We start from the raw sequence: 288,358 nt of genomic DNA, 5'->3' as shown, positions 1-288,358 counted from the left end.
GACTATCTGCTGTAGCACAGCTCCCAGTCCATATGCCGAGGCGTCAGTGGTCACTTGTACAGGCAAAGACTCGTTCAACATAGCCACCATGCATGATGACAGCATCTCCTTGATCCTGCAAAAACTCGCCTCGGTGCTCTGATCCCGCACGAAGTTCTCTCCGTTACGAAGAAGCCGTCGCAGCGGCTCCACCGCCTCTGCATAATTGGGAAGAAAATGGGAGTAATAGCCTACGAGCCCAAGGAAACACCGAAGCGAGACTACATCGGCAGGCGTTTGTGCTTTAATCACAGCATCCACCTTTCACTTGAGTGGGGCAAGACAACTTGCGCTCACACGATGACCCAAAAAGGAGAGTTCGTTCACAGCGAACAAGCATTTCTGATTTATCTGCAGCCCCGCCTTAACGATCCGATGCAATACCTCGCGAAGGTTACCGTTTTGCTCGTTCTTAGTCTTTCCAAAGACTATGATGTCGCCGATATAAAGCAATACGCCCTTGCAGCCTTTCAAGATTTCTTGCATCATTCGCTGAAACGCGGCTGGTGCCGATGCGAGGCCAAAACACACTCTGCGGAACCTAAATAAGCCTTCCTGCGTAATAAACATCGTTAATTCGCGACTCTCTTCGGCTAATTCCACTTGATGGTAGGCTGCACCAAGATCCAGTTTCGAGAACAATGCTGCTCCGCTCAGCGCATGCAACAGTTCCTCCCTGTGCGGCAAAGGGAATGCATCAGTGACTACTACTTTGTCCGGCTCGCGGAAATCGACGCATAGACGAATAGTTCCATCCTTCTTCTGCACAACCACTATAGGAAACACTCATTCCGCAGCACTGAGCTTTTCTATAATGCCTGCATCCAATAATCTTGCCAGTTCAGCCGCTAGTTTCTCTCGCAGCGTCAGGGGAAACGTTGAACCTTCGCTGCAACTGGTTTTACATCGGCACGCCGCTTCACAGAATGTACAAAGTTTTTCGCTAATCGCAACTTATCAGCGAAAAGAAAGGAAAACTCACATAATTCAGGAGGCAGCAACTGGGGGCTGACCGTGACTTGCAGACACTCCAGTGTAGAAACGATGTGCAACTGTAGCTGGTGGACCCCATCCAGTCCTAGTAATGCCATGCCTTGGGGAACAACGTAAAATCGAAGGCAAGCCCAGTTGCTCCCGCGTACAACTCTGGCTGTGAACCATCCCAAGACTGAAATCTTCTGTGAAAAATCCCGCAGCATCGCTGAAGCCGCAGTCAAAGGAAAACTGTTGACGAACTTGGCTCGATAAACGTGGTCTGGCAAAATTGACACCGACGACCCAGTATCTACCAGCAACTGAAGTGGCTCGTTCTCAGTAATGACGTCAACGACCGAAGACCTTGGTTCCACTTGTCTGACCGCCAGCACAGTTAGACAACGTCGCTGTCTGAGCTTCTGCCTTGAGATTCGTGCTGCACTATGTCCGTTTGTGACGTCACTTGGTAATAGACCGCAGCACCCTCCGCTTCCTGCTCGTACGTCCACTGCCTCTGCGAGCGTAAGTTATGACCCCTTCATGAGCACTTTCTGTCGCAACTCAGTGCTCCGTACTCCGTCAACAACCCTGTCTCGTAGAGCCGCTTCCAAGAATTGCCTGAAGTCACACGTCTTTGCTAACTGTCGGAGAGCACTGACGTACTCGCGTACCGGCTCATTCGGCAGTTGCCGACGTAACGTGAATCGATGTCGCTCGACCAGTACATTGACAGTGCTTGAGAACTGCCGCTCCAATAGGCCCAACGCCTCCGTGTAACTATCCCCTTCACTTGCCTCCATCTTGTCCTTTCCTGCTGGTTTGCTTGTCTCCGCCCGGCTTTTGTCGTGTCTGACGTGATGCATTGACGGGCAACCACGGAACAGAACTTTATTCTCATGGCAATCGCTTATATGCAGCTGATATAATTGACAGCACCCCCTATACACAACAAAAATGTATTTAGAAGCAGGTCCCAAAGTAAAAACTGTCAGGACGACCTCCTATAGTACATGTATGAAAGTGTAGCAAATAAGATTACCAACTAAGGTAAAAACAGCGCAAATACAGCTCGTGTGTCACTATTATTAATACTTAGTCTTCCTTCCTGATTGCCTGGGGCCACCTAAGCGAACTACAGCCGGTGCCGCGAATAAACGTCAGCGAAACGTCAGTTCAGTGGACTCGGCGGCACCGTACGGCGCACGATGCTGAATTTCGTGTTCTGCTTTGTACAGGTGTTCCTGTGGCTACCTAGATCCGCCCATGGCTGTTCCTTGCCACCGACTGACTGCACATCCCGTCCATGTACAGAGGCACCAACAGCATTGTGTCTGCACAACCACGTGCGGTCTACTGATGCATCCGATTTCCCACCGAAAGCACCGCCGCAAGAGGACAACTGCGCAGGGCTGCTCAAACTGGACATCTCGTTCTGCGCACGACCCAGACGAATTACGTCATCAGATGGGCATAAAAAGATGGATCGACCGGCTTCACCTTTCAGTGGACTCGGCGGCACCGTACGGCGCACGATGCTGAATTTCGTGTTCTGCTTTGTACAGGTTGGTGAGAAACAATTTTGTAGTAGTCCTTTTAGAAGTAACTCTGTTGGATTACTGGTGCTGCCGAGTCCCCACTGCTTGTTCCAGTGTTGTGTTGACCTATCTCGTGTTATTTTCGTGTTACTAAAGCTTAGTGGTGACATTGAAGAGAACCCAGGGCCCGACCAAGACAAACTGGATGCGATCTTAAGTACTGTTACCGCAATTAAGACATCACAACATCAGTTGGAGTCAAGTCTACTGAGTGTCCAAGTCAGGCTTACGGAAATAGAGACAAATCTTGCTTCTCTCCAGCTTTATAATGAAAAGGTTCTAAAATGCGAGGAAGCTATTAACACTATGAATCGGGAGATGTCTCGGTTAAGCAATAAATTAGAAGACCTGGAAAACAGAAGTCGCCGGAACAATTTAATCATATACGGTCTCAAAGAGGGAGACAACGAAAGCCCGGCAATTTTGGAAAAACGCGTGATGCATGACATTTTCAAAGACATTCTTGCAGTTGAAGTTAAATCTATTGAACGGATTCATCGTATCGGCAAGAAACGTACTGCACGTGAACGCCCAGTAATCCTTCGTTTTTTCGATTTCACTGAGAAAATGTCTGTTCTTCGAAACTGTTCCAAGTTGCAAGGTGAACAGATATCAATCTCGGAAGACTTCTCACCAGCAGTACGGGAAATGCGCCGGAAACTATGGCATTCATCCCAAGACAATCGTACCAGAGGAGACAAGGTCAAGCTTATATTTGATAAACTGAGGATAAACAGCGATCTGTATGCCTGGGATAGCACTGAAAATAAGAGGACACTCGTGAAGCGCGAAAGCCGTATGGCTTATGAAAACAGTCACTCGAGCTCGTGACAAAATTCACCTCAACTATCGCTATTATGTTTGAATGCAAGAAGCGTTGTCAACAAAACCGAAAAATTAGAAGAAATAGTGCTGGTATACAGCCCCGATATAATTGTCATCACTGAAACCTGGTTACATCCCCACATTGACGATCCAGAGGTGCTTCCCAATTCCTATTCCATCGTTCGTTTCGACCGCGATGGCCGGGGAGGGGGCGTTGCCATAGCTATTAAAGAAGGCTTATCATTTAAGAAAGACGAAGGAATACCCAATCACGAGAGTGTGTGGTGCAGTATCACTATCAATGGAATGTCTGTGTTCGTTGGCGGCATATACCGACGACCAAATGCGCCAACTGACTATCTTGCTGAATTGCACGACTTTCTGAGCCGTAAAATTAACGAGCGTACTAAGCTAATCTTAGTCGGAGACTTCAACTTAACTGGGATTGACTGGGGAAATCTGACAATTGGTGGAAACGAGCACAATAGTTGTGAAATGCTTCTGAATATTATGTTTAGTTTTTCTTTAACTCAGCTTGTTAGGGAGCCAACGCGTATACAAGGGCAAGCAAGCTCCATTCTTGATCTCGCTTTCGTTTCCAAGACGCTAAACCCTGATATCAGTATCGAAAATGGAATCTCGGACCACAAAATGCTTTTACTTACTTTTGATAACCTAAGTTTCAGTCCCAACCAAATCACCAGTATATCTCGTATATCTGTCAAGGATTACAGCAGGGCAGACGATGTCAGTGTTATTGATTACATTGAAATAATGCTAGATAATCTTTTACAGTCGGGATTTGAAAACGCGAATGACTTATGGTTAAAGCTGAAACGAATAGTAGCGTACTGTGAAGAAAAATTTATCCCATCAATAAAAAAACAAGTAAACAGGAAGACACCTTGGATTACACGCAGTATTATCCACCTCAAAAGAAAGTTACAAAGAATGCGTAAAAAGAAAACCAACGTCGATGCTATAAATGCTCTTTCGCAAATGCTCAGAGCAGAAATTTCTTCAGCAAGAAGCAATTTCTTCACAAATACGCTGACCAATTTTATGACACACGAGCCAAGAAAGTTCTGGCGTTACCTGGCAAAACCGGGGGCGTCTATCGACCAAATGGAAATAGACGGAGCCATTACGGATAACGCAAACTGTATTGCGAACGCCTTTAATCACTATTTCCAGTCTGTGTTCACCCGTGCTTCTACATCAGAGTTCAATCAAGCGGAATACCACTCCCGCATGCCTGACCTTGTCATAACAGAATGCGGCATTCTTAACTTACTGCTACAGCTTGACGAAAAGAAATCGCCTGGGCCCGACGGATTGCCCAATGCTTTTCTAAAACGATACGCGCAACAGCTGTCTCCCCTTCTTCAAAAAATTTTTTCCGCATCCATGGCAACAGCCACCGTGCCCACCGACTGGCTTTGTGCGAAAGTGGTCCCAGTGTTCAAAAAAAATGGTAATAGGCTCTTGGTAAGCACGTACAGGCCTATATCACTAACTAGCTCTTGCTGCAAATTAATGGAGCATGTAATTAACAAAGCAGTCATAACTTACCTGGAAAGCAACAAGCTTTTATATGTAAACCAGCACGGCTTTAGGAAGGGGCTATCAACAGTCACGCAATTACTTGAAATTACACATGACTTCGCGGCTGCTATTAACTCTGGTTTGCAAGTGGATGCAGTGTTCGTAGACTTTGCAAAGGCTTTTGATTCTGTCCCACATTGTAAATTAATAGAGAAGCTTAAAATGATTGGTATTAATTCAAACATAGTTTCCTGGATTGAAGCTTACCTCTCGGGCCGTACTCAATACGTCGAAATAAAAAATGCCAAATCAATTAGCCTAGACGTTTGCTCTGGTGTTCCACAGGGATCAGTATTAGGACCTACACTTTTTTTAATCTATATAAATGACATTTTTTCCTGTGTCACTCCAGATGTTGTACTGAGATTATTTGCAGACGACTGCGTTGTGTACACTACCGTTCGTTCACAAGAGGACCAAAATAATCTGCACTTAACACTAACTAACATTGATTCTTGGTGTAAAACTTGGGATATGAAAATAAATTTAAGCAAAACGTCATCTGTCACCATAACAAGGAAAAAAACTCCCATCTATTTTACTTACCATTTATCAGGATCTGCTGTGACGCGTAATAATGAAGTAAAGTACTTGGGGGTAACGTTTACTGAAAAATTGAGTTGGGAATCCCATGTAGATAACATATGTACAAAAGCATACCGACAACTTGCATTTATCCGACGAAAATTGTCAGCTGCACCAGCGCATGTAAAACTAAACGCCTATATGACTCTAGTAAGACCCATCCTGGAGTACAGCGCTATAGTTTGGAACCCCCATCAGTCTTACCTGAAAACGAAACTTGAAAGAATTCAAAGCCTAGCACTCCGTTTTATTTATTCCCGTTACTCCCGCTACGATAGCGTGGCACTTCTCCGTAAAAGGGCTAGCATCTCGACGTTAGAATGCCGACGACTAACTGCATGCATGAAATTTCTTTTTCTGTTATATCATGATTGCATCAACATAACTAAAGACGTATACCTAAAGCAACCTCACCACCGCTCCAAAAGAACCAATCACGACTTGTGCATACGGCCATTTGCTGCTAGATGTAATTTATTCAAATTTTCTTTTTTTCCTCGATCCATAGAACTATGGAATAGCCTGCCCCGCCATATTGTGAATGATGTGTCAGTTGATGTTTTTGTTGCGAATGTTGAATCTTTCTTTGAAAATGCTTTCGTAAATGTGTTGTAGCCATAGCCTTCTTGATTAGGAGTCATGAATTGTATGTTTCTACAACTCTGCACACTTTTTGATTCTATTCTTTATATAAGTTATGTATCTTTTCATTCATGTTCCGGAACACCAAACCTGTTGTACCACCTATTGTACATTCCACTCCTGTCAGAGCCTGAGACAGGCTCACAGTATTATGAAATAAATAAAAAAAATCAGTGTTTCTACACTATCGCTCAGATGTATCTTGTCATGCACAAAAGCATCTTCGCACCCTGCTCGGTGCAGTTCTCGGTGATCTCAATGACAGTAAAATTACCGTACGCTTTTGTCATCGCGCTAGTGACGGAAACGTAGAGCACCGCTCTACGTCGACGGCGACTTTTTTTCAGGAGAAACCGACTCGGAAACCCTCCCCCCTGACTGTGTGAATAGTGCCTAACACACCTCAGCGCGACATTAGTTTGTAAGTCGGCAATCTCCTTATGAAACGTGCCCATCCTTTTATGGGTCCATTAAGTTTTGCCTTAGCGCTATAGACGAGGCAACCTAAAGTTTGCCCGCCCGGCACCAGCGCCGAATGCTCCCCTAGCGGACCGATGGAAGTTTCGAGGGTCGTCGCTGCGCTGGCGCGCGCCCGTGTTCTGTACGGCGGGAGCGCTCGTGCGCGTGGTTTTTGCGATGCCGAGTGCGACCTCATCAGCCAGGAAAGGTGGCACGCAATACTGATGTGTTGTTGATTGCCACAGCAGCCTCGAAGACACGAAAGGTCGTACGCCGCCCGTGAAGTTCTACAGATTTCCTGGGAAGTGGTACGAGAAGGACATACGACAAGCATGGATAGCTGCAGTGCGCCGAGTAAAGTAAGCCTCATACTTTCACATTCGCGTGTAATATCTTGAAAGCGGAATAGTCATATGCCTGTTTTTTTGCACGGCCGTTTGTTTAGGCGTGTCGCCTTGTTGAATTGTGGTGGCATCCGCCGTTTGTTAGCGGTAAATGCATGCGTGTTGCGCCGCTAAGCTCTACGACGCGTGCTCGATTCCCAGCCACGGCGGCCGCATCTGGATAGGGGCAAAATGCAAGAACACCCTTGTTACCGTGTGCTTTGATTTTTGTGCACGTTGAAGAACCCCCCGAGGTTAAAATTGTCCCTGAGACTCCCCATTACAGCGGGCCTCATAATGATTTCGTGGTTCTGGCATGGTTTTGGCACTTAGAACCCCCGAATTTATTTGATTGCACTGTGCCTTCACTCGCGATCGGCATGGACGAGCTCAAGAGAATTATTTCCCTTTTCCAAACGCTGCAACTTAAATTACTAGTTGTGCAGGTAACGAAAGGGGCCGCGCGCTACTTTTGTGTGGTAGCAGACCGTATTTAATGCAAGCCGCGGTCGTCGCGTGCGTCGGGAAGCGGCAGATCGGAAAGCAGCAGCTCGAGGCGTGCGCGTTATTCTTGTTGTTTGCCCATGCTTTCTAAGTATCTAAGTGTGCAAGTATCATAACTTGTAGTGGTACCACTCTTGTAGAATAATATATGCACACAATCACAGGAACGTTACCTTTGCAAACATATTATTGGGAGTAATTTAATCCCCACAAAAAATAGGCACACATACTGTTTCATTTATATGCGGGCCGCATTTCGATGGGGGCGAAATGCGAAAACACCCGTGTGCTTAGATTTAGGTGCATGTTAAAGAACCCCAGGTGGTCGAAATTTCCGGAGTCCTCCACTACGGCGTGCCTCATAATCAGAAAGTGGTTTTGGCACGTAAAACCCCATAATTTAATTTTAATTTAAATTATAGGCGATGCAGATGGAAGTGGCGCCAAACAGACCAATGGCAATCACAACAGTCTTCTCAGCAGTCAGCACCACCGGGACATGTGCTTTCGTACTGCAGCGACGCAGCTCTTGAGCAGCAGCAAGACACGTGTGAAACAGACTCCAGAACATGCCTTTGTAAAGTGACGGAACCGTCAAGAAGCAGCCCAATGGATCTGCAGTCATCGAGTAGTATGACAACAGAAGTTCCTGCTGCCAGTGTGACTTATGTTGCAATTGAAATAAAAGTGGCTAAATTTCTGAACATGGTGCGTACCTCTAACTCGACGTCATATACGATCTTGTCGGACACCTGTGACACGCACTTGGCTTTCACTCTCTCATCACCGTCCACAATTTGTTCAACGCCGTACACGTTTGGAAGCAGACGCTCCCCTATCGTGAGGTTGCCGCCACGAAAAAAAGCTGTCGGCGTCGGCAACCTTCTTGAAACCGCACGGCTATCTTTGCATCGCTGTTGCACAAGCAGGCGATCTGTCGCCGTCGAAAACGGAGCGCCGTGGGAACGAGCAGCGAAGAAAAGCGCGAAGGGCACAATGCAAACAAAGCGGAGACTACGCCACGACGCGACCGCGCTGCTTGGCGTTTCCACATTGGGGGAGGCGCAGCAGCGCCGCCTGGCCATGGTTTTCTCGTCTATCTTACAATTTGGAAGGACTCTAAGTAGTGAATAGGCGAGAAGTAGTGAATAGCCCCTGACTGCTGGAGAAAATGACGCCCTAAACGTTTCAGACATCTAACTTTTTTCCATGCCTTAGAAACCCGAGTTATCGCAGGCACCGATTGTAGGCACCGATTCAACCCGATGAGCTCGCTGGTGGCATAGTGCCCTAGCGTCGGTACAACCTGCGACCTAAAAGAAAAGGCGACCGCAAGTTTATTGACAACGTTCTGTTCACCTGTTTTCAAGCACAGCCCATAGGCACCCGTTCCTGCGCTTCGCGTTGGCGTCGTCCCTCGGCGTAACCAACAAGTTCAACAAAGGGTGAAACACAATAATAGCGAACGGAGGGCAAGAGGAAAATCGCAGGATGAGGGCATTGCGAATGCTTGGGAGGAAAAGCATGGTTCCCCGTAATACGGGCTCTGCGGCAACGACCACTACGACATTGCGCCAGAGTAACGTGCCATCGTTTCTTCACCGGCGGAATGCGGCTAGCGCGTCGACCGGTACCACATATGGAAACAAAGCACCGCATGAGTGGAGGTCTGTATACGGCGGCTGCTTTGAATCGCGCCCATGCGACACCCACGCGCTTCTCGCCATCTCGTGACTAGCGAGGCTGCTGCGCCACACTTGCCTACGTTTGAAATGTGCCGCTTGCGACTAATTGTCCACGCCGGCCATATATCGCGAGATGAAAACACGTATAGACCTGCGCTCAAATTTTCCTATAGGGAACATTGTAATCGTCGGTTAAACTTTTCGTGTCGGATTGTTTCGTTCTTGTCGTTTTTATCAGTGGTGGGAAGGCCGTCATGTAGAACCCAGCACCATTGGTGCCTTGCGCACTCGCTATCGTAGTCAGCACATGCGTATGCCTGGCTTGCGGCTGTAAAAGAGGCCTGCGCGCCTGTGGGGCTGCTGCTGTTGCGTTGCCAGCGTAGCGGCATTTCATGAGATTTGAGTGTAACGTGCCATTCTATGCTTGTGTTTTATCTGTCTTCATCTGCCGTACAGACTGGAAAGAGCATGTTTACAGTAAGTAGGAGGAATATTCCCGAAATAAAGCAATACTATTTCTCAAACAACTGATACAATAGGTGAACAGGCGCGCTCAATGACACCCAAGCAGTAGCACATCACATTACTCTAATACAGCGCTATCAAAAAAGACTTTATTTACCTTGGTGAAGCGAATCCAGGTTTGATCATTGAGGTTCCTTACCATATATTCTTACGTTTTATATTAAAAAAATCACACTGTGTGACCAAAGGTTAGAAAGTGCGCAATTTATTAGAAGGGACACCGTTGCAGAGGGCTCCGCCTTCATTTTGTATAGCTCTTTTACAATAAAAACACGCAGAGCAGAGTAAACAGGTAATTTGCGATGTGCTTTTATCACATTCTACTTTAAAGCTAATAAAACAAGTGTCGAATTGCACAAATACCTCTGAAGGATCTTCATAGCGTTGTAACTCATTTGGAGCCGACAGATCTTTTTCTCTTATTTCGAGAGACCATACTGACAATATAGCAGACAGTAGCCAGTGCACCAGTAACAAAGTCATCGCTCGTACAGGCGGCACCTTCCCACTTGTCAGGACACTTGTGCGTACTACCGAGGTCGTAACTTATACACTGCACACATTTATTTGGTTCATACTAGGGGAACGCAAAAATGAATGATTCATGATAAAACTCATCATTAAATGTATGTTAATGCATGGCCAGTAACGTCACAACTTCCTTAATATCGAAGGTGAATGAAACTTCTGGAGTCGTAATGTCATGAACATTTCAACCATCATGCTCCTAAACTTCAATTTCTGTGTGAACGTTTTTTCAATAAATTACCCTGAAGGAAAGTGCCAAAACATGAAGCTTTTACATTAGCTTTTTATTATTCTGTAACCATAATTACTGTTGGTATTGCTGTAAATATTCCTTGGCTTTATGTTATTCTTCCACGTATTCCGCTCATGCAGGACCAGAATAAAATTTTCCGGTCAGTTATACTATTATTGCGTTTTGAAAACTCCAATCACTCAAGACAGCAAGGACAATAGGGTTTCAAACATAAAATGAGCCATGTATGAAATTTACGTCTTGTTGCCGCCAATCAAATAAGAACCTCTAGTGAAATCATTGGGCCAGTCAAATTTATTTCTACATTGCCGTTAACAAAATGAACGCGCTGTAAAACATTAAGTTTGCATAACGTATACATTAGGTTGGCTTTACAGGCTCATAATAAATTCCCCATATAGAATATAAAAACCATAAAAAAGGAACTATGAGCACAAGCTGGCAACAGGAAGGGATATTCTACAAATATTAAATAGGTAATTGGCAAACATGCAGAGTGCAATTATCCTATCTGTATGTCATTAATTGACTATGAAAATGCATTTCATTCAGTAGGGCTACCAGTAGTCATCTACGCATTGTGTAATTATATAATACAGGAGGCATACATCAATATCCTGGGGAATATCTACAAAGATTCCCCAGCGCCCTTGGTTTTTTACAAGAAAAGTAGAAAATTACCTATGAAGAAAGGGTTCAGAAAACGATACACCATATCTGTAATTTTATTCACTACAGGTTTAGAAAAAGCATTTAAGCTATAACATTGGGAAGACTTACGAATTAGGATCAACGGTCAATATCTTGACAAACTTAGCATTTCTGATGGCATTGTCCTGTTCATAAACACTGAGAATGAACTGCAAAAATTTATAATGGATATTAACTGAGAAAGTGAGTAAGCGGGATGGAGAGTGAGTGAGTAGGACCGAAAACTAATATTGAGACGACAGAGATATTGGTCTATAGCCTGACAAGTAAAGAATTCATCATCGCCAGTCAGCCTTTAGAGTGTGTCCAGGAGGACGCTTATCTAGGTCAATTACTCAGAGGGGACTGTGACTGATAAGAAAATTCACGAAAGAATAAAATTGTGCTGGATTGCATACGGCAGGTAATACCAAATCCAGACTGGAAACTTACCACTGTTGTTGAAAAAGTTGTCCGACAATTACGATACAACTCAGTGAGAAGTTTAAGCGCAGCTGAAAACGTGTTTTCATTTCACTCTATATTGAGGCAAGGAATTTAAATCAGAAATCACCAAACTGACTGGCAGGGGGCCAGTGACTTCAGAGCCTTCGCAGAAGAAAGGGCAGTAATCGGAACGCTGGCATGATAAGCATCATTGGAGCCAGCTGTGGAAGGCGACGACGAACGCGCGTGCAGTGACACGAGCGCGTTCGCGCGGTTAGGCCGAGGGGCGCTGTCGTTCAACCTGGATAGGGCGCCTGATGGGTCAATCACACCGGCGACTTGAGTAAGCCACGCGACCATTGGCGATTGCAGACTAAAAAAGTGACTGAACGCGTCCGATGCTCACACCGGCAAGCCCAGGTGAGCGCGACCTGCAAGTCACAATCCCGGAGATCGTTCTCAGCGAGAACTCTAGGGATTCTCGCAGTTCGTGCGCACTTCGCTGGTTTCGCCTTCTGGCAACAGGCCACACGTTGCGGGAACAGCTGTGCCCCAGCATCACGAAAAAAAACACCAATTACATTCCTGTAATCGGCCGTGCTGCCGTGAACTTTGTATTTTGTGCAACGCAGAAGGACGTCGAATGAAGACATACTAACATGACTTCTCCGTGCGCCGCTAATTGGTTGAGCAGTTTTGCGACCCCGGTGGCACAACTGCAAAATCGAGCAGCGAGCGACTGGCCCAGTAGAGTCGCTTTTCGAGAAAAGCGACCATTTGCGGTTATTAGCTACTGGTCGCTTTAGACCAGCTTGGTTGCGCTACCCCTGTCAGTCGTCGGTGTCAATGAGCCTTAAGAGCTCCGCTCTGTAAAAAAGTGTGCAACCATCGCGTACGAATGGTGTTAACATTTATGAGAGAAGCTTGGAGGCTTACAAGGGTGCTTTATATAAAGGCAAGGGCCGCACAGAGACCGATGGAACGAACAATGTAAGGCGCAACATTAGAGATAGGAAGATAGCGGTGTGAATCAAAGTGCAAATGGCGATATCCGATATTCTAGAGAAAGAAATGGAGCTGAGTAGGCCACGTAAGGCGTAGCGCACATACGCCGTACACCATTAAAGTTGCAGAAAGAGGCATAAAGAAAGGAAAGCGCACTTGAGGTGGGAGGCGCTTCCCTTTCACACGTTAGGTGTGGCGATGAAATAGGGAAATTGGTAGAGAAAAGTTGGAATAAGCTAGTGCAAGACTGGAGTAACTGGAAATCACCAGAAAAAGCCTTCGTCCCGTAGTGAGCATAGAAATAGTGTATGATAATGAAGATAATTATAATAATAAGTGCACGTTTTATGAATATTAAAGATATTTGTGTTAATGAGTGCTTCTTCTAATGAAAACCCACTTGCTCCCTTGATGATCACTTACCGCTTGTTCAATGTGGAGGTTACCTTCGTTGCAGGCTATTGAATATGCTGCTGCGCAGGGGATATCGCCACACTACAAATCAGCTTCAGCAATGTTTTTTCATGGCTGTGTCTCAGCTTGTGCGCAATTTGTTGAGCGTGCCGGAAGGCATTCGTTTTCTTCTTATTTTTGCCGAATCGCGCAATATCGATATAAAAGTGTAGTAGTAAAATACCACCGTGTGCTTCAAAACAGCATGGCCTAATAACTCGCTAAGGTTCTTATTTTGTTACATATCCTTACTCGTTCAACATGAAAATCACATAGTGGTTCTCATGCTGAACACAGTGGAAATCAAATTGATTTCCACTGTGTCACAGAGGCAAAACAGCATCGAACATCGTTAGTTTACCTGACAGTATTTAATAACGGCATGATAGTATCAGAGACCATTTTAAAAAATGTGCTCATACATTCCGTACGTAAAAATTGAGGCTCAGTTTGTTACACAAAACTGGTTTTAATACAACTGTGTACATACAAAAAACGGAAATGTTGGAATTATCACGCGAATATTTCAAGTCAGCTAAGTCTAGCTTCAAAATCATGTCAAGAGGTAATGATCTTCACTTGGTACATGATTTTTCATTTCCTGTCCGGCCTAAACACAGCGTGCTTGTTAGTTGCTGAAGCAGCACGGTGAATCACCTAATGTGTACCACAATACAATGGAGTAAGACAAACAAACGCATACTATGCATAATATACAAAACTAGTGCCGAAGAGGTCGTTTTTTTGCAGCATTAAAACGGTGGACATGGTATTCTTATTACTTATATCCCATGTAAGCGTACAATCACAGGAAAGGTATGCGATAGGGCCTTATATGACCGAAGCATTACGTTGCTTGGAAAGAAAATACGACCGTGCGACAGAGCACAATATAGGTCGACAATGATTTTGTATGTATTTGAATATTGCTTGCCCACTAAAGTTTGGTGGAAGAGAAACGTAGCACTTTCATCTCCTTCACAAATTATGTTGATAAATTTTTGCCTAATTTATGACAGACCCGGTGAACATGTCAGAAATGAGTATTACCCTTTTTTGAAAAAAATGATGTCAAAATTTTTTCAGTTAGGCCTTAGGGGGTAGCTTGCTAAAACTGCACGTAGAGAAATCTTGTTACATCCCTTAAATACTTGTCACCATACTACACACACGCCTTTACTTAATCACGCGTTTGTAGCGTTCGGAGATGCCGAAGCTGTCGCATCATGAAACTATTGACTCGCCATCACGACTCTGAGAAAGTGGATGTCCGGTGAAGCTGTTGACAGCCGCCATTACAACTACTGAGGAGTGTATGCTATGCTTATTGCTTCAGAGTAATAGTGTTAATTGTAGTTTAGACAAAAGGTAATTTTGGCAGCACGCCGCCGCTGGTCGTTCTGTCGTTTCGTTTCCCTTTTCCCCTGCTCGTACTCACAGTGCTCCCCCGGAGTCCGAACTGTGCGTCGCACAAGCATAACGTTGCTGCAACCACAAATAAATATGTTGCTAAGCTGGTTCTTTCATACATGAAAGGCTAGTGACGCCACTCCGCACATCTCCAGCTGCCATCGCCGTGGCAGCTTGCGTAACAGTAATCTTGAATGGATACGTATACGGGGAGGGCTGCGTGCTGCGCAGAGTCATCATGAGCCCCTTATTATCACTGATGTGGTTTGGTAGCTTATTTTGTGCTTGTTCATTATTGAAGCAAATGCTGTGATGTATGGTCTTTGCGTGATACCAAAGACGCATGTACCTGTCCCTTCATTCGCTGAAGGTCCTTTTTAATCCCTGAAGAAATTTTGTCTTCGTTGAAAGCGCCGCGAAAAATCCCGACCAACTAGAGGTTAACGGCTTCGCTGAAAATGAAAGTATAGCATCAAATGTAAGAAATACGATGCGCAAATTGAAAAAAAGAGAATGGGGATTTAAAGTCGAGCGCAAATGAAATTGGGTAGGAAAATCCGCATAACAACAGAAATGACAGTGTCTTGACATTCGATGTGCGATCTGATTACCTAGGACAAAAAGAAATACCGGAGCAAATATTGGTAACACGATGAGACTGCTGCTGCGTAAATTTCGAGAGCTCAGCCTCTCGGAGGGCGAAAGAAAGTGTTCATCCGACGTGACCCGTACTTAACAGCCATCTGTCCGGAACGCTGAGATTGCCTGCGGGAGCAAGTATTGATGGCCAGCACTCGAGTCTAGCAAAATCCATTGAAAATATTCGTGAAAACAAAAACACGGAGAAGACATTGATAAGACTGTTTTTAGAGCCATACTTAATCGTGCCGATGTAGATATAGAGATATAGAGACATGTGAAACGAAAATTGCGAAATTCTAGGCCAATATCATGTACCGACTAACTGATTACCTCTAGCATGCTAGGCTAATAAATAGCATTACTTCTTTTCGAGTGGAGCTGCCATTAAGTCAGCAGCAACAGCAAGAATCAAACAATCACTAGTAAATTTGGCCTCGCACGCGGCCTTCACCAAGGCGTTGTACGGCAAATTGTTTGCCGAGCCGAGCAGGAGTGCGCGCGTTGCAGACAGCTCATTATGCCATAGTAAAAGTAAATGAAGGTACTGAAAGCTGCGCTCAAAAGGTTTTTGAAGACTCACAAATATGCAGGTTGCAGCATAAATTTCACGCTTGCCCGGCTATGCCCGTCTCGTGTCCGACACGTATAACCAACAAATGGTGTGAAAAATTCGAGGAGCAAGTCAGAGGGATACATTATATATTCACCGTGGCTGCACATGTCCGTCTCCATAGAGAGCACAAACGCAAGACATCGGGGCATTCATAGGAGCGCGAACTACGCACGAGCGCGCTATCGGGCTCCACCGGAGCAGGAGTTGGGGGGCGTGATATCGCTACACTAGAGCCCAATGTAATTTCACGTTCTTGGGAGCACATGATGCACGCAAGGACAACCTTGGTGTGATTATTAGATAGAGCCGTTGGCAGACGAAATAGAATCTTTTCTCACTAAACTCTCAACAGATTTAATGAGCTATATTTACAGCACATGCAGGAACACTCAGAATAAAACTTCCTAAAACTGACAAGAATCAACAAGCAGGGCGTGGTCAAAGTAATAGAGTTGCCCTGCACGTTCTAGTACTTCGCCCATTAACGACACGATCAGTCGTGAAGTCGCAGTGATGGTATAAACACTGGGTCACCGGAAAAATGGCGTCGGCCCTGATGACGGGGCAGAGTCTGAGGAAGCGGCTGTGTATGCACCGCAGGGTTCCTTGTTGAGACTGGCCTCAACGCGACGCTTGGTAGTCGCGGCCAGCACGGTCTATGAACGGCTCCTAGCTACGTTGTCCGGGAGACGTCAGTAGGGCCGGATGCCGAATCGGCGCTTAGGAACGGTTGGCGCACTGGTAGTAGCGGCGCTCTTCAGGAAGCGTCGTTTGGGCCGGGGAACGAAAGCAGCACTCAGCTACGGTCACCGGGGCCCAGATTGATGTGCGGCAGGCCGGCTTCCTCTCGTCTAATTGGCCAGTCGGCTCCATTATTCAGGCTCAGCTCGACCGTGGAGCGTCGTCCGTGGACATCCCTGGAACCATCCAGTCCGTTGACATTGCAGCGCTTCCTCTTGGCTCGGCCTATGCACGCTTTCCTTCTTTCCGTTTCGCGAACCGGCACCGCCTCCTTGTCTACAGTCTTCTGAGCCCCCGCAGCGCACGCTTTCTCGTCTCGGGCCTCACGATTTTTTAACGCGATAGCGTTAAGGAGCTCATGTCGCAGAAAAGCCGGTGTCGTCGGCGTCGGTGTCGGCGTCGGCGTCCGCGGCGTTGGCCATGAGCGATAAATCCCAGCAAGCACTTCATGAATAAAAAACAACTTGCAAGATGGGCTCGGTGGGAATCGAACCAGGGTCTCCGGAGTGTGAGACGGAGACGTTACCACTGAGCCACGAGTTCGATGCTTCAAAGCGGTACAAAAGCGCCTCTAGTGAACGCGGTGTTGCCTTAGAAACGAGCTGTTTCTAAGGCTCAGGCGTGCGTCGCTTGCTCAGGCGCACATTTCGTTGTCCCGCCGAACGCTGCGTTGCTGGACGCTCACCGCGTCCGATGCGGGGCGCGTAGTCGCTGCGCCGTAGCCCATTGTCTTACACCCTTTGGCGGGTCGACGGGAACGCTGTCGCGTTCCACTCTTGAAGGCGAAGCTTAAGCGTCCTCCAATTTTTTTTCTTTCTTTTCCATGTTCAGCTTTCTGCCACCTGTATGCTATTCTCTTTTTCCAGGTTGTTGCTTGTTTCTCCCAGTTATTGTGTTGCAGTCGTCGACACAACGTCACAACACAAGTCCAACGTTGCGCATCATATCACACCCAAAAAAATTGGAGGACGCTTAAGCTTCGCCTTCAAGAGTGGAACGCGACAGCGTTCCCGTCGACCCGCCAAGGGGTGTAAGACAATGGGCTACGGCGCAGCGACTACGCGCCCCGCATCGGACGCGGTGAGCGTCGAGCAACGCAGCGTTCGGCGCGACAACGAAATGTGCGCCTGAGCAAGCGACGCACGCCTGAGCCTTCTCGTTTCTAAGGCAACACCGCGTTCACTAGAGGCGCTTTTGTACCGCTCTGAAGCATCGAACTCGTGGCTCAGTGGTAACGTCTCCGTCTCACACTCCGGAGACCCTGGTTCGATTCCCACCCAGCCCATCTTGGAAGTTGCTTTTTATTTACGAAGTGCCTGCCGTGATTTATCGCTCACGGCCAACGCCGCGGACGCCGACGCCGACGACACCGGCTTTTCTGGCACACGAGCTCCTTAACGCTATTGCGTTAATAACATCTGAAAACAAACTCCCTCACTACTATCAGGAAGCGAGCAAAGTTAAGGAATTACACCAAAATACCTCTGCTAGATGTAATATAAATTCAGCGTATTAGAGTTGACATGCGTGTATAAATATAATTTATATGCGTAGTTTGCGTGGTAAATGTAATTTATATATTTATTTAGTGTATGCGCATTTACAAGGAGCTCGCCTAAAGGCTACACTGATGCCGATATTAACAAATTTTGTTATAAGAGGAAAGAAATGGTGAATTCCAATAGCAGATTCGGAATATTTTCCGATAGTATTTTTTCTGCTCGTTGCGGAGCAAGTCCACTCGATAGCGAGATCCAGAGTGCCTCTCGTATCTTTCACTGGCGGATTGGGATCACCTCTGCCGCTAGGTTTCCTCCATGGACCACTGCTCTATACTCCTCCAAAATTGACGGAGTCGAGCGGAATTCACTTAATGTCAGCCCCTCCACACACACACACACACACACACACACACACACACACACACACACACACACACACACACACACACACACACACACGCACACGCACGCACACACACGCACACGCACACACACACACAGCCAACGTACCTCTATGGCGCGCGCGCTGGTGCAGGCAAATCGCGGTCTCTTGGAAGAAATGAGTGGTGCTTCGCATCGTCAACTTGAACTCTTGCTGCTTGCGGTGAGCGATTATTCATCTAGATCAAGTTCCGAATCAACCAGCGAGCGCTCAAGCGATGAGGAAGCTTTGAAATCTACTGTATTCAAGCCAGCTTCAACATCATAGTTTCGGCCACCGGCCATGAGACAGAAAAATACGAAGGCACTTTACTCTCGCGGGCATCGACAATCACGTCGAACGACAGAGGCAGCCTTAAATGGGATGTGACTTCCATTAGACCTCAGGAGGCTACAAAGAAACACGAACCTTTTAAAGACGAGCGTGCGACTTCAAGCCGAAAAGGCCGAGAACGACGTTAAATGCGGCGAATGCTAAGCGCTTTCGGAAGCGGATGTGAGCTAGCGACCCTCACCAATCGCTCTGGTAGGAGTGCCTGCGTTCCAATCACAGATCTCCACCGTAGCGAAGTGCTGCGGCGCAGAGTTCGTCGGCCACTCCAAATCTGCTACACGAGTTCACTAATAGTTTTCAACACTAACATAATGCTTGTTGTGCTGCTAAGCCTGATGTTGCGGTATCAAATCTCCGCCACGATGGCCGCATTTCGATTGGCGCAAAGTGAGAAAAGACCGCCATTGCGTTCATGTTCAAGAATCCCAGGTGGTAATACCTAACCAGGAGTCCCCTACTACGACGTGACTCACAACAATATAGTGATTTTGGCCCGTAAAACCTCAGCATTTATTTCTTAATATGCGTAGGCATTTGTATGATTACCCATCGAAAAAACCGTTCGTCCCTCCGCCCGTCCCTGCCGTAAGAAGACCGCTTTCAATATAGCGTCGGCTTTAGTGAACAAATTCACCTTTTCGGTGCCTCTTGCTTCAACGCCAACGAAGCGGCGACGACACAGCGTTCACAGAGCTCTCCGCACACGGCGCGCTCATCCACTTTCGCAGATCGCTTTCCAAATAGGGACCCGCGAATCGTTCTTAAATGCCAAGTAAGTGGCGAGAACACCGCGTGCGAAGCTGTCACCAGTCGGCACGCTTGTCGGCATCGTAGGTCCCTTTCAAGGCACCGTCAGTACGGCGGTCGCGCCAGTCGAGCACGTTAGTCATGGTTCATAACGGTACGACATGGATTCATAAGGCATTAAAAAGCAATAACCATTATAATGATTCTAGCGTCGTCGGCGCACCTAGCGCCGCCACCTACAGTGCTTTGCTTGCGTCATCAAAGCCCGTTAGGGACCCGTCCGCAACAGTTCGTGTCGCCACAGCGCTGCCGTTTGCACACTCTTAGTCATGTCCTGCATAACGTCCACTGTATAAGCGGTATGTTCTCGGTTCAGCCCAGACCAGCGCATATAAGCGTACTTTCAAGCGAAATCATGGGTGATAAAACGCGGCCGACCCGCTGCTCACGGCTGTATGCGACCAAAGAGCAACGCAGCGTTTACATGCAGCCCTGCAAATTTGGTGCCCCAAGGGCACGCCGAAGCGTTGAGAGAGTCTTAGAAAGCAATAGTTGCGCCCGGCACCGAGGGAGAAACTGTCAGGAAGAAAGAAAAGCGAAAGGCAAAATGAGAGAACTACTAGACTAAGAAGGAAGTCGCACCTCAGGGGCGCCTCAGTGGCCGCCATTGATGGCGGAGGAGTAGAAAACACTGCGCCGGCAGGGAAGAAGAAAAAGCATGGCATCAGCCGGCGGAACAGGCGATTGTTTTCGGTGGCAATTATTATCATTTATTTATTTTTTATTTATTTAGTTATTTATTCTTGCCTCAAATACCCCATTCGCGGTTTTACATGAAGGTTGGACATATTTAGATCATATTTTCAATGAATTCCTTGAAGGACGAATGATTGGAGTGGAGCACCGCTTCAGCATGTAGATGATTCCAGTCTTTCGCTGTTTGAATGAAGAAAGAGTTTTAAGGTGAGCGGTGGTGCGAGCTGGAGGGGGATAAACAGCCTTTGAATTCCTATGATGGGATGAAGTTCGATGCGCCGGCGTGGTGTCGGTCTGGTGAAGCAGCGAGTGATAAAATTTGTAAAAGAAGCACAGTCTTGCTGTTTTGCGCTGGTGCTCGAGGGTTGGCAGGTTCAGAGATCACTTAAGTTTAGTAACGCTAGTGTGGTAAGAGTAGTCAAAATGAATGAACCTTGCTGCACGATTCTGTATGAATTCCAGTGCTGTTGCCGGGTTAGATTGGTATGGGTCCCACACTGAGCAAGCGTATTCCAGTTTGGGTCGAAGGATTGTTAAATATGCCAGTAGTTTCACGGAGGGACGAAAAATACGTAGATTACGGCGCAGGTAGCAGAGTACAGGATTGGCATCATTGCTAATGCTGCAAATGGGTGATGATCAACCGAGATTATTGGGCAAGTTAATGCCTAAGTACTTATAAGAATTCACAGCACACATTTCCGAACCGGCAATAACGTAATTAGCTGAAATAAATTTTTGGCGATGACGGAAATTAAGTAGCCACGTTTTTTTTTTGACGTTGAGGAACATTCGCCAATTATCACACCAAGGTTCAATGATGTTAAGGTCCGATTGGAGAGCACGAGAATCAGCATCGTAAGTAAAAGGATGATATATTACACAATCATCAGGAAATAAACGAATTTTGGAAGAACAACCTGTCGGTAAGTCGTTAATGTATATTAAGAAGAGCATTGGCACCAGAACTGTGCCTTGTGGCACGCCGGAGATAACGGGTGCTAAATTAGACGAGCATTGCTTAGCGTAAACGAACTGTTGACGGTTAGTCAGAAAGTTGCGTATCCATTGGAGAACACAAGGGTTAAAATTAAGACGCGATACAGGAACCTTGTCGAAAGCCTTTTGGAAATCTAGGAAGAGGACTTCTATGGGTATGGTTTGATCAAGATGCGAGATGATGTCATTAACGGGGAGAGATTGTTGAGTCTCGCAGTACATGCCTTTCTGAAAACCATGTTGATTGGGATTAAAGAAATTAGCGGATGTTAAATAGTTTACCATATGGGAATTAATTGTACGCTCCATTAGTTTGGAACAAACACTGATGCGGAAAATTGGACGATAATTGTGGCACGATGAAGATTGTCCTTTCTTTTGGTACTGGAATTATTTTGCCTATTTTACAGTCTTGCGGCAGCACTCCAAATGATATTGATTGCTGAAAAATATAGCATAAACATACTCTAGAGAACCGCTCAGTGTACTAGAGATGTGTGCAGTGCGCAGTGCGCAGATGTGCGCTGATTTATTTGTACCAGCTACGTTATGCGACTGTGTTCACGTTGCGAAGTCATCTGGCCGCGTCGATGACCGCTCCGAGGGATCTCAATAATGTTCCGTTCCACCGACGCTACCGGAACTTGTAAGAAGCCAGTGCAACTTCGACAACTCGTGGGTGTGCGGCGGACGTCGATGTGCTGTGGACCGTCGGGCGCAAGAGTGTGTGCTTCACAGCTGCGAACCACTGTCGATTCGGTAGGCCAATTTTTGCTTTTCATACGTTATAGTATATGCGTAATTTTTGCTATTGCATTATTATAGCCAGCAGATCACGAATCTCGTTGATTTAAACATCTGAACGAGCAGTACTAATGCGTACACGCGCATTGAAATTTTGCCCTTGGACCAAGCTACAACCTCTGGCGTATTTCTGTTTCGGCTTAGGTGAAAGGTATCAACTAGTTTTTTATCCCGGAAAGCCTCCTTATAGGTGACAGTGACAAAGTAATATTCGCTCACAAGTTTTGCATTGTACGCCAATGTACACTAACAATAATTTCGTCGTGGCATCGTTTAGCAATTCTGAGAGACTGTGAGTTTGCTTATGGTATGATGTGCTTCTGCAGTGTGTGGTGTGGCTCTATCGCAAAATAGCTTGCATCGGCTCAGTACAGACTGCTATTCCTGTGTCTATGGTAATGGCATGGTGAGGAAACTGCCTGTAAAGATATTGAGAAGTCATAATCGGATATGGTCGCTTGCACCAGCGCCACGTCCACCACTAATGGGCGTCTGATAACCTAGTCAAAACAAATCACACACACAAAAAAGGTAGCATTACACGCCGTGGTTGCTTATTGGCTATGGTGTTGGGCTGCTAAGCACGAGATCACGTGGATGAAATGTCGGCCACGGTGACCACATTCGGTGGGGGCGAAATGCGAAAACACTCGTGTACATCTAGGCGCACGTTAAAGAACCCCTGGTGGTCCGAATTTCCGGAGTCCCCAACCATGGCGTGCCTCATAATCAGAAAATGGTTTTGGCACGTAAAACCACAAAATGAGGAACTGCATCATTCATGACTTTACAGGTAGCGTGCCAGTAGGAGGGGACAAGGATGTGCTTGCAAGCAGTCCTTTCCCACGACACGAGACCATAATTTGTTCGGGCGTTCAATAAAAGCGCAGAAAGCACGCTCGTCTTGAATGCACGAATGCGCTGTGTCTTGGGGATTTCTTTTTTTGTCCTTTATGCTGCGGCTTTCGTATGCCTCAATGATTTCGGCTGCGATAAAGCACTGCAAATGTGCTGATGTGAATATCAAAGATACTCCCTTCTCCCTTTATCTGTATAACATAAGACGTTTATAACTGGGCAAATTAAAGACGATAGATTTCTGCGTCAGTGAAAGTTACATACGATTCAGAGTTTGACGTCAAAACTTTCACTCACAGCTTTTGTACTGTAGGACGCCTGGACGCTAGTTTAAAACGTCGACACAGAGGAGCAACTTTTATTCCAAGCTCAAATTTTCACTTGCGAAGCGTGCATAGGTGCCAGAAGTTCCGAAATAAAGCAATTTTTCCCCATTTTCAAAACTCTGAAAGCAGAAGCTATGGGACAGGTCACTAACGCTATGAGTTGCTCAAGGCATCTGTTTTCTAAGGGCCCATACTACCGTCGATGGTAAAAAAAAATGTGTAAGGGGGCAGCTGCATCTGAATCAGTGTCCCGGTAGCAACCAATGAAACCTCAGCGGAGAATTAGGTGGCTGCAAGATAATGTGGTCGCTACTCCTAAAACTCGATAAGATGAATCAATCTTACATTAGTCTCGGCAACATAGTCTAGTTACTATATATGGACACACAAATTTTTATATAAAGTTGTCAAACTAATGCGACTCAAGCCCATCACAACAAGTATTTCTTAGACAGCACAAACTCCAGTGCCTACCGTGAAGAATAACAGAGCGACAATAACAGATTGCGGATAAACCCAATGTTCCGACCACCCTGCTGTACTCTTGAAAAAACGGGTACCTGCTCATAACATACGTGAAATACTTGTAGAGCCATCATGATTGGGAAACCTTAAAAAAACGGGCACAACCAGAAATGCTGGCCTTCATGTTCGAAAACTACACAGCCGAGCACTTGATGCCTCTCTTGAGCTGTATTCGTTTAGTGCTAACTACACGCGTCTCGCCAAGCCTTGCAAGAGCAGAGTGTGCTATGAATGGATGCTTGTCGTGACGGCGGCGTGTGTGTGTGTGTGCGTTGTGTTTCATCGGAATTGACGTTCCGATAAACACAATTACGAAAGGCGCGTCGAGCAAAGATGCTACATTCAGCGCGACTAGGTGAAGGAGTACTGCATATTCTAGTGGTGTAGCGCAAAAGTTGGGGGGGGTGTATTGCAAACAGCCAGACTTGCAGCCAGTCAAACCCCAAAATCGACTATGCAACTGCTTTGGAAGCTCTGGGAACAATGAAAAATCCAGATTGCCCATTAGTCCATTAGGGTAGGACACTAGTGAGTAATATTGTGGTATCCTGTGTGGGCCCGTGGTTTCATTTTTGGGTCGTTTACGTCAGGGCGCCACTCAGCGCCAAACGCTGTAAGCTGCCTCCTGTTTCCCCTCGCAGAAATAAAAATTCACTCTTTGTCTGGTCCCCGACTGAAGCAGTCCGGCGCCTTCTTGCGGCGCTGCGCACCCTGGCTGTTTAGGCCTCATGCTGTAAATCCTCCATCCGGCCGCTCCGTCGGAGCTACAACAAATATGCTTTATTTTTTGTTGATACACCGGGAGTGGTTCTCGAGAGTAGGTTAAAGCTGTGTGAATGAAAACTATGATGCCGCTGTATTAATGAGGCATCCTCTTTTGCTGTGCAACCCGCTTATCCCAATTTTCCAGATTAGCTATTCATTAGGTTAATAACCTCAGTGCAATACGGGAAAATGGTTTTGCGGCGTACATTTAACGATGAAAATTTTTCCAGGATGTGCGTAGGTATCACATTCACATAGCGTAGCCTCGCGATAACTCGTATCATAAGAGCTACATCACAATTCAATTATAATTCCTAGTCAGATTAAACTGTTCTGTTCGCGGTATTGACATTGATACTAATAACTGTGCAGATACATTGTCAAATCGCATGGCTCGAAAGATTTTTCTAAATGAATGTAGGAAAAGAAACACAATTTTACGCTATCCTGTGAATGCTACAGGCCCCGCGGGTGGGATGTAATGTCTGCTCAGAGCAAGATACCTGAGTCGACCTTGCTCAGCTACGTTTACTTAAATTCGCAGCAACCGTTAAGTACATTCAGAGCATTGTGGTGATTTTACACTTACAGAATAGCATATTTCAAAGAACACAAAAACTCAAGCCGTGATTATGGAATATTACAATGCAAAGGATCGTAAATGCTTCAGAATATGTGAGCATACCTAAATGTTTATCGAATCTTTGCGATTCCACGTCAAAGTTCATTGCGCATTGACGCCGCCATGCTCACTAGCCTGTTACTGCTACTACCATAAATGTACCTTTTTAGTAATCATAGTTTTTAACAAGCACGAGACTAGTGAATTTGAATAAATTCGACAGGAGCTGATACCAAAACCCCGAATTTTTAACATATTCATCAAAATTTTCCGTTCTATATTATGCCAGAACTTCCTCCAAATTTTGTATTTACAAGAGTCTTTTGGACTAGGTTCTTGTTTGCGGATTATTTCTTTAAACATCTTCAGAATGATTACCTGTCACACGCACATATACTTTTCGTTTCTGGTTTCTTTCTTGTATGCGAAATAAAATTTTAAAAGCCTGTGCGAGGTGGACGGGCTATGCAGAGTCTGCACTTAGAATACGTAGAATAAACGAGCGTAAATAGTGACACTGTAGCCTTGGATGTTCATTTCTCTTGGTTCTCGAGACATCTCAATCATCCGAATAACACCGCCGATGCATGCAGGGGTAAGCATTTCCGCAGAGGTCATAGTTAGCATTCAACCCACTTGCAGCTTTTTGAAGTGAAAAGCGAACAATGACCTTATTATTATATTTCGTCGTAGCAGGACGTTTAAGCAGTTTAAATCTAGACATGAACACGCATTAATTCCGGTGTCTCTCGCATATAATGAAGTTAGACTAGCCTTCTACAATGTTTTAAGCTAACTTCCGAAAAATATGTTCTATCAGCACTCTAGGAACACACTTAAAACACATTTGCACAGCATTATTTAGGCTGAAGACAATATAAGAAATTACATGGGAGTTCGAAAGGCAATTGAGTTACCAAGATGTAGGTAAAGAAATAGATCACCATGACAGAAAGTGTTTACTGGTAACAAGCTGCGACAACCTTGGTGAAGTCTAATTCTGAAAGGCAGTTGCAGAATAACGCATTGCCTAGTGGCAGGAGCAGCTCTTGAAAACCAGGTCTGACTGCCGTTTACCATCGAGTAGTGCTCGGAGTGACGAGGCAAAGCTATTCACGAGGCCTATTGTTTTTATTAAAGACGTCACATTGCTCAGCATACAACAGTAGGATACGTGCATTACTTGCGAGCCTTGGTCCATGAAAACATCATGCTTGCACTTCTGCGCTCCAACCAACTTCCCTTACTCCAATCGCTGACACGTCATCACCGCCATGGTCCCCAGCCTCTCTTTCTATCTTTTTTTTATTTCTTCTCTGTGGACACACCGTAGACATCACCGAGTGTTGATTTGTTGTTTCTGTTACGACCTTCTACCACTTTCCACATATGTACAGCCACACCCGGCTGGTTTCGTATGCCTTACTAGCGATCAATGAGCTCACGACCCTCTAGCATACATTACACATATCACAATGTTCCAGGAGCGTGGAGCTATTCAATCACATAGTACAAAACTATTACACATATGGTCACATGTGTAAACTATTACACAAGTGGTCAAAATAAAGTATAATTTATGATATGGAGGATTTTCCTATTGGTATATAACGTAAATATAACAAGATTGCGACAACTATAGCACCCAACAAGATGCTTTCAATTCAGCTACTATACTTTTTGAATTATTTGCAGATTCTTCTGTAAATGGGGATATTTTATTGTAACACACAAATACGAGCCGACTATTATTCTCTCATAGTGTTGTAATTGCACCATCAATTAGCTAACACTGGCGATGATAAAGTTGCTATTCTGGTTCACATCAGAAAGATCGTTCTTATTATTTAAAACATGGCCACGTGCACAGCGCGACAACTTTCTGGCGGAAAAACAGCAGTGACACAAGCGCTGGCATCCAACTATACTTTATTTTCTTGAAACGAACATAGATATGTGTGCATTGACATTATAACAACTGCGACCGCCTATACATGGCTGCCAAACAAAAAGAACGTCCCTAATATTTCAGAGCCGCAAACGCAGAGTGACACAGCGCACCACCTCTGGTGCCATTCCTGGTAAGAAATTCATTTTCAGACAAGCCGACCGAACGTTTGCTGACACAGCTGCCTCTAGCAAGAGCAGCCGCTTCAATTATCACTCTCATGCCATCACTTGCTTGCCTAACAATTATGGCGGTTTTTCACACAGTGTACCGCAGCCACATTGAGTACAATGTTAGAAAGCCCTCTCTCGCTTTCCACACATTTAGAGAATGCTCTTGTGAAATTACGGCATCTGTCCGTCTGCGCCACGTACGTAAGGCCACAGAAGAGGGAGATGTTTTATACAACTGCCTTATTTGCTGTTAACAAACCTCTTTCTGCACTTTGTATTACACATGTGAGCCTGTCTGCGTCTTGCCATTTCGTCGTTTGTCCACCGTCGCATTCTACAAGTTATCATGAACCACAACTAGACGGGTTTTACACGTGGTTTGTCCTGGCGCTTCTGCCTGCCAAATCCACTTGAAAAATTATAGGAGGTTTCAGGACGAGATTTCTGCGTGTGCGATTATTGATAGTTGGAAGGCTACGTATTTCCTCCATATCGAACAATTCTAATGGCCGTACTAGGCCACTGTTCTTGAATTCTGTACAGCTGCCATCGACAGCTGAGTGAGTAAGCCTTGGCTCATCCCTTTGTTCACGTCGTGGCCTCACCAAGACCACAACCCGGTAGTTTCGCGGTTCGGAAACGATAGCAATGGAATTTGCTGCGTCTCATTCCTACATGCACTGCTCATTGTCTTTGTCTTTTATTATTTTCATTCAGTTTGTGACTTCTATACACACTTCGCATAATTGTTGTGAGAAAATTCATCACTTACTAGTTATACGAAAACCCGCAATGAGGAGAGAACTAATTAACTGAAAATGAGACATCCACCCAATCGTAGCGATGGCTACAAAGGAAACCAATAGGGACTGCTCGAAAGAAAGGCCTCACAGTTGAAGAAAAATTGGTCCAGGACTCCAACCCGGAACCACCGCCATTCGAGGGCAGCCGCACTACCATTTGAGCTAACCAGGCGGCTAGCTTTCGGATCACGTATGAATGTTGCTTGCTGCTCGCTGATCCCGTATGAACTTCTGCCAGCAGTTTGCAAGGCAAGTCACTTCTACAGATTCTTTTTCACAAGAACACGTTGAGTTAGTTTATGAAGTTTCATGAGCTCATTTAGACTAAGAATCGAAGGTCGCGTTCTTCATTATCTATCTCTGTTATGCAGATGATGGCAAGAGCTCTGTTAAGTGCGACGACATTCGCTGCTATGTTTCAATTATTTACTTGTAGGCGGGCATATGTTAACATTTCGCGAGAATTTCCATACATGTGTAGGCCGGGAAATGCGCATGCTATCCGCTAGGAAGATAGGTCATGAAGAGGGGGTGGGTGGCGGGGACATCCGGTGGTCGTTGAACACCGGCGCACGATGTTTTGGGCTCACTTGTGGTTAAACACAGGTGCCGACAAACGCTGCACTTGCCGGTTGTCACTGTTGGTCGTCGTCACCATGCTCGGGCAGCTCACCAAAGAACAAAAAGGCACGTGCAGGCAGCGCTCCATGTGACGCTAATCGGCCTACGGCGTTCGCGTTTATCAAGCTGTCTTCGTCCCATCGAATAGGCTGCCGCCTGTTTTTAAGCAGTTACATGGTGCGTTCTCTCGAGTGCAGCTTGCTCGAGTGCATGGGTCGGGTATCGAGAGGATTCCAGAAGTAGAGCGGAAATGATTTCGCTGGCTCTCCTTTGTGTATTTTATTGGTACTGTTTCGGTTTGCTAGTTCGTTTATTTTGGTTTGTTGGTGTTTGCTTTCAGGCGAAGTCACAATGTAAGAAGTGGCCTGAACAAAACGGAAAAGAGCGAAAGGAAGGAATAGGGGTAGCCAAAACAAGTATTTTGGGTTGGCTTGAGCTAACCATTGATTTGTTTCAGTTGTGCGCTTGTAAAACCGCAAGTGTTTGGTAGAGTTGTCCAGCCCTATGCTGCCGAGGGTCAGAGAAGTAACATTATTTTCTGTATCGAATTGCCTGAAGCGAGAAATTCGGTATTTGTTCGTATGAGAACGATTAGAGAGCTGGAGTCGATCACTTCGTAAGCTGGTGAAGAAATCTATCCGTATAGTACTAACGATCGCGGGGAAACCAGGCAGAGAGCTGCTCTTCCTTTCATCTTCATTTGCAGCGACTACCTGCACACGTTTATTCGTCGTTTTATACACACCGCCTCCTCCCAACAAAGTTGACCAATTGGAGCTTATACAATTTCCGCGCTGGCCTCTTATAAAATTGCCATCTTGAGCTTTCACATGGCAGGCTCAGGTTATATCATTTTGACTCGGGAAGATGTGTACGACTTGTGCCAGTGGCTAAATACCTCTAGAAATGTTAGGCTCCTCAATGTAGACCACATCATCTACTTCCACACTGCTAGTTGACTGCAATGGGCAAAAGGGAAGTGCGCGCATTTCGAGAACGTACGCTTACTTCTATCGGATGCACAGATTATCGACGAACTACTGGTGGTATCACAACTTCTTTCTCAGCTCACCTGGCCTAGCGTCAGCACTTCGAGTTTCGTAGTCATTGATGGTTCGCTCTGGAGATGCCACAAAATGACCGTCAGACCAGAAAATGAGCAGGACATATTGGGCAGTGCTTTCTACCGTATGTATTTGCAGGCCAGCCGCCACGTCAAAACTGCTGGCTTTGATTAAGGCAAGGGTAGTTACCGCGCAGTACGGAGTCTTTTCTGACATTGTCTCTAAGTAGGAAGTGTTCAATATCATTCGCGAATACTTCGCGCTCAATACGACAGATCCTCATGATTTCAGTCTTGATTAGCGCCTCTGTCGTCATTGTTAGGGGGCACAGCTCACCCGCTCCGACCTGGCAGGACAAAAGTCCTTAATTAGCCAGGTCAGGCAGGCGGCAGAGACTAGTGGGGCCCTGCACTGAGAGGCTCCGACCACCCCTCCTTCAAATCATTTCCATTGCAATAAAGTTTCTCTCTCTCTCCATCGTGCGACGTTTCATCGTGCGATTTTCCATCTTGTTGCGTTGACACGTAGGCAATTCTGCAAGCTTCTGAACTTTCTTAGGTCAGGTAGGGTGCCCACTTTTCTCGTTGCTTAATTAAGTGCATGTTGCGTGTCACACTGTACTCTTCGTTGATGTGCATGCTCACATCTGATTCTATACGCCAGGTTGATCATGGTTGGGATAACCATTCAGGTGCTCTCCACCAGCTGCGACATGCACGTAGCGTTTTTTACAGATACGCTTCTAGTCATTAAATCTGACGGGTTGTCATCTCGTTGGGCGGTAGCTTCGTAGCAGTGGTCAGCAACTCCTGCTATATCAGACACTCTGTGCTTAACATACTCACCTAATTTGCTGAGGTCACTCCGGACACATCCTGTTGTCATCGAAGAGTCTGTCCACATAACGTAGGGAAATCGCGTCGAATATCACGACGAGCGGTTGTTTCTTAATAGTCTAGCTCCTACTACAACGACCATACGCTCGAGCTTCGGCAGTGGTAAATACACTGTAGGCACTGCTCAAGACTCCGCTACCTTTAGTGATGCAGCTGAATTACCGCTGTCATCAAATGCTCTCAACCTCGCACACGCTCCAGAAGCCGTCAGCTCACGCCAACGAATATATCCACCTGTGCCTTCCATATAGCCCATCTCTCATGAAGCGCGGGGTCTTGGTTACGCAAAGCTGGATTACGCCTGCTCACCATGCTGTCCATGGCGTCTTCATCTCTTCTGGAAATTCGTCATTCGAGGACGTGCCTGAGATCATCAAGTTGAAAAAAAAAACCTTTTTGGTAACTGTGAAAGGTGATAGAGGGTCAAAAAGGGGTACAAAATTTGGTAGGCAGCATTGAGTGGTGTGCGTTTTGTGTCGGGCTGAGCAAAGGCTAAATATTTGGCTAAAGATGGGAAAAAATTTGGAAGTAATCAGTTTTTGTATTTCATTGCGTTTCCAGAACAGCCCAGATGATTCCTTTGACACACTTTCCTCTTGCCCCTTCAGGTTGTCCAAAATGATATCCAGTTTCTCGCTATTTGGCTTTACTTTTATGAGATTCATTCTTGCATCTCTCACAATTGCCTTCGTTCGCTCATAGATGCTGAGACCTGCATTGAAAGTCACCACAACCACCAATAAATCGTCTACAGAAAAAGCCCTTTCCAGAATCTAAGCGAACCCTTTGTCATCACAAGGTTTCCCGAAGTTGTGATGAATAGTCGCTACGAGAAACAACGCGCTTGATGTTCATCCAAATGGTTACTGGATCAAGCACCATTCGACAATGTTACCAATTTGAACAGCGGATATGGCATCAAACCAGAAAAATCGGAATGCATCGTTGTCGGTTTCTTGTATCTGGATGTGTAAGAAATAATTCTCGATATCTGAGCTGATGCCGACCGGGAACGACCAAATGCGATGTAATACTTACAGCTCCTCTAGATTGAGGTTCACCTCTTTATCCGGGCAGACATTGAGAGATGGGAAGCGTTTAGCGTGTGACAATGCGTCGAGCACTACCCGGCAGCTTGGTAGAAAGCGCTTCATCTAACTTGCCGATGTTGCATATGAGAGGTGGCCCGAACAACAGGAATGCTCTTAGGTACCACTTAAACTTGTCCTGACTCTCCTAGGTTCATGACCCAGGAGATCCTGGAGGCCATTGCCCCATGACTGTCTTATCGCTCCAATAATTGTTCACCATAGGAAAACCCCTTTGCAAATTTTTGTAGACGTGTGAGCACGGTATCGCGGTTGCTCCCAAGTAGAAGTTTCTGATCTTCCTTCCAAGGCTAGGCCATGGTCTACCTGCCATTTTCACTGCCAATCGTTCCTTGCAAACGTACAACAGACTCTTGCGAGGAAGGTTTGGCAGAAGCTGAGATGTCTATTGCTTCGAGTAGCCAGAACAATTGGAGAATATACGAGGTTGTTTCAATGTCAACAATCGTTTCCACTAGCATAACGCATATCATGAGGATATTGTTGTAGTCAAGAAACGCTTTGGGCAGCTGGGCCCATGCAGTACCCGTGAAAGGTCGTATCGATGTGACCAAGCCTAGAATTTCTATGCTTCTTACAACCTTCTCTTCAAGATTTTCCACAGATGAACAGCTCCAATCAACAAGTTGAGGCTGTTCTCTATATTCACAAGAAAATTGTTTTCGTCAGCAAGAAATTTTTCTTCAAATCGGAACATCCGAAAGATGTTGTTATCAGCTGTCGGCATAGCAATGTCGGGACAGATAACAGGAACCGTAATTGCTTGAACTATATTAACACGTGGACATGCTTATCTTTTCGGGCGAGCGCTTTTCAGCGTCTAACAAATGCTACGGCTCAGATCAAGACGCGCCTGCATGTACTGGAAGTTTCTGGAAGGTTATCAGTGGCTTTATTCGCGGCCAGTTGTCACTGAACTTTGCGCGACGTGATTACATGTGGGCGCGACGTGTATAGTGTAGAACTTCCTGGAAGACACGCGGGCACCAGCTATTACTCTGGAATGTTGAATGGCTGATGTATAAAAGCCGCCACGCTTCACCGGCAGATGAGATTTTTTCGACGATCGCCGACAGTGTTCGCCCTATCGTTGTATTTTGAGTGTAGCCGGTTTTTGTGGGCACATGTTCACCAAATAAAAGCTAGTTTCGTCATTCACACTATTGCTACCGTGTTCTTTACCGTCACTACAACGAGTCGTCTGGTGGAGGTACTTTGCAGTCATGTACCAGACGCCCCACAAAGCCGTGACACAAGCCAGAACGCGGAAAAGAGCACCGACGTCGTGAAGAACCAGCGAAGCAGCCGCAGACTGCAAGGACTGCTACGGAACATTGACTTTTGCCTGAGACGACCAGGAAGATCATCGTCAAGTCAACCACAATGGCAGCCCCTGCATTCCCTATCGTTCTGCAACTGGTCAGAGAACCAAAGACCTTCCGTGGATCATCATTTGAAGACCCAGATACCTGACTAGAAACATGTGAAAGGGCCGCTGCATTCAACAACTGGAACTCCGTCGACAAACTCCGGCATGTGTACTTTGCCTTAAACGACGCCGCCAGGCCTTGGTTTGAGAACCGAGAGTCGCCCCTGACAACATGCGACCTGTTTCACAGCGGCTTCCTGCGGACCTTTACGAGCGTTGTGCGCAAGGTAAGGGCGGAAGCTGTGCTAGAAGGCCGCGTCCAACTACCCAACGAGAAAGTTTCAATTTTTATGAACGAGATGACTCGCGTGTTCCGACACGGCGACCCAGACATGTCGGAAGGAGAAAAACGTCCGCTTATCGGCGCACGGTCTGAAGCGAGAGCTTTTTGCGGGATTGATAGACAACCCGCCTAAGACCGCTGCCAAACTTATTTCCGAGGCCACAACTATTCAGAAGATGTCCGATATGCAGACCAGGCACTATAACCACCGGTTGCTGACCACAAACTACATCGATGTTCAAGGACTCGGCAGCGATGACCTGCAGAAGACCATCAGAGCGATCGTTTGGGAGGAACTGCAGAAGCTGAAGTGGCCTCAATCGTCGACATTGACAAAGAAGAGGTTGTGCGATTGCTTTGAGTTCCTGAGGCACAAGCGCTATCACTGCAACCCGAGCCGGAAGCGATGGCCTTCGCCGCCGTCGCCCACCGTCAAGGTCCCCCTCATAGACCACGCCAGGGCCATGTAAAGCAGCAATTCCATCGTCCACAACCGCCGCCACCAGCACGCCCACCCGTCGCCCAGTGCAGCTACGCGAGGAAGATGGACATTTGGCGAGCCCCTGACCACCGCCACTGTGCTATCACTGGGGAGAAGCCGGTCTTGTGTACCGCCAGTGCCCATACTGCAACATCAGACTGAGAGGGTTCGTCGTCAATGCGCCACGCTCACAACTTGGGGAGCGCCCACGTGACATCGCCGATGACCCCGCCGCCGCTCAGTGGAGTTCTCGACGACCGTTCCGTTCGTCCTGATCACGCCGCTAACATGCACTCGCCCAACCAGGGGCCAGTCCGCGAGCCAATATTCGGAAAACTAAAAGCAGCAGCCGATGGAGGTGCAGTTGCTGTTCGTCGAACTGACGAAGATCCTGCGGCGCCGATGAAGACGCCGAAAATCCTCTCTCGGCGACATATCAACCAGCCGCGGCCATACCGACGAAGTCTGGAAACGAAGAATACGCTGACGAAAGACGACCTGGCAACGCCACATACAAGCTACAGGCCAACGCGAAGCCGCCGTTATCCGACGCCAAGCCCTAACTGCAACACAAGACAAAGGACCACCGACCTCAACGTGGTTCTTAATGACTACGCAGTCACCGCCTTAGTGGACACAGGAGCCTACTATTCCGTCGTGAGTGGATCCATCGCCGCTCAGCTCAAGAAAGTTAAGACTGCATGGGAGGGACCTCAAATTCGGATCGCTAGAGGACACCTCATAAAACCGACTGGAATCTGCGCGGCAAGAGTTGATGACTGGACTTATGATGCCAGCTTCGTTATCCTCTAACAGCATACACGAGACGTCATTCTCAGCATGGACTTCCTGAACCAACACAGCGAAATCAACCACCTGAACTGAAAGTCGGTAACTCTGTCGGAAGACCAAGTGATTCCGTCGGGCAACTGCCGTAGTCACCACCCCTTGAGTTTGCTCGAAGACCAGGTGATAATTGCGCCTCGCTCCACCATTGTCATTTTTCGGTAGCGAAACACCTACAGACGTAGAAGGCAACATCGAGGGCGCCCACTGTCTACTGCTCGAACATGAAATTTGGGTCGCAAGATGGATTGGTAGACTACACGGAGGGAAATCAGAAGTGATGCTGACCAGCTTCAGCCAGGAGTTCAAGTACATCAACAAGAGCCCGACGATCGCACACATGGAGAAAATTGTAGAAACCAGGAATGCAGTTGACCTCTCGGGTTAGGTCCCGTCTGCACCGACAACCGCAGCTCCCGAACCCGACTTCGACATAAATCGAAGTCTTCCGTCACTAAACAACAAAAGCTCATAATGCTTATCCGACAATAGAAACACTGCTTTTCGACGTCATTGAGGACTCGACGAACACCAGTTGCAAGCACTGAAGAGTGCGCTCCGCCATTCTGCCGGAGCCCTTATCGAGTTTCGATGCGAGAACGTGAAGCTATAAGGCAACAAGTCGACAAAATCACATAGCCGTCGAAAAGTCAGTCGGCGTCTGCTGTAGTCTTGCTGAAAGAAAGGTTGGAACCCTACGTTTCTGTGTCGATTACTGTCTACTCAACGAGATCATGAAGAAAGACGTATACCCCCTCCCACAGATAGACGACGCATTGGATTGGCTCAAGTCTTACCTCAAGTCTGGCTACTGGTAAACCGAAGTCGATGAGAGGCATAAGGGAAAGACCGCCTTCATCACGCCAGACGGCCTCTATGAGTTCAAAGTCATGCCATTCTAGCTGTGCTTGGCGCCTGCAGCGCGTTATGGACACAATGTTAGCTGAATGAAGTGACGGACCTGCCTTGTTTACTTGGATGACGTCTTCTTCGCCTGAAATTTTGATGATTACCTTGTGCGGCTTGCGAAAGTACTAGAGGCCGTCAAGTCATCAGAGCTAACTCCGAAGCCGGAAAAGTGTCGCTTCGCTTACGATGAGTTTGTCTTCCTGGGGGACTTCATCAGCACATCTGCCGTTGGCCCCGACCGGCCGAAGACGGCTGCCATTGTGAAGTTTCAGCAGCCCATCGACAAGAAGGCCGTGCATAAATTCCTTGGCATTTGCGCCCACTACAGGTCCTCTGTCAAGAGCTTTTCACGCATCATTGAGCTACTGACACATCTAACCAGATGTGATGTCGAGTTCAGGTCGGAAACACCGCAGGGCGATGCATTTCAAGAACTCAAACGAGGCATGTAGTCGCTGTCAGTACTTTCGCACTTCGATGCCGACGCCGATACAGAAATCCACACTGAAGCCAGTAACCTACGCCTCGGTGCCATCGTAGTCCAGAGTAAAGAAAGACAAGAACGGGTGATAGCATACGCAAGCCGGTCACTGTCAAAACGGAAGGCAATTATTCTATGACCGAAAGGGAATGCATTGCCATCATTTGGGCTACAGTACCATTCCACCCTTACCTATATGGCAGGCCTTTTGAAGTCGTCCGCGACTATCACGCGCTGTGTTGGCTAGCAAATTGACAGGACCCTTCAGGACGCCTGGCGCGACAGCGCCTCAGACTGCAAAAGTATGACATCACTGTAATCTACAAGCCTGGACGAAGACAGTCTGATTCCGAATGCCTATCACGCGTCCCTATTGAACCGCCGCTGCTAGATGACGAGGATGTCGACACCTTCCTTGGAATTATGAGCGTGGAAGACATCGCTCTACACCAACGACCAGACCCGAGTTAAAAAGCCTCGCTGAGTACTTGAAAGTGAACACAGACGTGTCCCGCATTTAAGCGAGGATTGGCTTCGTTATAGCTTCAAAACAACGTAATCGTAAAGAACTTCTCGCCACTCCGTGCCAACTACCTTACTGTTCCCTCAGCGCTGCGCTCAGAAGTACTCCACGCCCTACAAGACCATCGAGGGTACAGGAAAGGTACTAATGTACCTTTCCTGTACCCAGGGAACAGTAAGGTAGTTGGCACGGCCACGCCTGACCGCCGACGCCGCCGCTTACGTTAAGACATGCCGAGACTGTAAGCGACTCATGAGACCACCGACAAGGTTTGCGGGATTACTACAGCCTATTGAGCTTCCTTGCTGACTATTTCAGCGGGTTGGGTTAGATTTGTCGACACCCTTTCCTATATCAACAGCCGAGTGGATCGTTGTGGTGACGGACTACCTTACCCACTTAGCTGAAACGTAAGCTCTGCCGAAAGGTAGTGCAGCCGAAGTAGCTGCATTCTTCGTCGAGGACATCTTGCTGAGACATGGCGCCCCAGAATTCCTCATCAACCACTGAGCAACGGCCTTTACAGCTGAGGTAACCAAAAGTCATTCATCAATGCAGCCAGGCAAGCCACACGAGGACAACTGCCTACAGCATGCAGACGAATGGTTTTACGGAGCGCCTGAATAAGAACCTCGCCGACATGCTAGCAACGTACGTCGACGTCAAAGACAAGACCGGCGACGCCGTCCTGCCGTACCAACCTTCTTGGTGGTGCAAGAAACAACATAGATCACGCCGTTCAAGCTGATTTACGGCAGGAGCCCCACGACGACGCTCGATGCCTTGCATCCCCACGTCTTCTACGAAGAGAATCTTGACGTCGCCACTTATTTCCTGCGCACTGAAGAAGCTCACTAGCTCGCACGCCTGCGGAATAAAAACCAGTATAGGACCGACAGCCATCACTACAACCTTGGACGACGCAACGTCGTGTACGAGCCCGGTGACCGTGCTTGCGTTTGGACCCCCATACATCGAAGTGGTCTTTGCGAGAAGCTTTTACGCCGCTATTTCGGACCCTACAAGATCATCCGACTCATTGGCGCACTCGACTATAATTTCGTGCCAGACGACATTTTGCTTTCCCAGCGTCGCCGCTCACGACCTCCAATAATCCGTCTGGTGCGACTTAACCAATTCTACTAGTGCTAACGAACTTTCGTACTTTGCGTAGCTGAACGTTCGACTTTCTCTTTTGGACAGTGTTACTTAGGGCTTCTTTCTTTGTTGTTTTGTTACTTTTGTTTAATAAGTATGGTTGTAAGTATTGCTCTCCTGCTATGTTTGCAGCATCAGGACTGCCCTTATAAGAAGGGGGCACTGACACGTCGACTTGCTTATATTTTTCGGGTAAGCGCTTTTCCCCGTCTAAAAGATGTTTTCGCTCACCGCGGGGCGCGCCTGCAGGCATCAAAACTTCCTCATTCGTTATGGATATTTCTATCTGCTTTATGTTGTCGCCGAAGCTTGTGTAAAGTGATTGTATGTGCGATGCGAGTTGCGTAGAATTTTCTGTAAGAGACGCTGGCAGCTTAGATTACTCTGGAACCCTTGGTGACTTCGTATAATGGCTGACCGGCAGAACAAAGTTGCGATGATCGGCGACTGGTCCAGCCAACAAAACGCTAGTTTCGTCAATCGCAGTTTTGCTGCCTTCTTCACCATCATTACTACGTGAATATTTACAAAAGATTTACAAAGGAAGTTAGGGCAAGAGAAGATGTCTGATCCCGTCCACGTGCAAGCGTCCTGATCGTCTTCATCGCTCTGCCAAACTGTATGGATTGCTCCGTAATACTAGCCTCCGGTGGCAGAAGAACCGTCCTGGCACTGGCTACGAAAATGAGTAGTTAATAATAATAATATTTGGGGCTTTACGTGCCAAAACCACTTTCTGATTATGAGGCACGCCGTAGTGGAGGACTCCGGAAATTTGGCCACCTGGGGTTCTTTAACGTGCACCTAAATCTAAGCACACGGGTGTTTTCGCATTTCGCCCCCATCGAAATGCGGCCGCCGTGGCCGGGATTTGATCCCGCGACCTCGTGCTCAGCAGCCCAACACCATAGCCACTGAGCAACCACGGCGGGTAAAATGAGTAGTTAGAAGGGCAATGAGGCTTGAGCCGGAAACTGTGAACAACATGAGTTGGTAGCTGGAAGGTTGAAGAAGCTGGGCCCAGAAGTAGAATCTTGTAATTGACGTCACCAAGTTAGTCAAGAATTATTTTATCCAATTTAGTATACTGGGGTGAAGGGTAAGACGGATAATTTTCAATTACGCCTTTGTGGGGTCCTTTATTAAATGCTTTCGCGAAGTCAAGAAACAAGGAGTCAGTCTGCACGTTAACATCAAGGTTAGCATGAAGGTCATGCACAAAGGTGGCAAGCTGGGTTTCGCAGGAGAGACCCCTAAGAAACCCATGTTGAGATTGGTGAAAGAAGTTATGAGAGTCGAGGAAATTCTTGATGTAATTCATAATGATTCACGTGTTCCATGAGTTTGCAAGGTACGCTGGTCAAGGAAATTGGTCGATAGCTGAGAGATGAGATTTTGTTACCGGATTTTAAGATGGGAACGACCCTTCCCACTATCCAGTCATCTGGAATTATAACTGTTGAAAGAGATAGCGAAAATCATAAAACAAAATATGCCGAAACAATGTGACCTATATTTTTTCAACAGTTTCGCATTAACGTGGTCCAGTCCAGATGACATTGACAACTTGGTCTTTTCAGTGAGGTTTGAGGTACCATCAACAGAAAAGCTCGTTTCAGGCATGGAAGACGTGATACGACATGAAAACATAGGTAAGGAAATATCTACTTCTTTAGTGAAGCAGATGAAAAGGCCTTGTTAAAAGCATTGGTACATTCAACGTCACAAATAACCTCTCCAGAGTCGTCAGTAAGAATGAAATGAGGCTACCGCGTTGGCGTTAATTGTCTGCCAAAACCCAAGGGGGTTATTAGTTAACATATTAGGCAAATTGTTGTTCAAGAATGAATTTGGCTTCACGCATTCCTGTGAGATAAGTTTTTTCGGCTGCATAATATTTGTCCCAGTTTTGGACGCCCCCATTATGTTTGGTATTCCGGAATAAACGTTTTTTCTTGTTATCTAGGCGGCGCAAAATTTTGTTAAACCATGGTTTATGGCTGTTTACACGGATAGTAGTTTTAGGGATGAACATGTGTGTTAGCTTGATTGCTTTCTGCTTAAAAGTGAGCCAGTTTTCCTGAACAGAGCAATGGTAAAAATTAGCCTCATATGTCGGTAAAGGGGTAATTATGGCGTCATAATTGCCTTTATTATCACGATTGTGAATGGTTATTCTTTTCCTGTGAGAGGGGTTAGCAGTAGGGCAAAAACTGAAACCTACATGAATAGCTTTATAATCACTAATTTCATGGAGATAGTGAATCAAAGACAGGCTATCGGGATGGGTTGTCAGTACTAAATCCAAAATGTTAGAGGAATCGCAAGTGACACGTGTTGGCTGAGTTATTAACTGCGTTAGGTTATAGTCATGGCAAACATCAAGATAATCTCTAGCTTCAGTTGTGTAAGCCATTGCAGTTTCTTCGCTCCATTTATTACCAGGAAAACTGAAATCGCCAAAAATAACGAGATAAGATTTTGGATATGTCAAAATCAGCTGGTTTAGAATATTATTAAACGCGCGGCAAAAGTTAGGATTGTTCTATAGGGCCTATTGCAAACACCCAATAATACAGACTGTGGTCAAGCTTGAAATAATACCCCTAAAATTTCTAAGTCGGAGTCAATGTTGATTACAGAACATGGTAATTGTTTACTGGCTGCAATGAGAACAACGCCCCCGCGAGTGCCTTTGCGGTCTTTCCTAGACATTGAAATTTTGTAAATCGGCGAGTACTTCTGCATCGGCAACATCACTTGATAGCAATGTTTCAGTTAGTATCAGAATACTGCTATCTGAAGACTTGACAAGATGAGACAGGTAATCACGATTGTGAATGGAACTTCGAATATGAGTGAAGATTACAGAAAAAAAGGTTAGCTTTTGGTCTCGGGTGAGAACTTTTGGTAGTTCCACGAGAACAGGATTAGGACTGGGGTTTACCTCTACGTGAGAAGTGAACAACATGAGCACACTAAACAACGGTCGCACAGTAGCGACGTGGGCTCGGTGCCCGCAGCAAGAAGTAATTACTAGTCTTCTTTGTAAAGAGGGGTAGTGATACACCACCGTGCAGTGCAAGAAGTAGCGAGTTTGTTGGTGACGAGACAAATCAGATACAAAGCGCACGAAAAGATTTTTGGGACGAGCAACTGTGGTCATGTCGTTGATTCTTGAGGCATGTTGAGACATTTAGACACGCTGTCGCACAAACTGCTGGTAGGCCATCTCCAGGGTAGTGTTACCTTCGTCCTTTGCGGAACTTCATTTTGCGACGGCGGTTCCGGGGCGAAGCTTCGTGGCTCGGTCCTCGTTTGTACTCATTGTTAAGAGAGGAAACGACGAAAACGCGCAAAAGCAAAAACTACCAAAACGCGATAGGTGTTACTCGTCCCTGCATGTGGTTAGGCAGAAACTCATCCATGAAAAAAATCCTACCTCGCCTTGAGCATGAAAATGAATAAATGAACACGGAAAATAGTTTAACAACTGTTGTAGCACTGAAAGCACAGCCTGTACTCATGAACGGGTAGTAAAAACCCACGTTGGGTGCCCCTTGAAGCAATCTACGGCGTTGCAGCTACCCGGTAGTGCGCAGGGTTTGGCACGCACTTCTTAATACATCAGATTTATTCACCATTGTGGCGTGCCGCACACGTCCGTAGCCCAGTCGCCGACTCCCCCCAGTCGCGTGGAACACTGCTGCTATTATTCACCGCCACTCGTGCCCGACGCTTGCGCAGCGTGTGGCGGCCGTGCCAGACATCCACACGCGTTCGCCGTTGCGGGCTTCACCCACAGACTTGCGAAATTCAAGAAATAGACGCATATTTCCATTGGGTCACCTGTATAACGCACTAATAGTACCTTGTTCTTGGCTAACACTGAAACAACTTCGACGTCATCAGACGTGTAGCAGAAGTCTGGTAAGATTTCGCAAGTGATTTTTTTCATTGACAAGCGAACATAGACCTCCACCGCATCCGACAACACGGTTTACATTGAATGTTAAAAACAGTGCTTGCTGAAAGCACTCATTATTCAACCATGACTCTGATATCATGATGACATCCAATGAGAAGCTAAATCTTTGCAGTAACAGTTCAAACTCCTGCTGTTTATTATTTGTGGACCGTGCATTTCTGAGAAAGAACTTCAGGGAATAGTGATTAATCCACTCAGATGGTACAACTTTCTGTATGTCATGAGGTAACGTTTAGATAGAAGGGTCCATAATGATGAACGACAAATTTTATACAAAGAATACATCAACCCGAGACAAGCTTTGACAGTTCGGAAGCATCGAGTACTATGTGCACTTGGTGCCCTTTTTGTTTTCGGATGAACACTGCCAATGGCATGCCAGACAAACCGGCAGTTGTTCCTTGCCCATTCCTTCGTAATTGAAATCAGTGATCGAGCTATGCGGGTTAGGTGTGCACAACTATACTAATTCTTCTGATATTCCTTCAGCGCCTTCCTTTTCCGGAGCCACTCATCTCACTGACTTTGCCTTTCAAATCGAAGAATAATTGCTGGCACTCTACCTCCATTATGCAAAAAGCGGGGGGGGGGGGCGTTCAGACAGGACACACGAGAAGAGAAGTGGACAATACGAACGGCGTTCGTGTTGTCCCCTACTCTTCTCTTGTGTTCTGTCTGCACGCCTCAACTTTCTTGCATAATAAATCCTTACCAACTAGCTCAGCTTTCTGTCGTCCTAATACTCTACCTCCCTTGGCCGTAAGCCTGTCACAAGATTGAACGTCACAGAGGCTAATATTGGGTACTTGAACTAAGCCATCCACTTCGTGAACCTTAGACAACAGATCTTCGTACTCTTTGTAAGGGAGACCATAAACCTCTATTTTTTTTCCTGCTTCGTACTTCAAGTTTGTTTGGGTCGGCGTTCAGTTGTTTCAGGTTGTCTTCATCGTGCCTGCATTGGACTCTCTTAAATCTTTTGCGCAGGTCAGCAAGCTTTTTCTCCCGACTGTCAAGGTGCTTCATTATGCTGTCAAAGTGATTCGACATAGTCTGTACCGACTCTTCTATGTGGTTCACCTGCATCAGTGGCATCAAACAGTCAAGTGTTCTGCTCAGCTCGGCCAATGCAGCAGCAACATTTAGATCTTCGAGGCTAGAGGCTGCACTTGGTGTGCCGCTGAGCTTATCACTAGTTTTACATGTAGGGCAGACGAATGCTTTGGGGAAAGAAGCAGTTTTTGTTTTTGCAGAATGGTCTGTTATACCATAGAATACTTCAACGTGATAGGCATAGCTACACTCTTTGCATGGGGTCTATAGTGGGGTCTATAGGTTTGCTACGACAGAACTAGATAGCTGACTCAAGGACAGCCATCCCAAAAAACACCCCAGGCACCAAAACTACAATCTTGGCAGCAGCAGTGACGTAATAATAAAGTGGGCGCTGGTAAAGAAATGAAAGTGCAAGAACCTAGAAAAATCAGTTCGGATCCTTAAAAGATGCTATCAAATGAGCTTTGCAGCTATCAAATGAGGCAAACGGTTAATGGCCCAGCAAGGTTCCGGCAGATAAATCCTGGACACGTGAAAAAACTTTTAAATCCTGCAGCCACCGTCTACAACTTTCATATCCATTAAGTTATTGATTCTTTATTTAACTTATCAAGTACAAATAATTTCCCCTATGTTGTGCTTGGTGTCAGTGTTCGTTGGCTTCTGATGACATGACTCTAAATATATATGTGTGTGTGTGTGTGTGTGTGTTTGCAGGAAATAGTCGATGAACTTTTTGTAAAACATGCGTACCTAACGTTTCCGCCTGGTGGACCAGCCAAATACGCTAAGCAAATACCTCTTCCAAAAGGCTGGTCGTCGCTTTCCTGCGTATGTTGCGTCGGGTCCTGCGTGCTGAACTTTACAATAACCCAGCCTATATATATATATATATATATATATATATGCAAACCAACACATGTGCACACACTTCTGGACGAACAAGGGTGTACGTATGCCTGTGCGCCATGCTTATTTCGAGGGTTAGATAACGGCGGATAGCACTTTGCCTGCCAAGAACCAAATGTTCAACTCCGCTCACGCTACGTCGGCGGAGGAGTTTTATGAGCCGGGAACTCCACCTATGTGGGAGTAAGCACGCAGATCATTTAGCTCTAGCATCACGGCGAGAGCAAGTCCCGGAGCCAACTCCGCACTTGCTTCGGACGGAGTAGCATAACTTCGTGCAGACCTCCGTGCAGTAGCAGGCCTTATGAAATCGTATGCTAAGTTAACGACCTAAATTATGAGATTTTGCCGCTAAAATCTGATGCCTCCTGAAGTCCGACGCCTGTTGACATCGTGTGCAATTCTCGGCTGAAGCCATACTTCGCTCGCAATTCTTCGCCTACCACGCGCCGAGACGGCACTTCACTACCCGGGGGTACTGTTAGGCAAGGATGAAACAAGAGAGCGGAAGAAGATCGCGAGTCGCTGGCTGCTGCGTGTTGTTGTTGGTCAGCCATCTTAGCTACTCTGACTCATCTTGTATATATATATATATATATATATATTGTAAGTACAGTCTTTCTATACTCCTCACATCCCTGTAGCAATATATTTACGGATAAAGGAATTGAAATCTGATAAATTTGTCTTGATTCATCTTCAAAAAAATAAAATGTAACTGACGACCATGTGATGTTGGATAAGCTCTGATTGCCGCTCCCGTGTTAATTAAATACATGCGGATGACAGCTCACAAAAAATACAAGCATGCTGTTATTGGCGAATTGAAGCCAGCCTTTACTTGCAGCACAAGTAAAAACAGTACGGCCTAGCACTTCTTAACACCATTCAAAAAGTGCACTCAGGTCATGAATTGAAAAGGCTTCACCTTACAAGACCACCGTCGTGGCAAGACATGCTTGAAAAGAGAAAGAAAAGGCCCTGGAGAAGTGGTTGTGAGAAGAGAAACGCAGTGCAGCTAACCGAGTAGTTGCCTTTCCACGGACGAAGGCGATGGTGGTTGATGTGCTTTTGCCTCCCACATTGAGGCTCTTCATTGGGGAATGGAGTTAAAGGGGAGGGTATGAAGAAACCTGCCCATCTGCCCGCCCAATTTGTCAGCCAACCGCCTGCTCAGAAATGCGAGAGGGAAGGGGGAGTATTCAAATTAATACGCCACACGGTGGAGGCTTTGGGAACTAGACCCACGTGAACCGGAATTCCGGCCTTTCAATTCGCGACTGGTCTTATCTAATGGCGATCTAGTTGGGATGAAGACGTTCTTACGTTCAGAGGTGACAAAGCCCTTAAATTTTGCGTTGAATCGGAAGCACATGTAGAACAAGTCCGCTTGGTCTGCCACTGTGCGAAGACTCCGCTTACATTATGTGGAAACATTCTTTACAGTAAGAGAGTCGTTGCTCCAGAGTATAGTGGAAAGTTAAAATTGCAAAGAATAAGCACAGGCTACTTACGAAGCATAAGAGCGCTAAGTGCATCATCAAGCTCGCTAAAAACAAAGTTGAAGCAGCTGAGGGTTGTACAGCGAAATTTGTCAATTATTGTTTTTTATGTGAAGCATTATTGAAAAGTAATCATGGAGGCTGCAATCAACTAATCAGAGAAGATTGACATAGTGAATACAGAAACACATAGTAATGCGAATTTACTGACCAATTAAATACCGCCAATATGTAATGGGAGCACGCGGTGCATGAGCTTACGGGAATAAAGTGAGCAGTTACATATATGGTAGTTGTACACGGAAACTTCATTTTAAATTAATAAGATTTTGTCATTGCCTCTCCTCGCACGTACTGTGGAAAGTCATCACTTTAATGACACTGCCTTGCCACAAGAAGCTCTTTATTCACCGGATATTTGTAACGTTTCTCTAACGGCCTTATTTAAAATGAGGAGAAACCACCGATGACCAATATTTGTGCAAGTGAACAGCCGAACGCTTGTACTAATCTGTTTTATAAAGCAACTACGAAGGACTTGGCGACGAAATTTGTTAAACTGATGGCATCGCTAGAGGAATGCAGCCATTAGGAGGACAAATACAGACGTTAACTAGCACATCTGTCGCTGGCGCACCGGAGGCTTGAAATATAAGCCGGTCCCCCATATTGGTCCGCCTCTAGCAGCCCCAGCTCTGGCGTGGAACCCGACAGTCAGGCAGGTCTCCTGCTGGAGCCCTCCATCGCAGCTGCCTCACTGGAGAGGATGCTCGGAGAACAGGAGGGCTGTCCTTGTCGAGCGCAAACGTCCAGATGCCGCAGAGCTGAAACGCGAAAGCATGCGTGTCTCTAAAGGTCAGACTTCAAGCACACGTGCCTATGTTCGCAAATTCCCCTATGCGTGGGTCGCCCCTGCTGCGCCTCGCGAGCATTTGTAATTTGCATCGACAAGGGCCGCTTGTCCGCGCGAACTCACACATATGTGCCTTTGTAGACGTCTTTTCTTACTGAGTTATTCACACTGCTTTGAAGTGCGTGGGTATAGACGTCAAATTCTTAAGTACATCAGAATGCTACGAAACGCTTAAACATAATTGTTTTAATTCAGAGCCTAGCTCCTAGGCGCCCGTCCTGCGCTTAGAGCCGGTGTCGGCCCTGGCGTAACTGAGTAAATGAGCAATAAAAACACTTATAAAATGCCGGGATAGGTAGGTCGATTCCTCAAAAGTGTCCCAGTCGGCAGAAGCTAGGTTCCACTGAGGCACATGTGGAGGGCATTCATATTGCTAAATTAAGTTTATAATTACCGGAAAATGATCACTTCCATGAATATTTTTATTAACGCTCTACTCTAAGTAAGAAATAAGAGCTGCGAATCAATATTCATGCCTATAGAAGGATGAAAATTGTGAAAAAATATTATAAGTTGGTTCGTTTAGATTCAACAGGCATGTACCGATGTTTACTTAGAAGTTCGCCATGAATGCTTAAAATGTGTTGTGAGCATTAAAATCTTCCATGAGTATGTAAGGCTCGAGAAGGCGGCTAACGCGGTTATCATCATCGTCATCATCATCATCAGCCTGGTTACGCCCACTGCAGGGCAAAGGCCTCTCCGATACTTCTCCAACTACCCTGGTCATGTACTAATTGTCGCCATGTCGTCCCTGCAAAATTGTTAATCTCATCCGCCCACCTAATTTTCTGCCGCCTCATGGTACGCATCCTTTCCTTTGGAATGCAGTCCGTAAGCCTCAGTGACCATCGATTATCTTCCCTCCTCATTACATGTCCTGCCCATGCTAATTTCTTTTTCTTGATTTCAACTAAGATGTCATTTCTTATCCCTTAACGTTACACCCATCATTATTCTTTCCATAGCTCGTTGCGTCGTCCTCAATTTAAGTAGAACCCTTTTCGTAAGCCTCCAGGTTTCTGCCCCGTACGTGAGTACTCGTAAGACACAGCTGTTATACACTTTGTTCTTGAGGGATAATGGCAACCTGCCGTTCATGATCTGAGAATGCCTGCTAAACTCACCCCATCCCACTCCTATTCTAGTCTCATGATCCGGATCCGCAGTCACTACCTGTCCTAAGTAGATGTATCCCCTTACCACTTCCAGCGCATCGTTACCTATTGTAAACTGCTGTTCTCTTCCGAGACTGTTAAATATTACTTTAGTTTTCTGCAGAATAATTTTAGACCCACCCTTCTGCTTTGCCTCTCTAGGTCAGTGAGCATGCATTCCTATTGTTCCCCTGAGTTTATACTGAGCAAGGCAATATCATCCGCGAATCGCAAGTTACTAAGGTATTCTACATTAACTCTTATCCCCAATTCTTCCCAATCCAGGTCTCTAAATACCTCCTGTAAACAGGCTGTGAATAGCATTGGAGAGATTGTATCGCCCTGCCTCACACCTTTATTCATTGGGATTTTGTTGCTTTCTTTATGGAGGACTACGGTGGCTTTGGAGCCGCTATAGATATCTTTCAGTATTTTTACATACGGCTGATAATGCGGTTGCATATTGCGGTTATAAAAGTCTGTTTTTCCGAGATGATGGTATGTGTGTATATCAATGAAACATAAGAAGCTTTAGCTCGGGCCCAACTCCGACACGGCCTATTCAAATGCATGTAAAACGCAAAACGTTTTTAGAAGATAAACGCTGGACCGATTTTTGTGAAATTTGCTGTACTTGAGAGATAGACTAATTCTAGTGACTGTTGGAAGCGGAATTTTGATTGAGGGCCCGAATTTTGTTAAAAACATTTTCAAAAATTCGAACGTTTGAATAAAATAGAACCATGAAGTTTACAAATTCATAGCTCTGCATTAAAAACAGATATTGCGTTTATGCATCCATTAGATCACTGAAAGGGAACAAATTCGATATGTCATTTTGTATCTTAGGTGAATTTGTTACATTGTGCACCAGGATTCTGCAAAAGCTGCATTTCTATATTACAATTTTTTTAAATTTATGTGTGACATACCAATTTTTTTCCGCTTTAGGTTTACTATTAAACGCAACGCACAAAATAGTGATATCAATTTGGTTGCTGAGTTACAGAGTTGCAAACTTGATAGTTTCGTTTTCTGAAAATTTTCGAATTCATCTAATTTTTATTAAAAGATGGACGACCTAAATCAAAAATTCGAAACCAACAGTCACCACAATTTAAGTTTTTTTTACATGCAACAAACCTCGTCAAATTTTGTGCTGTGGTTGTCGAGAAAAACGAATTCTCCTTTTGCATGTATTTAGATTGGGGCACCGGAGCTAAAGCTTCCTCGTTACGTGATTATTTTTTATTAAGAGTAATAGCCCGACATGACACTTCATTAAGGGGCGTCTGAAGGGCGACGTCTCGGCAAGCTACAGGCTTGTCGGCTACTATTGCTAGACCGCAAGAGGCGTTAGCCTCGTCTTGGTGCTTTCGGAAGATGAAGTAATTATGAAGAAAATTAGTGCTCGTAGGTTTCACATACGTCTCTTGAGCAAGCAGTAACCTTGGATAATATTTATGTACGAGTTCTCCTATTTCGTCAAGGTTATCAAAAAGTGCTCTAATATTCCATTGTAGTATTTGTGTTTTCATTATGTTAAATGTGTTTGTACTGTGTGTTTAAAAGACGGTGATGAGCTCACGGACCTTTTACAGGCACCGTGATGCGGGGTATGTCTTTTTTGGAGCGATCGCGAGAGTCTCGCCGCTCATTAGGCGCTGATGGCGCCGTCTGGCTGGTCAGTGTGTCCATCGCCTCTTGCGAAGCGCTGGGCACGCGCTCTTCCGAGCGCTGTTTCACGTGAAGGCCTCGAAGCGTTGACAAGACCATTGAGGCCACCCGCCCGGAGGTCAATCGCCCTTTCTGCCGGGGAGACGGAGAAGCGCTCGCTGCAACCAATTGGGGGGGGGGGGCAGGGGCAGATAGCATCATTGCCGACTTACTGCGTGGGGGCAGGAGAGCCGCTGGAAGCCTTTGTGTCGCTACCCCGTAACGCGTCACATCAGCAAAGGTGTTCTTTGGCATGGAGGATACCCGCCTACGTGCCTCCTTGCAACTTATGTTTTCTTTTACTTTAATTGCTACGATTTCCTTTTTATTTTTTCGGAGTGGCGAAGATGCTCCGCCGCCGACGACGACACCGAACAGAATATCTCGACGACATAACAACCGCACGACGCCATCACGACGAAGCCTGTAAGCACAGAACGCACCGACCATGGACCTGATGCCGCGACGTGCCAGCCACACATCAAAGTGACGCAGCCGCGTTCCGATGCCAAGACATAACTGCAACACAAAACAAAGAGCCACCGACCTCGACATGTTGCTCGACGGTCAAGCAGTCACCGCATTAGTAGACAAAAAAGCCCACTACTTCGTCATGCGTGGACCTTTCGCCACCACGTTGAAGAAAGGTAAGACTGTTTGGTTAGGACCGCAAATTCGCACCGCTAGAGGACACCTAATAACGCCGAATGGAATCTACACCGCAAGAATTAGTGTTCATGAGCAGACCTACCCTACGACGTTCGTTATCCTCCAACTGTGTTCACGAGACGCCATTCTCAGCATGTACTTCATGAAATGGCATGTCGCAATCAACCTGAAGTCAAAGTCGATAACGCTGTCAAAAGATCAAGCGATACCATTAGATAGCTGTCGTGGTCACCGCGCATTGAGTGTGCTCAAAGATCAAGTCAATATCCCGCCCCGCTCCAGCATCGTCATTTCCGTCGGCACCAAAAGACCTGCTGACGTAGAGGGCGTCATCAAAGGCACCCAACGTCTACTGCTCGACAGTGAAATTTGTGTCGCAAGAGGGTTCGTTCGACTGAACGGAAGAAAAATGAAGGTGTTCGTGACAAACTTCAGCCAGGAGTTCAAGCACATCCAGAAGGCCACGACGATCGCTTGCATCGATGGAATTCTGGAAAACAGCAATATGTTTGTCCTCTCGGATTTTGCTGCCTCTACCTCGACGACTCTAAATCCCGAACCAGACTTCGATATAAATCGAAATCTCCCCATGATTAAGGAGCAACAGCTAAGAAGCCTGCTCCGATGACACCAAGACTGCTTTTCGGCGCTATCGAGTATTCCGCAAACACCAGTCGCAAAGCATCCCATAATAACCGAACAATGCGCTCAACCACTCTGCCAGAGCACTTACCTAGTTTCGACTCGAGAACGTGAAGCTATAAGACAAGTCGACAAAATGCTGCCACACAACATAATGCAGCGCCGAAAAGCCCCTGGGCATCTCCTGTGCTCTTCGTGAAGAAAACGGACAGAAGCCTACATTCTGCGTCGATTAACGCCGACTGAACAAGATCACTAAGAAGGACGCATACCCCCTCCCACGGATAGACGACGCATTCGATCGGCAGTGCAGCGCTAACTACTTCCCGTCAGCGGATTTCAAGTCTGGCTACTCGCAAATAGAAGTGGACGAGAGAGATTGCGAAAAGACCGCCTTCAGACGGTCTCTACGAGTTCAAGGTCATGCCATTCGAACTATGCTCGGCGCATGCAACGTTCCAGCGCGTCATGGACATGGTGTTAGCAGCACTCAAGTGGCAGAACTGTGTTGTTCAGTTGGAGGACGTCGTCGTCTTCGCTGGAAATTTCGACGACCACCTGGGTGGCTTGTGGAACTACTGGAGACCATCAAGTCATCAGGGCTTACATTCAAGCCAGAAAAGTGTCGTGTCGCTTACGATGGACAGCTGTTCTTTGGCCACGTCATCAGCAAGTCTGGAGTCCGCCCCAACCCGCAGAAGAAAGCTGCCGTGGCAAGGTTCCTGACGCCTATCAACAAGAAGGCAGTTCGTAGATGCCTGGGCATGTGTGCCTCCGACAGGCGCTTTGTCAGGGACTTTTCATGCATCGCTGAGCCGCTGACACATGTAACGAAATGTGATGTCGAGTTCAAGTGGGAAACGCCGCCGGCCAAAGCATTTCAAGAACTCAAACGACGCATGCAGTCCACGCCGGTACTTGCACACTTCGACTAGGATGCCGATACCGAAATCCACACTGATGCCAGTAGCCTAGGCCTCGGTGTCATCCTAGTTCAGAGGAAAGACGGAATTGGGCGTCTGATAGCTTACACTAGCTGGTCACTCAGAAAATGGGAAGTCAATTATTCTACGACCAAAAAGGAATGCCTCGCCATCGTTTGAGCTACGGCAAATGTTTGCCTTTAGCTCTATGACAGGCTATTCAAAGTCGTCAGCAACCACCACGCGTTGTGCTGGCTAACGAATTTGAAGGATCCTTCAGGACGGCTGCTGTGGTGGAGCCGAAGACTAGAAGAATATCGTCACGTGGTGGTGACGTTCAGGAACATAGTAGGAATACTGTGAAAGACAAAACTAACCTTTATTGGGTGAACCTGTGCCCACAAAAACAGGCTACACTTATAGCACAATGATAGCGGCGAACACGGTCGGCGATCGTCGAAAATCTGACCAGCGGGTCAAGCGAGTAGGCTTTTATACAGCAGTCATCGAATGTTCCAGACTAATCGTCGGGACCCGCGTGCCTTCCACAAAGTTCTACACTATTCGCGTCAGGCGACGAAATCATTTAACACAAGGTTCGGCTACAACAGACTGCGGATAGAAGCATCGATAACTTTCCGGAAACTTCGGATACATGCAGGCGCGTGCCGCACTGTGCGATAACATTTGTTAGGCGGCGAAACCTGGTCGCCCGATAAAGTACACGTGCCAATATGACATCACTGTGAACTAGGAGTTCAGACGAAAACGCTGTGATGCTCATTGCCTATCACGCGTCCCAATTAACCCGCCGCCGCAACATGACGATGATGACGACGCTTTCCTTGGAATAATACGCAAGCAAGACTTCGCTGAACAGTAATGAGCACACCCGAAGGTAAAAAGTCTCGTCCAGTATTTGAAAGGGCACACCGCCATTCTATCTTAAAAACAACCTATTCGTATAAAAGAACTCACCAGGTCACGCCAACTGCCTTCTTGCTCTTCCTTCTGCGTTGCGCCCAGAAGTACTGCGTGCCTTACAGGACTATCCGACCGCTGGGCACCTCCGATTCTCCAGGATGCTATAGAGGATACATGTAAAGTATTACTAGCCACGCCAGACCGTCGACTTCACCCGTTACATCAATACATGCCGAGACTGTCAGCGACGCAAGACACCACCGACAAGGCCAGGGAGATTACTACAGTCGATCGAGCCTCCTTGCCCACCATTTCAGCAGATCGGGATGTACTTGTTGGGGCCATTTCCGACATCAACAGCCGAAAATAAGTGAATCGTCATGCCGACTGACTACCTGACCCGCTTAGCTGAAGCGAAAGCACTGCCAAAAAGCAGCGTGGCCCAAGTGGCGAAATTCTTCGTCGAGGACATCCTGCTGCGACAAGGAGCCCCAGAAGTACTCATCACGGACAGAGGAAAGGCCTTTACAGCGGAGTACACCCAAGCCATTCTGCAATAGAGCACGGCAAGCAACAGGAGGACAAATGCCCACGGTCTTACGAGTCTTACGGTCTTACGGAGCGCATGAATAAGACCTTCGTCGATATGCTAGCAATGTACGTGGACGTCGAAAACAAAACCTGGGATGCCGTGCTGCCATACGTAAGCTTCGCTTACAACACGGCTGTGCAAGGAACAACACAGAACGCGCCGATCAAGCTGGTTTACGGCAGGAATCCGACGGCGACTCTCCACGCCATGCTACCGCGCGTCACCGTGCAATGAGAGTATTGACATCGCCACCTATCTCCAGCGGACCGAAGATGCCCGACAGCTCGTCCGCCTGCGGATCAAGAACCAGCTGAGGACCGAGCGCCGACACTGCAACCTTCGACGACGTTACGTCGTGTACCAGCCCGGTGACCGAGTTTCGGTTTGGATCCCAATACGCCGACGAGAACTTAGCGAGAAGCTTTTACGCCGTTATTTCGGACCCTAGAAGATAATCCCATGATTTGGGCACTCGACTATGAGGTGGTACCAGATGGCATTTAGGTATCACAGCGGCGCTGCTTGAGACTTGAAATAGTCCCCGTTGTGCGCCTTAATCCGTACTACCAGCGCTATTGAACTTTGGGACTTTATGTAGGTGACCTTTGGACTTTTTTTTACTGTGGTACTTTGGAATTTGTTTCTTTTCATTGTTTTGCTGCATTTGTTTGATGAGTGTCCTTTTGTGTTTCGCTGTCTTACGTTCGTGGCATTGGGACGACACTTTTTAAGAGGGCGGTATTGACACGTGTGCTTGTTTATCTTCCTCCCCCAGGGGGACGTACTGCGTTTCACCGCCCAGCAAATCTTATCGCACAGCGCAGGACGCGCTTGATGTATCGAAAGTTTCTTGAAAGTTACCGATGTTTCGATCCACTCTCTGTTGTCACCGAACCTTGTGTAATCTGATTTCATCGTGCGACACGAATGATGTAGAACATCTGCAAGAAACGCAGGTCCCAGCGATTACTGTGGAACAGGATGGATAGGTGGGCTAGTTGGTAACGCATATTACCAACTATCCCATGTGCGGTGTGTATTCCTTTCTCTATGTCATTCGTGTCTTTAGCGCTGTAAGTTAGTATACTCTGGAACCTTGGATGACTCATGCATAAAAGCCGACATGCTTGACTCTCTGATCAGATTTTTGACGATCGCCGACTGTGTTTGCAGCTTTGTTCTTTGAGTGTAGTATGCTTTTGAGGGCCCACGGTTTTCCAATAAAAGGCTAGTTTCGTGAATCACAGTTTTGCTGCCTTCTTCACCGTTACTTCTGCGTGACAATATGAAAACATCACCCCCTTCTTTAGGTAGGCAATTTATACCGTTGTAATGGCGCCTAATCGCAGACTAGCCTGTCTTCCTGCCTGTTGCAGCATGCAACAGTATTCGTCCCCTGATTTTGTATCGCAAAAAGAACAATCATTGGTACCCATACATTTCGGGAATTCGCTGGGCCCTAGTTTATTGCACCAGGGGCACTTGTCCTTCCGAATGTTCTGTTAGTCTGTTTACTCTCCCCTCGCCTAATTTCACCGATTGCTGAGCGGACGTGTTTGCGTCTACAGTACCCTTAATTTACGAAATTTCGGGTAGCATCTCACTTTGGCTTTCTGCGTTCTCAGACAGCGGTATTTCTGACAAGGGAACCCTTGACTATTACACTTTCCATCGTATGTGATTTGAATGACAAAACCTAGAAATCCAGCCTCCCCGTAGTAGAACTGTTGGCAGTTTCTTCACAATCTTGCCTGACGAACAGTTCACCCTTCTGTGGCGATCAGTGCGGACATGTACGCCTTGCGCAACTAGCGGCTGTTTCCCCTTCTCGCTTCTGCCATGCACTTTTTTTCTTCAGTTCTGTTTTTGAACACCTTCATCCTGTCTGGTTTCAGAAAAGACAGTCTTGTTCGAGTTATCCGTCCGAGAGAAAATCACAGGCCGCTGATTCTTTGAAAGTATGAGGCATCATCCTGTATTAGTAGAAAATTATCAACGCGGTGCAGTAACGACCGCCTAGGGTTGACTTTGTCAGCTCCGAGTTTTAATTTCAATATTTCCATTTTAATTGTCGCCACAAGTTTTTCTACAGTACCGTTCGACAAGGGGTGTTATTGTAGCGTGAAAATTGACTATAGACCACCTTGCTCCTAGAAGTTTTCTAATTCACCGGATGTAAATTGCGGACTAATGCCTGTCCCCACCATACTGGCTAGGCCATACGCGGCAAATCTCCTTACTGCAGGCACCGTAGCCAAGGTGATGTGCCATGCATTATTAGTTCGAGCCATTATGAGAATGCGCCTATCAATAGCCGCCGTGATTTGCCTTCTACTCACGCAAAATTTAAATTAACCACACACCAAGGATTTGCAGCTATTCGCTACTGTTGAACCGGTACTGTTTGCTCAGAATTTCACATACTTTGAGAGACCGCACATTTTTGTGCCATGGTTTCTTTATCTGTGTCCCGATGTTGCCACTGTGACATTCGCGGTGCTGGTAACATTCTACGTTGGGCGCTGCAGATAAGATTGCCACCCTTGGCGCGATATCTTTTCTTTTTTGCCACCCCCTGATTGGCTACTTAGCGCATAAAATTACGTCGCTGAAGGAATAAACGTGATTGTCTTCCTGGCGCAGCATGGGTCGTCTGTTCCTTGGGTCAGTGGTCGTTCTGCCCTCGGCGTCTAGCCGGCGGTTACGTGACAGTTGGTGGCAGCGGTGGGACGATGAAGCGCACGTCAGCAGTGGCCTCAGCGTCCTGTTTGCTGAAAGCACGGCTTACTTGACTTCATTGAGAGTATTAGCGACATCTACTTGGTAGTCGAGGCGTTTTGACCTTGCTAAATATAAGTAGTACGTGAAAGAGTGGCACTTATTATCACCAGTTGTGAACCTCGCATCGTTAACGAAACCCAAGCTAGTGTTGCTAGCTAAAGAATTAGGTATCCCAGTAGAGATGTCGATGCGCAAGCCTGCAATTACTGAAGCAATATCCAAATGCGGCGCGAGCGAGGACAAAGTCGAGGAAGGTTGGAAGGCAATTTCCCCAACAGCTAAAAGAAGGAAAGGTAGAACTGAAGTTAAAAGAGATGCAGCTGCATAGCCTAGAGCGAACGCACAGTTTCGACATGTGCGGCTACATGCAACCTTTTAGGTCTGGTAGTAACATCACTTTGCACCTCGTCAACATCGAAATGAAGTGTACTAGAGCAGCACTTGCAGAAGAAACCTGGTCGCAACGCCTATTGACATTGTTTCAAAACGAAGCAGTGGACGTAATCGCGAGAATGTCAGATGAAGATGCGCGAGACTACAATGAAATGAAGCTTCAGCTGAGGCGAAGGTACAGCTTGTCTACAGATGCCTGCAGGATAAAGTTTCGCAACACGAGGTGTGGTAAAGGGGAGTCTTTCTTGGAATTAGCCTATAAAGTCATGAGCTTCTTGGAATAATTTCTTAAAGGTGTCTGATTTAATTGTTTGCGCTAGAGCGATTGAATGCGTCAATTCCGAAGCAAATGCGCCCGTGAATTCAAGACAAGTCAAACGCGGAGACGTTGCAAACGGCAGCGGTTTTGGCTGACGAGTACTGTTCCCGCAGAATAGATAGTTCGGAAGAACTACGAAAGAAACCATCGGGAGCAATAAAAAAGTTTCCGAAAGGAGCGAGAGAAAAGAACCAAGGGAAGCGCGACAGCGTTCTCACCCAAGTGCATGCGGCCAACTCAAGAGAACCAAAAATTTCCAAGTTTGATGAAAACCCACTGTTAGTCTCTTACAAATGACAACAACATGACCAGTAAGGTGCCGACGAGCAAATGTGGCCGTTAATTCGGTAATTGAAGACAGTGATTTACTCTTGCCTTACACATATGGCATGACGGTGAATGGCATCCGTTGCAAGGTCCTACGTGACACAGGAGCAACATTTGACATCATCCACCCGTCGTTTGTTAAGCTCGAGGACTTTATCGGATCGTGTGTAGGGTTGCGCCAGACCCAATAGCTCGACACAAATTGCTTGCCGGGAGCGCAAGTTCAAATGACGGGTGCCTTCAGCAAACTCCAGCTGATGTTTCAGACAAGCTCCCTCAAAAAAAATCCCTTATATTTTTTCTAACAAATTAATGAGGAACTTGAAAAACGCAGGAATGGAACTTCATGCGAACCCTGTAATGGTCGCAATAGCGAGAACTACTAATGTTACTCGTGCCACCGAAATTCGAGAGCAAAGCGATCCGTCCCAAGCTGGCGCAACGAGCGAAACTGTCCCAGCCACAGAAGCCATTGATAACGCCCTGGTCGCTTGCGCGCCCGGAGATAAACGATAAGCCCAGCCAGTGAAAATTTTCAACTTCTTGCAAAGCTAGACAAAAACATTCTCGAAACAGATAACGCAAACGACGAGTCACTGCAAAGGTGCTGGGAAAGATCAAGACGGAACCAAAACGGACCAGTATCGTTCACTGCCAAAGACGGCCTGTTTTACCGAACATTCAAAAACAAGAAAGGCCGCTCTTTCGAACAGCTTGTAGTTGCCCGAAAGTATCGTCCTCCACTTCTCAATTACGTTCACAGCAATAGCTGGGCTGGCCATTTAGGAATAAACAAGACTAAGAGCAGACTATTGAACAACTACTACTGGCCGATGTGCTTCATGGAATCTGAGTAATGGTTATGTTCCTGCAACGTTTGCCAAAGGACCGAACAGACAAAGGAAAAACGTAAGGCACCTTTGTTCTGAGTGCCTTTGATTGGCGAACCTTTTCGCAGATTGGTAGTCGACATTGTTGGTCCATTACCAATAACAGCGGCGGGCAACAGGTACTTGCTAACACTCATTTGCCCGGCCACGAAGTTCCCGGAGGCAGTGCTCTTACCAAAATTAAGCTTTACAGCAGTTGTAAACGCGCTACTCGGCGACTTTGCTAGAATCTGATTTCCCAGTGAAATTCAATGCGACTAAGCTTCTGTTTGCAAGCGCGCTTACCAAGCGCACTTCTTGCAGAAATGTGGCATATCTCTTCGCCACAGCTCTGTTTACCACCAGCAAACAAGTCAGTCGAAAAACGTCACTCAGTAATGAAGCGCATTCTGCGCGCGCTCTGCTTCGAGAAGGGCACCGACTGGGATGCGGCTGTTCCCGCAATGCTCCTTTCTCTGCACTCGGTCACTCGTGAAGCAAGTGCATTCCCCCTGGCAGAACTTGTTTACAGTTGAACGCTTCGGTCCCCGCTCACCTTGACAGTGGGAATACAAATCCGTTGTCGAGTACGTGCTGACGTGTGGAGTACGTGCACGAGGTCGCGGGATTGAATCCCGGCCACGGCGGCTGCATTTCGATGGGGGCGAAATGCGAAAACATCTGTGTACTTGGATTCAGGTGCACGTTAAAGATGCCCAGGTGGTCGAAATTTCTGGAGTTCTCCTCTACGGCGTGCATCATAGCCAGAAAGTGGTTTTGGCACGTAAAACCTTATATTTGCTTCATTACATCTCAGGGGTAATTAGAGGCCACTGGGAGAGGACTTCGGCCTGCAGTCAACATACATGTACGCTGATTATGTTGTACAGCATCCGAAAATCGTGGGGAACTTAACGGATTATTGCTCTTGGGCCGTGGTTCGCTTTGTAGTCGGAGGCCACATTCGCATGTTTACCACTTTTTTATCGTACTATATGTGCAGCAACTGCTCTTAACAAAGTGCGTCCATGACAAAAGATCGAAGACTTGAACCCATTTGATACTAAGCCAGCTAAAATGTTGAACGGCTATGTGCTTCGAGTGCGTTGCTGTACAGTATTCTTGCATGTACTTGAGCGCGTGTTCTTATCAGGCTGCTAAAATAATGGCAACGTTGGGACTGAGCTTCGTGGTGATATTGACTGAGTAGCCTTGACTTCTATGATGTGTCACTTTCACGAACTGCTTTCTCACTCACGCAAATATTTGCATTGTATGTGGAGTAACATTGGCTGTGCAGGACAAGCCTTGACCCAAGGGCTACAGTGCACTCAATTTGTATTTCAGTGAAGTCGAGCAGCATCCTTGTTTCTGTGAAGAAACAAAACGTATGACAGTTCACAGCTGATGCTCTTGTTCGCTATAATAGGACATGCACAAATGTGCTTGCTAAAATTGCAACTCAGTTCTTAAATATAGTAGACGATGAACACCAGAAAACACTGCCAACGCAGAAACTACCAAACCATGATTGATTTGTACGTCCAGAACGCAATGCCATAATCATTAATGCAGAAGCTTTGTGATCTTTCACACAGCCATGCTTCTACATAAAGTTATCTCATGTTGTATAGCTCGAAACAGCTTTTTTATTTATTTTATTTATTCATTTAGTTATTTCAAATACTTTCAGAGCCCAAATGCACTACAGAAAGGAGTGGGGAAGAAATGGCAAGGCGTACAGCAAAAAAAACAAAAATATTACAACCGTCTTGTAAAGCGATCTTGAACTTGTGGTCATCAGCTGTGCCGGCGATTGTGGAGGGAAGGTGGTTCCATGCGACACTTGTTCTAGGAACAAAAAAGTGCCACACAATTTTGTGCGACAAGAAGGCTAAGGCGTGACGACTTTTAACACAACGAAAGGTCAGGCAAGTTTAGGGTTTTCTTCATAGATGTGACACTGAAATAACGTGAATAATTCGACAAGATGAAACGAGCGCCGCGATTCTGAATGGCTTCAAAAGTTGGAATGAGTGTAATCTGAGTAGCATCCTATATGACGCATGCGTACTCGAATTTAGAACATTCCATGGTTTTGTAAAGTGTTAACTTCAAGGACGACGGGGCATCAAAAAAGTTTCGACGCAGATAACCGCGATTGGCGTTGTTAGTTCGATATTCTGCATGCGTATTCCACGATAGATTAGAAGAAATGTGAACGGCAAGGTATTTATAGCTGTCAAGAGATGGTAATGGAATATTATTGAGGCAGTAAGTACGCGGACAATGATTAGTGCTGTGGCGAGAAACCTGCATACTGCTACATTTAGTTGTATTAGGTGTCATGAGCCATTGACTGCACCATTCAAATACCCTATCTAGAGACGTTTCAGATTGAGATAATCGTCATGGTTAGTAATTTTCTGGTAAACCACGCAGTCATCTGCAAACAGTCGTACAATTGAGGAAGAAAGGCAAGTAGGAAGATCATTATTATCAATCAAGAGGAGCAGAGGACCCAAAACAGACCCTTGCGGAACACCAGATGTTACGGCAGAATTAGGTCAAGAGAAGTCGTTAGCCGTCACATACTCACTACGGTTAGAAAGGAATTCCTTAATCCATGCAAGTACATTGGGGTCTACGTTAAGTTGATTAAGCTTGAAGATAAGTAGATCGTGTGAGACGGAGTCAAATGCTTTAGCGAAATCTAAATATATGCGATCAGTATGAAAGTCATGATCCGCGTTAATAAACAAGTCGTTAGTAGAAAAAAGCAATTGCATTTCACACGAAACTGCTTTACGGACTCCATGCTGATAAATGCTGAAGAAGGAATTGGACTCAAGTAATTCAATGAGGTGCGAATATATTATATGCTCTAGGATTTTTAGTGGAATGGATGTTAATGATATGGGCTGGTAATTATTGGGGGACTGTACATCACCAGATTTATGCACAGGGACCACCTTCCCTATCTTCCAATCAAAGGGCAGTGTAGACAACTGTATTGACTGTTGAAAAAGCTCTGACAATATCAGTGAAGAATAAACTTGTGTACACTTCAGCATTTTTGATGAAATACGATCTGGAGCGGCCGTCGAAGAGGCTTTTAAGTTGGCAGTCAGCCTTTCGACACCAACTGCATCAATAGAGATATAATCCATTGGGAAGAAGTTGGTTTTCGGTATATGCGGAAATACTGTGGGAGTGCTCTTATGAAAATGAGTAACAAACACATTGTTCAGAACATTGCAGCATTAGCATTGAATTACTGGGACATCAGATTGGACTAACTGAATGTGTGTCCTTTTAGTACCGTTAAAATGCTCCAAAATTTACGGGGATTAGAACGAAGTAGCAAAGGAAGAGTTTTATCGAAGAATTCCTTCTTGGCTTTTCAGAGCGCAATACAGAATTCTCTGTTAAATTTTTGACAGCAAGGCCAGTGGTCTATTCTGGCTGTGAATTTTGCGCGTCAAAATGTCCGTTTCTTTTTGTTGCGCATGCGCTTTGACGTGTTATTGAACTATGGGTAGCGAGTACACGATGAAACTTACCCGCCGTGGTTGCTCAGTGGCTATGGTGTTAGGCTGCTGAGCACGAGGTCGCGGGATCGAATCCCGGCCACGGCGGCCGCATTTCGATGGGGGCGAAAACACCCATGTACTTAGATTTAGGTGCACGTTAAGGAACCCCAGGTGGCCTAAATTTCCGGAGTCCTCCACTACAGCTTGCCTCATAATCAGAAGGTGGTTTTGACACGTAAAACCCCACATATTATTATTATGATGAAACTTTCCTTTTAGGTACAAAACGATCAGTAAGAGACAAGAGCTTGTCTTTGTAAAGCAACCAGTTGTCCTCAACCGATCGCTGCTCAAAACCGGCGAAACACCGACCAGCAAACGCCTGAAATTCCCCATTCATTCCAGTTACGTCTGCTTTACCGTCGTCTTGGATGACCCTAGTTTTTTTCTTGTTAGAAATCTTTGCCCGTAGCGTGAAGTTAACTATCGAGTGATCGCTAATTCCCGCTGAATGAGTTATGCCGGTAGCTAGGTCTAGTGTAGTGGTAAGTATTAAGTCTAGAATATTAGCGGAAGTGGAATTTATGCGAGTGGGAAAGTGAACGAGCTGAGTTAAGTTGAACTCGTGACAAAAAGTTAAAAATTATTTGCATTCAGCTGAGTTGTATTTTAAGGAAACCAAGTCTCCTTCCTATCTGATGTCAGGAAAATTGAAGTCGCCAAGTAAGAAGAGGGGCGATTTTGGGTATCTGACCAACAGCTGATTGACAACATCGTGCAGTTCCTTACAGAAAGACAACGATGCAGTTGGTGGCCGATAACAGACACAAAAAATTGTTTCGCGAGAATCAATGAGCACGCGCGCACACAAGCGAGGATACAATTGGAATAACATGGGAAGTAAGACTATCGGCAACCGCCAGCAGAGCACCACCACCAGACCGGTAATCACGATCACATCGGTAAAATTTGTAGCACTTTTCACAGTCCAAAATTTCTTCATTTTTAACTTTTGCAGAAAGCCAAGTCTCCTTCAGACCAACAATATCAGCAAAGCAGGAATGAATAGCGGAAGACAATTCCACGCGTTTATTCAGAATACTGTACATTGGGAAGAAAAATAGAGGCGTCTTTAGCGCAGGCTCTGGGCGGGCATAGCTATGATGCTCTGGAAGTGCTATCACGTGCAGTTACAGTGCGAACGCTATCATTCGCATCCACTGATCGTGCTGAAGCGATTTCCCGTACGCTGTCACTTACTGAGCAGTAAACGTACGTTTTTTTGTCCATGATCAGTTTATTCATGCGAAGAGAGTACGTCTTCCCGGCTACCTTTGCAAATTCCGTTAGTTTCCTCCTTGAGTTTCGCGTAGCTCTGCAATAATCTTTGCTAGCTCATACACCAGTGCACTTGAGCTTATATTCCTGCGCCCAGACTGCATCCCTGACTTTAGACGACGAAAACTTGATGATAATTGGCCGAGTCTTTTTATCTGTGTAGGATCCTAACCTGGTGCGCTCGAGAAACTTCTGAGTCGGAAATTTGTATTTCAATGGGACGAGACAAAACGTCTTGAGCAAGGCCTTCTGACTGAGCCCGCGTCTAAGTCGGGCAGTCCGGTATTCCAAAGAACAACAGGTTATCTCGTCTCGACCAGTCTTCAAGATAGTCCAGTCGAGAATTCAGTGCATGACCCTCCATTCTGACAGCCTCGGTGATTAGACGCGGTGCATCATTAAAAGCTGCAGAACCGACGAATGATTCGACGAAGGATTCAACCGCGCATAATCTTACTGATAGGTAAGCGACGGTCTGTACTAAGACCTCCTGCTTTGTCTTTAGGTCGTCGTGAGCTGCCTTGAGTTCAACCTCACGGTGGTCAACGTTTTCAGAAAGTTTAGTGATAGCACCAAGTATTTCTTTGTTAGTAGGACCAGGGTTGAGTTCAACGTCTCCGCAACACATTAAGAGCTTCGTAACAAATACGCATTCGCACAGGCACTGAAAGAGCACACTTAGGCACGGTAGGAGCAGCAGGCAGACGTTGCTAGTCCGCTTACAATAGGGAGAGGGGGGTTTACTAGCCTGCACAAAAAGCAAGATCGGGTATTTGAGCGACTGCACGGCTGCCGCTCTACCGTGCCCACTGAAGGGGCGTAGGATTTCCAGTGCTCTTATATCCTCCTGCGTCGCTGCAGTCGCCAGCAGTGCTTTTAGTAGAAGGTAATAATTTGTATTGGGCACATTTTCAGCTCGGATGCGCTGTTCTCTGACTAGCACAACGTTTGTAGTGCCCACCGAAATACCAATTTCTTTACACGGTTTGCACCCAAACTAAATAGAGCATCAGCGCTCTATGTAGGGTGGAATATGCAGCGTAGGTTTTTTCTCAAATATGGCATGCCATGTTTAGTTAGTGAATAAATCAATCTGTATTTTGCATATGAACAATAAATGTGCTTATTGCCAAGAACCTCAATGATATGGCTAAAAGGGACCTCTACCTTGGGGTATTATGCGAGTCAGGCCGGACAGGAAAACGTACACACGTGATAAAAAGTGATAACGGAGGTAGATATAAGATCGTAGTTTGTCACCACACGTTATATGAACAGCCAAGATACATGTACCTAATGAATGCTTTATCTTATTGGTGAACTACTACACATTTGTCAGTGCGAACGTAGTAATTGTGGCAACAATATGCTTGCTACTCTGTACCAAATTGGGCTGAGCGATCTGTGTGTTATGGCGAAGCACGGGGCACAAGCAGTGGCCTATCCACAATGAAAGAATGACGAACTCTACAGCTATGTGTATGACAATGGTAACTGTGTGGCCGTGAGGGTTAAACATCCAGTCCTTCAATTTGGTCTGTATAACCTGGTCCATAGACAAGCATAAAAATTACTGCCGGCAATTAACACATTGGACTTTTTTCTGCATCTCCCAGCTTCAAAAAAAAAAATTCGTCTTGCACGCTCGCATATCAGATGTTTTATTAAGCATTATATATGGTTAAATTAAACGGAGCTGTAGTAATGCCATCATGCTGAGCTGATACACAAGAAAGTATTTGACTACAAGTTTTGACTTCTTGTTTGCTCTGCATAACAGCCTACATTTTCAGCCCAGTAACCCTCTTTGGTGTTTTGACAAAGTACGTACTTTCCTATAAATGTATGTCTACTACCTTAAAACAGCTTCATACCTATGTTGGTGTCCTTATTGCGTTAACATGGTCATACATTATCGCTTGTTTGCGTAGCGAGCCATGCAGTTGATCAACTAGTAACGAAAGACTGGAAGCCTTGGAGGTTTAGACATAAAACAGGTAAATCCATTCGGAAACATACGTACAATCATTTCCTCATTTACACACTATCACTGAGCTGTTACACGACACAGTGTTGCGAACCCATCATCGCGTACTTTGAATATTCATTTTGCCTCTAAGTATTCATTGACGTCAACGACACCTTCGTGGTTTAGCATACATGACACTCGCAGAACAACGAAATCAGCCTGTACCCAGTGCGCAAATCAGAAAGTTTGCTTACACATCTGGTGCTTCAAATAATTTATTCATTCTAAAAACAAGAGCACTTCTTAATCATTAGCGTGAGAAAAAGAGCATCAAAGTAAAGCTTTGGTATTTTTGATTACCCTGTAGTTAAAACTCAGAAACTTTACAGAAATTGCCGTTCCGTCCATTCCCATAGAACCGAGCACTATAATGTTCAATCAAGAAAGCAGTGCGTAGAGAAGCTTACGTTGCCTTCTGACGGATGTAGCTGGGATGGCAAAATTTCTACTTATGTGAGCTCACAGCAACCAGTGAAAAACTTTTATCCTTTATCTGTAACTTAGCAATTCGTGTCAGATGTTTTTTGATGTCTATATTTCAGCTGTTGCGAGCATTTTCCCGAAAACCCTCTAAAAGTGTTTATTCAATATCTTCCCTTCCATGTACAACTTTTTCCAAACATCTCCAGGACTAAGTGCGCAAACTAATACCTATTCATCGTATAAGATAATAATTCTAGGTCTTCCAGGCCTTCCAAGCCTTGCTGCGTTAAGGTATGCAAATGAAGAAGAACTTTCTGTTAGGCGAGTTGGTGCATATTGACAAACATTTTTTAAGTGCGCGAATAAACGATACAGAAAGAGCACACAAGAGCAGGCACGGACTCACAATTTTACGTGCAGAAACAGGGCATATGAATCGCGTCTATCTCGTGTAACTTTTTCTCATTGGAATTTAAGGGAGGTGAACAAAGAGATTATTAGTTTGAACAACAGGTTATTAGCGTTTTTCCTCATGTTGACGATCTTCTAGTGCTTTGAAAAAAGCCACGTATGACCACGTAATCGCAGATGGATTACACCTCTTTCAGTGCCTTGGCGAATGGTCGATCTTTACTAATGAGCTAATTAACGAAAAGAATATGTAGTTTTTCACAAAACACTAACTTTCTGTGACAACCATGTGCGCTGGAAATACCACCCAAGGTTCCAAAAGGCATTGTTGCCCTACAATTCAGCTCATTCGTAAACGGTGAGGCAGGCAGTAGCCAACCAGCGTGTCAAGTCAGCCTCAAAGCAGTCATGCACACAAGAAGTGGAGGAAAATTTTGACAACCAGATTGTAATTTTAGACGAAGCTGGTTTCCCGCAATGAGTCACTTCACCAGTAGCGGAGACAGTGCTTAAGATTAAGACGGAAAAATATTATTGAAGGTGCTAAGAAACAGAAAGATAAAACTCAGTGCCCTTCCACTCTGTGAAGAATGATGACCAGAGAGCATGGGGGCCCTTTAATGACAAGCTGCACTTCCACCGTGGATAAACCAAGTATTGCATTTTCTTCGGGATCGCCCCACGTCTGCTTAACGCCTGCTTCCCCTCCGCCGCGGGTGGGCCCACGTACGGTGAGCGCTTAAAGTACGCTGTAGCACAGCCCTGGGTTGGCCCAGCATTGCACTACCTTCGGGATCGGCCGACGCATGGGCACTGCTTAAATCCGGCTTCACCTCCAGCGCGGGTCGGCCCCGCATTGCACTAGCTTCGGGATCGACCCACGTATGGGGAGTGTTTAAAGCACGGTTCGCCTCCGCCATGGGTCGGCCCGGTATTGTACTATCTACGGGATCGGCCTACGTATGGGCAATGCTTAACGCCTGCTTGACCTCCACCGCGGGTCGGCCCACGTGTGGGGAATCCTTAACTCCTGCTTCTCCTCCAGCGTGGGTCGGCCCGGTAATTACTATCTATGGGATCGGTCCGTGTACTTAACGCCTGCTTCACCTCAGCCGCGGGTCCGCACGGTATTGTACTATCTGCCGTGTCGGTCCCCGTATGAAAAATTATTGATCTACGCGCGGACGCGATACGACACAATCAAACCATAGACAGCGTCGCTAGAAAAAAACGTAAATTTTGCCTTGCGTTCAAAGAACTGCTCACAATATAAAAGAAGTTTGCGATACGATATGGAGATAGCGTTTCCGGCTCCCGGCAAGCTTCATAGAATATGCTCACGCATAGGGAGAAGTGCAAATAGGTCCCAAGGGCGCGCAATTCGCACCAATTCCTACGCAGATTGCAGTGTTGGGGTTCTATATGAGATTCATCTATCATGTGGCAAAATCTACGTAGGCCAAACAGGAAGGCGCGTGAATGTACGCTTACGTACGCGTGAATTGTAAATAAGGAATAAAAGTAGTGGGCACCTTCCCACCCACTGCTTTGCGTGCCCGTATGATGTAAGAAAGAAGGGATATGATTTTATCAGTGACACCAAAGTTTATCTAAACAACAATGAGACGAGGTTTATTGATGAGCGCTTTTAGGTGGCGTATTGCAAGAATAGAAAGCTTTTTGGTGATTATGTTCTTGCCGTGCAGGAGCATTTTTGCGTTTCTGGGATGTACTGATATGTGGTCTTTTTGGAATAAACATTTGGTGCAAGCTTTTGCCTGTCCTTGTGTCCTCTCTCTGTCATTTTGTCTCTCTGTCATGTCTTTCTTTTTTAATCACGCAGGTAAAGAAATGTTTGCTACCTGTACGCAGCTGTCATTATTCTACAGCCAAAACTGTATGACTAACCTTCCGTAGTTTTTTCGGCGTCCAGTAATAGAAATAATCTGAGCCAATCCTGGTGACAGTGCAGAAAGGGTCCATACTCAATCGCACATACTCCTATAGCCTCGGGGACCTGTAATGCGCCCTAGAACTTGTCCCCCCCTTGTCACACGTGGGACCCACTTGTCGAAACATCAGTGTATATGTATATGATTAACCTGAAAACAAGCAGCGTAAACATGAAACCAAGCAGCGAAAACATTATTAAGGATGCTCTGCAGTGCATTTGTTGCAGCCGTCTGACTCGTTTACATATCTTGATGACCATTCTACTTGAACTGCACTTTCACGCGCGCGAACTAAAATGGTAAACCAGAGGAGGACAGCGGCAGGTCGGGAGTATGTGGTAGCGAAAGAATACATCGTTTGGTTAAATATTCGTGAACTTACAACTTACACAGACATGTGGTACCCTGCACTATCATGCAATGTGAACCACTGTCCAGAAGACGAGCAGACGTCACCAGAGTGTAAGGCGAAAACCTTTTAACAACGCATCTGAAGTTAAAGTTTATTTTTGTGCTTCATAAAGATAGCAGTGGTGTACCACGTTATCAGCATTCGCTTTCTATTCGATGATTTTCCTATGACTTCTTCAGATGAAGCTGAACCCTCGCCACGCCATTCAGGGCTTGCCTCTTCCCTGAAAATCATAGTGGTGGCATCAATTTCATGTAATGCCATAATGTCTCATGTGGACCCACTTCTGGCCCTTTCCAACCATAGAGCAGCAATTGTTCGTCCGAATATTTAGGTTGGTCCCTCTGCATATGAGGTAGAATTATTGCATTCACTTTTTCTTTTTACTAAATTGCTACGACGTATGTGTTCTTCCTTTTCATAAATGCTTTGATTCATGCCTGATATACTCTGAGCATTATATCCAAGGCCGGCCTCATGTTACGCGGAAAATGAACCCCGACGGAACATGGCGTCGATATTGCCGCCGGGCACTAAGTGCCACACAGTGCTCGGAAATGGGCGCGATACCTGACTGGAGAGCTGGCTACGTTAATGGGCTCCTGCACTTGACATTCTTCAGCTTCTGTGGACACTTGTATACTTTGTGATGAATGGTGTGCCTTGAGTATGTAGTAAGTGGATTTCATTGGCACGTTCTTTTTATTATTGTACTAATTCATTATCGGAGATTACGTCTGTCCGAAATGGCAACACTTCAGCGAGTGGCAATACATCAATGATGCTTGTTCTCTTGGGGTATTTATCGCAACGTGCAGACACAGAAATTGTCTCCTGTGTGCCACAACTCTTTGACAGCCAGGTCGCTAGTGCGACATTTTCTGGATTTTTTAGCAACAAAAGGTAAACAAAAATCTAGCTTCCGAACTTTTGAAACTGTTCTGGACGTAGCAGCAGCACCCTACACATACAGCTCTACCGCGATAACGCTTCAGAATATCTCTTCACGAATAAACTTCTGTCTTTGAACGTTCTGCATGAAAATATTTTGGTTTCAAAGTTTAGTATATTTATGGCACCCATCTTCGATATAATGAAGCCACGTTGGCGGTGCCAGTAAATGAAGGCAAGAGTTTCTCTCTCTATGAGCTCACCACGCCCATCCGTGGAAAAGTAACAGCAGTTGGGAAAAGAGAAACTTGGATGAGGCCCAATGAGTGGCCATGTGTGTATGAACACTATCACACATGCCTTCTTTAGGGCGACGAACAACGGCTGAACGGAAGACAAAATATTCCACTGCCAGGTGTGAAGGCATTCAAGAACCTACATTGAGGAACGCCCAAGGGACCGTGAAGATCAGTTCCTATGTGCGGTGAGTTTCTCTGTTCTCACTTTTATTGCCTATGCCTGCGGAATCAATGGTTATTAAGTCCCGTAACTAAATTTGCGGGGGCTTGTCGTTAAGTATGGAAGGCACCCTCAAGCAGCGAGACCAACCGCTATTAGAACTTGAGATTCACGAGAACTTGCTACAATAGGCATAAACTTGGCTGCGCCAACTGACAATTCAGTCATGGAGGACACTCAAGCGATTCGCGCTTGAATTCAAACGGGCCTTAAGCGCCGAGTTGGCTCGAAGGACCCAAGAATGTAATGGTGAGGCACGACTACCTCGAACCAAGCAGCTTGAGGCAAAATGTAGTAATCGTACGAACACCAGCGTCACCCAGAATGGCAGGTGGAATACGCAAGTACAATGTACAAACCACGGCAGAGGGCATTACCACCGACAAGCGTAAGCTTGCCACGAAGGAAGTAAGGGCACTCGAAGCTGTTCAGGGTTAGAGCAGACCGAAGCCACGTGGACAGGCAATAAGCTATATTGAAGCGTGCATGGCGATTCTATCCTCACTCACGAGAAGGCGCCAATACGACTGCCGCAAATACAGATGTCTGCGACGAAAGCATTGCAAGCACGCATATCATGCATGCGGCAGAAGAAAACGGACCTGCGCATCGAAGGGAGACAACAGAGAGGTATTGCCGCTCACAGAGACACTGCCACGAGGCAGGATGGATGCTATCATTCTGGCGAAGCTGGGGTCGGCTAATGGTGTAAGCCAAGTACTAGGGACATTAGTTTTCAGCGTTGTGCTGTGGCAAAATTGTTCGCAAGCATTCAATTCGGAGTGCAACATCGCCAGGCATCTTGTGTGCTCTGCGGAGTGCTCTTAGACACTGGCGGCTAAGTGTGAACGATTTTATTACGTTGCTTACTCAGGCCATGTCCTGCCTTGCGTAGAGATACCTGGCGCCAGTGTCGTAAGTTGCAGGCAGTGCGAAATCTTGGCTGTTGCCGGCTCGGAACGTGCTAGAGCCTGAGTAAGAGGAGAGAAGCCCCCTAGGCTTCTCGAGAAGGGTGAAAAAAGCACGACACATACAGTGAACGGTGGCGGTTGGTGTTTTTAGCAGTAAGGTGCGTCTTCTCTTTATTCATTTCTTTGTCTTTAATTTTGTACGTGGACATTCAGTTTGCTTTGTGTAGTTTTGTGGTTCTGCAATATCTTTTGGTCAGTTCATCTCATGCGGGTCCGCTTTAATCTTAGTTCTGTAAATGTAATTTATTTTTACATGATTTTTTCTTCTCGTTGGGTATACAAGTAGCTCCATTTTATTGGGGTTGAGGATTGGGTGAACTGACATCGCATTCTAAACTTGTGCAACGCAACATTGAAAGGAACAAACAATCCGAGTCGGCCGGATGAAAGAACCGAGCGCTATCTTCCAACTGGTTTATTGGCAGCTTGCACCAGATATATAGCTACAAGAAAGCATCAAGAAATGTCATCACAACCCTTCACAAAACGTCACACCGATAGAACACTACATCATCATGAGTGACAGAACGCACAGTTCTGTCATGTACAGTTAAACTGATTATTGAATCTTACTTCCTGTGGAGATAGGCACACACCAAGATGGCGCGCTAACATACGTGCTGCCAGCCCTTGCTGTGAGATCAGCTTCAATAATCTGCCGTGTAAGTTGTGATCGGTGCTTTCTTAGCATTTCACACCAATAAAAATTCGGCTTACATACTCCGTCGCGATAGTGAATTCATAAGTGTCCCTGCATGGCTCGGTTAACATTGCAATCACATTCATTTAGCCTTTCACTAAGGCAGCCACCAGTTTGGCCTACATATTTCTTCCCGCATGACGGTGGAATTGAATAAACAAACAAAACAACGCAAAATCCAAATGCTTCTTTCGGATGGTGGAACAGACAGTTGGGCGCGGATCGGCAGCATTTACGACCGTAAATAGCCTGCGTAGCGTATCCGGCGCGGAAAATACTACTTTCACACTACCCTTGCGACCTATCTTTTTTTATTCTGTCACAGACGTTATGCACACTTGGTATGACTCCCGGCCTCTTTCGTTCGTTGTTTCCTTGTTCGGCTGGTGTGTTAGTGTGCTTCGTCTGCTTTAATAGCTTTTTAGCTGTAGCTTACAGTAGTGTAACCGGGTATCCGGCACACAAAAGTCGTTCAACTTGGCCTACAAAACTGCGCTCTATGGCATAACGACAGGATTTCCCGAGGGCATTAGTAAGATAAAGATCAGTGACGCTTCGCTTAACCGGCGTATAATGGGCTGAGCCAAATTTAAAAGAGGTTTCCAACTTCTTGGTTCGTACATCTAGCATACAATGTCACGTGAAAGAAGTAAATTGAGGTCTAAAAATCGTAAGAAGTTGTCAGTAGGCATCTCATGGGTGAACACAAGCGGATGAAAGAAATTGTTAAATGTTTTCACGATTTCGTCTGACCTCATCTACAAAAAGTCATCTACAAAATGGCTTATTTTGACGACACTTCATTTATCGAGCATGCTGAGTAGCAGCCATTCATACTGAGCAATGTAGATGTCACTTAGCACAGGGGCCAGGCATGGGCCAATGCACAGACCACTGTTTTGAATGTAGGTCCGGTCATTAAAATATAGAAAAATCAATTTTAGATAAAACAATAAAAGTTCAGTGAGGCTGCTGTTATAAGCATCAGTGCGATTCCGGAAAGCGATCGCACCAAAGGAATCAATGACGTCATCAACACACTGCAACAACTGGTCGTGAGGCAAAGAATAATATAAATTTTTATGTGTACTGAAAAACTTGTAAAACTGAAAAGAATTGTGCTATTCTTTACCGCACGACAACATGTTGCAGTGTGTTGCTGACGCCGTTTATTCCTTTGGTGCAATAGCTTTCCATAATCACACTGGTGTTTATAACTGCAGCCTCACTGAACTTTTATCGTTTTACATAGCGTCAACTTTTGTATCTTTTCATGACCGCACCTACATTCAAAATAATAGTATGGTCATTGGCTCATTCCTGGCCCCTGTCCTAAGTGGCCATCATGACCGGCTGCTGTTCAGCATGCTAGATAAACGAAGCGCCGTCAAAGTATGCCGTTTTGTACATTATGTTTTGGTCCTTGTAGATTGTGGGAACGCTTCTTTCTAACCCACACCAGCTGAATTCGTGAAAACATTTAACAATTTCTTTCATCCGCTTGACTCACCCATGAGACGCCTTCTGACAATAGCTTACGAGTTTAAGATCTCAATTTACTTCTTTCACGTGATCATGTATGCTGGACGTACGAACCAAAACGTGGGAAATCTCTTTTATCATTTGACTCAGCTGGTTACGCGAAGCATCACTAATCTTTCTATTACTAATGCCCTTAAGGAATCCTGTCATCATGCCATGCACAGCAGTTTTGCAGGTCAAGTTGAACGACACTTGTGTGCCGGATACCCGGCTACACTACTGTCCGCTATATCTGAAAACCTAATAAAGCATATAAAAGATAGTAACACAACATGCCAACAAGGAATTAATGAACGAAAGAGACCGCATTTGCATAACGTTTCTCACAGATTAAAAAAAAAGGATTGGTGGCAAGGGTATAGTGGAAGTAGCGTTTTCTGCAGCGGATACGCTACGCAGGCTCTCTACGGTTGTAAATCCGATCCATCTGCTCGCTACTGTCTGTTCCACCTTGCACAAAAAGCGTTGTGCGGCTTGTGTTGTTGAGGTTGTTTAATAAATTCCACTACCATGCGGGAAGAGATATGCAGGATGAACTGGTCGCTGCCCTAACGAAAGGCTAAAAGAACGTGATTACAATGTGCGGCGAAGCCGCCGTGGATGCTTAATGGCTATGGTGTTGTGCTGCTAAGGACGCGGTCGCGGAATCGAATCCCGGCCACGGCGACCGCATTTCAATGGGGGCGAAAAGCGAAAGTACCCGTGTACTTAGATTAAGGTGCACGTTAAACAACCCCAGCCTGTTGTAACTTCCAGAGTCCCCCACTACGGCGTGCCTGATAATCGGAAAGTGGTTTTGGCACGTAAACACCAAAATTAATTTTTTTAATGTGCACCCAACCATGCAGAGACACTTAGAAATTCACTGTGGCGAGTGTGGATGTAAGGCGGATTTTTAATGGTGTGAAGTGCGAAAGAAGCACTCATCATAACTTACATGGAAGATTACTGAAGCTGATCTTATAGCAAGGGCTGGCAGCACGTGTGTCTTTTTTTGCCTATCTTCACAGGAAGTAAAATTTGTTGACCAGTTTACCCGTGCATGACAGAGTTGCGTGTTCTGTTGCTCATGACGGTGTAGTCTGCTGTCGGTGTGACGTTTTGTGAAGTGTTGTGACGACAATTCCTGATGTTTTCTTGTAGCTATATATTTCGTGCAACATGCCACTAAACCTGTTGGAAGTCAGCACTGTCCTTTCATCTGGCCGGCTCGGATTGTTTCTTCCTCTCTATCTTGCGCTGTACCAGTTTTAGCTCCATTAAGGCGTGAATGTGAATCCGAGGGACAGCGAGCAAAACGTCGCGACGCGAGGCAGGTGGCTTGAAAGCAGCTTAACTGCGAAAAAGAGCTGCTTCGAGTCTGTCCTCTTAAATGGGTCACGAACTGGGGCACCGTTTCTGCCATACCCCCATTATCCAGGAGCGTGTCCTCTGGTAGGAGACCAACGATGACGCTCGATAGCCTGCTTTGCCACAAATCAAAGTGTGACCGCTGGTCTCAGTGTCTTCTTCGTGGGATCTGTCTTCCTGAAGATATCTGAAGAAGTCTCCTTGTAGTGTTTTCTTTCCCCAAGTTAGACAAGTTTGCTGCTTTCGGAAAACAATAAACATGCTTCGATAGTTTCTGAGGACCTTCCAACACTCTCGGCAAGGAGAATTTGTTGCGCTGGCGAACAGCTTTTCATTAACTGTTCTGCGATGGCCACATTTCTTACGGTGTAAAATTCTCTCTCTATCTTTGCCGTTTATGCTCAGCAGTCAATGTATATCGAGAGTCTTCCCACGCATTGCTGTTCAGTTTCGGTTTATTTCAAGTCTAACCTTGTGTAACATCTCACCATATGCTCCTGCGGTATAGCGCAAATGAAGCAACAGCGTTGATCGTCATAATTATGGACGCCGTTGGAATCCAATCGTTCGAAGCAAGTAAGGGTGCCTCTTCTCAGATCGAGACAAGTTGAGGCCCAGCGCCTATTTAGAAGGCGCTGATACCATATACGCTACAACGCGCTGAAAACGTTGGAGGTACGCGTCTAAACGGTCCGTTGCCTTGTCGAACGGATGTATTACCTTCCACGGGAGGAACACCTGGATGCGTGCGCGCGGTTCAAGACTCGTGACGTTGATCTCCACAGCACTGGCTTGAGAAATAGGACTCTTTTTCTGCGGTGTCATGTGAATACGTGAAATGAAGTCCTCCCTGTCCTTCATCCTCCGCTGCACTCCACGTTCACTCTTTCACTGTTCGCATTGCTTGTTCACTCGGTTACGCTGACGGGCGCCTACTAAGCCGATGCTCAACGCGGAAATGGGTTCGCAAGGGCTGTGCTCTAAAGCAGTAGCCTGGGGAAAAGCACTGGAGCATTTTTCTTTCAGAAATTCGTAAGAGGTGGAGCAGCGCGGACACATGCGTTAGAAAGAAAATCGTTAATATACTGGGTTAGCGCTCTGCCTCAAATAGATTTCCTGCATAAAGTTGAAACCGATATAAGAAAATATAGGCATGCTGGGACAATACTGACATGCGTAAAATTAAATTAACTGTGGGCTCTGAAGTGGCGCCAGTGGTGGAAGCAGGCCTAAACCACACAGCTACATTAGTACACGAAATATTGCTTTATTACATATCAATAATGGGAACAGTGTTCCCTCTTCAATTTTTCAGGGAAGCTGTTCATGCGAACCATGTGCCATTGATGGCGGACTTCGCTAAAGCCATGATCAGCAGCAATGGCTTCGAGCGTCGTCTTCTTTCACAGCTGGCTCCGTTGCCGCTCGTTTCAGCGTAGAATTTCACTTCTGTCGTCCTAATGGGGAGGTCGCGTTTAGGGGCTATGAGCCATTGCTTAAAATGGTATGAGCCATTCATTGTCTTACGTGACGGAGATATTTAATTTGGAAATTCAATTAAGAAAAATTGCAAGCGACAATGCAAGACAAATGCTGGTAACCCCGTCACAACTATAGAAGACCACTAGTAGTGCGTACTGCTGAGGAAGAAGCTGCCTACCGCGAGCGTCAGCGAGAGTTGCCTCGTGAACTGGCTTATCGTCGTGAGGCTGACCCCAAGTTGCGCACAAGAGATGCTGAGAACGGAGAGAGGTCGGCCCCGATATGCGCGGCTGAGACGCGGAAACACATCGACAGCGTGGGGAGGCCGACCCCGGGCTGCGCGCCAGAGAGGCGGAAGCTGAACGGCGAGATGCTGGCCCCGAGCAGCGCGCCCGAGACACGGAATCGCTCTCATTACTGGCGCGCAAAAAGAGGCGGAGAAACATTTTAACCCCTGATAGAAACCACACGCAAAGAAATAAAGAAGAAACAGTGAGATAACCGCAAAAAAAAACACTCGTAATTCATTCTCACCACGCGAAGCAGGCAAAAGCGTAAATCAGGTGAAAAAATGTTGATAGAAATGATTTACAATATGGACTGTTTGAGAACTTTGACTTGCATGGTTTGGCACTCGGTATAAGTAACACAGGTTCCCTATACGACCATCTTGGAGGACTTGACGGGGCAGTGATATTATTATTTTCTCTTTTTTGTAGGTCGGTGACGCATTGTAGTCTTGGGGGCCCCTTCGGCCACGTTTGAGGTAATACTTGAGGCCACTCTGTTGCATTTCTTTCAATTTTTTTCCGGTGAACTTCCTTCAGCGTCTAACCACTGTTATAACGTTATCATCTGGCGCAAGGTGCGTCTGCATGTATACGAAATTTCATGAATGTTGTCGCCTATTTTCTAGCGTAATTGTGTTATATAGTCAGAATTAACGCATGAAGCGAATACTTGCGTACCTATATGCTTATACTTATATACAAATACTTGCGAGCGCCAGCGAGAGCACTGGAATTTATGACGATTTATGTCTGACGATTTAGTTCGAGGAAAGATCACTATCGAAGTACAAACCGAGGTATGTTACAGAAGTAACACAATCTAAAGGTTTACACAGACATGGAGAACACTTTGAATTGTGTAGCACAAACGGGTCATCGATGTCTACTTTTTTCAGAGGATTGTGAAAACAAATAAATTTTGTCTTTGACGTATTAATATGGATTAAGTTAGCATAAAACCAGTCCATAGCCTTAGTTGCCATTGCTTGTAAGGAAGTAATAACATGCATAAAGTTCGTTGATTGAGCTATAATGACAGTGTCATCCGCGCACTGATACAATCCAACAGGCACCATATCAGCGAGGTCATTCACATAAATAATATACAACAGTGCACCCTTGTCGGACACCAGATTTTATTACAAAGAAATCGCTCTTAGCCTGCCCTAGTGAAACCTTCTGCCGCCTGTGATGTAGAAAGATTCCAGGAGCATCAGGAATGTGCTACGAAATCCTAATATTGGAATCTTGGTTAACAGAATACCATGACTCACGCTTTCGAAAGCTTTGCTTACGTCAAGGAGGACGGCTCATACGATCTGATTACGTTCGAAAGACAAGTTCAACACGTCAGAGAGATTTTCAAAAAGCGATTGGGCACCTTTTCTGGGAATGAAACCATACTGGGAATAGGATAAAATTCCGTGTTTATCCAAGAAACTTGTAATTGCCAGTAATAAATGATTCTGCAATACTTGAGCTAAGCAGGGCAACACAGAAGTTGGGAGATAGTTTTCTGTTCTATTATACGCTCCTCCCTTATAAAGTGGAAATACTGCAGCAGTTTTCATATTTAATGGGATTGTACCACTGGAAATAATATTCTTAAAAAGCGACAGCAATAGATCCTTGATGACACCAAAAATGGCGCGCAGGTCATTTACATAAACGCCATCATCACCTGGTCATTTGTTACACTTTAGGCTAAAGATAAGGACCTAAGTTCGTCTTCGGCTAGCAAAGGCAAATGCGCAGATTCCAATGCACTAATATGCAAAGTACACGACGATGGAAGCAGGAATGCATTACCCGACATTCGAGAGAATAAAGGGTTGCAATCGTTAGCAAGAGTTCGGCCTTCAGTACCGAAAGAAGTGAAATCACATTCACGATTGCGGTGATTATTAGTGCCTCTAAGGTTATTTATTAGAGGACTATGTTTTTCTGGTGTCTGTCCGAACGGATTTAAATTCATTCCGTAAATGTATTCGCTCAGCGTGACGAATTATCGCATTTGCCCTATTTCTGGCTTCTTTGAATTTTGACCGCATCGCTTCAGAGGCTGGATAACGTTTACTTTGCGCCCAAACAAGGCCCTTTCCTTTTAATGCAGTCAGAATCTCTGACGTCATCGATTTATTTTCCTTGTTACGCTGTTTCACGAGTAAGCCGGCGTAATACCTCAACAAACCTGTCGTAGATATCAGCTGGTGCAACATTTTTTTAAGAACGCGTTCTAGTCATAGTTTGATACTAGTGTGTAAAAGGGTTTTTGAATCACAGATCGAAATTTCTTTCTTACTGGGGGCCGCCGGGGGGGGGGGCGGGGGGGGAGGGCAGATAAGCTAGATTGCCGAGTCAACGAGCAATCATTGCAGTAATGACAAAGAAATGATAGGAAAATTTTGTTTCCACAACCACAGATTGCAAGATCAAAGCTTGAGCATGAATATCAATGTGGTCAATGCAGGAAGCGGTAAGCCGGCGAGAGAAGTAATCTTCAGGCGTTGCTTTTTGAACAGTCGTCTGCAGTCCCCATTTCGACAACGTATCAAGGTAATCTTCGACCAAGCCAACTGCAGGGCGCAGTATATCGATGTTGATGTCGCCTATCAGGCAAACGTAATCTTCGTGTGACTGAGTCGAGAGTGCGTGATCGTGTTTGGCTAAGAACAATCGACCGTTGAAACAACGAGGCTGAGAAACAGCGAACAGAACCAGTCACAAAGAAGACGTTTTTTGTCGGAGGGTAACAACTTCAGCGTGGTGAAAGATAAAACTTAGCTTTGTTACGATCAAGGTATCTCTAACAAATACCGCAACTCCACCACCCCGTTTTATTTGGCGCGTCTGGATATTTGCCCATTTCTCATGGAGCTTGATATATGTGTCAGATGTACATAATGGCGCTGCCGGTAGTCATGTAAGTTCACGACCCACCTTCTATACACGTCGCAATCTTGATGTTTACGCATTTTAAATTTCGTCAACTTTAACAGACTCCTTTCTTCTCTAAAAATCAACTGGCCAGCTAAAAGCTTTCAATTTGATGACGAAAACGTTCTTTAATTAGTTTTCAGCGTACAAAAATGTTTTCTGCCACACGTACGTAGCGGGATGCATCGCCCAGAAAACGGAAAGTCTTTTCGAAGTTTGGCTCCAACGCGCGCATGCTGCTGACACGTCATCGCTGTTTTAGGAAACACAAATGCCTCAGCTTGCCGAGAAGCCGCCAAAAGTAACCGAGAACAATCAACATTCCACACGTCACCACCTCCACGAAGCAAATGACTGTGCGGTCATCTCTTGTTGACTTCGCTGGTTAGTAACACGAGGTGGGGAACATCAAGGTGCCGACTTTCGAGCGCTCTCACATATATATAATATATAAAGAGCCACCGGTGTCAAAGGTATGTAATACGTTATAAGTCGTAAAATCATCACGACTAATCGTAGATCCACATGGTTCACTCGTTCCTTAAAACGCCTCGGGAACAGAAAAAGGCGATTATATGTCAGGGCGAGGTCGTCCGGAAGATCGGAGCATTGGTCAGCTCTAAGAGCCGCAGTTGGCACTTATAAAAAATCGTTAAAAGATGCTAAACAACATTTCTTTGATGTCACACTGCCATCATTTTTTTTAACTGATACTAAAAAATTCTGGAACGTTGTTAATGGGTCAGATCAGCCATCAATCTCTCTCCTGGATTCTCAATCAAATCCCATCCCAAACAGTGATAGTGCTAATGTACTTAACGAGACTTTTGCTAATGCATTTTCTGTCCCTTTTAGCGCATCACCACCAGACTATACTCCCGCTATCATATTTCCCATGGATCCCATTCGTTTTGACTTTCAAGGCATTATAAGTATCATAGATCGTTTAAAGTTATCCTCTTCATGTGGTCCCAATAATATCAGCACTAAAATCCTGAAAAACACTAAAGTATATTCTTCCATCATACTATCGAAAATATTTGAGCAATCCCTTCAAACTTGTGACCTTCCAGACGACTGGAAATTGGCTAAGGTGGTTCCACTCCATAAATCAGGCGACAAGCACCTATCACTCAACTATCGGCCAGTATCACTAACCAGCATTCCTTGCAAGGTAATGGAACATGTCATCTTGTCATCCCTAGCAAACTTTCTTGAGTCATCATCCTTTTTTACTCATGCGCAGCATGGTTTTAGAAAACACTTTTCTTGTGAAACACAGCTAATAAATTTTACAAATGATAATAACTTCCTACTTGATCGTGTCAGTGAGGTTGACTGCATCTATTTAGACTTTTCCAAAGCATTCGACAAAGTCTCTCACAGCTTGCTTCTTCACAAACTAAGTAAACTTAACATCGACCAAAATGTACTACGATGGATTGAATGCTTTTTGTCTAACAGGTTCCAGTACGTGCACGCTAACGGCATTAACTCATCACCGGTATCTGTGACCTCAGGCGTCCCACAAGGTTCTGTTATCGGTCCCTTGCTCTTTCTGGTATATATTAATGACTTGCCTAACAACGTAACATCCACAGTGCGACTTTTTGCAGATGACTGTGTGGTTTACCGGGAAATAAAAAATACTAATGACACCGTACTACTCCAGGAAGACTTAGCTACTGTATCTAACTGGTGTTCACAATGAAAGATGACACTTAACGATACTAAATGCAAAGTAATGCGTTTTTCGCGTCGCGTCAATCCGTGCCCCGCTCCCTACACTATTTGTTCTTCCCTGCTAACACCGGTAACATCTTACAAATACCTCGGTGTCATTATAACGTCAAACCTAGCTTGGAAGGCACATATCATTTCTATCATCGCGTCCGCTAACCGCATGCTTGGATATCTGAAACGGAATTTTTCCTCAGCCCCGACACCTGTTAAACTTCTATACAAATCGCTTGTCCGCTCCAAATTAGAATATGCTAACTCAGTATGGGACCCTTTCACTAACTCTCTTATCGACGCCCTCGAAGCTGTACAGAACAGAGCAGCCCGTTTCATCCTTCGTAACTATGATCGTTTGTCCAGCGTCACAGAAATGAAAAACACATTGTCACTAACCCCTCTCGCAACGCGCAGAAAGATATCACGCCTGTGTCTGTTTTTTTAAATTTACCACATGAATTGCACCCTTAAAGATACATTACTCACGCCGCCAACATATGTTTCATCCCGCTTAGATCATCCATGCAAAGTTGGTGTTTCACAGTGCCGTACAGAATCCTGCAGGAATTCTTTCATTCCAAAAACATCGTTGGACTGGAACCAGCTACCATGGGATATTGCACTTTCGAAAGATTTTGATGAATTTAAGAAGAAATTATCAACACATTATTGCTTGCCATAGCTTTGGTTCCATTTCCATTTTTCTCGTTATCAGGCGCATCCTTCTATATTTTCTCCCCAGATTTGCTGTGTTCATGTTTGTGCTAATGGTGGCGTTTTGCAATTTTCAACTTTTTTGTGCGTGATTTAGCGTTTCTTGGAAATTGTACAATTTTGAACTCGCTTCATGTTGCGGGTTGTGAATTATGTATTTGTTCCGGTATATATATGTTTTATATATATGCGTTGTCTCCTTTTGTACAAATTTATTGCAATGTGTGTACCACTCCCCTCAATAATGCCCTGTGGGCCATGAGGGTATCTGAAATAAATAAATAAATAAATAAATAAATAAATAAATAAGTCCTTTTTTCCGGACTACGTACAAGCGCAGTAAACAAAAGTCTCAAACGTCGCAGTGAGTTTCCGGATTATTATTGTAAAATACCATAACTCCAGCCGAAATTCTGACGTCTTCGGAGACGTATGATAACTACATGAGCACACATTATTACAATAAATATTTCAAGAGCAGAAATGAGAAAAATGGTTTGCCATATGTCCCGATCGGCTAGCTTCGCAACGATAGCTGAATAGCATACCTTACGTGGCTCTTCGCGCCACAAGTTATGAATTCAAACATCTCCATACGTCAGTTGAGCAAATCCCCCTTCCCCTTCAGAACCATCGCTACGAAAAGTCCTCACCTGTGGTGTTACTCACGCGATATTGCTTCAGTGAATCAACAAGCTAACATCGCGACTATTTCAGAGCGTCGCGTTGAACTCACGACATTGTCATTCCACTGCCAAGGCATCTGAGTGTGAGCGAAATATAACTGCCAAATACAAGCAAATAATTTCTTTGAAGAAGTTCACCATTGCCCTTGACGTGTCATCGTTTCAACGAATGAGCAGTCACATTTTTTTCTGCACCTTCTTTACGGCGTGAGTATGACGAAAAATAATTTCTTAAGAGCCAATCGAAAAACTAATATTAATAATAGTATTAGCAGTGTGTTCAATGGCGCTTGTTGTTTCATCTTTGGAATAAAAACATGAACAGCGCCACACAGGACGAGCGAGTAAAGAGCACAGGACAGCGCACTGTTCTGTGCTCTTTACTCGCTCGTCCTGTGTGGCGCTGTCCCTGTTTTTATTTCAATGGTATTATATTTCGTGGCGAAATTAAATAGACAAAACGTACTCAAGAATGTACGATAGCTTTATAACCCAGCTTGCGAACATTTGTATGGGAATTTATTAAATTGTGTCGTAAGAATTCTAGTGAATGGAAAGCGTTGGCTTAAATGAACGTGATGTGATCGTACCAAGAAATATCCAGTGTGAAGAAAACGCCTAGGTACTTTTATTGTTTGGATACTAATGCAATATCAGTAATTATGCAATAAAAATACTGCGAAATAGTATATCTTTTATAAACAACATTATTTTCCTGTAATGCCAGAGGGAGCGGATTCGCATCACGTCGGCTCCGTATTCCACGAATGTTTTTGTAGCGCAAATCACCAAAAAGCAACCTGCTATTGCACACCAACTGACTCAGCTCGTTCCCAGGAACAAATGGATACCGAAAACCAGATGGAATTCCCATTTCCCAAGCCTCTACGACAATATTTTGGCTGGACCTCGTGGCGGGAGAGACGTGAGGCCATGCGCCGGAACCAGCTCGCTCAATTATTGCTGATCAATTTCTCAATAATGGAAGTCACAGTAGAGGGGCGCAGCATATCCCTGGAAGAAATTAATATAAGCAAGGGATGGAAGGACGTCAGACATAGAAGATCAGACCGGCAAACATGCCAACACCGCGAGAGCACCTTGTTGCCGACGCGGCTCGACAAGCGCAACAACAACCTGGGGAAAGGCCATCTAGAGCAAAGGTGCAGGGCAAGCAGAATATCTCATTTGCCAAGAGGGGATTATTGCTATCAGACCGCGTGGAGGACTCAAAATAACCGAGCAGATATAGTTCACCTCACACCGGCGGTACAAGATGCTGTAGTTATACCTCGAGACAGAAGAAAGGACATTATCTGCCCCAAGATTTATTAAAATATCCTGATCGTCAGTACATCCGATGAAGAGTGTGCGAACAAATATCAGGAAGCAGCACGTATCATGAGTCAAGATACGTTTTACGAGACCAATGCTTACGAGACAGCGCCTAATTTGACGGCCAAAGGAGTCAGCAGAGGAATCCCAATCAATGAGAGCCCAAGAGTCATCACAGCAGCGATGTTTACGACTGAAAACCCAACGGCGATAGCAGCAAACAGACTCAGTATTACAACAACAGTGATTGTGCCAGGGAACGACGCTCCAGTTCGAGAACAAGGTCTCCATTCACCAACAGATACTTATCACGGTGCGGTTCCAGGGCACCGGGGACACCAAATAAACCAGGTAACTCCCACTCCCCACGCGAGAACGAAACAGCCATCTAAAATCTCGGACAATAGGATGGACGAAGGGAATGACGCCCCTCCATTAAAACGCAAGGCCTAAGCCAGAATTGATAAACAACACAGTGGTAGATGAAGCATTAGCCGATACTCAAAAGACCCTAGTAGAGATACAAAAGTCACATGAAAAACGGGACGATATTGACACGTGTACTTATATTTATCGGGCGACCACATTTCGCCGCCTAACAAATCTTATCGCACAGCGCGGGAGGCGCTTGCATGTATCCGAAGTTTCTGGAAAGTTATCGATGCTTCTATCCGCAGTCTGTTGGCGCCGACCCTTGTGTTATCTGATTTATTCGCCTGACGCGAATGCTGTAGAACTTTGTGGAAGGCACGCTGGTCCCAACAATTAGTCTGGAACATTCGACGATTCTGTATAAAAGCCGACGCGCTTGACCCGCTCATCAGATTTCCGACGATCGCCGACCGTGTTCGCCGCTATCGTTGTGCCATAAGTGTAGCCTGTTTTTGTGGGCACAGGTTCGGCCAATAAAAGCTAGTTTTGCATTCCACCGTATTGCTGCTTTCTTCACCGTCACTACCACGTGACATCTGGTGGAGGTGTTTTACGTTCATGTACCGGACGCCCCCGACAAGCCGTAATTCAAGCCCGGACCGCAAAGAGAACACCAACGTAGTCCCGGACCATCGAGCAAGCCGCCGTCTTCAACAGCTGCCCCCGGAGCACGGACTTCTACCTGAGAAGACCAAGAAGATTGTGGCCAAGGCAACCCCAATGGCAGCCTCAGCGTCGCCCATCGTGCTGCAGCATCCCAGGGAACCACCGACGTTCCGCGGTTCCACATTTGAGGACCCGGAAAGCTGGCTGGAAAAGTATGAGAGGGTCGCTACGTTTAACAGCTGGGCAAGCGATGACAATCTGCGACATGTCTATTTCGCATTGGAGGACGCCGCCAGGATGTGGTTCGAGAATCGAGAAGCCACCTTGATGACGTGGGACCTGTTCCGAAGCGGCTCCCTGCAAACATTTACAAGCGTCGTGCGAAAAGAGCGAGCCCAAGATCTACTGGAGACCAGAGCGCAGCTGCCGAATGAGACGATCGCGATCTTCACTGAGGAAATGACCCGTCTGTTCCGCCACGCCGACCCGGAAATGTCAGAGGAGAAGAAAGTCCGCCTACTGATGCGTGGTGTAAAGGAGGAACTTTTCGCCGGAATGGAAAGAAGCCCACCGATGACCGTCGACGAGTTTCTTCGTGAGGCGACGAACATCGAGAAGACACTGGAATTGCGGAACCATCGCAATTCCACCGACGCACCAAGCCAACAAGCTACGCCGGCGTTCAATCAGTGGCCACCGACGACCTGCGCGAGACCATCCGGGCAGTCGTACGAGAGGAGCTTCAGAAGATCTTCCCTTCATCGCAACCTCAAGTGGCCTCGATCGCTGACATCGTCAAAGATGAGGTTCAGCGGTCCCTTGGAGTTCCTGAGGTGCAACCTCAATTACCGCAACCCCAACCAGAAGCGATGACCTACGCCGCCGTCGCACGCCGTCCAGGTCCTCCTCCGCGACCACGCCAGGGCCCTGTAACGCCGCAATTCCATCGACCACCGCCGCCGCCGCCGCCAGCACGCCCACCCGTCGCCCAGCGCACCTACGCGAGGAAGACGGACATTTGGCGAGCCCCCGACCACCGCCCGCTCTGCTATCACTGCTGAGAAGCCAGCCATGTGTATCGCCGATGCCCATACCGCGACTTGGGACTGAGAGGGTTCGCCGTCAATGCGCCGCGTCAACAGCTTGGAGAGCGCCCACGTGACATCGCCGACTACCTCGCCTCTACTCAATGGAGCTCTCGACGACCGTCGCGTTCGCCATCACCAGGCCGCTACCTGTCGCCGCAGCGCCGACCATACACTGGCCCAGCCCGGGCCCGGTCAGTGAGCCCATATCCGGAAAACTAAAAGCAGCAACCGATGGAGGTGCGGTTGCTGTTCGTCGAACTGACGAAGATCCTCCGCCGCCGACGAAGGCGCCGAAGAAACCATCTCGACGACATAATAACGACACGCCGCCGTCCCGAGGAAGTCAGGAAGCCAAGACTGCACCGACGAAAGACGACTTGACGACGCGGCGTATCAGCTTCAGTTCAACACGACGCAGCCGTGATCCGACGCCAAGACCCAACTGCAACGCAACACAAAGAACCACCGACCTCGACGTGCTTCTAGACGGCCACGCAGTCACCGCCTTAGTCGCCGGTTACTCAGTCAGGCGCCGATTACTCAGTCATGAGTGGACACATCGCCGTCCAGTTGAAGAAGGTTAAGACTGCATGGCAAGGCCCTCAAATTCGGACCGCTGGAGGACACCTGATTACGCCGACAGGAATGTGCACGGCAAGAATTACCATTCACGACCGAACTTACCCTGTCACCTTCGTTATAATCCAACAGTGTTCACGAGACGTCATTCTCGGCATGGACTTCCTCAACCAACACGGCGCAGTCATCGACCTGAAGTGGAAGTCAATAACGCTGTCGGAAGATCATGCGATACCGCCGGAGAGCCCTCGTAGTCACCACGCCTTGAGTGTGCTCGAACATCAAGTGAGCATCCCGCCTCGCTCCAGCATTTTTATTTCGGTCTGCACCGAAACACCCGCTGACGTAGAAGGCGACATCGAAGGCGACCAACGTCTACTGCTAGACCGTGAAATTTGCGTCGCAAGAGGGATCGCTCGACTCCACGGAGGAAACACGAAAGTGTTGCTGACAAACTTCAGCCAGGAGTTGAAGCACATCAACAAGGGCACGACGATCGCATACATCGAGGAAATTCTCGAAACAGCAATGCGTTTGTCCTCTCGGATTCTGCCGCATCTACCCCGATGACCGTAGTTCCCGAGCCAGACTTCGACATAAATCCAAGTCTCCCCACGATTAAGCAACAACAGCTCAGAAGTCTACTTCGACGATACAAAGAGTGCTTTTCGACGTCATCAAGGATTCGACGAACCCCAGTCACAAAGCATCGCATAATAACCGAAGAGGGCGCTCGACCTCTCCGCCAGAGCCCCTACCGAGTTTCGACGCGATAACGTGAACCTATAAGGCACCAAGTCGACGAAATGCTGCGCGACGACATTATCCAGCCTTCCAAAAGCCCGTGGGCATCTCCTGTAGTCTTGGTGAAAAAAAAGGACGGAACCCTGCGTTTCTGCGTCGATTATCGTCGTCTGAACAAGATCACGAAGAAGGACGTATACCCCCTCCCACGGATAGACGGCGCACTGGATCCGCTCTGCAACGCTAAATACTTCTCGTAAATGGACCTCAAGTCTGGCTATTGGCAAATAGAAGTCGACGAAAGAGATCGCGAAAAGACGGCCTTCATCACCCCAGACGGCCTCTGCGAGTTCAAGGTTATGCCATTCGGACTGTTCTCGGCGCCTGCAGCGTTCCAGCGCGTGATGGACACAGTTTTAGCAGGATTGAAGTGGCAGACCTGTCTCGTTTACTTGGATGACGTCGTCGTCGTCGCCGGAAATTTCGACGATCACCTGAGGCGGCTTGCGACAGTACTAGAGGCCATCAAGTCATCAGGGCTCACTCTGAAGCCGGAAAAGTGCCGATTCGCTTACGATGAGCTTTTTTTCCTAGGCCACGTCATCAGCAAATCAGCAGTACGCCCCGACCCACAGAAGACAGCTGCCATCGCAAAGTTCCCGCAGCCAACCGACAAGAAGGCAGTGCGCAGATTCCTTGGCATGTGTGCCTACTATAGGTGCTTTGTCAAGGTCTTTTCACGCATCGCGGAGCCGCTAACACATCTAACCAAATGTGATGTCGAGTTCAAGCGGGAAACGCCGCAGGCCAAGGCATCTCAAGAACTCAAAGGACGCATGCAGTCGCGGCCGGTACTTGCACACTTCGATGAGGACGCCGATACCGAAGTCCACACTGACGCCAGTAGCCTATGCCTCGGTGCCGTCCTAGTCCAGAGGAAAGAAGGACTTGAACGGGTGATATCGTATGCTAGCCGGTCGCTGTCAAAAGCGGAAAGCAATTATTCTACGACTGAAAAGGAATGCCTCGCCATCATTTGGGCTACAGCTAAATTCCGCCCTTACCTCTATGGCAGATCATTCAAAGTCGTCAGCGACCACCACGCGTTGTTTTGGCTAGCTAGCTTAAAGGACCCTTCAGGACGGCTGGTACGGTGGAGCCTCAGACTACAAGAATATGACGTCACGGTAATACACAAGTCCGGAAGAAAACACTCCGACGCCGACTGCTCATCACGCGCCCCCATCGATCCCCCGCCGCAAGACGACGAGGACGAAGACGCCTTCCTTGGGATAATAAGCGCGGGAGACTTCACTAAACAGCAGCGAGCAGACCCGGAGCTAAAAGGCCTCGTCGAGTATTTGGAAGGGAACACCGACGTTGTCTCTAGGGCATTTAAGTGCAGGTTGTCTTCGTTAACGCTACAAAACAACCTGCTCGTGAAGAAGAACTTCTCACCAGTCCGCGCCAGCTACCTTCTTGTTGTACCGTCAGCGCTGCTTCCAGAAATACTGCACGCCCTACACGACGATCCAACGGCTGGGCACCTCGGGTTCCCCGGACGCTGTCGAGAATACAGGAAAGGTATTACTCGCCGCGTCTGACCGCCGACGTCGCCCGTTACGTCAAGACATGCCGAGACTGTCAACGACGCAAGACACCACCGACAAGGCCAGCAGGATTACTACAGCCGATCGAACCTCCTCGCTGACCATTCCAGCAGATTGGGATGGATTTGTTGGGGCCGTTTCCGATGTCAACATCCGGAATAAGTGGATCGTCCTGGCCACGGACTATCTCACCCGCTTTGCTGAAAGTAAAGCTCTACCAAAAGGCAGCGCAGCCGAAGTGGCGAAATTTTTCGTCGAGAACATCCTGCTGCGACATGGTGCTCCAGAAGTCCTCATCACCGACAGAGGAATGGCTTTTACAGCAGAGCTCACCTGCGACATGGTGCTCCAGAAGTCCTCATCACCGACAGAGGCTTTTACAGCAGAGCTCACCCAGGCCATTCTGCAGTACAGCCAGACAAGCCACAGGAGGACAACTGCCTACCATCAGCAGACGAATGGTCTCACGGAGCGCCTGAACAAGACCCTCGCCGACACGCTAGCAATGTACGTCGACGTCGAGCACAAGACGTGGGACGCGGTCCTGCCATATGTAACCTTCGCTTACAACACGGCGGTGCAAGAAACAACAAAGATCACGCTGTTTAAGCTGGTTTGCGGCAGAAACCCGACGACGACGCTCGACGCCATGCTGCCCCACGTCACTGACGAAGAGAATGTTGACGTCGCTAGCTATCTCCAGCGCGCCGAAGAAGCCCGACAGCTCGCCCGCCTGCGGATCAAGAACCAACAGAGGACCGACAGTCGACACTACAACCTCCGACGACGCTTTGTCGAGTACCAGCCCGGTGACCGTGTTTGGGTTTGGACCCCTATACGCCGACGAGGACTGAGCGAGAAGCTCTTGCGTCGCTATTTCGGACCGTACAAGATCATTCGACGTATTGGCGCACTGGACTATGAGGTCGTGCCAGACGGCATTTCGCTGTCACAGCGGCGCCGCTCACGACCTGAAATTATCCACGTTGTGCGACTCAAGCCGAACCACCAGCGTTGACGAACTTTGGGACTTCGCGTAACTGACCTTTGGACTTTATTTCTTTTCGTTGTTTTGTTACTTATGTTTAATAAGTGTCCTTTTGTGTTTTGCTCTCTTATATTTGTAGCATCGGGACGATGCTTTTTAAGAGGGAGGTATTGACACGTGTACTTATATTTATCGGGCGACCACGTTTCGCCGCCTAACAAATCTTATCGCACAGCGCGGGAGGCGCTTGCATGTATCCGAAGTTTCTGGAAAGTTATCGATGCTTCAATCCGCAGTCTGTTGGCGCCGAACCTTGTGTTATCTGATTTATTCGCCTGACGCGAATGCTGTAGAACTTTGTGGAAGGCACGCGGTTCCCAACGATTAGTCTGGAACATTCGACGATTCTGTATAAAAGCCGACGCGCTTGACCCGGTGATCAGATTTCCGACGATCGCCGACCGTGTTCGCCGCTATCGTTTTGCTATAAGTGTAGCTTTTTTTTGTGGGCACAGGTTCGCCCAATAAAAGCTTGTTTTGCATTCCACCGTATTGCTGCTTTCTTCACCGTCACTTCCACGTGACAATATGATGAACCAATTGGCTATGGCAATAGCAGCAATTATGAATAGATTAGACATCCTAGATGCAAACCAGTCACCAGGAAATAGACTCCCCTCTGTTGCATGAGAAGCATGACAATCCTTACCCACTTCTCAACCATTAATTATATAAGATCAGCTTCTCTCAAACCTCCCGTCTACCTCCCATGGTCGCACCCGAAGTGAGGCCAGCTAAAGAAGGGTTCAAAATATGGCAATGGGATTGTTGAAGTTACGGAAAAAATGTCAGTTTTGCAGCAGTATATACGAAAAGTGTAAAGAGAAAAGTGTATAAAAGCTGTGTCTTACAAGTACTCACGTACGGGGCAGAAACCTTGAGCCTTACGAAAAGGGTTCTACTGAAATTGAGGATGACGCAACGAGCTATGCAAAGAAGAATGATAGGTGTAACGTTAAGGGATAAGAAAAGAGCAGATTGGGTGAGGGAACAAACGCGAGTTAATGACATCTTAGTTGAAATCAAGAGAAAGAGATGGGCATGGGCAGGACATGTAATGAGAAGGGAAGATAACTGATGGTCATTAAGGGTTACGGACTGAATTCAAAGGGAAGGGAAGCGTAGCAGGGGGCGGCAGAAAGTTAGGGGGCGGATGAGATTAAGAAGCTTGCAGGGATAACATGGCCACAATTAGTACATGACCGGCGTAGTTGGAGAAGTATAGGAGAGGCCTTTGCCCTGCAATGGGCGTAACCAGGACGATGATGATAATGATAAGAGATAAGCATACACCGGACGTCATAATTCTGCAGAAAACACACGAGATGGCAAAGCTAGCAGGATACAGATATTTTGGCTATGCCGAAGGGGAGACCAGAGCATAAACCACGCTGGTGAAAAGAAACGTAAAGTACGTGCAACGCAACAAAGGCATAGCACACACTGACAACATTCTATTGAAACTCATCCCGCAAAAGAAGAGAGGACGTAGCTTATATATTCTGAACATTTATAGCAACCCCACGCTACATCAACACAAATTCAAGGACATGTTGCAGAAAACAATCAAACTTGCTGGAGAAAATCTGGTAGTTATAGGAAGATACTTTAATTCTCCCGACACCACGTGGGGATATTTATATACCAAAGAAAAAGGAAGGGACTTATAGAACGACTCGCAAGAATTAGGCCTTAAGGTCGTCACAGACCGCGCCACTCTAACCAAAACAGGCACGGCGCTAAACAGGCATACAACGCCAGACCTAACGTTTACCAAGAATATTGAAAAGGCCACGTGGCACAATCAACTGGAAGATTTGCGTAGCGTCCACCGCATATCAGAGTTACACGTCAGAGAAGGACGGACAGACCCAAAGAACGACAGATTAAATTTCTAGACGGGGAACTATTTCGTAGAACGCGAGAGACGATACAGCAACGCTCCATCGCAGACAAAGAACAATGGAATAAGGAGCTCAGCGATGACGTCAAAGCTGCCACAGAAATAGTACCACCTGAATCTAATGTGGAGAAATGCGACAGCAGACTAATCCACATGTGGGAAGCGAAGCAGTCGCTTCAGAATATACTTAGAGGTCGGAAACATAACAGAAAGTTAAGAAAGCTCATAGCGCTCTTCAACAAAACTATAGACGAACATGCTAAGCAACTCACCAAACAACAATCCGACGAGATATGTAATACCATGGATGGGCAATTGAGCACCGCCAAAACGTGGCACATGCTGAGGTTCCTGCTTGACCGAGCGAATTACAAGAAAAACTACATGCTAGCCATTGATAAGTTAATACACGCATATGAGGGCACAGAAGAAGAATTTTTCAATGAATTAGAGCAAAAATACTTAACACAGGCACCCCCTTGCAGCTATCCTAGCTACAACAGGAATACAAACGCAAAATTAGACGAGGAACGCCAAATCAGCCCCAGGCCCGGACGGTATAACCAACAAGACTCTCAGGAACCTCAATGATGAATCGATCGCGAAACTAACAAAATACATAATCGAGTGTTGGGTAAAGGGAGAAGTATCAGCTCAATGGAAGAAAGCTACGATAACGCTCATTCCAAAATCTGTAAAGAAGCTTGAGATCGAGAACCTCAGACCAATCTGCCTAACATCCTGCGTCGGAAAATTTAGTATTATTATTAATTAGTATTATTTAGCAAAAATAGTTAATAATTAATTAGTATTTCATTGCCATCACTCGAGAGAAGAATAGAAAAAAAACAACCGACAGAGGAATGGCTTTTACAGCAGAGCTCACCTGCGACATGGTGCTCCAGAAGTCCTCATCACCGACAGAGGAATGGCTTTTACAGCAGAGCTCACCCAGGCCATTCTGCAGTACAGCCAGACAAGCCACAGGAGGACAACTGCCTACCATCAGCAGACGAATGGTCTCACGGAGCGCCTGAACAAGACCCTCGCCGACACGCTAGCAATGTACGTCGACGTCGAGCACAAGACGTGGGACGCGGTCCTGCCGTATGTAACCTTCGCTTACAACACGGCGGTGCAAGAAACAACAAAGATCACGCTGTTTAAGCTGGTTTACGGCAGAAACCCGACGACGACGCTCGACGCCATGCTGCCCCACGTCACTGAAGAAGAGAATGTTGACGTCGCTAGCTATCTCCAGCGCGCCGAAGAAGCCCGACAGCTCGCCCGCCTGCGGATCAAGAACCAACAGAGGACCGACAGTCGACACTACAACCTCCGACGACGCTTTGTCGAGTACCAGCCCGGTGACCGTGTTTGGGTTTGGACCCCTATACGCCGACGAGGACTGAGCGAGAAGCTCTTGCGTCGCTATTTCGGACCGTACAAGATCATTCGACGTATTGGCGCACTGGACTATGAGGTCGTGCCAGACGGCATTTCGCTGTCACAGCGGCGCCGCTCACGACCTGAAATTATCCACGTTGTGCGACTCAAGCCGAACCACCAGCGTTGACGAACTTTGGGACTTCGCGTAACTGACCTTTGGACTTTATTTCTTTTCGTTGTTTTGTTACTTATGTTTAATAAGTGTCCTTTTGTGTTTTGCTCTCTTATATTTGTAGCATCGGGACGATGCTTTTTAAGAGGGAGGTATTGACACGTGTACTTATATTTATCGGGCGACCACGTTTCGCCGCCTAACAAATCTTATCGCACAGCGCGGGAGGCGCTTGCATGTATCCGAAGTTTCTGGAAAGTTATCGATGCTTCAATCCGCAGTCTGTTGGCGCCGAACCTTGTGTTATCTGATTTATTCGCCTGACGCGAATGCTGTAGAACTTTGTGGAAGGCACGCGGTTCCAAACGATTAGTCTGGAACATTCGACGATTCTGTATAAAAGCCGACGCGCTTTACCCGGTGATAGATTTCCGACGATCGCCGACCGTGTTCGCCGCTATCGTTTTGCTATAAGTGTAGCCTGTTTTTGTGGGCACAGGTTCGCCCAATAAAAGCTTGTTTTGCATTCCACCGTATTGCTGCTTTCTTCACCGTCACTTCCACGTGACAATATGATGAACCAATTGGCTATGGCAATAGCAGCAATTATGACTAGATTAGACATCCTAGATGCAAACCAGTCACCAGGAAATAGACTCCCCTCTGTTGCATGAGAAGCATGACAATCCTTACCCACTTCTCAACCATTAATTATATAAGATCAGCTTCTCTCAAACCTCCCGTCTACCTCCCATGGTCGCACCCGAAGTGAGGCCAGCTAAAGAAGGGTTCAAAATATGGCAATGGGATTGTTGAAGTTACGGAAAAAATGTCAGTTTTGCAGCAGTATATACGAAAAGTGTAAAGAGAAAAGTGTATAACAGCTGTGTCTTACAAGTACTCACGTACGGGGCAGAAACCTTGAGCCTTACGAAAAGGGTTCTACTGAAATTGAGGATGACGCAACGAGCTATGCAAAGAAGAATGATAGGTGTAACGTTAAGGGATAAGAAAAGAGCAGATTGGGTGAGGGAACAAACGCGAGTTAATGACATCTTAGTTGAAATCAAGAGAAAGAGATGGGCATGGGCAGGACATGTAATGAGAAGGGAAGATAACTGATGGTCATTAAGGGTTACGGACTGAATTCAAAGGGAAGGGAAGCGTAGCAGGGGGCGGCAGAAAGTTAGGGGGCGGATGAGATTAAGAAGCTTGCAGGGATAACATGGCCACAATTAGTACATGACCGGCGTAGTTGGAGAAGTATAGGAGAGGCCTTTGCCCTGCAATGGGCGTAACCAGGACGATGATGATAATGATAAGAGATAAGCATACACCGGACGTCATAATTCTGCAGAAAACACACGAGATGGCAAAGCTAGCAGGATACAGATATTTTGGCTATGCCGAAGGGGAGACCAGAGCATAAACCACGCTGGTGAAAAGAAACGTAAAGTACGTGCAACGCAACAAAGGCATAGCACACACTGACAACATTCTATTGAAACTCATCCCGCAAAAGAAGAGAGGACGTAGCTTATATATTCTGAACATTTATAGCAACCCCACGCTACATCAACACAAATTCAAGGACATGTTGCAGAAAACAATCAAACTTGCTGGAGAAAATCTGGTAGTTATAGGAAGATACTTTAATTCTCCCGACACCACGTGGGGATATTTATATACCAAAGAAAAAGGAAGGGACTTATAGAACGACTCGCAAGAATTAGGCCTTAAGGTCGTCACAGACCGCGCCACTCTAACCAAAACAGGCACGGCGCTAAACAGGCATACAACGCCAGACCTAACGTTTACCAAGAATATTGAAAAGGCCACGTGGCACAATCAACTGGAAGATTTGCGTAGCGTCCACCGCATATCGGAGTTACACGTCAGAGAAGGACGGACAGACCCAAAGAACGACAGATTAAATTTCTAGACGGGGAACTATTTCGTAGAACGCGAGAGACGATACAGCAACGCTCCATCGCAGACAAAGAACAATGGAATAAGGAGCTCAGCGATGACGTCAAAGCTGCCACAGAAATAGTACCACCTGAATCTAATGTGGAGAAATGCGACAGCAGACTAATCCACATGTGGGAAGCTAAGCAGTCGCTTCAGAATATACTTAGAGGTCGGAAACATAACAGAAAGTTAAGAAAGCGCATAGCGCTCTTCAACAAAACTATAGACGAACATGCTAAGCAACTCAACAAACAACAATCCGACGAGATATGTAATACCATGGATGGGCAATTGAGCACCGCCAAAACGTGGCACATGCTGAGGTTCCTGCTTGACCGAGCGAATTACAAGAAAAACTACATGCTAGCCATTGATAAGTTAATACACGCATATGAGGGCACAGAAGAAGAATTTTTCAATGAATTAGAGCAAAAATACTTAACACAGGCACCCCCTTGCAGCTATCCTAGCTACAACAGGAATACAAACGCAAAATTAGACGAGGAACGCCAAATCAGCCCCAGGCCCGGACGGTATAACCAACAAGACTCTCAGGAACCTCAATGATGAATCGATCGCGAAACTAACAAAATACATAATCGAGTGTTGGGTAAAGGGAGAAGTATCAGCTCAATGGAAGAAAGCTACGATAACGCTCATTCCAAAATCTGTAAAGAAGCTTGAGATCGAGAACCTCAGACCAATCTGCCTAACATCCTGCGTCGGAAAATTTAGTATTATTATTAATTAGTATTATTTAGCAAAAATAGTTAATAATTAATTAGTATTTCATTGCCATCACTCGAGAGAAGAATAGAAAAAAAACAACCGACAGAGGAATGGCTTTTACAGCAGAGCTCACCTGCGACATGGTGCTCCAGAAGTCCTCATCACCGACAGAGGAATGGCTTTTACAGCAGAGCTCACCCAGGCCATTCTGCAGTACAGCCAGACAAGCCACAGGAGGACAACTGCCTACCATCAGCAGACGAATGGTCTCACGGAGCGCCTGAACAAGACCCTCGCCGACACGCTAGCAATGTACGTCGACGTCGAGCACAAGACGTGGGACGCGGTCCTGCCGTATGTAACCTTCGCTTACAACACGGCGGTGCAAGAAACAACAAAGATCACGCTGTTTAAGCTGGTTTACGGCAGAAACCCGACGACGACGCTCGACGCCATGCTGCCCCACGTCACTGAAGAAGAGAATGTTGACGTCGCTAGCTATCTCCAGCGCGCCGAAGAAGCCCGACAGCTCGCCCGCCTGCGGATCAAGAACCAACAGAGGACCGACAGTCGACACTACAACCTCCGACGACGCTTTGTCGAGTACCAGCCCGGTGACCGTGTTTGGGTTTGGACCCCTATACGCCGACGAGGACTGAGCGAGAAGCTCTTGCGTCGCTATTTCGGACCGTACAAGATCATTCGACGTATTGGCGCACTGGACTATGAGGTCGTGCCAGACGGCATTTCGCTGTCACAGCGGCGCCGCTCACGACCTGAAATTATCCACGTTGTGCGACTCAAGCCGAACCACCAGCGTTGACGAACTTTGGGACTTCGCGTAACTGACCTTTGGACTTTATTTCTTTTCGTTGTTTTGTTACTTATGTTTAATAAGTGTCCTTTTGTGTTTTGCTCTCTTATATTTGTAGCATCGGGACGATGCTTTTTAAGAGGGAGGTATTGACACGTGTACTTATATTTATCGGGCGACCACGTTTCGCCGCCTAACAAATCTTATCGCACAGCGCGGGAGGCGCTTGCATGTATCCGAAGTTTCTGGAAAGTTATCGATGCTTCAATCCGCAGTCTGTTGGCGCCGAACCTTGTGTTATCTGATTTATTCGCCTGACGCGAATGCTGTAGAACTTTGTGGAAGGCACGCGGTTCCAAACGATTAGTCTGGAACATTCGACGATTCTGTATAAAAGCCGACGCGCTTTACCCGGTGATCAGATTTCCGACGATCGCCGACCGTGTTCGCCGCTATCGTTTTGCTATAAGTGTAGCCTGTTTTTGTGGGCACAGGTTCGCCCAATAAAAGCTTGTTTTGCATTCCACCGTATTGCTGCTTTCTTCACCGTCACTTCCACGTGACAATATGATGAACCAATTGGCTATGGCAATAGCAGCAATTATGACTAGATTAGACATCCTAGATGCAAACCAGTCACCAGGAAATAGACTCCCCTCTGTTGCATGAGAAGCATGACAATCCTTACCCACTTCTCAACCATTAATTATATAAGATCAGCTTCTCTCAAACCTCCCGTCTACCTCCCATGGTCGCACCCGAAGTGAGGCCAGCTAAAGAAGGGTTCAAAATATGGCAATGGGATTGTTGAAGTTACGGAAAAAATGTCAGTTTTGCAGCAGTATATACGAAAAGTGTAAAGAGAAAAGTGTATAACAGCTGTGTCTTACAAGTACTCACGTACGGGGCAGAAACCTTGAGCCTTACGAAAAGGGTTCTACTGAAATTGAGGATGACGCAACGAGCTATGCAAAGAAGAATGATAGGTGTAACGTTAAGGGATAAGAAAAGAGCAGATTGGGTGAGGGAACAAACGCGAGTTAATGACATCTTAGTTGAAATCAAGAGAAAGAGATGGGCATGGGCAGGACATGTAATGAGAAGGGAAGATAACTGATGGTCATTAAGGGTTACGGACTGAATTCAAAGGGAAGGGAAGCGTAGCAGGGGGCGGCAGAAAGTTGGGGGGCGGATGAGATTAAGAAGCTTGCAGGGATAACATGGCCACAATTAGTACATGACCGGCGTAGTTGGAGAAGTATAGGAGAGGCCTTTGCCCTGCAATGGGCGTAACCAGGACGATGATGATAATGATAAGAGATAAGCATACACCGGACGTCATAATTCTGCAGAAAACACACGAGATGGCAAAGCTAGCAGGATACAGATATTTTGGCTATGCCGAAGGGGAGACCAGAGCATAAACCACGCTGGTGAAAAGAAACGTAAAGTACGTGCAACGCAACAAAGGCATAGCACACACTGACAACATTCTATTGAAACTCATCCCGCAAAAGAAGAGAGGACGTAGCTTATATATTCTGAACATTTATAGCAACCCCACGCTACATCAACACAAATTCAAGGACATGTTGCAGAAAACAATCAACCTTGCTGGAGAAAATCTGGTAGTTATAGGAAGATACTTTAATTCTCCCGACACCACGTGGGGATATTTATATACCAAAGAAAAAGGAAGGGACTTATAGAACGACTCGCAAGAATTAGGCCTTAAGGTCGTCACAGACCGCGCCACTCTAACCAAAACAGGCACGGCGCTAAACAGGCATACAACGCCAGACCTAACGTTTACCAAGAATATTGAAAAGGCCACGTGGCACAATCAACTGGAAGATTTGCGTAGCGTCCACCGCATATCGGAGTTACACGTCAGAGAAGGACGGACAGACCCAAAGAACGACAGATTAAATTTCTAGACGGGGAACTATTTCGTAGAACGCGAGAGACGATACAGCAACGCTCCATCGCAGACAAAGAACAATGGAATAAGGAGCTCAGCGATGACGTCAAAGCTGCCACAGAAATAGTACCACCTGAATCTAATGTGGAGAAATGCGACAGCAGACTAATCCACATGTGGGAAGCTAAGCAGTCGCTTCAGAATATACTTAGAGGTCGGAAACATAACAGAAAGTTAAGAAAGCGCATAGCGCTCTTCAACAAAACTATAGACGAACATGCTAAGCAACTCACCAAACAACAATCCGACGAGATATGTAATACCATGGATGGGCAATTGAGCACCGCCAAAACGTGGCACATGCTGAGGTTCCTGCTTGACCGAGCGAATTACAAGAAAAACTACATGCTAGCCATTGATAAGTTAATACACGCATATGAGGGCACAGAAGAAGAATTTTTCAATGAATTAGAGCAAAAATACTTAACACAGGCACCCCCTTGCAGCTATCCTAGCTACAACAGGAATACAAACGCAAAATTAGACGAGGAACGCCAAATCAGCCCCAGGCCCGGACGGTATAACCAACAAGACTCTCAGGAACCTCAATGATGAATCGATCGCGAAACTAACAAAATACATAATCGAGTGTTGGGTAAAGGGAGAAGTATCAGCTCAATGGAAGAAAGCTACGATAACGCTCATTCCAAAATCTGTAAAGAAGCTTGAGATCGAGAACCTCAGACCAATCTGCCTAACATCCTGCGTCGGAAAATTTAGTATTATTATTAATTAGTATTATTTAGCAAAAATAGTTAATAATTAATTAGTATTTCATTGCAATCACTCGAGAGAAGAATAGAAAAAAAACAACCGACAGAGGAATGGCTTTTACAGCAGAGCTCACCTGCGACATGGTGCTCCAGAAGTCCTCATCACCGACAGAGGAATGGCTTTTACAGCAGAGCTCACCCAGGCCATTCTGCAGTACAGCCAGACAAGCCACAGGAGGACAACTGCCTACCATCAGCAGAGGAATGGTCTCACGGAGCGCCTGAACAAGACCCTCGCCGACACGCTAGCAATGTACGTCGACGTCGAGCACAAGACGTGGGACGCGGTCCTGCCGTATGTAACCTTCGCTTACAACACGGCGGTGCAAGAAACAACAAAGATCACGCTGTTTAAGCTGGTTTACGGCAGAAACCCGACGACGACGCTCGACGCCATGCTGCCCCACGTCACTGAAGAAGAGAATGTTGACGTCGCTAGCTATCTCCAGCGCGCCGAAGAAGCCCGACAGCTCGCCCGCCTGCGGATCAAGAACCAACAGAGGACCGACAGTCGACACTACAACCTCCGACGACGCTTTGTCGAGTACCAGCCCGGTGACCGTGTTTGGGTTTGGACCCCTATACGCCGACGAGGACTGAGCGAGAAGCTCTTGCGTCGCTATTTCGGACCGTACAAGATCATTCGACGTATTGGCGCACTGGACTATGAGGTCGTGCCAGACGGCATTTCGCTGTCACAGCGGCGCCGCTCACGACCTGAAATTATCCACGTTGTGCGACTCAAGCCGAACCACCAGCGTTGACGAACTTTGGGACTTCGCGTAACTGACCTTTGGACTTTATTTCTTTTCGTTGTTTTGTTACTTATGTTTAATAAGTGTCCTTTTGTGTTTTGCTCTCTTATATTTGTAGCATCGGGACGATGCTTTTTAAGAGGGAGGTATTGACACGTGTACTTATATTTATCGGGCGACCACGTTTCGCCGCCTAACAAATCTTATCGCACAGCGCGGGAGGCGCTTGCATGTATCCGAAGTTTCTGGAAAGTTATCGATGCTTCAATCCGCAGTCTGTTGGCGCCGAACCTTGTGTTATCTGATTTATTCGCCTGACGCGAATGCTGTAGAACTTTGTGGAAGGCACGCGGTTCCCAACGATTAGTCTGGAACATTCGACGATTCTGTATAAAAGCCGACGCGCTTGACCCGGTGATCAGATTTCCGACGATCGCCGACCGTGTTCGCCGCTATCGTTTTGCTATAAGTGTAGCCTGTTTTTGTGGGCACAGGTTCGCCCAATAAAAGCTTGTTTTGCATTCCACCGTATTGCTGCTTTCTTCACCGTCACTTCCACGTGACAATATGATGAACCAATTGGCTATGGCAATAGCAGCAATTATGACTAGATTAGACATCCTAGATGCAAACCAGTCACCAGGAAATAGACTCCCCTCTGTTGCATGAGAAGCATGACAATCCTTACCCACTTCTCAACCATTAATTATATAAGATCAGCTTCTCTCAAACCTCCCGTCTACCTCCCATGGTCGCACCCGAAGTGAGGCCAGCTAAAGAAGGGTTCAAAATATGGCAATGGGATTGTTGAAGTTACGGAAAAAATGTCAGTTTTGCAGCAGTATATACGAAAAGTGTAAAGAGAAAAGTGTATAACAGCTGTGTCTTACAAGTACTCACGTACGGGGCAGAAACCTTGAGCCTTACGAAAAGGGTTCTACTGAAATTGAGGATGACGCAACGAGCTATGCAAAGAAGAATGATAGGTGTAACGTTAAGGGATAAGAAAAGAGCAGATTGGGTGAGGGAACAAACGCGAGTTAATGACATCTTAGTTGAAATCAAGAGAAAGAGATGGGCATGGGCAGGACATGTAATGAGAAGGGAAGATAACTGATGGTCATTAAGGGTTACGGACTGAATTCAAAGGGAAGGGAAGCGTAGCAGGGGGCGGCAGAAAGTTAGGGGCGGATGAGATTAAGAAGCTTGCAGGGATAACATGGCCACAATTAGTACATGACCGGCGTAGTTGGAGAAGTATAGGAGAGGCCTTTGCCCTGCAATGGGCGTAACCAGGACGATGATGATAATGATAAGAGATAAGCATACACCGGACGTCATAATTCTGCAGAAAACACACGAGATGGCAAAGCTAGCAGGATACAGATATTTTGGCTATGCCGAAGGGGAGACCAGAGCATAAACCACGCTGGTGAAAAGAAACGTAAAGTACGTGCAACGCAACAAAGGCATAGCACACACTGACAACATTCTATTGAAACTCATCCCGCAAAAGAAGAGAGGACGTAGCTTATATATTCTGAACATTTATAGCAACCCCACGCTACATCAACACAAATTCAAGGACATGTTGCAGAAAACAATCAAACTTGCTGGAGAAAATCTGGTAGTTATAGGAAGATACTTTAATTCTCCCGACACCACGTGGGGATATTTATATACCAAAGAAAAAGGAAGGGACTTATAGAACGACTCGCAAGAATTAGGCCTTAAGGTCGTCACAGACCGCGCCACTCTAACCAAAACAGGCACGGCGCTAAACAGGCATACAACGCCAGACCTAACGTTTACCAAGAATATTGAAAAGGCCACGTGGCACAATCAACTGGAAGATTTGCGTAGCGTCCACCGCATATCGAAGTTACACGTCAGAGAAGGACGGACAGACCCAAAGAACGACAGATTAAATTTCTAGACGGGGAACTATTTCGTAGAACGCGAGAGACGATACAGCAACGCTCCATCGCAGACAAAGAACAATGGAATAAGGAGCTCAGCGATGACGTCAAAGCTGCCACAGAAATAGTACCACCTGAATCTAATGTGGAGAAATGCGACAGCAGACTAATCCACATGTGGGAAGCTAAGCAGTCGCTTCAGAATATACTTAGAGGTCGGAAACATAACAGAAAGTTAAGAAAGCGCATAGCGCTCTTCAACAAAACTATAGACGAACATGCTAAGCAACTCACCAAACAACAATCCGACGAGATATGTAATACCATGGATGGGCAATTGAGCACCGCCAAAACGTGGCACATGCTGAGGTTCCTGCTTGACCGAGCGAATTACAAGAAAAACTACATGCTAGCCATTGATAAGTTAATACACGCATATGAGGGCACAGAAGAAGAATTTTTCAATGAATTAGAGCAAAAATACTTAACACAGGCACCCCCTTGCAGCTATCCTAGCTACAACAGGAATACAAACGCAAAATTAGACGAGGAACGCCAAATCAGCCCCAGGCCCGGACGGTATAACCAACAAGACTCTCAGGAACCTCAATGATGAATCGATCGCGAAACTAACAAAATACATAATCGAGTGTTGGGTAAAGGGAGAAGTATCAGCTCAATGGAAGAAAGCTACGATAACGCTCATTCCAAAATCTGTAAAGAAGCTTGAGATCGAGAACCTCAGACCAATCTGCCTAACATCCTGCGTCGGAAAATTTAGTATTATTATTAATTAGTATTATTTAGCAAAAATAGTTAATAATTAATTAGTATTTCATTGCCATCACTCGAGAGAAGAATAGAAAAAAAACAACCGACAGAGGAATGGCTTTTACAGCAGAGCTCACCTGCGACATGGTGCTCCAGAAGTCCTCATCACCGACAGAGGAATGGCTTTTACAGCAGAGCTCACCCAGGCCATTCTGCAGTACAGCCAGACAAGCCACAGGAGGACAACTGCCTACCATCAGCAGACGAATGGTCTCACGGAGCGCCTGAACAAGACCCTCGCCGACACGCTAGCAATGTACGTCGACGTCGAGCACAAGACGTGGGACGCGGTCCTGCCGTATGTAACCTTCGCTTACAACACGGCGGTGCAAGAAACAACAAAGATCACGCTGTTTAAGCTGGTTTACGGCAGAAACCCGACGACGACGCTCGACGCCATGCTGCCCCACGTCACTGAAGAAGAGAATGTTGACGTCGCTAGCTATCTCCAGCGCGCCGAAGAAGCCCGACAGCTCGCCCGCCTGCGGATCAAGAACCAACAGAGGACCGACAGTCGACACTACAACCTCCGACGACGCTTTGTCGAGTACCAGCCCGGTGACCGTGTTTGGGTTTGGACCCCTATACGCCGACGAGGACTGAGCGAGAAGCTCTTGCGTCGCTATTTCGGACCGTACAAGATCATTCGACGTATTGGCGCACTGGACTATGAGGTCGTGCCAGACGGCATTTCGCTGTCACAGCGGCGCCGCTCACGACCTGAAATTATCCATGTTGTGCGACTCAAGCCGAACCACCAGCGTTGACGAACTTTGGGACTTCGCGTAACTGACCTTTGGACTTTATTTCTTTTCGTTGTTTTGTTACTTATGTTTAATAAGTGTCCTTTTGTGTTTTGCTCTCTTATATTTGTAGCATCGGGACGATGCTTTTTAAGAGGGAGGTATTGACACGTGTACTTATATTTATCGGGCGACCACGTTTCGCCGCCTAACAAATCTTATCGCACAGCGCGGGAGGCGCTTGCATGTATCCGAAGTTTCTGGAAAGTTATCGATGCTTCAATCCGCAGTCTGTTGGCGCCGAACCTTGTGTTATCTGATTTATTCGCCTGACGCGAATGCTGTAGAACTTTGTGGAAGGCACGCGGTTCCCAACGATTAGTCTGGAACATTCGACGATTCTGTATAAAAGCCGACGCGCTTGACCCGGTGATCAGATTTCCGACGCTCGCCGACCGTGTTCGCCGCTATCGTTTTGCTATAAGTGTAGCCTGTTTTTGTGGGCACAGGTTCGCCCAATAAAAGCTTGTTTTGCATTCCACCGTATTGCTGCTTTCTTCACCGTCACTTCCACGTGACAATATGATGAACCAATTGGCTATGGCAATAGCAGCAATTATGACTAGATTAGACATCCTAGATGCAAACCAGTCACCAGGAAATAGACTCCCCTCTGTTGCATGAGAAGCATGACAATCCTTACCCACTTCTCAACCATTAATTATATAAGATCAGCTTCTCTCAAACCTCCCGTCTACCTCCCATGGTCGCACCCGAAGTGAGGCCAGCTAAAGAAGGGTTCAAAATATGGCAATGGGATTGTTGAAGTTACGGAAAAAATGTCAGTTTTGCAGCAGTATATACGAAAAGTGTAAAGAGAAAAGTGTATAACAGCTGTGTCTTACAAGTACTCACGTACGGGGCAGAAACCTTGAGCCTTACGAAAAGGGTTCTACTGAAATTGAGGATGACGCAACGAGCTATGCAAAGAAGAATGATAGGTGTAACGTTAAGGGATAAGAAAAGAGCAGATTGGGTGAGGGAACAAACGCGAGTTAATGACATCTTAGTTGAAATCAAGAGAAAGAGATGGGCATGGGCAGGACATGTAATGAGAAGGGAAGATAACTGATGGTCATTAAGGGTTACGGACTGAATTCAAAGGGAAGGGAAGCGTAGCAGGGGGCGGCAGAAAGTTAGGGGGCGGATGAGATTAAGAAGCTTGCAGGGATAACATGGCCACAATTAGTACATGACCGGCGTAGTTGGAGAAGTATAGGAGAGGCCTTTGCCCTGCAATGGGCGTAACCAGGACGATGATGATAATGATAAGAGATAAGCATACACCGGACGTCATAATTCTGCAGAAAACACACGAGATGGCAAAGCTAGCAGGATACAGATATTTTGGCTATGCCGAAGGGGAGACCAGAGCATAAACCACGCCGGTGAAAAGAAACGTAAAGTACGTGCAACGCAACAAAGGCATAGCACACAATGACAACATTCTATTGAAACTCATCCCGCAAAAGAAGAGAGGACGTAGCTTATATATTCTGAACATTTATAGCAACCCCACGCTACATCAACACAAATTCAAGGACATGTTGCAGAAAACAATCAAACTTGCTGGAGAAAATCTGGTAGTTATAGGAAGATACTTTAATTCTCCCGACACCACGTGGGGATATTTATATACCAAAGAAAAAGGAAGGGACTTATAGAACGACTCGCAAGAATTAGGCCTTAAGGTCGTCACAGACCGCGCCACTCTAACCAAAACAGGCACGGCGCTAAACAGGCATACAACGCCAGACCTAACGTTTACCAAGAATATTGAAAAGGCCACGTGGCACAATCAACTGGAAGATTTGCGTAGCGTCCACCGCATATCGAAGTTACACGTCAGAGAAGGACGGACAGACCCAAAGAACGACAGATTAAATTTCTAGACGGGGAACTATTTCGTAGAACGCGAGAGACGATACAGCAACGCTCCATCGCAGACAAAGAACAATGGAATAAGGAGCTCAGCGATGACGTCAAAGCTGCCACAGAAATAGTACCACCTGAATCTAATGTGGAGAAATGCGACAGCAGACTAATCCACATGTGGGAAGCTAAGCAGTCGCTTCAGAATATACTTAGAGGTCGGAAACATAACAGAAAGTTAAGAAAGCGCATAGCGCTCTTCAACAAAACTATAGACGAACATGCTAAGCAACTCACCAAACAACAATCCGACGAGATATGTAATACCATGGATGGGCAATTGAGCACCGCCAAAACGTGGCACATGCTGAGGTTCCTGCTTGACCGAGCGAATTACAAGAAAAACTACATGCTAGCCATTGATAAGTTAATACACGCATATGAGGGCACAGAAGAAGAATTTTTCAATGAAGAGCAAAAATACTTAACACAGGCACCCCCTTGCAGCTATCCTAGCTACAACAGGAATACAAACGCAAAATTAGACAAGGAACGCCAAATCAGCCCCAGGCCCGGACGGTATAACCAACAAGACTCTCAGGAACCTCAATGATGAATCGATCGCGAAACTAACAAAATACATAATCGAGTGTTGGGTAAAGGGAGAAGTATCAGCTCAATGGAAGAAAGCTACGATAACGCTCATTCCAAAATCTGTAAAGAAGCTTGAGATCGAGAACCTCAGACCAATCTGCCTAACATCCTGCGTCGGAAAATTTAGTATTATTATTAATTAGTATTATTTAGCAAATATAGTTAATAATTAATTAGTATTTCATTGCCATCACTCGAGAGAAGAATAGAAAAAAAACAACCGACAGAGGAATGGCTTTTACAGCAGAGCTCACCTGCGACATGGTGCTCCAGAAGTCCTCATCACCGACAGAGGAATGGCTTTTACAGCAGAGCTCACCCAGGCCATTCTGCAGTACAGCCAGACAAGCCACAGGAGGACAACTGCCTACCATCAGCAGACGAATGGTCTCACGGAGCGCCTGAACAAGACCCTCGCCGACACGCTAGCAATGTACGTCGACGTCGAGCACAAGACGTGGGACGCGGTCCTGCCGTATGTAACCTTCGCTTACAACACGGCGGTGCAAGAAACAACAAAGATCACGCTGTTTAAGCTGGTTTACGGCAGAAACCCGACGACGACGCTCGACGCCATGCTGCCCCACGTCACTGAAGAAGAGAATGTTGACGTCGCTAGCTATCTCCAGCGCGCCGAAGAAGCCCGACAGCTCGCCCGCCTGCGGATCAAGAACCAACAGAGGACCGACAGTCGACACTACAACCTCCGACGACGCTTTGTCGAGTACCAGCCCGGTGACCGTGTTTGGGTTTGGACCCCTATACGCCGACGAGGACTGAGCGAGAAGCTCTTGCGTCGCTATTTCGGACCGTACAAGATCATTCGACGTATTGGCGCACTGGACTATGAGGTCGTGCCAGACGGCATTTCGCTGTCACAGCGGCGCCGCTCACGACCTGAAATTATCCACGTTGTGCGACTCAAGCCGAACCACCAGCGTTGACGAACTTTGGGACTTCGCGTAACTGACCTTTGGACTTTATTTCTTTTCGTTGTTTTGTTACTTATGTTTAATAAGTGTCCTTTTGTGTTTTGCTCTCTTATATTTGTAGCATCGGGACGATGCTTTTTAAGAGGGAGGTATTGACACGTGTACTTATATTTATCGGGCGACCACGTTTCGCCGCCTAACAAATCTTATCGCACAGCGCGGGAGGCGCTTGCATGTATCCGAAGTTTCTGGAAAGTTATCGATGCTTCAATCCGCAGTCTGTTGGCGCCGAACCTTGTGTTATCTGATTTATTCGCCTGACGCGAATGCTGTAGAACTTTGTGGAAGGCACGCGGTTCCCAACGATTAGTCTGGAACATTCGACGATTCTGTATAAAAGCCGACGCGCTTGACCCGGTGATCAGATTTCCGACGCTCGCCGACCGTGTTCGCCGCTATCGTTTTGCTATAAGTGTAGCCTGTTTTTGTGGGCACAGGTTCGCCCAATAAAAGCTTGTTTTGCATTCCACCGTATTGCTGCTTTCTTCACCGTCACTTCCACGTGACAATATGATGAACCAATTGGCTATGGCAATAGCAGCAATTATGACTAGATTAGACATCCTAGATGCAAACCAGTCACCAGGAAATAGACTCCCCTCTGTTGCATGAGAAGCATGACAATCCTTACCCACTTCTCAACCATTAATTATATAAGATCAGCTTCTCTCAAACCTCCCGTCTACCTCCCATGGTCGCACCCGAAGTGAGGCCAGCTAAAGAAGGGTTCAAAATATGGCAATGGGATTGTTGAAGTTACGGAAAAAATGTCAGTTTTGCAGCAGTATATACGAAAAGTGTAAAGAGAAAAGTGTATAACAGCTGTGTCTTACAAGTACTCACGTACGGGGCAGAAACCTTGAGCCTTACGAAAAGGGTTCTACTGAAATTGAGGATGACGCAACGAGCTATGCAAAGAAGAATGATAGGTGTAACGTTAAGGGATAAGAAAAGAGCAGATTGGGTGAGGGAACAAACGCGAGTTAATGACATCTTAGTTGAAATCAAGAGAAAGAGATGGGCATGGGCAGGACATGTAATGAGAAGGGAAGATAACTGATGGTCATTAAGGGTTACGGACTGAATTCAAAGGGAAGGGAAGCGTAGCAGGGGGCGGCAGAAAGTTAGGGGGCGGATGAGATTAAGAAGCTTGCAGGGATAACATGGCCACAATTAGTACATGACCGGCGTAGTTGGAGAAGTATAGGAGAGGCCTTTGCCCTGCAATGGGCGTAACCAGGACGATGATGATAATGATAAGAGATAAGCATACACCGGACGTCATAATTCTGCAGAAAACACACGAGATGGCAAAGCTAGCAGGATACAGATATTTTGGCTATGCCGAAGGGGAGACCAGAGCATAAACCACGCTGGTGAAAAGAAACGTAAAGTACGTGCAACGCAACAAAGGCATAGCACACACTGACAACATTCTATTGAAACTCATCCCGCAAAAGAAGAGAGGACGTAGCTTATATATTCTGAACATTTATAGCAACCCCACGCTACATCAACACAAATTCAAGGACATGTTGCAGAAAACAATCAACCTTGCTGGAGAAAATCTGGTAGTTATAGGAAGATACTTTAATTCTCCCGACACCACGTGGGGATATTTATATACCAAAGAAAAAGGAAGGGACTTATAGAACGACTAGCAAGAATTAGGCCTTAAGGTCGTCACAGACCGCGCCACTCTAACCAAAACAGGCACGGCGCTAAACAGGCATACAACGCCAGACCTAACGTTTACCAAGAATATTGAAAAGGCCACGTGGCACAATCAACTGGAAGATTTGCGTAGCGTCCACCGCATATCGGAGTTACACGTCAGAGAAGGATGGACAGACCCAAAGAACGACAGATTAAATTTCTAGACGGGGAACTATTTCGTAGAACGCGAGAGACGATACAGCAACGCTCCATCGCAGACAAAGAACAATGGAATAAGGAGCTCAGCGATGACGTCAAAGCTGCCACAGAAATAGTACCACCTGAATCTAATGTGGAGAAATGCGACAGCAGACTAATCCACATGTGGGAAGCTAAGCAGTCGCTTCAGAATATACTTAAGGGTCGGAAACATAACAGAAAGTTAAGAAAGCGCATAGCGCTCTTCAACAAAACTATAGACGAACATGCTAAGCAACTCACCAAACAACAATCCGACGAGATATGTAATACCATGGATGGGCAATTGAGCACCGCCAAAACGTGGCACATGCTGAGGTTCCTGCTTGACCGAGCGAATTACAAGAAAAACTACATGCTAGCCATTGATAAGTTAATACACGCATATGAGGGCACAGAAGAAGAATTTTTCAATGAATTAGAGCAAAAATACTTAACACAGGCACCCCCTTGCAGCTATCCTAGCTACAACAGGAATACAAACGCAAAATTAGACGAGGAACGCCAAATCAGCCCCAGGCCCGGACGGTATAACCAACAAGACTCTCAGGAACCTCAATGATGAATCGATCGCGAAACTAACAAAATACATAATCGAGTGTTGGGTAAAGGGAGAAGTATCAGCTCAATGGAAGAAAGCTACGATAACGCTCATTCCAAAATCTGTAAAGAAGCTTGAGATCGAGAACCTCAGACCAATCTGCCTAACATCCTGCGTCGGAAAATTTAGTATTATTATTAATTAGTATTATTTAGCAAAAATAGTTAATAATTAATTAGTATTTCATTGCCATCACTCGAGAGAAGAATAGAAAAAAAAACAAGCGGGGCTAGCAAGGAGACTCTTACCGGTCAGCGCTGCAACCGCTGTTGTAAATATAACCTGTAAATCGCTAGCCGTCTTATTGACGCGTACGTCGCGTAACACTGTGGAGGAGGTGGAACGTTCCCCGTCCTTGCCCTGGAGCTCCGAAGCAGCCGCGCCGTCGCCTTCTCAGCAATGGCTTCTGATGGAATCACCCCGTCGCCAATTCCACCTTCTGCACCAACTACAACATACGTGACATCCTGGGACATTCTCCGCCCAAACTGTCGTAGACGTCGACAACTGGCTCAGCATATACACGCGTGTTAACCAAAGCCACCACTGTGATCCTACCAACATGCTTGCTAATATGATCTTTTATCTGGACGGGACACCGCGTGTCTGGTTTCGCGCGCATGAGCTCGAGCTCTTCACAGAAAAGGACGCAGACTGCGTATTGGCGAAAAATAACATAGATGCTTTGCAGTTCGCAGACATTGACACGAGTGAGGCTTTATGCTAGATTGTGACCGGAGCTGGCGTTGCCTACTTGAGTAAAGCAAATACTAGGTACTTGAGTTTTTGAAAGTCGGGCGACGGTAAAATTCTTTGACAGCATGGAAATCAATCGCAAGGCCAAAACTGGAATGACGAGGATGCAACGACTACGACGGCATCACGACCATGAGCCCCTACCTAATGGTCCCTGTTAATGGTCAATGCTGTTAGAAAACGTGTGACACTAGTGTGGCTAGAAGGCGTCACGACGACGGTAAGACAGGAAAGACGGCTTCACGACCATGAGCCCCTACCTGATGGTCACTGTTAATGGTCAATGCTGTTAGAAAACGTGTGACACTAGTGTGGCTAGAAGGCGTCACGACGACGGTAAGACAGGAAAGACGGCTTCACGACCATGAGCCCCTACCTGATGGTCACTGTTAATGGTCAATGCTGTTAGAAAACATGTGGCACTAGTGTGCCAAGATGGCATCACGACGACGGTAAGACACGAAAGACGGCATCACGACCATGAGCCCCTACCTAATGGTCACTGTTAATGGTCAATGCTGTTAGAAAACATGTGGCACTAGTGTGGCTAGAAGGCGTTACGACGACGGTAAGACACCAGTTACATCCCGAAGCTGGAAGGACGAACAATGAACGTCACTTATGACATTACGACCAAGAGCACATACCTACTCACCTCAGAATATAGTCAACTTTGGCCATTTCATTGGCATTAGACGCTAGACAGCTAGACAGACTCAAAACGGCTGATGTAGGAAAACGTTTTTCTTTTTCAAATAACGGAAACTAAAAATAAGCCGATGAGAGTTGTCTTGCGAGCTTGCTTGTATTGCGTCTTACCGTTTGCTTTTAGCGGATAGAGGAACACGTACATAAACCCCACATTCAATAACACGACCTTGATAGCACCTTGTGTGTAAATATCACTGAATTGTACATGTTCATTTTTGGCATACGAGTATGCTGCGAAAAAGGCAATAAAAACTAGTTTTACAGAAACTAAAAGCGTGCGTTTAGCAAGTCCTGTGGTTCGGACCACACATTTTTAAGGAGTTTCTCGTGGAGTGCCCGACTAGGTGTGGAGCAGTTGGTGCTGCATTGAGAAACAATCTGTCTTTTTTTTCTAACATGGTTACCAAACGTACAACACTTGAGGCACGAGATATTTCTGGGGAATATTTCATAGAGTGCCCTTATAGACGGATTGGTGCTGTAATCAGCCGCAATCTGTTGCATCCCACCTGCATATATAACGTCCAACACTTGTGACAGTAGATTGCTTTTATCGCTGTCGTTCTATGTCATGTTAACAGAAGAAAGATTACTGCTGCATTCAGCCCCAATTCGTCTTATCTCCGGCGCTTATCACACGTTGAACGCTTCGGGCAGAAGAATACTTCAAGTAGTCTGTGGTAGAGTGTTATGCTAGTGAAATAGAGGTGCTTGTGCTGTATACAGCCCATCCACATTATGTCACGTGCTTATCTCGCGTCTAACCTTTGGAACACGACGCCATTTTAGGAATTCATTCACGGAGTGCCACGAAAGTGATATATGGATTGCAGCATGGAAGAAAAAAATACCAGCATTTGTAACACTACTCAAAAGTAATCTAACAAAGAAGAGTGTCGTTTCTCGAAAAAAGCAGGCGTTTACTATCTTTGGGCACCGCAGAAACATTCCTGTTATTGGCGACATGTGGCCTTCGTCGTAGAAATCAATCACTTCCACTCAAAATACTTTGACCAACCTGTCATTATAATTGTCACGTGTTTGGATTCACCAATTCTCCAACAAATAATTTTTTTCGTGTAGATGCAAAAACGCCAGTGCTCATGGCACCATGCATGGGCTGACCTATCATTCAATTGGTCGCGTAAGTATTGCGAACCAGTAATATGCTTCAAAACGTTTTATTCAGTCTCCGCTCCAATATTTCCAGCAACACTCTGTATTAGCGTCCCTTTGTGTGAAGTATGGTCTGCATATTTTTCTATTTGTCACGCTTCTCTCATCCAAACTTTTAATGTTTTTTTGTAGAGCTCAGTTTTATTACAGAATAGCTAGTTCAGGATGAATGCCGGCCCATGAGGGTAGCAGAGGGCGGTGTTCTCCGGCAAATGGCAGCTGATGTCTCCGTTTTGTGGAAAGTTTCTAATTTTTTTTTAGATTCTAGCCTCAAATCACCATACTGCTAGCCTGTTTATGCTCGAGTAATTGGTACCACCGGCAATGTTCTATTGCGTCCTATGACCTGCCGTTTCAGTATGTGAATTTGCGCCCAAATGCAATAAAGGATCACTCATCTGTGTAGAGTGGGATAGGCAGTGTTGGTAATTTGTCAGACGTCGCAGACCATGTTGAATAGATCAATAAGTCCTTCTTTCTTTCTCATTGAAGAATAAAGGAGCGTATGCATATAAACAACAAAATTGCTAGACAAAACATGGACCCTCTGACAATAGCCAACAGTGAGGCAGGTCACAAAAACGCGCACACGCAACAAAAAGCGATAACTAAGGCAAACGTATGTCAGCGGTTTGTTGCCACACGTAATATGAACACAGGGGACAGATGTATCCTAATAAATGTTTCAACTTATGTGAGAAACTCTGCAGGCTTATCACTTAGAACTGACCTATGGAAAAAAAACTATATTCGTGCTACCTTGTACTAAAGGTGGCTAACCGAAATGGTTATTATGGCAAAGCACGTGATAGAAGCAAAGGCCTGTCCACAATGAAAAAAAAGGCAGAATGTGGGGTTGAGCCTCGCATGCAACATTTTATTTAAAGCATAAGGTTCACTAAGATCGAACGGAATTTTTCTAAAGCATGCAAAGTGTGTAAATGCAGGAGAAAGTTTGTCATCTAAAATAGTGCCGCGTAGTTTGTTTTGCCTAACACCCTATACCTTCAGCACAGTAGCCTCGTACCTATGGCTCTAGGTCTACATTATTGCCTTAAAGCATCTAGATAACAATGTTTCCGTTCCTGTTGAGCTGATATTGTAGTGCTCATTTATCACCCTGTTTACGTAGTGCGCCATGCAGTTCATCAATGGGTTATAATATACAGGAAGCCTGGGAGGTTTAGAGGTAGCAGCTATCACTATAACTACCTGATCTAGCACTGGTCTGTTATACGACACAGTTCTACGAACCCATCGTCGCGCACTTTGAATAATGATTTGGCGCTCTGGTATTCATTGACGTCAGCAACATCTTCTCCATAGAGCATGCATGACACTGGCAGAGCAGCGACCTTCAGCATTTCCACAATGCGCAAAGCATAAAGTGCGCTTTGCGCATCTGCTACTTCAAATGTTTTAGCGATCACCCAATGAAAAATCAACGTCTGGTAACGATTTGCTTAACAAAAAGTATCAAAGTAAAGCTTTGGTTTGCTTTATAACCTGGTAGTTAACCGCAAGAAAGTGTACAGGAATTGCTGTTCCGTCGACTCACATCGAACCGACCATTATAAATTAAAGTCAAGAAAGCACCGCCTAGAGGAATGTCTACCTTGCCTTGCAACAGATGAAGCTCGGATAGCAATACTTTTAGTCTTGGTAAGCTCACAACTAGTTAAAAGCCTTTACCCATTTGGTATGCCGCAGAAACTGCTATCAAATTTTTTTGCGATCCTATTGTTATTTCAGCTGCAGAGAACATCCTCTCGACGACATTTTAAAAGTATGTATTCAATTCCTTTCCTTCAATGCACAACTTTTGCGAGAACAACTGAAGGACTAAGCGCTTAAAATAATACCTACGCGTCGTAAAATGTACTCATTCCAGGACTTCCTGGTATTCAAAGCCTTAGTGCCATTAACTATGTATACACAGCTGCCATTGTGTTTGGAGATCATGAAATCACGCAGCGAAATATTTTGGGAACATGCTCTTCAGCGCAATTGTTGCAGTAATTTTAATCGTTGCCATGTCTTCGTGACCCTTCTACTTTAATGGAATTTTACCACGGGCGAGCAAAAATCGTACAATATGGGGCAGTACAGCGATAGTTAGGAAGCATGTGGTAGCAAAGGAATATATGGTTTGGTTATACGTTCGTGAAACGAAAGAGGCGTTTAGTGCCTCGCATTATCATGCAATGCGAAGCATCGCACGGCGACAAATCAGGCCGGTGTCACCGAATTGCATGGCGCAAACCTTTCAGCAACTGATAAGAGATTTTTGTATATTCTTTGTGCTTGACAGATATAGTAGTGCGGTACCACGGGATCAGCATTCTAGTTCGATTCGATGATTTCCGCTTGACTTTTTCAGAGAGAGCTGAACATTAGCCACACCTTTCGGTACATTGCCTCTTCTGTGAGAGTCATATTCGTAGCTCCAATTTTCATCGACTACTATGGTGTCTCATGAGCAATCACGGCTGGCCCTTTTCAAGCGTAGAAGAGAAATTGTTTGCCTGGTTTTATGACTTAGGTCAGTTCGTATCTCAGGAAGAATTTTTGCATTCAGTTCTTGCGTTCCTAAACTGTCCATGCGATGCGGTATCCATTTCATAAATGATCAGCTTCAGACTTCATGTCGTGTGCCAAGTAACATTGCTGTACGCAACTGCTTCTGAGCATTTCTGCAAAACATTACGCAACATAAGATCACCGAAAGCACTCCATTTGTTCGTAGTACAGGCGTCAAATCTGAAATTTAATAGTGCACTGGCAAAATCTCAAAGGCAAGTTTCGAATGCACTCGTCAATTTTAAAGCAAGTCCGTACTCAAAAAAAGTTTTATTGAATAACCTTCGCGTGTGAATAGTTCAGGGAGGGGAGGTATGTGGCTGCTGTGGTTTGTGAACAGCGCGGTGAATTTGAAGCGGTATGTGAAACTGACAGCCAGGAGACTTTCGGATCGTCTTGTACCGATTACATACCCTGCCAAATATTTCACTTTTCTTCAAATACATCTTCTATATAATGCTCCATCGCTATAAACATGCTGAATCATGCTCAATGTGTCCCTAGCTCATTTTCAGCTTAAAACTTAATTTGGTGCTAACACTCAGCCAGGAATTTGTGTCTGATATCACTGATACGCCATCCTACTAAATGCACCGACAAGCCTAGCAGAAGATTCATAAACGCAGCTCTGCAACCCAGTAATTTTACATGAGGACTAAAATTTTCCTGTGTACGGCATACACAGCTTCAGAACCATGGCGCTTGGATGGTAATTTTTGTGGGTGGTCCAAAGAAAAACAACCGAGCTCCCCGCCTTTGGTGGGAATTCCGTTCGTAAGCGCCGCACCTTACATCTTCGGCTGTGCCATAATGGAGGTTTTGGATATATATTCATTAAAGAATAACTGGTTTAAACATTTTATATACAAAATCTTCTTGTTTTCAATGTATATAGCCTGTATGGCATCTCATCGCTGATCAAATTAAGTAACCATGGAAGAGGATGAAGACAAAAGTTTCTCCCTCATATGAGCTCACTACGTTCATTTGCGAAAGAGATTCAAGAGGTAGAAAAATAGAAAATATAGTGTTAGTCATGACATAATTGCTGTAGTGTTAGCACTTAGGCAGTTGAAGTCACCATGGTGTCATTTATGGCAGAATAAACGTTAGTGGCACAGTTGAGCACCATCATAACAGCATACGATCAGGAACCATGTCTGTTCAGATTTTCGGGTCATCGATAGCGGGGATGTTTGTAGAAGACCGCGAGCAGTAACTCGGCAAAGGCACAGACCGACAGAGGCCGAGTCAACGGCCATGTGTGCATGAACGCTATCACATACGCCTTTTCCTAAGCTGCCGAAGAACGACTGAACAGAAACCCGTATCTTCGACTGCGGGCGTTTAGGCAATTAGGAAAACAACGTACAACTAGTAGCGGCCAAGTCACCATGAAGATCAGTTCCTTAGTGGCGCTACTTGCCCCATTTTAATTTGCCTGTGCGTGTGGAATGCAGTGTTTTTTCTTTGCCTTACCTAAATTTACGGTGATTTGCCGAGTGGAGTGCAGAAGGCAGCCTCAATCAGCCAGATCCACCGCTATCAGAAATTGAGCTGCACGAGACATTGCTGTTACAGGCATCAAATTGCTGACACGAGCTTTCAATTCAAACGCGAACAATGCGCGCGCGATTTGCGCTAGCATTTTCACTGGCATTGCGAGCCGAGTTGGCTCGCAGAGCCCAACCATACAATCGCCAGACATGAGCACCTCTAACAAACAGCTTGAGGTGGAAATGTCAGAGGTGTCGGAGCTCCAGCGTCGCCTTCAAGTGCAGGTGGAATAAGCGCGTCAAGAGTACGAACGGCGACAGAGGTCATTACCACGGAGATCAGCCGCCAAGCGCAAGCTGACGACAAGGTGTTCAGGGCAGGCACAGTTGTTGAGGTTTAGTAGATACCGAATCAACGGCAACGGCCACTAAGTTGCGTTAAAGCATTGGCGACGGTTCTATTCATTCAGGGGGAAGCGCCAAAGCCATTTTTGCAAATACAAATGTCGGCCGCAACGTCACATCAAGCGCGCATATTTTGTGCGAGGCACAAAAGACGCAGACTGCGTATTGACGGATGATAGCATTGAGTTTTTGCTGTTCGCAGAGACTGCCACGAGTGAGTCTTTAAGCTAGAATGCCACCGGAGCTGGCGTAGCCTGATGCGTAAAAGAAATACTAGGTACGTGAGTGTCTGAACGGTGGGCGACGGCCAAATCCTTCGCGAGCATTGAATTGGCAATTTGACATGGCCACGCATCTTTACTGGCTTGCAGAGTGCTCTTACACATAGATTCCAATTTTAAATGATGTTGTGGCATGTCGTGTCTGCTGAACGAGAAATCCCAACATAAGAACGTAACTACTCTTTATTCGATTAGCGATGGCAGCGGACGAGCATACCAACGCTACGCTCGTCTAGGTAGCGGAAGGAAAAAAGCAACTCTTCCCCGCCGGGCAGCCTGTTTTTGTAACCACTGTCCGTGACGCATACCTCGAGTGATGCAGTGGTGGCGCAGTGTTTTATCGGTAACGCAGTCCAGCGTGTAGCCATGTTACGCAGGGCCGGATGATAACAAGGCGGACGCTGCGCGGAATTGAGCGTGGAGAGTGTCACCAAAATAATATTACACTGCTTACTTAGTTCATGTGCCGACATATGTATAAATAACTAGTGCCTGTGAAAAACACCGGGAAGGCTGGAGACACGATTTCAAGACGGTGATCAAAACGAAAACACGGAGAAAGCTGGAGCCAACGTTTCGACATGAGGACTTGTCTTTTTCTACGCAACTTGCAACTTGCAAGCTGTGACTTGTAATTTGTGGGCATTGCGATTTCTTTCTTGCCGCCGGCTCGTGCACGGGTAAGGACATGAGTAAATATAGAGCAACTACCACAGTCTTCCTGCGAAGGTTGATAAAGCAGGTTACCGACAGTGAACCGTGTCGGTTCTTGTTTTCACTGGTGTGGTGCGTGCTCGTTCTGTTTATTCCATTGTTGTTGTTTTATTTCGCACGTAGGCATTCAGTGTATATCGCGCGCATTTTATTGTTTGAAAACATGCTTTTTTGATATCGCCTGATGCCGAGACACTTAAACCGTAGATCTGAAAAGTCAACCTTTCTTCCAACACCATGATGTTCTTGTTACCATTAGTTCTCAAGCAGCCGCCTTTAGGCGGGAACATGAATCCCTGCCAGAGCTTATCGGATACTCGTGATGCTCGTGAATGTGCTGATGGAATACTCATGAGGCACTCTTTGCCAGCGACGCCAAAATTGGTCGACCATCCTTCGACCATCGATCCATCCTTCGACCATCCTTCGATCATCCTTCGGCCATCGAAGTGAGCTGACCAGGGGGCTGAGCCACCTTTGTAGCGGAACTACTGTCAGGAAGACTGGTCAGTCGCGTTCCCATTAGAAAGTGCAATGGGGCCAGAGGTTCGGGTGCGATCGCCTCCATGTAGACGTAGGTCAAGGGTCTAGAGTTGATGACAGCTTCGATTTCAATTAGGATTGTCGTGAGCTCCTCTAAGTTGAAGTAGCTGCTTTGACTTCTTCAGCCCCCCCCCCCCCAGAGGGCCGTCCCACTCAATATCCAATTCCTATAGTGTTTGGAACATCAACTTTGTTGTCACTGTGACCGGAGAAATGCGACCAAGTGGATCATATATACGAGCCGATGCCTGAAGGATGAATCGTTTTGTGTTGCTCTTTCGTTCTAGGAAATCTAAAACGGCCTCCATGAAAAATGCTAGATGATCTCGGTCCTTATCCCATACAAACCCGACGACCCATGAGACACTTGTTATCGGACATTCCACGTAGCCAGGGGCACATCCGGTTTCTTCGTCGTTGAAGAGCTGTTGCAGCTTCCCGGAATTTGAGTTCCCCTTGCGCAGTGCTATGCTTGCTCGGTTCATGACATCTAGTGCCCCTCCGCTGAAATCCGTAGCCTCCTCCACTGTGCTCACTCCTCTTATGAGGCCCTCCGCTTACAGGCTCTCGCTGATGGTTTTTCCCATTTCCGGATAATCTGTTGTGGACAGATGGTGGCGCACGGTGGCTGCGAGGAGGAATAGAATACTATTCACGCCAAAAGGGAAACGAGTTATCCTCCAGACCTAAAAGGAGGCCCTGGGTCTTCATTCGTTGGAAGATGTCCATAGAGAAAACGGAGGGCACCGCGATCCACCGGGGGCACTGGAATTTGCAGAAATGCTTTTTCAATGTCTGCACCTAATCCAATACGATAAATTCTAAAGTTTAACAACACTTTAAGCAAATCTGAATTCAACTTCGGTCCTGGTTCTAGGGCTTCTTTCAGAGATATACAACAGGCATCGTGAGAAGATGGGTCAAATACGACTCTAATCTTGGTCGAAAGACTGTCAGGTCTAAAAACTGCACGATGAGGCATGTAGTATAATTATGCAAAAAGATGAAGCGTGAAGACAGGACACAAGAAAAGAGAAGTGAACAACGCGAAAGCTGTCTATCAACTGAAGGGATCACTGACGCGAAAAGAAGAAAGAAGACACAAAACACATCTGTGCAAGCTCTGGAATGGCATGACCACGTGTTAGTCGGGTACATGTGCCGGTCTACGTGAGAGATAGCTGTTAAGGCACTTAATCTCTTCCTCATGTAAAGTAATTCAAGGCTGACTCACGCACGCACTTCCACCAGTATAGATATGCCATGCCTCTGCCATAGGACGCGTATCTTCATTCTTGTGCCTGTACAATATCGCACATTCATCTAACTCTGGCGTGCAGTTAAAATCTTGGCAATGTAGAGAAATATTAGAAGGCGAACCATCCGTTAATGACCTTTTATGTTCCATTAGCCTCTAATTGACACACCATATCGTTCGCCCTACGTATAACTGGCCACAGCTAGAGGGAACTTTATAAACCACACCCATACGACACTTAGTAAAGCTGTTGTTCTTATTGTGCTTCACAGGACAAATATCTGTTCTTTTTTGCATTTTACCTTATGGTTCTTCCTCTGCACAGCAGCGCATATTTTACCTAGCTCATTGGGATTAGTGAAACCTACATTAACATCAAACCTACTTGCAACTTTTTGATTCTGTGTGATACTGAATGAATGTACGGAATAGCCACTACTTTTTTTGCTATTACTGCTTTCTCTAATCCCGTCCGTCCCCTTCGAAACCGACTTTTTTAGGCGTTCAGCCGCAGAGGCCGCTGCTACGCTAGGATAACCTACTTCTAATAGGCGGCGGACATGTGCACTAAAACTGGAGCTCATTTCGTGCATGTAGGATTTGGTGAGAGAAGACTTAAGGTACGACATGGCATTTCCGTGTCTTCCTGCTTTGGAATGCTTGGATTGAAAATTTGACGACGGCTTCACAGATCTTGGGGAGTACTGCCAACAAACGTGATTTTGTTTGAAGACCAAGAATATGTCTCGGAATTGAATTACGCGGCGCTGAGGAAATTCCTTGGTAAAATTTAATCCTGCTCCACAAAGTTTAAATTGCTCACTTACTGAGTTTTCAGCGGAATCGAATTCTTCCCTATTGCAGAAAATCAGGTAATCTTCAGCGTAACAAAATATCTTGATAACGCAATCAGCTAAGACTTTCTTTAGGCAGCAGCCCACCTTACTTAGGTAAACATTGCTAAGAATAGGCGCAACATTTGAGCCAATACAATTGCCTGATTTCTGCAGAAACACGCCATCTCTCTACCAAATCAGCGTCGACTTTCAGTGCATTGAAAGAATTTCTAGAAAAGCTCCCGTAGAAACACCGCATCTGTCAATAAAAGCTGACTCTTGCTTTTCGTGCTTTTTTGCACTCATTTACGCAATTTCGCAACTCGTCATGTGGCAAGGAGTAATACAGGTTCTCGATATCCATACTAAAAGCTACACAATCACCAGGATTTTCCTCTCTCAAATAGTGAACTAGTGTCTGAGAATTATGCAAGCGTAAGGGATCTGAAGAAACTAGTGAAGCTAAGCAGTTCTTTAAGTGACTAGCGACAGAGACCTGCCACGTCCCTTTCTCTGATACTATATGACGAAAAGGAGCCATTTAAAGTGAGTGGTTTAAACTTTATCGAGGAAGATTATAGTTTACCAAGGAATTTCCTGAGAGCCGCGTAATTCAGTTTCTAGACATTTCCTTGGTCTTCGAACAAAATCACGTTGGTTGGCAGTACTCCCCAAGATCTTCGAAGCCGTTGTTAAATTTTCAATCCAAGAATTCCAAAGTAGTAAAAGACGGAAATTCCATCTCGTGCCTTAAGTCTTCTCTCACCGTATCCTGCATGCACAAAATCAGCTCCATTTTTAGTGAACAAGTCCACTGCCTTTTAGAAGTATGTTATCCTAGCGTTGCAGTGGCCACTGCGGCTGAACGCCTAAATAAGTCGGTTTCGAGGGGGACGGACATGATTAGAGAAAGCAGTAGTAGCAAAAAAAAGAGTAGTGGCTATTCCGTACATTCATTCAGTATCACACAGGCTTTAAAAAATTGCAAGTAGGTTTGATGTTAATGTAGCTTTCACTAATCCCATTAAGCTAGGTAATATATGCGCTGCCGTGCAGAGGAAGAGCCATAAGGTAAAATGCAAAAAAATAACAGATATTTGTCCTGTGAAGCACAAAAAGAACAACAGCTTTACTGACTGTCGTATGGGTGTGGTTTATAAACTTACCTCTAGCTGTGGCCAGTTCTACGTAGGGCAAACGAGGTGGTGTATCAATTAGAGGCTAAGGGAACATAAAAGGTCATTAACGGATGGATCGCGCTCTAATCTCTCCCTACATTTCCAAGATTGTAACTGCACGCCAGAGTTAGATGAAAGCGCGATATTGTACAGGCACAATACTGATGATACGCGTCTTATGGTAGAGCCATGGCATATCTCTAATGGTGGAAGTGCGTGCGTGAGTCAGCCTTCAATTAAATTACATAAGGAAGAAATTAAGTGTCTTAACAGCTATCTCTCACGTAGTCCGGCACATGTACCCGACTGACACGTGGTCATGTCATTCCAGAGCTTACGCAGATGAGTTTTGTGTCTTCTTTCTTCTTTTCACCTCAGTGCTCCCTTCAGTTGATAGTCGCCGTTCGGGCTGTCCAATTCTCTTCTCTTGTGTCCTGTCTGCACGCCTCACCTTTTTGCATAATAAATCCTTACCAACTAGCTCACCTTTCTGTTGTTCTATGTAGTATAATCTGCTTATATCGTTGTTGCTTTCTTGCAATGGAAGTCGTTCTGCAAACCCTTGTTCCAGGTAATGACTAATAACCTCGTCATACTTGATCAGTATCATCTCACCTTACATTAACTTCTTCATCAGGTTAGTCAAGCGCTTCTTTGCAACAGCTTTGTTGTCGGCCAGTTGCATGTTCAGAGGTTTCCAGGGCAGTGCTACCTCATAGCGATTGCCCATTTTCTCAAGCGATGCCGAAAATGTTCTCATGATTTATTTGCTTTCTGGGTTCGTCAGCGCACAAGAGTTAATAATTCCACTGCTTTCAAGTTCCGAAAACGATTTAGGCTCCTTGGACAAGCTGGTTGTGTCGGCGAATACTCCGGCACGAAGCAGTGCCACGGTTGAGCGGCAGGTAGCTCAGCTACTGCTTGGAATCGCTCCCTGCAGAATCCAGCCAAATTCGGTTTTACCGCAACTAGTGCGCCTTGCAGCTTCTTGACTTCACAACACACAAAAGTCCAGCAATAGTCAGCACCAATAAGAATGTCGATCCCGCTTGCCATTAAATGAGCTGGTGCAACAGTCCCATCTGCCACTTCATCCATGTCTGCTTGTACTTTTTTAGGATGTCCTCAGGAACATGAACCCAATCAGATCAGATCTCGAGTATTTCCAGAGCTTCGACAGAGTGCTCTTTACGGTCGTACTGACTTCATAGCCAAATTCTTACTCTTCTGCGCTTCCCTTTCATAGTGTTTTCTGCTCCTCCGAATGGGTAGATTGTGATGTCCTCTTCAGCTACGACCTCTGGTTGCATTTCAGGTGAAAGGCTTTTAGTGACAAATCTTCGTTGGCTACCTCGGTCAAAGAGGAGACGAGTGAGCGCTCTTCCTCGTTCCTCTGCCCATACTTGAGTGATTTGGAGCAGGAGAGTTGGTATCTTTTCAGATTTCTTTTCTGTCCAAGACTGCAACTCTGTGGCTTTGTTCGCGGGTGGCTTCCGTGTCGGGTCACACATTTGAGTCAGATGTCTTCTGCCACATTCCTTGCATTTTATTGTTTTGTTGCGGCATTCACTTGCAGTGTGCCCTTTCATGCATCATTGGAAGCACCGGCCAGCTGCAGTGAGGTTTTCTTCTTTTCATCCAATGACATCTGCGCCTGACAATCGTGAGCCACATGCTTTTTGCAGCACAGATGCACACAGATCGGATTGCTTCGAAGCACCCGCAGAAAGAAGAGAAGCTGCTCACCCTTTTTGAGGTTTGCTCTTTTCTTTGTTTGGATGTTTTGTTTCTCTGGCTTCGAGATTACCGGGTTGCAGTGCCTTTTCCCGGCTCTCTACTTCTATTTTAAGAAAAGGTTGCAAACTCTTGGTGCTGATCCCGTCATATTTGCTTGCCGCGGAAAGTCCTTTATTGTATCCGACAAGAAGATGGGTTGGCAGCATTCGCAGGAGTGCGGAGGAGAGCAGGGCGCCGTAACTGTCCGTTTTGTCCCCGTGAGCCGTGAGACCAGCGACAACAGATTAGGAGTTCCTTCGTCTGCATGACTGTCCAAGAATAAGTCAGCTTCAGAAATAAGTTTAATCACTTGAGTTCTCAGTGCACATCTTTTCAGTTTGAGCTGTTCCATCATGGCAGCAATCTTTACAGTTCGCTTACCGCGATGGGGCTTGTGTCGCGGTGTCGGTTTCCGTTGGGTGTGACGTCCCTAGGCCTTGCTGTTCAATGCGCGCCTCGTCGATCATTTTCTGCCCGAGGATCGTTGCTGGTTTTCCCCGACGTCATTGCGCTGTCGGCGTCTCCTGAACTCGTTGCCTGAATGGTAAGTTCAATCGTTTCTCCCGTGTTTCGGCACCAAATGTAGAGGAACTTATGGCAGGTCAAAAAAGAACAAAGAGGTGAAAAAGAAAGAAGAGGTGAGAAAAACAACTCAATTTCATTTCGATAATGATGCGCGTTGCCGATGGAGTTCTTAGGAGCACAGGGTTGCCCTTTGGCGAACAGAATGAGGCTAAGGTTGGCAGTTTCTTCAATGTTCGTCTGTTATTCCCTCCCTTTAAGTATTTGGCGTATAAACTCTCTATATCTAAAGCGTCTCTCGAGCAGTGTCTCTGATGGCAAAAAGTAGAAGTGGCGCTGGCCTTTGGCGAGGATGACAGTTCTTCGCCAAGGTAGTCTAGTAGTTGTGTTTGTGTAAAAAAAGATAAAGTAAGCGTAGTGCAAACTTTAATTAGTCATTAGAGTCCTAACCATCTTTGAGTCGGTACCTGATTTTGAACCAGTGTGTACCACTTTGTGACTATGAGTTAGAGCAAAAGGATAGAAAGTTGGGCGAGTTGGTAAGGTAACATGATCTCGAATTGTAACGCGAAGTGACATGGACAGAGACTAGGGGCCCTATAACGTAAAGCTATTCCAATATATTTTTATTCCAATCTCCTGACGTCAAATTTCTTAACCGCCGACGCAAGCACCGGGCAGTCACCCGCAGGGTTGTCTGAAGACTCCAATCAAACGCTCTCCCCGTTCATAGGAGGTCGCTTTTGTTTGTTTGAAAAACGAATAACATTGCCTACACTAAGCTGCTTGTCTTATCTAATTTGCTCACAAGAGGCGAGGAGCACGTTCAAGTGGAGAGGGATTTGATAGGGCCGAGCCACTGCACTGAAAGTGGATAACCGCATGAAGAAGGTGATGCCGGCGTCTGCGATTGGTCAACTTTCCCTTACTTAGCCTGCGGTGGCTGGTGGAAAATCGCGGCTGCATGCAACGGAAGCTTAAGAATGACGCTAAAACGGATCCTCAGCAATGAAGAGTTGGCAGAAGGAGGTTGTAAACGTGCCAAAAGTGCTCGAAAACGGGACACGACCACTTAAGAAGTTTCATTATACGCAAATAAACCATGCTCTCCGGCAGGTGCGAGTAGCCAGCGCCGGAGCGATCGGCGGCAACCATTTTGTATTCCTTTCGAAACGGGGCAGCCTGCGGCTATTCAGAGGAAAATTCAGTTTTGTTCGGCATATTAATGCATCATTAACGCGTAAACGTCACTTAACGCGATGAGTTCTTACGGTTTTGTGACGTCGTGTGACAGGCAGGTGAAGTGGGTGCAGCCGGAAAACTTTTTACCAATAGCCGGGGGCTAATAGCGAACAGGCATCGACTCAGAAATAGCTATTTTTCTTTTTTCGGTCAAATCATGCGTAATCATTGTGTACACGTCATACCAATGGGGAGCTATAGCGGTTTTTGTGATGTCGCATGACAGATAGGTGGAGTGGGAGTGGTCCAAAAATTTTTTTGACCAATCGCGGACTGCTGATAGCAGAATTGGAATAGAAAAGTTTGAATCAGGTTTACGTTATAGCGCCCTAGAAGCGCTCGTGCTGTCTGCTTCTAGTGCCTGTCCGTATCACTTCCCGCTACAATCCAAAATCATAAGTGAGAGGTAGTAACTTTCTCCTTGTTGAGAAAGGCACGCCATAGTGGAGGAGTCCGGAAATTTCGACCACCTGCACTTCCTTAACGTGCACTTAAATCTAAGTACACGGGTGTTTTCGCATTTGGCCCCCATCCAAATGGAGCCGCCATGGCCGGGATTCGATCCCGCGACCTCATGCTCAGAAGCCCAACACCATAGCCACTGAGCAACCACGGCGGGTCTTGCTGTTCTAAAGTTGCGTATTGTTTGGGATCGCCAGCCTGAGTTCATGTGCTTTCATCCTACCTGTATTTAAGCATGCCTGTTTCTTCTTGCCTTATTTTGCTGATTCTCTCTTTTAAATTGAAAGCAATTGTAAACCTCACTAACCTGTTATCCCTGCCCTTTACCCTCGTTAACATCTCTACATCCTGTTATATGCTGGCACACGAAGGGTTTGAAATCTATTCGATTTTTTTCTCCATTGTGTCTTTTCCTGGCACACTTTGCATTATTTCAGTTTCTGATGAAGATGTTTTTTTATTCAAAGTCAGTGTATTTTCGCGAATTATGCCAGTATCTCTCCTCTATTACTGCTACAATGAATGCTGACATTCGTGGATACAACGACAGAGAGATTAAAAAATAATTGAGAAGAGAGCTATACGTAAGGCATACCAAGCTGTATGCAGTGGAATATAAGTAGGGTAATGTCATCAGAAATATGGATGATATGGTATCAGCAGCAGAGGAATTATATGCTGACTTTTACACTACCCAGAGCAGCCACACTCACTTAATTTGAAGCGGCGAAGAACATGATACAGAATAAATGGCGATAAAATTTTAAGGGCCTTGCAAGAAGGGAGCCTGGGGAAAAGCGGCAGGAGGAGATAGAATAACAACCGATTTATTCGAGGATGAAGGTCACATTACGCTTGAAATCTAGCGGCTCTCGATATTAATATTTTTTGTATTTACAGATACTGTCGGTCCACATCAGGACCAAGACAGGAGTGGTAACGATATATCAACATACAGCAAGCAGTGAACGGAACAATAGAATACAGTGATACAGCAATATATGGCTATTGTAAAATATTCGTACAAAAGTTCGGAATACTGCTCGCGGGTCCCTGCGTTTATAATGTTTGCAGGCAAACAATTCCAGTCAGGTGTTGTCGAAAGGAGGAATGAGTATTTGTAGCAATGCTTGTGAAATCGATTTTCCTTAACGTGTCTGCTATGTTTATTTCGCACTATGCGGGCCATAGATTCATTTATGTAGCGAGACTTATCAACAAGCAGCAGCTCATTAATGATTAAATAGAAAAGGCTAAGTTGTTTTTCCTTCCTTTTGGCAGTGAGTAGGGGCAGGTTTGCTCTCGCATAAAGTGGTGTTACCGCGTCTTGCCGGCGGTATCGGGAATAAATAAACCGCAATTCACGTCTTTGAACTTGCTCCAATTTTGCCAGTGAATCTTTCAAATACGAATCCCACACTTCACATGCATAGTCTCATATTGGGCGCACGAGCACTTTATAAGCAGTCAGTTTCGTGGCTGGAGATACTAGCTTAAGGACACGTCGAATATAACCTAATCTCTGGTTGGCTTTCCCTACTACTTTCTTACTGTGTGGTGTCCAACTAAGGTCAGAAGTTATTAAAATTCCGAGATATTTGTACTCGGTTACGCGATGAAGTGGTTCACCTTGTAGAGTGTATGTGAATGACAGAGGTTCATGTTTGTGTGTGATGGTCATACATACAGTACTTGCTGGGTTAAGAGACATCTTCCACGCGTCGCACCATTGGCGCACTTTTCCTAACAAGTTATTTAAAAGTATCTGGTCACTAATAGATTTCACTTCTGTATATATGAGACAGTCATCTGCGAATAACCTCGCTGTAACTGTGGCCGATTCCTCGATAAGGTCGTTTATATTACTACGATATTATCGGTAGATACCCGAGATACGAGCCGCCGCGAGAACGACGACGAAGTGGGTCTGTGTCCTTGGCGCGAGAAAATGTCGACCTCGTGCTCTGGCTCCAGTCCAGTGTAAATAGCTTGCAAATAGCCTCTTCCGACTGTGTCTTTCTACAGGTAACATTCTGGTGGAGGTGAGCGATCCCCATGCTCGCCACGGAACTCCGGAGTGGTCGGTACATCGAGCTTGTCACCATGCCGCCCGGGGACGAGACCACCTCTGCAACGGCGTTGGCTAGTCCGACTGCTCCCGTCGTCACGGTTGCCCAACGTCACGACCCTGGTGTGTTCTCTGTCCTGGAGGGACAAGGCGTTGACGAATGGATAAAGCTATATGAACATGCCAGCGCTAATAACAGGGGGGACGCAACCATTATGCTCGCCAATGTCATCTTTTATCTCGGCGGCACCCCACGCGTGTGGCATCAGACGCATGACGACGAGATAACCAGTTGGGACAATTTCAAAGAGAAGCTCAGGAAACTGTTCGGCGACCCCATTGGCCGCAAGGTTGCCGCGAGAAGGGCTCTTGCGTCTCGTGTTCAGACATCTACAGAGCCGTACATTTCATACATCCTCGACGTCTTGGCTCTATGCCGAAAAGCTGACGACGCTATGTCTTAAGCTGTTAAAGTGTCACATGTTCTAAAAGCCATCGCCGACAACGCCTTCAATTTGCTTGTTTTCGGCAACGTCTCGACAATCGACGCCATCATTAAAGAATGCCGTCGCCTTGAACAGGCTAAGAGTCGCCGTATCCCACGCCACATGAAGCGGCGACCCTACACTGCTGCTACGTCGACATGTGAGGGTCGACTATGTCAGGCTACCCCATGTGACGACGTCACCCGTATTGTTCGCCGCGAGCTCGAGGCCGCCTGTTCGCCCGCTTTCGCCGCGACGCCTCCCGATCCGCCAGCAACTACGATTGCGATGATTCAGGCCGTAGTCAGACAGGAATTTGAGAACATGGGTCTGAACTCCGTGTGTACAACGTCTCAACCCAACGTTCCCCAATCCTCTACCGGCCCTCCTCGTCCCCGGCAGTCCTTTTCTGCCATATTTCACCGCAACCCGTCCGAATGGCGTACCCCTGATGAGAGGCCGATCTGCTTCCACTGCTGTCGCATCCGCCACGTCGCTCGTCACTGCCGTAACCGATGGCCACCACCTCCTCGGACATACGCCACCACTTATTCCCGCACTTTTACACCTTCTGTGCCCTATGCCACCCGCCATGAACCCACTGTTGCTGATGGCCCTGCTCGGAACCATCGGTACAGCCGCTCACCCTCACCTCTACGCCATCAGTGTCGTTCGCCCCAACCCCGCCGCTTCTCTTCGCCGCCTATCGCCTCCAGGACCCAGCCGGAAAACTAAGCACTGCAGCTTCTGGAGGTGAAGCCGCGTTGTCGACCCTGCCCTCAAATCCTCTGCTCACTTTACCAACGAACCAAAACCTTCTTGACGTTGACGTTGACGGCTAACCTGTCACTGCACTCATCGATACAGGCGCACATCTTTCTAATATGAGTGCTGCCTTCCGACGACCACTCAAAAAGCTCCTCACCCCAGCGTCGGCACGCGTCGTCCGCGTTGCGGATGGGGGTACTGTGCCTATCATCGGCATGTGTACGGAACGAGTGAGCATTGCCGGCCACCACACCCCTGTCCTCTCCACCGTGATTGCCCCTTGCCCCACGACCTAATTCTCGGCGTCGACTTTCTCTTCGCGCATTCTGCCCTTATTGACTGCTCTGCCAGTAGCCTTCGCCTTGAGTTGCCGATTCTCGCAGAACCTTCTGACGCACCCCAGTGCCGCTTAACCCCACCGGCTTTCTTCGCCTGCCGCGAAAATCAATAGCCTTTATGGAACTGTTGTCTTCCGCACCAGTTCCTGATGGCGAGTACCTCGTCACTCCTCTGCCCGACATTCCACTACATTATGACGTTAGCGTACCTCACACTATACTTACTATAACTGCGAACCGCACTCACATACCTATCTTTACCTTGGATTGGCAAAGCAAATTCTACCGCAAGGTATTTGCCTTGCCAAAGTTGATTGTATCGGCGACCATCATGTGGCAGCGTTATCAACCGATGGTTCTTGCAAGCTTCGCAGGCCCATCGCGAAAGCCTCGGGCGCCCATCCCAACATAAAGAAAATGGTTGCGACGGACCTGTCCTCTGCACAGGTTGAAGACCTTTGCCAAGTATTATCGTCCTACCGAGATATTTTCGACTTCGACGATCGCCCTTTAGGCCGGACGCTCGCGGTCAAGCATCGGATTCTTACTGGTGATGCTACGCCTATTCACCGACGACCGTATCGGGGTTTTGCGTCAGAACGCCGAGTAATTCAAAGGGAAGTGAACAAAAGGCTAGTGAAAAACATCATTGAGCCTACTTCAAGTCCCTGGGCATCAGCTGTGGTGTTGGTTAAGAAGGACGGCACATGGCGCTTGTGTGTAGACTACCGTCGTCTGAACAACATTACTAAGAAGGATGTCTACCCGCTCCCACGTATAGACGATGTGCTTGACTGTCTCCATGGTTCCAGCTATTTCTCTTCTATTGATCTGCGTTCTGGATACTGGCAGATTGCTGTTGACGATATGGACAGAGAAAAAACCGCGTTCATCACACCTGATGACCTATATCAATTTAAAGTAATGCCGTTTGGATTATACAACGCCGCTGCCACCTTTGAGCGTATGATGGACTCCTTTCCCCAAGGTTTCAAATTTTCCACATGCCTCTGCTACCTCAAGGACGTCATCGTCTTATCGCCAACGTTCGGCACTCACCTTGAGCGTCTAACAAACATACTTGATGTATTTCGCGAGGCGAAGCTGCAACTTTACTCATCCAAATGTCATTTTGGCCACAGTCAACGTACTCTTCTGGGCCATCTCGTTGACGCTTCCGGAGTACAGCCTGATCCCGACAAAACTCGCGCTGTCCGAGATTTTCTGGTTCCGAAGACAGCCGCCGACGTCCGAAGTTTTGGAGGACTATGCTCGTACTTTCGTCGTTTTGTTCGAGATTTTGCGACAATTTCTAGACCCCTCACTAATATTTTGAAGGCGTACAACTCTCGTGTGGCACTTTAGAAGCCGCCGCCTTCTCTCGTCTCGTCACTCTTCTAACCTCACCACCCATTCTCGCCCAATTCGACCTTGATGCCCCTACAGAATTGCGTACAGATGCCAGTGGTCATGGCGTAGGTGCCGTCTTGGCACAGTGTCAGCATGGCCAGGATCGCGTTATTAACTATGCGAGCCGCCTCCTAGCACCATCAGAGCGCAACTATTCAATTACGGAACGAGAGTACCTTGCTGTTGTCTGGGCGGTTTTGAAGTTCCGTCCTTACCTTTACGGTCGCCCTTTTTTCGTAGTCACTGACCATCACGCTCTCTGCTGTCTCTCATCGTTAAAAGATCCTACAGGCCGGCTTCGTCGATGGGCTTTGAGGCTACAAGAATTTTCATATTCCGTGGTCTACAAGTCTGGCCGCCTGCACCAAGACGCTGACAGCTTGTCGCGTTACCCTGTTGACGATCCTGACTCCTCCGATATTACCAGTGCTGCTTGCGTATTCTCTGTATCACAGCTCCTTCATTTCGCCGATGAGCAACGTCGTGACGCCTAGATGAGAGCACTCATCGACCGTTTTGAACACGCTCCGGCCGATGCCACTCTACGCTTCTTCGTCCTCCGCGACGGTATACCTTCGTAACCTTCATCCGGACGGCTCTGACTTCCTACTTGTCATACCTAAACACCTCCGCACAACCGTTCTAGAAGAGCTTCACGACGCACCAAAGGCAGGACACCTCTGCGTATCTCGAACCTATGATCGTGTACGTCGCCGTTTTTCCTGGCCGGGCCTTGCCCGTTCCGTACGACGTTACGTCGCCGCTTGCGAACTTTGCCAACGACACAAGAAGCCTTCCCAGCTCCCCTCTGGTTACCTGGAGCCGCTCGACAGGCCTGGCGAGCCCTTCCATCGTATTGGCTTAGATCTCCGCCAATTTCCGGAATCTACATCAGGAAACAAGTGGGTTGCAGTCGCGGCTGACTACGCGACCCGCTACGCCATAACTAGCGCTCTTCCGACCAGTTGCGCAAGTAACGTTGCACACTTCCTTCTTCATGATATCATTTTGATGCATGGTGCTCCGCGTCAATTGCTAACAGACCGTGGCCGTACGTTTTTGGCGAAAGTCATTGACGACATCTTGCGGGCCTGCTCCATTCAGCATAAATTTACTACCTCCCACCACCCTCAAACGAACGGCCTCACTGAGCGTTTGAACCGCACGCTTACAGACATGCTACCCAAATACGTTTCAGATGACCACCGTAACTGGGACCTGGCTCTACCCTACATTACCTTTGCATGCAATTCTTGCCGTATAGAAACTGCCGGCTTTTCCCCGTTTTACTCTTTGTATGGCCGCGAACCGACGCTACTACCAGACACCGTGCTTCCGTGCACCACAGCTTCAACTAGCGCTTATGCCCGTGATACAATCGCCCGTGCTGACCATGCTCGTCTACAAGTCTCTCAAGGCAAACAGAAGCGACGCTACGACCTCCGTCACCGTGATGTCCATTTTGCGTCCGGCACCCTCGTGTTGCTTTGGTCACCATCGCGTAAAGTTGGCCTTTGTGAGAAACTGCTTTCCTGTTATACCGGTCCATATCGCGTGCTCCGCCAAGTGACCGATGTCGCGTATGAAATTGTTTTAGCCACGCCCACTACGTCCTCCGGTGTGACAACCAATGACATTGTCCACGTCACCCGACTCAAGCCCTACAACTCTCCACGTGCCTTGGATATTTAACAGCACCGTGACGGCGCTTTTGCCGCCGGGGGGTAGTATTATGATATTATCGGTAGATACCCGAGAGACGAGCCGCCGCGAGAACAACGACGAAGTGGGTCTCTGCCCTTGACGCGAGAAAATGTCGGCCTGGTGCTCTGGCTCCAGTCCAGTGTAAATAGCTTGTATATAGCCTCTTCAGTCTGTCTTTCTACACGTAACAATATATACCAGAACCAGCACAGGCCCAAGAGCTGTACCTTGAGGCACGCTTGATTTGACCTCACAGACCTCGGACCTATTTTCATCAATGCTGACGAACTGTCGGCGATCAGTAAGAAAGGGCTCCACCCGTTTGACTACACTTGTATCTCCTAAAATGGCCTTTAGTTTAATTAACAGTTTTCGATGATTAATCTTATCAAATGCCTTTTTGAAGTCGAGAAAGATCAGATTTACTTGTCCCTTCCCATCGATAACTTTGCTGAAATCGTGAACACTTTCTAGTAAGTGTGTTACGGTTGACAAGCCCTCGCGAAACCCATGTTGATAGTTACTAAGAATGTTGTTCTGTGACAAAACAGCCGAGTGTACTTAGAAACAATATGTTCTAACACTTTACAACAGCCAGACGTTAGTGCAATGGGCCTGTAATTGGCAGTAGACGTGGTGTCACCGTCTTTAAATACGGGTATAACTTTACTAAGTTTCCATTCTGCCGGAAGTGTGCCTGACCGTAGTGACTTCGCGAAGATAACGAAGAGGCACTTTGCAGTCCACTCAGCATACCTCTTTAAAAACAGATTTGGTATCTCATCAGGACCTGCCGATTTCTTTGCATTTAGGTTAAGCAGCATGTTTAATATTCCTTCATAAGTTACCCGCAGTTCCTCTGCAAGAGGTAGCTGTTGGCATACCTCAAATTTGGCTGCTTTCCATCATCACTGGTGAAGACACTAGCAAGAAAGCCATTGAAGGCGTCCGCTATATGATCTTTGTCCTCAATAAGTCCCTCTTCTGTGCTTATTTTAGTGACTACCTTCTTAGTTGACGCCAGGTGCCTCCAAAACTTTTGGCGTGATTCACGTAGAAAAGTATCCATAGTGACACCAGAGTACTTGTCCCTGGATTTCTTCATCATTAACTTTAGCTGTTTACTTAAGCTTGACATATCATCACGAAGAGCGGAATCATGTGTACGCTTATAAAGTGCCCTACGCCTTGCCACTTTTCTTTTAGGTTGCATAATCTCTCGTAATCCATGGGCTGTGCATTCGTTTTGTTTTACATTTGAGAGGTACATAGCGGCATAGACATTTGTGAACCGTTCGCTTAAAGTTTAACCACTACTCATCGATATGCGCAGATTAATTTTTACTTAATTTTTCAAACTTGTCAAAAGAGAAGGCTAGTTCATCTATTATTGCACTATCATCAGCTTCATTAAACTGTCTGTAATATGAAACAAGCATACAGACCCTTGAAAAGGAACTTATATTTAAGGACAATCTTACAATCGAGTGATCCGAGATCCCGGGCAGAATGTCAACTCCATAGTATCTCGATAGAATGCTATGCCTTAAATAAAGAGGTCAAGAACAGATTTGCTTTTACTGCAGACCTTAGTAAAGTCACGTAATACTTTTGTAAGACCATGTGAAAATTACATATCTATAATTTCTGAGCCTGCGTCGCTGTCTCGCGTACCCGATTCCATTTCATCCCATTCAACGTCTGGAACATTGAAATCCCCCGCTATGATAACGTTTTTGTTCTGAACGCGTAAGTCATGCAGTTTCTTACTCAGTGCTTCAATACTAGCGGCAGTGCTTCCCGGAGCGCGATATACGCATCCCACAATCAAGTCAGGGCGTCCAAGAATTTCGCAACATATTGCTTCAATGTCGGACGGTTTGTAAAGGACCGTGTATTTAAGGCTGCATTCCAGAAAGACGGCAACACCCCCACCCCTGCTAATGCGGTCATTTCTGATAACGTTATGTCCCGGAGGGAATATTTCACAATTTCGGACACCCTCATGTAGCCACGTTTCTGTTACAAATACTATATCTGGGAGACGCTCAAGCAAAACGTGCTCCAGGTCTACAGCCTTACTAACAAGGCTACGGGCATTGGCGTTCAGTAGCCGAAGCTTGCCCGGATGCGCATGTCAGTCATTGAAGGAAGCAGTGGTTCTTGCAACTGTATTAAACGGGCTGTCAGTCACCCGATAGCGTTGGTTTGAAGCTTCCTCCCATGCGTACATCACTCCGTTTATCTTCATTTTAGCATACACAAGTGTGACTTTCTCTTTCCTTTTTCTGTTTACTAATGCGCTGTTCCAAAGGCATTGTCTTTTCCTTCTTACATCATACGAGTAGTCCTCATTGATGAAAATATTTGTGCCCCTGAGCCTATTGCGATTGCGTAGTACGTCATTTTTTTCTGTGAGGCTTCCCAGGCGCAGAATAAGGGTCTTCGTCCGTTTGAAGAAGGTTTTCCAATTCGATGTATACGTTCGACACTTGTAACTGATAGATTCAGTTTCCCCTGCATAATTCCCACTACAACCTCCTGCTTCAAACTTTGTTCCGTCTCATTCTGTGCATCTCGAATGCCTCTGATCACAATGTTATTACTTCTGCTGTGATTCCCTATTTGGTCAACCTTTTTATCAGTTTCGACACAGTGGATCGCAGAGTTAACACTTCTGTTTCAGGCACTTCTACCCTTTTTACCAGTGTAGGTATCTGGGCCAAAGCCATTTCGGCAATAACAATTCTTTGTTTCATTTCCGTTATTTCTGCTTTGATTTCCCTTTGCCCTTCTTTCAGCTGTAAGAGCAGTTCCTGCGTTTAATAGCCAGGGTTTATTTCCACATCGCCACTACACGCTGGTAGCAGTACAATGACCTCCCAACTGTCGGCAACAAGTACACTGACTGCCTGTGGGCTCGGCAGCACTACAAGACAACGGCAATCACCTCGAATAGAGTCACAGTAACGTTTCGGACCAATCTGTGCAAACAGCAAGACAGGGTTTAACATTCTTGTCTCTACGGTGCTGCCAAGCCCACTGACGGCACAGATAGCTTCCTGGCTCGAAGAAACCGCCCCCAGGGTTGATGTCGATGATCCTAATGCCTTCGCTGTCCACCACCAAGGTCTGTGAGTGGTGGCGCTGGCTAACACTCCCAAGGTACTACTAGGACACATAAATACCCAAGAAAGTGGATGCGAAAACGGCGCCGCGGTAGCTCAATTGGTAGAGCATACGCACGCTAAATGTAATGGTTGTGGGTTCGGTTGCCACCTGCGGCAAGTTGTTTTTTCTTCAGCTTTAATTTGCATTATTTATCTTTTCTTTACTTCAGTGATTAGGCACAAGTAATTTCCCCTATGTTGTCCTTGGTGTCAGTGTTTGTTGGCTTCTTATGATACTCCATGCAAAGAGGCATACGTAAATATCTTAGGAAACACCTACAAACATGGCATGGCCAGCTTCTTTCTCCAGAAGAAAATTAGGAAATTGCCTATTAAGAGATGTGTCAGGTGAGCGGAGACAATCTTTCTTATGTACTCACTGCATTCTAAGAAGTATCCAGGATATTACTCCCGAGTGAAAGTCAATGGCCAATATCCCCAAAACATTTCGTTTACAGATGTCGTCCTTTTCAGGGAAGAACAGTCCTAGCGCGCCTAGGCTACCCCACACACGGCAGAGGCCACGAACAAGCAATCCATCTGGCCCCCCAACTTCCGGGAGCACATCAAGGCACTCCCTATCCCCAGAAGCATGCACCCAGAACATCATGCCGATCGTCGCCAAGCTCGCGCAAAAACTCTACAGACAAAATATGGCAGTCTCCCCACCAGACTATACACACATGCCGCACAGTACCCCCAAAAAGCAGCCATGACGGCCAGCGTTGTCAACTATAACCTACAAGAGGTGGTCCCGATGACGGTCCGCACTGCCAGCGCCCTCGTAGCGGAGGAGACAGCCATCGCCTTGGCCATCACCTCTAGTCTGAGAAACGAGTACATCACAATTATTACCGACTCCCAGGCAGCTTGCCGTAGCTACGCGGGAGGTCGAATATCTTCAATCGCCCACCGAATCCTCAAACAAGCCTCCCAATTCCAGGGACGTTGAAATAGTGTGGACTCCAGGACACGAGTCCCTCCGTGAAAATCACCGTGCGCACGCTGTTGCCCGAGCTCATGCCTCCCGGGCGCCACAAGGGAGGGATACAGACGCATCCATGGAGCCCGTACCTTTACAATACAACGCCATACTACAACACCACAGATTGAATAGACGACAATACCCACCTCCACACAAGACCCTCTCACGTGAAGACACCGTAACATGGAGACAGCTACAAACCAATACATACCCACATTTAAGCAGACTACACGCAATCCACCCTACGCTATATTCATACAAATGCCCCCTTTGTAATGATTACGCCTCCCTATATCACACCACATGGGCGTGCCCCAACATGAAGGCAGCCCCGCAAATACCCAACCCCACACCCGAACAGTGGGAAGCCGTGCTGACTAGTTCGGACCCTCGTAACCAGCAGCAACTGGTGCTGCGGGCCCGGGAGACAGCAAGAGCCGCAGGAGCCCTGAACTGAGGGCGCCTCCCGCCCAAGCAGGAAGACATCTGCTTGTCCTTTCTTTTTAATAAATGTTTCTCCTCCTCCTCCTCCTCCTTTTCAGGAATAGTTTAGATGAATTGGAACGAATGCTTAAGGACTTCCTCAAACTAGAAGCTATAAGAGTAGGTTTAAAGAATTATATACAGAAGACAAAGGTATTATAGATTAGCTTGCTAAGGATAGAAGAAATTATAATCGTCAATCACGCTTTAGAGTTTGTTCAACAGTACGTTTATCTTGGTCAATTACTCACTGGCGACCCTGACCTTGAGAAGGAAATACACACAAAAATATCTATGGGTAAGCGTGTACACGACTGACCTTATCAAATGCTTACTGGAAGCTTACCACTTTCGTTAAAAAGAAAAGTGTACAATCATTCCATTCTACCATCATTAGCATATTGTGCAGAAACTTGGTGGTTAACAAAAAGCTCCAGAACATGTTCAGGAGCACTCAAAGAGCGATGGAATGAAATAATTTTTGGCGAAATGGCAAGACACAAGAATAGAGTGATATGGATCAAGGAGCAAAACGGGTGTCATCCATATTCTACTTGAAATTAAAGAAACGCAATTCGGCAGGCTATGTAAGGCGTTGGTGAAACAACCGGTGCATAATTGGATTTAGAGAACAAATTCCCTGAGCAGCAAAGCGCAGCCGACGACGGCAAAAATCTAGTTGCGGCAAAGAAAGTAGGAAATTTGAGGGCGGAAGCTCGAATCAGCTGGAGGAAGACAGGGGTGATCCTTCGCCCTGCAGTGGACATAAAAGTAGGCTGCTGCTGCATATGATGACCCTCGTTACGATGTTAAATATGTATAGATTAGAAATTTCTCAGTAAAAAAACAAAAAGTTAATTTTGACGTTTAAGCTTTCATCAAGATTGGTCTAGCACCCGCAATAAGAGCTGTTTTACACATTGTGGCTAAAGTATTGGTGCAACTTGCACAAGCGTATGAGCTCTTCTAGGGAAAATTCGAAGTACCAAAACTTGTGCAATCTGCTTGCAAGCGCCAATCAAGTTGTGAAGTACTTTCTGCAAGGCGCGCCCACGCCAGCGATTACCCTGGAAGTTCGTGCCCTGGAATGATGACACTGCAAGCTTTGTCGAGTCATGTATAAAAAGTTGACGTTTCTCCCGAAATGCGAAGCATCGATTGCAATAAAAATTAGTGCACATCTATAAGAAGTGAGGACAGTACTTTTATCGGCCGTATAAACTTGTAAACAAAGGCACACTATCTAAATTAACAAGCATGGTGTCACATGCACATAGGCAAACTTGAACGTAAATAACTCTTACTGTGGATACGCGCTATCAAACGATGGCGCGAGGAAACGCGGCCGCACCAGCGAACGCAATGGCATTCGTGCTGTCGGTAACTTTAGTGCAAAGTGGGCGTCGAGAACACACAGCATGCACAAAGCTACGAGCCGCCAACGCACCTATACTCTGCCCTCATCGCAGATCGGTCTAAAGTTACGGTATAGGTTTTCTGTGATACGGCTGGGCGACTGCGTGTAGCCGCCACATGTGCAGTTGCAGCTGGAGTAGAAAGCGCGCCCCTCTCCCTTCCCCGCTGCCTCCCAAAGTTGTGTGCCTCGCGCACGACGGGTTTCCTGCCTCGTTTCGTCTCTATTGAGATTGAGCTACGATCGTCGGCTCCCCTAGCACGCCTTCATTCGCACATATAGCGCAGGGCGCGAGGTGACGGTGTTATCGGCTTTGTACTTAATACTAAACCTCACGGCAATTCCGATGGCCTAAATATGCTCGGAATGTCCGTGTAATTGCTATCGCAAGAAAACCGACGCGGTTGATCCTCAGATCAAATTTTAGACGATCACCGACTATGTTCGCCGCTATCGTTGTGCACTGAATGTCACTGAATGTTACTTGCCTTTAGGGGCACTAGTTCGATAAATAAAGACGCACTTTCGTCGTTTAGAGTTTTGCTACGATTTCCTTAACTGTCACTAATATGACATCATCAGCCGCGCAATTTCGACGCGTCCTAGGACCATCGCACGCGGAGCAACCGAACAAGAATTCCCTATCCCGCCCCAGGGGCGCGATCGGAGACTGTTTGAAAGGCGCTTTCTATCACCTTCTCTTCCGCTTCACGCAATCGACCTAGGCCGGGCCGAGTGATCAACTGCCGGGCGCGCTCCGTTTTGCTAGCACTGTGGAGAAGCCGGCCATGTATACCGCCGATTCCCATGCCACGACTTGGGATTATGAAGGTTCGCCGGGAACACGAGGCACTCACAGCGAAGCGATTGACCTCGTCATATCGCCGACTACCTCGCCGGCACGCCGAAGAGGCCGGTACTCGTAGCCGCAGCGCAACTGGCTGATGCCCTGGACGGTGCTTTGTTCCATAGACCGAAAATGAAGAGATTTACGTGCCGTTGCTCTACGTCGAAATCCCCTAGGCCCTCGGCCGACGACGCTTCAAGATTTACCTCTACGACGTAGCGATTGCATGCCGCGATCCCGCCGAAGCCTGGAACCCAAGAATACGCCTACAAAAAAAGACCTGACGGCGTGACATTCCAGTCACACGACGCAGCTGTGACCCCATGCCAAGCCCTAACCGCCACGTCAGACAAAGAACCACCGGCCTTCGACTTGCTGCTCGACGACCACGCAGTCACTGCTTAAATGGACACGGGAGCCGACAACTCTGCGATGACTTGACCCATCGCCGCCCAGTTCAAGCAAGTTAGGACTGCATGCGAAGGCCCTCAAATCCGCACAGGCGGAGGACAACTGTCCACATCTATTGGAATCTGCACGGCAAGAATCACGGGTCATATCAGGACCTAACCTGCTATCTTTGTTATCCTACAATAGCGTTCACGATGGGTAATTCTCGGCATGGATTCCTGAACCAACACGCCGCATTCATCGACCTGAAGTCGAAGTCGATAACGCTGTCCGAAGATCAAGTGCTACCACCGGAGTTCTCTCGGAGCTCCCATGCCTCGAGTGCGCTCGCAGATGAAGTCAGCATCCCGCCTCGCTCCAGCATCGTCATTTCTGTACACCAAAACACTCGCAGACGTAGAAGGCGCCGTCAAGGGCGTCGGCTATGGTGGCCGCAACGGTTCGCAAAATAATTTTCGTCAATGTAGCCTTAGAGTGGCTATTGCCAAATTGAAGTCGGCGAGGGGCCTGCACGAGCCTGCATTAAGGCGGAAGCGTTTAATGGCTCAGTTTCAAAGTCATCTGCCATTAGCAGAAACTGTCACAGCTTTCCGGCCTCCTGATTGGTCTCCTCTGTGTCGTGAAGTCACTGTCGCTAGGTGGAGGTGTGCGCCTCCTGATTGGCTCGCGTGTGTAACGTCACTGTCGTCAAGTGCGGGTGTCGGGGTGGTTCAGTGCCGCGCGGGATGACTCATCGCATCAGAACGCGTGGCGGCCGTGTGTTCGACGGTGCGCCCTGACGTCACGGTCCTCAGGCGCTTGAGGTGGCCTCCCTGGCCTGACGTCACTGTCGCAGGCGCGCGTGGCGACCGTCTGCTTGGGTGTGGTGTGGCGGCGGCGGTGGTGGCAGCTTACTTTGCGGTATCGTGTGGGAAGGATGCCCCGTCTCGCCAAACCAGTACCTGCCAACACGCGACGTGCAGCAGCCGGGGAACGCAAGCGGCACTCAAGAGAGGCTGAGCATATACGTCGCATGCATCAGGGTGGCGAGGCGCGTCCGACACCACAGAATCCTGGGACGCGACGGGCCAATGCTAGAGAGGCAATGCGTTTGACGCGACTGGCTGCATCTCCGCGTTCCAAGGCAAATGAAGCTCAGAAGCACCGTGACCGCCATCTTACCGCGGCAAGCCGAGCAAGTACAAGTCAATCGACCGAAGTGGATGATGAAAATGGCCAACTACACCCCGACACCGCAATGGAGTACGCGTCTCCTCCTGATCCACAATTGGTGCTCCAACAGTTACAAGCGGCCACAAACTACTTTAACGAACACTTCGTCCAGAACGACTTTGCAGGCATTTAATAAACAAACATTCACATAACAGTGCACGAGTTGCGTGCCTCCGTGGTGTTTGCGACTGTTTGCGAGGCAACAGATCGCCATTGGCAATGATATCAGGCTTCCGCCGTTTGACACTTTAGTCTCGACAAAGCGTGTTCCATTTTTAATTTATTTTATTTCAGCATACTATGGGCCTTCATACAGTTACAGGGGTGGCTTACTCAAAAATTATTATAGAAATCACTCGTATAGCATTATATAATGTAGGCAATCCAACTCCTGTTTACAAAGAATGTTCAGCAATATAATTTACGTCAGTGCAATTAGTACGTCAATTGTACACAATTAAACAGCAATTCAAGTGCTGCGCTAACGCAATTAGTACAGCAAGTTTCAGTTAACGCTACATAAACATAAGAACTAATATCAGCCTTGAAAAGCAATTAGGACATCATTTTTTTAGTTAACACGACATGAACATTATGCCGGACAGCCTCTTCGACTTCAAGCTCACGCCGTTTAGCCTTTGCTCGGCACTTGCAACGTTCCTGCAAGTGGGGATACGATCCTAGCAGGCCCAAAAGTGGCAGACGGGAGTCGTCTTCTTCAATGACGTTGTTGTCTTTGCCAGAAACTTTGACGAATACTTAAGATGGCTTCTAACCGTTCTCTAGGCACTCAAGTCATCTGAGCTCACTCTGAAACCGGAAAAATGCATATTCGCCTACGAAGCGTATACAATTCGCGTACGAAACACATATTCGCGTTCCTGGGTTCCCCCGTTAGAAAGATTAGTGTATCCTCGCCCACAGAAAACAACTGCGATAACAAAATTCCCGCAGCGCGCCGACAAGAAAACAGTCCGCAGATTCGTCGGCCTCTGTGATTATTTTATCAGCGCAACATTCGTCCATCAATCGAAATCAGACGTCGAGTTCAAGTGGGAAGCACCGCAAGCCGGAGCATTCCAATGAACTAAACAACGCCTGCAATCACTACCACTAATGACCCACCTCTTCGAAAAAGCCGATGCTAAAATTCGTACCGACACAAGCAGCTAGACTTCTGTGTCGTGCTAGTCCTAAAACAGGTCTGAATGGGTCATAGCTTACACCAGCCGTTCGCTGTTGAAAGCGAAAGCCAGTTGTTTTATGAGCGAAAAGGGTGCCTTACCATCGTTTGGGCTACCGCAAAGTTTCGACCTTACATATACGGTAATAATAATAATAATAATAATAATAATAATAATAATAATAATAATAATAATAATAATAATTATTATTATATGTAAGGTCGTATTACCGTATATGTAAGGTCGAAACTTTGCGGTAGCCCAAACGATGGTAAGGCACCCTTTTCGCTCATAAAACAACTGGCTTTCGCTTTCAACAGCGAACGGCTGGTGTAAGCTATGACCCATTATAATAATAATAATAATAATAATAATAATAATAATAATAATTATTATTATTATTATTATTATTATTATTATTATTATTATTATTATTATTATTATTATTATTATTATTATTATTATTATTATTATTATTATTATTATTATTATAGTAATAATAATAACATATACAGCATTATAATCAGGCCTGTCTAAGCCTACAAGGGCTTGTGGGACATGGCCCTGCAGAGTTGGCAAGGCAATACATTGAAATAGGAAAACAATCACATATCAAAGAAAATAATGACGCTGTTACATAAAGCGCGCGACAATAGATTTGGCTGCGCAAATTTATTTCAGTAGTACCTAGAGTTCAAGCTTACATAAAACGAACAAAACATACAACACAAAATGCAAGAATTCAAATCTTTGAAACAATGTCCTCTTAAATGTTACCTGAGATGAGAAGGCAAAGCAATGTGAATATGTAACATGTTTAGCCTACAGAGCACGTATCATCTTTTTCAGGGATATTTTCGAAGTTGCGGTGAAAATGCCCTCTGGCAGGTTGTTAAACAGATTAGGAACGTACACACATCGCCGGGCCTCACCGTATCTCGATGCGGAACGAGGCACAGTGAAACGCAAGCCCGAACGGAGCATGCGCACAGGTTTGTGCTCAACTTTGAAATCTGAGTTCTAAAAATGACGTAATACCACTGCTTCAACCAGCAATGAGCGGAACGAAGGAAAACCTACGGCGGTAAATATGTTTCGAGAAGAAAGCAGAGGCGAATTATACGCTACACTCTGGAGCATGTTCTTTAAAGGAGCTTCCACGCGGCTCTCCCAACGCGCAGAACAGAAGGCGAAAATTGTGATGCCATACCTTAATATTCCGTATGCAAGAGCGTTCACAATTGTTTTTTGACTGAAAAAGGAACTATACTTTTACAGTGATAGAGTACCCAGGCAACGCTTCGGAGTTTACTGCATAAGTGCGCTAAATGCGATTCACACGACAGGTTTGAGTCAAAAAATACGCCCATGTATTTTATAGACTGCACATATTCCACTGGAGTACAGCTACAATGCGAACATGACTTATTATGCAAAACGATATGTTCATCTATCAACGTCATCTTTAAGGAATTTCTGAAGCACATCAACTTTGCTATTGAATTGTTGATTACAAGAACATTTTTATAAAACCAATCAATTACGTTATAGACATCTTTTTGTAACATATTGATTGCTGATTAGCAACATAAATGCTTTGCTAGCAGAACGGTATCATCGGCGTATTGAAAAATTGTGCATTTTGAAACAGTGGACGCAAGGTCATTCATGAAAATATTAAAGAGTAGCGGGGCTATGATGGACCCTAGAGGGACTCCAGCTTTATTAGGCAAAATAGAGCTAGAGTGATTGCCTAATACTACTGTTTGCGATCTGTTCGATAGATAATTTTTCAGGATGTCATGAAATGGCCCCCGGAAGCCCAATAAATGTAATTTTTTCAACAAAATGTAGTGGTTAACTGTTTCAAAGGCTTTACTAATATCTAGGAATAATGCAATGCTAAACAAATTTTGGTCGAAAGCGGAAAGAATTTCATCCGAAAAGGATTCTGAAAGGAAAATAGTACCTTTACCAGAGACAAAACCAAACTGATGAGGGGACATTATCGAGAACTTATTAATGAAGGAAAGCATTATTTCCAAAAGAAACTTTTCTACAATTGGGACAGTATTGGCAAAATGGATATGGGTCTATAGTTTTCAATTACATCCTTTTTTCCTCATTTGTGAAGTGGCTTGACTAAAGCAGTTTTGAGCCTTTCAGGGATAGAAGAATCGTCCAGAAACCCGTTAAGCATAAAACGAAGAATGCCCGACAGGGTTTCAAAGTTTCTTTGGAGCATGCACGCTGAAAGGCCATCAAGACCCGGTGGTTTGTTGTGTCTGAAGCTGAAAATATTCCTACGTAAATCAAGCTCCGACAACTTCGGCAGGAAGGCTGAGGCAGAAATATATTTATGAAGCGTGCAGTCCAGAGCATGCCCTTGGCCAGCTCCGTCAGACGAACGAGCAAAATGACGGTTAAATAGATTAGCCGTTGTTGCGGGGTCGTTCGAAATGAAATGAATGGCAGATCACGAGTCTGCTTTTCGTCGAAGGTGATTTATTAAAGACCAAGCCTTTGCTGGGTTTTTCAAGGCTAGGTTAAATTGATGTAAAAAATACAGCCGTTTTGCTGATTTAATGAGGGCAACTACCCTGTTTCTAGCTGCTGTGTACTCAGTGCGAAGTGTTACATCTTGGGGGGAACGTTTCGAACGTTTCCACAAGACATCTCTTTCCGCTATAGCACGAATTACGTTAGCATTTATCCAGTTATGATTTCTTCGGTGTTTTCTTGTTACAGTTATTTTTGCCAAATTTTCAAAAGTTCGTATTTGTTCACAAAAGCAGTCGTAGACATGTGCAGCCTTTCTGTTCATTAATGTAGACCAATCAAATGCCCAGATTAGGTCATCGAGCTTACGCTGGTCTATTATAGAAATCTGAACGCTGCTAGGCGAGTCCTCTGCGCAAGCGCGTGTTGTTAATGGGGTTGACGACACAAAGTGACAAGCCACAAAATAATGATCTGCCAAACGCTGTTTTATGACACATGGATCTAAAGAATAATTTGAAGTACGAACCAAAATATGATCTATGCATGAACTGACTACATGCCCATTTACCAGGTCTTCTCTGGTTGAAATGTTTATCGTATTTTCGATCCCGTGGGAAGCTAAAAGGGATAAGTAGTCGGGTACCGCACCCTTTGTGTGACAAAGAGCGTTTATGTTGAAGTCACCCTCTAGGCATATTTCATCCACCGCGTTGAATCGTTGTAGGAAGGCTTCCAATTCTATTAAAAAGCGACTGACACTATTTGATGGAGGACTATAAAACGCGAATACAGATATCGGGAACTGCCCCTGAGCCACTTTGATAGCAAGACATTCCGCAAAAGTGAATGAAACATCGATGTGTGACACGTCATACACGTTTTTGACGAAAATAGCAATCCCTCCTCCTCGCCGATGTGATCGTGTCACAAAGTGCGGTTGATAACCGTGTATAACAAACGTATCCAGGCCTGTATCTGCGACGTTAATTTCTGGTATAATAAGCAAATCCACAAAACTAAGTGTTGAAGTGACAATCATTTAAATTCGTCCCAGTATTTCCGTAAGCTTCTAATGTTAAGATTAATAATTATGAAGTCACCTTTCGACTTGTGACTGCAGCTGTCACAGAAAGACTGAAAATCGGGAAACTCTTGGCAGGTGCCTGCCAATATGTTAGACAATCTTTTCAACGTCTGCTAGCATGTTGATTCGAATCAGAGTCGAGGATTCATCTTTCATTGCAAAAATTTTTCCGGCTTTGACCCAAGTGAATTTTTATCCCCTTTCTTTGGCTACTCTCCTTACTCGCCAAAACAATTCTCGATTTTGCTTGGTTAGATTTTCATTGAAAAATACTTTTCGCAACTTATGAGAGTGATGGAGCTCCCGCAACTTGCCACGAACCTGGAACCATCTTTCCTTAGCCGTACCAGATGTGAAGCGCACCAGGACTGTGGGAATCGAATCGCGTTTTCCTTGTAAGCGATTAACAGCCTCATAGGGTGATCTGATAGGGTGAAATCCGCCAATTACAGTTTATCAGCGAGCTGCCCCAACGTCTGCTTCAAGTCTTCGTGATCTTCTTGAAGAAGGCCGTGAATTTCCAGATTAGCATTGCGGCTGTATTGCTCACTGTCATATTGAACACCGTGCAGACGCTGAAGCTGCTCTGCCTGCATTTGCACTGTAGAAGATAGAGCGGCAATCTCAGATTCGTACTTTCCATTTTGAGTCCTGAATTCGTTTAGCTGAGTGATAACCGAGTCGTACTTATTCGACATAAATACCACCGCTTCCTCCTGATGGTCAACGGACTGAGTTAATTTCGAAAAATCTTCTTTGAGGCCTAGAGGTGTGTCCACTTTTTGAGTCAGGAATGGTAAGCAGAGAAGGCTCTCTTTTATGTCCTTGAGCTCAGCCGCCAGTGACCCATTCGGGATCGCGTTATCGACTGCACGAGAAATGTCACACTGTGACCTGGAACCAGCCCGGCTCTTTGTAATTCTACAGGTTTTGCAAATCCAAGCTTCTCTTTTAGACAAACCCATTGTGGTTAACGTATTTTGGGCAATACCAGAGCAAGATTGGCCTAAGTGATAGGAATGGTTACAGCTTGAACACTTAATTAACCTTCCGTCAGCGGGCAGCTGTTTGTGACACACAATGCAATTTTCATCATCGCCCGACATGCTGATTTCACGAAGTAGCAACTCAATTGCAATCAACAACCAAAACGTGCAGTCGGCGGCGACACAACCAACAAAAAAAGTAATAGTGTCGCAACACTCTGCCTGTTAAAAACGAGGTATCAGCCTTGGCCGAGGGTATCGCCGCCAACTGCAAGGAATCGTGAGCGTCCGGCCAAAATATATAGGTGCCCCTCTGCCAGAGTTTCCAGATGAGTAGACGATTGTCGCTGAATCCAGAGAATAGCAACCCAGTCCTGGTGTAGCAAAATGATGGACCGGTCCTGCGACGCTTGACGAGAATCCCGGAATTCAGGAGTAGCAGCGGGGGCAGTGGCTTGAAGAATCGGCAAACCAGTTGCAGTGCATCCCCAACACGTTCCCGCGGCGCATCTGTAATCTGTTAAAAACGAGGTATCAGCCTTGGCCGAGGGTATCGCCGCCAACTGCTGAATAATAATAATAATATTAATTATTATTATTATTATTATTATTATTATTATTATTATTATTATTATTATTATTATTATTATTATTATTATTATTATTATTATTATTATTATTATTATTATTATTATTATTATTATTTCACTCATGAAGTGAGGCAGTGCGGTAAAAAAAGCTGACGAGTCAGTTTGACTAGTTCCCAGCTCCCCGGAGTACAAAATAGAAGAAACAGAAGACTTTTCGCATGGCAACATAAAAACCGCAAACAAATAGTAATAGTAATGCAGCAATAACTTGTCGATAACAGTGAGCATTAGTAACTATAGAAATAAAAAGTTTCTTAACAGCGTGATAGACCAATGTTAAAGGAAACGTACAAACATGAAAAAACTGCATGTAAGAAGCGCTACATAATGAAGGAAAAGACGAAAAATAATACGGCACATATTGGTGTAGTATGAAACAGTACATTGGTACATTGCAATGCGTATAGCGTACATGCGCAGAGATGAAAAAACCACACGAAATTTTGTCATGGGAAAGGAGCTTCGTCACAGAAGAACAATTTCAGTTTCTGGTTAGATGCTTTTTCGGGAGTGAAACCGTTGTTATGGCAGAAATTTAGCAAATGCGTTAGCGTTCTCTTTACCATTTGTTGTCCGCACCCGGTTCTGCACGTTTTGATTAGCCATGGCCGCGTGTTTAGATTCTCATAAAGTGTGATCCTTTTAGAAAGCTATGCCAACCGTAGTAGGGAATAGCTCTTATTTTTTACTTCAAGTTTATAACGTGAACACAGGCAATGCGGATATAGCTCGTCTATTTTCTTTATACAGTACTTCAAGAACAGAGGGTAGGAAGGGTGACTCATGGGGACGTTTTCAACAGTATTTCGTAACTTTTTTTTCTGTAATATCACAATTTTTTGCAAATTACCTTTTGTTATATTCCCCCAAACTAATTGGCAATATTTCATGTGTGAGTAGAGTAGCGCATTGTACAATAGAAGATTAACCTTTGACGGTAGAATGTATCTATTGGCGTATGTCAATCTAACGATGTGAGACAGTTTTGGCACAACGTGGTCGATATGAATGTCCCAGGTCATATTTTCACTGAAATACACACCAAGTATTTTAAATGCAGTTACTAGTTCTACCTTTGAGTTTTGCAGCTTCATATCTGAGGTAATGTTAATTTTCTGGTTTTTCGCACGGTATATGACAGCCTTTGTTTTACTAACGTTTATTTTTCATTTATTCAGTTTCGCCCATGTATCTAATTCGACAAGCGTTCTATTCGCTCTCAGAATCAGCTCAGCCGTACTTTCTGCAGGGAAAACAGTGTCACATCTTGAGCATAAATGACAAATTTCATGATAGGATCGACATTAACAATGTCATTCAAATATAAGTTAAACAAAAATGGGCCCAGAATACTCCCTTGAGGTACGCCGGCAGAAATTGGTAATATATTAGAAGAGCAGCCATTTAAGTACACTTTCTGCTTGCGCTCACTAAGGTAGGACGTCAGTAGTGATAGAACCGTTCCGCGGAATCCGTACGTTTCAAATTTCTTTATCAGGATAGAGTGATATAAATAATCGAAAGCTTTCGTAAAATCCACGTATATTCCGAAGGCTACTTCTTTCTTTTCAAGGGACTTCAGGATAAATTCTTTTTGTTCTATCAATGCCATTTCTGTTGATCGATATTTCCGGAAGCCATACTGCGCGCCGTGAATGATGTCGCATTGTTCGCTAAAATATGTTATTCTAGTGAGAACAATTTTTTCAAATCCTTTTGAGAAAACGGGCAGTATGGATACCGGTCTAAAATTTGTAAAATCATTCTTACTACATTTTTTGAGCAATACGCTCCCTTTGGCAAGTTGCATTTGTCCCGGAAATGTTCCTTGAGATAAGCAAAGGCTAAATATGTGAGCGAACGCACTGCTATGTATCCTATCACAAACTTCACCGGTTTTATCAGAATTCCGTCTGCGTCACAACATTTGCTATTATTTAGCCCCATGAAAACCGACATGACCTCTGATTCTGATGTTGGTGTTAAGAACATTTACTTCTCGTTTCTTATATGAAGAGTATTAAAAATTAAATTAAGTTATGGGGTTTTACGTGCCCAAACCACTTTCTGACTATGAGGCACGCCGTAGTGGAGGACTCCGGAAATTTTGACCACCTACCGTTTTTTAACGTGCACCTAAATCTAAGCACACGGGTGTTTTCGCATTTCGCCCCCGTCGAAATGCGGCAAGAGCATTAGAATCAACGAAATTACTGGTTATCTCTGTGAAGTAGCTGTTGAATGCGTTTGCTAAATCAGTGCCTGTGAGTTCCTTATCTTGGGTATGAATTTTTATTACTGGGCTTGGGCCTCTCAAAATCGTCAGCGACCATCAAGCATAGTGTTAGATCGCAAATTTAGACGCTTTAAGGCGCCTACCCCGGTGGAGCCTTAGATTGCAAGAATTTTACGTCGCCATGGTCTATAAGTTCACACGGAAACTCACTGATACCGATTGCCTGTATAGCGCCCCCATAGACCGGCCACCTCAAGACGACCAAAATGAGGATACCTTTTATGGGACAATGACAACCCCTTCCTCATGTTATCCAGTAAGCTGCCGATACAATAGAAGTACTACTGGCCGCGCTTGACCATCGATGTCTCCCATTACATCAAGACAGGCTAGAAAAAGCCAACGGGACCTCCACAACCAATTGAGCCTCCTTGGCTGCCGTTCTAGGAAATCATGATGGACCTATTTAGGCCATTTCCAACGTCTACATGCGGGAATAAGTGGATCGTCGTCGTTGCTCGCCACCTTACCCGCTACGCCAAAACGAAAGCTCTGCCTAAATGTAGTGCAGCCGAAGTTGCTTCATTCTTCGTCGAGAGTATCCTGCTACTGCATGGTGCCCCGGAAGTGCTCCTCACCCACCGAGGAACAGCTTTTACTGGAGAGCTTGCCAAACTAATCTTGCATTGCACGTGGTCCAGCCACGGGAGGGCCTACCGCCCGCCACCGCCACCGGGCGGTAGGCGCACGCCACCTACCACCGTCTTGAACAAGACCCTCGCCGACATGCTTGCTATTTGCGTCGACGTCGAGTACAAGACGTGGGACGCCGTCCTTTCATATGTAACCTCTGCATACAACCGGGCAGTGCAAGAAACAATGCAGATGTCGCCATTCAAGCTGGTTTATGAAAGGAACAGAACGATAACTCGCGATGCCATGCTGCCACACGCTACCGAAGAAGAAAGTGTCGATGTCACCTGCAACTCAGGCACGCTAAGAAAGAACAACCCGCGGGTTTGCTCATGAGAGTCAGCAAAGGAGGGACAGCAGACAATACAATCTTTATCAACGCTTCCTATAATACCAGCTCGGCAACAGTGTTTATGTTTGAACTCGATACACCGAGGAGGACTTAGTGAAAAACATTAGGACCCCACAAGATCGGACTCTGTGTGAACATCCGACGTATCAGCACACTGGACTATGAGGTCATGCCAGACGGCATGAAGGCATTACACAATCACAACGGCGCGGCGCACGACCTCAAGTCATCCATGTGGGATTTCTTCCCTGTCTAAGACTGCTGGAGGAATTTATGACTGTTTCTTTATTGCTTTACTTGCCTTTATTGCTGTGGGTGCTTTTGTTTTTTGATTTCGTGTTTGCACAATCAGAACGATGCTTTTTAAGAAGGGGTGTTCCTGCGTTGTTGCCGTGTGCGCAGGCTATGAGTGGTAACAACTTTATTGAGATTCTGCTCAGTTATGATCTGGCAGGCCCGAATCCTAGGATGACCCCTCACGAGGAGCGACCTTTGCGGCACAGGCAAAGAGGGCATTTTGTAGTTTTTAATACGGCGTTCTGAGCAGCTCCTGCGACGTCTGTTGTGAGGAAGCTGGTAGGAGCGACCTGAGAGAGGCTAAGCCCTCGCCGCCCCCCCCCCCCCCCGAGGAATGTGATTCTGGGTAGCCAATGTTTGATTTATGCAGTTTTGACATATTGAGTTCCATTGCCCGTTGGTAATTATGGCCAGCCAATGTGGTATGGGGAACGACTTAGTTTGGATTAGATGCAGGATCGAGGCTTGCGCTCGCGTGAGGCTTGCATTTGGAGGTGTGTAGATTCCGCTTTTTTGCTTGTAGTTGTTTGCTATCTCGTGGTATGTCGTCGGTGCCTCATCCATAGGATCCGAGTCTGAGGGGCACACCTCCCGGTTGATTAGACCTCGGGCTACCTAGTACGCCTCCTCAGTCCCTTGATTCCCCGAATGGGCAGGGACCGATACGAGTTCAACAGTGTTTCCATTTGTAAAGTCCCGTAGGAGTCGCGCTGCACAGACGCCTATGCTGCCTCTCGAAAAGTTGACGATTGCCCTTTTGGAGTTGCTTATAATAGTTTGCACGGAGGGATTCGTGATGGCCAAAGCAATGGCAGTCTATGAAATGCGTTATGCAGTAACCGGGATCCCCCCTCGTGCTACTTCTTCGAGAAGCTAAGGCATATCGAAGAAGTAGCTTGGCTGCTTGGCTGCTGTACCTTGGCTGCTTAGAAATTCGCGGAGCCCCCGAGAAGCGTGGAGCGCCGGTGCATGCGAACGCCGCAGACTGAGTGGCACATACTAGGTTACCCAAGTTGGCGACAAGTCAATTGTAGAGCGGTACATAGTCGGCAAATTCTTCTCAAAGCTCGTTAAAACGTTGGCGTGAAAGGCCTTCGGTGAAGAGTTACACGAACCCAGTGCATTTGTGGCGAATCCTGCTAAAGCACTGCATTGCTTTCTTGACGAAGGCTTGTGAAGTGAGTTCGATTACGCTCAGCATCGGAGAAACTTAGCGTACCTTTTTTGTGATAATTGACCAGCACGGTGCTGGTGGTACATACCTAATTTCCCAAGTTGGTGCCTAAGACATTCACTGAAGAGCGTCACGCACCTAGTGGTGCCGCTAGGTGCATGACATTTTCAGGTACACAAGTTAACAAGCATGCAAATGATAAGAACTGAGACTATTCTGTAGCATAAAGTGACCTTAGTTGTTGGTAATGATAAAATGATTGAAGAATTGGTTTTGATGAAGAGCAGGCGTTTGTACACGTGCATGATGTACGACTTTACACATTTACTCTCGCGGGGAAAGGGTAACGTTTTGCGGTCTTCGGTAACGTGATAGATGTTCATTATTATGATTGGCTAAGACGTATATTGTTGGTTGTATCGACCTGATCGCCGTTGAGTCTTGTATGGCTTTTCTTTCAGTCTGCCTGCAGCTCGGAGCGTCATTATCGGTGTTTCGTTATCCCCATTATTTGAGGCCTTTGTTTAGTTCCCTCAACCTCTTCACTGAAAATCTTATTACGGCTCAAAGTTTACTCTGTCACTGTTGGCCAGGGCGTGCACAGCATTTATTTCATATTGTTACGTGGTGGTATCGCTACTGTAGCGATACTGTGAACGACAAAACTAACATTTATTGGGCGAACCGGTGCCCACAAAATAGGCTACACTTATAGCACAACGATAGCGGGGAACACGGTTGGTGATCGCCGAAAATCTGATCAACGGGTCAAGCGCGTCGGCTTTTACACATCGATCGTCGAATGTTCCAGACTAATTGCTGGGACTCGCGCGCCTTTCACAAAGTTCTACATTATGCGTGCCGCGCAGACATGCAAACAGGTTAGACAAGGTTCGGTCACAGACAGTGGATGGAATCATCGATAACATTCCACAAACTGCCCATACATGCAAACGAGTCCTGCGCTGTGCTATAACATTTGTCAGGCGGTGAAACGTGTCGGCCGATGAAGACAAGTACACGTGTCAATATTTTCTATTTATTTCTGCAAATACAAACAGGTGAAGAAGAACAATAAAGCACCAGTGACTGTTACTTCATTCGTATTTCTTCTTCACGTCAGTGTTTTTATTTCTATTGTGAAACAAAGTGCACAAACACATGTAAATATGTACACATGACAAACTTCACCATATATTCAAAGCAGTGAAGCAAGCAAATTAGTAATTGTTTCCTAACGCTATGGATATTCCATGCCTACAGAACGGATATGTAGCTGTATCTTCACCTTGCTTCAGATTGCTTTGCTTGCTTTGTTGACCCTGAAAAAAACCTGCAGACTTCAGTGACTACTTCGGCAGAGTCTTTAATTGACATTGTGTGAAATGCACATGAATAATATATGTCTCAATATTGTTTCTGTTTCCAATAGGCAATGCTAATGGCTTATCGAAAGCTCTTCTAACAATGCAAAACATTTATTGGGTGTGGAAACATTGCCACTTGTATATAGAGGTCACAAATATGTAAATTTCACTCAGTAACCGAAATGAGACCAAGCCGAAATCACTCGATATCATTATGAAAAGAGTCATGCGTAGCAGCTCTTATACTCGGACTCACAGGAAAAGAAAAAAGAAGATACTGCTATTTCGCCGGGAAAGCAAATCAGTATTAGTGATAGCCTAGCATACAAACACACGAAGGAAGATTACACTACCATGAGACACAGTCTGTTGGTGATGCGAGCGGACTCAGGCTGTGAAATTGAACTGTCTCCTACTATAAGGTCTCGTAAATACAGTCAAACCTCGATTAGCAAAGTAAGTAATATCGGCAATTTGCGTGGCTATCCCAAAATTTTGTTGTATGGGAATTCTACCCTTCATGCAAGTAAGTGCAGTCGCCGATTGAAGGTTCTCACAAGAGGCCGCAGATTCTTCCGAATCATCCGGCAATCGAAAAAAGCCTACTTCAATGAAAAAAAGTAATACCTTAATGAATTTGGGAGTCGGTGACGAATGATACAATTTCATGCCACGGCGACGGTATCTTCACATCGACAGTGCGAACTAAGAGAATCCAGCCACGTTTTCCCACATAATCCGCCCCAACAGTTGATAGCGTCCCCTGCACTATGGCGGCGCTGTCGTGAAAAGTGTCGGCAGCGGGGAGCGAATCCTTCGTTTGCCTTTCGCTCTAACGGCTCACCGAAACTCGAGATTACGCAATCTGCCACACTAAACGCGCGGGAAGACAGCTTTCATGATGCCACGCCGTTTCTGCACGCCCACTCTTCTCACACGCGGCAGATTACATCTAAAAAAGGATGCGCGGCGGCGTATGCGCTCAGCCGCGCGTCTCAGCCACGGCCGCGACGCGCGCCAGGAAGCGAGGCGTACTCAGACTTCGCCCCCCCCCCGTAGCGTGCGCTTGGTCGCATTATCTCGAGCTAGTTCCCATCCCCCTCTTTTTTTATGCTCGCGCGCGAAGGCGGAACTCGTGAAGCTATCATCTTCTCTCACCTTTGCACCCTTGGGCACTTTCACTCGAACCTAAAGGCCACAGGGCAAGGGACCCGATATGATCTAATTGCACTTGGACTTTATACGGAACATGATGTGGCTCCACTTTGGCAATCGCTTGATCGTGCGGCGCGTCATTTGAGAGGCGTGTTTGCAAGCAACCACATTGAATTCAGTCATTTGACCATAGGCATCCGCGGAAGTTTCAATTTATTGTCTCGACAATCTTTTGCGGTAGTAGTGAAATTTCGTTATTTTGAAATCGCACACAAATCCACGTCGTTATATTGAGGTTTTAAATGCATGGTGTTCTAAGGTAAGGGGTTAGGAAATTTAATATACTTGGCTATATGGAGAATTTTGTTTTGCAGAAGTTCGTTATGTCGAGGTTTAACTGCACTCTTATAAAGCCATCATTGTGAACAATTCTTCCAGGTCACACGAAATTTCTTCAAATTCAACTGTTATCCCATATGAAAATAACTGTTCGTGTACCATTCATATAATGCTCGACAATTGTTCAGTCAACAGGCATTCAACAAACAGCCATTGAGCTAGCTCAACATTTGCGCAATGACATTATTACTGGGACGTTCTCAACAAATAATTCAATGGGTAATTTCTTTTGATTTGTGTGGTTGCCTTTTCCTGTGTAGCTGTTGAGTCCGGGATATGCAGACTACATCAAATTTTTAATCCAAGCATTCTTTGCCTCATTCTTTTCACTTTTCAATAGGTAGGCAGGTTCTTGTCTCGCGTCGCTTTCATATGAAGAAAGTAATGTGTGACCGACGGTGGTGCACCGACCGCTGAGCCCGTTGTTGTGACCATTAGACCGTGAGTTCACACATGCTTTTCTCGTTCGAAAGTCAGTTAGCTCTTTGAAACGCTCGGTGTGTGCGTCCCGTGCCATTTCCTAGGCTTGTTGCGACAGCTCCCGCTTTGAAGCGCCGTGTTAGACTACTATCTCCGGGACCACCCCACTTTCCTAGCCATTTACGCGACTTAGAAACTGCGAAGTTGTAACAGCTTCATATTAGCCCAAGTTCACAACGTTTCAACATTTTTTTTCGCCGGGGTAAAAATGCCATGGTTGTTTTAACACACAGCTGATGACGTAGTCATGGTACATTTCGCGGAGCAGAAGAGTGCTAATTTCACTTACAAACACGGTGACTGCTCGGATCTGGATCTGCCTGACGCCTTTCTTCATTGTTATTTTCTTGCTTTCTTTATGGAGGACTACGGTGGCTGTGGAGCCGGTATAGATATCTTTCAGTATTTTTACATATGGCTCGTCTACACCCTGATTACGTAATGCCTCCATGACTGCTGAGGTTACAACAGAAGCAAACGCTTTCTCGTAATCAACGAAAGCTATATATTAGGGTTGGTTATATTCCGCACATTTCTCTATCACCTGATTGATAGTGTGAATATGGTCTGATGTTGAGTAGCCCTTATGGAATCCTGTCTGGTCCTTTGTTTGACAGAAGTCTAAGGTGTTCCTGATTCTATTTGTGATTACCTCAGTAAATAGTTTGTAGGCAACTGACAGTAAGCTGATCGGTCTATTATTTTTCAAGTCTTTGGTGCCCCCTTTCTTATGGATTAGGATAATGTTAGCGTTCTTCCATGATTCCGGTACGCTCGAGCACCTCGAGTGTGGGAATATGTGGTGTCACTATATTGGTTTAATTGGAAATGCATTTCCGTCGACAGTCACTACGAGATCGGTTAACCACTTTTTCACCCTCTTCTCCCCGCAGGGGCGGGTGCGTCAGCAGGCGTTTGGTGTGTTACGAAACCACATACCCGAACACACGAAGGTTGGACTCTCCCGCGTCTAACCGTGCGCGCCTTAGCCGTGTCTCGGAAAGAGGGGATCTCGGGGGTTGAGCCAATGCCAGTTGTTTGGACCGTTAAGGCCCCTCGGCGGAGGCAACAAGTCCCTTTGACCTCGGCTTCACGTAGACGCCCCCCTCCCGACTGAGCCGTCCGGGTGAAATCAGTAGTGGCCTTTTCCTGTCTCTCCCTCCCTGCATTCTTCGTCTTTCTCTCACTTGCCATCTTTCCTGTCTCCTACTCATTTTTTATTACTTCCTGATTTTCCAGGCAGCAAGGGTTAAGTCTGTGTCTGTAGCCAACCTAGCTTACGTCATATTTGGTTATAGTGGTTACATACGGCTGGCATTTGCAGGCCCTGTTTTTACAGGTCCTGCAGCGTTCCTTTGAAGGGCTACATAGAGGGTGGGTGGCGTTGCTGCCGAAAACTGCACTTCTACCTGTGGCTGCTTCCTTCCCTCCACTACCTGATCGTCCTCAGAAAAGAGGGCGAACCAATGAAGTGCTTAAATTTTTTGGTGGAACACTGAGAACATTCCCGCTATGAAGCAGTCCACTTTGAGAAACCAGGAAAGACAACAAGAATGATTTCCCCTTTCCTCGTCTCTAAATGACAACGAAATTATTGGCCCCGGCTATAAAGCAACCAGATCGGCAAGTGGCGGCCTCGTCTTGGAACTTCATGACAAAAAGCAATACGAGAAACTGCGCAACCTAGTGTTTTTCGGGAATATATCTGTTTCATTTGCGCCACGTCACACCATGAACACCATCCACTGTGTGATTTCTGTTGATGTTTCGATCGAGCTGAGGGAAACTGAACTTCTATATGAATGGAAAGAAAATGTTTTCAACGCTAAACGAATCAAAATGAGGCGGGATGGGAAAGAAATCGACACTAATCCCCTAAATCTCGCATTTGGTTCCAGTGTGCTGCCAGAAACCATCAAGGCAGGTTACACTAAAATTCGACTAAGGCCGTACATCCCCAACCCTCTCCGTTGCTTCAAATGCCAACGATTCGCCCACAGTTCTCAGAACTGCCGTAACCGTCTGCGCAAAATGCATTGCACACAAACACGCAGCTGAATCAAGCGAGAATGATCCACATTGTGTTAACTGTGATGAGGACGCGGTCCTCCACATCATGGAAAAAATAAAACGAAATCGTTACAATCAAAGTAAAAGAAAATCTATCGTTCAATGAAGCACGTAGGCGGGTTTCATACCTGCCCCAGAACACCTTTGCCGATGTGGCGCGTCTGCGGGCGGCAACACAGCGGCTTCCGGCGGCTGTCCGGCCCGCACGCAGTGCGCCGGCACTAAAGCCATCTCCCCCTGGGTGGTTGCAGCTAGCGCTGCACCGCCACCCCAGCAGAAGGGACCATCGACGTCCGAGCAGGTGTCCTGAAAGGTCTCTCGCAACGTGTCGAGGCCTTCACATCAAACACAGCTCACGGGAGAGCGCATGTGCAGAGCCTCACAAGAGGCAATGTCCACAACAACCGGCCAGACGGCACCGTCAGATCCTAAAGAGCGGCGAGATTCTCGCGATCTCTCCAAAAAAGACAAACTGCGCGTCACGGCGCCTGGAAGAGACCCGTGAGCTAATCTTTGTCTCTCAAACGCACAGCACGCAACACACGTATTACAATGGAGACACAAATACTACAGTGGAATGTCACAGCATTTCTCCATAACTTCGACGACATTACAGAACTACCACAGAAACAGTTCCTCCGTGTTCAAGACACACATCGGAAACATACGAACGCTATATTCTTCCTAATTACTTCATCTTCCGAATTGATCGCGACGAGGCTGGTAGCACTAGTAGCAATAGTAGTCGACAAGTCTGCAGCTTTCCGACATGTCGCCCTTCAGACGCCCCTCGAGGCAGTGTCAATTCGGGCAATTTTTAATAAATTGGTCACTGTATGTTTCATTTATATTCCTCGAACCATCATCTCCAATAAACAGATTTTTTTACCCTCCTTCATCAGCTTCCCGGGACTTACATAGGTGGGAGATTTTAACGCTCACAACACGATGTGGGGCGGCTCACAATGCGATGCGACAGTTGGATTCATATAGAACCTCTTAGTAAACGTTGTACATGCCTGTTCAATATTGACACAAGTTGATTTCAAATTACGCACGCCAGCCGCCTCCTGCGTCCTTCAAGTTGTTTACTGCTACCTGCGAAAGACAGCAGCAGTGAAGTGGGCAACACGGGCAAACAAGGCGCGCGCAAGCGGAGCAACGTGTCAACAGCACGCGACACGAGGGAAGAAGAAGAGGTCCGGGACTCTTGCTAAAAGACTGTGGACGCTCTGTTGAGGCTCTCGCTTAGCTGTTCGTCGGGCACAAGCTCAGGCAAAGTAATTAAAGTACCGTCACTCAACAGTGCGTTACAATTCTGGTGGATGTGCGGGGTGTGATTTCTAGCCCTTCTCGAGTCAGAAAAAGGAGCCCGGACTCACGCGACTTGGACCCGTCGCATTGACTCCTGGTCACCAACGCAGCTGTCGTCGCCTACATGGTGGGTCCCCCCCCCCCGAGTTTTTTTCCCCGTGCCGGATTCTTAACGGAAACGCTACCGAGATGACAACTCAAATCACGCCAACTCACATCGTGGTGAACTCGATAATGGCGCCAGAGCCTTTCCACTGCGACACATTTGAAGAGACAGAGGACTAGCTGAAACGCTTTGAACGCGTCAATGAGTTGAATGGATGGAACGGGGAGCGCAAGCTACGAAACGTTTCCTTCGCATTAGAAGACAGTGCACGGACCTGGTTAGAAAAGCACGAAGGGAAATTTGTGTCGTGCGATGCTTTCCGAAGAGAGTTGCTGGAAACTTACCCGAGGACAGACCACGGGGAGAGGGCGGAGCTGCCCTGCAAGCAAGAGACCAGCGGAACAACGAAAGCGCGGCCATGTATGTAGAAGACATGCCCCGCCATTTCCGCCGAGCTGATCCGAACTAGACGAGGACAAGAAGCTACGCCATCTAATGCAGGGAGTACAACAGGAACTGTTCGCAGGGTTGGTTCGGAGCCCTCCGCGCACTGTCGCTTAGTTTCGTTCTGAGGCGAAAACAAAGGAAAGCACTTTGCAACAAAGATCAATGATGCAGAACCAGGAAACGAACATCACCTCTGTACTCGCAGTTCCAGTCGTCTTCGGAAACAGCGTAGTGCGAGAAGAGCTTCAGAGGCTGCGCCTTGACCAGAACGCTTTAACGCCCTCTTCGCTGGCAGACGTGGTTCGCGAAGAGTTCAGACAGGCGGTCTGGGAACCACAGCTCAATACGCAGCCCCAAGCGCCACTACTGCGCCAGCCGAGCGTCTCATATACAGATGTGCTGCGGCAGACTCCCGGACGTGTTGACGTCACTGCCAATTCCTCTATTAATAGCTCGATGCATCGAAATACGCTGCCGCCACCCGAGACAAGATATAGGAAGGCTGATGTATGGCGCACTCCTGACGGAATACCTCTCTGTTATCACTGTGGTGAGGCTGGCCACCTGTACAGAATGTGCCACTATCGCCAGGCAGGGATTGGTGGTTTTCCGGTGAACGCACCTTGCTCTCGAAGGGGTGAGCTTCCATTTGAAATCGAAGAGTACCTGACTACTCGCCAATGCTCCCAATACGCCTACCAGTAACACCAACCTCGATCAACAGAGCCGTTGAGGCAGCGGTCACCGAGCCTGCGCCCATCGTCAAGTCCGCGTTGGCAAAACTTCAGTCAGCGACCTCAGGAGGTAAAGTTATTGCCAACACGAAAAGAGAAGAACTTCCATCGATTACTCCGAACGACGACAAGGGACTCAGAAACCAGTGCCGTAAGAGCGACGTTGTTTCCGATTTACGTGTGTTTGTTGACGGTTACGAAATGAACGCGTTAGTGGATACAGGTGCAGATTACTCGGTGATAAGTAGTGAGCTTGCTGCGAAGCTGAACAAAAGTGCTCACTCCTCGGAAAGGGCCGGAAGTTCGCGCCACAGGACACCTCATCGACCCGACGAGAAAGTGCACGGCTAGATTAGGAATGCGACGCAACACCTATGTCGCTAGGTTTACCGTGCTTTCCGACTGCTTAAGACACTTGATTATTGGTATGGACTTCTTGCAGGATAATGGTGCTGTAATCAACTTGCGGGAATCATGTGTTTCGTTTTCAAAAAAGCACTTTGTCGCAGCAATCAACACTGAAGAAAAATTTGATGCCCTTTACATCGCCGATGACCACGTAATGCTTCCTCCGAGATCCCACGTAGCCGTCGCCGTAAAAAGCGACGCGTTCAGTGACTGCGAAAGAATAGCAGACACCAGTCACCTACTCGAAAAAGGAATTTGCATGGCAAGAGGCTTTGTTCAGCTGCGTGGCGGTTGTGCCAATGTTTTCTTTACTGATTTTAGAAATTAGCTGCAAGATGTCGCGAAGAGACTGTTATTACCAGCCTTAATACCTTCGTCCAATGTAGAGACCTGAGCACTCCAGAGATGTAACATCGAAATTCCAATGTGTGCATTCTGTCCTTGCCGCCATCGACATCAAACTAAGTCTATCGCCCAGACAGAAGGAGCAAACAGATACCCTCGTAAGATGAAGATGCGATATATTTATTTGGAATCCAGCGATTGAGACGCCAGGGGCAGGAGCAGCCTAGATGGCCACTGGGAGCTGCTGCTCCCGTGCAGCCTCCATGGCTCGCTGGACGGCCCAAATTTGGTCTTGGAGTTCTGAGCTGAGCAGCGCGGCCGACCACCACGCCCGTAGATTTTCGTGGGAGGCTGCCATTTTATCTTGATATTTTTCACATCCCCACAACTTGTGTTGAAGGGTGGCTCTAAAAGACTTCCATGGCTAGCACATATCGCTCTCGTATTTATCTCTGTTCGTCGAACTGAAGATCTTCCGCCGCCGACGAAGACACTGAAGAGGCTACCTAGAAGACATAACAACGACACGCTGCCGTCCCGACAAAGTCTGGACACACAATACGTCGACGAAAATCGACCTGACGACGCCACGTACCAGCCACAGGTCAACGCGATGCAGTCGTGATCCGACGCCAAGACCGAACTGTAATGCAAGACAAAGAACCACCGACCTCAACGTGCTTCTCAACGGCCACGCAGTCACCGCCTTAGTAGATGCAGGAACCGATTACTCCATCATGAGTAGACCCATCGCCGTCCAGTTGGAGAAATACTGCATGGGAAGGCCCTCAAATTCGTACCGAAGGAGGACACCTTATAGCGCCGACTGGAATCCGCATGGCAAGAATCACCCTTCATGACCGGACCTGCCACTTTCGTTATCCTCCAGCAGTGTCCACAAGACATCATTCTCGGCATGGACCTCCTGAACCAACACGGGGCAGTCATCGACCTGAAGACGAAGTCTAGACCGCTGTCGGAAGGTCGAGCGATACCGCCAGAGAGCTGTCGTAGTAACCATGCCTTGACCGTGCTCGACAATTAAGTCAGCATCCCGCCCCGCTCCAGCATTGTCATTTCCATCACCACCAAAACACCGGCCGACTTAGAAGGCGTCATCGAAGGCGACCAATGTCTCCTGCTAGACCGCGAAATATGGGTCGCAAGAGGGATCGCTCGACTGCACGGAGGAAAAATGATAGTGTTGCCGACAAACTTCAGCCAGGAGTTCAAGCACATTGATGAACGCACGACGATCGCATACATCGAGGAAATTCTGGAAACCAGCAATGCGTTTGTCCTCTGGGATTCTGCCACATCTACCCCGACGACCATAGTTTACGAACCAGACTTCGACATAAATCCAAATCTCCCCATGATTCAGCAGCAACAGCTCACAAGTCTCCTCCGGTGATACAAAGACTGCTTTTCGACGTCATCGAGGATTCGACAAACACCAGTCGCAAAGCATCGCATAATCACCGAAGAGTGCGCTCGACCACTCCGCTAGAGCCCTTACCGAGTTTCGACGCGAGAACGGGAAGCTGTAAGAGAACAAGTCGACGAAATGCTGCGCGACGACATCATCCAGCCGTCTAATAGCCCGTGAGCATCCCCTGTTGTCTTGGAGAAGAAAAAGGACGGAACCTTACGTTTCTGCGTCGATTCTCGTCGACTGAACAAGAGGGAGAGACAAAATCACAAAGAAGGATGCATACCCCCTACCACGGATAGAAGACGCATTAGATCGGCTCTGCAACAATAAATACTTCTCGTATATGGATTTCAAGTCTGGCTACTAGCGAATAAATGTCGGCGAGACAGATCTGCGAAAAGACCGCCTTCATCACGCCAGACCGCCTCTACGAGTTCAAGGTCATGTCATTCGGACTGCGCTCGGTGCCTGCAACGTCCCAGCGCGTCATGGTGTTAACAGGATTTATGTAGCAGAACTGTCTCTTTTACTTTGATGACGCCGTCGTCTGCGCCCGAAATTTCGACTATCGCCTTAGGCGGCTTGCGAGAGTACTAGAGGCCATCAAATCATCAGCGCTTATACTGAAGCCAGAAAAGTGGCGCTTCGCCTACGATGAGCTCCTCTAGCTAGGCTATGTCATCAGCAAGTTTGGAGTCCGCCACTAGCCGCTGAAGACATCTGCCATCGCAAAGTTTCCACAGCCCATCGACAAGACAGTGCGTCGATCCCTTGGCCCGTGTGCCTACTAGAGGGGCTTTCTCATAGACTTTTCACGGATTGCTGAGCCGCTGACGCATCTAACTAAACGTGATGTAGAGTTCAAGTGGGAAACGCCGCAGGCTGACGCATTTGGAGAACTCAAACGAGGCATACAGTCGCCCTTAGTACTTGCGCGCTTGGACGAGGACGCCGGTACCGATATCCACAATGACGCCAGTAGTCTAGGCCTCGGCGCTGTCCTAGTCTAGCGAAAAGACGGCCTTGAATGTGCGATAAGCTTGTGCTAGCCGGTGATTGCCAAAGCAGAAGGCAATTATTCTACAACCGAAAAGGAAAGGCTCGCCATCGTTTTGGCAGCAGCAAAATATCGCACGCCATTCAAAGTCGTCAGCGACCATCACGCCTTGTGTTGGCTAGCAAACTTAAAGGACCCTTCAGGGCGGCTGGAGTGGAGGAGCCTATAACATACGTTAAAGTGGTGCAAAGATAAAGGAAAACTAAAACTGCTCTGACCTGTATTCGAACGTCCGACCTACAGATCCCAAGCCCGGCACTTTACCGCTACGCCATGCCAGCAGCACGAATGTCATATCACTGTAACCTACAAACCCGGACAAAAACACTCTGAAGCCGATTGCCTATCACGCGCCCCGATTGACTCGCCACCGGAAGATGGCGGTGGCGAGTCACCACCGTCGTCAAAGTACCATCCTCGCCATCTGGCAGTGGTGAGGATGACGACGACTTCCTTGGAATATTAAGCGCGGAAGACTTTGCTGAACAGCAACAAGCCGACCCAGAGCTGAAAAACCTCGCCGAGTAATTTGAACGGCACACCTACGTTGTCCCTGGGGCATTTAGGCGAGGATTACTTCGTTCTCGCTCTAAAACAACCTACTCGTAAAGAACAACCCACCAGTCCACGCCAACTACCTTATTGTTGTTCCATCAGGGCTGCGTTCAGAAGTAAGGCACGCCGTACATGACGATCCGACGACTGGACACCTCAGATTCTCCAGAACGCTATCAAGGGTACAAGAAAGGTATTATTGGCCGCGCCTGACCGCCGACGTCGCCCGTTACGTGAGAACGTGCCAAGACTGTCAGCGATGCAAGACACGACTGAAAAGGCCAGCGGATGACCATTTCAGCAGATCGGAATGGACTTGTTGGGACCCTTTCCAATGTCAACAACCGGAAATAGGTGCATCGTCGTGGCGACGGAATACCTTACCCGTTTCGCTGAAACGAAAGCTCTGCCAAAAGGCAGCGCAGCCGAAGTGGCGAAATTCTTTGTTGAGACAGACCGCTACCGACAACTTGCGCGTCCTCAACAGGCAAACACTCTCCGTGTATCTAGAAAACACCGTGCCAAACGAGGTCAATGATGTTAGCATAAACACTAGGCAAATCATCCTGGCAATCGATGTGATGAACCCGAGCGCGCTGACCAACTACAACATGTAATGTTGCTGGAAAACAGCAAGGTCCGATCCATCGTGGCAACGAATGGTGCCACAATAACAGGAGTCATCTATGACATCGACAATGAAATATGTAATGCAGACCTCCCAATTCCAATAAAACCAGCAAGCGAACACAACGTCATTGTGCATGTTGGTCGCCTCGGCAACACACGTTGTGTGAGGATAACGTTCAAAGGCGACTGCCTTCCACCCTACGTGAAGGTGGGCCACTTTCGCCACCAGGTTCGACCACTTATTCCAAGACCAATTCAATGCTTCAATTGTCAGGAGATTGGACATCTGAAGGGTGTTTGTAGAAATTCGGCAGTATGCCCTCGATGTGCCGAACCCCACTCAGAAGACAACTGCAGCGCAACCACGTTGAAGCGTCCTAACTGTCAGGGTGATCACAGCGCCTCTTCCAAAGACTGTCCCCAGATCGAGAAAGAGATCACCATTCTTAAACAAATGGTGAGAGACAACTCTACCCACAAAGAGGCCCCTGTGAAAGTACGGCGAAGACGCCGTCACCGTTGAAGGTCTTGACGACGGAAAACGTCAAGTTTTCAGGAAAAGACAACTCGTCAAGCATCATCATCAGAGGAAGTTTCCAGCACTCCGAACACTAATGTTGGAAGGGAGAAAACTGCCAGATCTCTCTCTACAAAGGAATGGCCGCCACTTCCGCGTACACGACCACCATAAGAACCACAGAAGAAGCCGCCCACAGTACAGCAAGGTGCTGCATCCGAAGAGTCGGGGAAAACAGATGAGCAAGTGATAGCACTTATTAGGTCTTTAATTAATGCCATTCGCGTGTTGCTAAGCAACATGCACACACCGTCTGCCAGAAGTGTGCTTCAAGTAGGAGACGCTCTAAATCCGGTGCTTGCAACCTTTGATTAGATCATGGCTCCACAGCCACGGTCTTTTAGGGAAGAGGTCCGACAAGCAGCTATTATTCAGTGAAATGCCCGCGGACTCAGAGTGCGCCTTTCAGATTTCCGTCGCTTCGTGTACGTCAATATGTTTCCGATTATCGTCATTTTCGAGCCGAACTTATCGAACACAATCAGGCTTTCTGGATATGAATTATTTATGTCGTCAGCTGTTTATGAAAACAGTAAGGTTCTGGTGTTCATGCACCGTGACCTCACCTACACTGATCAGCCTGTACCACCTAATGACAATAATGAAGATACATGCCTAAACGTAAGGAAAAAAAATTTGGCCTTTACTTTTGTAGGTGCCTACCTATCTCCGTCAAGTCGATTTGATTGAAAAACACTACGAGACATCCTTTCCTCAGCTTCCGATCCCAGGGTCATTATTGGAGATTTCAACGCCCATCATACACTCTGGGGAAGTTCGATGATCAACGCAAGAGGCAGAGCTCTGGTATCTTTCGCCTCTAGTAATGAACTTTGGCTGCTGAATGATGGAAGTCCTAAGTTCATACATGGCTCCATGTAGAGCAGCTGTCTTGACTTGGCTTTCGCCTCACAAAGCCTTGTCAGACGTGCAGGGTGGTTTGCGGACATAGAGACGCACGGAAGCGACCATATCACCAGGTACATCAAGATCAGACGATTATGCCCTTCCAAAATACGGGATGCGATCCAAACAGTGGACTGGCCTAAATTTTAGTCGATTATGGAAGAACACTGCGACGCCAATCCATCTTTCGAGTTGGAAGAGGCTTTCAGAGCGCGGTGGAAGACACTATGCGTACACTCACATGCTCTTCGAAACTGAATCAATTTGATGTGGAACTAGAACGACTTCGAGCATTACGACGACGAGCTGAACGAAGATACCGACGTACGAAGACAATGGACGATTTACGGACCGCCAGGCGCACGCAAAAGAACTTGCAGCGCTGGTTAGACAAGCTCGAATTGCAACGTTGGACTGCCTTCTGTGAGTCGCTAGATCCACGCAAGCCTTTATCTCAGCTATGGAGAACGGTGCGCGGTCTCCAGACACTCCCCGTACAGCGCTTCCCCTTCAAGGCGCTTGCCCTCTCTCAAAAGAGATCGGAGATTGACCTGGCAGACAATTTCTGCGCCAGATTATCAGGCCAACTCACAGCTACCAACATTCCATCGCCTTCGAGCAGCTGTCCGCCACCAAATGATCACCGGTTGGATCTACCATACTCAATCCACGAACTTAGGGCAGCATTAGCTTTGTGTAGCCGCACATCAGCGCCAGGACCTGACGGAATTTCCTACCGAGCTCTATGTCACCTGGAGGATCAAGCGAGAGGAGTTCTCCCTGAGGTGTACAATGAATCTTGGAGAAATGGCACGCTACCAGCAACCTGGAAGACAAGTCTCCTTGTTCCACTGCTGAAGCCTGGAAAGTCGCCGTTGGAACTCTCATCATATGGCCCGATCGCTTTGGCGAGCTGTGTGGGCTAAGTAATGGAGAGGATGGTCCTAGGACGCCTGCAGTGGCACTTGGAGTACCACAACACCTACCCAAATGCCATGGCGGGCTTCCGACGCGGTCGATCATCGATCGAGAAAGTCGTCGACCTGGTCACCTACATTTAACATAAGAAATGCCATGAGCGTGTCTGCGCTTCTTTATTCCTCGACGTTAAAGGGGCGTATGAAAACGTTACGCATGAAGCCATCGTGTCTGCTCTCGCAGAGGCCGGAGTGGGTGGTCGGATGTTTCAATGGATACGGAGCTATCTATCCATACAATCCTTCTTTGTAAGCACCGAGGAAGGCCATATTTGTCTACATTATAACTACCGCGGTGTCTCCCAAGGCGGTGCACTTAGCACTGTGTTATTTAATCTAACACTAATTGCTCTCCTTGAGAACGCGCCAACCACAGTCAGGCTATCAAAGTACGTGGATGACATCTGCATATGGACGTCTACAGTAACACGCCTACAGTTGCGAGCGAGAATTTAGAGAGCCGTCACACAAACTGCTATCTACCTCCGTAATCGAGCCCTGGAAATTTCCTCCGAGAAATATGCACTAGTGCCATTTACGCGCAAACCCATGGCAAACTACAGTGTAATGCCAAATAGTACGACGGGTCCGATCTTACAAGTTTGTAGATCTCATAATCGACAGGGACTTGTCATGGAGTCCACACGTATCATACGTAAAAAAACGGTTGACAGGCATCTGCCACCAGTTCAAGTTTTTTGGTGGCAAGACCTGGGGAATGTCGTTAAGTGCCATGTTACAACTGTACAGGGTGCTTCTTCTAGGATTGCTACGATACAGCTTGCCAGCAATAAACAACACAGGCAAAACGAATCTACGCACAATAAAAAGTCTTCAGGGCCAAGTGCTCCGGATCTGTCTAGGCCTGCCTCCGAGTGCTTCAACGATAGCAATCGCTAGAGACCACCTTGTCAAGGCCCACATTGAAATTGAAGTACTCAGGACGCATATAAGGCATCTAGCCAGGACACCTCGTCACCATTTAGCGTCTCTACCAGCGGACAGACCACACACATCTTTCAGCCAAACGATAACTGCATGTGATGAATCATTGCAAGCTTGTTTCACTCCGGCTGCGAGGCCTTCGATCCCTCCATGGTGTTTCACTCAGCCAAAAATCAACCTCGCAATACCAGGTATCTCGAAAAAAGCTGATCTGTCACCACCATCCCTTAGACAGCTCACGCTACTATATTTTTACGAGAACTACCGTGGCCCAACGCATATTTACACTGATGGATCTGTCCTTCGAAGCAGCTCCGCGGCGACAATCGCCATACCAGCGAAAGCTACAAAAATCAAATTTAAGACGACCCACGCGACAACATTGACGGCAGCAGAGCTCGCAGCGCTCTTTACTGCCCTTCATCGCATTGGTGATGAACCACCACACAAATGGACAATATTCTGCGATTCGAAGGCTGCACAGCACTCTCTACTGTCACCTTGACGACGCGGATCACACGAACAACTAATATTCCTTATTACAGAGACGTTACACCACATAAGTGATGCAGGCCATGAAATAACCTTCCCGTGGCTTGCAAGTCACTGCGGGATTATCGGCAATGAACGGGCGGATCACGCTGCCCGCTCAGCACATACTGGGGAGCGCCACGTCCCAATTCCTCATTCTAGAACTGACGCGGCATGGAAGCTCCGCCTACTGGCTCGGCAGTGCAACGCGTCGCACTGGAATGAGCCTCATTTAAGAAATACGCAGCTGTACTCACTTGATCCCACACTAAGTCTTCAAGCGCCATCACAGCTTCGCCGTAGAGACGCCACGCTTATATATCGACTTTGGTTGGGCGTTGCCTTTACCAAAGCCTATGCATTCCGCATAGGAATGACCGACACCCCAACCTGTCACCACTGCGGCCATGAAGAACCAATTGGCCATAATTTGTGCGCCTGCCCGCAATACAATCCACAGAGGGCATGCCTTCACCACGAACTTGACCAACTGGACGACCAACCACTATCCGAAAAAAGAATTCTACAACATCGAAAGCACCTACCGTCACAGAAGAAGGCCTTACAAGCGCTATTGCGCTTTTTGCGATCTACCGGCCTGTGTGAACGACTTTAACTGGAAGGCCTTTTGTGTGTGTTTCTCCATGTGTGCGCGTTCTGTTTCTTTCCCCTTTTTTGCGTTTTCCCGTCTGCAATCTTTTTAAGCCCTATCCCCATCGCCAGTGTAGGGTAGCAAACCGGAGACTCATATCTGGTTAACCTCCCTGCCTTTCCTCTTCATTTTCTCTTTCTCTTTGTTGAGAACATCCTGCTGCTATATGGCGCCCCAGAAATCCTCATCACCGACAGAGGAATGGCCTTTACAACGGAGCTCACCCAAGCCATTCTGCAGTACAGTCTGACAAGCCGCAGGACGACAATTGCGTACCATTCACAGACGAATGGCCTTACGGAGCGCCTGAATAAGACCTTCGGTGGGATGCTAGCAATGTACGTTGACGTCTAACACAAGACCTGAGATGGCGTTCTGCTGCACGGAACCTTCGCTTACAACACGGTGGTGCAAGAAACAACACAGATCACGCCGTCCAAACTGATTTACGCGAGGAAACCGATGACGACGCTCGACGCCACGCTGCCGCACGTCACTGACGAAGAGAATCTTGACGTCGCTACCCATCTTCAGGGCGCCGAAGAAGCGCGACAGTTCGCCCGCCTACGCATCAAGAACCAGTAGCGTACCGACAGCCGACACTATAACCTCCAACGACGCTACGTCGAGTACCAGCCTGGTCACCGTGTTTGGGTTTGGACCGTGATACGCCGACGATCACTCAGTGAGAAGCTATTGCGACGCTATTTCGGACCCTACGAGGTCATCTGACGCATTGGGGCACCGGATTATGAGGTCGTGCCAGACGGCATTTCGCCTTCACAGCGGCGCCACGCACGATGTGAAGTGGTGCACGTGGTGCGTCTTAAACCCCTTTGCGCACGCTGACGAGCTTGTTTTGTTGTTTTTCTTTCTACGGGTGTTTTTTTATTACTTTCGCTTGTTTGCAGCATCGGGTCAATGCTTTTAAAGAGGGGGGTATTGACACGTGTACATGTTTATCTTCGTCGGGCGAGCACGTTTCACCGCCTAACAAATATTATCGCACAGTGCAGGATGTGCCTGCATGTATAGAAAATATTTGGAATGTTATCGATGGTTCCATCCGATGTCTTCACGGCACCGTTTGTAATCTGATTGCATGTGTGCGCAACGCGAATATATAGTGTGGAACTCTGTGAAAGACAGGCGTGTTTCGGTGATTGCTCTGGAACATTCGATGACTGATGTATAAAAGCCGACACGCTTGACCCGCTGATCCGATTTCCGACGATCGCCGACCGTGTGCGTCGCTTTCGTTGAGCTTTGAGTGTAGCCCGCTTTTTTGGGCACCGTTGCGTCTAATATAGTTTCACCATTCACAGTTTTATTACGGTGTCCTCAATCGGCACTACCAGGTGCCATATATATATATATATATATATATATATATATATATATATATATATATATGTTGTTACACCCACAAAAGGCGGTAATTTGAAGCCGGGTAGAGTTTAATGCGATGGCCTTGATCAGCTGAGCGCCTGTCGATATTTAGCTAGCCAGCCACACGTCCTCTTCTTCGTTCACCCCTCTTCGGTGCCCCCGCATACTGTTTGTTGAGGCGTGAAACCACTAGGCACGTAAGAGCGTCACATGTCCCTCCTCGCAGACGAAGCCCGCCGGGCAAGTCAAACAGGCTATCGAGAAATAAATGGCTTTAAACGGGCGACATGCGAAAGTTCAGTTTTTGCAGACCGTCGGCCATTTGATGTGAGACGTGCTATGCGGTAGCTTAATTCGCTGATACGCTCAGTAATAACATAGGGTCCATCATAGTGGGCCAGCAGTTTTTCACACAATCCACGTTTCCTGGTTGGTTTCCAGAGCAACACTAAATCACCAGGGTCATATATCACGTGTCGGCGTCGGCGGTAGCAGCGTGCCTTCGAGCGGTCTTGTGAAACAAGAGTGCGTAAAGAAGCAAGTCGTCGGGCTTCTTCAGCAAGACAGACTGTCTCTAATATACAGAGATTATCGTGGCTGGAGAACAGGAAGATAGTGTCTGGTGCATAACGAGGCGGACGAGCGTAAAGAAGAAAGAAGGGACTGTAGCCCGTAACTTCATGCTTGGAGGTGTTAAATGCGCACGTAATGAAAGGTGGCACGCTGTCCCAGTTATTATGATCTGACGCGACTTACATGGACAGCATGTTAGTAGGAGTTCTGTTCGTGCGTTCCGTAAGGCCATTTGTTTGGGGGTGATACGGCGTGGAATGTCGAAACCTTAAAGCACATAGACGAAGCATCTCTTCGACCACGTCTGCAGTGAACTGCCGCCCACGATCGCTGATGATGACTCTGGGAGGTCCATGTCGGAGAATAACAAAACGCAGCAGAAAAATACACACTTCGGTTGCAGTAGCCGATGGTATTGCAGCTGTCTCACAGTAGCGTGTCAAGTGATCGGCACACACGATATTCCAGCGATTCCGGTCGGGTGAACGCGGGAAAGTACCGAGGAGGTCGATGCCAACTTGCTCAAAGGGAGTGCTGGGGGGTGGCACTGGATGGAGTTGACCAGGAGGAGCACTCGTCGGACGCTTGTAACGTTGACACTCGCTGCAGCTGGACACATACTGGGCTGTCGTCTGGCGCATTTTAGGCCAGTAGAACCTTTCTTGAAGGCGGTAGAAAGTTCGCGCACAACCCAAATGACCAAATGTTGGATCGTCATACATAGCGCGCAAGACGGAGACACGGAGAGACTCCGGGACCACCAGAAGATATCGAGGGCCTGTAGCAGAATAGTTCTTTTTGTAAAGAACTCCATCACAAACGTAGAAACGAGTGGATGGTGCTGATTGCCTTGCAGTAATGAGCAGTGGTTCTAAAGTTCTGTCATTTTGTTGCTCGACCTTGAAGCTATATATATCAGGTAATCCCGGCTCCAGTGATGCGATATAGCGGTCGAAGTTGTACGCGTCGCAGTCCGCCGTTGGAAGCGGCATGCGCGAGAGGCAGTCAGTGTCGGCGTGTCGGCGGCCGCTTTTGTAAGAAACGGTAAACTTATATTCCTGTAAACGAAGTGTCAAACGCGCAAGCCGGCCCGACGGATCGCGGAGATTAACGAGCGGAGATGAACGCGGATCGCAGAGATTAACGAGCCAGCAGAGAGAATGATGTTCTCTCACCACAGTGAAGGGGCGCCCGTACAGGTACGACCGGAAGCGCTGTACTGCGAAAATAACTGCAAGACATTCTTGCTCTGTAACAGTGTAGTTACGCTCGGATTTACTTAAAGAGCGACTCGCATAGGCGACGACGTGTTCTTTGGTGTCGACTCGTTGAATAAGGACAGCGCCGATACCAATACCGCTAGCGTCCGTATGAACTTCTGTGGGAGCCGCATGGTCGAAGTGTCGGAGAATGGGATGTGACGTCAGACGAGACTTCAGCTCATGAAAACTAGCTTCACATTGACGAGTCCATTCAAAGGCAACGCCCTTCTGGAGGAGGCATGTAAGCGGATACGCGATGTTGGCAAATCCACGAATAAACCGGCGGAAGTACAAGCAAAGCCCTAGGAAGCTGCGTAGCTCTTTTATATGGCGAGTTTGCTTGAAGGCTTCCACCATAGAAGTCTTGGTTGGATCAGGTCGTATACCGTTCTTATCCACTAGGTGTCCCAGAACGAGTGTTTGGCGCTCTCCAAAATGACACTTCTTCGAGTTGAGCACCAAACCCGCTTTGTCCAAGCAATCTAGCACAAGACCGAGACGTGCGTTGTGCTCACTGAATGTGTGCCCGAAAATCACTACATCGTCTAGATAGCACATGCATACTTCCCACTTCAAACCACGCAGAATGTTGTCCATGAAGCTCTCGAAAGTTGCAGGCGCATTACAGAGCCCAAACGGCAGCACATTAAATTCAAAAATCCATCTGGTGTTACAAATGCCGTTTTTTCCTTGTCTGCCTTGTGCATAGGAATCTGCCAGTACCCCGACCTCAAGTCAATAGACGAAAATTAAGACGCTGATGAGAGGCAGTCGATATCATCATCAATACGCTGAAGAAGATATGCGTCCTTTTTAGTGATGGTGTTGAGGCGGCGGTAGTCAACACATAATCGCTATGTACCATGTTTCTTTCTAACCAGAATCACTGGCGCTGCCCACGGACTACAGTATTCTTGGATTATATTTCGTGGACTTGGTCATTCATCACCTTGCGTTCCGATGGTGAGACTCTGTATGGTTTCTGTCGCAACGGTTGGGCAGATCCCGCATCTATGCGATGGTGTATACGAGAAGGAGGAAACAATGGCGGCCCCTCTTGCTGGAAAAAGTCAAACTGTCGGGCATGTTTTAGCAGAATATTCGCCACTTCGTGACGATGCTTAGTGCTGAGTGACTTGTTTACCATAGTCAGAAATGAGGAGTGAACCGCAGGGCAGGCATTAAGGAAATGGCGCTCATCCGCAGAATCAAGGGCCTCTGTAAGAATGGCGAGCGATAGCACTTGATCTTCATGGTAGGCAGCAAGTTTCAGACCCTTTGGCAGTATTGTAGGTTCACTCGAACAGTTTACGGCCCATAAGTCAGTGCGTCCCTGAACAACTGACAGCGTGCAATACGGTATCAGTACATTCCTCTTGATGCAACTCAGATGAACGGGCTCCACGGTAGCGTCAAACGTTCCGTCGGTCGTAGGGAAACAGGCAACTGAAACACACGTTGCGGATAACGGAGGCGCAACTGTATCCCGGGATACACAAGGCACGCTTTCACGATATGGTGGGCCTTCCATAAACGCAGCAGAAAAACTCGTACCTACACTGGTTTCACCCGTTTTGCAGTCGACGGTGGCACCACACAGTTTCAAAAAATAAAGGCCTAGGATTACGTCATGCGTAGAATGAGGTGGAACAGTGAACTCCGCGTTAAATATTTGACCACCCAAGGTAACGTCTACATTACACACGCCCACAGGATACAACAACTCCCCACTCACTCCGCGAAACGTATCGGCACGGTCCCAGCGAAACATCACTTTTCGTCCTAAGAGGCTTTTGAACGCAACACTCATCACTGAAACGGTTGCTCCCGTGTCCACTAAGGCCATGCATAAAACCCCGTCCATTAGTACAGACACCTTGTTCTTAAACATACAAATGGTTGGAGGTATCTCTGTCGACAACGAAGATTGTCCAGCGACCTCACGTCCAACGGCCGCGCTGGCTAGTTTTCCGGAGTTGGCGACGGGTATCGACGCCGCGGAGAGGGCGACCGGCTTACACGAGGAGCGGGTGGTGGTGTCAAGCTGCGATCGGATGCTGGAGAACGGTTCCACAGCGGCTCCGGGTGCTGGTGAGGCAAGCTTCATAAATATGAGTGCGAGGGCGAATATGTTTCGCCCAAAGGAGCGCGGTACCGCCTAGACATCGTCGATCGGTCGAACCTCGGTGGTTGGTGGCGATTGCAGTACCTGGCAATGTGGCACAAGTCGCCACAGCTATAACACACAGGTAAACGACGATCGATGAACTGCCCTTCGAAGCGCTCAGTCGTGGGGGGTCGTGTAGCACAGCGAAGCGGCTGAGCCTGCTGCACAGGAGGAACGTTCGGTCTCCGTGCAAACGTGCTGGGGCGAGGGTGTTCTGTAGGTCGGTGTTCGGGCATAAATGTGCCCTCACGTGGCCATGGAGCTCCTCTGTGGTTGACGTCTGTGACACATACCGCCGGTTGCCAGGAAGCACAGGGTGCGGCAGGCGCCATGTGTTGCGGGTAGTAAGCATCAGGTTGCCGTATGACGTCGCGCGCAGGTTCCTGTTGCCGCAGCAGTTTTTCACGCACGATCTGCTGTATGGTAGACGAAAGATCGGCAGACGGGCTCTCATCTACGCTGGCAACGGTTGTCACATTGGCCAGGTGTCCAGATTTTGGCACAATGCGACGTGTTTTCAACGTCTCAAACGTACGGCAGTGACGCACGACGTCTGAGACGGAATCAACATGTTCCCGGCTTATGAGGAAATTTATACATCTTCGACAATTCCATTCAGGAGATGTCCGACACGGTCTTCCTCAGACATCTGCGAATTTACGATTTTGCACAGCTTGAGGATTTCCTCTATGTATATAGTGCATGTTTCTCCAGGACCTTGAGCTCTTTGAGCTAGTGTTCTCTCGGCGCGTTTCTGTTTGGCGTAGGAGTCGCCAAAACACTGCATAATTTCCTCAACGAAGCGCTCCCACGTTGTTAGCGAGTCTTCGTGGTTTTCATACCAAATCAGCGCTGTCTCACTCAGAAAGAGTACGACATATTCAAGCTGAGTGACAGAATCCCAACGGTTGTAGCGGCTCAGCCTTGCGTAGTGCGTCAGCCACTCGTCAACGTCTTCGCCCACTTTTCCCGCGAACGAGCGTCGTTCCATGTAGTGCTGCAAAGATCCAACTGGCGCTGACCTTTGAGCAGGTGAAACTAGAGCTGGCATTTGTCCACCTCCGTCCGGAGCCATAGGGAAGGTCGTTGGCAGGAGACAGGCAAGACAACGGCTCCGGCGAAGTTCCACATGTTGCGACTCCGTGGTAGGTTGTGTCGTACCCCGCACCTCCACCACTCTGTTACGCCCACAAAAGGCGTTACCTTGAAGCCGGGTGAAGCTAGATGCGATGGCCTTGATCAGCTGAGCGCCTGTCGATATTCAGCTAGCCAGCCACACGTCGTCTTCTTCGTGCACCCCTCTTCGGTGCCCCCGCATACTGTTTGTTGAGGCGTGAAACCACTAGGCACGTAAGAGCATATATATATATATATATATATATATATATATATATATATATATATATCAAATGCCACATGTAAAATGCGAAACAAACGCGAAATGCGAAGGTTGTGGGTTCGGTTCCCACCTGCGGCAAGTTGTTTTTTCTTCCACTTTAATTTACGTCAATTTATCGTCTATTTAGTTCATTCATTAAGCACGAGTAATTTCCCCTATGTTGTCCTAGGTGTCAGTGCTTGTTGGCTTCTTATGATATGACTAATAGAAATCGGGCCCCTCGGTTAACCCCCTCTCTTCTCGTTGATATATATATATATATATATATCAACGAGAAGAGAGGGGGTTAACCGAGGGGCTTCTTATGATATGACTAATAGAAATCGGGCCCCTCGGTTAACCCCCTCTCTTCTCGTTGATATATATATATATATATATATATATATATATATATATATATATATATATATATATATATATATATATATATATATATATATATATATATTGTAGCGAAGAGAGGCGCTAGTGGGTCGAGCGCTCCTGCTCAAATATGGCTCTCGTGCTTGGAAGCTGTGACTGCCCGGGCCGTCGACGTTGCGCTGCTTCGAGCTCTGCCAAATAAACACCTTTAGAATTGATGGAGTGTGCGGCGTACCCTCAGACGATCATCCTGGAACTCCGGTCCCGTACCCTACCATCTACCATGCCCCAAGACGCCTCCCAGCAAACGCATCCTCCTGCACCCACTGCGTGTCCCGGGGTGCCTCGTCATCGCGACCCTCCTATCTACATTGGAGTGGACGACACTGACGTGGACGAATGGCTCACGGCGTACGACAGGGTAGGCGACCACAACAAGTGGGACGAAGCGGCCAAAGTGAGCTATGTTCTGTTCTACCTCGCTGGAGTGGCTAGCCTGTGGTATAACAACCATCAAGCAGAGTTCCAGACATGGTCGGAATTTAAGACTTCCCTCGCCGATGTATTTGGTCGCCCTGCTGTTCGCAAGCTGCGTGCCGAGCAACGTTTCCGAGAACGAGCTCAACAGCCAGGCGAAACATTCACCAGTTATATCGAAGATTTCCTAGACCTATGCAGGAAAGTCGATTCGACCATGGTGGAGTCTGATCGAATCCGAAATATCCTGAAGGGCAGAGAACACGAAGCATTTAACATGTTGCTGGCCCAAAAGTCCACGCTCTGTGGCTGAAATTGTCACACTGTACCAGAGCTATGAAGAACTCCGCAGGCAGCGGTCATTGACCCGTCGATCTCTACCGCGTGACAAACACCTCGCTGGTTTGGCTGCCATGTCCAACCAGGCAGTGTTGCTCGCAGAAATGAAGGTGTTCTTCCGCGAGTAAGTTGCCCGGCAACTCTCGTTGATGGATTTAGCACAGCCGCAGTCGGTACACACGCCTACGCCAAGTTTTGCCCCTCCGCTTCGCTGCGTCATAGCGCGAGAACTGCACGAGGTTTTGCCTGAGCACCACCAGCGTGTTCGTGCGGCTGCGCCTCACAGCTACGCCGAAGTCATGGCCATGCCCCAGCAGATCCCGACGGCTGTGCCACTCAGCTATGCGGAACTCGTCACCCAGCCTCAACAACTCCCTCAACGGGGACCTCTCACGTACGCCGAAGTCCTCTCTATGCCCCGACAACAGCCTGCTATGCAATCACTTCACCAGCCGCCACGTCCAACACGTCCTTGCACATGGATGGGACCTGCCGCAACGACTCGGTGACGTACAGCGGACAATCGACCGATATGTTTTGCGTGCGGCTATGCAGGCCACGTCGCACGCCACTGTAGTCGCGTATGTGCCAAGTTCTATGGCGGGTTCTCCGCGCCCTTATTACGACGACTAACCTCGGGCTGCGTCACCACCATTCCGCCGGTCCGCCAACATCCGCCGCTCAACATCTCCACACTGACACTCCCTATCACCGATGCGGCCTCGTTCCGAAGCTCGGGATGAGGAAAGCTAGTCGTCGCAGTCCATGAGGCAAGGGCTGTGACGCCGTCGAAACGCGGAAGTCCTCAAAGTTGCCCGACCAAGGTGATAGACGTGTTAGTTGACTGTGTGCGCACAGATGCCCTCGTGGATACCGGAGCCGCTGTATCAGTTATGGACGCAAAGCTTTGACGCTTCCTTCGAAAGGTTACGACGCCCATTGCTGGATTCGCCCTCCGCACAGCAGGCGCACAGCATATTCACCCGATTATGGCGTGCACCCCTCGTGTTCTCATCGAGGACGTTGTATACGCCGTCGAATTTATTGTGATTTCCTCGTGCTCCCACGAAGTTACCCTGGGGTGGGACTTTCTCACCCGCCACGATGCCGTCATTCATTGCGCATGGGCCGAACGAGAACTGTCGCCGATCTCAGATATGACGCTTGCCGATAATGCTTCTTTTGCGAACAAATTACTCGTCAGGCACGACACCAAAGTTCCTGCCAACTCTTCAGTGATTGTATCAAAGCATTGCAGCAGCCTTTCTCCGTCGGGCCGCTTTTATACTCGAAACGGTCTGCTGCTGCCTTTTGCGACTGTGAACGTCAAACAGGGCTCCACAGCTATTTTGTCTGTAACCGCTTCTCATACCCTGTGATGCTGCTTCAAGGCGAACGTCTTGGCCACGTGGAAGTGATCAACGCCGTACAAATTACGGATGTTCCCGAAGACATGTCCTGCGACAGTTACAACATGCTCAATTCTCTCTACCTCCGACCCTACGCCCGCAGGTGTGTTCGATTCATCTATTCCCGATGGCCTCACCCCACCTCAGCGTTCGTAGCTTCTGCGCATCTTATTAGAATTTCGTTTTTCTTTTGATGTCGGACAACCTTCCCTGGGCCGGGCGTCTGCTTTCACGCATCATATTGACACTGGCTCCCAACCGCCATTGCGGCAACGACCATATCGCGTCTCTGCCACAGAACGTCATGTGATTAATGAGCAAGTGGACGATATGCTTCGCCGCGAAGTGATCCTACCCTCGAACAGTATATGGGCATCCCCTGTCGTCCTTGTTACGAAATAAGACGGCTCGGTACCGTTCTGTGTGGACTATCGGCGCCTGAACAAGATCACTCGCAAAGATGTATACCCACTGCCGTGAGTCGATGACGCCATCGATAGCCTACAAGGAGCAGAATTCCTTTCATCTCTAGATTTAGGCTCGGCTATTGGCATGTACCCATGGCTGACGTCGATAGGCCGAAGACAGCCTTTGTCACACCCGACGGCTTATACGAATTTAACGTCATGCCGTTTGGACTTTCTAATGCGCCAGCAACCTTTGAACGCATGATGGACACAGTTCTCCGCGGTTTGAAGTGGCACGCACGCTTATGGTATCTGGACGACGTTGTTGTTTTTGCCTCTGACTTAACCACGCACCTTCAACGCCTATGGCGTGTTTTGACGTGCTTAGCAAACACTGGCCTCCAACTGAACCTGAAGAAGTGCCTATTTCCAGTGCGGCAGCTCACGATGCTAGGTTACGTCGTCTCGAAGGATGGAATCCTCCCCGATCCAGACAAACTTCATGCCGTAGCTGAATTTCCTATACCGACGTCCGTCAAAGAACCGTGCAGTTTCGTAGGTTTGTGTTCCTACTTCAGGCGCTTCATTCGCAATTTCGCCGCCGTCATATCGCCCCTGACGAAGCTCCTTGGCAGCAACGGACCTCTCCATTCGTGGTCGTCCGAGTGCGACGTGGGGTTCACTAAGCTCCGTCGTTTGCTGACGTCTCCTCCCATTTTGCGCCACTACGACCCAACGGCACCTATTGAGGTACACACAGATGCCAGCGTTGTTGACCTCGGCGCTGTCCTAGCGCAGCGCAAAGAAGGGTTTCCTGAATATGTTGTGGCATATGCAAGCCGTATGCTTACTAAAGCCGACACCAATTACACCGTCACGGAAAAAGAATGCCTAGCGATCATCTGGGCGCTTACCAAGTTCAGGCCCTAATTGTAAGGTCTCCAATTTAATGTCGTCACGGACCAGCATGCACTATGCTGGCTGTCGTCATTGAAGCATCCCTCAGGCCGTCTCGCCCGCTGGGCGCTTCGCTTACAGGATTACGATATCCGCGTACTGTACCGCAAGGGACGCCAGCATGCTGATGCTGACGCCTTCTCACGTTCTCCCTTGCCAGACGACAATGCCTGCTGCGCAAATCCCAGCTTGACGTTTCTTCCATCGCCATTGGGACCATCGCTTCTGAGCAGCGCAAAGACTCCTGGATTGCCTCCATCATAGACTGCCTTTCTGATCCGTCATCGCAGCCAACCACTCGTGCATTGCGCCGTCAAGCTCGCCATTTCGCCATTCGCGACGACCTGCTTCACCGACGCAATTACACCTCTGACGGCCGCCAGTGGTTATTAGTTGTACCTCGAAGCCTACGTTCTGAAATATGCGCATCGTTCCACTCTGATCCACAGTGTGCTCACTCGGGACTTTTTAAAACCTACCAGCGCCTCCGATGACGCTACTACTGGTGAGGAATGTACAACATTCAAAAGTTCGTTCGCTCATGCCCCGACTGCCTGCGCCGAAAATCTTCACCCCATCGCTCGCCAGCGGGTCTGCAGCCTCTACCCTGCCCTACCCGGCCGTTCGGGCGCGTCGGGATTGATTTGTATGGGCCACTTCCACTGACGTCGGCTGGTAACCGCTGGGCCATTGTGGCAGTACATCACCTTACACGACACGCTGAAACCGCCGCTCTCCCAGCAGCAGCAGCTACAGCGCGCGATGTTGCATCATTCCTGCTTCGCCGATTCATCCTGCGGCATGGTCCACCGCAAGAACTGCTCAGCGATCGCGGACGCGTCTTCCTGTCGGACGTAGTTGAAGCGATTCTCAAAGAGTGCGACGTTGTTCATCGTACGACTACGGCGTACCACCCTCAAACGAATGGCCTCACAGAACGCTTCAACCGTACGCTCGGCGACATGCTTTCAATGTACGTTGCCTCCGATCACACGAACTGGGACGCCATTCTGCCATTCGTCACCTACGCGTATAATACCGCTACGCAGAGCACCACTGGATTTTCACCCTATTTCTTGCTGTATGGTCGACACCCTTCGCACGCCATCGACACTATTCTTCCGTACCAGCCGGATGCATCCGAGTGCGTGCCTATTTCTGCCACGGTCAGACATGCAGAAGAGTGCCCCGACCTCACAGGGGCCTTTACTTCCGATGATCAAGAGCGCCAGAGGAGCACTCTTGGTGACGCCACTACCACGGTCACCTTCGATCTTGGAGCGCTCGTGTGGCTCTCAGTCCCTTTAACGGCCCCTGGCCTCTCATCAAAACTGGTCCCTTAGTATGAAGGCCCTTATGGTGTTCTCGAACGCGCATCTCCTGTGAACTATGTCATATAATCAGTTGAGCCATCTTCAGACATCCGCCGCCGGGGACGGGACATTGTCCATGTCGACCGTTTAAAGCGTTACTACGAACCGCTCATCGTGACGAGCTGTTAGGTCGCGGGACAGCTCCCTTCTCGCTCCCGGGGGGTGATTCTAGCGAAGAGAGAGGCTAGTGGGTTCAACGCTACTGGCTCTAAACGCTAGTGGGTCGAGCGCGTCGGCTCAGCAACGGCGCTCATGCTTGGAAGCTGTGAATGCCCTGCCCGTCGACGTTGCGCGGCTCCGAGCTCTGCCAAATAAACGCCTTTAGAATATATATATATATATATATATATATATATATATATATATAATGCTACTCGGTCGCCTACAGCCATGGCTGCACTAACATGAACAATGTGAGGTGCGTTCGCATGTCGCTCTTCCTTTCTTTCGTGATGGTGTGTGTAACGGACGGCCTCGCAAATAAACGTTCATTTAGGAAATAGCAACTGAGGGTTCTGCCTGCCCATTTGTAATGCAGGATCCAGTTGGTTAATTTGTCTCCGCCTGTAAGTTAACGAGACGGGTATGACGTAACGATTCAAGCAGCGATTCCAAACGACTCACTGTTATTGCCATCGTCACACACAGCAGAATCTGCCTCCCGTTTAGATGCATGCGTGTTCCGCGTGGCCCACGACTGAAACCTTGCTTTCAGATTTACGTCTTCACTTACAACGCGTCTCTTCACCCCAAGTTAAATAACGCGAGTTATGAAAACGCGATAAAGCTGTTTTACCACAAAATAGGCAACCAGCCTAAGTGTACGAACCAATGAATCCGTGCCTGCCCTGCGTGCGAACATACCGGTAAAAATTTTAAATCCATCGCAGAGGTACCATGGATCGATGGTGCTCAATGCTATTTGCGTTGTTAATTGCAAAAGAAAGCAAATTTACCAACAAAGTGTACAATTTCTAATTACGAATGAGAGTTCCGTACTCTTTGTTCTGGAAGAAAAATGCTTCAATAAGTGTGGGAGAAAGTATGTAAGTTATAGGATGGATGAACAGAGTGTCCACGTTGCAACAGGGCGCCGGGCTGCGCCACCAAGCTCTTGCTATTATAGTGCCTAATCTTCTACCTAGGTTAAAACACAAAAAAAAGAAACAGAAAAAGAACTCACGCTCCATTCCACTGACGGAATTTTCTAACCCCCTATTGTGAACTTTGTTTTTGTATGTCTCTGTTTTTTTTCGTATCTCTACTTTTCTTCCGCCAATCTTCCAATCACCTATAACTAATCTCTATTACGGATAAGTTTCCTTTCCCTCTGCTCTCGCTGAACCCAACGGCTTCAAAGAGGCCAGTGGTGGCTAAGTCGACGGCTGGGCAGATGTCACATCCTAATAAAACATGCTCCATCGATTCCTTAACTTTACCACAGCAAGCACATGCTTCTTCTCCCTTCTTTTATCTCGCTTTAAAGGTGCGTGTTCTAAGGCATCCCGATCTCGCTTCGAAAAGTAATGAGCTTCCCTTTGGGTTATCATAAATTGTTTCTTGCCTGATTTCGTTTTTTTTTCTCTTCAGTAGTTACTTATGGCAGGCTTCTTTTCCATTGCCGCCACTCATGAGATTATTTCAGCCTCTCCGACTTTCTGCTTGACGTTCTTTGTTACTATGTTACTCACGCTACAGGCCGCATATTTGCTGATAAGCTTCCTAGTTTTATTCCCTTCACTGTAAATCAATATCTTCACTGTACAAATAGCTCAACACTCTCCGAGCCCATTTACTTTCTTCCGTATTCCCTTAGTCGTTCTTCATAATCAATTTTGCTGTGCGCTTCCCTTACTTCAAAACTTGTCCAGCCAATATGACCCAGAACAGCTTCATTTGTAGTCCTCCCGCGAGCGCCCAATGCGAGAGGTCTCACAGACTTTTGGTTAAAATTCTTAAAATTGGTTAAAATTGCGCCTATTACGGCGGCTCTAGCGGGAGATATTGGGCTCCCGCAAGCAGCCTTCCAATGGCAGCACTATGCTTGTTTTAATAGGAGTCAATTTTTGACCCCTCTGTGGTCATTTGTTGAACTTGGTAGTGTGCTACCCATGCCCTATCCATTTCGTTCGCAGCGCCTCCACAGTATTTTTCGCCGTCGTGCGCCTGAATGCAAAGCGTGCGCCCATAAAAGAGCTGCCCGAGCAGAGACTGAGCCCCGCCTTCGAGAGCACCTTGTCCTTCAGAACCAAATTCTTAGGCATAATATATCGCGAACTTATAACACCTGAACAGGGGCGCTCGAAATTCTCATTAGGGAGCATCGTAACCACCTGTGATTTTTTTTACATGTATCCACAACACTTTCCCGCACTTACTCAAACCCACTGAGACTCACAGTCACGTCAATTCTATTGATCACGTATTGACCAAGTATTCATTTTAATGAATGTACACATAGACGAAATGTTGAATTATAAATCAGTTCCATGCGACTGTACAAAATATTGCGTTCTGTTGTGAATCCCAAAGTGAACGAGTGACGTGTGAGATTACGTTTTTTGTACTAGTCACAGCGAAACTTCAAAACAGCTATGCTGTCCTGTAAAGCCGGAGAGCAGCGAAAAGAAATCTACCGTTACAGGGAACAGGCGCTAATGATTAGGGGGAAAATACGTAATCCGATGACATTGCACAGGGAAACATTGGTGGACAATAAACATTACAGGTGATAGCTTCGAAGAAATCTTCAAAAAATAAGAAAGAGAAACAGGCACATTTCGCGGATCCTGATTTCGATTAAGGGGGTCATGAGAGGTTCACTCAAGAATTAGCGCTTTTATGGCGAGAAATTGTAGTAGAGCCCTTATTAACTCTATGCTTGTGTAAAACCTGCGTGGTAAAATCACATTTCTGTCCCACATATGACCTAGAACTCGTCGGTTCTAAGCCCCACCCTCCGGCGCACCGACTGCAATATTGTCGTGTCATGTGCTGCATGGAGCAGAGCCATCGTCTGCTACAAAATCAGCCACCGCACTACGAGGTCAAAGCATAGCTGCCCTTTCTTACTATATGTGATCAAGATATCGCGTGCCATGTCTCGACACCACCAATTTTGCGTGAAAAAGCAAGCGATGAATCTTTGAGCTGAAGAAGCAGCGATGGCGTCATAACTCTGCGCATTTTGACCTCAACCCCATCGCCACGAGCTGAAGTTATGAAACATGGCATCCCAGATTCGCGCGCGCAGGCTGACGCGCAGAAATCTTAGAGGCCAAGGACGAAAACAACGTAGTATACGTGGTCAACATCGACATAACAATCGCCCATAACAATGCAAATTGTTATGGGCGCGTAGATTGTTTTCTGGCACACATTCCATGTGGTGCATGTCGCCCAGATCCGTACTACACAAACTACTATTTTGTCAAGCAGCCGCGCGTTCCCAACAGTCTTTTTTTCGTTTTTCTTTATTTTTCCTCTGTAATTGCGTGCGGCAAACGTAAACAAATGCCTGCGCAGATGTGTCCACGGCCCAATAATTTAGCGCGATGTACGCTTTGGCTTAACCTTTATCACAACTTGCTTTAATGGATTCGATATCGGTAGCAAACATCAAGGCTGACGTTTGGCCGTGGCACTGCCTGCCGCATGCGTCGGTGCGCGAACACGGTCAGCATCGTGTGCGGCCGCAACCTCAGCTTTCTCACGAATATCCCTAACTAGACGAGCTGACACAAGTCGTCCTTGTTGCTATCTGGCATGAAGTGTTCCGATAAAAAAACAGAAGCGTCAGATGAGCGCCAGTCTTTCCTGCTCAGATTCATCAACCAAGCCTTACGCTTGACGGGCTCCTTGGCGAACCTGAAGAACAATACGTAGCACTCATTGTTTTGTTCGCTCTATCACCCCACAACTCCACATTGGCGCCGCGGTGGGATTGGTTCAGCCGCTGCAAGCTGAACAATTTAAATGATAAGCTGAACAAAGCGGAAATTTCCTGCATGCGCGCACAGCTGAATCCTGATTGATAGCATGAGTATGCTACCACTCGGCAAGCATGCAGCTTGTGACGTCATGGCTCTCGAGCGTGGCAGTGTTGCTAGACTGCTATGTGGTTCGAGTGTAACATAAAAAAATTAACTGCAAATTACGTCCCGGCACAAATGCGCTAAAATTTTGCCACCAAGTTCTTGGACGCACAAGGTTTACCTCACAAAATACAGATCATGACCGAAAATTAGGTGTCGTGGCTCTTTAAGAGTACAACCCCTCTAACACAGGTCTCCTAGAGTAAAGAATACGGCCATCTCTTCTAGAGCGCCCAATGTACGGCGGTGGTCGCCTAATAGGCATACACTCTAATAAGCTTTGAAGGGTCGATTTGCGACATTTATATATCGTATAAAGCTTCGTCAAAGCTTTGTCTCGTTAACGCAGTAAATTGCGACGAGCGCCGCTGAAACAACGGCGTGATGCATTGTACCGCCGCCATGCACTGTCATTGTAATCAGAGGCAATGGAGCCAGACAGATGCTAGCAGTGCCAACGCAAGATAATATGTGGCGATGCCAACTGGAGCAGAATATTAATCGTATGTAGACCGGCATGAAGCTCACACTGCTACTGTAATGCCCTTGCTTTGTAAACACAGAAAATACTCGTCTACCTGTTAAGCGTTCGCATCCTAGTAATATGTTTCAAACAAATAAAATCTTTCAATTTCGGCAACGGATTGGGGAGTTTATAAATATTGCTGAATAACTTTCATCTAAGGTGCTCGTTATTTATATTGCCTCTTCTTTTAATAATTTTACAGATACAAGGGAAGCCTGCTGTGGGTAAATGTAAACCTGTGCTGATGATATAAAATAAAATTTCCCGGTTATGGTCGGCGCTTTGAAAACACAACTACGCTGAAAATGAAGCAGTATATTCAACTATACCTTTCAAGTTTATGTCTGAAGATTGTTGTAGGAGTTCTTCAAACAACTAAAGTAACGAAGTATTCTCCACCAGGGGAAGTCCACAAATACCAAGATCCTCGCCACGTACGTGTTACGAAATCTTTTTACATTTGCTGTGAATACGTTAACAGGTACAAATCAAAAATACTTCAAGTATTTCGTAATATGAATAATTCTAAAATTACTAAAGTGTTCCCATTTAACTATCAAGCTATAACAATAAGGCGTTTTACGTCGCCTTCATAATGACTGTCTAATTGAGGTTTTTTAGCGCTTGAAAAGGGACGAAAGAGAGTGGCAGGACGTCCCTTCTCGTGCGCTAAAAAACCTCAGTTATGGAATATCAACACGCCCTAACCTACGCTCTTTCAAGACTGTCTAATGTATAAGCCAATAACGAGTGACACTAGAAAATGAAGGAATAGAATATGTTTTGTATTCATGCGACTCCCTACATCAGACGAATGTGACTGAGTAAACAGTTAGCTTAAGATGCATTTGCTTGGCTTAATTTCTTCTGCTCAGTTTCCTTGTTTCGTCCAGAATGTGGCTGATATCGAAGGCTTTACATATGGGGGTCCTTCCCCCATAATTTTTTTTTGTTTCTGTTTGCAGTTGTTTGATCGTGTTACCCCACCAAATTGCCCTGCTGTGCATGTCTTTGCAGTAGCTGATAGGCAAACCTGCAGCGTATCGGATTAAATGAGCATTTGCATTTATAGCAAAAAATACTAAGAATATCGAGGAGAATCATCGGATTTTGCGCTACCCCTTCAAATCAAGGCATTTTGTGGAAAACGATTGAGAGTACAGAGATTTTCTTAAAATTACAGCTTGTTCGTGCTCTTCAAGGAAGAATCTTGGTCGGTACTGCTAACAGAGTAAACATAAACGTTTGTCGAACATGTATAATTGGAATTAGGGCCAAGTGTGTTTCTAAGCCAAAGTCATATTTTTGAGAAGTTAGAATTTCTACACGCTAAACGTTACCCGGCGTGGTGGCATAGAACCTTTGCCATTGCGCTGTTAATCAAAAGGCGCAGCGTGACTGGGACGGAGACAGAGAAACACAAACCACAACACAAGCGCTAGCTAACAACTGGTTTTATTTGCACAGAAACAGGACTACTTACACGCTAAAACGCGTGCCATGTAGCATCGCAGTTAGCACAAATATGGTCACACATCAGCCAAAAACAAGATGCCGCAAACGTTTATTAACACTTTACTAAATCCATAAAACTGTAAGAACAAGGTATGGTCTTCGAACATAGTCTACTATCGCCAGGTATACCAATGTTTCGGCCTAAGGTGAAGTCACTATGCAAAAGAAAATATGATAATGGCAACAACGAACATGCGCACAGAACACTATATACACACACTTGGTTTGAGCAGGCTTCTGTAACAAAAAAAAAAACACTTTTAAGAGGGGTGAAACTTTTAATACCTAAATAAAACCTTCAAGAAACTCAATCTCATCGTCACTCAAAAATATGGATGGGTTACTGACGCAGTTGTCCGCCAATATTTTGATAAAGAATGCTTCAATGATTTCTCGCTCGGTCCTTTCTTTTTCTTTCTTCAGAAACTTAGTGTCATCAATTTTGGTTTGCAGCCGCACAGCTTGCAACGTTCAGGCAGAAAGCTGCCTGTCTTATTACGTACATTAAGAATACGCTTCCTGACCCGCTAGTTGAAACATCTCCTCGTTTGGCCTATATACCGGCGACCGCAACCCAATGGAACTTCATAGATAACATTTGCCATACAGTCTGTGAATTTATTTCTGTGCTGAGCAGTGCATGGTGGCGACTTCTCTTTGTTTGTCATTGTACAAATTCTTGACAACTTACACGACGCGGAAAGTTCAATCGGAACATCATGCTTTAAAGCAATCTTCTTGATGCTGTGTGGCAATTTATGAATATACAGAATCACCTGCAGCGGCCTTTTTGCTTACTAGGCTTACATTTTGGAATATGGTTCTTAATCTTTCGAAGCAGCGCTTCTGAAACCACAGTAACTAAAACCGATGGGTATCCGGCTTCCTTCCACCGCGTCACCTGGAAGCCGAAGCTTTTCCCTCATGACGTGGAAACATGTTTTCGTTAGGGCTGATTGAAGGCAATTCATCACTGTTCCTCTTTGACAAGTTTGGAATGGGCACTGTTAAAAGGCAGCAGCTCATTTTTAGACCTCGGCTTATTATATGGGAAGCATACGTAGTCATCCCTAAATAGCAACAATAAGTCCGGATACTGTAATTGGCAGTTCTTTGAACTTCCCTTGCTTGATACCAAGTGCAGTTAAGGCCCGCAGAGGTGGATGAGAACACCTTAGTAGTGTATGAACAGCAGCCTCCAGATCATGGTTTGAAACATTTCTTAAAATTACGACGCAACCATCTACCTACCGGCATATTTTAATGCGAGGATCCTGCCAATATGAGTGGATGCGTGTCCCGACATAGGCGAAAACACTTCACAAAGAACCGGAGCTACAGGCCGAGCCAGCTTAGCCTTAGACCAAGGCATCGAGATACGTGGAGATAGTAGGCTAGGCTATGTTCTATGACTATATTGTAACGTAGATCGAAGACGGAGTTTCGCAATATTGACGGTTCTCTTTAATGGCAGGCCAGGAGATGATGATGATGATGATGTTCTTGGTGAGTTTGGCGCTTACCCACTCGCGGGAATTGGCCAAGAGTCGGGCAGACTTTGCTTATGTGTTCAGAAAATGGAGGTAAAAAGAGAAGAGCGTGCAGCTTCGACGCTTCATCGTCTTTCATGACACCGACCTTTGCATGCGCCGTCCAGTGGAGCTGGAGCCCCACTTCATTGTGTCAATTGCCCCGCATGCGAACAGCGACTGTCACGGTCGCGTCAAAAGTTCTTTCATTGACGACAAGAAGTGGAGCTCCTCCGCTGCATCTCGGCGTTCACGTGCGCGTATAGTATGATTTCATGCGCACCACATGAACAACTTCAGCGCGAGGACGACGGCGGAGCGAGCCGGGGTCAGACGGCTTCGTAGGTCACGTCACTGGGGCGGCGTGTAACCATGTAGGGACGAAAATACCGGCGGAGCAACTTTTCCGAGAGTCCACGGCGAGGGATGGGCGTCCAGACCCACAGGCGCCGGTATTGTAATGGACGTCGCGTCGGCTCTGGTTGTATCGAAAGGTGTCGGTATGTTGTTGATTCCGGATTCGATGCCAAGCAAGCTGGCGTGCTTCTACCGTTCTTTGTACGAACTCTTCCACGTGTTCGCTGGCCGGGCTATTATCAGCCGGAGGTAGCATGGCGTCAAGTATTGACGTGACGTGGCGCCCGTACACAGGTTCGAGCGGCGTAAACTGAGTAGTCTCCTGGATGGATGGAAACAACTTTATTCTGAATCCGGCAAATTTGATGACCCGGGCTCAGGTCTCCCATGAGGGGACTTCGAGGCCTTGCCTCCTCGCCGCCTCTCGGGCTTGCTGGACAGCCCACTCTTGTGTCTTGAGGTTGGAGCTGCGCAGAGCGGCGGCCCACTTCGACGCAAGAGCCTCCGGAGCTACTGCCGTTGTAGCTGATGTAACCCGACACTCCCACAACATGTGTGACAGCGTCGCTCTAGTTTCCTGTACAGCAGTGTTATACGCGAAGGTCACATAGGGTAAAATGTCATCCAACATCTTGCGCTCGACGTGGACATATATGGAGAGCATATCAGCCAGGGCTCTCTTCATACGTGCCGTTAATCCAATGGTGTAAGGGTGATACGCAGTACTCTTGTGGTGAGAGCCATGCCAGAAGTCCTGCATAAGTTTGGTTGTAAATTCTGTACCGCAGTCGGTGGTGAGAACAGACGGTGCAGCATGTCGCAGGACGATGTGGCGTACAAAGAACTTGGCCACTTCATAGGAGTTTGCTTGCGGAATAGCTTCGGTTTCGGTGTGCCTGGATAAGTAGTCGGTAGCGACGACTACCCATCTGTTGCGCGAAGAGGTCACTGGGAATGGCCCAAGCAGATCCATTTCTATTTGTTGGAACGGTGCTTGAGGATGGGGGGGTCTACAGGGTGGAGAAAGCCAGCTGATTTAACAGGTGGTTTCTTGCGGCACTTACAATCGCGGCAGGTGTTCACGTACTGTTGCACAGAAAAAAAACGGGGCCAGTAATATTCTGTCGTATCCTTGGTAATGTCTTAGCGAATACCGGGTGTCCCGCTCATGGCTCATCATGGCAGGCTTGCACAATATCTAGGCCCAGCGCCGGCGGCACGACAAGGACGTACGTATTTAGACCGTTTCCGCAGTTTTTCCTGTAAAGGACGTTGTTACGCAAATAGTACGATGATAAGCCGAGCATGAGCGATCGGGGTAAAACAGCTTTAACTCCTTAAAGGTGCTCGATCAGCGGCAGCAGCTCAGGGTCGGCGCACTGGTGCTCAGCCATCTTTATGGCGTCGATAACGCCGACAAATGGCAAATCATGGTTAAGGTCTGAGGACGTAGTAGGGAATGGTGCGCGTGACAAACAGTCAGCGTCGCTGTACTTCCTCCCAGATCGGTAGACAATTGTAATGTCATACTTTTGTAAGCGCCGGCTCCCACGGGATAGTCTGCCTGAAGGATCCTTGAGGATGGCAAGCCAGGACAGGGCCTGGTCGATCGCTCACAGCCTTAAAGGGTCTACCGTACAAGTAGGGTTAGAATTTACTAATTGCCCAGACAACCGCTAAGCGCGCTTTTTCAATGATTCACTAGTATTTCTCAGCCTTGGTGAGACTGCGGCTTGCATAAGCAATGGTACGTTCCGCACGAGCTTGCCACTGTGCAAGAACTGCACCGAGACCCGCTTTGCTTGTCAGCGTCTTCGTCGAAATGAGCAAGTATTGGGGTCGCTTGCAAACACTTGCGCGAATAATTGAACGAGTGCTGCTGCTCGTCCGCCAAAATGAAAGGCACATCGTCGCCTGTAACCCGTGTCAGAGGCTCAGCAATTCTCGAGAATTCCTCGACGAAGCGCCTATAATATGCCCACAAACCAAGGAAGTGTTCGATAGCCTTCTTGTCTGTGGGTGGCGAAATCTCGGCGACGCTAGCTAACTTGTCGGGGTCTGGTTGAACGCCTTTAGACCAACGACATGGCCATGAAATTTGAGCTCTTGGAAGCCGAAGTAGCATTTTTCAGGCTTGATGGTGAGGTCGGCAGTACGGATCGCAGCGAGGACTCTCGAGTCGTGCGAGATGTTCTTCAAACGTGCTCGAGAACACGACGACGTCGTCCAAGTAGACGAGGCAGGTTTGCCATTTGAGCTCAGCAAGCATGTTATACATCATCCGCTTAAACGTGGCAGGTGCGGAAGAGAGACCGAAGGGGAGAACTTTCAACTCATAAAGCCCGTCAGGTGTCACAAACTGTTTTTTCACGATCCTGTTCATCAAGTTCGATTTGCCAATACCCCAATTTAAGATCCAACGAAAAAAATTTGACATCTTGTAGACGATCGAATGCGTCGTCGATGCGTAACAATGAATAAGCATAGCGCTTAGTTACACGGTTTAACTTTCTCTAATCTACACAGAAGCATAGCATGTTGTCTTTCTTTCTGACTAACAATACAGGAGAGGTCCAAGGGCTTGTGGACGGTGGGATCACGTCGTCTCGGAGCATCTCTTTCACGTGATGCCCGATGGCTTCCAATGGAGACACTCTGTAAGGATGCTGGCGAGCAGGACGTGCGGACTCGTGCGTAATGATGCGGTGCTTTGTGATGGACGTGCGACATACTTTGGATGACGTTGAAAAACAGCCCGCAAATTCATTCACGAGACTCAGTAGACGGTCTTTTTTTTTACGGCCTCACTTTCCGCCCTTCAGCCCCCACTTGCCTCTCCTCCACACACTCACGTGAGCCTGGTCAATGCTATCGGTGAAGCGCTCAGCCAGCTACAAGCTGCTGTCGAATTGGCTGCTCTCGCCGCACAGGGGAACGCGGCAGGGTCACTACTGTCCTCCTTGTCTCCCTCCGTCGCTGCCGCCCAAAGAACGCGCTGCAGAAGGGTTGAAATCTGGGCCAGTTGGTATATACTTGAACAAAAAAACCAGTCAAAAACACAAAGGACAAGAGGAGAGGTTAACACCACAACGACTGGACTATCAACTTGAAAAAGAATTTGAATTTCTAAGTCGATCACGATAGAAGCGTTTCTTGTCTTTTCATGCTATGTGATTAGCGATGATGCAGTTGCGCATGCTCTGCTGGCCTTGCTGGGACTACAACGATTCTAATAAACCTCAGTTGATAGTCCAGTCGTTGTGGTGTGAACTTCTCCTCTTTTCCTTTGTGTTTTTGACTGGTTTTTTCGTTCAAAGAACGCGGTCGGGCTAGGTCCAGCGTGGGGAAGGGTGGCGTTTACGCAGTTTTCTTCATTCACCTTTTCCTTTCACCCTTTCCTTCTGTGCATCGCTAGCAACACCACCAGACTGGGTGCAACACCACCAGAGTGCTTGCAGTCTTGTCCATTCTTGTCAGCTTATTGCTATCGTGAAAAATGCTCGCTTGCGGTCGCCCTTCCTCCTGAGAAGCCTACATCTTGAAATATTCAGCAAAGTTGCCACGAATTTTTGCGAGTGTTACAATTAATATAGGCGAAACAACAACTAGAAAAACGTCGGCGCTGGTGGCCACCGTCTCCAATGTGGGATGAACTCGGATACACAGAAGCATGGATCTTACAATGGTGAGTGCATTTGTGTCGCGCATGTTGTATGTTTTATAAGGAGCAATATCACCGAAGCAATATCACGCGGTATATATATATTACTGAAACAGGCCTGGCTAACGTAGAGTGCCTGTAATTACATAGCTCTTTTTATTCGGAGCCTTTGTATAGTGCCCGGAGTAGAACACGCGTAAATCTCTGTGAATTTCACCCAAATTCCAGGACTCTAATTTTATCAAGCCATGCGCGCTGCCTGATTCTGCTAGTCATACCGAGGAACCGCTCTTCTTCTCACTGTTCTAGGTCAAGGATAATTTCCAGCCGGCACTATTTCTTCCTTTTCATATAATAAATGCCTATTTTGCTAGTGTTTTCTGACGGAACTTCTCACATTCCACATTAAAAATTTCGCACGAAGGCCGCGTTATGTCTACACACTCTGAAACCAGGTTTTTTGTGCTGTAGCAGATTCTGCTGCAATTTTTAATTATAAAGGGCTACGCTGACTTGGTGTGGGGTGTAAACAAGGCGGACGGATCCTGCGCATTTTATGTTTGTTCTAAATATTCTCGGCTGCAGCTTCTACGAAATATGACATATATGTCGAAATAATAAAAAGTGCTAGCTGACAAATCTCTTGCAAGAAAGTTTTTTGATTCACCCCTCCGAACTCTCTGCTCAAGCTTTATTATTCTTGCGGTATGGTGATTTTTCAAATGAGAACACTGCCACATACATTTGTCATACCAACATCACTGATAATATTTCTTCTTATTTTACAGTGCAAGCATCTCCTCCAAGTTATTGTGAAGTCGCTATGGGAAGTGGTAGCAAATTCAACGAAACCACCTCGTTATCGTAGTCCTCAGGGGCCTGAGCTGCCCGCCGTCATCCAAGCACTGACCAACCAGCCAACCGACGCCAGCTCCCTGCCCTGAAACCCCTGACCAGTCCACCGTCCTCGGCAACTTGCTCAATTCCTATCCTGAGGGCAGTGCCTGTAAATAAGCTGTTTGAAGATAACCTACCGTCACCCACGTAGGTCCACAGAAAATGCCTAGTTGTGAAAATTCATTCACAAATAAACTGTCATAGATGTCAATTCCAGAATTATTTTATTATTATTTGCAAGTATAGAGGACTTCTGCTTCTTGACATGGTATCGTTTTGTCGAGCTTTCCTAGCTACTATTGAGGAAGACGGTATGGGGACAATTGCTATAAAGACTGCCGCTAGAAGAAGGTTTGCGGTAAAAATGGCTGCGTTATAGAGCCAGCGTATCTAAAATATTCGTCATGCAAAGGGCATTGGCTGGCCATAATAATGGCAACGATTTGGCTCAACACTGGTCCTACGCTGTCATCGCAATGGCTGCTGCATTGGCTAAAAGCTGGCATTAATTATGGCAATAATATGGCTCAACACTGGTTCTATGCTCGCAGCACGATGGCTGCTGTATTGGCTCAAAGCTGGCATCATTAGTGGCAACAATATGGCTCAAAGGTGGTCCTACGCTGGTCCTACGCAGGCAGCACAATGGCAGCTGCATTGGCATACCATTGGTCTAATCTTGGCTTTAACGCTGGGCCAGCATTGGATTGGGTTGCACTTTGCCAATACGCTAACATTGGTCTAATATTGGTACCAATTTCTGCCAGCATTGGGCCATGGTTCGACCATTGCTGGTGTGCTGCCTGGGTATGCGTTTGCAACTTGAGTGACCTCACCTCCACAGGTTGCTAGACTCAGTTTTCCCGGGAGGCAGGGCTGGGTGAGCGACGCCTTGTTGCGCTCGGTGTGAAGAGGTGGCTGGAAGACCTGTTATAGGCGGGTGATTGTTAACGGAGGTCACGGTATCGTGGGGCAAACGAGGTCCTGGCGTCCGCGAGGTAAGCTTCATTCTGCAGGGGACGTTCACCATTGCGCGGGCACGGCGCATTCAGTGAAAATTCACGGAGCTTAGCTCCGCGGTAAGGACATACCCTGTAGAGGTGATCGGCTTCACCGCACTGAAAACACAAGAGCCTCCGGTCTGCAGTGCGCCATACGTCGCTCTTGCGGTGTGGCCGTGTTTCAGCCATAAATGGCGTGCGGCGAGGCCTGAAGTCGCCAGTTGCTTGTTCAACGGTGCGCACACCATGGAAGTCCGGGATTTCGCTCATATCGTGAAAAAATCTGGGACAACGAACTTCAATCAGCTTGCCCATACGACATGCGAGGCTGTGGCTGCAGTACCTCGTGCTGTGGTGCCTCGCCTCGCTCTGGGACTTGGACTGCCTGCCTGATTTGCGGACTGCCTGCCTGACTGTTACCACCTCCATCAGAAAAGTGTAATGTACATTGAAGGCTTTCAAAATAGACGTTTCTGTTTAATGGCGGGCCAGAACAAGACCGTGCAGCTTACGCGCTTCATTGTCTTTCATGGCGCCGACCTTAGCGCGTGCCGTCCCGCGGTGCGGGAGCCCCACATCATTGTGTCAATATCTTGTTCTTACTGTTTTTATGGATTTAGTAACGTGTTCTCAAACGTTTGCGGAATATTGTTTTTGGCTGATCATGTGTGACCATATCTGTGCTAACTACAATGCTACGTGGTAAGCCCTGTTGCGCATAAATAGGCCGGTTCATATTCCTCGCTTTTCGAGGGAAAGGTTTCCCTCCAACTTCAGAGCAAGTGAGTTCAAATAAAATTCCAACATGTCTTAGAAAGCTTAATTTTTAATCCCGGTAGCATTCTGAAAATCGCTTTCTCAGTAAGCGGCTATCTTTTCATTTAAGACACTTGATGCGGAACAGAGTAAAACAATTCTTCTATAAAACTGAAAACTCATTGTGCCACCCAGGGGACAGTTCATCCAAAAAATGTTACAATGCCCGAAGAATTCCTTATCGAAAAGGGATCTCCACTGGCCAGAAGCTGCCGATGCTTTTGAAGATATCGAGCGAAGACGCGTTGCCATGAGCCATTTTCCGAAACTATGGCGCGATGTGGTGCTAATGGCTTATGGGTCTTTAGGGTGAAAAAGACGTCAAGAATCCCTTTTTGCTCCTTCCTTGCTTGATTAACAAGGGTTACAAGTACAGATCTTGCAGCAAATCAAGTGTTCTTTTTCCATCTGTGGATTGACGGTTACTGTTACGTATCCATTCACATCTGCGGGATCCTCGCGTTGTTTTAATATGCCGGCATGTAGACGATTGTCTCGTAACCTAAAGAAATGTTTCAAACGATGATCTGGAGGCTACTGTTCATGACGCTATTAAGGAGCCTTCATCCAATTCTGCCGGGCTTCACATGGGACACTTCAATGAACTGTCAACTACGGTATCCGGACCTATTGTTGCTATTTAGGGATGACTATATATACTGACAATATAACCCTGGCTCTAAAAAGGGGCTACTGCCTTTTAACAGTGCCCATTCCAAACGTGTCACAAGATAAATTGTAGTGAATTGCCTTCAATCAACCCTAGCGAACACATGTTTCCACGCAATAAGTAAAAGCTTCGGCTTCCAGGGGACGCGGCTGGAGGAAGCCGGATACCCATCGGTTTTAGTCACTATGGTTTCAGAAGCGTTGCTTCGAAAGATTAAGAACCCTAATCCAAAAAGTAAGCCTGGTAAGCAAAAAGGCTGGTGCCGGTGATTCCGTATATTCATAAATTTTTACGCAACATAAAGAAGATTCTTCGAAGCATGATGTTCCGATTGTATATTCTGCACCGTGTAAGTTGTCAAAATTTCAACAATTCCAAACAAAAAGAAGTTGACACAGTGCACGACTCAGCACAGAAATAAATTCACAGAATGCGTGGCAAATGTTTATGAAATTCCATTTGGATGCGGTCGCCGGTATATAGGCCAAACGGGGAGATGTTTCAACGAGCGGGCCAGGGAGAATATTCTTAATGTACAAAATAAGACAGGCAGCTTTCTGGCTGAACATTGCAAGCTGCGCGGCTGCAAACCAAAATTGGATGGCACTAACTTTCAGGCGAAAGCAAAAGAAAGGACCCAGTGAGAAATCATAGAAGCTTTTTTTCATCAACAAATTGGTGCACAATTGCATCAGCAAGCCATCCATATTCTTGAGTGACGATGAGCTTGAGTTTCTGCAATGTTTTGTTTAGGTCTAAATATTTTCACCCCCTTTTAAAGGTTTTTTTCCGTTGGAGAAGCCTTCTCAAAACAAGTGTTGTGTGGATACCTTGTTTTGTGCGCATGTTCTTTGTTGCCATTATCATATTTTTTTATGCGTAGTGACTTCGCCTTAGGCCGAAGCATTGAGATACGTGGCGATAGTGAACAATGTTCGATGACCATATCTTGTTCTTACTCTTTTATTGATTTAGTAATGTGTTCTTAAGCGTTTGCGGTATCTTGTTCTTGGTTAATCATGTGTGACCATATCTGTGCTAACTACATGGCAAGCCTCTTGCGCATAAATATGCCGGTTTCGGTGCAAATAAAACCAGTTGTTAGTCAGCGCTTGTGTTGTGGCTTGTGTTTCCTTGTCTGAGTCGCAGTCGTGCTACACCTTTTGAACAGCCATGAGCCAACTCGCCCTAGTCAAATCTATACTGCCTTGTTAAACGCGAGGGCGCGGGATAACATTCCAGCCATGGCAGTCGCATTTTGATGCAGGCGAAGTGCACAAAGGCCTGTGTACTTTGCATTCAGTGCACGTTAAAAACCTCAACTCGTGGATAGTAGCGTGGAGTCACGCCCCCCTGCAATTTTGCATGCTTCTTATTAGTATGTTAATTTGGGTACTCAAAACCCCAGAAATTACGCCGTTATGTTCTTGCACCCTTGATACCCTTTTAAAGTTCTGGTTTGTGGCGATGTAAACACCCTTAGGGCATGACCACGCTCCCTATGGGATGTGCATATCAGCACTTAAACACGCAGACTACGGGTGTCCTACTCTGCACGTGTGTCATGTAGGATAAAAGCCAAACAGCACCTACGTTTGCCGGAGCACGAAGGCTCGCGCCTGCGCGTCTTGCTTTCGCCGCGCATTACGAGAAACGGCGATTTACTTCTTGGAGAGACGCGCGCTAGTGCACCAACTTGGCTCACTGAAAACAGTTTTGGCAGACATCGTCTCGTACTTTTTTTATTGATAGCGCTCCAGAACGCCGTAGTATTCATAAACACAAAAATTGTATTTTATACCTGCTAGAAAAGCCCAAAACGTAAAGAATTACAGTACTACTCGTCACACGATTACTGTCTATGCCAATGCGAATAGCATTGGACCAGTATAGCGACAGACCCTATTCCTGATTTCGCGTGCATTTAACAAGTGTAGCGGTAATTCTGGAACTTTGGTTGCTTTACCTATAGCGTGGGGGATCCTCAGGCGAAACCACGGTGCGGCAGTGAAATTGCCGATGCTACAAGAACAAGTATGGGTCACTGATACAATACATATCTACATCAACAAGAACACCTGAAATCCTCGCACTCCGAGAAACGAACACACACAGGTCGGCCTACCCGGATACGTCGCGTATGGCACCGATATAGGTGACAGCCTTCACACCCTGGTCAGTAAAGAGCTAGTGGCCGTTCAACACCATCTCCAACAATCCAAACAACTTGTCATTCTACTCGAAATTATCCCACAGCAACAAAGAAGCAGGGTCCCATGTTTGTTCTAAACATGTACGGTCGGGCAAAAAGCGCGCCATCGGCCCTCTAAGAGGTTTTGGAGCAAGCCACGCACCCAGCAGGCAACCATCCGCTTCTAATAGTGGGCGACTTTAATGCAGCCCACCACCTCTGGGGGTATACGTACACCAAACCCAGGGGAACCCTACCTCACAGTGTTATTGAGGACATGGATCTCACACTCGTCAACGATCCAATGAATAATACGAGGCTCAGCACAAGTGTTTAAGGAGGCACGAACCCCGACTTAGCCCTCACTAGAAGTATCCACCAAGCTTGCTGGACCAATCTGGAGGAGTACCTAGGCAGCGAGCGCGCGCTGCTAGCCACCACCCTCCATGGGTTCGAGTACAAAGCCAGGATAGGCACTGCTCGCTTCATGGATTCGACCAAGCTGCGGGTGACAATAGAACAAAGAGTTACAAACGAACAGAGCTAACAGCTTCAGTCAATTAAGGACTGCATCACTCAGCTTCACCAGGGTGTGAAGGCGCACACCAAAATGCTTGAAGCATCCACCACCACTCCGAGCATCGATGCTCGCTTGCTCCACATGTGGGAAGCCCGGCGTAGCCTACTGAAGCGTTGGAAAAGGCAAAGATTAAATCGCAAGCTGAAGAGGCGAATAGCACTACTCACACAAGAGGCTGCGAAAGACGCTACCACGCTATGCCAAAAAAATTGAATATCCCTCGGCGACAGCTTGAGAGAAAGAGTGATTACTTCCAAGACATCGAAGTTATTGAGGTAATTAATCAACCCGGCCAGCAGCAAAATGGAATCCCACCACAATATGGCCCGAGTAATCCAACAATTTTGAGGAAAATAGGCGGATTTCTTTTGACTCTCAAAGCCCAGTACTTCCCCACACATCCATAGGTGCCTCTACCAACCTACACCAGCACCCCTAACGAGCTCCTAGATGAGGACTTTCATCTACATGAAGCAACAGCGGCGATAATAGGCTTGAGACGCCACACAGCCCGTGAATGGACCAAATAACCAATAAGGCACTTGTCAATCTTGACAGCCCGTCGCTACTAGAGCTTACCGCACGTCTTAAAGAAGCATGGAGAGAAGCACACCTTCGCGAGGACTGGAAAATGGCTGAGGTTCGTCTGATACCGAAGCCAGGCAAGCCACCAGCCATTGCGAGCCTACGACCGATCTCCATCACTTCGTGTGTAGGAAAGCCGCTAGACTACATCATTCTCAACCGGCTACAATCATTCCTGGAGGACTCGGGGAAACTTCCAACAGCGATGATAATATTTTGTCCACACCCCTCAACTCAACACATCCTAATTCAGCTGAAAGAGGAGGTGATTGTGCCAGCGCAAGAACTCCCCCACGGCTATCCTCGCCTTAGATCTGAAAGGGGCGTTCGATAACGTCAAGCACACAGCAGTGTTACAGAGGCTGAACACGCTGGCTTGTGGCGCCCCGACGTATTCCTATATCATAGATTTCCTCTCAGATATAAAAGCCAATTCTGAAGGTCGGGGACCAAGCCACAAACCCTTTCCTACTGGGGGGGGGGGCGCGGCACACCACAGGGTGCAGTGTTATCCCCTCTCCTTTTCAAGATCGCCCTAATAGGCCTTCCGCCGCTCCTCGATAACATCCCGGGGATCCGGCATGGCCTATATTACCATCTCGTCGTCTACAGGGTCCATCGGGGCAATGGAGAGGCACTTGCATGAAACGGCAGACGTGGTGAGCAGCTATGCTAAGTCATGCGGCCTGAGCAGCGCCCCCCAAATGTCGGAGCTACTCCTGGTCTCACCATAGGAGCACGCATCCGAATCGCGCACTATCAATATACAACTGGAGGGACACACCATCGTTCCGTCTCAGAGCGTAAATATATTGGGAATAGTTTTCCAGTCGGATCGCACCAACACAATATACATTCACAAGCTTCAGAATACAACAGTCCAAGTTACCCACATGATCCGGCCAATAACAACCAATACAAGGCATGGCGGAGGCGGACACGCTTCGGTTTGTCCAAGCTTTCGTGGTGTCCCGAATAACTTAGGCTATTCCATACGCACTAATCAACGCGACGGAACTCAAGAAAATCAATACAATGATCAGAAAGGCGTATAAGCAGACGATGGGCCTGTCGATCAGTACGTCCACAGAACGTCTACTACGACTTCGTGCGCACAGCATGGACGAGGCGCTTATCGAGGCACATTTATCGAGCCAGCGAACAAGGCTGGCGGCTACAGAAGTGGGGAGTCCATCCTCTCACGCCTGGGGCTCCCTGCCCCTCTCAGCCATCCACCGCCTCAGACTGTGAGCTTACCCCATGTCGTCCGGAGCAACATCACCGTACGTCATCTACCTCGCAGCATGCGCCCAGTGTACCACGCTGAGCGAAGGGAGGCCCGGGCCCGGGCTATATACATAAGCAATACGGGACTTTAACATTTACAGCCTACAAGGACGTCTTACCCCAGATGCGCAACCACAACAGCCACCATAGTCGTCAACAAAGAATATCGGAGGAGTATTTCGCTGACACGAAACAGCACCTCCAAGCCGAGGATGCGGTCATAGCGCTTGCGCTCTCCCAAACAGAGGTTGAAGTCATAGTGACCGACAGGCGTGCCGCAACTTTTCTAGCGGCAGAATTCATACGACTACGCTCCAGATAATTAATCAAAAGCCACCAAGGAGATCAGTCATGATCATCTGGGCGCCGGCAGCGCAATGTGTTTTCTGGTGTTCCGCAGGGCAGTGTTTTGAGCCCCTTTTTGTTTCAGCTTGCCCTCGCGCGACTTCCGGACTACATCCCAAAAGCGACGCTCCACGAAGTACGGGTGGCCATCTACGCTGATGACACCGCCCTCTTTGCTACTGGCCCTACTAAAGTCAGCTATCAGGTGCGTACATCCGTCCAGACTGCAGTCGACGCGGTGGACCAGTACATGGGAAGCATCGGCCTCCAGCTGTCGGTGACGAAAACGGAGGCACTGCTGGTACGCCTACATGGTACGCGAGCACGTTCCTAAGCGCCACCGCTGACCCTGCGCCGTTGCTCTCTCCCGTGGCGCAAGAGCGTTCGTTACCTCCGCCTGCAGATCGACTGCCGCGTCAATTTCAATGCGGCCGTCTCCCACATCTGCAGGCAATCAAGGAAAATCGCGAGCGCCGCGCGCTCTCTTCTCGCTCGTGGACTACACGCCGCACGCCGCAACTTCCACTGCGCGTGTGCAACTCTGTAGCCACATCGACGGCACTCTACGTCCTCCCCACCACCAACGCTCGAGCGGCGAATTCGAATGCTATTGACATGGCGCACAGTACTGCGGTGCGAGAACTATGCGGTCTCCCTCGCTCCTTCCAATTAGGAGCGACACTCGCGTACGTGGGCAGCTGGGTGCCATTCCTTCGTGCACGAAACCAGGCGCTCCACCAAGCTTAGCGCCTGCGACGCTCACCACAGGTTCAGCGGCTCGATTGCAGACTCCACTCCCTGCCGAACTCGGGTATGGGCAAATGCGCCACCGAGTTCCCAAAGCTCATCGGGTCGTCGCCACAGCTCGTCATCCTGCCATACTACTCCAGTCTGATCGACGTTAACATCGCGGTGCCTGGCGTCGCATCAAAGCGCCGAACTGCGGTGTGCGCCATGAGACAGGAGACCGCCTCCCTACTGCACGAGCGACTGGCAGGACGACTACTCGTCTACACCGATGACTCGGTGACGATGGACGAGTCCGGTGCTGTGGCTTGCACGGCACCGGACATCTCTGAAACGCGCCAGTGCCGACTGCGCTTTGCCACGTCGTCAACAGTGGCCGAACTCGTCGCCATCGATATGGCGGCCGTCCTCCTATTGGAACATCTGGACATTTGGTCAGCGGCTATTCTCACTGACTCTCGTGCGGCGCTCTGCATGCTGGCCAGGGACTACGCCGGAGTGCACCCTGTTCGAGTTGGCTGCAAGATGCGACACACGGTCAATCAAGGCTGCGACCTGGCGCTCCAGTGGATACCCGCACACATCCAATTGCCAGGCACCGAGGAGGCTGACTCCCTCGCCAAGGCGACGCTAGGTACCAGTGCTTCCCCCTCACCCACTTGGTGACGACTTTGGACGCGGTGAAGACAGCGGTTCTGCGCAGCCTCCCTGCCCAACACCCCGATCGGCGTGTCGCGGCGGGAACGCCTCCACGCCTGATCCCGCGTGCGGGCCTCTCTCGGGCTGACTGCTCCTTCCCTCTCTGCTTACGCATCGGCTGCTACAAAACAGCGGCGTGCACACACACGCTCACGGGATCCGGCAGCCCCGCATGCGATAATTGTGTCGGCTTGGAGACACTGGAGCATCTACGAGATGTTCATTTGAAGGATCCCCAGTCGTTTATGCGCAGGCGTGAGTAAGAGTGGGCACGAGAGAGAAAATCTGGAATCTTTTGCTCCTTGAATATATGACCCAGCCTAGGTACTACGCAGGAGGATTCTTACTGCGTCTTGTAGGCGTGTGTCCCTAGGGGTGTCGGCATTGCGGAGTGGGGTCGAGCATGGCTGCCGGCGCGGTAAAGCAGGTGAAGCAGCGGGCTAAGCCGCTGAGGATCGGAGCTCTCTCGCACGTTACGGTGATGTACTTTGTAAATAAAATCACACATGTTTCTGCGAGAGCAGTAACGAGCCTAGCGGAGTCCGGGCCGCATATATTGAAAATCTAGAAGAGAGAGCGCCTTAGCAACCGCGGTTGAACGCAAGTGGCTGAAAAGCCGCCGGTGACGATGACTGACCCAGTACCAGCACCGCAGGCGCGAGAAAAGCTGTCCGACGTACATTCAGAGGCAAAGTTCTGACTCGTTTTGCAGAATTCGCGGGGCGTGGGAGTGCTGAACTTAGTGTCAGAAGTTGGCGGCTGAACGTAATATTTATTCAATCGTGTTTTTCGCTAATTGCAACAACGTATGATTTTTTCGCACTATTGGCGGTGCCTCCAGGAAACCGAAGCGGCATAGGGGACACCAAAGCTAGAACCCCGATTGGTCCGTGGGTTGGAGCTCACCGAGGCCTACGCGTGCCAAGCGTGTATAAGATCGGCTGTCCGCTGTCGCGGACAGACAATTTTTTATGCGAACACCCCCTGGCACGTACGCTTCAGCCTCCGCGGCCCCAGCCCATGCGCCGCCCTGCTTCCAGCTTTGATCCCCCCTCTATCCCTTGGATGCCCTGGAAATCCTGCGCCGTTTGTTTTGCTATAACGTACATCAGCTGCTCGCCTATGGCCTCCGTTTGCCGGTTACATGTGTACTCCTAGAGCAGTGCTTGTACTAAATGCAATCTGTCGTCACGACGAAAAAAGTGACCCGCGATTTGTACAACACGAGCCAGAAATTACCTTCCCCTTCAGACACACCTATCACCAAATGGGGCACCCATGCCCACTGCCTCACCGCACGGGCAGCCAGCGGCGGAGCGAAAACTCGACCACACTCCGCAATGCCTGCATGTCTAGGGGACAAACGCATGCAACACGCGCTAAGAAACCTCCTCCGTAGTGCCTATGCAGAATCACATATTCAAGGAGCGAAATCCCCCAGATTTTCTCTCTCGCGCCTGCTCTTACACGCGCCTGCGCACAAAGGACTGGCGATCCCTCAAATGAATGTTTTGTGGAGCATCATCTACTTCACTGCCCGGCCTTAGGGACCGAGAGCGAGGCTCTGAACGCCTCCTATCGCCGATGTGGCCTGCCATCCAACACCCTGCAGTGCCTACTCTTCCCGAATGCTCACTGCTCCATCTTCAAGCGTGCATTTTCGGCATTTATGGAATTCTGTGAAGCAACACACCTCGGAGAGTGGCTGTAGGCCCCGCAAACGTTTAGCTACATTGTCTTTTTTTTACTATACTGGTGGTCTCTCTCCACTTCTTACTTCCAGTCTCTCTCTCCTTCATCTTTTTCTCCGCATACCCCTTTCACCGTGCAGTGCTCTTGAGGTTTCCTGTGGGAGAAAGTTACGGGCACTGCACTTATCTCTTCCATTTCTCTTTAAAAATCACTTCACTTCCTAAGCATTCAGGTCACTTACGCGTGTCTGCCAAAGAAGTGACATTTTTGTTCTACCGCAGTTCATATATCGGTTTCCGAAATGCTCTTCTGCGGAATTCATTACGTTGAAACGATTAGTAGTATAAGTTCTTTGTATACACTGAACACTTATGATTTATTTTGATCATATGCTTGAAGTAAGTCATTAGAATCAGTGGTCTCACTTCGCCGGTCGAAAAGTAAATTAGCCTTTCTTTTACGCTTGCCTGTCTAAACACTACCTCACTCGATTTGAAAAGGTATCCCACCATTGTTACACAATCTCAAGGAAGTCGCTTAATTATGGTATATTTTCAAATTTTAAAAATTTTCGCACATATTCTTGAAATCAATGTCAGCTAGCCTATTTAGGTTCGATGCAGGAAAATGGACTGGCCCACTAATCTACAATTATTCCTGCCTTGTACTAGCTGACACCAACTTTTGCCTGCAAATGTTGACATTTGACCATGCAACCTAGCTTTCTGAAATAACGTTTACGTCTTGTGGGAACAGATTGGGAGGCAAGGCTGTGGTTGTAGAAGTGTAGGCTCAGTAATTACAGCTTTGATGACGTCGGTTCCTGATTATATAGGCTGAAATTTATAAATGGTGTCTGAAGATGTGCTTATAAAACACATGAGTAGCTTAGTAAAGCTCCGAAGCACTTGGGCAGGCTACATGGAGATTCCGGGGACGTTTTAGACTTCCAGCGTGACCTCGCCGCTATGAGTACCTTCTTTAGGGCTTCGCGAAGCAAAATGTCTGTTGGCGTAATTGTGCAGCAGAGGCTTCTGTAACAGCACGTCCCCGTTTGTTCTGTAATGTATCCAGAGAGCTTGTTTGGGTTCACCAATTTTTGTTCGGCTGTTAAGGACCGCGCAATATTTCTTGAAAATTGTGCTAGCTGCTAGTGTGTTTTCATTCTGCTAGTGCAGATTCGTATGAAAAGCGTTCAAGTGCATTGCAATATTACTTAGAACATTAGTTCAATGATAATCAATCAAATAGTATGTGAGTGTGTGTGCCTATTATGGACGTAACGTTTCAGAGTGGTGGTCATACCGCTAACATCAGAATCATAAAAAAAATTGCAATACATAAACACATTGCTCAATGTGCAGCTGTATACGCATTCTAATGGTCAGATTTGTGCATCATGTGTTCAACACCCTTCAGTCGCCGATCTAACTCCCTTCTTCGAGACAAATTCACGTCCCACGTGTAGTGAACACCATTATGATAAAGCGTTCTGATTCAAATGGTTGCTAAAAAGGTGTAAACAAACGTGTAACTTACGAAAGTACCCTTTTATCACCCTTTAGGATGTGTTTCTTGCCTATATATATATATGTTTGTAGAAAGAAGGAAACAAGGCAAGAAACAGATACACAAGGGCAATGACTGATATGCCAACTTTGAAGATTCAAGCACGTGCCCACATATGGCTTAAAACTCGCCATAAAATTCAAGTTCGTGAGACTTGACAACGCTACGGAAGACGCGCTAACACACTTATTGCACAAGTTATTTATAATTTCAGCCTTTTCTCTTCTCGGCAGGCAGGAACTCTGCCTGTCCCTTTTCCTAAGCACATGTGTGCTGTCAACACATTCAAGATACAATGTTACCACTTTGCCCAGTCTTAAAATTTGCACTTCTTATGTCATTTTAATTCCGTTTCAGTGTAAATCAGTAGCCCACATAACGAATTATATGAGTGAACAAACGCATCGAAGAACTAGGAGGGTTTGAATGAGGCTTCGACTTCGCTAATTGCTAAGTTTTACGTTCAACTACCTTATTGGTTTGTAGGTCGAAAACGTAGGTTTTGTTGCAAGGAAACGCGCTTGTCGAAACGTAGGCTGAACTGGATGTTGCTAGTATTTCCAAATTCAATGAGGCGTTTACAAGCTATGCGAACCGTGGGCCTAGAAATTTTCGGTAATGTCGAAACTTGTACCTTCAAGTTTGTTAGCTAGCAAAAGGATCTAATCTTTATTTTTGAAGTGAGCGAATTCAACCATTAGTGGTGATATTTGTCAATTAATGGCGAATTACTGATCACCTACCATAGTGATAAGTTCCGAAACCATCAGCGTGTTCAAGTGCGCATGGTTTAATAGGCGACGAAGGTGCAAGACTCAGTGATCGACAATCATTTCTGAGACTCTCACCAGTTTTTATTCGGACAACTTTTTAGCCCATAAAAAACAAGGTTACAACGGTGAGACCTGTTGTCGGCAGTCTCAGTGCGGGCTGTCAGAGCAGACATATCGGCCATGCAAGCAGCAGTTGCCGAACGGAATGTGTCAATTTCAGCCTTGATAGTGATGAGTGCACAGCAACCGTGGCTATTTTAGCAATTACATTGTTCATCGGTAAGCCTCTCTGTAATTCACATACTTTCTTTCATAAACAAATGCATGCACCGAGTTACATTTCTGACAGCACAAATCCACAGGCTACGCAACTTTCAGCACTGAAAGAAAGAGCCCAACAATTTGAAAACATGTGCATAGGTTACCTAGCTCCTACCCACAATCACCGTTTTGCAGCTACACCTCTATCAGATCTGCAGAGCAAGCTTGCAAATTAGCAAAATTCATTTGGCATGGAATCCGTACTGTGCGGTATTCTACTATAATACAGTTCTTTGTAAAATTTATTCTTAGAGCAGTCTATGAGAGCACTAATACAGATATTATTTTGGCCATTCAACCTGGACCGGCGCGACTATCACCTCCAAAGCAGGCGAACAAGAAGATGGGCTCAGGTGCAAGTAGCGCAGGGAAAGAGCATGCTAGTGCGGACGACCTGGCCAGCCGCGGTGTCGGCCGCTACCGAGATCCCACTGCACCATGGCTGGCCGGCCGAAATAAACCGTGGCCATGGTGGCTACCTCTTCGCGCCGCCTCGCACAAAGTGGTGACCCAGAGGGCCGAGCGCAGCCATGCCAACGTCAACGCACAAATTGGTGACCCGGATGGCCCAGGCCAGTCATGCCATCTTCAGCGCACCGAGTATGCCAAGGCGAGTCACGTGCCATCACGCAGTCCGGCATACGTCCCACGGTTGTAGGGTGTCCGGGAATTCTATATCGATATGCTGGGCACCTGATTCATCCAGCTGGACAGCCATTTCCTTCTCAACATGGTTCCAGGCTCCGGTTTCCATCCCACGGCCATGACTTCTACGTGGACTTGGGGCCAACCGTCTTGCTCACTGCGTCACATAGAGCACTCACTCACTACAGCTCTTGCCATTTGAACCATCGCGTCACGGCGGCTCTTGCCGTCCCACATCGCCTGCGTCCACCTGTTCCGATCGTCAGCACGCGTCGGTCCCAACATCAGACCTCTACTCCATTCGTGAATCTCCTCCCTATCTCAAAGGCCGTTGCGCGACGACTCTTTCCAAGGGATTCTGTGGGCAACACGTGAGTGCTTTCCGCCACCATACGGTCTGTGGTTCTCCTTCCAGTGGTTCTGTGGTTCTCCCGCCAGCTATTCGCTTTCCGTTCGGGGGCGCCTCACTCATCACCGATTCAAAGGCTCTCTTACTGGCTCTACTATGTGCAAATTTCGCACTCGCAGGCAAGTTGACGCCACAAGCACAACCTTCGCCATGCCTTCAGCGACCACTGCAACTCTGACACTATCGGCGTACGGGGTTTCGCCACAAGTTTTGCAGGAGCAGCTCTGCCATCTAATTTCTGCTGCTCGAGCATGACTGCTATGTCAAGAATATGAATGACCAAAACTTTATTGCCACACAAGTCCCGAGCGGCCAGACGGTATACCTTTGAAGCTCCGACTTCTACAGAACCGAGCATCTACGAGAACACGGAATCATAAATCTTCCTCGCGAAAGTGCCTGCAGCGCACCCTAGTTGTTGCCGATGGCTGCTTGCTGGTTCTAAGTTTCGCTTTCCAAGTTTCACGCAGCTTCCTGTCCCGCGGGTACGTGTGAAGGCTGACACCGAGCTCCGTTGTGTACGTCCGGAATGGCGGCACCGAACAATAGACTACCATATTGGACGCCTTGAACGGCAGCCACTAGCTATTATAGGGCCTTCAAGTGTTGTCAAGCGCACACCCGAAAAGCTGTGCGCACACGCACTAAATCAGAACTGCAGCGCAGGTGATACTTTATATTTTGTTTTCAACTCACTTCGACACTTCCGAAGCAGCTGATGCGGCCTTTGTGTCGACGTGGTCCCTCATACCACGTCAGGCCGACGGCTGCGCCAGCTTTTACTGTGGTGGATTTCGTCCCAAATAACTCTCCACCGATTTGCTATCGCAATCGGTGCTCCGCCTTTCATGCGAAACTGCGAGGTTTCTACAAGTGGATCTGCCTTGTCGATTCACAGTAAATGGTAGCATTTACCCTAAAGGTACTATAAAAACTGTACGCAGTAAAATCTAGCAAATACGGTATATGTAGTGTGATTTCTCAAACATTATTGGTATTTGTCACTATTCTACTACCAGCAGCAGATTAAAGTTGCCTTGCCCACAGGACATAAAATAGGTAAGTTCAGAATATATACCGTTTTGTGTTCGAGCTAGCATATGTCTTTACTAGATCGTCATACAAAACACAAGAAATACATGTAGCTATTTGCGATATTTTGAAAAACGAGTGTCACGTCAGCTCGCCGTAATTTTAGCTGCCACATTTGGAAAAACTATAAACACGATAAACGAAGTGCGAAGTTCAGAAAACATACACCTATCATATGAAGTAAGGTGTATCAGAACGCTACCCTTTGCATTAAACATTATTTCTGTCGTTCTATCTATTTATGCCTGCCTTTTCTGCAGCTCCTCGGTACAACGAGCAAACTAATCCTCTACCAAACGTCTGAACATTGGAACCCAACGCTATCACTGTGCATGAAATGTGCCTTTGTCAGCGCTCAGGATGGTTCCTTCTACAGGAGCATAGAATATTATACAACGAATCGGTAAGTCTGATATAGTACACACCATGTTAGCACAGAGCCTTTATTTAGAATTATCTCACATAATACGCTTATCTCACATAAAGTGCTTATCACCCTTTAGTAAAATAAAAGACGAAAGCCCGATGCACTACCCATTCCACCATGGACGACCCAGGGATCCGAGTACGTGTGTGGTAGGAGAATAGGTGAACACTGTTTATGTGCCACTCGACCTCTGCTGGCCTTCGATGAACCTCTTTCATGCCAGCTTGGGCAAGCAGGTATGTGCTACTGGGAATGCTCTTCTTACAATGTCAATAAACCTCACTAATCTTCTCTCATACTGAGCTGAATCAAACTCACTTCACAAGGGTCCCTCGAAGAAAGCAGCTCGGCCCTTTAGAAGGCTACGACACAAATTCACTAGGTATATGCCGCTTTTGAATGAACGTATTTCACGCCAGTGCTTTGGCAAGCTGCTCCATGTATCCAATAGGTATGCGCCATTCTTCATCGAACCTCCCGCCAACTTCACTGAGTATGTGCCACTGCGTCTGCAGCAAGCGAGAGAACGATTCTCAGGGTTCACGGGCACCGGCACGCCACTCTTGCTGTCTCGGAGGCTGCGCACGGACGTGTCGGCACTGCCACCGGTGGCGCCGAGTGTCCAGAGATAAGCGTGAGAAAGGAGCGTGTTTCCGCATGACGCATTTCTAAGCGTTCATGCACACACGCCCGCGATGCATTTCAGATGCCATGCGCAGGCTTCGCGACAGCAGCGCAAGATGGCGCGGAGTGTTCTTAGCGAAGCACGAAAAATAATATCCCGCTGCAGTACACCACTTCATCCATAACTCTCTCAAACAATGGCAGTATGTATGTATGTATGTATGTATGTATGTATGTATGTATGTATGTATGTATGTATGTATGTATGTATGTATGTATGTATGTATGTATGTATGCATGCATGTATGTATGCATGTATGTATGTATGTATGTATGTATGTATGTATGTATGTATGTATGTATGTATGTATGTATGTATGTATGTATGTATGTATGTATATAAACATATTCCCACCTACTTGGATCACTGGGTAGTTAGTGGTCTTGTAGGGGCTCGACGATCGCCTCCGATTAGCTGGCGAAGATAGGCACACGTGCAGGTGGCGCTACAATAGAACACGCTAGCGCGATCGACCTGAACGGCTGCGGTGTCGCCCGCTCGTGGCACCATGGGGGGCCGGCCTAAATAAATTGCGGCTACAGCGGCTATCTCTTTGCGCCGCCTCCATCAAATTGCTGACCCAGACGACCAAACCCAGACTTCCCACAAATTGGTGGCCCGGACGACCGAGTCCAGCCATGCCAGAGTAAACGAACCGAGTCTACCAAGGCGAGTAACGCGGCATCACGCAGTCCAGGATATGCCCGCAGGTGTAGGGTGTCCGGGAATTCTCTATCGACACGCCGGGCATATCTGGTTCTTCCAGCTGGACAGCCACTTCCTTCTCAAGATGGTTCCAGGCTCCGGTTGCATCCCACGGCCTACGAGTACTTGCGGCCAACCATCCTTGCTCAGAACCGAGCATCTACGAGAACTTTCGGCAGGCCGCGATTTCGTACGACGGTATCAGTATGGCTGCGCCTCGCTCGCAATCTATAGGCTGCTGGTGCTGCGTCGTACATCTCTCTCGGATTGTGTGAACCCGACACTACCAACTACGACACCATCTGCACAATTTACCTGGGCTTTATCCTTGGATTTATTTCAATCGCGCTTCGCACTAGGAGGGGGGGCCCTGTAGCGGGCAAGTGTCGCGTACAAGGCAAGCGAAGATGGGCTCACGTGCAGGTAGGGCAAGGAGAGAACACGCACGTGCGCACGACCTGGCCAGCCGCTGTGTCGGCCGCTCCCGAGATCCCGTGGCACCATCGGTGGCCGGCCTAATTAAACCGTGGCTACGGCGGCTACCTGTTAACTCCACCTCCCACAAATTGGTGACCCGTACGACCGAACCCAGCCTTCCCAGAGTTTAATGGGTAGCACGTGGGCTGCTTTGTTGAGCTACAGTTTCCGAAACCACACATCGGGCCAGCTTGGGTCACTGAGTATACAGAGTGTTCCACGTCATTTGAGCCAAACTTCAAAAATATTCAGTGCCTCGAGCAGCCAGTCGCGCGGCAATTTTGCGTGCATGTGCGGGCTTCTTTCCTGCTCGGAAAAACAATTTTATGCAGCATGCATTGAGCAAGAGAAAGCTGTATTGGGAGTTTTTCATGTTGCTTTACAATTTCTTCATTGACACTTTTTATCTAATTATAATATTTAAGAAGTAGAATAATGAATTTATAATAATTAACTAATTAGGCGGAATGGAAAAAAACATATTCCAAGTATCTCCAAGCGACAGCAAACGACATTACCTTGTTTTTGTGCACCTACGCGGTACTTGAATATTTTCAATGTTGACTCAAGTTACGTGGTACAACTTGTATAAGACATGTAAGGTAATGGCGGTTTACATGCAAAAACCACGATCTGATTATGAGGCACGCCGTAGTGGCGGCACTCCGGAGATTTGGACCACGTGGGGTTCTTTAACGTGCACCTAAATCTAAGTACACGGGTACTTTCGCAATTCGCCCCATCGAAATGAGACCGCCGTGGCCGGGATTTGACCTCGCCGCCCAGGACCATGCCACTAAGGAGCCACGATGGGCATATGCACTATCTTGAATGATATCATCGGGAACACACGAAAGTGTGGCCTCGAAACCGAGTTAGAGCGACACGTGGATGGTGCTGTTGAAAATAGAGGGGCAAAGGGTATGCTCTTCTGCTAACTTTTGGAACTCCCACTACGCCTGTGTTTGTCGAAAACGGCAGCTTACGGCATTTTACTGGCCGCTGATAGGCGATAAGGTGGTTACTGAGAGCAGCATTGCGGGCAAGTTGGTAATCCATTGCTTAAATGATATTGCGCGACATAAAAAACGACACGGACGTGAAAGAAGACGACACACCAAGCGCAAGGTTACGTGCACTTACAGCGATTCATTTTTTTGCAGTTATATTCTTTTTCAGTGGGCAGTTCTTAATGTCGACAGGCACATAGCATTTTATTGCACTTTCTAAATTCAAGCTTTTTTTTAATTGCACAAAAGCTACTGCACAGAAATAACATACTAGTACATAATTAAAAAGCACGGTTTTGTACGGCAATAATAAACCGTTGGCATGCGTCGGTACGTTTCGGAACGAGCCGACAAGCGAACGCGCCACTTCTCGTTGGTTGGAGGAAAAGGGCACGTCACCACTGGACGCAAGCTCTGACGCGAGCCGACGCTAGCTCTTGGGCAATGCCTCCTTTACTAGATGCCTGCCGCGTTGTCCGGTAGCTCGGTTCCGGGCCCTCTCCCTTTTCTCTCCTCCGCGAAATAGGGTGCCTTGATGCCAGCGCCGCTACCTCCAGCGTGTCTCATCCCGATTCTGAATTCTCTCAGATATTGCCAATGGAGCACTGCATTTATTATTCTAGGTTGTTTTGAAGCATCAACACCGCATAGGGAGGCCTTCGCGTTGAGTCTCTTGATAGAAAACATTTTCAGAGTGTAAAGGCCATGTTTTATTTTAACCGTTTTCAACATTTCAACTCTGTCTTTCTCGATATTCATGAAATGATGTGCTGTAAAATTATACAAGTTTGAGAATCAGAGGGTTTTATTAGGTGTCTTACATTGCCCTTTGCGAAGTCGTACTATTGAAGCACTTCTTCAAATGCATGGGGGCAGCTCATTTGCATAATATAGGAATATATATATAAAGCGGTTATTTTCACAATTTATACACTTCAAGTCACCCCAAAATATACCAGTGTATTGTTTTCAGCCTACTATGATTTTCTGTCTCAGAAAGAAATTCAATTTGTTCTGTCAAGCACGCAATAATTGCTGTGGTATGGTATCTTATTGCACAACACTGGATGCGGTAGCAAAACGTTATTAAAACTCAGAAGAAATTATTAGCACAATGCATACGATGAGGCACATAGCATTTTATTGCGCTTTCGAAATTCATGTTCTTTTTCTATTGCAGGAAAGGTAATCAATGAATAAACTGTTTATTTATTATCCAGACACAGCTAGAAAGCCTTCGTACTGTTCTTCTTCAGCAGCGCAAAGGACAAGGACGAGACGAATGCACATACACAGCGCTGAACTTACAACTGGTTTTATTGAGGCGATTTCCACTGCTTAAATACGGTGGCGACAAATCTCAAATGAAGATACACAAAAATACACAAAATTGGCGGGCAAGACGGTACGTGAGCACAGGGCTACAATGACAGAACAACTGTGCACGTGTTTCCTATTTATCTTCAAGAAAATGTAGTTATGTTCCTGACAGAGTTATTGAGACGGCGCTTACCGATTTATCTTTCAATTTGTGGATTTCATGTGATTCAGTAATCTCTCTGGTGATTTTTGTGCGATCATCTGACAACACGCTGCACTGACTGAAAATCGGATAAGAAGGCGATGTCTTATTCTTTCTTCTTTCTCCCGCGCAGTCTGTGCAATGAATGCCCAGATGACTGGAAGCGGTGTTGCTCACGTTGTGGTTATATTCCCGTATCCAGTCGTTAAGGCATCGACTAGTCGGCCCCGTGTAGTGCTTGCCACAAGATAGCGGATACCTCTACACAACATTGCTGCTTCACGGTACAAAACCTTTGGGGTGCTTCTTGGCACATCCCTCCTTATTTATTTAGTCATCTATTTAGTACACACAGCGTCTATTCAGGCAATACAGCAGAGGGGTGGGGGGTTGAGTACACAGATGAAAAAAGAAGCATAAAAATTGCAGGTTTGCATCAATTCGTGTAAGTGAACAACACATTATTATGCGCCGACACAAAAGCACACAGCCAAGTTGCACGCAGCCACGTCGAACACAGGCACGTTTCAGATGTTACATCACACATGTGAAAAAAAAGTACATAAAGCACAATGATTACAAAGACTCATAATGAAAAAGCAAAAATAAACAAAGAGAATAATAGTTTACAAAAAATACGGTGATTAAGATACAGTGCGACAAGGTGAAAAAAAGGCACTAAAAGAAAATGTCATTTGAAATGGATTCTTTGTAGGTCATGATGATTGCTAAACGTACACGCGATATTTATCAAGCCTTAGGGATCAAAAGATTCTATTGCTTTTAGTGCAGAAAAGAACTTGTTAGGACAGGAAATTCCTACAACTGAGGAAGGAAGTTGGTTCCACTGACTGATGGTTCTTGGGGAAAAAAAAAGAGCTGCTAAAAGCCGATGTATTACATTTGTATTCTCTTATCTTATGTTCATGATCTTCGCGTGCTGGTGTGTGGTGAGGCTGGTTTATGTACACGTCACGCGGAATTCGAGTATGAGAGTGATTTATGCTGTGTAAAAGCTTCAGTCGAAACGACGCTTTTCGGTGCTGGAGAGATGGCTAGTTTAGCATTGCCTTAGATTCAGTTGCACTAAACTGCCTGTCATTGCTATATCTAGTACATATTTTGCCGCCACGGACTGAAATTTTTCTAGTTTTCTTTGTTAGTTACTGTTGCAAGGTCCCACACAGACCATGCGTATTCGAAGGCAGATATAACATATGATTTATTAAGACGATGAGCGAAACGTGAACAAGGTGAATGCAGGAGCCAACGTTTCGACAAGTGGACTTGTCTTCTTCAAGGCGACGTATGCTTTCCTCGCCACAGTCTATATAGTTGGGGTTCTTCTAAAGGGGATAGGGTATGAGGCTGGAGGATGCGGAAACGAGGGAAAATGTGTTAGCGTGACGAATTGAGAGTCAAGGAACACTGTGTAGAAGGTCAAAGCCAGGGCACAACACCCCCCCCCTCCCCTCCCCTGGTCTGTCAACGCACGCGCGTTAGCCTGCGTGTCAAAGGCGTCTGACACGCCTCTGACAAAAAAAAAGAAAGCAAAGGAAAGGAAAGAAAAAAAAGAAAGGGGGGGAGATACGCCAAGAAATCAAAGTAAGTGTTGTTGCCTATAGCTTGAAGTTTAGCATAGCGAATAGATTCTAAAGCTCCCTTTGAAACGTTTATGCCTATTGGTTGCAATGTCTTAAACCTGTGGATAAGGTATGATTCTCCTTTTTTTTTCTCGTTCAGAACGGAAATTTGACTGTAAGATGTAGAGTTTAAGTTCATCAAAGTTATGACCTGGTTGGTTGAAATGCTCGGCGACGGCTTTGGGAAGCTTTTTGGCTGTGTGCGCGCGATGTCCGTTCAACGTGACGTTCATTGACTGTCCTGTTTCAACGATATATTGTTTCTCACAGAAGGAACATACAAGCATATAAATCACACCCGAACTTGTACAAGTGAAGCTCGATTTGGCTTCATGCGGTGCTTGTCATTTTAATGTCACTTTGAAGGTGCCTGCAGGTTTTGCACCTAGGGCGACAACATGCTTTTATTACGGGGGAATGCTGTTGGCTAATTTTTGCGTGCACTAACATGTCTTTAAAGTTCCTGTTTCGGCGATAGGTAACCCTGGGTACATCCGGGAACGCTTTCCGCAGACACTCGTTACTTTATAATATTGTGTGGTATTCTCTTAGGATGTTGTTTATGTTTGGGAGTGTATTAGAATATTTTGTTTTAAAGGCCGGCGGTCTGTCAGATTCTAGTGCGGATTGTCTCTTCGCCATTTCCGGCTGTCTCTCCAATCTTGACGCGGAATCATCAGCTCTATCGAGAGCAACTTGGGGATAGTTCCTTTCTGCTAGCGTTGATTTAAGGTCGTTTGGGTGGTGGATATAATCGTGGTCTTCGCTACAGATTCTTCTTATTCGTTTCGCTTGGCCGACAAAAATTCCTTGCTTGCAATGCCGTGGGGTACGACTGCTGCAGTCTAAATATTGCTGGCTATCTGTAGGCTTCCGGTAAGGTGTCGTTCTCAGTTTTCCGTTTTCTATGTAGACCTTCGTGTCCAGGAAGTTGATCTGACAAAGAGAGCGGTGAGTCGCAAATTCAATACCCGGGTGAAAGCGATTGAAATGGCTGAATAAATCGGTTAAGGCGCTTGTGCCGTGTTCCCATATTATAAATATGTTGTTGTGATGTGTGGTGCGCGACGTGGTGCGGGGCTCGGGACGGTCGAGAGCAGACGACGCGGAGTGCACGCACGCCGAGCTGGAAGGAGGAAATACGACGACGCCGAAGAGCGCCCGGCACGTGAACGCGCGGCGCAGGAAAGACAACAAAAGCAAAAAAAGCAACCAATGAGAAAAGACCACGGGGCGTCGGGCAGCCAATCAGTAAATGCCAAATCGGCCAGACCACGACAAAAAGCGTGGTGCGCTGGCAGAACGGGGGCGACACGCAAGAGGACACGCAGGGAGACGCCGGGGAGACGCCAGGAGAGTCCCAGGAAACGACGGCAGGAGGAGGTCAACCACCGGAGCGGGCGTTGAAGACGGGCCGTCGAGTTCCGGACCCGAGCCCACCAGGACTTCACCCGCCCGGGGCCTCCTGCCAACCTGTTCCTGTGCGTCGCCCGTCTACTTGAGCGTGCCGCCAGCTCCTCAAGGCCGGTGAGCTTTTGCGCCAGTGGGCAGGACGGGAACAGTCGGGCTTCGGGCCCGAGGTCTACGCCAGCTGCCCGGCCAGAACACCGCCCCGTCTGCCGTGCCGCCTGCTGCCCGAGGCCGGCGTTCGAGCTTCCGTGCCCGTGGGCGAGAGGGGAGCAGTCGGGCTACGGGCCCGAGCTCTCTGCCCGGCCAGAACGCCGCCGCCGTCCACTCCTGCCACAAAGCCGTCAGCGTTACCTCACCTCTCCAGAGCTGGCGCGCTCCCGGCGCCCGGTCAGTCAGCCTACGCCGCAACCTTTGGTGAGACCGGCGCCACCCCTTCTGCCAACTTGTCGCCGCGTTGCCGTGTCGAGACTGCGACGCGTCCCCGCCCTCGTGGCAAGCCCGGACTAGCACCCTCGTTAAAGCCCTAAGTGTGTTCCTTACCGCAATGTTTTCTTGAGTGTTTATTTTATGCATGCTTTCTGTTTCTTTCTATTTACTTTTTGCCTTTTCTGTTTGATTAAAAGTCTTTGTGTGTGCGTCCAAACCAACGGCTTCGTCCTCAGTTGGGTTCTCGGAGGCTCCGCCTAAGAGAACCAACCGAACCATTGAGAACACGAACCTTTGCCCATCAGTGGGTCATCACAAATTGGCGTCGGTGCGACAGGACAAAGCCGTTCGTTTGGATCTTTTTTCTAAAGGCTAGGAACTATGGCTGCTAGCACACGAGATCTGTTAGCCCTAGCCGAACGCATGGGCCTAGAAGGTGCGGAGTTGAGGGCATGGCTGAATGAGCAGGAAGCGCGTGCGCGAGAAGAGCGGGTGGCGGAGCGCGAGGCTAAAAAGCAGGAACTTGCGCTTGAGGAAAAAAATTTACAATTACGGTTTAAAGTCGCAGAGGCGGAAGGCGCATATCTGGGCAAGAAGCAGCCAGAAATTAGTCTGTTTGACTTAGCCACCGTGGCCCAGCGATTGGGTTTGCATGGGGCAGACTTGCACAGGTGGGTGCAAGAGAGATGGTTGCTGATATGCGAGAAAGCTCAGAGGGAGCGCGACAGCCGAGTGGCAGAACAGGCGGCTGAGAGGGCACGCCTGGAGGAGGAACTTCGCAGGGTATGCGTTCGCATCAAGGCACTCGCGGATGCTTGCTCCGAGGGGCCAAGATCCGCGGTTGAGGATGCAGCACAGCAGTGCAGCGGCGACCCTAGGGTTCCCTCCGAAATGGCCTCAGGCCTTGGCGAGAGAAAACGGTCTCAAGGAGAGACAGTCTCTCAAGGAGAGACGACTTCTGACCACGCCATTGTAGGCAAAGATATTGTTAGGTCACAAGACAAGAAGCAGATTGCTTCCGTATATAAACCAGTGCTGCGTGGGCCTGGCGTAGGCGATGACTGGTTTGTGCAAGGTTCAAAGCTACCATGCATAAGCATGGTTGAGAATGAAGTGAGAACTGAACACTTCAAACAGGCTAAATATAGTACGTCGGAGTGTTTGCGCCAGGGTCAAGATGGACCTGAAGATATCAGGGATCCTGAGGAACCAGGTTTGGTTTCAACAAAAAGTATTGAGTTGTCCTTGATGCTTCCCTTTAATTCAGCAAGGGCAACTGCTTGTCACCCTATGCGCATTTGGGAGGGCTCAGGCATGTGTACCCAACCAACGTATAGCTTTAAGGATTCAGAACATTTGTTGGGCTTTCATGAACTCATGTGTGGTTCGACCACTGGCATTGATGCGGCAACCACGCATGACAAGGTTCACTACATTAGAACACAGGCAGTGACTCGGTCGAAGCCATGCACAGACATTAATGCCTGGAGCGATATGGTCACGGACTGGCCAGTGCACTCTAAACGAGAAGATAGATGTCTAGTCCGCTTGATGTGGGAAAGGGTCACCTGAAGGAGCCGATGCTTCGCTTATGGCTTTTCACGGACTTGTGACCTTGGACTTGGTGACTTCAACTTGGTTGTTTATAGAGTGTGGTGTGATAGCCTCTGGTGCTACAGTTTTTATTCTTTAGAGTTGTTGTGGTGTTTGTGAGTTAGTGTCTTTTCCATTAATGGTCTTTGATCTGTACGCTCAGTGAATTGTGCAACTGTGTAAATTATGCATGAAATATTACAGTGCGTTCTTGTGAACGGACAATGACTGTACTGTTGTGAACTATGTCGCGCACTGGGCGGCAGTTTTTCTTCAAAAAAACTTGTTAAAAAGGGGGCTTATGTGATGTGTGGTGCGCGACGTGGTGCGGGGCTCGGGACAGTCGAGAGCAGACGACGCGGAGTGCACGCACGCCGAGCTGGAAGGAGGAAGAACGACGACGCCGAAGAGCGCCCGGCACGTGAACGCGCGGCGCAGGAAAGACAACAAAAGGAAAAAAGCAACCAATGAGAAAAGACCACGGGGCGTCGGGCAGCCAATCAGTAAATGCCAAATCGGCCAGACCACGACAAAAAGCGTGGTGCGCTGGCAGAACGGGGGCGACACGCAAGAGGACACGCAGGGAGACGCCGGGGAGACGCCAGGAGAGTCCCAGGAAACGACGGCAGGAGGAGGTCAACCACCGGAGCGGGCTTTGAAGACGGGCCGTCGGGTTCCGGACCCGAGCCCACCAGGACTTCACCCACCCGGGGCCTCCTGCCAACCTGTTCCTGTGCGTCGCCCGTCTACCTGAGCGTGCCGCCAGCTCCTCAAGGGCGGTGAGCTTTTGCGCCAGTGGGCAGGACGGGAACAGTCGGGCTTCGGGCCCGAGGTCTACGCCAGCTGCCCGGCCGGAACGCCGCCCCGTCTGCCGTGCCGCCTGCTGCCCGAGGCCGGCGTTCGAGCTTCCGTGCCCGTGGGCGAGAGGGGAGCAGTCGGGCTACGGGCCCGAGCTCTCTGCCCGGCCAGAACGCCGCCGCCGTCCACTCCTGCCACAAAGCCGTCAGCGTTACCTCGCCTCGCCAGAGCTGGCGCACTCCCGGCGCCCGGTCAGTCAGCCTACGCCGCAACCTTTGGTGAGACCGGCGCCACCCCTTCTTCCAGCTTGTCGCCGCGTTGCCGTGTCGAGACTGCGACGCGTCCCCGCCCTCGTGGCAAGCGCGGACTAGCACCCTCGTTAAAGCCCTAAGTGTGTTCCTTACCGCAATGTTTTCTTGAGTGTTTATCTTATGCATGCTTTCTGTTTCTTTCTATTTACTTTTTGCCTTTTCTGTTTGATTAAAAGTCTTTGTGTGTGCATCCAAACCAACGGCTTCGTCCTCAATTGGGTTCTCGGAGGCTCCGCCTAAGAGAACCAACCGAACCATTGAGAACAGGAACCTTTGCCCATCAGTGGGTCATCACAGTTGTCAATGTAACGAAGATAGGTGTGGGGTTTTAAGGGGTAGAATTTCAGCAGGTCTGCTTCAAGCTGAACCATGAAGATGTTCGCATACGTGGGAGCGAATTGTGTACCCATGCTAGTGCCGAAAATTTACGCAGACGCAGACAGACTTCGGTGCAGGCCTCGACAAGAAAATTAAGCGTTAAAAGACACCACCTGAAGATTTTTCGCCCCGTAGGTCTGCCCGAACCAAACAGAAATGACTACCACGCACTAGGGATAGCACACGCAACAACAAATCTCGCCCTTTCCTCCAATCCTGCAAACTCGTCGCCAAAGAAACAAATTGCAGATTTCACCTAAAAGCTTACACTAGCTGCACTAAAGAGAGGAAAATCCCAAAAGGTCTCAGAATTAAGGTGAGCTGCGCCCTCGGTTCTTTACCCTCCAGGCTATTATTAAAGTGGAAAGCTGTCCTAGAAAATGCATCGCTCTCCCTTATTGACATTCTCGAATAACACTGCGAAGAGAAACTTATGATAATTTCTGATCAACTCGACAGCATAAAGTTAACTGAACCGGAAAGAAGAGAACTTAAACTATTCGTCCAAACTAACGAGGAAAAATTACTAGATAAATACCAGCACAAAGATATTAGAGCTGCAGATCCACCCAAAGAAACTAATGCAACCCCTGCAGCACGTAGCTCCACCGACAGTCCTACAGGCGGGCATCCAGAGCACTGCAGCAATGTAGTAGACATATCGCATAGTCTAAGCACCGAAGAAGTTGATGTCCTGAAACGTGGTCTAACGTTTTGTCCGACGAACGACGCAGTAAACGAATACAATCTCCACAAAGACATAACAGAGTTTTCACGACGCATGCGCATCAAGGAGTTCTTTTTCGGTAGACCAGATGTAGGAAAAGAAGATAGAGACTCTCTTAGACCACCTAGCACATGGACACCGGAAACCGAATAGTTCCCAAACCTCGATTTATACTTAAAACTGATATCAAAATAAATTCTAGAGTCAACGCGGCATTGCTGGAAACGCAGAAATTTGACCCCCGCTTAACAACAAATCCTTAAAGAACTTGCGAAAAGGAATGATATTGTTATAAAACCAGCAGACAAAGGCGGCAGTATAGTAATCTGGCCTATATATAAGTACAAGAATGAGGCCTCTAAACAACTGAGCAACCACACCCACTATAGAAAACTCGATTCTAACCCAACTTCAGATTACAGAAATATTTTCATAAGCACGATAGCGGAACTCCTGTCCAGGGAATCACACAATCTGAATATCGCTTCATGATGCCCAAGAACAAAACAGCAGGCCGCTTTTATCTTCTTCCTAAAATACATAAAGTTCCGGTCGAAGAAATACTAACAGCAGGAATCCTAGGTCGGCCTGTTGTGTCTAATAACAACACACCTACTGAGTCACTTTCTAAATTCTTAAATCTCCACCTGTCAAACATACCCACCACCCTCCCATCTTTCGTTCGAGACACGCCGCACTTCCTTCGAATTATCGACTGCATCAACGCCAACCAAATCCTTTCCCACCGCGCTATTCTAGGCACTTTGGATGTTTCTGCCCTCTACAACAACATTCCCATGAGTGAAGGAATTCAAGCCGGTTCTAGATTCCTCGCAATCAATCCCCAAGCGCACGCTACTGAAGTTTACTTATCGCTCCTTAGGTTAGTTCTCATGCTCAACTATTTCGAATTCGATTCTATACACTACTTGCAAATTTTCGGCACTAGCATGGTTACGCCATTCGCTCCCACGTATGCGAACATCTTCATGGGACAGCTTGAAGCAGACCTGCTGAAATCCTACCTGTTAAAACCCCACACCTATCTTTGCTACATTGACGACATATCTATAATATGGGAACACGGCAGAAGCGCCTTAACCGACCTAATTAGCCATTTCAATCGCGTTCAGCCGAGTATTAAATTTACTGCTCACCACTCTCCTAGTCAGATCAACTTCCTGGACACGACGGTCTACATAGAAAACTGAGAACGACACTTTACCGGAAGCCTACAGATAGCCAGCAATATTTAGACTGCAACAGTCATCACCCGCGACATTGCAAGCAAGTAATTTTTGTCGGCCAAGCGAAACGTATAAGAAGAATCTGCAGCGAAGACCACGATTATATCCACTACCTAGATGACCTTAAATCAAGCCAAGCAGAAAGGAACTATCCCTAAGTTGCTCTCAATAGAGCTTATGATGCAGCGTCAAGATTGGAGAGACAGTCGGAATTGGCGAAGAGACAGCCCACATTAGAATCTGACAGACCACCGGCCTTTATAACAAGATATTCTAATGCACACCCAAACATAAACAACATCCTAAGAAAATACCACCCAGTATTACTAAGTAACGAGCGTCGGCGAAATGCGTTCCCGAATGTACCCAGGGTTACCTACCGCCGAAACAAGAACTTTAAGGACATGTCAGTGCACGCAAAAGTCAGCCTACAGCATACCCCTTAATAAAAGCATGTTGTCGCTCTAGGTGCAAAACCTGCAGGCACCTTCAAAGTGACATTAAAATTAAAAGCACCGCAAATACTTGTACGCATGAAGACAAATCTAGCTTCACTTGTACAAGTTCGGATGTGATTTATATGCTTGAATGTTCCTTCTGTAAGAAACAATATATCGTTGAAACAGGACAGTCAATGAACGTCACGTTGAACGGACATCGCGCGCACACAGCCAAAAAGCTTCCCAAAGCCGTCGCCGAGCATTTCAACCAACCAGGTCATAACTTTGATGAACTTAAACTCTACATCTTACAGTCAAATTTCCGTTCTGAACGAGAAAAAAAAAGGAGAATCATACCTTATCCACAGGTTTAAGACATTGCAACCAATAGGCATAAACGTTTCAAAGGGAGCTTTAGAATCTATTCGCTATGCTAAACTTAAAGCTATAGGCAACAACACTTAGTTTGATTTCTTGGCGTATCTCCCCCCCTTTCTTCTTTTTCTTTCCTTTCCTTTGCTTTCTTTTTTTTGTCAGAGGCGTGTCAGACGCCCTTGACACGCCGGCTAACGCGCGTGCGTTGACAGACCAGGGGAGGGAGGGGGGTGTTGTGCCCTGGCTTTGACCTTGTACACAGCGTTCCTTTACTCTCAATTCGTCACGATAACACATTTTCCCTATTTTCCGCCTCTTCCCGCCTCACACCCTCTCCCCTTTAGAAGACTCCCACCTATATATACTGCGGCGAGGTAAGCATATGTCGCCTTGAAGAAGACAAGTCCACTTGTCCTAACGTTGGCTTCGGCATTCACCTTGTTCACGTTTTGCTCATCGTCTTGAATTTCCATCTCCCGCATTCCCCGTCTTTTCTCATGATTTATATAGTAGCTCCCGGGTTTGTTGTGGAAACGCACGTGTATTTCGTCGTGAAAATCCCAAGCTCCGAGAAGTTTTGCCTACGCTATAATCCACCTGCCGATTCCATGAAAAAGAGGGGCAAAAGTAAATCCTAGGTATTTACATACACACACCATTTTTACTGGAGAGCAGTTTATCGTGTATTTAAATTTTCAGGATTTTTTTTTCTGGAGAACCTCATACACACCGTTTCCTCGAGATTAAGTTTCATTTACCATCGCTCGCACCACTCGTGTATGGTATATAAGTCGGTTTGAATTCCGAAGCAGTCACTTTCAGATGTAACTTTACGGTATAATATACTATGATGACACTACTACTTTTGATGCGTTGCTTGGGTTTACAATGTGACAGAGTTTTGATAGTTTATCGGGTGCGGAAAAAACAACATTCACATTGGCACAAGAACCCACCCTTTTCAAGTTACGCGAAATGCGATGCAGGTAAGGGATAACCATAGCCTTTCTTTTTCCTTCTTCATTGTGCCTTTCAGTGGCTTCGCTGCGGCCTGAATTTATGATGCCTCTTAACAGGTTCTCCGATAAAGCAATGAGAAGATCGGTTGGGTAGCCTGCTGCCTGGAGGCGCACCACCTGATTTTGACAACTGCATTGCGTCAAATGATGGCACGATTTTACTAGGACATATCGAAAACATAACTTTGCAATGGCGCGCTTGACAAGCTTCGAATGTGCAGAAGCGAAAGGTGCGAGAGGCTTCTGGCACCTTGGCTCGTGTCGCCAGCACACATGCCTATCGCCGAGGCGCATGGTAAGGTGTAGGAAAAGGAAACTTTCTTCAGAGGGCATTTGATGCATCAAGACAAGTGCGTCAAGACAGGTGTAAAAAACTGACGATACTTTCGAGACCGAGGCCTCTGCGTCCTAACTGCACAGGTCATAAAAACTAAACATATTCAACAAATCTGAAAGCACGAGGCGCGCTATCGTCTAGTTGTTTGCTGAGGATCTTGACGTGGTGCGCGAGATAAATATCACTTAAGGTCGGAGCTATGCATGAAGCAATGCACACGCCATTTTTTGGAGGTAAACAGAATCATTCCAGATGGAAAATGTCGAGTTAACGTAAGAATTAAGCAGTTACAAGAAGTTGCCAATGATGATGCCTGTATACTTCTGGAATGCCACCGTACCATACGAATGAATGTATTCTTCTACGCAGGCCAGTAATTTCTTTTGCACAGAATAATAATACGGCGCTGTTACATAAGAATCTCACCCCAACGTGCCCGAGCTTCAACACTGTCCCCCTTTGTACTGGTGCACTTAAAAACCAATATGTGAGACGAAATGTACAGACAACATTGATGCGGTAGACATAACAATGCGAGATAGAGAAACAACTATGAGAAATGAAGACGAGGAAGGGTAAAAGGTAGTTAATCATACACGATTATCTACAGATACGCAAAACACAGGAAATGAACTTTGAAGTATGTCTATACGGGCACAATTCTTATTACATGTTATTTGTAGTCGAGCCCTACGTAGCAGATTCTTTGATTCAACAAGGCCTGGCAAATAATGTGGAATGGAGCCTGGTACACCGTTGCGGCACGAGCAACTGCATATGATCAAGAAGCTTTGGGGAATGTATAATGCCATATAAAAAAGGTCTGATTAATTAAGTATTGAGTCTAGAGGTGCGAGCTGAAGTATAGTCTAGAAGGCTGAACTTTGGTCGCCAGAATGGCAAAAGTGAAGCTTGAAGCTAGAGATCGGTATATTCTGGACGCGTTCAATAAGGTCACAATTAGTTGTGCACGTTCAGAAACAGAACAGATGTGTGGAAATGAGACATACCTTTCCAAGAGGGGCAATATCACGTTGTGTGATTATCTGTGAGAAGAGAAGCTTAGCGGTTTGTCGAAGTACACACCAAAACATTTCATCGGTCATCGGTCTGTGCTAATATCCAATGAACCTATTTGATGCGAACGTGGGTGAATGGTTATGTGCCAATAAGCGTGTGCCGCTCTTAAATGAACGTTTTGTCGCCAACTTGGGTAGCTGCATATGTTGTTCCAAAACTATGTGCCACCAGGTATTTGCCCCTGTGGCTCGCCTTTCTTCTGGCACGGCGCTGGTCAACCACATGGGCTGATGCAAAGATAGGCTTAAAGTGGAAAACCAGGTGGATCCGAAGTAAGGTCTCTCGTAACCGCTGAAATGAAGTCGCGAAGTTTTTAACTGTGCTTGGGAGCCGACGCTTACGGTGACTCGAACTCTAACAAGTCCTGCAATGGGCAACGGGAGAACACAGAAACGAGCAACTCCGCCCACACCGCCTCTGAAACCAATTCTGAACCGTCCGTGAGTGTCATTGGAACTACTGTTAATACCAACCTCTAAAATTTCTGGGTAGCCGCTTCCGCCTTATCGGTTATTCATGCAGAGAACAAGTTGCGCGTAAATTGCAACACATCGGCAGTTCGCAAGTGCGAGTTGCTTCTTGTGCTCCCACCACAGGCAACTACCGAGGTATGTGACATTCTCGCATTGCCTTTGGTCGAAACAAGGTAAACAATAATCAAAGGGGTTCTTCGCCACCTCGTCCAATCTGTACATCGCCGTATCCACCAGCTTCCGCGTACCGATGATCTGGGTGACAGACGTCCAAACTGGTATTTACCTCGCCTTCAACACCTGCTCGGCGACTAGTCAGATTGCCTCAAAACGACAGTACTGCGTGATTGTTCCTGCAGCGCCTTCAGGCCAACGTACGATAGACTCTCGTCTCTACTAAAAAAATATATATATGCGGATTCCACACACTGTGGGAATCGACGTAGGCGAAGCTTTCTCTGCTAATTGCTTTGATTGACGATAATAAGCGGCGCTCTTGACGGCGTATGTTTAATTTCTTCAACATTTAGTCCAACATGCCGCAGTGGCGAGTTAATGCTAAATACCTTGCGCGCGCCATTGCTGTTTGTCTGCGTAGTACACAGAACACACAGGGGGAGGTGTTTGCCTGAGGCGTTTTGTGCGCCGTGCCTAATAACCTCCGAGAACGTTGAGCAAAATCGCTATCTCAAATGTCACATCGCATTCCGGCCGAACTACTAAACATTAATTAAGGTATGGGGCGGTACGTGCCAAAAACACAACCAGATTATGAAGCACGCCGTAGTGGCGGACTCCGGAATACTTTTTACGCCATGGTGTTCTTTAACGTGTCCATAAATCTAAGTGCACGAGCGTTTTCCTTTAATTTTATTTAGCCCCCGTCGAAATGCGTCTACCGTGGTCGGGATCAAATCCATGCTTTCAAGCAATGCCACAGTCGCAACGCTCCAGCGGCTGGCGCAGAAATGTTGGTTTGACGTGTGACCGCCTCCGTAATGTCGCCTAGACCCTACGATGCGTTTTAAGGCGGCCCTTCTTCTGCAAGTCTTGCGTGAGTTGTCAGCTTGAAGAATTTGCCTGATGCTTATTTTTCACATATAGGAAAAGGTTTCGTGCCGTACTTTAAACCTAAACTTATCCCTTTGGCACGAAATTGCTGACGTGTCTATGGTAGTAGCGTTTACTTGCCTTCTCACGTCCCCTTGCCCTTATCCCCTCCCCCCGTTCTTTCGCGACTGCGTCGGTTCTGCCCATTCTCTGACCCTCTCCGCCCTCCTCTTTACAGTTCTATGCACGTCACCTCTGGACTTGCACCTTAGTAGAAAGGTGAGCACTGCAGTTTCTGCAATGCTTGTGAAGGGAATCACAGATAATTACAGCTGTCAAGGGACCAATGTGACGATGCCTAGGGAGCTCCAGAGGGCTCTGTGCACATTCGACGCAGTTCAACGCTCCAAAGTAGTTTCTCGCATCGTCCTTCTTTTCCCCCGCACTCCTATCATGTATGCACACACTCTGAACCACCCCCTACGCCGTGTGCCAGACAGCAGCAGCAGCAGCTGTGGAAAGTCGAAGGAATAGGCAAAGAAAGCTTGCGACGTCGAGATGCTCTTCGTCGGTGACGCGTGACAGCATGGCGTCGACAGTCGTCATTCGGTTCCTGCTGTAAACGAGCCTAAACTACGTGATCTGCATTGTTTCCTGCACCGCCTTAATGTAAGCGAAGGTTATGCGATACTTTGCAACCTATTGTGCGATACTTTGCCACTGGTGTTTGCAGAAGCTTCGATGACGTCGGAAAGCAGTCTGCGTCCTTGGAGAAGACTTTCCAGCTGTTTTAGTTACCTCGTGGGGAGGCTTGGATTTATTTCTAAGAGTGGCTCGGGAACTATGCTCGTCGAGGTGGATGCGCCAGAATCGGAGAGGACAAACGCATTGCTGGTTTCCACATTTTCCTCGAGGCATGCGATCGTCGTGCCCTTCTGAACGATAGGAAGTCCTGGCTGAAGTTGGTCAGCAATCACTTTCGCTTTTCTGCCATGCAGTCCAGCGACCCTCCTTGCGACGCAAATTTCACGATTAAGCAGTGGACGTTGGTTTCTCTCGATGACACCTTCTACGTCTGCGGGTGTTTCGCTGGCTATGTAAATGACAATGCTAGAGCGAGACGGGATGCTGACTTTATCTTTGAGCACACTCAAAGCGTGGTGACTGGAAGAGCTCTACAGTTGTATCGCTTGATCTTCGGACAACGTTATCGACTTCGACATCATGTCGGTGACGCCGTGTTGCTTCGAAGTCCATACTGAGAATAACGTCTCGTGAACACTGTTGGAGGATAATGAAGGTGGCAGGGTAGGCACAGTCATAAGCGGCAATTCTTTCCGTTTAGATTCCAGTTGGCGTTGTTAGCTGTCCTCCAGCAGTCCGAATTTGAGGGCCGTCCCATGCAGTCTTTACTTTCTTCAAATGGGCGGCGATATGTCCCCTCATGACGGAGTAGTGGGCTCTTGTGTCCACTAAGGCGATGACGGCATGGCCGTCCAGAAGCACGTCGCGATCGGTTCTTCGTTGTTTGGCGTTGCAGTTAGGACGCGACATCCGATCAAAGCTACGTCGTGTGGACCTGCGGCAGGAACATCGCGTCCTCAAGCCTTTATTTGCCGGTGTATTTTTTTTTGCTTTCATGCTTTGTCAGAATGACGGCGTCTGCTTTATATGTCGTCGAGATGCCCTTTTCGGCATATTCATCGTGGACGTAGGATCGTCATCAGTTTGACGAACAGCAGCCGCACCTTCATCGGTAGCTGCTTTTAGTTTTGCGAATATGGGCTGACAGGCTAAACGCGGGCTCGGCCAGTGTATGGCCGATGCTCCGACGACAACATAGTGACGGCGAACGGGTTGGTCATCGAGGGCTCCACTGAGGGGCGGCGAGGTAATCAGCGATGTCGCGAGGGCGTTTACCTTGATGTTGGCGCGGAATGTTCGCGGTGAACCCTGGAATCACCATTTTGCGGTATGGGCACAACCGGTAGATGTGGCCCACTTCTACGCATCGATAACAGACTGGATGGTGGTCGGGGACTCGCCAAGAGGTGGTCTTCCTTGGAACGCTGCGCTGAGCGACGGTCGGTCATGCTGGCGTCAGTGAAGGTGGATGATGGAGTTCTGGCACTACGTGGCCCCAGCGCAGGCGTGTAGGGGGTGACCGTCACGGCTGGTGACGGCAGCTTATGTCATCGTCTCTAGCTGAGTCCACGACGAATGCGGCTGCGCCCGAGGAACTCCAAGGGATCGCTGTAGTTCCTCCTTGACCATGTCAGTGATCGAGGACGCCTGAGATTCCGCAGAAGGCAAGATTTTGCGCAGTTCTTCATGCACAATAGCCCTGATGGTCTCTTGGAGATCGTCAGAGCGCACTGCTTAGACGGCACACTACTGCGTGAACACTTCACGGTTATATTGCCTAGCGCACATTTCCACATTTTCTCAATTGTCTTTGCCTCTGTAATGAACTCGGCTAGGGTCTTCCATGGGGATCGGTTAGGTCCGCCGAAGAGTTCTTCCTGGGGGCGGCGGCGTTATGCTTGACGCGCCGCGCCGCTTCAGAAAGCGGATATGTTTCTCCTCAGACATTTCTGGGTCGGCGCGCAAGAAAAGATGGGTCCTCTCTTCCGTTACGACCGCATTGGTCTCACTGGGCAGCTGCACTCATGTTTCATGTAGCGCTTAGGCTCACTCTTTGCACACGACGCTTGTGAATGTCTGGAGGAAGCCGCAGCTAGAAAGGTCCCACATTGTTAAGGCGGTTGCTCGATCCTTCAACCATGTTGTGGCCGCATCTTCCAATGTGAAAAAGGCATGGGGCATCTTGTCGTCGCTGTTGCAGGTGTTCCCTTCCATGTCTCCAGCCAGGTTGCTGGGTACTCAAATGTTGATATGTGGAACGTCGGTGTCTACCTGAGCTGCTGCAGCACGCTCGGTGTTGGTGACAGTGGGGCTACCATTGTAGCTGCTGTCATGGCCGTGCACTTCCACGTCATTGCAGGTCTAAGTCCGTACTGCGGTAGCAGTCATTGCTGCCTACGGCTAGCTTGCTGGTCCTTGGCGACGTTGGCGTTGTCCTCGGCTGTCGGGCTTGGATCGCGGCTTTTCGGGGGAGTTCGGTATAATAACGCACTAACACCTCCACCAGATGTCACGTAGTAGTGATGGTGAAAAAACACAGCAGCAAAACTGTCCATAGCATAAATACTTTTTGGGAGGCGAACCTGTGCCCACAAGAGCAAGTTACGCTCAAAGCGCAACGATTGCGGCGAACATAGGCGATCGCCGAAAATCTCATCTGCCCGTCAAGCGCGTCGGATATTATACATGAGTCATCGAAGTTTCCAGAGTAATCGCTGGTGCCCGCGTGTCCTCTATAAAGTACTACATGAGTCGTGCCGTGCATACAATCAAATTACACAAGCTTCGGTGGCAACAGACACTATGTTGTCCTCCGTGTCAGTACTTGTTGGGTTCTTATGATATGACTAATAAAAATTTGGCCCCTTGTTTAACCCCCTTTCTTCTCGTTTATTACATAAAGAGGGTGTCGAATCCAGCAACATTGGTGCCTTCATAAGTACCCAAGAAAGCGGATGGGAAAGCGGCGCCGCGGTAGCTCAATGGGTAGAGCATCGCACGCGAAATTCGATGGTTGTGGGATCGTTCCCCACGCGCAGCAAGTTTTTTTTTCATCCACTTTCATTTCCATTATTTATGGTTTGTTTATATCATTTATTAGGTACAAGTAACCTACCCTATGGGGTCCTCGGTGTCAGTGTTTGTTAGCTTCTTAAGATATGACTAATAAAGTTCGGGCCCCTCGGTTAACCCTCTTTCTTCTCGTTTATTACATAACGAGGGTCTCGAATCCGGCAATCTTCATGTCTTCAGGTAGCATGTGTGGGTGTATTGACAGGTTGCCTTCACACAAAAAGATCACGTTCTCATTACGCCTGTGGCAGAAAGCATGTTCCAGGTCCGCCACCAAAGTCAGCGAGTGGTGGCGGTGGCTAAGGCTCCCAGAGTTCTACAAGGAAACATAACTACCGAAAAAAGTTAATAAGGAAACGGCACCGCGGGAGCTCAATTGATGGAGCATCGCACGCGAAATGAGAAGGTTGGGGAATCGTTCCCTACCTGCGACAAGTCACTTATTTCATCCACTTTCATTTCCACTTATTTATGGTTTCTTTAATTTATTAAGCACCAGTAATTTCCCCTATGTTGTCCTCGGCCTCAGTGTTTGTTGGCTTATGATATGATTAATAAAAATCGGGCATCTTGTTTAACCCCCTTTCTTCTCGTTAATTATGCCCCTATGTTACAGTTCTTGCTTACGTGCATTTGTCGGTACTCCCAGTAGTCTGAAGAAGTTCCCATGCCTGACGTTACAGCGGACACATTTACCCATCGTTTCCTCTCTACATATACCATCAGTTAATGTGAGCCATCGATGGTGGCTGCTGACGGCGGGTTACAGTTTGAATCCGTCCATTTCATAGCCGCAACGTCTCTTCTGTGCTGCGCACTCGAATAACTGCTTATCACCTGGCATCCAATGGTGCCGTCAAGAAACTGCACCGGCAATTGAAAGGAGAGCTTGCCGCTCAGTCCCACGCTGATGATTGCGTTTCCCATCTACCAATCGTGTCGCTTGGCTTTCAATCTATCCTGCTACCAGAACTCCGCTGAAGCTCTCCTCCTTAATAGTCGAGACGATTTCCGACTACACCCTACACTTGCCTGGTGATCTCTTCGCCGCCCCTCCGATGCCACCTGTTCCTGATGCACCTTGTCTCGTTCAGCGTGTGCGCACTGCCTTCATGCCTTTTGACACACCGTATCGTCCTCTTCGACCTCGCTACGACGGCCCCTTCCCTGTCATCGAACGTTCACGAGACACGTTACTATACTGAACAATGGGCGTCAGGGCACAGTTTCTCTCGAGAGGATCAATCTTTCATCGCAAACATGCCCACCTAGATTAATTTCTATTTGACCACGGCCACGTCGTCTGCAAGCGGGGCGGGGCGCACACCTGTGGCCCATCGTTCTTCTAGCGTGGCCCTCGTCAACCACGTGAGCTGGTGAAAAGATAGGCAAGAATAGGAAGAGGAATGTACGGCGGGTGTATCGGTGGTTAGGCATCTCACAACACCTTAAATGAAGTGAAATTTTAAACTGACCTCACATCATAAATTTATCCGATGCTGAGCGGAATCAAAGCCATGTCACAAGGGTTCCTCTAACACAGCACCGCGACGTTTGAGCAGGCTGCGCCGCAAATGCACTGGGTAAGTGCCGTGTTTCAATGAACGTTTTTCAGGCCTACGCTTTTGCGACCTTCGCCTTGAATGCCCTGGGTCCGTGCCGCTCTTCAATGGACCCTCGTCACTTGTGTCACTGTTTATGTGAGACTGTCTGCGCGGCAATTGAAGAAACGTTTCTTAGCGTTCGCAGGCACAGGCGCGCCACGCCTCTCCTCTGGGAGGTCAGGCGCGGACTTCTCGGCAGTGCCACTAGACAGCGCAGCTTCTCCAGAAAAAAGCTCAAGAAAGGAGCCCCGTTGCAGCATGATGCGCTCCTCTGCATTAGCACGCACCAGTGTGCCTTGCATTTCGGAGGCCACAGTGGGCTTCGCGGCGGCGGCGCAAGATGGCCCCGCGCCTTTTTAGGCAAGCGTAGGAAGTGGAGTTCCGTTACTCTATACGCCTTATACATATCTCGCTTTGACGGTGACAATGCATTGTGTCGCATTATTGATTCAAGCATAATGCATTAGCATAGTCAGCGCGAGATGACTTCAGCCACTATTTCTCTTTTCATTCATCTTTAGGCTGCCATGTCCTTTCCCTGTGCATTATGGCCGCCGCGCGCTTTCGAGAATCTAATTTACCATTACAATTAGGCAGAGAGCAATATCAGAATGATCTGGCAGAGATAACCTACCAACTGTCTGCTTATTCAGGCAATTCTACTTGTTGCTTAGGAAAATCCACTTCCTCAACGTTGCAATCACTTGCCAGGATTTATTTACAATAATATGCCTAAAAACTTCGCCCGAAACTGTATTTCTTATTTCTATTTGCAGGAACGGTGCTCCAGGTATGCAACACAAGTAAGTGATCAATACATTGTGCATGGGTAAATTTATCGTAGTTTTAATTCAACAAAATAATACCAGAGGCATAAGACAACCACGATAATATCCGTCGTTCAATGAAAAACAGCATAATGTTCAAAATCTATATTTAAATACTTAACGCATGCTTTGCAGAACAATTGGACCCCTTTTTATTCTGAGAAACCGGGTGTGGCATGTCACATGCTGTGATTTTTTTTTTTGCTCACACTTTTTCATTTGTATGTTGCTGTTCTTTTCTACTACATACCAATTTATAACTCCCATTGCGCTGGTAGCTTACACATGACTATGATGCTTTCTTGATTACGATATATAAAATAGTTGTTCTTGGTTCCTTGGCTCCCAAATCAGTGGAGTTGACGTGTTTTGCTCCAAGCAAATATAAATTATGATTGTGAGTATTGTGATTGTCCGTAACCTCAGGTAGCCCCCAGCCCTTGCACAAGGCACCTCCTGATTAGATCATAAGTATAGCTCGCAGTGTTTCTAAACCTATAGGCATAAGCAAAATGTTCGTCTCACTTTGCCAGCAGTACATTATTCAAATAGGTACTTCACTCTCATAGAACTGTTCACGTGAACTAGGATGTTTCCCATGTTTAATATTTCGATTTACTCTCCAATTTCGCTTAGCTATTTCAACCGTAAACCTGGGTATAGATAGTGATAAACATCGGAAGTACGTGTATCTTTTCTGATGCAAGTGAGCACTGTTAACGAACTTTTGCAATACATACAACACTTAATATTGTCGAAATGCGTGGTTATTAAACGGTCGTCAGTAATCCACGATAAGAAATTACCCTGGCTTTCATACAGCTTAATTTTTCCTTTATTACTGCTGAAACCAGCCTATTCCATCTTAGTCGCATATCGTCAGGCAGCCTTCTTCCAATGACATCACATTGTCTCCACGCTACATGTTACTTTTAATAACCGTTCTTGCATAGTTTTACATTTCTAACATAGTGTATTGTTTCTTGCCTTGTAATGAATAAGTGACAAACTTGCCTTTTATCTGCGTTCACAATTGCTCCTTCTCGCCCACTACAACGCGTTACCCTGAGTTCGTTTGTTTCAGGAAAATAATTTTAAAGCTGACGCCAAATATTACTGATGGATTACAGCCACATATATATGTTGAGGAAGAAAGAAGCGATAGCGAGGGTTCTAAACAATCAGGTATGCAGAATTCATTGACGTTTTTACGAAATGTAAACCGCAATAATAAGGTTGTTCCTGTTGTATCCTGTTCTTTGTGGTTAATCATGAAAAGGTATCCAGCTAAAAACATGATGTTTTAGCATTCTGTAACAGAGGTCGCAAATCATTGTCCTAAATTGCAGTGTTTTAATCCCATCTAGCAAGAGAAATTCCCAGAACTTATCAATGTGTCCAGTGACAACGCGAGGTTGAAGAACAGTAAAACCACCGTATGCCCTACTATCTAGTAATACAACTTCAAAGTTAAAGAAAAACGTGAGAAACTGGTATCTTCAGCACACTTTGGACAAACGGCCCCAAAGAAGTTGCAGTTGCGCCTGAAAGGCAAAACATTATTAGCTATCGCCAATGTATTAGACAAATACACGAAGTTCACATTTTTATCAGGCGTGTAAATCTCAGCAAGCATGCGCTTAATGACTAAACAAGCATTCTTTCAATCACACACCCAGAGCTCTCGCTCCATGACTACGAGCACTGGCTGTCACGAAACTGGCGTAATCGGGAGCGCCGGCAACGACCGGCGAAAGCTTTCAGTTGCCACTTGCGTTTCCACATCTTAAAAACTTCAAATACGCGTGGCCTCCAACCCTAGGTGGGCGGCAAGGCAGAGAAAGTCAAGCCATACAGCACCTGAGCCGGCACTGTGCGCTGATACCCACCACACATCAGCTCCACGATAAGACACGGTTGACCTGATAAGCGCTGAGTTGCGCATACAGCTACGTACAGTCACGGCCGGGATGGTAAAGAATATTCTCCGTTAGCGCATGCTCAATCACCTGATCTCCAATATTTGGCGCGCGGTAATAAGACACAAATCAAACCAACATCTTGCTCGTCTCACCCCCGAAAGTTTGCCCTCGCAGCCGCAGCATACGGTGCGCAAGCCACTGATACTTTTCGCACTTTGACTTAGAACGTCACGTGTACTCTTACGGCAACGACAAAAGGTCACCTGGAGGTGTCATCGTAATTGCCATCGCAATAAAAATGAACAGATAAGACAACCCATGGGCAAGCTAGGCTTACATAACAATTATTAGCCTATTTCACCAACCAATTTAGCAACACTTACCAGATTTTTTTGTGTGTGATAGCTATAATACAACGCCTCTGGCGCATTCACTGCCTCCGGAAGACCGGAGTTGTTTCGCAGCAGGAACAACCTAAGCAAGCGGACGCAACGACACGCTCCACTCAATCAGTTCGACGGTGATGTCCGGGCAGAGTCGTGCCTTTCTTTGTTGGCGTGGGCGTTACGTGCATTCACAGTAACGTTTCAGCTGAGCTGCTGTACATATACAAATGCCTGCGCGAAATAACCGTAAAGTTCGAGTTGGCTTTATTTAAGATTAAAAGTAGTATAAGCCTACGCTCCAACCAGCCGTAATTTAAGAGTTTGATGATTATGTTGAATTAAAAATGAGACAGATACAAACTCGGTATGCTGTAGTAATGGCCGACTTCAGCGCAATAGCCGAGAAAAAGTACGCCAGGTATCAAGCAATTGGAACTACGTCATTGATTCTAGGAATCGTATAGTAGAGATGTTGGCAGAATTTCCCTAAAAAATATGCTCCTTATAATGAATGCTTTCTTCATTAAGCGCAGCAATATGAAGCGGACCTGTAAAGGCCCTAACAGAATAAAAAAATGAAGTAGATTTCATATTCTCTGCCGATCGCTGCATAGCGCAAGATGTATATGTGTTAGGTGTGGTAAAGGCATTTATCATATGTTAGTGGTTAGTGAGCTAAATTATTCATCCTAATTTGAGGAGAGAAAGAGCAAAATTACTCAAGAACAAACAGGCGAAGCAAGACGTTGTAAGCCCCGCAGGGGCATCTGCGTGAACAGGCGTTTGGTCTAGAAGCGTATGGTGAGGGGCTAGTTGGTATGACATTGTGAGAACAAAGAAAAACTGCGCGAAAAAAGAACAAGACAGAGAAAGAACCACACGACACAGGCCTGTGTCGCCTGTGTCGTGTGGTTCTTTCTCTGTCTTGTTCTTTTTTCGCGCAGTTTTTCTTTGTTCATACAAAATCGTTTGGTGTTTTGCGACATCCCGTACCCGAGCCCATGGTGGTTGGCCGCTTCCGCGTCTAACTGTACGTGGCTTAGCCACGTTCGAGGAGGGGAAGGGGATTCTGGGTGCTGAGCCGATTCCGGGAGCTTGAACCTTTACGGCCTCCCAGCGGAGGCAACACACTTTTTTGGGCTCCTCTCCACGTACACGGCACATCCGGACTGACCCACACGGGAGAAATCGGTAGTTGCCTTTTTCCATTCTACTCTCTAAACTTCGTTTTTCTATTATTTTCCATCTTTCCTGCCTTTTCCTGGTTTCCTTTTACTTCCAATTTTTCCAGGCAGCAAGGGTTTAATCTTTTGTCGAACGGCCAACATTGGCTACGGCAGATTTGGTTAAACTACTGTCGTACAGCTGGCGCATGGAGGACCTACCTTTTCACGGTCCTAGCAGCGTCTCCTCACTGGGCTCCGTGGTGGGCGGCTGGCGGCGCTGCCCAAAATTCTACATATATCTACGGCAAATTATTTTCCCCCACTTCCTCATCGCCCTCATAAACTAGGGCGTGCCAATGAAATGTTCCAGTTTTTTGGATGGCCAAAAGAAAGTTTCCGAGGAAACCCAAAAGACAGCGAGAGTGATGGCACCATTCGTAGTTGCAAAACCACAATTTTTTTTCGGCACAAGCTACAAAGCGTCGAGATAACGAGCGTTGAAATCTTTCTGGAGCTACTCTAAAAAAGCGTTATGAAAATCTACCTAAGCTTGAGTCATTCGGAGACATCCTGGAGCCAGTGACCCCACACCGTACCATAAACACAATTCGAGGCGTCGTTTCCGAGGATCGTTTAATGGAGTTGACTAAAGCTCAACTTCTGAAGGGTGTAATCACCAAGCTCGGGCCCCGGAGCCCCCCCCTCCTCCGTAGTCGGCGCCTATGCACTCTAAAAACAGTTGCACCCTTTGGTGTGTATATTTGTCACACAACAATAATCGTCATCTATCTTGTCCGCATTTCCTTTTTTTAACGTGGCGAGCCCGGTACTTTCAAGCAACGAAAGGCATGCGCGTTATCAGCATGGCATAGCATTCCCTACAGGAAAGTAACGAGCGCAGCGTTTTAAAGTAAGCAAATGCGGGCAAGACAGATGACGATTATCCTTGTGTGGGAAATATACACTCCAAAGGGTGCAATCTTTTATTAGAGAGTGGTCGAGATCGCTCCAAACAAGCAAAAGCAAGCATAAGAGGGCCCTACGCGGCCCTGTAAGTTTACTTGTTCTGCTTACACGAGGCACACAGCACAAACATTCTCTTCCACAGATACTACAGTGGAAAGTCAGAGGGCTTGTTCGTAATTTTAACGGCATCACAGAAGTTACACGTCAAATTAATCCGAAGAGGCTGTGTTTCAAAAAACACACTTGAAGCCAACAGGATCGATCTTACGCAAGCAACATGCCATTTTTCCTAAGGGCCATGACAACGCTTCTGCCTCGTCCAGAGATGGAGCTATAGCGGCAAATAAGCATGTTCCTTGCCAAGAGTTTGCCCTTCAGATGTCTCTCGAGACTGTATATGTGCGAACAATTTTATTTAACAAGCTGATGACCATTTCCTCCATGTATATGCCGCTTAACTATAGCCTCAGTAAACGACAAGAAAGGGGGATAACCGAGAGCCCCGAATGTTATTATTCATATCATGAGAAGACAACAAACACCCCAAAGACAACATAGGAGAAATTACTCGTATTGACTAATTGAATTAAAGAAATGATAAATTAATGGCAATGAAAGTGGATGAAAAAACTATTGCTGCAGGTGCGGAACGATCCCACGTCTTCGCATTACGCGTGCGATGCTCTTACCAATTCAGCTACCAATTGGCGCCATTTCCCCAACCACTGTCTTAGGTATTTATGTGCTGCTGCTAGAACTAGTCTTGGGAGTGTTAGCCAGCGCCTCACAAGTCTTGGCGGCGGATGTCGAACATCGTTTCTGCCGCAGGCGTCACGAGTACGTGATATTTCTGAGTGAAAGCAACTGGTAAATAAACCCGCACATGGTACCTGAAGGAATCAATTTTGGCGAATTCGAGACTCTCGCTATGTAAGAACAAGAAGAAACGGGGTTATCCGAGGGGCCCGATCTTTAATAATCATATCATGAGCAGCCAAAACACAAGGACTCCAAGGACAATATACGGGAAATTACTTGTACTTACTAATTGAATTAAAGAAATGATAAAAAATGGCAATGAAAGTGGATGAAAAAGAACTTCCCGCAGGTGGCGAACAATCCCACGTCTCCGCATTGCGAAAAAATCGGGCCCCTCGGTTAACTCTCTTTCTTCTCGTTCGTGCATGACGGGGGTCTCGAATCCGGCAACATTGATGCCTTCAGGTAACATATGTGCGTATATTGACCAGTCGTCTTCACCGAGAAGCTCACGTACTCGTGACGCCTGTGGCACAGAGGATGTTGCACATCCGCGATCAATGTTGTGAGTGTTGGCTCTGGCTAACACCCACAAGGTTACTTCTAGTAGTAACACATTAATACCCAAGAAAGTCAACGGGAAGATGGCACGGCGGTAGGCAACTTGGTTAGAGCATAGCACGCGCAATGAGAAGATGTGGAATCGTTCTCCACATGCGGCAAGTTGTTTTTCATCCACTTTCATTGCGAATAATTTATAATTTCTTTAATTCAAATAATAAGCACGAGTAACTTCCCCTTTGTCGCGCTCGGTGTCTTCCTTTGTTGGCACCTGAGTAAAAGAAAATTTTACAGCCTCATTCATTCATTCACAAAACTTTATTAGAGTCCTGAAGCCCGGTCTTTTCAGACCGAGGCGGCCGCGTGCACGTCGGCACCGCCAGGCCGAGCCTTGTGGCGTCGTCGTGGACCCTCTGGGCAGCCCGTAGTTGATCTTCATATGAAAAGCTTGATATCATCTTGTGCTAGTAAAGCCATTTTTCTTCGGGGTCGGCGAGAGTCGCGGGACAGCGCGCCAGCATGTATCTGATGTCAATGATGCCATCGCACACGTTACCTTCTTTCCTAATTTCTCTTTCGGGGTGAACTTTATTTATGAAATACGGACTGAGGTATGTCCCGGTTTGCAGTAAACGTAACGTGACTGCCTGAGCGCTGTTCAGTTTTACGTGTGGCAGTGGGAATTGCCTACGCCGCAAGTAGCATTATTTAGTGATGTCGTTGTAAGTTAGTAAGTGATCTTTATGCTCCCCGGAATGGTAGTGGGCATCGGTTCGGTTCTGACCGGCATGAAAAGCAAGTCCTCGTGCCAGGTCATTCGTCACCTCGTTGAGGTTGGGCTGAGTCTCGTCCACTTGTCGCATATGTGCAGGAAACGAGCGGATTTCAGTTTTGATAGTTTCGACCTTGTCGATAATTTTAGCCGCAGTCCCAGCGACATAGCCTTTGTCAAAGCTCTTAATTGCTGCTTTGGAATCGCTATAGATGAAATACCATTTACGGTTCCTGATGGCTAGAGCAATCGCGGCTTGCTCCGCTACCGTGGAATCCTTAGTGAAGATGGTGACGGCGTCCTGTACCACGCCCCGGCTGTCGACGACGGCCGCGTAGGCCTCTTTGCCTTTGACCCAGGCAGCGTCTACAAGGACCGCCTGTTGTGCTAGCTGTTCAATTTCTTTCAACAAAGCTTTCGCTCTCACTTTTCTCCTGCTAACATTTGTTCCGGGTGCATATTTCTCGGGAGGGGGTGGTTCTGATCTGTTTCTATGGTTCGGTCTCAATCCTACCTCAGATTCCTTCGGGTTTATCGATCTATTGGGGTCTGTCCCTATCGCTTTGTGTATAAGCCTGCCCGCTCGCGTTTTCGCCAGTCTTTCCTGCTGCGCCATCTGTTGCGCTTCCGCCATCTCTTGTATCGTATTGTGCACGCCTAGGTTCATGAGCTTCACGTTCGAGGTGCTGATGGGTATGCCTAGGGTAGCCTTGACTAACTTTCTGATCTTAGTGTTGAGCTTGCTCACCTCGGCCAGCGACCATTTAAATAGACCTGCCACGTAGGTGAAGTGACAGAGGACGAAGGCGTGCACTAGCCTTAAAGCGCTGTCCTCACCCAGGCCTCTGTGTCTGTTGCTGATTCTCCTTAGTAACCTGATGACTTGGTCCCTCTTGTTTGAAATGTTTTGAACGGCATTGAGGTTTGTACTTCCCACTGCTATGTGGAAGCCTAAAACTCTAATCTTTTCCACCTGCTTGATCGCGGATCTGTCGTGATAGCGTAAAATAATCTTGAGTTCCTCCCCGGGGACGTAGCCCCTGGGTCTTCGACCCCTGCGCCGATGTTTTAGGATCGAAAGCTCCGACTTTGCTGCCGAAAAGCTGAGTCCCATTTCGCCTAGCGTGCTTTCCCGGCGTGTATGCTCTCCTGCAATCTGGTCTCCGTTTTGCCTACGTTACCGTTGGCGCTCCATATGGTTATGCCATCGGCGTATATTGCAAAGTGTATACCTTCTATACTCTCCAGTTTCCTCGCGACTCTGGTCATTGCTAGATTAAATAACATGAGCGAAAGTACGGCCCCTTGCGGGGTGCCCCTGTTTCCCACGTTCATCACCTTCGATTTCAGTTCTCCTAGCGTGAAGCTGGCTTGCCGACCGCCCAGAAACGCCTTGACTACGCTGAATAGCCTCTCGTCCAACCCCAGCTCGGACAGGAGCTTGAGGATGGCCTTGTGCTCTATGCGATCAAAAGCTTTTTCGACGTCTAGTCCCAGAATTGCTCTCGCGTGCACCGGGCTACCGTGTATGAGCTAGCGTTTGATCAGGAGCATGGCGTCCTGAGTCGATAATCCAGGGCGGAAACCGATCACGTTATACGGGAGTATGTCATTTTGCTCGACGTATCTAGTGAGTCTGTTGAGAATAACGTGTTCCATAGCTTTACCTAGGCATGATGTAAGCGAGATTGGACATAGGTTATGCAGATGGAGCGGTTTACCTGGTTTTAGAATCAGGATCAGGAACCGTGTTGCCATCTTCCAACTCGGTGAAATGATCCGTCAAGAAAGTGATCGACTCATCCTCTATATTAATTAAGAGTTTATTGGTAATACCCTCGGGTCCGGCTGTCGATCTACTAGACAGACCATGGAGGGCGCCCCGTACCTCACCCTCAGTGAAATGGCAGTCCATTTCCTCGCACGGTCCTCCCATGTACTTCACGCGTTCGTCGCTATCGCCCCGTTGTTTGAGCGGGAGATATTTGTCCGCGAGCTCTCTCATGACTACCTCCTGAGTCGTGTACTGGCTGACTTGATGTACTAGTTTTGTAATTTCCGTTCACTTGTTTGACTTAGTGTCGCTCTCGTTCAATAGATGTTTGAGGATGTTCCAACTGCCTCCATGTTTGATTCTGCCATCTGCCAAGTGGCAAACTACGTCCCACTGCTGTTTCACGAGCGTTCTCGAATGCTCTTCGATCTGTCTCTTTAGCAACGCTATCTTTTTCCTGAGCTTTCGGTTCAGTCTTTGCGTTTTCCATCTTTGCAGGATGGATTGTTTGGACTCGATCAGATGCGCGAGCCTACTGTCTATGTTTTCTATGTTTTCTTCGGTCTTAATTTCTTTAGTGGCCTCCCTGAGGTCCTCTTCGAGCTCGTTGATCCAGGTCTGGAAGGACTGTCTGCCCGCTTGTATCAGTTCCGATTCTAGTCTCTTCCCTCTAACTTTCCTAAAAAGGTCCCAGTCTGTGCACCGAAAGGTTCTAGTCTCTTCTTTCTGTATACCTATACCGGTGTGTATGATATACTGGTCGCTGCCTAGATCGGCGCTCGAGTTTTCCCAACTAGCTTGTTTCGAGTTGTTGACAAAAGTTAGGTCGCCTGTAGAGTCCCTGCACGTGGGCATGCCACAGCGGGTGGCACGCCCACGTGCCACCCGCTGTGGCACGTGGCCGCCTCGTGCGCATTGACTTCGTACTCCGTTTCCACGATTTTGAAGGACTTGATTCTCACGTACCTTGCCGCATGGTCTGGTTCAGGCGTGCTCACCACCACGATACTTTGTGTGAAGTTTGGGCACACCATGTCTTCACTTGCTTGCTCTGTCGTTAGGTCTGAAACCTCGATCACCGCAGTTCCAATAGCGGTGGCACTTACTTTCCTCAAATTTAGTCCTCCTCGTGGCCTGATTATCATCTTCCGATGCTCCTCGGGCAGTTGGGGCATCCTTGAGGCCTTGACTATACGATTCTTGATTCTTACAGCCTCATCGACCAGCTCCCTGAACCATATGTGATCGCCTGTGAACCTAATGCTCATTATGCTCTTTGGCGATTGAGACTCGCGTTGGGATGCGACAGGTTGACTCATGGAAAATTTTCTTTTGAACTCCTTTTCTTGGGCGTCTTTAATAAGAAGTAACGAACAGGTTACAAACTCCACTGCAATTATTCTTCATCAATGAACCCGTATCTGCCTTAATTTGTCTGATTTAGAGTGGCATGTCATCAAAAATACATTTGGAAGTGATCACTCCTCAGTAACACTGAGCTTATGAAGACAACATGATTCCACTCCGTGCATCCCTTGCTAGACACCACTTTCAGCTGACTGGAAATGTTCTAAAGAATCCACCTATTTATCACCAAATTTTATACCTTATTTTAGTATAGATGTTTTACCGCCTTTATTATTGACATTGCAGAAAAGTTTGTCCTTCAAGCAAAAGGTTGTTTAAGTGGAAGATGAGTTGTGTGGTGGAACGAGGACTGCAGGCAAGTTCGAAAAGGCAAAACAAAGTATGGGGCATTCCTGCGCCGATACGCAACTTCAGAAAAGCTTGTTCAGTTCAAACATTCTAAATCAAAGGGAAGGCACACGCGACAGCAGGCTTGCACAGCAAGCTGGGAGAGCTTTGTTTTGGGAATAAATTCGTATACCTAAGAAACCAAAGGGTGGAATGCACTCAGAAGTCTAAAAGGCAGCAACCGCAACCGCTACCATTGGTGAACAATCAAGAAAGAGGTTGGAAATCCAGGCAGTTGCTCTTGGTAAACAGTTTGATTATGTATCTGGCTCCGTGGACTATTCGCAGGCATTTTTCAACACAAATAAATCAACGAACACAAGATACTGCACCATAAATGCAGAGGAAATGGTCTATATCTTTCTTGCACCAAAAGCTGAAAAACTTCTGTTAATTCATCTAGGACCGGGAAACCTCTAATAATCTTCATTGAATTAAGCCGCACCTTCGAAATCGGTCTTCGGTAACAGAAGTGCGACAAACTGGTGTCATGTTCTGTCGACTGAGAATAGGACACGCCAACGGTACTCATTCTTACCTGGTTACTATTGGTGATCCTTCACTTTGTGGCAGGTATGGTGAGAGGCTGGCCGTTCTCCACGTCTTGCTGGAGTGCCGGGAAGCAGAGGCTGAAGGAAAAAGACATTTTCCTGTAGTTTACCGATGCCACATTCCCCTTCATCCGGTATTGTTTCTTGAAGCAGAACTAATTCTCCCTCATAAATAGGTCCCAAATTTTTACAAGGCAATAATTATCGTTACCCACATTGTTCCTTCATAGCATATGTTATGTGTGATTGTCTACTTTTATTTTGAATATGTTTACACACTTTCCAACGAATATTTTTAGGCCTCTTTGAAGCCGTGTTGCATCCATGTATCGATATTCATTATTCATTTACCAATGGCAGCACATTATTATAGAATTGGCGCTCTTTGGCTACATCTGGTCCTTGCGCCATTAAACTCCAATCAACCTCGCCACCTTTAGGATCCAGTAAGGATAAAAGCTGATGAATTCAGGCTGGTACCTCCAACCAAATAAGCTGCTTTCGAACAGGAAGACGAAGGTAACATCGAGCTAATGAATAAATCCCCAACTAGGCTTATTTCAGCAGCATATATTGATACGACAGGTAAGGCACCGAGTCAACCAGTAACTTTCTCTAGTAACGGACAAAATAGAAAAGCGACAAAGCTTACAAGTAACTAACTCAAGATGTAGGATAGAAATCGCAGAACTGTGAAAGCTAACAAGAAAGTTATAACGTCGGGAATACTGACGAATAGGGCAGGATTACTAAATAGGACAGAGCACGATGCATGCAGCGAAATATAAGCATGGTAATATCATCAGCAAATTCTATGATATAATAATATCAGCCGAATCCTCTACACACTTGTGCATTACCCAGAGCAGCGGCATAACCTTTATTGGAAGTAATCACGAAAAGGGTTCAGATGCCCTTTCTATAACAGCCGATGAAGCTGGAGTGCCCTTGCAACGTATGTCCCGGGGAAAAGTAGCAGGTGAAGATGGAATAATAGACAATTTAATCAAAGATGGAGGAGATATTGCGCTTGGAAAGCTTGCAGCCCTTTATACGCAATGCCTTACGACTGCAACTGTAACATAGAGCTGGAAGAATCTCAAAATTATAATATTCCATAAAAAGGGAGCTGTCAAAGAAATGATAAATTAGAGGCAAATTATCTTGTATAAAATGTTCATCAAAATAATTTCCCTTAAAGTCAGTGCAGCAATTGACTTCAATCCAAGAGAACAGGTTACCTTGAGCAAAAGATATTCTACAATAGATCACGTCCATGTAATCAATCAGGTAATTGAGAAATCTGCGGACTACAGTCGGACTCTCTGTATAGCTATTATGGAATATCAAAAGGCTTTTTATTCAGCAGAGATACTTGCAGTCATGGACGCATTGTGTTCTCAAGGTGTACAGGGGGTATACGTGAATATATTGAGAAATGTCTACAGAGATTCCAGAGCTACCCTGCTACTCCACAAGAAAAGTAAAAAGTTTTCTATCATGAATGAGGTCATGTAGGGAGAGAAAATCTCTCCTGTGGTATTTATTGCATCCATAGAATAACTAATTAAGCAAATAGACTGGAAAGGCTAAGGAGTAAAGGTAAACGCGAATATCTCAACAACCTTTGTTTTGCGGATGAAAGAGTTCTCTTGAGCAGCCCTAGGGATTACACGCAAAAAAAGGAAAAATCTGCAACGTAGCAGCTTTTATGCCCTTCTTCCCTTCTCGTCAGAAACGTGTATATGCATGTCTTGAAGAACAACTGCGACTCAGACAAACGATTTAGGGCCATAACCTAAGAAGTGTCAAGGTTGAGGAATATTATGCAGAAGAAAAAGGCAACGTTAAATAGCCTGGCAAGGAAACAATAACTCATGATTGCCAGTCAGCATCTAGCGTCTGTGCTGGCATACGTTTACCTAGGTCAATTGCCCAAAGGGGGCCATGGTCACAAATTTGCAGAAGAATAAAAATAACGTGGAGTGCATACCGTAGCCATTACGAAATCCGGACTTGGAGCTTACCACTGTCGTCGAAAAGAAAAGCCTTCACTCATTGCATTCTCCAGGTGGTAATATATGGGGCAGCAAATTAGAGGTTAACAAAGATAGAGAGCAATTTAAGTAACGTGGAAAGAGAGTAATGCAAGGAAAAATGTTAGGCGTAATATTGAGACGCAGGAACAGAGTGGTGTGGATCAGAGAGCAAACTGGTATAATCAATATTTCAGTTGACATTAAGAGAAAATGAAACTTAGTTTGGCAGGCCACGTAATGTGCAGAACCGATAACCGGTGGGCCATTAAAGTTACTGAATGCGTGCCAAAGAAACAGAAGCGCATTCGAGGACGTACAAAATTAGTTTTGGCGAAGAAGTTGAGAAATACGCAGACGGAAGTTGTAATCAGCTAGCGCAAGACAGCGGTAGCTGCAGATGACTGGGAGAAGCCTTCGTCCTTCAGAGTACTTAAAAATTGGCTGATCATGTTGATTACGATGACCATTTCTTTTGGTGCTGACTGACGCTTACGGTTTCCCGCCATTCTCATCCTGTGCACCAACGTGTTACACCTGCAACGACACCTGATGCGCTTCTCACGCCAGCGTTGCGATGCACTTCTGTCAAAGGTTGATACAAATGTTGGTGGTAATAGCAGCCTCCGAACCGAAGGGGATAGGGCGACAACAAACCCGCCTCACGTGCATTTGGTTCAACTGCTGACCGGCGACAACAAACCCTCCCTGCGTGCATTTGGTTCGACTGCTGACCGGCGATAAGGTCCACGCCTGATCGACTGTGGACCGGAGGCATGATACGGGAGGCGACGTAAAAACACACGCTCAATTTATTAAAATAAAATCAGGCCAGAGACATTATGAAAAAAGAATACGCGAACTGAAAGGAGATGTTGCAAAGCGTCGCGGAATGCGTGCGGGTTACACACAACACCAACTCTGACGTGACGCGCGACACAAAGCCCACCACGTGGGAATTTCTAACACTCACGAAATAATAAAAAAACTACGTGGCGAAAATGAAAAATGCACGCGACCATAAACGCGGTAAACACTACACAAAGAGAACATACAAAAATGAACACGCGATGAATACGTAAATGAAAGTTGAAACGCGATATTAAAAAACGAGTCCCGCGGAAAGTTCTCAGAGCTGGTTGGAACACGAGGCTTGTCTGTGGCGACCTCGGCGAGATCCCGATCTGAAGAAGCGTCAGGCTGCTCGTGCTTCGCTGCCGAAGATCTTGACGGACTTGCACCGTCTGAGGATCTACTTGCGAAGACTTCGGCCTGGGGTTTTCAGCCTGCCGACCACATATTCAGCTGTCTCTCGGGGCATGACCACGCTGCTCCGTCTTCCAAACCAATCTCCTCAATGGTCGAGGCGCCTGGTCCCTCGTCCCCCTTCAACGACCAATGTGACGAACTGGCCCGGCGAGCTCGGGAACTATAGCAAGCGTGCCTCCCTACCACCGTGTAAGCGGCGCTGCGGCTGCGGCGGCGATGGCGGCCATGTCGAGAGGGGCGCGGGCACGCACTTTGCGACACCACTCCAATGGCAAAAATGTTATTCTAATAACATTAAAAACCAACAATCAGTCGTTCACGTGCAACTTAAGGAGACCGCGCTCACTACGCACTCGAAGGTGACGCGCATAATCACTTCGTCGTATGGGTCACGGTTCGTGAAGTCATCCACTCAAAGCACTTGGTCGCGCTAATCGCCGCCTCGCTCTCAGCCAGTCAGCGCACTCCACAGCACAAGTCCAACGCTAGAAGAGAACAGAAAGTTAGCGATAAAATAATGGTCATGAGGATCCACAGCTTCAAAAGGAATGCGATAAGGTATTGTCCCCTTGGGCCGTGTGACTAGCGCAAGCCACAGCAGAGCTGGTACCCGCAGTCCACACGCAACACGTATCACACACACACAAAAAAAACATAAACAAAACAACAGAGATCGGTGAATTGAAGGGGAGGAAAATCAAACAAACGCACTCAAACACTTAAAAAATTAGCGTTGCACTATCAACAAAGCTAAATTATCAATACAGTGCCGGCTGCCCTTCTCAATACCCGCTTCTCTTCCGTCGTACTCGCTCGGATCGCATTCGGCCATGCCCTGCCCCGAGCACTCCCGACGCATAGGTGGTGAGACACAATAAGCGACCCGCAGCGACATGGCGTATCGCGCCCCTGCTGGCTGCTTTTCACTAGGTGATTGGGGTACACTGAACCCTGCCCGGTCCTCACCCATGCGCAGCTCATCACCAATCAGCAGCTAAGAAGGGCGCAGCTCAGTGGCACCTGCCGCAGATGAGCCGAATATTTCGACCGCGCCCTCCTTCTTGGCGACGAGTGATGCCTGCGACCGCCAAGCTCTGTCGACGCCTCCGCCGTTGCAATCCATTTGTCGTTTTGACTGACGGCTGCTTCCTCACCCTCTGCAATCTTCCGGCAGCCCGTGCCTCGTACCCCCGCGATGTGCGGTAACTCGCCAGCCCCCGTCGCGAGACACTCTTTGCCGCCTCTCTCGGCCTGCGATGGCACAGTTTGCCTGCCCGGTGGCTGACGGTTTCATGGCGAGCCTCTGACCATCGTTACCCACCACACCGCCCGATTCTCGACGCACCACCCTCTCGTTCGCTTCGAAGGCCCCGGCACCCTAAAGACGAGGAAGGATTCGGGCTGGTCACAAACATGAGCAAGGCTCACTCCAGAGGGATGAGGTTTCTCAGCGGCGGCGGTGGAGCCCGACAAGGCCTCTTGAGTTTCGAACACTATCGACACGGTCCTCCTTTGCGCGCAATAGCGCCATTTCCCTCTCCAACTCGAGGACGCTTCGGGAAGACCGTGCTCAACCGCACTCGTCTGCCTCGCATGGTCGCAACTCTCGCGCGTGGTTGCGTTCGCGACGATCCGCCTCTTTGGAGCGCATGTCGCGCAAAAACTCCCGGAGCGCTGGCCCCTCAAGGCCCATCTCCCTCACGACGGCCACGATGTGCTCCAATTCATCGAGCAGTCTATCAGCCATATCTCGGCCTTCTGCGGCTATCGGCGCTACGCGTCTGCTCCAGCCGCTACGCCTCGATGGTTGCGTTCGAAACCTGCTACCTCAGCACAGCAGCCCGTTGCAATTACCATTCGACCACGGACCAACCAGTGACCGAGGTAAACAGCTAATATGTCACTGGGTCACAAAACACATAGAAGCCTCAATGTACCTACACATTTGACACTCTTTCCTGTGCCTAAACCTCACGTCGCCATCCTTGTGACGCAGGCATCTAACAGATACAGGCAACCGGGCTGTGTACTTGTCCTCCACTATTTTTTGGTATCTCAGTATCTCACTTTCATGGTAATGAGATTTCAAAATTTTGGTGGTTCCTTACGTTTTTACTAGCTTTTAGTGGCTTCGCAGCACGGTGCGAAATTCCCGCTGTCGTACACTTCGACAACGCGAATACATTCTGTCGTAGTGCCAAGCAACTGTGCTCGCTTTCTAAAAACAGTGTCTAGTACCACGCAAGCTCTGAGCGAGTACAACAGTACTTAGCAAAATGAGCACTGCGTCGAGGAGGCTGATTGGAACTTGCCATACGGCGAAATAATCACGCATTAAATCGTCCCCTGAAATAACACAGCTCTAGTTACAACGAACTGTTTACCGTTCTTGCTGAAGTCGATGCTACAAGTAACTGTTCTCCGCGTCACCACGTACTTGGAGGACCTGGTCAAATCCGAAGTTCAGACGCTTTCGCAATGATTAGTCGCCAAGCTGCTCGCCACTTTCACAATAGAACGATAACATCTTGCCTTTATTGCCACAGTGACTGATATTTGAAGCTTAGCCCGGCATCGACAAAAGATTCCTTGAAGACTTTGGCAGGGGTGGAAGATGTGATACCTTCTATTCCGTTCATGTGCACTGTTCATCCTAGCAAGCCGATTCCCTCTTCAACTAGACAACCCGGCGATATTGTCCTCGTCGAGCATATAAATCAGCCGCCATTGATATGAAAGATTGTCCGTGTGGGTAAGGCGTTTCTAAGAAGCAATGCTATTCCATGGCCATTCCTCGTACTTCGGTCGAAAGGCTAGTAAACCCTGCGTGCTATTCAGCGAGCTTCTGGAAGTGCAGGCACGCAACGCAGCCGCGAGTGTGTCTGCACTCGCGGCTGCACTCGCAGTTGAAACTGTAGTGAGAAGTTGAAAAGGTGGCGATGCGAGAGCTCGTGCCAGCGTCGCTTTGGTTGCCTTGGCATTTAGGCAGAAACTGCGTCCGACCAATGCCTATGCTCTGTCTCGAACCCGCTGTGGCCAGTGCTGGCCAAGTAATCATAACCATACGTTGACGGCCAATCAGGCCCAGAATACTTGTAGAAGCTGCTCACAGTGATTGTGAAGCACCGCATTAACTCGCTTCAGCTAGCATAACGTTATCATAACGTTGCATACCGTAGTAAACCTAATGTCCTCGGCGACATTTCTATGCTCTTTCTTCAATTCACCTTCAGCCTTACTCTCGGAACCGAACCCACACCCTTGCTTGGTAGCGCCATGTACTATATTCACTGCGCCATAACTTCCCGTTATACATTATGGAACGGAAGCGGCCTTCTCATTTGCTAACAATTTCTTTATTTTTGTTTACTTATAATTTTGCTGTACATAACGAATGTTATGATTGCTAAGCTCACATCCACGTTGCTTTGCATATGCTTCAATGGCAGTAAGTATCCTCGTAGGAGGCAGTTTATATAAATTGCCAAACTTCGAAGCAAGCACGATCATAACGGATATCCCTGAAAAGAGTGCCATCATACGCACGGACACATACCTTACGCAAATAGATATGACGTGGCACCTTTACCCCTTATAGGTGCGGCTGTCGCCACATTCCCTGTTACACTCCCTTCACAAGCGGCTCACCCCATTTCACTTCACACTACACCCTCCGTATGTGAAAATACTGAAAGATATCTATAGCGGCTCCACAGCCACCGTAGTCCTCCATAAAGCAAGCAACAAAATCCCAATAAAGAAAGGCGTCAGGCAGGGAGATACGATATCTCCAATGCTATTCACAGCGTGTTTACAGGAGGTATTCAGAGACCTGGATTGGGAAGAATTGGGGATAAAAGTTAATGGAGAATACCTTAGTAACTTGCGATTCGCTGATGATATTGCCCTGCTTAGTAACTCAGGGGACCAATTGCAATGCATGCTCACTGACCTGGAGAGGCAAAGCAGAAGTGTGGGTCTCAAAATTAATCTGCAGAAAACTAAAGTAATGCTTAACAGTCTCGGAAGAGAACAGCAATTTACCATAGGCAGCGAGGCACTGGAAGTCGGAAGGGAATACATCTACTTAGGGCAGGTAGTAACGGCGGATCCGGATCATGAGACGGAAAAAATCAGAAGAATAAGAATGGGCTGGGGTGCGTTTGGCAGGCATTCTCAGATCATGAACAGCAGGTCGCCATTATCCCTCAAGAGAAAAGTATATAATAGCTGTGTCTTACCAGTACTCACCTAAGGGGCAGAAACCTGGAGGCTTACGAAAAGGGTTATTCTCAAATTGAGGACGACGCAACGAGCTATGGAAAGAAGAATGATAGGTGTAACGATAAGGGATAAGAAAAGAGCAGATTGGGTGAGGGAACAAGCGCGAGTTAATGACATCTTAGTTGAAATCAAGAAAAAGAAATGGGCATGGGCAGGACATGTAATGAGGAGGGAAGATAACCGATGGTCATTAAGGGTTACGGACTGGATCCCAAAGGAAGGGAAGCGTAGCATAGGGCGGCAGAAAGTTAGGTGGGCGGATGAGATTAAGAAGTTTGCAGGCATGGCATGGCCACAATTAGTACATAACCGGGGTTGTTGGAGAAGTATGGGAGAGGCCTTTGCCCTGAAGTGGGCGTAACCAGGCTGATGATGATGATGATGACACCCTCCGGAGCTATATAGTTACGGTTTTGACGAAACTCTTAGTGCGGTGAAGTATGGGACGTTGCAAATAAACTACGGTCTAAAATTGCATGCACGAACGAGCAGGAGGTCATGAGTCCATGATCTTGCATGACGCGGAGCTAAGGTACTTTCACGTGTGATTAGTTGATGATGATGTGTAGTGTTCTATGGCGCAAGGGCCAATCGTGGCCAAAGAACGCTGTGTGATTAACCGGCTGTACTTTTATTTGCTTTGTTGCATTGCCTGCTGCACGTGTTTCGTTACTTTATGTACACCAGATGCATTCCCGAGAAAAATACAGTTACGAGTCATCCCCCGACTATTCTTCCACTGTCCTTTATTCCTCGCGCGCTGCTACTTGTATTCCAAAAACTAACAACTCGTCAGGCTGTAGATTATCTTGCATTCAACGCTATTGGTCCGCTATCGCCGTAATAAAACCAGCCAGAAATATTTACGGTCTTAGACTGATTTCGCTTTTGCGCTTAGGAAATACTACTCGTTGACGTCAGCGCCAAAGTTGTGGCGCAAGGCATTTAAGATATTTAGATTCCTGTTTAGTGTGAGCTCCATGACATCCGGACAAACAGCGTGAGACATTGTCAGTTACCAGGTTTAAAAAAGGTTCTGTGGTTTTACGCGCGAAAAGCACGGCGTGGTTTTCCGGGATGCCATAGTGGGAATTCCGACCACCTATGGTTCTTTTTCGCACACTAAATCTAAGTGCATTGTCGCTCTTTCGCACTATGCCCTGCCTCCTAGTGGTAGTACAGAAACTAAATAGTGCGTTCCACTAGGGTTCTAAGGGCAGGGTGAAGCGCCTTCACCGTCGACCTATATCACGGCTGTGTGCGTAGCAATCATTTTCTTCTCTATGGAGTGAGCGTCTTTAATGTTCTTCTTGTATTCGCACTTCTATCTAGAACGATACTTAGTGCTGGTAAACTAAGCTACTTCACAGCACAAGGCTTGACGTTCCTGGAGAGTTCATTAAATGCGAGCACCAACGGCTAGCCTTCTGGGAAAAACGATGGCTGCCGCCCTTCTGCCGCCGCATCGTCACAGCAAACGAACGTTTACAACAGCCTATTGTACAACGTATTCAGCCGCCACGATGATCTTAGTATACCACTGAAATTAAAGCCAAGCGCGACCCCGACCACTCCAGCATTTTCGGTTATGAATAGGAAGAAACGGTTTGTCTTTGTGGTTTGAAGCCAGCCCGCCTATCGTGCAGCGAGAGCCCGCCAAGTCAGTGCAGGTGATTGTGATAAGACATAACTCGCCTCATATCTCAACAAAAGCACTTGAATCATCGATTTTGCAAAGTAACTGCTATATTGCGTGAAAGATATTTGTAACATAAGCGGCCGTTTCAAAACATCCGACGTAATAGCGGTAAATCACTAAAAAACGACAAGAAGACTCATTGCAATATTATTCAATCCTACATCCTAAGTTTAGTGTAATCGATGCTGGAACGCGAAAAACGAATGGTGGTTATGCAGGGTGTCCCAGCTAGCTTTAGCCAGAGTTTAGAAATATGCGAATGCCATGTAGCTGGACACTACCAAGGTAATGTTATTTTCCGGCGCTTGGAGATAACATTTTATTTCATTCCGTATAATTAGATAATTAGTCTTCGTTGATTACTCAACTTCTAAAATATTATAATTAGATGAAAAGTGTCGATGAGAAAATTGTAGAGCGACATGAAAACTCCGTATGCAGCTTTTTGTTGCTCAATACGTCCTACATAAAAGTTTTTCCGAGCTGGAAAGAAGCCCACAAATACACGCAAGCTGCCTCCAGTGGCCTGTCGCGCGGCAATTCGGGTGTATTCGCAGGCTTCTTTCAAGCTCGGAAAAGCACTTTTATGTAGCACGTACACAGTAACAGAAAGAGAAGCTGTACAGGGAGGTTCTTATGATGCTCTACAATTTTGTCATTGACACTTTTCATCTAACTATAATAATTGACAAGTAGATTGATTGATTAGGAATAATTATGTAATGAGGTGGAATGCGAAAATAAACTGAGTATCTCCAAGTGACGGCCACCAATATTACCTTGGTTTTTCCCAGATTTGTGGCATTTGCACATTTTTTTAAATCTTGGCGCACAATACTTGGGACACCCATTATATTGGGAGCAGTGTATTCGCCCTTCATCTTATTCAGGAGTATGTATTCATCAACATGGCCAACGCCATCTTCTCCAGCGGACAGCCTGCTGAATAACGCGTCGAGGCATCACAGCTCACCCGGTAGCTCCACCACTTGCGGGGCAGCTGTTATACTTCGACGTGTAATTGAGGAGGCCGCGCGCAAGAGAAGATAACGCTGGCCATGTTAATGAATGTATACTGCAGAATAAGATGAAGGGTGGATATACTCCTCATTACCTGTCGAGCAGCATCGATCATCGCCATAAGGTCGGACTTTAAACAGGCAACACTAAGACTTTCAGTCAAACTTTTTTCCCGGATCACCACGGCACTGGAAGCACCTTCCCTGTGAAATTGTATCTGTTGTCGACAAGAAGCTGTTCCGTACGGCATTAGCTAACATTGTATAATTAGGAATTATTAGCATGTTATTTAATTTACATGCCGTACTTTCAAACGACTAAGGTTGACACTGGTTAAAATTGTACTAACAGGAATTATCAAGGTGCGGTTTTGTTTACATTATATGTCGTACTTACAAACATTAGGCCGGATATTACATACTATTGTATAATGATAATAATAATAATAACGATTTATTTGCATCAACATTGCATTGATGGAGGGGATGGGAATAAAAGCGATTGACGCTTGACTAAGTTCCCACCCCCCGTACAGCAGGTGAGCAGCGGCATGCGACGGCACTTCTGTCACGACAGCAAATACAGAGTCAAACAAAGCATTTGTACGAAAACATTTATGCAAAATAAACAATTACCAGCGTGTGTGAAAAAATTACTAATACGCTACATTGTTTATTTTCCGTATTTCATTGCTATGCTTCCCGTTTTCCCACTCCCCTCTTAATGCTTCGGCCCTTGAGAGTATCATCAATAAATAATTAAAATTAAGTATCTTTTGGTGCCGAATGCGTTTGACTTGCACCATTAAATTTCCAGTATGGCATGAATTGGCGTATGGAACCAGTCAATATTCTCGTCGCTCAAATTCCACACGCCAAGGTATGCCCGCTTGGTTGCGAATAATGAATGCGATGAATATTACAAGCTGCCGCTTTTAGTGCGGTGACTCTCTGGCAAAGGCGTCGTCATGCTCATCCCGAGGTCGCCGCTTTTATTGTCGGTATTTCGCTGGAGGCGGAATGCAGACCCGCTCGTCTGCCGTGCCTGAGTGCGCGTTAAACGATCCCTGGTGGTCAAAATAGCACGTGGCTCTCCCCTATTACGTCTCTCATAACCGAATGTGCAATTATATGGTGCAAAATTCACGTAGAAATTACATTTTTATTTCAGCTGTTCACAGATGGCTTGATTTCAAGGGAGCCAATCAACAACCGGTGCTTTTCGGTAATCTGCAATGTCTAATTACTGGAAGTTACACTGGCGGAGGTGGTAAGCACGTGTTTACTTTCAGCTATTCTTGATGACTTGCCAGCAACTATCTTCAAGCAATGCGCTGTGTACACCATGTGTCGTACGCCGCTGCCCGTGCCACCTGTGGCGCCTTCATTGTAGGCTGCTCCTCGAAGCCGCCTTCAGGAGCATTCTCGTAAAGGCCGCTGCAATAGAGAGGAGCACAGCGGCCCGCCTCTCGCTCCAGAAAGCTCTCATATTCGACAAGGAACTTTTTCCCATGGAATGGTTTTAAATTGACGTAGTCCTTGCCTCTTCCACGGGTTCAGCGTTGGTTGTCGTTTCCTCACCACGTATATTTGTCGGCATTTACAGACAACTTAAGCTGACAGGTATGTGCTGGCTGCTGTATTGCCGATTTGACAACACGCGCCAAAAGGTATGTGCCCACACCTACAACTTCCTGCTGGCTGCAGTCTTTTACAGTTAACAAATTTGGTAACTCGTTAAGGCTGCCTCTGCGTTTGTGCTCATTCTTGGCGTATTTTCCAGAATGAATGTGCCTCTCTCACACGTGGTGTATGATGCCTGAAGTGCATATAGGTATGCGTCCTACTTCTTTGCGCACCTCTAATAAACATTCCTTTTTTGACGAGTATCATCCGTCGCCGTGATGGCGCAAACAGTTAATAGCTATAGGTGATGCGTCTGCACTCCTGCCATCTGCTGCAGCTGCTACCTTGCGCACTAAAATAAACTTCAAATGATTTAGATGCCAGCATTGAATTAGATTTGCGCACTATTTTGATTTTTTGTGCAGCGAAAGCAACACAACTGCCCTTTCCTAGAAAGAGCCTGGTAAATAATTTTTATCATATTTATTAAATAAAATGACAAACAAAAGAATTGCACGAAAAATTCTCTGGGAGTTCTCTAAGTATGCATAAGTATTGGGCCGTTCGCTCATTTACCGGCAGCTTGGTGTCATTATCAACGTTATGAAACTTGATCCGACCAGATAAATTCTTATCAACCGTTATCGGTCGTTATCAGCCTTATCAGTCTAGATAAGACCCTTATCAGCCCTTTCCAGTTGCTATCAACTTTATCGAATTCAATCCAAGCCTCACCAACCCTTATCGTTCGGTAACAATTATTGCACCGACCTCGTGCTTAGAAGCGCAACACGAAAACCACTAAGCAACTACAGTGGATCCTTTGGGGGCATTGGACCTTCCGATTTCTTAATGAGTTATGCAGCTCCTCGTGATGCAAACGACTTGTGAGATGTGAGAAAGCATTCCAATTTTGTAGAGAGAGGTAACGTTCCGTCTGTACATGTCGCCGATATCGGTCATACCTTTAGGCTGTGAGAGCTGCGGGTGTGTGAAGGTTCAGTGAATATTATGTATTTATATAGGCGGCATTATTTATGTATAAGCGAGTCAACTACGGTATGGGAGAATATTGAGCTTTTAACTTTACGGTGTATTAACAGGAGGGGTATGTTCAACGCAGCAAGGTTAGAGGTAGGTTCGTAGTTCTTGCGCCATCTACAATGACAAAATGTAGTTTTGTTTCCAATGCACGCAATCTTATTAGTATTTTGAGATAATGGTGCTAAAGTATAGACGCATACATGAATACTTGGGGGAGTAGATATTTCTACGTCAGCACTTTAGCTTCTCAAGGAGCTAAGCGAAGGCTGCGTTCGAGGTAGCCACGTGATTTAGTTATTGCACAGTTCCTTCGATATGCTCGGTTAAACACCAACAGTTGAACAGAAGTCCAAGGTAATAGTTTTATGTGCTAGGAATGATTGGTTAAATACGTGTAAAGCGGAGATAAATGCCTATTAAATGAAATAGAACCGCTTTTAAAGCAATTCTTCACTTGCCACGTGTGACACTGCGTTCAGAAAAGGAGGAAAGATCGCTAACAACGCTATCGTCTATAGGGTTTACAGACATCTGATTCAAAATTCAAGGAAAATTGGAGGATTGAAAAGCCAAATGCCTAGCTGCAAGGAACGAGGAAAACCTTATTTGTGTACTTAGAGTAAAAATAGTAAAATAACCCTCTTAACTGCAATTTCTTCGTATAAGCCAGTAGGGGGGCTTTTCAAAGTTGTTTATTGTAACGGTGTCAATCGCCTTCCAGCATGACGGTTAGCAGTGTGGAGCAGATAGATACTCATTGTGTTCAAGCTAAATGGCTGAAAATTACGTTCCGCCGACCATTTCTAGAAACCTCGGGCTCGAAATTGGAGCCATGATGGTTGCGGTGTGAACCAACTGGCAAAGCAATAAAAATAGTGGCACGGCTTGCTCGGCTCATCTCGCTTCGTCTAGCCTCACGATGCCTATGGCAATTCAAACAAGCCTATCATTTGGTGTCGACCATGCCACATTGCATCGGCTTTAGCAACAATAAAAAGGAAATATCTAGGATCCTTTACCGATAGGCAGTCTCTACGACATAGCCTCGATGCATTTTGTCGCTTTGAAGGTTCAGAAATCGCGCACCACATCAATATTCAAGCAATCAAGGAACACATATTTTTTAAAGAGTTTTAAGGGTCTTGAATTTCTTTATCCAAATTCAAGGGTTTCGCATAGTTTTAAAACATGTACGAACCCGGTCGTCTTCTGGTTAGTTATCTTATAGTGTGGCGGCCATTCATCATCGTAGGGACTTATGTCAATGGTACAGTATGTGCCGAGTCAATAATATAAATCATGAAGAGGATGCAGTCGAGCACAGAGCCCTGCGGTAATCAGACGTGATTAGTGGGGCAAATAAAAGCGTCACAGTATACACATTTGGAATGATCGGAAACGAAGCTGGCAATCCAGTCAACATGTTTAAGAATATCTAGAATGAAGTCGAATGGCTGGCCGCGAAGGATAGGGAGGAACCCCTTGTACAAATATATAAAGTGTGCGTCGACTTGTCTGCCAAGACCTAATGCTTTAGTAGTGTTGCCAGTGAATTCAACCAATTGGCTTACGCTACCCCGAGCATGGCCAAATTCATGCTGACAATTACTTGGTATGCAATGTTCGACGTAATACATTATATGGTTATAAACTCCTTGTTCTAGCAGTTTGCAAGAGTCTGGTTAGGGAGATGGTGTTAACGTGCGCTTGACACCACACCCGCATAAATGTAGACCTTTTACACATAAAGGACGAACATATACAGCTGATAATACTTGTTTATTAACTGTCGGGGAACGATTTCACCGCAAGAAGTAACGAATATGAAAATTACTGCAAATGCCATAACAACTACTGATCTTCTTACTATCGAGCTCATGGGCGCGGTTCAGAACACTATCAGATTGTACGCCTGTAGTTGAATAGGGAACCTTAATAAATCGATGGAAAACGATTTCATAGTATGAGTAAGAGGTAACAGCAATTTCAATAAAAAGGGAGTGTGGAAAAATACGTGGTATAAAACGGAAAAGTCACCGAAATCATAGCCAAAACCAAAAAAGACTAACATATTTGTTAACCTTTTCTTAAAGTAAATTTTCACAACACGAAAATGGAGCGTGTATTCTAATAACCACTGACACCTTCGTTCTACATTCCCACATGCAAATCAAATATGTGCAGTGTTTTATTCTTTACAGTTTTTCTCGAAGGGCGAAACAATTACAGCGATAACAAGCACAGGAGGTCTATGGTGCTTCCCAGTGCAAACAGCACCCTGTAGGTTACCAGGAATGACACTATCATCCAATGCCATGATCAGCTTATCAGTACAAATCTCGTGACATCGCGCGCTCTCCCGCACACATGTGCAGCGTTGAGCCGCCGCGGATACACCGAGCGGTTTGAAGTGAAAGTGAAGTGTATTGCAGCCAAACTTTCAGAACATACAAAATATTGGAACCGTTAAGAGAAGGCACTTTACTTTCACTCTTCGATACACAGGAGATTTCTCTGTTGAATTGCGAACACGTACTCGTGGGCGAAATCAAAACAAGCACACTGGGTTGTACTAAACATGAGGGGAGTACACTCATAAAAAAAGCAAAATCGCGGCAAACCGCTTCACACGCTGCACACAACCAGGCGCTCGCAAGACCACACGGCCTGCAATACAAACCGCAGGCGAATTCAGATTTACAACACGTGTGCTTTTACTAAGGTGTGACAATTGGTAACTTATTTCCGAGTATCCGAATGAGGGCGTCTCAACCATTGTCCCAGCAACGCGTCCTGTCCAAGCAAGACAAACTCGGTGCTCAGATATTTCAGGTGCACACATCGCATGCGCAGCACCATCGAGTACATAGCTCTCTCTGGGCAACCATGTGGGAGGGCCATCCCACGTCGTTCCCAAACGACAAATACTCCAACACTTCAGGAGGGACACAAACGCATCACGAAAAGGCTTCATTGCTCTGTGCCTTGCCTGAAACATGCGTGCTACTGACATCCGGAAAACTTGGCAAATACTACTATCAAAAAGTGCATGTCCGATTGTTTCTGTTTGACCACACTGTTGTGTCTGACCACACTGTGGGTATGAGGCGCAAGGCACCAAGTGCCAATTCACAAGTCCATCTTTCTTGGCTGTGCCACTAAGTATCCCAATGTCGCAGACTTCCGGCGGGAGGTTCGTCGACAGGAGCGCGCTCAGTTGACCATCGCTAGCTCGAGCCTTCTTAGTGGCTTCTAGCTGTTCAACAGTCAACCTTTCGCTTAGCATGTCTCTTTCTTAGACTTTAACATTGGGAAATGCACTACTGAGCCACTCCAAAGTCGAAGAAACCTTTCGATAGAAAGTAGACGGAAGCTCAGGCTTAGGACCCAGGTAGTGCTCCCTTAGGAAGCTACCTATAAATGTTCACAAAGGATACTCTGGCTTTTCAAGCAAGCGTAGAAAACTGCGCAAGTCTAGTATTCGGCACATGGTTGCCAGCTCTGCCAGACACAGAACACCCATGCTTGTGCGCAGGTGAAACTGCCGTGACACTATAATTCTGTTTTGGCAAACCAAAAAAGCGGAGGCTGCCACCAGCCCACCCGAATGCCGTTTCAGATGTCGTACAACTTGATATATGCAATATACAGCCATGAAAAGATCGCAGCGGATAATGAAGCTCTTTTCTGATTGAAAGAGCTGTGACTTCCGGTCAGTATCAAGTCGCTCATGTGCTGGTCTGCGTAGATGAGAGTACGTTCTTCTTGATGGGTCATCAATGGGCGAGAATGTAACTCTTAGTACCTTGACATAGCTAATTTATTCACCTTGACCAGGGAGACCGGAGGTGAACGAGCTGAACAGCATTGCTTTAGTCTTTGCATTTGTACTAGCGCCTGAAGGCTCACTGTACTAGGCAAAGAGGCGCAAAGGCGCAAGGTTTCATCTCAACGAAATAGCGAAATGTCATCACTGTAAGCAGATACATTTATTGGCCCTTACACTAATAAACGACAACCTCTGATGGCCAGTGACCGACATATAGGCCTCTATAACGTAAAATTGTTCCAATGTGTTTTATTCCAATCTGCTGACGTGAAATTAACATAACCACCGACGCAAGCACCGAGCGGTGACCCGCAGCGTTGTCTGAACAGCCAAATGAAACACTCTCCTCGTTTGTGGGAAGTCACCGTGCTTTGCTTTCGAAACGGCCAACATTGCCTTCATTGAGCCATTTTTCTTATCTAATTGGCTCACAAGACGCGAGAAGCATGGTCAAGTGGACAGGGATTTGATGGGGCCGAGGCAGCGCAGTGAAAATCGATAACCGGATGAAGATAGCAGCGCCGGCGTCTACGATTGGTCAGACACCCTTTACTAAATTGTGGTAGCTGGTCAAGTAATCACGGCCGCGTGTAAGGAAACGTTAGGAACGCTGCTAAAACTGATCCTAAGGAATGATTCGTTGCCAGAGTGATGCTTTATAGATGCCGAAAGGGCTTGATAACGTTGTAGTGTAATGCGAAAAGCTTTGTTAACGCAAACAAATGCATGCTCTCCGGTAGGTTCGAGTAGCCAGTAACCTGAGCCATGGCCGGTCCGTCATCTTCTATTCCTGTCCGAAAAGTGCAGTCACCAGCTATTCAGGGAAAAATTCAGTTTTGTGCGGCATAATAACGCATCAACAATGCCTACAAGTGATTTCGACGCAGTGAGTATTCGCGGCCTTATGACGTCACGTGAAAGACAGGCCAAGTGGGCGCAGCGCGAAAACTTTTGATCAATAGCATAGGGCTAATATTGAAAAGGCATCCTACCAGAAAAATTTTTTTTGTTCAGTCTACTTTGCAGTCTACTCTTGACGTGTGTAGACGTCATTTCAGATGGCGAGGTATCGCGGGTCTCATCACGTTGCGTTACATAGAGGCGAAGTGGGGGTGGCGTGAAAGCTTTTCTACCAAACGCGGGGGGCTGATTGCAGAATTGGAATAGAAAAGTTCAGAATAGCTCTACTTTACAGCGTCCATCGTCTGCAAAAGCGTCTCCAGACACAATGAAGAGAGCAAAGGGGAGAGAGAACACCCTGTCTTGATGCCGTGTGAGACCTGAAGGGGCACTTACCGGGCCGTTTAAGAACAGCTGCCCTGAGTTATCCTTGTACAGGACAGAAATTGCTGGCGTGTACTCTGGAGGGAAATCAAAGCACCCTAACACAGCAAGAAAGTAGTCGTGCTCCACTCTCTCAAAAGCTTTCGATTGATCCACACAAAGCTGCAATAGATTCCGCATCTTGTTGCGTATATGAACATATTGTGCATGAAGGCCAGTGCTGATAAACATCTATCTGCCTGGCACGTGCGTGTTTGCTAGGCGCTCATGTCCATCGGTAGAATATTCGTAAGGAGATTCGTGAACAAAGCGGCTATTATCTTATAATCAGTATTCAACAATGTGATTGGGCTCCAGTCAATTACCTAGAACGCGTTCCCGTCAGGCTTGAGAATCTGAATTACGTGACCTTGAACAAGCGATGTCGGTTTGCATCTGTTTTCAATGATATCGTTAACCATTGCTGCCGAACTTGCTCAGACCTGTGTACAGAGCGACTTATAAAAAGATGCTGGTGAGCCGTCTGCGCCGGCAGCTGACACAGAATTCATGCCGTGGATGACATGGCCGGTCTCCTCAGCAGCAGATGGGCAGCGCAGCGGCTCCTCCAAGTTATTGGGCACTTGCGGTAACCCTTCACAAAACTGTGGCGCTCTCGCGTGAAGTCGCTTGTATAAGTCGAACGTCACTTTGAAGAAAACGGCTTGGCGAAGTGGGCGGCACACGTTGCCATTATAGGGACTGGATCTGAGGTCCATGTTCCGTCCAGTCTTCTAACGGTTGACACTGATGGCGGTTCTTCGTGTCCGCGCGACGTGACATTAAACTGCCACACCACAGATGGGTCCAACATTGCTCTATGAAGAAGCTGATATCGCGCATCTTAAAGGTGGTGGTAGTCGCGCATGGCAAACTGAACTTGCTCCTCTACTGCACGATGCATATGTGCTGCAGTGTGCTATTCAGCTGCAGTTATGAGTTTACGGCAGTTGTGGCGAGCCTGTTGTACGCATGGGTGCCAGTGTGCCCTAGTTTTAATACACAATGTGGCGGTTGCTTCCGTGCAAGTATTGTCACCAAGCTGCAAATGCAATAACTTAACAGCCGTGTGATCGCGAAGTATTGTGGCCTCCATGTGCCGAAGACTGTTTTCTTGCATATGCACAACCGCGCGGATACAAAGAGACAGGGTAAATGTCTGACACTCACATTGCACGACGTGAAAAGCTCAGAACTCCACAAGAAACGACATTAACCAGTAGTTCCTGGGGAAAGTATAACCGGTCTGAGTATGATAGTCGGCGTTCGTGTTGTTCACTTCTCTACTCTTGTGTCCTGTCTGCACGCCTCACTTCTTTTTTGCATAATGAATCCTTACCAACTAGCTCAGCTTTCTGTCGTTCGGTCTAGGCGGCTTGCTATCTGTGTTTGCGACCATGTAGCGCCGAACATGTGTCTGTGCAGCTCAACCAATGTGTCTTTTGTCTAAATTGGTGTACAAGTTACTGCAGAGCCCCGCGTAACTGTCATTTGATCTCGTCGCAAGCGACTTGTATTACGGTTGAAGTAAGGCACGCAATCGGAATCGCCTACATAGAAAGGGGGATACGGCTCAAGCATGAAAGTGTCTAGCGACTCAAGCGTTGAACAGACTCGATTTCGTACACTACTACGACTCGAAATGGCTGAGAACCTAGAATAAAATCAACCACAAATCTTAGACAGTATATTCCAAATGGGCAGTGCGCCTTTGTGGACTTGCGCGTGCCAAAAAAACCCACACTACAAGCAGCTGAGTGCGATAAGGAAACCAGGTAAGGCACTCAAAACAGTTTGTTTTTGGAAATTGAGACCTTGTGAGGGGGGGGGGGGCATGCGAAAAAAACATTCCTGCACAGAAAGTACGTCGTCGTCCTGTGTACAGCGCGAAATGCGTCCCCTCTCTGTACTTGTCGGCGGACATAAATACCTGGACATTCAAATAGATGAGATGCACAACAGCTATGATGAATATTTAGGGCGTCGACAGATTGTTTAAACCACTACGTGGCCCTCTCTAGGGCGGAGGCAGAAGCACGCTACTTTGGGGTACTACGGGCTTATTGTTTTCGTGGGAGCTCTCAGTGTGTGGTTGTTGAGTGCGTTCTTTTACAACCCAGCTTATCAATGTCATTTTTCTCTACTTTCGCTAGTAGGATGGCGACTTGGCTCACAGGGCTATCGAGGTAATGTTTCTAGTTGGGGTGAAAGTTAAGCCATTGCGATGACCCACTGATATTGCGTCGTTGTCTGTCCCTGGCGTCGTGACAAGGCTGAATGCTGACCATGTCACTTCCACGCACATGTCCGGTGCGTCGAAATGACATCACAACATCTGCTGAATGGCAAAGACTGTCCGTTTCTGCAAGCAATAACATCGCTAATGGCACAGGATCAGCAGTCTGACGAGGAGTTACGTCTGTTCATTGATTACCTCGAAGGACACCACGCCGACGTTCCACGAGCTTTTGCCCGGCGCTTGTCGTCGTTCGTTCTGAGAAATAAGGTCGTGTAAAAAAGAAATTTTTAGCATAGTGTACAGACATTTCTGCTCGTCGTACCTTCAAACTGACGACTCGAAATATTGGAAGCGCGCCATGGTAATCCTCAGAAAGACACTTTGTAGGGGGCAGATGATTCCCACGACTGCGCATGAAGTATTAGTAGTCCGGTGTATTACTGGCCAGAGTTGGTGAAATCGGCGCAACACTATGTGAGAGCCTGCCGGGATTGCCAGAGACCCAAAACGCCGCCATTGAAGCCAGCTGATTTTCGGCAACCCATACAGCCACAGGAAGCTTCATTTACACAAGTGGCAATGGACCTATTTAGACCCTTCCTTTGCTGTCAGGAAAGCGATGGATCGTACTTGCAACTGACTACCGAACTTGATATGCCAAGACAGCATCTCGTCTTGGGGGAACGGCCACTGAGGTAGCTGAGTTTTTTATCTCTGTCATTGCGCTGTGGCATGGCGCCACTAAAGTAATAAAGTTCTCATCACTGACTGAGGAACCATATTTACTGCCCATTTGACATAGTGCATTATGAAATTTACGTACTCTATTCCCAGAAAAACAACTGCATATCACCCGTAAACAAGTGTACTCACTGAACGACTCAACAGAATGCAGACCGATGTGTTGTGATTAAAAATCATGAGCAATTCGACGCTGTGAAGGTGAATGACCAGTGAGGCTGTTTAGCAAACGACACATAGGTGACGCAGAGTTTTGAACAAAGGTACGAACTCATTTATTGCCTTGATCAGTCGTCATCGTGAGGAAAGCTATGCGCACACTTTTATTGCCATTCGTGTGGATGACGGGACCCCACCCCGAGGAGGCAGAGGAAGCTAGGCACGCGTGAAATTTCGACCCGGCCGCCACCACGGGTGATCGGGAGGAAAGGAAACTAGAAATAGAAGCTCTTCGCACGCCGACAAACAGGGTTGTGTAAATGTAGACATGGCGGACGCGGCTCGCCCTTTTGTGCTAAGATCCAATCGCAGTAAATATACCTGCGTCTGTTCAAAAAGCTCGCTGTCGGCGAGACGATCACAGCGTCAGGCGATGTCTGTGGCCAACAACTCGCCGCCAAGTGAATAAAACTCTTTAGGCAAATGCACACTACACTGACACACACTCCTATACCAACCCCAAAAGAAACATCCAACAATACTGAACAAACACTAAATCAAACAGGCACCTTCATGCCTTCCCAAAAACAAACACGAAAATTCTGGTATTTATTACTTCCCATTTCTCCAGCGAGGAGTAGCAGGCTAGAGACACGTTCTCCAGGCCGACCTGTCCTCCTTTCTCTTCAAAAAAACATACTCCTCCGCCAAGAATTCTAGTGCTTTGCGTGCGATTTTTTAGATCGAAGCTGTTTATGTCTGGGGTATTCCCGTCGTCCACGAACTAGCTCGGATGGATGGATGAATGTTATGAGGAATGGATCGGTATGTTGCCCCGCCAAGCTCTTGCTATTATACTGCCTAATGTCCTGCCTAGCTTTTAAAAAATACTGTGACCTCCCACAACCAAATTTTCGCACCCCCTATAGCCAACTTTGCTTTTGTACGTCTCCGTTTTTTGTCGTTTCCCTACTTTTCTTCCACCAATCTTACAATCGCCTGTTACTAATATCTAGTGCGGACATGTTTACTTTTCCCCTGCTCTCGCTGAACCCACGGGCTTCAAGTAGGCCAATGGTGCCTAAATCGACCGCTGGGAGGACGTCTTCACATTCATTGTCGCCTAGCGGCGCCACACGTCACCCTTCGGCGCAACCGCGCGAACGTGCTCGTGCCACTGCTGATGCATTCGTCATCGTCGTCTCCTTCAACAGCTGTCTCCGTTGCCGCTCACTGCTTAAGGGGGTATGAGCCATTTATTGGTAAGGGGAAACTATCGTCAACATCATCATGCATGACGCCATATCAATGTCACCGTCACCATTAAGTCCTCTTCAGACAGTCAATGTCATGCACCCGTTGTGTTAATGTCGTTGTTATGCCATCGTAGTCGTGCCATTGTCATCATTACAGCTTCGTCATCCGGTTGTCGACATAGCTTTGAGGGAGGCGGAGCGAAGAGGCAGCCGCCGTAGCAACGATGTATTTATACCTGCCAGTCTTGGTGCAGCGGGATCTCGGGAGCGGCCGACACCGCGGCCGCTCAGGTCTTGCGCGCTAGCCTGTTCAATTCTGGCACTACCCGTAAGCTAGCCCTCTTCTTCTTCGTACGCTGTGGAGGCTATGGATCGATGGATGGATGTTATGAGCGTCCCCTTTGGAACGGGGCGGCTGGTTGCACCACCAAGCTCTTGCTATTGTACTGCCTAATGTCCTACCTAGGTTAAATAATACAAAAAAATAAAGTAAAACAACCCTATGAACTCCCACAACCAAATTTTCTTATCCCCTATTGCGAACTTTGTTTTTGTACGTCTGCGTTTTTTGTCGTTTCCCTACTTTTCTTCCACCAATCTTCCAATCGCCTCTTACTAATCCCTCCTGCGAACATGTTTCCTTTTCCACTGCTCCCGCTGAACCCAAGGGCTTCAAGGAGGCGAGTGGTGCCTAAATCTACCGCTGGGTAGACGTCTTCACATTCTAATAAAACATGGTCCATCGTTTCCTCAGCTTTACCGCAGCAAACACATGCTTCTTCTTGCTTCTTATACCTCGCTTTATAGGTGCGTGTTCTAAGGCATACCGATCTCGCTTCGAGAAGTAATGAGCTTCCCTTTAAGTTATCATAAATTGTTTCTTTCCTGATTTGCTTTTTTCCTATTAAGTACTTACTCATGGCAGGTTTCTTTTCCATCGCCGCTGCCCATGAGATTATTTCAGCCTCTCTGACTTTCCGCTTGACCTTCTTTGTTGCTGTGTTTCCCACCCTACAGGCCTCATACTTGCTGGTAAGCTTCCTAGTTCCACTGAGAATGAATATTTTTTCTTGTACAGATACCTGAACACACTCCCAGCCTATTTACTTTCTTCCATGTGCCTCAGCCGTTCTTCATACTAAATTTTACTGCGAGCTTCCCTCACTTCAAAACTAGTCCAACCCATATCACCCTGCACAGCTTCATTTCTAGTCTTACCGTGAGCGCCCAATGCGAGGCGACCCACTGACCATTGCTTCCCATCGAGTCCTGATTGTACCCCTGATTTAAAGCAAACAACCGCATTTCCAAAAGTAAGTCCTGCAAGCATTACAGCTTTCCACATACCTCGGAGGACCTCGTAGCTATTGTATCCCCATAGCGCTCTGTGCTTCATTATGGCTGAATTTCTCTTCCCCTTCACTGTTATTGCTTTTTCCTCTGTTTCTACATATATATTGCCTTCGTTTATCCATATACTAAGGTATTTATATTCTGTTATCCGAGGTATTTCTTAGCTCTGTATCTCCGCTGTCTGTTGACTGTTTTCATTGAATACCATAACACCTGACACAAAATTTCAAACCTAAATTGTTGCCTTCCTGTCCACAGATATTAGCCAGACGTTGAAAATCACTTTGCTTGTTAGCTAGCAACACAATGTCGTCCGCATAAAATAAACCTGGGAGCTGCTGCTCTATTTTTGTATCCGCCTGTTTGTATGAGATATTAAACCCGATATTACTTCCTTCTAGCGCCCTCTACCTCCTCACCATGTACATCATAAACAGCAGCGGGGATACCCTCGCTCAGTCTCTTGTTGATATGAACTTTTTCATGGCTCCTCATCCCTTCCCGTTCAACACAAACGGTATTGTATAGGTAAATCTCTCTTAAAAGCTGTAGACAATCGTCACCTAAGCCTTCCCCTTCCAGAATATCCCATAAGATGTTGTGGTCTACGTCGTCATAGGCTCCCATAATGTCTAAAAAGGCCACATATAACGGTCTTCTTTCTACTTATGATATTTCAATACACTAAGTAAGAACAAATAAGTTATCATCTAAACGCCTACCTATTTTGAAGCCATTCTGAAGTTCTCCCAAAATGACATTATTGTCTGCCCATGCTTGGAGCTTTAATTTGATTGCCTGCATTGCTACCCTGTATATTACCGATGGAACGGTCAACGGTCTATATGAGGGAATTCTATCTTTCTCTCCCTTATCTTTATCAAATAAATTAATTCTACTTTGTCGCCAACTGTCTGGTATTCGTCTATCTTTTATAGTTTTTCCACTGCTTCCACCAGAGCTTCCTTACTTTTTGGTCCTAGTTCATTTATCAGCCCCATCATTCCCTATCATTTATCAGCATGTGCACTGCCCGAATGTCTGTTGCTGGTTTTGACACTTCTGTTTTATTTGGTGTTCTGGAACGGTGTCCCCATGATTGGATCTTCGGCCGCGACTATTTGTCGTACCATTCAGCCCTGACTGACTGTGCTGCTGGCTTCCTGCAACTCCACCTGCCTATTCAGTGCTGTGCTTCGAAATCAGCTGAGCCTCGTATATGTTCTCTAGACTTTTTACAGTTGCCGCCTGAAGCCTCCATGTAAATGACGTGGACGTGCTTCCCATCTCATCCAGGCGATGACTATGTTCTGACTCCTAATGTCAATTTTCTCGTGCTACACACAGTTGCCTTTCCTTATACCAATGTGACTATCGCCCATAACTGCGTAGTTCTTCCTGCTTGGATTTTGGTTTTAGTATTCAAGATATCCGGAAAGCCATGTCACTCGGCAAAGCTTCTCCCATCAACGATTCCTCTACTTCTATATTAGATGCTCCCTGCTCGTCTGCAGCCGCCTGCTGTCCGATCAGTTTCACAACTTCCGATCTCGGAATGTTTTCGAAGATGATCACTGAAGACCTGCTTCCCGAACAGGCTGCGGATGTTTGTCGCGTCCTGGTGTCTTATCGCGACGTCTTTGAGATGGCCTACTGCCACGGACTTACATTTTGACCCACAGGATTGACACCGGTGATGCTAGCCCTATCCACCGTCCTATTTCGTGTCTTATGCAGAGCGCCACGTCATTCGAGCTGAAGCAGACAAGATACTAACGAAAAGTGTTTTTGAGCCCCCTTAAAGTCCTTGGGCATCGCCAGCTGTCTTGTCAAAAAGAATGATGGCAGCCGGCGATCTGGACCAACTGAACCAGATCATAAAAAAAAGGATTTGTTACACCGGACGGCCTTTGCCATTTTAATGTAATGCCTTTCGGGCTTTGTAATGCCCAAGTATCTTTCGAAAAATTGATGGACCCTCTCCTACGGGGCTAAAAGTGCTCCACCTGCTTATTTATCCTGACGATGTCATCGCATTTTCCCCTACGTTTGACAGCCACCTCAGTCGCTTGTCCGCTATCTTTGAAGTCTTCAGGGAGGCTGGCCTTCGACTAAAATATTCGAAGTGCCATTTTGCACACTGCGAAGTTAAAGTTCTTGGCTCACTGATCAGTGCTGCCACCATACACACTGCTCATGATAAGATTCACACAGTCAAGAACTTTCCTGTACCCTGCTCAACAAAAGATCTGCGCAGCTCCGTGGACGCATGCTCCTATTTTTGTGGGCTTGTTCAAAATTTGCGGATATCGCCCAGCCACTGACTGGTTTTCTCAAGAAAGACACGGCATTCATTTGGGGCCGTGAGCAAGCCGATGCCTTCGAGACAGCCTCATCCGCTTGTTAACAACGCTTCCGATAATAGGCCACTTTGATCCAACTGCGCCAACTCAAATTCGTGCAGACGCCAGTGGCCATGGCACAGGTGCTGTCCTCACCCAACAGCAAAATGCAGTCGAACGCGTCATTCCCTACGGCACTCGCCTCTTCTCCCATTCAGAGCGAAATTTTTCTATCACCGAGCGCAAGTGCCTCGCTCTGGTGTGGACAGTGGCTAAATAATGCCCTCAGTTGGATGGCCGCCCATTTGGTGTCATCATGAACGACCATGCCCTGTGCTGGCTATCGTCACTAAAAGACCCGACTGGCCGCCTTCGTCGCTCGGCACTCAGACTTCAGGATTATTCTTTCACTGCGATGTAGAAGTCCAGCCGCTTACCACCGGATGCGGACTGGTTGTCTCATCATCCCATCGATCCTCCAGGCAACGACGAACAGGATGCCGACACTTCCCTTCACGCCATTTCTGACTTTCGCGACATTGTTACCAGCAGTGAAAGGAGGAGTGGCTCCGGTCGATCATTGAACGCTTGACTTCAGGTCAATGAGATTGCACGACAAGAATGTTTTTGCTCCATGAGGACGTTTTTATCGATGCAACATATGCGCTGATGGACCAGATTTACTGCTAGTTGTCCCTCGTCATCTCAATTCTACTGTTCTTGCTGAGCTCTACGAGGCATCCACTGCCGGACACCTTGGCACCTCCAACACTTACGACAGAGCTCGACGTCGCTTCTTCTGGCCAGGCCTCTACCGCTTTGTGCGCCGTTACGTTACGGCTTGCGACCCCTGTCAGCATCGAAAGAAGGCATGTGCGCAACCAGCTGGCCACCTTCATGCAATCGGTGTTCCCACGGAGCCTTTCTTCCGTGTCAGCATGAGCCTCCTTGGTCTCTCCCCCAGATCCATAAAAGCTAACAAATGGACAGCCGTTGCCACAGACTATGGGATGCGTTATGCAATTACACGGGCCCTGCCCACCAGCTGTGCCGCAGGTGTAGAAGCTTTTATACTTCAAGATGTGGTTCTTTACAATGGCGCGCCAAAGCAACTGGTGACAAACCGCAGCCGCTACTTCCTGCCCCTATTGGTCCAAGACCTACTTCGTTCCTGCTCCACCGAACACAAGCTCATAACCACATATCACCCATGAACTAATGGGCTGACTGAGCGACTGAATCGCACCCTTACAGAGATGTTGCCTATGTACGTTTTAACGGACTATCGCGATTGGGACAGCAGTTTGTCCCACGTGACATTTGCCTGCAGTTTGTCATGTCATGATACCATGGATTTCTCGCCTTTCTACGGCTTGTTTAGGGGCCATCCCACTCTGTCTTTTTACACCTTGCTACCCTCGGTGTCACGGCATACCACAGAATACGCCCATGACGCCGTTGGTCGGGCTCGTATGGCTCCCCGGATCGCCTGTGATCGACTTACAGCAGATCAGGCGTCAAAAGACTCGCTACGACAGTTGCCACCCGAACCTTCAGTTTTCTCCTGGAAATTTTGTTGTGATTATGCTACAAGTCGCCATGTTGGCCTGTCTGAAAAACTGCTATCACGCTTACCGGGCCCTTCGGGTATTGTTCCGATTAGGTCAATTAAATTATGAAATCGTCCTGTTGAAGACACATCGTCGTCCTCCCAGCAACGAACTGATGTCATCCACGTGTTCCGTTTAAAACCGTACTTTCCTATAGTTCGCTATTATTCTAAGAAGCGCCGGTACGGCGCTCCATCCCGGGTGATTATGTTGCGGTGCATATGGTCAGGACTGTGCGCGCAAGAGAATGAAGAGGAACTGGTAGACTGTTTCATAAAGCTGTGGCAATTGTACCAGCCTGTGCTATAACCACCAACAGGACTTCTTCTTGGGCAAGTTGGTGCTTAGATTGCCTAGGTATACTTTGTGGCGCTTCACTGTCTCCCTTTCTTCTGTCCCTTTTCAAGAAGTGTATTTTGCGCCACAAACCATACCTAGGAAAAATAACCACCAACTTTTCTACATGGAAATAGTTGTAAATAAATTTGTGTATCGGGCTTCGTTTTCGTAACAATATTACCAACCCCCTTATTTCTTTAAATAAACATGCAGACACTTCTGTGGACTATTCAAAACATTAAAATAATTTACTCTCAACTTTGTCTTCTATCACACGTGTGGAAAGAGATATTAATGCAATGAGCCTTTGTGCAATATTGGAAGGTGCCGTTGAAAAATAGGAGTTAGCAGCTTCGTCAACAAAATGTGTACTGATTGTCCCCGCTGTAATAGTTATTGCGCACGAGATTATCGACGCCGAGAAGCTGCATCGAAGAAACTTGTTTTCAGTCACTGCCCTACTAATTGAAGCTTTTATAAGTATGGTGCTCGTATGCTTAAAATAACTGTTTCATTAGCGAAGGATAATTATAATGATAAACGGTATAATCTTTTATCGAAACGTGCTAATAAAAACCACTGATCAGGTATCTCCGCTCTCGCAAGGCCGTCCAAGGGCCCATAAATATTGACTCCATTGCTCTGTTACCAAAAGAATTGTTAGAATCATGAGATAACATTCATGAAAGTTTAGAACAGGGCTTTACACTTCAGCTGCAGGCAAACTTCGTAGGGCTCTGTCAGGGTTGATTTCTTAGATGCAACAATAGAAGAGCTTCAGCATATTGTTCGGATGCTCCCTGGCACAGCTCTGGGTCCAGATGGCATTACACCGGGCATGTTGACCGTATTGTTTGACCTTTCTCTGCAAGACTTCTCCAATATAGTTAATTACTTCCTGATGAAGGCATGGTCATCTCTGGACAGGAATATAGCAAAAATAAACCCCTTTGTTGAAAAGCAACGAGCGGGAGTTATTATACATAATATAACGTCAATGGCACGAACGTCGAATGCTATGCAATTCATAGAAAGTTTTGCACATCGATATATTGAAATTTTTAGGTGATAATAAATAATCGAGCCCATGTCTGGCAGGATTTAGACGATTAGGCTCGATATGGGGTGCAGATGTCAATTTAGAGGGACGGATTAAGCTTGCTCGACACAGGCGGAAGTATGCAACTTTAGTAACCCTTGATTTAGCTAAAGCATACGCATGTATAGAGGACGTCATACTCCTTAACGTTTTAAATAGCAGGTGTTTTCCTCGGTACCTTCAAACTTGGATATATGAATTTTTAAAGGATAGAAAATTTTATTGAACCCTACTTGGCTTGTAAATGCAAAAATATAATGAACCAAGAGGAGCTCCCCAGGAACCTGTCCTTTCCCCTATATTCTTTACCATTTTGTGAAGCTCAATTCCATTGTGCCTTACCGTACCAGCATGCAGATGACATAGCATTCTTCTCCTCTGCGAATGATATTCACTCCTTACAAAGAACACTGCATTCATACTTAGAAACCCTTGAAACTTGGTTTGCAAATATTCGAATGTCACTTAATTTCAACAAAAGTTCCTGGTTCGGGCTTTTATTGTACGTACCAAAAAATGTCTCTCTCCAATACCATCATAAAATAATTCCGCAAGTTGGCTGTATCAAATATCAAGGTGTAATATACGACGCAAAATTGAGCTGGTGAAATCACATTGATCTTGTGAAATCTAAGGCAGCACGCGGTGCTCGCATGATAGGCTAACTTCGCGGACATCACTATAGGATATGCAGGAAAGCTGCAATAATGAATTATCGCATGTACGTTGGACCAATACTGGAATTTGTGCGTGTGCTATTCTCTGGCGGCCAGCATACAAAATTAACCCCCTGTTTCTTCTACAGTGAGAGCCTCTCCGGAATTGTCTCGGTTTACAAAAATTTGTAGTTAACAATGTGTTATATCAAGAAGCACGACAGCCTACTCTTCCCTGCTGATTCCGCATCCTAACAGTAAAGACGTATTTAAACATTTATGAATCTTCTTTGAGACGATCACAATTTGTATTTATTAGTGAAATCAGGGCACTTTTCGATGGGCATTGGTCACGCTTACATAGACCTCAAGTTTTTGTACAAGCTGATATAGATACGCTAATTTTTCCAGACAAGCCCTTGCATAATATGAAGATTGGATTTGATGATATTCTCATGGGCGGTGATCCTGTGGTCGGTGCTTGGACAATGATGACGACGACGGTGTGGCTACTTGGTGTGCATACGCTAGCCATACAATTGCTGCAACGTTGTGCGTCTGGCCTTGTAAAGGTATCCTTGTATACTAATTCTCCCCAAATATCTTTGTCAGAAGTGCAAGGAAAGCTCGCCACAACAACGTGAGATGGATCTTTGCAAGACAGTGACTGACGAAGTGACCCAGTCTGAACAACACCCGACAGCGGTATTTCTCTTGCACCCTCTTGATTCCAGGATTTTGAATGGCACAAAGGACGTTGACATCGATGAGGGGCTGGCGATGAGTGCGTCAGCAACATTAACAAGTGGTACCCGGCGATAATGCTCGCGAATGTCATCTTCTACTTGTCGGACACTGCCGACTCTGATTCGAGATGCATGAGGAATATTTGACAAGTTGGGACGTCTGTAAGCAGAAAGTGCGCGATCTGTTCGGGAACGTACGTACATCTCCTACATTCAGGACCTGTTGGCTCTGTGCTGCAATGTCGACAAGGACATTGTTGAAGCGGTCAAATTTGGGCACGTGCAAAAGGCATAGTATATCGCGCCTTCAATACACTACTGTGTAAGGGTTACTGTATAATGCAGCTCGTCATCACAGAATGTTGTTGTATTGAGCAGACAAAAAGTCATCGTACCACTCATCTCTTCTACCGACTTCCCAATCGGCAGCCACGTCCTTATGCGAAGGTTTACCCACGCTGTTTTAAACGCCGGCTGCATAAAACGTCACCACGATCGTCCGTCGGGAACTCAAGGCCATGGCGCCCGTTTCTCCCTATGGCGATATACAAGACAACCTGCCCACTATTTCAAATATTCAGGCCGTAGTTCGACAAGGAGTCGCAAAAATTGGCATTTTACCAGCCTTTCATGATGGTAATGCTGCTTCCGACCCGTCTCCCCAGTCGTCGTTGCCGCTGCACCGAACAGAACCTTCACGCCAAGTTCTCGCAATCGAGCCGATTGGCGCACCCTTAATGACCTGCCCATCTGCTTCACATGCTCTAAGATTGGACATGTCATGTCACACCAACTAAACCTTTAAAATCCGTGGCACCAAGATCGTGCTCCATATGCTTCGTCGTTCCATCCAGAGGTTTCATGTGCTCAACGTTCTTCTAGGGAAGATGGGACCAGCCACTCAGCATCGCCTCGGCGCCCTTAGTCCCGCTCGCTCCAACCTCGCCGCTCACGCTCTTCCTTCGACCACCTCTTAGAAAACTAGCTAATGCTGCGCCGGGAGGTGCCACTGCATTCACGACCCGGCCTGAAAATCCTCTGCTTATCCCACGTTCAGGATAAAACCTTCTTGAAGTTCTGGTTGATGGTGTGGCAGTTACTGCTCTCGTTAATACCGGCGTAGAAACCTCTGTAATGAGCTCGAACCTCCGCCGCCGTCTCCAGAAATTCCTGTCGCCCGCGGCTTCACCTACCATCCAAGTAGTCGGCGGGGGTACACCTGCCGTGGTTGGAATGGGCCATGCATGCATCACCATTTCCGGGCCCCACGCCGCCTAGCTGTCCTTTTTGTCGTTGTAGAGCAGACGTTATCTTTAGAATTTACTTTCTGTCCACACATGCTGCCCTTACCGACTGCTCCACGGAACTCCTCCGGTTAGAACTCCCTTTGTGCTTTGACAACGCCGCCACCGCCCCACCCCGCCTACGCACTGTCGAGTTTCTTCGACTGCCACCGCAAGCCGCAATATACATCCAACGTTCACCCTTTCCGCCCCTACGCGATGGCGACTACGTTGCTTCCCCTATTCCTGAGATGGCCATGACACGCAACGTCGCGCTCCCCTATATGGTGCTGACAATTGCAGACAACCGAACCTCTTTTCCCGTCCTCAATTTTGGCTTCTCCGTACAAGTTCTTCCTCGCGGCATATCCGTCGCGCATCTGAGCCCATTGGCAAACCACATGGTTTCTGTCCTGACCAGAGAATCTCCACCCAATTTTTCGCCGCCGTCATCGTAGTAAGATTCATCCTGCAACCACTTCACATGTATGATATCATGGGACGTATTCTGTAAGAGTTAACCTAGTGGTCATGTCTATTTTGTCTGCTGCTGAAGTGCTGATTGGCTGCAGTGGGCTGCGCGTGCACAGCAGCCAGGCGCCGCAGCCGATCAGCTCTTCAGCAGCAGACGAAATGTACATGTCTACTAGGTAGACTCTTATACAATACCTTCCCAGGAGCGCTCTCTCCGGCATAGGCTCTTGCCCTTCGCCGCATGCTGTTCTCTTACCAAGATGTCTTGCACTTTGGCGACTATCCCTCACCCAGACCTCCATCGTCACCCATGCCATTCATACCGGTGATGCGACTCCCATTCCCCGAAGGCCTTACTATGTGTCAGCTCCGGAGCCTGTTGTATAGAGTAGGAAGTTGATAAAATGCTCAGCAAAGGCGTAATTTAGCCCTCGTGCAGTCCTTAAGCCTCAGCCGTCGTACTTCTGAAAAAGAAGGACAATAGCTGGAGATTCAGTGTTGACTACCGCCATCTCAACCAGAGTAGCAAGAAGGCTGTGTATCCTCTCCCACGTATTGATGACGCTCTCAACTGCTTGCACAGAACCAGGTATAACTCTTCAATCGACCTGCACTCAGAATACTGGCAAATCGCTGTAGACGACCAAGACCGAGAGATGCCCGCCTTCGTGAGTGACGATGGCGTCTATCAATTTAAGCAATGCCTTTGGCTTATGTAACGCTCCTGCTACTTTTTAGTGCATGATGGACTCTCTCCTTCGAGGCATCTATTAGTCCATGTGTCATTGCTGCCTAGGTGATGTGATCGTTCTTGAAAACTTTTCAAAACCATCTTGCTCAGCTGTCCACCCTGCTTGACATTTTTCGCCATGCTCGCCTTCTACTTAACTCGTCAAAATGTCGCATTGGGCATCGCCAAATCTGCGCGCTGGGCCACTTTGTCGATGATGCAGCCGTGCAGCCAGGCCCTGACGGAGTCCGCGCGGTTAGCCAGTTCGCTACTCTACGGTCGGACAAGAACATCCGAAGTTTTCTTGGCTTATGCTCGTACTTACGCCTTTTTGTCCAAAATTTGGCGGAAGTAGCCCGCGCTCTCACTGGCCTACCCAAGAAGGACGTCCTTTTCACTGCGGGTCAAGAGCAAGAGGACGCCTTTTCATCGCTTGTTGCCATCCTGACGAACCCACCTGTTCTTAAACATTTTGACCGGTGAGCCAGCGTGGACGTTCGTACCGATGCCAGTGGCCACGGTATGGATGCCTTCCTTGCAAAACACTAGCCCACATTACACCGCTTGGTCACCTGCGCAAGCCCCTTTCTGTCGCCATCGGAGCAAAATTACTCCATCGAAGAACGCGAGTGCTTAGCTCTCGCCTGGGCCATCGCAAAATTCCGACCGCATCGCTATGGCAGGCATTTCTCAATTATTACCGACAAGCATGCACTTTCCTGGCTTTCCTCGCTCAGAGACCCAGTGGTAGCATTGGCAGCTGGGCACTACGTTTGCAAGAATATACATTTTTCGTGTTCTACAAATTTGGGCGGCTTCACCAAGACGCCGACTGCTTGTGTCGATATCCAGTTGATCCCCCTGATACAGTGGAAGTCCGAAGTGTTCGTTCTCTCCACTACAAATTTTGTGCACATAGCTGCCGAACAGTGCCGTGACTCATCCTTGCGGCCTATTATAGACGGTCTCAACTCTCCTCACTCTGACTCTTCACGACGGATGCTTGTCCTTCCCAACATCTTACACCGCTACGACGACAATCATGACGGCGCTGAGCTCTTGCTTGTTGTTCCCGTGCATATTCGTTCTCTTGTTTAGTGCCAGCTTCATTATGCACCGACTGCCGGATACCTAGGCGTAACACGCACGCATGATCGCATCCGTAGGCGCTTCTTTAGGCCTAGTCTCTGCCGTTGTGTGCGACAGCACGTTCGAACTTGCGACCACTGCCATAGACTCAAGACACCTTCGTGACTACCTGCTGGCAGCCTTCAGGCCCTTGATATCCCCTATACACCATTTTGCCGGTCTGCCTCAATCATTTAGGGTCTTTGACAAGGGCAATAGATGGGTTGTAGTTCCTAATGACTACGTAATGGGGTACGCTGAGGCAAGAGCATTTCCTACCAGCTGCGCCACTTATGGAGCCGATTTCATTCTTTATGATGTCATGCTGCACCACCTTGCTCCTCGCCAGTTAATCACGGATCGCTGCCGCTGCTTCTTGTCTGAAGTAGCCAAATACATTCTTCGTTCTTGGCCGACCAAACACAAGTTCACCACTGCATACTACCCACCGACAAACGGCCTTACTGAAGGCGTCAACCCTACCCACATAGATATGCTTCCTGTGTACGTGAATGAGGGCCACCGAGATTGGGACATCAACCTGCGTTTTCTGACCTTCGCCAAGAACTCTTCCCGTCCCGACCTAGCTGGCTCTTAACTTGTTCTTTTAGTGTTTGGCAATGACCCGCCATTCCCCATGGACACCATAATCCATCTTCACGGAGACGCATCAACTGCCTATGCTCGTGATACTCTTGCCCGTGCTTACATCACCCGCCAGGTTGCCCGAGACCGCTTATCGGCTTCAAAGATTCACGAAAAATGTTTTTATGACACGGCGACACCGGCCGGTCCACTTCCCTCTGGGATCGCTCGTCTTGCTGTGGTTGCGGTCACGCCACGTTAGCCTGTGCAAAAATTTCTCTCATGGTATTTCGGCCCTTACCACGTCATACGCAAATTCGCTAATGTGACCAATGATGCCACTCCGCTGATCCCCATGTGAGCCTCTGCAACAACCAGGAGTAACATCGTTCATGTCTCGCACCTTAAACCGTACAACTCTCCACCCGAGTCCTAATTGCACCGAGACGATGCTTCGGCCGCCGGCGTGTAATATCACGGGTGGCGATCCCATGGCCGGTAATTGGACGATGACGACGACGATGACGGTGCAGCTATCTGGTGTGCACGCGCTAGCCATACAATTGCTGCAGCGTTGTGTGTCTTGCCTTGTAAAGATATCCTTGTATATATATTCTCCCCTAAACAATATATTTGCATCAAATGCCGAACTCCTGCTCACTACATATTCAAATGACATGGTAGAATATAATTTAACGCAAGTGGAAGTCGATCATGCGATTACGACCGATGCGCCAGTGAGTGGGACAAAAATTGGAGGACATTTAAGTTTCGCCTTTAAGAGTGGAACGCGATAGCGTTATCGCATCCCGTTCGCACATTCCACTCATTCGCTCGGCATGCTCTTGAGTCACACAATGACGAAACGTGCGCCTGAGCAAGCGGAACGAACCAAAGAAGTCGGTGTCTCGGAGGGAGAAATGATCTACGCGAGCCAAACGTCGTAATCGGTACGGACAGCAAGGCCGCGACGCGCCATGAAGGCGGACGCGTTCATGGGGCTGATGCTACGATGGGATTGTCCTCTATCTCGCTTGGGAGCACCACGCAGACGCATGGCTCCTCGCCAGCAACATGGCACATATCGCAGGGGACGCTTTCCCACCAGACGCGCTACGGCGCAGCGATCACGACAAGGGCGATTCCTAGGTGCTTCGAACGCTGCACCTAGGAATTGCGCTGTGAGCGGAAAGAGCAGCCGCGTCGCGCGGGCGAGTGGCGCGCCACCTGTCGGAGCAGCGCCGTACATTGCGAGGAGGGCGTCTTCTGTGTCTGCCGCAAGATGGCTCTGCGTATGCGCAGAGCGCAGATTAAATGTGGCGGAAACGTACTTCGCTACTCGTGTAACAGCGACTTCTGTAATTTACATGCTCATTATTACCGATCTACATCAGAAGAATCACCAACAGACATCAGGGTATGAGGGAGGCCAACGTCGTCAGACTCATACACTCCTTCGTTATTACCCACATTACCCATGTAGCTGCCTACCACAACTGGTACGCGGCCGAATATGCCAAACTGAACACCCTCATTAGAAGAGCACACAAGATGGCGCTGGGCCTTCCAGACAGCACCAGCACGGAACTTCTGCTACAGCTGGGCGTCTACGACACGCTTGAAGAGTTAATTGAGGCACACCAAATCTCGCAACTCGAAAGACTAGCGAAGACACGAACGGGCAGGAAGATCCTGGACAAACTCGGGTTATCACAAGCAGCACGGCGACAAGGCATCCCTTCCAAGCGCGATCAGGGAAAAGCTGCAGGTGGCTTATATACCCAAGAACCTGAGCCCCGAATTCAATCAGGGTCGAAGAGAGAGTAGAGCCAAGGCTTTATGCCAAGCCTTCTGTAGGGACAAGAAGCACTGTACGTAGACGCGGCAGAACACGAGGATCAACGTGTTCTTGCAGTGGCCGTCCTCAATACCGAGAAACAATTGGTCAGTTCATGTAGCATACGTGTAAAAAACCCCGAGGTAGCGGAAGAGGTGGCGATAGCTGTAGCCAACGTTAACCCCAGTTGTAGATACGTACTCAGTGACTCGCAGACGGCGGTCAGAAACTATGCACGAGGCAGAATTTCGCCGAAGGCTGAGGCATACTTAAAGCCAATGCGAACTATGTCACCTCCGAGGAGACAGAGGAACGACACATTATATGGTTCCCAGCTCATACGTCCCCCGACACCCCCATACCCAACCTAAACGAGGAAGTCCACCGCGTAGCGCGAGGTCTCACGTTCCGCGCCCGCGAAGAAGGATCCTCTATTGGGGTTGGAAATACAACGGAGGCATAGACAGAGGGGGAAAGAATGATCAGATACTGTGATATTGCAAAATTCTATCAAAAGTCAAGGCGGGTTTATCCGCCCCCTAACCCCAAACTCTACAGGGCCCAAGCGGTAGACTGGAGGCAGCTACAAACAAAGACCTTCCCCAACCCCGTCCATCTCAGGAGGATATATCCGGACGTCTACTCAGATGATAACTGCAAGCTATGCAGCAGGGCTCACGCATCTCTCAGACACACTCTCTGGGAATGTGAAGTTATATGCAAAGAAAATGCAGTTTCCCTAAATGAAGCTGCGGCGCGATGGACGGCCGCGTTGCGCAGCTTGAACCTCGAAAATCAACTATGGGCCATGCAGCAAGCCCGTGAGGCGGCGTGGAGTCAGGATCTCCGGACCTCCTCGGGGGCGGCCTAGGCCCAGGGAACGAATTTGCCGGATTGTAAATAAAGTTGTTAGCACCATTACCACCACCGCAGTATAACTTTCTACGACACGTTTCTAAGGCAACAACGTATTCACTAGAGGCACTATTGTCCCGTTTCAACCGTCGGACTTGTGGCTGAATGGTAGCGTCTCCGTCTCACACTGCGGAGACCCTGGTTTGATTCCCACCCAGCCCATCTTGTAAGTTGTTCTTTATTTATCAAGTGCCTTCTGGGATTTATCGCTCACGGACAACCACCCCGACGCCGACGACACCGGCTTTTCTGCGACACGAGCTCCTTAACGCTGCCTCGTTAAAACGGCTGTGGGTATTTTCTCCGAGTCCCTATCCTTGTCATATGCATTAGGCCTTCTGCCTTTCACACCTATGTTTCCGGCTGAACAATCAACCGTTATCTCCGCTCTTCAAAAATTTCCTTCAAATTATTCAACTGCCGTTACAGTGACTGATTCACTGCCACTATGCACATCACTCACTTCATTTCAGACACTACTTGGGCGAATACATTTAAGTCATTATATCCTCCAAACTTTAGTCTGGCGCGGTTTTAATGGGCTCCAGGTGATTGGGGTATATTCTTAAATGAAATCGCAGACACACTTGCGCGGATATCTCTCGCTAGACCAGCTATGTCCGTTGTGCCTACTTCGGCTGATGTCATTGCGGCTGGGTTTAGAAAATGTCCTCTTTTCTAAGGTTCTACAAAACAATGACAATCCAAACGTCGGAATTCAATCATTTGTAGTCTTCATTCGACAATGAATGGTGTTACACACGTAAATTAGAAATCTCCATTACGAAATTACCATGCTGCATCCTACCATTATATCCTTACCTATGGAGGTCTGGTTTGGCACTGTCCCCTCTGTGTCGTACCTGCCAGGAACCCGAAAAGCTTGATCACTTTCTACTAGCATGCCGTCAATTTAAATATCAGAGAAAGAAATTACACTTTTCATTCCGAAAATTTTGTATTTCTTTACCTACTAAAAATATCCTCTCTTTCGTAGCTTCTTCATTCAGATTTAGTGGCAAGAACATCTACGTGGTCATTTGTGACTGTCTATATGATACACTAATGTGATTACGAGAAAGCGTTTGATTCTGTCGAAACCTCAACAGTCATGGAGGCATTACAAAATCAGGGTGTAGATGAGTCGTATGTAAAAATACTGAAAGATATCAATAGCGGCTCAAAAACCACCATAGTCTTCCATAAAGAAAGCAACAAAATCCCAATAAAGAAAGGCGTCAGGCCAGCAGATGCGATCTCTCCAATGCTATTCACAGCTTGTTTACAGCATGTATTGAGAGACCTGGATTGGGAAGAATTTGGGATAAGATTTAATGGAGCATACCTTATTAACTTGCGATTCGCTGATAATTTCTCGCTTAGTAACTCAGGGGACCAAATGCAATGCATGCTCACTGACCTGGAGATGCAAGGCAGGAGAGTGGGTCTAAAAATTAATCTACAGAAAGCTAAAGCAACGTTTAACAGTCTCGGAAGAGAACATCGATTTACGATAGGTAGCGAGGCACTGGAAGGGGTAAGGGAATACATCTGCTTAGGGCAGGTAGTGACCGCGGATCCAGGTCGGGAGTCGGAAATAATCAGAAGAATAAAAATGGTATGGGGTACGTTTGCCAGGTATTCTCAGATCATGAACAGCAGGTTCCCATTATCCCGTACGAGAAAAGTGTATAATAGATGTCTCTTACCAGTACTCACCTACGGGGCAGAAACCTGGAGGCTTAAGAAAAGGGTTCTACTTAAATTGAGGACAACGCAATGAGCTATGGAAAGAACAATGATGTGTGTAACGTTAAAGGATAAGAAAAGAGCAGATTGGGTGAGGGAACAAACGCGATTTAATGATATCTTAGTTGAAATCAGGAAAAAGAAATGGGCATGGGCAGGACATATAATGAGGAGGGAAGGTAACCGAAGGTGATTAAGGGTTACGGACTGGATTCCAATGGGAGGGAAGCGTAGCATGGGCGGCAGAAAGTTAAGTGGGCGGATGAGATTAAGAAGTTTGCAGGGACGATATGGCCACAATTAGTGCATGACCGGGGTAGTTGGAGAAGTATGGGAGAGGCCTTTGCCCTGTAGTGGACGTAACCAGGTTGATGATGACGTCGTGATTCAATAAGGGTACCATTTTAATTCTGGAAATCAATAATTGGAAATATCATAAATACGCTGATTGTGTTTTCGAAATTATTCTAAAGCACCATAAAAACTGTAAATTAGCTGTTTAAACACATGTATCAATATTTTTTTCGGTATCTACCACGTAAATTTATTACTTAATAACATGAACGTTATACTTTACCCTGGTTTACTGTTCCTTTAGGTTTTTCTCACGCCTTTTCTTTTTGCCCGTTAACCACCGTATTGGCTAATCTCCAGTAGTGCGTAAGCGCCACTAGTAAGCAGCAAGCAAGAGCTGCTCCTGTAAAACTTCGATAGGCCATGCATCCGCGGAAGCTGTGAGCACAGAATATCGGAAGGCTGTCTTGCTGCTGCTTGCGGTGAAATCTCGAATTCTGATGGAATCAGGGTTGTGGTGGTGGCTGCAGGCATGGCAAATGTTGTGCTTGCGGTGTCGTCATGCCTGCGAGAGTGAATTTTGTGCCTAGTGGAGCCGGCAGGTGAGCCTGTGTATTGGTGATTAGTGATGTGCCCTCGATGGAAAAGCGGATAGTTTGCAGGAATGTCCAAGGAGGAGAGCCACAGACCGTAGAGAGGGGAGGGGAGCGCTCACGATGGGCCCAGTGAATACCTTAGAAAGAGTTTCTGCGCAGCGGCCTTTGAGAAGGGGAGGAGGCTCACGGGCCGTGCAGAGGTTTGAAGCACGGGCCTGCACGTGCTAACGTTCGGCAAGGGTGGATGCAGGCGATGTGGGCCGACAAGACGCGGAATGACACAACAGTTGAAATGGCGAGAGCTGTTGTGAGTAAGTGCTCGAGGTGACGTAGTGAGCAGGGGCGACTGGCCGTAAGTCCTCGTAGGAGTAGGGGCCAGGAAATGACAGCCGGAGCCCGGAACCCAGCCGAAGCCTCGAACGTTTGTGAGAAGGAAATGGCTGGCCCAGCTGGATGAACCAGATGTCCGGCATTTTGATGTAAAATTCCCAGACTCCCTGCAACCGCGGGACGTCTGCCGGACCTCGTGAGGCCAGGTCACTCGACATGGTGGAGTCAGTGAGCTGGAGCTGGCATGGCTGGACTCGATCGTCCGGGTCACCAAATTGCCTGAGTGGGCGCGAAGGGGTAGCGGCCGTGGCCACGGTGTATTTACGCCGGCCAGCCATGGTGTAGCGTGATGTCCGGAGAGGCCGACACGGCGGTTGCTCAGGTCGAGTGCACTACCGTGTTCTATCCTCGCGCTGCCTGCAAGTGAGGCCGTACTCTTCGCCTGCTGTCGATACGATAGTCACGCCGCTAAACTTCATTTTCCCGCCTTTGTCATCATACCACTGTTCTCTTGCTGTCCTTTGCACGGTGTCGTCGCTATACCATTGTCATCATTTTAGTATGGTCATCTCACTATGCCGTCGTATTCCTAGCACTTTTGTTCCATCGTCGTCGTTCCTTCCTCATTCCATCGTGACTGTGCCGTCGTCATACAGTGGTCGTCACACGAACACGATCATCAGCAATCTTCGCAGGTGAGTACCATGGGAAAATGGGCCGACATCTGAGAGGGCCCATTCCACGTGTAGCCGAAGCAGCGGAAGTGTCAGAGTGATGACTAGAGCTTTTCAATAAACGAGCCTTAGTAATCGGTGTGTCTCTGCATTGCTTGAATGCTAATCGCGTTACCGTCGACAGTCACCGAGAGATGGGTTCCTCCGTAATTTTTATGCAGTCGGGCTCTGCGTTTTATGGTAATTAGAACACGTCTACCATTTATCGCCTGCTCACCTTCATTTGTTTGTTCATAAAAACCACCGCTCACACAGCACGCGTTCCCGGCATGTTTGCACACAACAGCGCAGGAATATAAAGGGTAAATGTTCAGAGAACATCCTGCAGTAATGCCTTTATCGTATAACTTGGCAGTCACAGCTAACAAAATAGGAGACAAACTAAATATATATTTACGTCACTTCGCAGTATTCAATACACAAATACATTCAGAAAGGCAGCTAAGACGGTATCTAGATACAAACCACATCACTTTACCAGATTTCGAAGCTATTATTGCCCTTTTCAATGGCTTGAATTGCTTGCGCACTCGCACCGCAGCAATGCCTTGCTCTTCGGGCAGTCTACAGTACTACGGCGCTAAAATCAAGATATTTAATACTTTCTCAATTTACGCCGCCGCTCTTAAAATAGCCTCTCGCTTTCACAGCTATGGACAGTTAGTAGGACATCGCGGAAACTTGAAAACACTGCTAAACAATAGCACTTATTCTTTATCCAGTGTTGTCGTAGTGGACATGCAACAAGTTCGATGAGCAAGGTGCATAGAGCGTCCTTTCCTGAGGAACCTGAGCCTACTTCTCTGGCAGACAAGAAATGCCATCGCAAATTTTTTGTCTTCAATAATCATTCGCGGCACCCGGTTTTTGGCAAATGTATTTCACTTCGTGTGATTTATATATGTTCTTTCTAATAAATCAAACATTAACTTGAAAGTCGGGCCAGAGTGTTGCTTCAATAATACGAGTATCACGCAAGGCGTCTTGACTTTGTAAGGTGAGGTGAAATGCGTCACTCCTTTCGTGTGGTAAGTGAACGTATCAATCTTCAAATATAGTAAAAGGAAAATTTTCTGATCCGTCTAGTTATAAATTTAAATCATGTGAACAAGCACCGGTTTGCGGTTGGGAAGGACTTTCGTCTTTCCCCATACATCTTTTTCGGTGTCCTCAAAATACGATACAAATTCAACTTAATATTGTAGCGGGGACGTTGGGCGAGTATAGACAATATATTTACAGTAAATATACAAGCAATGTCCATGTGGACAAGGTGGCTGACCAGCAACAACACAAAGCAGCCATCCTCTCGCGATCTTCTTCTTCCTCTCTCTCTTCTCTCATTCTTCTGTAACAGGACCCCCGGGTGGGGAAGCGCCGTTTCGGCGCATGGAAGGCGAAGAACTGCGAGCGAAGTTCTGGCTTCAGCCGCGAGACGTGCACGATGCCAACAGGTGGCGGATTTGAGGATGGATGAAAATGTAACGGTGCGAGCTCGCAATCGACGTCGTTAACTTGACGTAGGACTTCATAAGGCCATGTGTAGCGAGACAGGAGCTTCTGAGAAAGGCCGACTCGACGATATGGTGACTAAAGCAGCACCCAAGCACCTGGGGCAAACTGAACATCGCGATGCCACTGGTCGCAACGCTCTTTTTGCAGATGCTGCAAGGCTAATACGCGAGTTGGGGCGACTGGACGCACCGTGTGAGCGCGATCGATGACTTCACGAGCGTACTCAGTGGCCACGCGGGGAATAGAAGGTAGGATGGTTTCAAATGGCAATGTGGGGTCTCGACCACACACAAGATAAAGGGGTGAATATCCTGCGGTGTAATGTCGGGACGAGTTATACGCGAATGTCACGTAGGCGAGCGAGGCGTACCAGTTGCGCTAATCATTGGAAATGTACATTCGCAGCATCTCTGTGAGTGTTCGGTTGAGACATTCCGTAAGACCGTTTGTTTGTGGATGGTAAGCGGTGGACAGCCTGTGCTCAGTGGCACTAGAGCGGAGGAGGTCGTGGACAACGCGAGACAAGAACGAGCGGCCGTGGTCTTAAGTAACTGTCGAGGTGCACCGTGCTGGAGAATCACGTCGTGAAGGAAAAAATCGGCGACATCAGTTGCGCAACTAGTCGGCAACGCCTTTGTTATCGCGTAGCGTGTCGCGTAATCAGTAGCGACGGCGATCGACTTATTCCCTCTAGTCGTCGTCGGAAAAGGGCCAAGCAGGTCAAAGCCCACGTGAAAGAATGGTTCAGAGGGAACTTCAATTTGATTTAGTCGGCCGACATGTGGCAAGGGAGGTTTCTTCCGGCGCTGACACAATTCGCAAGTTGCGACATAACGACGCACAGAGCGGAGCAGATGAACCAGCGTCGTACGCGGTCGTATGTATGCAAAACTTCAAGGTGTCCCGCAGTCGGTGCATCATGAAGTTGTTCGAGAACAACGGATCGCAGAAGACGAGGAAAGACAAGGAGCAACTCAGGGCCATCAGGGTTGATATTGCGGCGTTAGAGGATGCTTCTTCCTCTCTCTCTTCTGTCATCTTTCCGTAACAATATAATTATGCAGCCATACAGCAATAATTGCCCATTCAGTTGTACACATGGTGACCAAAAGATTTCTTGCATATCCAACTCCGGATTTGTTGATTACGCAATGCATTTTCTTAGAGTGACAGTGATTGCCATTATGCTGCCATAGACAAACTTCGCATGTTTATCTTTGTAGCATTATTTAGAAAAAAGCATTTCAATTCCAGGTCAGACGTTCTGCACATTGTGGATACCTGAAGAGGCACTTCAGAATGCTCCTGACTACTGCAGATTTATTATGCTTACACTGTGCGGAGATAAGACATATAATGCTTATGAAGCTGAGCAGTATTTCTGCAGCTACCTCGACAGAAATAAACGGATGAATTCTCAATAACTAACCAACTAAATGTTTTAATTAAGCATCGATCCTGCATGCAACAAAGAAGATTGCCTTTTGAGGGGAATAAAGCTTGAAATTCGCTGCTATGCATTTGCAGCCTTAAACATTTTCTTGTTTATTAGCATAAAAAAATGTGTTCTGGTTCCATATATTCTCAAATTAGGCAAATACAAGATGTGGTAGCGTGAACAGACATTTTACTAAACGGCTCTGTGGAACATATTCCGAAGGCGCCCCATGGTATAATCTGCATGAGGATTAAGCATTGCTTCTTTGATATAGAGCGTGTATCTAGGTATAACCGAAGCTTCAGCAATTCTCAAAATAACTAATGCACTGATGATAACATACTAACCAGTCAGCCACTTCAGCTTGAAGTTCTTAACGCAATACCATTTAACATGTGTGCCGAGGTTAGTCAAATTTTTAGAAACGTGTCTCCGTAACTGTGCCGAAGTGGACTGAGCTCACACATTCTAAAT

General features: G+C 47.0%; 1 protein-coding gene across 4 annotated transcripts; it reads left to right on the top strand.

Annotated features, from left to right (window-relative positions):
• Positions 1–113,192: 113,192 nt before the first annotated feature.
• Positions 113,193–287,964, top strand: LOC142587387 (uncharacterized). 4 transcript variants are annotated; one of them, XM_075698351.1, is made up of 8 exons: positions 113,198–113,548; positions 185,536–185,767; positions 208,975–209,117; positions 227,086–227,126; positions 232,945–232,971; positions 234,080–234,180; positions 255,086–255,184; positions 287,701–287,964. In XM_075698351.1, the coding sequence occupies exons 3-8, from the start codon at positions 209,052–209,054 to the stop codon at positions 287,868–287,870; spliced, it is 504 nt and encodes a 167-aa protein (XP_075554466.1). In that variant the 5' UTR covers positions 113,198–113,548; positions 185,536–185,767; positions 208,975–209,051; the 3' UTR covers positions 287,871–287,964. The 4 variants fall into 4 exon arrangements, 3 of the variants coding, with proteins under 3 accessions (XP_075554467.1, XP_075554466.1, XP_075554465.1); XM_075698350.1 differs by lacking the exon at positions 227,086–227,126 and adding an exon at positions 286,289–286,418 and having other exon boundaries at positions 113,408–113,548; XM_075698352.1 differs by lacking the exon at positions 185,536–185,767 and having other exon boundaries at positions 113,193–113,548.
• Positions 287,965–288,358: the final 394 nt, after the last annotated feature.

Source organism: Dermacentor variabilis, chromosome 7 (assembly GCF_050947875.1).
Source record: "Dermacentor variabilis isolate Ectoservices chromosome 7, ASM5094787v1, whole genome shotgun sequence".
NCBI lineage: Eukaryota > Metazoa > Arthropoda > Arachnida > Ixodida > Ixodidae > Dermacentor > Dermacentor variabilis.
This window is presented reverse-complemented; position numbering and strand designations above follow the sequence as displayed.

What these genes read in the sequence shown, in the direction of transcription:
- LOC142587387 (XM_075698350.1), top strand. Translation starts at nt 185,639, where the DNA reads ATGAAGCAGTATATTCAACTATACCTTTCAAGTTTATGTCTGAAGATT. An exon ending in GAATATTATACAACGAATCG is followed by an intron (nt 209,118 to 232,944) that starts GTAAGTCTGATA and finishes TTCTATTTGCAG; the next exon opens with GAACGGTGCTCCAGGTATGC. An exon ending in GCTCCAGGTATGCAACACAA is followed by an intron (nt 232,972 to 234,079) that starts GTAAGTGATCAA and finishes CGTTTGTTTCAG; the next exon opens with GAAAATAATTTTAAAGCTGA.